The following is a 271708-nucleotide window of genomic DNA, read 5'->3' as shown; positions in this document are numbered from 1 at the left end:
TGATGTGTGGTTATCAATACCTTTTGATGTATGGTTATCAATACCTTTTGATGTATGGTTATCAATACCTTTTGATGTATGGTTATCAATACCTTTTGATGTGTGGTTATCAATACCTTTTGATGTGTGGTTATCAATACCTTTTGATGTATGGTTATCAATACCTTTTGATGTATGGTTATCAATACCTTGAAGCATAAGGTTGAAATATTTCATTTTTAAAACTCATTTTCCTTAAACAATGTTTAATAATTACACTGTTCTGGAAATATTCTAAGACCATGCTGTGGGTTGTCTATAACATTTTATATTTCCCTTAATGTTTTAAATATCAGAATGAATTTACCAGAATGCATTGGATCAAACACTGCCGTATGGAAGGGAACAATCTAACATCTCAAGACAAAGAAAAATAGTGTTTAATATCTTTGAGTTACAATATAATCAAAATATAACCTCTCTCTCCCTCTCTCTCTCCCTCTCTCTCTCTCTCTCTTTCTCTCTAAGTGCACCCCCCTTTCCTCCTCTTCGCCCATAGCCCCCCCCACCCTTAACGGCCAGCCCATCTAACCCCCCCCCCCTCTTATCCATCTATCCCCCTCCCTCCCTGCCCCCTCCTGTCTCTCTTTCAGGTAATTGACTGTAAGGTATTATCTGCCTAATTATCAAATAAATCCGTCTCTTCCTCTGCAGCGCAGCACTTTCACCAAACAGGAAGGCTGGATTAGAGGGCTGCACTGTGCTCAGATCCGGAGCCCGACTGGCGACTCGCTGCAGCGGAATGCACTCCGTGTGTACACACACACACACAAACACACACACACCGCGTGCATGCACACACACACCAAATACACTGGCGAGTTTGTGCACACACACACACACACACACACACACACACACACACACACACACACACACACACACACACACACACACACATGCACGCAAGCACGCACACGACATGAACACAAACCATTCAGGACATCCTGTTTTAGTTACAAGCACCCAAGCACACAGACACACACGCATAAACACCTCCAAAGCCCCATTTCACACATATAGTTGTACAAATCTCAGTTATGTGGTTCAGATCTCTGTAAATAGTGTTGCTGGAGGGAGAAAATGTTCACTGATGTATTTCATGGGCCAGGAGAAAGGAAAACAATGCTGTTAGCTCCCACTCTAGCCAAGAATGCCACAATGATGTTTACGACCTGAGCGGGTTTAGAGCTAGTAATTATGAAAAAGAGTTGGTCATTATGCCCTTTTATGGACACAGGAAACAGGATCTTATGTGAGTACAATTTTCTTAGACATACTTAAATAGCTAGAAGTCAGCAGCTAGCTCAACATAAGGGCAGAAAGATAAATGCTACAGGTAGCTATCCGTGCTACCTGTGCTGTGACCTTGGGAGTCAATAACTGTGTGGAAAGGGGATGTTAAACATCCGTTGGTTGTTGGGCACACACACACACACACACACACACACACACACACACACACACACACACACACATACATAAAAAGAGAGCGCGGCAGCAGTAAAAGCCCTGGCCCCTCTCTGTGGCATTATCTCATGCTCAGAGCACTCCCGCTCCATCCTTCCTCTGCTGGCTTGGCTCCATGCACAGAAGCATTACGCGCATCTGCCACACATTAATCGCCATATTATGGAAAAATTGCACGTCAAAAGCCATTACCAGGGACTGGGTCCCCAGGCGCCTTCTCTGGTCTCACACTTTCTTCTCTTCTCTCCCATCTGCTCTCTCTCTACTATTCCACACTCCCAACTGTCTCTTCCTCTTTAACTGCACCACCTCCTCTATCGAAACCCGTTCCGCACATCTCCTCTATTCTCTCCCAACACTTTCCAGAAAGACCTATCGTAGCCCTTTACATACGGTTTGAGAATAGCAGATTTGGGTGCTGATAAGTGGCTAAATTTGATCGCAGGGGTTGTACATGCTATAAATGACGTCAGAGCTCAGGCTGTGCGCCTCACAGCACCGTATGGGTTTTGACTGACAGGTGTTCTGAACTTAAGCACCACACACGACAAGAAGTTGCCCCATCCCTTCCCCTAATTGGGGAACTTTGCGTATTTATTGTTGTCTGACTGTGGGAAATGCTGTAAATTAAGGGGACTCGATGTATTTTGAAAGATGAGACGTTGAGGATAATAATAAATACCACTTTAATGTCACACAAGCAAGCCAGACAACAGTGAGTCCAAATGTGCACTTCACATTTCGATGTCATAAAACTCCTATCATATACAGTATCAAGGTTTATGATCACTATGTTTGATGTACAGTTACAAGATGACATGGCATCATACCCTGGGTTGTTTTGAACAGAATGAGCCTGTTTGTCTATTGTGAAGAAAATATACCATGGAACACGCAGCTGAATGCAATCATGAGTCCTTTCTATGAGCACCAAAATTACGATCTGTTTCTCTGAATTGCCTTGGGAATGCCTAACACTGTAAGATCCTATTGTTAGGAGCTAGTAACATAAGTGTTTCGCTGCACCACCATAACACCTGCTAAATTGTGTACTGTACTTGACCATTAAACTTAGACTAGATTTTTAAGATTTAGCTAGTCAGGTTGGCAATAGAACAGGCAGTTTTTGGATTACGGAAACAACAACAGTAATTGTGTGATGCAGGGTTGTGTTCCAAGCAAAACAACTACAACAACTACTTCTAGTTTCTCAACGACACAGCTAGGAGAGCTTAAAAAAGCACCTTATTGTTGAAGACTCTTCTTTGAATCATAAAAGTGCCATTGAAATGACTAAGGAATTGAACACACTTTGGCGAGCTGTAGCCACTCTGCGACACAATATTCTTAAAATGTTACTGAATGTATCCAGAGTATTTAAGATTTTGTTATCAACAATTGCGACAAAAAGTACAGTTAATGTATATTGCACATAAAATCAGCAGTGTAATGGATTTGATTAAGCAGTGGATTAAGTCTTGTGTCAGGTGAACTGTTGTTTCCATAACTTTGGTCTAATAATTTCCCCATAATCTCCAAACTGTTCCCTTTCAATTGTTACCATATGCTTTTCATATTTCTTCTGTAAGAAACATTTCAATTTAGCCCTATTTGTCACGTGCTCCCTCTCCGGCCTCTAGGTCACCAGGCTTCTCGTTATGGCGCACACCTGTCACCATCGTTACGTGCACCTGCGCGTCATCAGACTCACCTGGACTCCATCACCTCCCTGATTACCTTCCTTTTATGTCACTCCCTTTGGTTCCTTCCCCAGGCGTTATTATCTCTGTTCCAGTGTTATGTCTATGCGTTGTTCGTGTTTCTTGTTTTGTATTAGGTTGTGTTTATTTATTAAATGTATTCACTCCCTGAACTTGCTTCCCGACTCTCAGCACACAACGTTACACTATCCATATAGACCAATTCCCACGAGAATAAAGGGTTAAAATCATCTTTCATGAATAAGATTTGTTTTAATTTTTTTTCTTGCTGAATCGTCCTCCATTGTCCATCCCTCCACACTCCACTAACCACTGCCGCCCCACCCAATTGCTCCCTCCTCCCTCCCTCTGCTCCTGACAGGTTGTGACTGTCTCCATCCAGACCACAGAATGTTCTCTGGGCATCTCTGTCCTCTCACACCCCTGGCCCAGATATTTTTGTCATGAGTAAATCGGTGTTTTCTCACCTCTGGTCTTGGTTTGTTTTTGTCAGCACCTCAGGTCGCTCTTCCTGACTGGCACACTCATGTCACACCCACCGTGGCCCCCAGGGCCATACATTTAGACATGGGCCCCGGCTTTGAGAGTGCCGCCTCTGCTCCCTCTCCCCAACACAACAACGTTTTCTTGTTTCCTGAAGATGCAAACACAACTTAATTTGGCTCGTTAAAGGGCACATTTTTTTTATATTTAGCAATGTGTTTGGATGTTTGCCATGTTGCCAGAACCACATTGAAGCGAAAGCTGTTCTTGGCTGAGTTGAGATGACAGATGAACGAGCGAGAGCCTACAGCTCTTTTCGTTTGAATCATTTACAACCCTCACTCCCTATTGGGAGGAAAATACTTGATTACATTGCAATTTTATATTACTTCCTTTGCGTATTCCTCAAACCATTAACAAATATTATTGCTGCCCCAACCCCCTTTAAACGTAAATAATATGCCATTTTTAACAAGGCTATCGTCTATCCCAATGCTGCCCTGCTGTAGTCTCAGGCTAGCGTCTGCAGGGAGACAATTGTTACACTCCGTTAAGATGAGCACGTTTCAATCCACTCACTCCAGATGTATTTCTTTAAATAAATTAAAAGATATGCAATGATATCTGGTTCCATGCCCTCCCTATCCCTATCCCATCCTCCAACCCCCACTCCAAAAACTCCCACTCATTGCAAAATAATTTGGATGTGAAATTTGGTTCCCACCCAAAACCACTCGTTTATGGATGTGAAAGACAACATCAGAGGTTTAGCAAGGAGCGAAGGAGATTACACACTAGAATAATATATATTTTTAACGTTTCAATTGAACCATAGTTTAACCATTCTTTAACCAGGCAAGTCAGTTAAGAACAAATTCTTATTTGCAATGACAGCCTACCCAAATCACATCTTAAAATGTAAGCAGGCACGCGGGAAGGCACTCACTCGAAAAATCTGTGCAGGATCTAGCCTTCAACCACAGGCCTGCTTAGTGCTAATTTGATCAAGCCAGTAATCAATAACTTGAGGAATATCAACAGTGAACAGACCTCTAAGTACACACAGATCCAGACTAGCAAAAATGTCCTGTACCCGAACCTGCCAAGTTTTTAATTGTGCTTTGACTGCTTTATTGCCTCGCGAGCGCAGGTACTTTGCCCCATAATTCTCTCAAGTGGCATGTTGACAGTGAAAACAACCCTGAGGAACAAACACAGGAGGAACTCAGGGATCCAATGTCAGGCTCACCCTGGCAGAGATTGTACGGGAGATTGGAGGGGGCAAAAAGTGTGGTGGTGAGACAAATGGTCTGGATTCAGGTAGCTACAGGGCTAAGGAGTGACCTCACATCACACTACAGTGTCATGTGTTCCTGAGAAGCAGGGGGGAGGAAGGGAGGAGGGAGAAAGGGGATGAGGGGTGAGCAGAGAGGACTAAAGCCTGGCCTTTCATGGCTCTCAGGGAACAAAGGACCACTTATACTACCAGCAGTGACAGCTGAAAACATCTTTAAGCTGAAGCTGGATGTGTGTGAGTGTGTGGTGTACGTAAGAGAGAGAGAGAGTGGGCAAGAGAGAGGGGAAGAAAATGAGAGAGTGAGAAATACAGAGCCTTCAGTAAGAATTCATACCCCTTGACTTATTCCACATTTTGTTGCATTACCGACTGAATTCAAAATGGATTAAATATTTTTTTTCTCACCCATCTACACACAATGACAAAGAGAAAACATGTTTTTAGATATTTTTGCAAATGTATTGAAAATATACATTTAATTTACATACAGTGGGGAGAACAAGTATTTGATACACTGCCGATTTAGCAGGTTTTCCTACTTACAAAGCATGTAGAGGTCTGTAATTTTTATCAAATCAAATTTATTTATATAGCCCTTCGTACATCAGCTGATATCTCAAAGTGCTGTACAGAAACCCAGCCTAAAACCGCAAACAGCAAGCAATGCAGGTGTAGATGCACAGTGGTTAGGAAAAACTCCCTAGAAAGGCCAAAACCTAGGAAGAAACCTAGAGAGGAACCAGGCTATGTGGGGTGGCCAGTCCTCTCCTGGCTGTGCCGGGTAGAGATTATAACAGAACATGGCCAAGATGTTCAAATGTTCATAAATGACCAGCATGGTCGAATAATAATAAGGCAGAACAGTTGAAACTGGAGCAGCAGCACGGCCAGGTGGACTGGGGACAGCAAGGAGTCATCATGTCAAGTAGTCCTGGGGCATGGTCCTAGGGCTCAGGTCCTCCGAGAGAGAGAAAGAAAGAGAATTAGAGAGAGCATATGTGGGGTGGCCAGTCCTCTTCCGGCTGTGCCGGGTGGAGATTATAACAGAACATGGCCAAGATGTTCAAATGTTCATAAATGACCAGCATGGTCGAATAATAATAAGGTAGAACAGTTGAAACTGGAGGAGCAGCACGGCCAGGTGTACTGGGGACAGCAAGGAGTCATCATGTCAGGTAGTTCTGGGGCATGGTCCTAGGGCTCAGGTCCTCCGAGAGAGAGAAGGAGAGAATTAGAGAACGCACACTTAGATTCACACAGGACACCGAATTGGACAGGAGAAGTACTCCAGATATAACAAACTGACCCCAGCCCCCCGACACATAAACTACTGCAGCATAAATACTGGAGGCTGAGACAGGAGGGGTCAGGAGACACTGTGGCCCCACCCGAGGACACCCCTGGATAGGGTACACTTCAACTGTGAGAGACGGAATCTAAAACAAAAATCCAGACAATCACATTGTATGATTTTTAAGTAATTTATTTGCATTTTATTGCATGACATAAGTATTAGATACATCAGAAAAGCATAACTTAATAGTTGGTACAAAAACCTTTGTTTGCAATTACAGAGATCATACGTTTCCTGTAGTTCTTGACCAGGTTTGCACACACTGCAGCAGGGATTTTGGCCCACTCCTCCATACAGACCTTCTCCAGATCCTCCAGGTTTCGGGGCTGTTGCTGGGCAATACGGACTTTCAGCTCCCTCCAAAGATTTTCTATTGGGTTCAGGTCTGGAGACTGGCTAGGCCACTCCAGGACCTTGAGATGCTTCTTACGGAGCCACTCCTTAGTTGCTCTGGCTGTGTGTTTCGGGTCGTTGTCATGCTGGAAGACCCAGCCACAACCCATCTTCAATGCTCTTACTGAGGGAAGGAGGTTGTTGGCCAAGAACTTACGATACATGGCCCCATCCGTCCTCCCCTCAATATGGTGCAGTCGTCCTGTCCCCTTTGCAGAAAAGCATCCCCAAAGAATGATGTTTCCACCTCCATGCTTCACGGTTGGGATGGTATTCTTGGGGTTGTACTCATCCATCTTCTTCCTCCAAACACGGCGAGTGGAGTTTAGACCAAAAGGCTCTATTTTGTCTCATCAGACCACATGACCTTCTCCCGTTCCTCCTCTGGATCATCCAGATGGTCACTGGCAAACTTCAGACGGGCCTGGACATGCGCTGGCTTGAGCAGGGGGACCTTGCGTGCGCTTCAGGATTTTAATCCATGACGGCGAAGTGTGTTACTGTCACACCCTGACCATAGTTTACTTTGTATGTTTCTATGTTTTGGTTGGTCAGGGTGTGATCTGAGTGGGCATTCTATGTTGGATGTCTTGTTTGTCTATTTCTATGTCTGGCCTGATATGGTTCTCAATCAGAGGCAGGTGTTAGTCATTGTCTTTGATTGGGAACCATATTTAGGTAGCCTGGGTTTCACTGTGTGTTTGTGGGTGATTGTTTCTGTCTCTGTGTTTTGCACCAGATAGGGCTGTTTTAGGTTTTCGCACGTTTGTTATTTTGTTAGTTTATTCGTGTATAGTTTCTTTATTAAAATAAAATGAATAACAACCACGCTGCATTTTGGTCCGCTCCTCCTTCTACAGACGAAAGCCGTGACAGAATCACCCACCACAACAGGACCAAGCGGCGTGGTAACAGGCAAAAGCAACAGCAGGAGCAACAAAGGAAGGAATGGACATGGGAGGACGAATTAGACGGAGAAGGACCCTGGGCTCAGCCTGGAGAATATCGCCGCCCCAAGGAATTGGAGGCAGGGAAAGCGGAGAGGCGCCGGTATGATGAGGCAGCACGGCGACGCGGATGGAAGCCCGAGAGTCAGCCCCAAAAATGTATTGGGGGGGGAGGGGGGGGGGCTCAGGGAGAGTGTGGCAGAGTCAGGAGTCAGACCTGAGCCAACTCTCCCTGTTTATCGTGAGGAGCCAAGGGGGAGACCAGAACCAGAGCCGGTGTTGGAGGTGAGCGAAACAGAGACTGTGAAGGAGTTAATGGGGAAATTGGAGGAGAGAGTAATGAGGGAGTTGCTGTGTTGGTGCTTTAAGTATGGAATTCGCCCGACGGAGCGTGTCGGGGATTTGATGGCACCTGGGTCAGCGCTCCATACTCATCCTGAGGTGTGTTAGTCGGCTGGTGAAGTTGGTGCCAGCCTCATGCACCAGGCCTCCTGTGCACCTCCCTAGCCTTGCATGTCCTGTGCCAGCACTGCTCTCAAGATCTCCAGTACGCCTTCACGGTCGAGCCCATCCTGTGCCACCTCCACACACCAGCCCTCCGATGGCAGCTCCCCGCACCAGGCTTCCTGTGCATGTCCTCGGCCCAGTACCACCAGTGCCAGCACCACGCATCAGGCCTACAGTGCGCCTTGCCTCTCCAGCGCTGCCGGAGCCTTCCTCCTCTCCTGCGCTGCTGGAGTCTCCCGCCTGTTCAGCGCTGCCCGAGCCTTTCTCCTCTCCTGCGCTGCCGGAGTCTCCCGCCTGTTCAGCGAAGCCAGAGCCTTCCTCCTCTCCTGCGCTGCTGGAGTCTCCCGCCTGTTTAGCGCTGTCAGAGCCTTCCGCCTCTACAGCGTTGCCGGAGTCTCCTGGCTGTTTAGCGCAGCCAGAGCTGCCAGTCTGCATGGAGCAGCCAGAGATGCCAGTCTGCATGGAGCAGACAGAGCTGTCAGTCTGCATGGAGCAGCCAGAGCTGTCAGTCTGCATGGAGCAGCCAGAGCTGTCAGTCTGCATGGAGCAGCCAGAGCTGTCAGTCTGCACGGCGCAGCCAGAGCTGTCAGTCTTCATGGAACAGCCAGAGCTGCCAGTCTGCATGGAGCAGCCAGAGCTGCCAGTCTGCATGGAGCAGCCAGAGCTGTCAGTCTGCATTGAGCAGCCAGAGCTGTCAGTCTGCATGGAGCAGCCAGAGCTGTCAGTCTGCATGGCGCAGCCAGAGCAGCCAGTCTGCATGGAGCTGCCAGTCTGCATGGAGCTGCCAGTCTGCAAGGAGCTGCCAGTCTGCAAGGAGCTGTCAGTCTGCAAGGAGCTGTCAGTCTGCAAGGAGCTGCCAGTCTGCAAGGACCTGCCAGTCTGCAAGGAGCTGCCAGTCTGCAAAGAGCCGTCAGTCTGCCAGGATCCGCCAGTCAGCCAGACTCTTCCAGATCTGCCAGTCAGCCAGACTCCTCCAGATCCGCCAATCTGCCAGACTCTTCAAGATCTGCCAGACAGTCAGACTCTTCCAGATCTGCCAGTCAACCAGAATCTTCCAGATCTGCCAGTCAACCAGAATCTTCCAGATCTGCCAGTCAGCCAGACTCTTCCAGATCCGCCAGTCAACCAGACTCTTCCAGATCTGCCAGTCAACCAGACTCTTCCAGATCTGCCAGTCAACCAGACTCTTCCAGATCCGCCAGTCAGCCAGACTCTTCCAGATCTGCCAGTCAGCCAGACTCTTCCAGATCTGCCAGTCAGCCAGACTCTTCCAGATCTGCCAGTCAACCAGACTCTTCCAGATCTGCCAGTCAACCAGACTCTTCCAGATCTGCCAGTCAGCCAGACTCTTCCAGATCTGCCAGTCAGCCAGACTCTTCCAGATCCGCCAGTCAGCCTGACTCTTCCAGATTCGCCAGTCAGCCAGGATCTGCCGGAACCGTCAGTCTGCCAGACTCTTCCAGATCCGCCAGTCAGCCAGACTCTTCCAGATCCGCCAGTCAGCCAGGATCTGCCAGAACCTTCCTCTTCTCCTGTGCTGCCGGAGTCTCCCGCCTGTCCGGCGCTGCTGCCGCAGTCTCCCGCCTGTCCGGCGCTGCTGCCTGAGTCTCCCGCCTGTCCGGCGCTGCTGGTGAAGTTGGTGCCAGCCTCATGCACCAGGCCTCCTGTGCACCTCCCTAGCCTTGCATGTCCTGTGCCAGCACTGCTCTCAAGATCTCCAGTACGCCTTCACGGTCGAGCCCATCCAGCCTTCTGCCTCTACAGCGTTGCCGGAGTCTCCTGGCTGTTTAGCGCAGCCAGAGCTGCCAGTCTGCATGGAGCAGCCAGAGCTGCCAGTCTGCATGGAGCAGCCAGAGCTGTCAGTCTGCATGGAGCAGCCAGAGCTGTCAGTCTGCATGGAGCAGCCAGAGATGTCAGTCTGCATGGAGCAGCCAGAGCTGTCAGTCTGCATGGAGCTGCCAGTCTGCATGGAGCTGCCAGTCTGCAAGGAGCTGCCAGTCTGCAAGGAGCTGTCAGTCTGCCAGGATCCGACAGTCAGCCAGACTCTTCCAGATCCGCCAATCTGCCAGACTCTTCAAGATCTGCCAGACAGTCAGACTCTTCCAGATCCGCCAGTCAGCCAGACTCTTCCAGATCTGCCAGTCAACCAGACTCTTCCAGATCTGCCAGTCAGCCAGACTCTTCCAGATCCGCCAGTCAACCAGACTTCTCCAGATCTGCCAGTCAACCAGACTCTTCCAGATCTGTCAGTCAGCCAAACTCTTCCAGATCTGTCAGTCACCACGCATCAGGCCTACAGTGCGCCTCGCCTCTCCAGCGCTGCCGGAGCCTTCCTCCTCTCCTGCGCTGCCGGAGTCTCCCGCCTGTTCAGCGCTGCCCGAGCCTTTCTCCTCTCCTGCGCTGCCGGAGTCTCCCGCCTGTTCAGCGAAGCCAGAGCCTTCCTCCTCTCCTGCGCTGCTGGACTCTCCCGCCTGTTTAGCGCTGTCAGAGCCTTCCGCCTCTACAGCGTTGCCGGAGTCTCCTGGCTGTTTAGAGCAGCCAGAGCTGCCAGTCTGCATGGAGCAGCCAGAGCTGCCAGTCTGCATGGAGCAGCCAGAGCGGTCAGTCTGCATGGAGCAGCCAGAGCTGTCAGTCTGCATGGAGCTGCCAGTCTGCATGGAGCTGCCAGTCTGCAAGGAGCTGCCAGTCTGCAAGGAGCTGTCAGTCTGCCAGGATCCGCCAGTCAGCCAGACTCTTCCAGATCTGCCAGTCAGCCAGACTCCTCCAGATCCGCCAATCTGCCAGACTCTTCAAGATCTGCCAGACAGTCAGACTCTTCCAGATCCGCCAGTCAGCCAGACTCTTCCAGATCTGCCAGTCAACCAGACTCTTCCAGATCTGCCAGTCAGCCAGACTCTTCCAGATCCGCCAGTCAACCAGACTTCTCCAGATCTGCCAGTCAACCAGACTCTTCCAGATCTGTCAGTCAGCCAGACTCTTCCAGATCTGTCAGTCAGCCAAACTCTTCCAGATCTGCCAGTCAACCAGACTCTTCCAGATCTGCCAGTCAACCAGACTCTTCCAGATCTGCCAGTAAACCAGACTCTTCCAGATCTGCCAGTCAACCAGACTCTTCCAGATCAGCCAGACTCTTCCAGATCTGCCAGTCAGCCAGACTCTTCCAGATCTGCTAGTCAGCCAGACTCTTCCAGATCTGCCAGTCAACCAGACTCTTCCAGATCTGCCAGTCAACCAGAATCTTCCAGATCTGCCAGTCAACCAGAATCTTCCAGATCCGCCAGTCAGCCAGACTCTTCCAGATCCGCCAGTCAGCCAGGATCTGCCAGAGCCTTCCTCTTCTCCTGTGCTGCCGGAGTCTCCCGCCTGTCCGGCGCTGCTGCCGGAGTCTCCCGCCTGTCCGGCGCTGCTGCCGGAGTCTCCCGCCTGTCCGGCGCTGCTGCCGGAGTCTCCCGCCTGTCCTGCGCTGCTGCCGGAGCCTCCCGCCTGTCCGGCGCTGCTGCCGGAGCCTCCCTCCTGTCCGGCGCTGCTGCCGGAGTTTCCCGCCTGTCCGGCGCTGCTGCCGGAGTCTGAAGAGCCCCTCTGCCCCGAGCCGCCCCTCTGTCCCGAGCTGCCCCTCTGTCCCGAGCTGCCCCTCTGTCCCGTGTTATTAAGTAGGGTTGCCGTGGCTAGGAGGTCACAGAAGCGGACAAGGGGGGGGGGAAGACTACGGTGAAGTGGGGGCCACGTCCAGCACCAGAGCCGCCACAGCGGACAGATGCCCACCCGACCATCCCCGATAGGTTCAGGTTTTGCAGCCGGAGTCCGCACCTTGGGGGTGGGTACTGTCACACCCTGACCATAGTTTACTTTGTATGTTTCTATGTTTTGGTTGCTCAGGGTGTGATCTGAGTGGGCATTCTATGTTGGATGTCTTGTTTGTCTATTTCTATGTCTGGCCTGATATGGTTCTCAATCAGAGGCAGGTGTTAGTCATTGTCTCTGATTGGGAACCATATTTAGGTAGCCTGGGTTTCACTGTGTGTTTGTTCCTGTCTCTGTGTTTTGCACCAGATAAGGCTGTTTTAGGTTTTCGCACGTTTGTTATTTTGTTAGTTTATTCGTGTATAGTTTCTTTATTAAAATAAAATGAATAACAACCACGCTGCATTTTGGTCCGCTCCTCCTTCTACAGACGAAAGCCGTGACAGTTACTAATGGTTTTCTTTGAGACTGTGGTCCCAGCTCTCTTCAGGTCATTGAGCAGGTCCTGTCGTGAAGTTCTGGGCAGATCCCTCACCTTCCTCATGATCATTGATGCCCCACGAGGTGAGATCTTGCATGGAGCCCCAGACCGAGGGTGATTGACCATCATCTTGACCTTCTTCCATTTTTGAATAATTGTGCCAACAGTTGTTGCCTTCTCACCAAGCTGCTTGCCTATTGTCCTGTAGCCCATCCCAGCCTTGTGCAGGTCTACAGTTTTATCCCTGATGTCCTTACACAGCTGTCTGGTCTTGGCCATTGTGGAGATGTTGGAGTCTGTTTGATTGAGTGTTTGGACAGGTGTCTTTTACACAGGTAACGAGTTCAAACAGGTACAGTTAATACAGGTAATGAGTGGAGAACAGGTGGGCATCTTAAAGAAAAACTAACAGGTCTGTGAGAGCCGGAATTCTTACTGGTTTGTAGGTGATCAAATACTTATGTCATGCAATAAAATGCAAATGAGTTACTTAAAAATCATATAATGTGATTTTCTGGATTTTTGCGTTAGATTCCGTCTCTCACAGTTGAAGTGTACATATGATAAAAATGACAGACATCTAAATGCTTTGTAAGTAGGAAAACCTGCAAAATCGGCAGTGTGTCAAATACTTGTTCTCCCCACATCCCTGAGTCAATACGTTACCTTTGGCAGTGATTGCAGCTGTGAGTCTACAGCTGGATTGTACAATATTTGCACATTATTCTTTTAAAAATTCTTAAAGCTCTGTCACGTTGGTTGTTGATCATTGCTAGACAGCCATGTTCAAGTCTTGTCATATATTTCCAAGCTGATTTAAATCTAAACTGTAACTATGCCACTCAGGAACATTCAATGTCGTCTTCGTAAGCAACTCCAGTGTATATTTGGCCTTGAGTTTTAGGTTATTGTCCTGCTGAAAGGTGAATTTTTTTTGCCTGTGCATTGTTCTATTCTGTTTCTTTTTAACCTAAAAAACGTATTCGTCCTCGCCGATGACATACTCATGATATGATGCAGCCACCACCATGCTTGAAAATATGAAGAGTGTTACTCATTGATGTGATGTGTTGGATTTGCCGCACTATAACGCTTTGTATACAGGACATACAGTTCATTTCTTTGCCACATTTTTTGCCTTACTGCAACAAGATGCATGTTTGTAATATTTGTATTCTGTACAGGCTTCCTTCTTTTCAGTCTATCATTTAGGTTAGTATTGTGTAGTAACTACAATGTTGTGGATCCATCCTCGGTTTTCTATCACAGCCATTAAAGTCTGTCACTGTTTTTAAGCCACCATTGGCCTCATGGTGAAATCCTTCCTCTCTGGCAACTGAGCTGGGAAGGATGCCTGTGTCTTTCTAGTGACTGGGTGTATAGATACACTATCCAAAGTGTAAATAATAGCTTCAAATCAAACTTTATTTGTCACATGCGCCAAATACAACAAGTGGTGCTTACCGGGAAATGCTTACTTCCAAGCTCTTAACCAACAGTGCAGTTAAAAAAAGAGTTAAGAAAATATTGACCAAATAAACTAAAGTAAAAAATAAAATAAAAAGTAGCACAATAACGACTCTATATGCAGGGGTTACCGGTACCGAGCCAGTGTGGGGGTGAGGGTTAGTTGAGGTAATTTGTACATGTAGGTAGGGGTGAATTGACTATACATAGATAATAAACAGCGAGTAGCAGCAGTGTACAAAACAAATTGGGGGGGGGCGGGTCAATGTAAATAGTCCGGTATCCATTTGATTAATTGTTCAGCAGTCTTATGGCTTTTGCGTAGAAGGTGTTAAGGAGCCTTTTGGTCCTAGACTTGGCGCTCCGGTACCGCTTGCCATACGGTAGCAGAAAAAACAGTCTATGACTTGGGTGACTGGAGTCTCTGACAATTTTATGGGCTTTCCTCTGACACCGCCTATTATATAGGTCCTGGATGGCAGGAAGCTTGGCCCCAGTGATGTACTGGGCTGTACGCAATTCACCATGCTCAAAGGGATATTGAATGTGTACTTTTTCTTTTTACCCATCTAACAATAGGTGCCCTTCTTTGCGAGGCATTGGAAAACCTCCCTGGTCTTTGTGGTTGAATCTGTGTTTGAAATTCCCTGCTCGACTGAGGGACCTTACATATAGTCGTAGTGTGGGGTACAAAGATGAGATAGTCATTCAAAAATCACGTTAAACACTATTATTGCACACAGAGTGAGTCCATGCAACTCTTTATGTAACTTGTTAATAAAAATGTTACCCCTGAACTTATTTAGGCATGCCATAACACAGGGGTCGAATACTTATTGACTCAAGACATTTCAGCTTTTCATTTTTAATTCTCAGCAAATTCAACTTTCATATTATGTGTAGGCCAGTGACACAAAATCTCAATTGAATCATACATACAAGACCCATACATACATGAACCCATACAAGACCCATATATACAGGACCCATACATACAGGACCCATAAAAGACCCATACATACAGGACCCATACAAGACCCATAGATACAGGACCCATACATACAGGACCCATACATACAATACCCATAGATACAGGACCCGTACATACAGGACCCATACATGCATGACCCATACAAGACCCATACATACAGGATCCATAGATACAGGACCCATAAAAGACCCATAGATACAAGACCCATACATACAGGACACATACAAGACCCATATATACAGGACCCATTCATACAGGATGCATAAAATACCCATAGATACAAGACCCATACAAGACCCATAGATACATTGCCCATACATACAAGACCCATAGATATAGGATCCACACAAGACCCATACATACAGGACCAATACTTACACGACCTATACAAGACCCATAGATACAGGATTCACACAAGACCCATAAGTATAGCCTGATTCACTCCATACTGGCCTGGTTACCTTAATTGTTGGAACTGCTGGAACTGTGCAAGAAAAAACTATGTGAAAATAAAATCAGAATCGGCACAGTATGATTCGGGTCAGCCCTATAGTGTGAATCAAGCAAGAACCATATAGGACCCATACAGGAACATACAGGACCCATACAGGACCCATACAGGAACATACAGGACCCATACAGGACCAGCACAACCTGAGTGTGGTCGTTTGTCCTTCATCGCAGGGATGGAAGATAAGGTGCGTATGGCAAGTGGTGACCCATTATCACCCATGACACTTGAACACGGTTCCGGGTTGGAGCGAGCGGTCGCATCTACACTTCGGTCCGCAGGAGATGCTGCTAGCTAGCTAGCCAACCTCTACCGAATTGAACTTCAACTACCCGGTCAACATTCCGCGTCGCTCCACAGGTAGTATCACATTTTCATTTCACTTCATTACAGTACAACGGTTTGATTTGTTTGATCGTAGCTAGCCAGCTACATAGCCGTCGTTGTATCTAAGACAACTGTGTAGTCTAGAGCGATTTTCTAGGTTAGCTGGCCAGCTATTGTCGTTCTTTTAACGTAGCTAGCCAGCTAGCCCCCGAATAGCAGCACTGTAGAAACTATTACAGTACAACGGTCTGATTTGTTTGATCGTAGCTAGCTAGCTACATAGCCGTCTTTGTATCTAAGACAATTGTGTAGCCTAGAGCGATCTCCTAGGTTAGCTAGCCAGCTATTGTCGTTCTTTTAAGGTAACGTAACGCAATCAACCTGCTAGCTAGCCAGCTAGCCCCCGAATAGCAGCACTGTAGAAACTATTACACTCGACGGAACGACTTGATTAGTGTAGTGTCAACATCGCAGCCACTACCAGCTAGCCTACAAAGTCAACAACGCAGCCACTGCCAGCTAGCCTACTCCAGCAGTACTGTATCATTTCAATCATTTTAGTCAATAAGATTCTTGCTACGTAAGCTTAACTTTCTGAACATTCGAGACGTGTAGTCCACTTGTCATTCCAATCTCCTTTGCATTAGCGTAGCCTCTTCTGTAGCCTGTCAACTATGTGTCTATCTATCCCTGTTCTCTCCTCTCTGCACAGACCATACAAACGCTCCACACCGCGTGGCCGCGGCCACCCTAATCTGGTGGTCCCAGCGCGCACGACCCACGTGGAGTTCCAGGTCTCCGGTAGCCTCTGGAACTGCCGATCTGCGGCCAACAAGCCAGAGTTCATCTCAGCCTATGCCTCCCTCCAGTCCCTCGACTTTTTGGCACTGACGGAAACATGGATCACCACAGATAACACTGCTACTCCTACTGCTCTCTCTTCGTCCGCCCACGTGTTCTCGCACACCCCGAGAGCTTCTGGTCAGCGGGGTGGTGGCACCGGGATCCTCATCTCTCCCAAGTGGTCATTCTCTCTCTCTCCCCTTACCCATCTGTCTATCGCCTCCTTTGAAATCCATGCTGTCACAGTTACCAGACCCTTCAAGCTTAACATCCTTATCATTTATCGCCCTCCAGGTTCCCTCGGAGAGTTCATCAATGAGCTTGATGCCTTGATAAGCTCCTTTCCTGAGGACGGCTCACCTCTCACAGTCCTGGGCGACTTTAACCTCCCCACGTCTACCTTTGACTCATTCCTCTCTGCCTCCTTCTTTCCACTCCTCTCCTCTTTTGACCTCACCCTCTCACCTTCCCCCCCTACTCACAAGGCAGGCAATACGCTCGACCTCATCTTTACTAGATGCTGTTCTTCCACTAACCTCATTGCAACTCCCCTCCAAGTCTCCGACCACTACCTTGTATCCTTTTCCCTCTCGCTCTCATCCAACACTTCCCACACTGCCCCTACTCGGATGGTATCGCGCCGTCCCAACCTTCGCTCTCTCTCCCCCGCTACTCTCTCCTCTTCCATCCTATCATCTCTTCCCTCTGCTCATACCTTCTCCAACCTATCTCCTGATTCTGCCTCCTCAACTCTCCTCTCTTCCCTTTCTGCATCCTTTGACTCTCTATGTCCCCTATCCTCCAGGCCGGCTCGGTCCTCCCCTCCCGCTCCGTGGCTCGATGACTCACTGCGAGCTCACAGAACAGAGCTCCGGGCAGCCGAGCGGAAATGGAGGAAAACTCGCCTCCCTGCGGACCTGGCATCCTTTCACTCCCTCCTCTCTACATTTTCCTCCTCTGTCTCTGCTGCTAAAGCCACTTTCTACCACTCTAAATTCCAAGCATCTGCCTCTAACCCTAGGAAGCTCTTTGCCACCTTCTCCTCCCTCCTGAATCCTCCCCCCTCCCCCCTCCTCCCTCTCTGCAGATGACTTCGTCAACCATTTTGAAATGAAGGTCGACGACATCCGATCCTCGTTTGCTAAGTCAAACGACACCGCTGGTTCTGCTCACACTGCCCTACCCTGTGCTCTGACCTCTTTCTCCCCTCTCTCTCCAGATGAAATCTCGCTTCTTGTGACGGCCGGCCGCCCAACAACCTGCCCGCTTGACCCTATCCCCTCCTCTCTTCTCCAGACCATTTCCGGAGACCTTCTCCCTTACCTCACCTCGCTCATCAACTCATCCCTGACCGCTGGCTACGTCCCTTCCGTCTTCAAGAGAGCGAGAGTTGCACCCCTTCTGAAAAAACCTACACTCGATCCCTCCGATGTCAACAACTACAGACCAGTATCCCTTCTTTCTTTTCTCTCCAAAACTCTTGAACGTGCCGTCCTTGGCCAGCTCTCCCGCTATCTCTCTCAGAATGACCTTCTTGATCCAAATCAGTCAGGTTTCAAGACTAGTCATTCAACTGAGACTGCTCTTCTCTGTATCACGGAGGCGCTCCGCACTGCTAAAGCTAACTCTCTCTCCTCTGCTCTCATCCTTCTAGACCTATCGGCTGCCTTCGATACTGTGAACTATCAGATCCTCCTCTCCACCCTCTCCGAGTTGGGCATCTCCGGCGCGGCCCACGCTTGGATTGCGTCCTACCTGACAGGTCGCTCCTACCAGGTGGCGTGGCGAGAATCTGTCTCCTCGCCACGCGCTCTCACCACTGGTGTCCCCCAGGGCTCTGTTCTAGGCCCTCTCCTATTCTCGCTATACACCAAGTCACTTGGCTCTGTCATAACCTCACATGGTCTCTCCTATCATTGCTATGCAGACGACACACAATTAATCTTCTCCTTTCCCCCTTCTGATGACCAGGTGGCGAATCGCATCTCTGCATGTCTGGCAGACATATCAGTGTGGATGACGGATCACCACCTCAAGCTGAACCTCGGCAAGACGGAGCTGCTCTTCCTCCCGGGGAAGGACTGCCCGTTCCATGATCTCGCCATCACGGTTGACAACTCCATTGTGTCCTCCTCCCAGAGCGCTAAGAACCTTGGCGTGATCCTGGACAACACCCTGTCGTTCTCAACCAACATCATGGCGGTGGCCCGTTCCTGTAGGTTCATGCTCTACAACATCCGCAGAGTACGACCCTGCCTCACACAGGAAGCGGCGCAGGTCCTAATCCAGGCACTTGTCATCTCCCGTCTGGATTACTGCAACTCGCTGTTGGCTGGGCTCCCTGCCTGTGCCATTAAACCCCTACAACTCATCCAGAACGCCGCAGCCCGTCTGGTGTTCAACCTTCCCAAGTTCTCTCACGTCACCCCGCTCCTCCGCTCTCTCCACTGGCTTCCAGTTGAAGCTCGCATCCGCTACAAGACCATGGTGCTTGCCTACGGAGCTGTGAGGGGAACGGCACCGCAGTACCTCCAGGCTCTGATCAGGCCCTACACCCAAGCAAGGGCACTGCGTTCATCCACCTCTGGCCTGCTCGCCTCCCTACCACTGAGGAAGTACAGTTCCCGCTCAGCCCAGTCAAAACTGTTCGCTGCTCTGGCCCCCCAATGGTGGAACAAACTCCCTCACGACGCCAGGACAGCGGAGTCAATCACCACCTTCCGGAGACACCTGAAACCCCACCTCTTCAAGGAATACCTAGGATAGGATAAGTAATCCTTCTCACCCCCCCTTAATGATTTAGATGCACTATTGTAAAGTGGCTGTTCCACTGGATGTCATAAGGTGAATTCACCAATTTGTAAGTCGCTCTGGATAAGAGCGTCTGCTAAATGACTTAAATGTAATGTAATGTAACACCAATAGCCACAAAGGCTACTTGTCCCCAGAAGCCATTTCAGAGGTCATGTCAGTGGAACTGGAGAACCTTGACCTCACTTTGCGATGGTAGGAAATTGTTAAATAGGAGTTAAAAAGCTGTCTTATTCTCTATAATGCACAATATGACAAATGCTTTTGCATTTAAGCACATCCTCAAAGTAAAGTGAATGACCTTCGCTTCTCAAAAAGGAGAGGCTAAGGTACGCACTTTAAAGGTGCACTTCCTAGGTGGCCAAGTCAGACCATATGGGCCGATGAGAGGCCTGTAGTTACAATGCCCCCACACTGTGACTGGAGGCGTAGCGGTGAGCAGGAAGTACCCCACCGACTCAGATGAGCCCACCAGGAGCCCTCACAATGGAGCAGAGGACAGAGGCTCCCTGAGGGAACTGGTGCATATGACGAGGTCACTTCCCTGTAGCATCTCACAATCAACAGACTGACTGACTTGGAAAAAACTGATGACAAAAGACTGACAAAGATTTACCATGCTCACATTTCGTGTTTTAATTTGTTTCTTAGTCTACATATCATAATTACTACAGAAGTAAATGTCTTGTAGAACTGTAACCTTGTAAGTGTCTAAGGCTTTCTACAAACAGACATTCTTCCATAGCGCTGATGAATTCTATGGTCATAAATAATTATGTGTTGTGGTCAAGTCAAGGCCAGGTTCAAAAAAATGAAACATTACATTTAGGACAGAAATAAAATAGGCCAAAAAATCTCTGTGAAAAAACAAGCCTGATATTCTGATATGATAAATGTGTTAATTAAATCTGGCTCCAGAGTCGGTATTATTCAAATCTATCCGGTATTTCGAAATCCGCAAGAGAGTAAATTACAAACCAAGTATGTTCTTGGACCAGCTCAATCTGTTTCCTCTCAACTCTTGGCATCTGTAGCATCTAAACAGGACCTCGGTGCTGCCTTGGTTCCAGACACACTTCTGGAATAAGAGTTTAGATAGTCAGAATGTGCTGTAACAAGATAGATTGCGTTTTGATTACCATTCCTAATGTTTTCTTTGTACTTGTTTTCGTCTTAAAATGTGGTTGAGAGTGCGTGCCTATGAGTGGCACCCCACTGTGTTGGGCAACGTATTAGTCAACTCATTCCAGCCAAAGACGGAAGCATTCCAGGCCCCTTCCACCCATTATTATTACACAACTATGATTAGTTACTATTACACAACTGTGATTAGTTGCTATTACACAAAAGATCAAATGTTCCTGTAATTTACTAATTCTTTCTCTCTATCTCCCCTTGTGATTCGTTTCGGAGTTGTCTGAGGTACTGATAATGCAGAAAATCCCTTCCTGAGGAAATGTCTCGGATGCTGACAGGCTGCGTTCCTGCAGCAACGTTTATGCTAAACTGGTCTTGTTAAACGCTGCAGAATGTTCTGCGGTGGACTGGGGAAATGCACCAGGAAGTCAAAAGCTCCCGGCAGGAAGAATAGGGATCGTGGAGGAAGAGGCAGGACGCAAACATGGCATGTTTTTTTATTTCCCCCCAACAACCCCACGCATTCTAGCCTGCACTGACCCAGCAGAGGGGGGCAACATCTTGTTTTCAGAGGGGGTTTCGTTTCTGCCCAATTTTACAGCTGGATGGAGAACATCAATGGGGCCAGTGAGGCTAGGGGCAGACAATAGACAGGGAGCCAAGCCGGCACGCCAACCCAGGATTTCCTGGCTTACAGCACAAAAAAAGTTATACCCTGTCACACAATAAAGAATGAAACTCTTGTTTTATCAGAAATCGGGGTTGGGTAATCTATAAAACCCATTGCAAAGCAACAACAGACACTGGTGATGTCGTTTTGATGTGTGTGTTGGTGGAGATGGATGAGCTATCAGGTGTACTCATAAGCTGTGTTGGAAAGTTACTGGAACTGTCAGCTGCAGCGGCAGCAGCACTGCCACCAAACACAACAGGACTTAGAAAAGCAAATAGAGATGTGGTGGTAGGCACTTCAAAAGCGTCCGCTCCCAGATAGCAGCCCAACGGCAACCCTGGAAAAGCCCATCCACAGAGTTCTTTTCATCGGTACTTAACTTGTATGGAAGCTGTCAGGACCAGTTAATGGGCTGATGCTGACTTCCAGCCAGTCTGCCATCGCAACCCTCCCCTTCTCCCCTAGCCGCCCCCAGAACTTTCTGAAGTCTGTTTTTTTTTTGGGGGGGAGCTTTTTTCCAGGGGGCGTCTGCTGCCAGGCGTTCCCCCAGATTAACCTCAAGTTTCAAAGACATCCCCAGCTGTACCCCTTTGTGTGGTGGAATACCCTTGTATTCATGTGTGGACTCATTCATCCAGTCAGTCACTGTGTTGTGCTCTGCTTTGCTCCATTCGCTGGCCAAAGCCTCCTTTAATAGACCCATCCTGGTGCCCCCTCATACTGCAGACACAAGGGGAGGATCATGGGCCGTTTGGGCGATGCCTTGAATCCCCAAAAACATTATGAAGCTTCTTTATATAAACCATCAAAAGCTTGAAAGCAAAATGCCGGAGGCTAGTTGCAGATGACACCTGGTAGATGGTGGTAGTGTTTCTTTGAACTTAGAATCTGTACTCCTTGCCAATAATTAGTGTGTTGTGTTTTTTCACATAAGTTTTGTAGAGCTTCGTATAAACTTCATTTCAGCCTTTCGGCTCTAAACACTTGACGACCGTCACTAGAGGAACTCTCAAAGGACCATTTTCTCTCTCACCCCATTATCTGACGTTAGACTTTCTTCTGAAAGATCCTGTGATCCTCCTGAGTAACGGTCGATTGAGGATGCCCTCATCCTTCCTGCCCATCACGTCCCCTTCCTGCCCCTCTTCCACCCATTCATCCCCTGCTTCCTATTTTCCTTCTCCCCCTTGCCGTGGACATAAGCCTCTTATGGGGTACCCTTGCCGGAATTGAGGGACTGGGGACGGAGGGTGGCTGTGTTTGTGCTCCAGCCCGGCCGATTGGTGGCTGAGCAGACTGCAGGGAGGGCCAGGGAGGGTTGTTGGGCTGTGTGGCCAACAGTGCTGCCTTTGTGCAGGGGAAACAGGATAAGCCACAAGCAGCAAAGAGGAAAATATCCCTTCCTTCTTAAACCCAAGGACAGTGGATAAAAAGTCTAACATGGTCTATTATTCCACCTTATTTTAAACACAAAAGCTTATTTTTGGTGGGGGGATTAACTAATGTGTGGTCGGTAGTGAGGTCACTACATTCTAAAACAGATTTACTATTATTATTGGGAAAATGTGTCAAATAAAGATCTGTGTTTTAAGGTCTTGATTGTGTTAGAGTTAACTCTACATGATTTGGTTATTTTATTTCATTGTGTACCACCGCCCCTCTCATTGCACAGACCTCTTGCAATGTAGCCTTTAAATTGTTGCCAAAATGAGGTGGGTTACAATGTAAGTTACAATATAAAGCCCTTTAAGCACTTGCAAAAGTGCCACATGAATCCAACTCATTATGTTTACCCAAGACATGTTCCCCTTGCAAACTTTCTAAACCATTTCTTCCTCTGAGAATAGACCTCCTATTCTAACTCAACGCCCTCAGCAATCTGTCCGAAAGGCAGGGAGGAAACAGAAAGCGGAAACATTTGGATGAGCCAGCTTTCTCTCTCCAGTCTTAAGCCAGATAGTGTGGCCATGCCATGTGTATCAAGGGGGTCCTAACAAGTGGCTGGTCGAGCTGCCTGTTCACATGTTGTACCACTTATTCGCATGGTGTTCTGTCACATTCAAGTACTGCTCTGCACCACAAAATGTAGGATACTTAATTCAAGGTAGAAATCCTTCACTGGCCCTCAGAGAGAGACCCACGGAGAAACCTGCTCTTCCATGTAGAGGAAGAAGCCCCTCAGACCCAGGCATGGATATAGGGACTATCCCATAGATCAGACGTCCACTGACTGACCTGCTCTGGTTCAGGGCATACGGCAGTGACCCGTGCCTCCTAAACGCCCTCGGGACTGCCAAACAGAGGTGTTGGATTCGGAAAGCGTCTCATTTCACTGCTGCTCTGTACAAGCCTCTATACTAAGCCCGATCAACAGGCCCTGAAAGAGGTCATTGTGTTGGGCAAGAGCCCCACTCTCTCCTCACGGCTATGCTGGTTACATTAGATTCCGTTTAGCCCTCCGCGCTACGATCTGCTTTGCATTCAGCCGATCAAAGTCAGGGGGGAGAGGCCCTGTAATGCAATAATGTGTGTCTACAGGGGGAGCAGTGCTCTGGGAAAGTGCAACAGGTTAGAATATCAATGAGATGTGCTTGTGACCATAACCGCTCACCTGTTGTCTGGTCAGGGTCCTGGGCTCAGGACAGAACTATATCTCTGGTTCCCTGGACACATAAAACACTCACAGTTAAACAACGACGGCCATCTGGAAGCGGGCCACGTAGACTTTGGGTGGAAAACTTTAGATTTGGGGAAAACCTTTTTTTAAATCATGTTGTAGCTTGAATACAGATCTGTGTTTTAAGGAATTGATTGTGTTTGAGTTAAATCTACAGGATTGGATTGTTTTATTTCATTGTGTACCACCGCCCCTCACATTGCAGAGACCTCTTGCAATGTAGCCTACATAGTGCAGCCAAAATGAGGTGAGACACAATGCAAGTTACAATATAAAGCCCTTTAAGCACTTGCAAAAGTGCCACATGAATCCAACTCATTATGTTTACCCAAGACATGTTCCCCTTGCAACCTTTCTAAAACATTTCTTCCTCTGAGAATAGACCTCCTATTCTAACTCAACACCCTCAGCAATCTGTCTGAAAGGCAGGGAGGAAATCGGAAACATTTGGATGAGCCAGCTTTCTCTCTCCAGTCTTAAGCCAGATAGGGTGGCGATGCCATGTGCATCATGTGACAGGGTGGCGATACCATGTGACAGGGGGTCCTAACAGGTGGCTGTCCAAGCTGCCTGTTCACAGGTTGTACCACTTATTCACAGCCTGCCCAAGGTAGATTAAGTGTGCCCATCTGTCAGAAGAATTAGGGGTAATCCGCAGGAATTTGCAGATTGTGAAGGGATGGCAAGGGTGGAAGAGGGGAGGGAGGAACAGGAAGGGGGGTTGTCAGAGGGATAGGAGAGCTGGAGAGGAACTTTCACTGGGGTGTGTAACCTGAGCTCCCTAGACAGTTGCACTGGTCTGAGAGCCCAGGAAATGGAGTCCATTGGTCCATTCCCTCAGCAACGCTCTGAGCTAGGAGGAGAGTGACATGCAGAATATGTGCAGCTAGCCCCCATTATGCGACGAGTGTCAAGGGAAGGTTTGACAGGGATTAGTGTGAAATCAAATGGAGCGTCTAATCACAACAACAAGGTTGACCAAACACTCTGGGGCAAATCAAATCCAAATATACTACATAGATGTGTACATGGAAAATATTCACAACAGAAAATAAATGTAACGCATCCAAATTTCACACAGCCTAGACCATACAATACTGACAAAAGACACTGGACACGAGATAGGAGACAGGGGTGGCAGAGGAAAGAGGTGATGACAACTTGTCCCACCCTCCCTCTGTGATCCCTCTGATTGGCTGAAAGCTCAGAGGACCGGTAACAAGGGAATGTGCCAACGCAGCAGTGGAATGCCAAGCTGTACAGGTGTTAACAATAGTCTCAGTTAGGATGCAAACATGATCCCATCAACTCTATCACTCCACAACAGCCTCTTCACCCTCCCTACATCCGCCTGCCCATGCTACCTTGTCCAAACAACAGTGGTGTTGAAAATCATTCACAAGTGTGCTCTTGTTATTTTCTTCTCCCTTCTCATCAGTCACTCAGCGTTCTCAGGCCACAGACATTTCCCGGTAAAGTCTACACCTGTTGTATTCGATGCATGTGACAAATAAAATGTTATTTGATTACCATTCAGCATTCCCAGTCCCATTCTCAGTGTTCAATCACAGGAAATAGAGAGAAGGTAAACGGTCATTCAAGCTACAGTGAGCAGAGGATTCATAAATTAAGTTGTACTAAATTGAAATTTAATTTGATTAACCATAGCCCAAACAATACCTTCAGCTTCTAGGGCAAAACCTGCAGTGTTCTTAGCAGTGCACCCAAAGGAATATTACCCCAGATTGCATATTAGTGACACACACTAAAGCCCATAGTAATGTGCAAGTTATTGTTTAGACAACACTGTCAAAAGAAAAACAAGTGTTTTCAAAAAATATGCTGATGAGGAAATCAAAAATGTTTCTCATATTTTGTTTTCATTGGAAGACAAGACATAAAACAGACCGAAATTGCAAAATCCTCCAAGCTCTGGTTGCAAGACCCAAATCCAGCTCACGTGAGGTGAAAAACATACGGACAACAAAACAACTCCCTTTCCCTTATCCTCCTAACCATGGTTTCATTACCGAGTCTAAACTCTCGCTCAGTCCTTCTGTGAGCTCCAAGTTCAGCCCTCAATGCCAAACAAGGGGAGCTCATCCGTGAAATACAACCAAATTGTGTTGCACCCCCCAAACCCAGAGCTAATTTCCATAGAGATTGCCTCCCTGACACCTGTATCTCCCACTCCAACAGCCAACTCCTGGGAGAAGAAAGACCCTTGGTTTTGTTCCTTGCTCAAACACTGCAAATTAAAAGAAAAGAAAATAATGTAGAAGCTGTTAAGGAGCCTTTTGTTGCCAGACTTGGCGCTCTGGTACTGTTTGCCATGAGGTAGTAGAGAAAACAGTCTATGATTTGGATGGCTGGATTCTTTGACCATTTTTAGGGCCTTCCTCTGACTCCACCTGGTATAGAGGTCCTGGATGGCAGGAAGCATGGCCCCAGTAATGTACTGGACTGTACACAATACCCTCTGTAGCACCTTGCGGTTGGATGCCGAGCAGTTGCAACACCAAGCGGTGACGCAACCATTCAGGATGCTCTCGATGGTGCAGCTGTAGAACTTTTCGAGGATCTGAGGACCCATGCCAAATCATTTCAGCCTCTTGAGGGGGATTCTGTGTTGTCGTGTCCTCTTCACAACACAATGCACAGGGCCTCTGGATGTCTCCATTTTCAGAAAACGACCCCCCACAGACAAAACAGTGTGAATGAGGTCCACACCAACACCCTCCCTTAGCCAGCCTCAACAAACACATACATGCACGCATGAGGGCATGCACACACACACGCAAACTTTCTCACTCAGGTCATGTGCATTCAAGGGAGGTTTAAGGTTAAAAATAAGATTTAAAAGCTCCCCCAACCCATATCCCGGACATGGACACTGCACGCACACCAACTTCTGACAGCAGTACTGGAGTGGTTCTGAGTGTTTTGACCTCCTCTTTCCTGTTTTATTTACTGTCCTGTATGCTGTATACTGAATTTCAATAGACCAAGGGTGCCAGTTTTTGATGGAAATGTATCCTGTTCATTTTAAGTCCCTAAGCAGAGCCTAACTGAAAATAATTTACCCATTATTGGCTAATGAGTGTCATTTGAACCACAGGTCTATAAGGGTAAAATCGGATTTAATATTATAGTAGTTGAGCAACATGTGGTTTTAGTTCTACAATGAAATGACAAGAGCGTTCTTGATAGTATTCATGTTAAAATAGTAAAAGGAGCAAATTGAAAGTAAATCTGTCACAATTCCCTTCATTGGGTATCAAATATACAGACATTCACAAACTAACTCTTGATTAGGCTAAGTAGGCCAAGGAATTTTGTCACACCCTGATCTGCTTCACCTGTCTTTGTGCGTGTCTCCACCCCCCTCCAGGTGTCGCTCATCTTCCCCATTATCCTCTGTGTATTTATACTTGTGTTCTCTGTTTGTCTGTTGCCAGTTAGTCTTGTCAGGTCTTACCAGCGTTCTTTCCCGCCTTCCTGTTTCACTAGTTCTGTTTCCTAGTTTTTCCCGGTTCTGACCATTCTGTCTACCCTGACCCTGTATCTGCCTGGTTACGAACCTCTGCCTGCTCTCTGTTTATAATAAATAATCTGAGAATTGTACTATCCTCCTCCCGTGTCTGCATCTGGGTCATATCCTGAGTCGTGATAGTACGAACTGGCCATGACTGACCCAGCAGACTCGGACCAGTTACGCAACGTCGTCTCCTCCCAGAGAGCCACCATTGGAAGACACAAGGAGTTACTTCAAGGTCTTATGGAAGGATTCAAAACCTTGGCTAAACGCCAGGACCATGCCTTCAACACATTGCTGGAGCAATTCCGCAGACGCCCGGCAGGTTCCGGGACCTCCAGCGTAGCACTCCTGAGAAGGTAAGTGGGGTTCTTGGGAAGTTGGGGTGGATTGGGGAGAAATGCTGCTGGTAGCGGGGTAATTGACAGTCTGGGAGGGTTACTGTAGTGGAGGGCTGCCTCCCTGACTGTCAATTACCCCGCTACCAGCAGCATGTCTCCCAAATCCACCCCAGCTTCCCAAGAACCCGGGCCAAAATTCACCCAACTTATTCTGCGAAGTTTGTGGAAGGCTACCCAAAACGTTTGACCCAAATAAACAATTTAAAGGCAATGCTACCAAATACTAATTGAGTGTATGCACACTTCTGAACCACTGGGAATGTGATGAAATAAATGAAACCTGAAATAAATCATTCTCTACACTATTATTCTGACATTTCACATTCTTAAAATAAAGAGGTGATCCTCACTGACCTAAAACAGGGAATTGTTACTAGGATTAAATGTCAGGAATTGTGAAGAACTGAGTTTGAATGTATTTGGCTGTGGTGTATGTAAACTTCTGACTTCAACTGTACAGTGCCTTTTCGAAAGTATTCGGCCCCCTTGAACTTTGCGACCTTTTGCCACATTTCAGGCTTCAAACATAAAGATATAAAACTGTATTTGTTTGTGAAGAATCAACAACAAGTGGGACACAATCATGAAGTGGAAAAACATTTATTGGATATTTATATTTATTTATATTTATATTTATTTATATTTTAACAAATCAAAAACTGAAAAATTGGGCGTGCAAAATTATTCAGCCCCTTTACTTTCAGTGCAGCAAACTCTCTCCAGAAGTTCAGTGAGGATCTCTGAATGATCCAATGTTGACCTAAATGACTAATGATGATAAATACAATCCACCTGTGTGTAATCAAGTCTCCGTATAAATGCACCTGCACTGTGATAGTCTCAGAGGTCCGTTAAAAGCGCAGAGAGCATCATGAAGAACAAGGAACACACCAGGCAGGTCCAAGATACTGTTGTGAAGAAGTTTAAAGCCGGATTTGGATACAAAAAGATTTCCCAAGCTTTAAACATCCCAAGGAGCACTGTGCAAGCAATAATATTGAAATGGAAGGAGTATCAGACCACTGCAAATCTACCAAGACCTGGCCGTCCCTCTAAACTTTCAGCTCATACAAGGAGAAGACTGATCAGAGATGCAGCCAAGAGGCCCATGATCACTCTGGATGAACTGCAGAGATCTACAGCTGAGGTGGGAGACTCTGTCCATAGGACAACAATCAGTCGCATATTGCACAAATCTGACCTTTATGGAAGAGAGGCAAGAAGAAAGCCATTTCTTAAAGATATCCATAAAAAGTGTTGTTTAAAGTTTGCCACAAGCCACCTGGGAGACACACCAAACATGTGGAAGAAGGTGCTCTGGTCAGATGAAACCAAAATGGAACTTTTTGGCAACAATGCAAAACGTTATGTTTGGCGTAAAAGCAACACAGCACATCACCCTGAGCACACCATCCCCACTGTCAAACATGGTGGTGGCAGCATCATGGTTTGGGCCTGCTTTTCTTCAGCAGGGACAGGGAAGATGGTTAAAATTGATGGGAAGATGGATGGAGCCAAATACAGGACCATTCTGGAAGAAAACCTGATGGAGTCTGCAAAAGACCTGAGACTGGGATGGAGATTTGTCTTCCAACAAGACAATGATCCAAAACATAAAGCAAAATCTACAATGGAATGGTTCAAAAATAAACATATCCAGGTGTTAGAATGGCCAAGTCAAAGTCCAGACCTGAATCCAATCGAGAATCTGTGGAAAGAACTGAAAACTGCTGTTCACAAATGCTCTCCATCCAACCTCACTGAGCTCGAGCTGTTTTGCAAGGAGGAATGGGAAAAAATGTCAGTTTCTCGATGTGCAAAACTGATAGAGATATACCCCAAGCGACTTACAGCTGTAAAAGCAGCAAAAGGTGGCGCTACAAAGAATTAACTTAAGGGGGCCGAATACTTTCGCAAGGCACTGTATCTCTGAAATCATAGCAGAGTCAAAAGCTAATGAGAGAAAAGGCTAATGGTTGTTATGTTTAGGGTAGTAGCTACCTATTCTGTAACTCGTCACACCCCACCACCATCAGCCCCAGGCCATGACATCCCAGACCGCCTGGCTCCCAGTCCACAGTCCAAGAGACCCAGCCCAGGTAATGGCCTGGTTTCACAAGGTCACCTGCCTGGAAGTTGTCTGAGATTTAGTAGCCTAATTGCACAATTTCATCAGAGCTTCTGCATATCTGATCTGTAATTATATGGTCTCCACGCAATGAGGGTAATACAGGACAGGCTGAGAGGCATATGTAGGCATATGCGTCCTCTCCTTCCCCACACCCCAATCCCGACCCCCAAACAGGTGTACCGGGACGAGTAAGGCAATCCTCTCCTTACTCAATAAACCTGGACATATTGGGTCTCTTTTTCAATAAACAAACCTTATTATCTCACTAATCTTATTATGGAGAACATTTTAAAGATCTCAAGTTGCTTCTATTAGGATTTTGAGGTTCATCCTGTCATTTTGAGTATTATTGCTGCATGAGTGATTGCAAGACATGTTAAGCAGAAACTCCCCCAATGGCCGAAAGGACTAGATTTCAAATCAGAGTCCAGATATCCTTTCTTGCACAACAAAAGCTGGAGATCAGAAACCAGCAAATCTCTAAATGTTCTCTCTTGAATTATTAAAATGTGATAAGACACAAATTAGCTAACTTTATTCATCCAAGTGTTATGTTCACTATATAGCCTACCCTGTGAGTTTGTGTGTTCCTTTTGACTCACCGTATATCCTGAAGGGACACTATGCTTTCGCTAAACAGAGTTGTTATGCTAGCTCACGAACATGAGGACGTAAGAGTTGTAGTTAATAAACCTGCCCCCTTTTAAAGAACAAACTTTGTATTTTCTACACAACATTGGCGACTATGATGGCTGATCCTGCACCTGTCATCCCCACCATCTTTCTGCTTCCTCCAGACCATTTTTCTGCCTCACCCTCAGAATGATCCAGATTCTATAATCGCCTTTTTTTGCAATCAAGGATCAGATCAGATTTATTTGGCTGGTTTTAAACCATTTTTTCAAAAAAATAAACAGATAGGATCCTTTTGATCCAGATACCACACTATCAAGATCACAGAATCCAGATTTTCAGAGTTTTGGGAACAGGCCTCAGGAAAATAGAGAAGAGTAAACTACATTAATAAAAGTACCTAGATTAAAAAAGTATAGAGCCTGCACATCACTTTTGAAATCCATCCTGAATCCACCCTTCCAGTGGGATTACGATAATGTTGATTTTCAGCATCAAAACTATTCTTATCACCTTTGAAAAAAACCCACTAAAACAACATTTGACTCTGATTAAAGGTCAGATTACCAGATTCGAATCCCTATCCGGAGGATCAGAATATTTTTGTTTTGTTTTGAAAAACCCAATTCTAACATTTAATCCTATCCAATTGCCAAAATCCAATCAGATAACTTTAGAAAAACTGGGCCCTGGGAGCAATGGAAAGGCTCGTTTGAAATGTACTGGATACTGTTGTTGGCTCCAGGAAATGTGCTATCCTCCTACACTGCCTCGGAGAGGAGGGACGCCGCATTTTCAACACTTATGAAGAAATCTCAAAATGTTCAACAGAGACAGATAGCTGCTGTTCAAACAACGACGCCAGTGAGTGAGCTGGTGAGTCAGCTAACAAGTTTGTAGCTGATTTGAAAGCTCGAGCATCGTCACGTAATTTTGGAGCAATACAAGACAAACTAATAAGAGAACAGCTGATTGAAAAAAAATATCTAACCCTCGGGTACAAGAAAGACTTGAAGATGCAAATGTAACCCTGGCTAATTCAATCACACTTGCTTTACAAATTGAGTCAGCCACTGAATGTGCAGCTAAAATAGCCAAAACACAAGCTTACCCCACAAACAGTGAAGCTATGACATGTGTGACACCGACTCAACAAATGCAATACAGCACGGCTCCACCAAGGGTGCCAGCAGAGGCACTGTGAACATTGTCGATCTACCCATCTCGCTACAAGGGCTCCAGATTGCCCTGCTAAGGGCCAGACATTCAGACACTGTAAAAAGTTGAACCATTTTGTGAAGTGGTGTTGCTCCACACCCGCTGACACATCAGCCCAACCAGGTGGCTATGACAGCCGCAATACACAGGCAGTGATCCATACAGTAGGGCCCCACTCAGTGAACTTTACTATGTACCCTCTCTACTTGGAAGAGAGCTGCGTCTCCACTCTCCTTGGCACCGGTGATAAGGTGTCTTTTCTAAATGCAGCAACATGCAACCAGTTCTTCCAGAACTGCAACCTCTTTCCACCACGCTCTGCGGGTACGGCCACAGCAAGATAGGCGACGTTGGCCTCCTCCGCCTCCCAATACGTTATGGTTCCAAGGCCTTGAACCTGGACCTTTTTGTCAGTTATGGATTCTCTCTACAGGAATAATGTAGGGCCAAGATACTTCATGTGTCCTCCCCTTTGCACCAACAGTATCCAGAGATGTTCAGTGTATTGGGATGCCTGACTGCATTCACACACAAACCGCTCTTGGACCCCAAAGTTCCTGCTGTAATTCAACTGCTGCATTGGATCCTCCTTGCCCTTCGCAAAGATGTTGAGGAGGATCTCAAACGCCTTGTGACCGAGGATCCAATCGAACCTGTTGATCGTTCAGCAGAAATCAGGGGTATCAGAACCTGCATTGACATGCGAGCAGCCAATAAAGCAGTGGTTCCTGTCACAGCACGTAGCTCATCTTGCAGCCGGACACCCTGAAAAATGCACTGTCATGTTGGGGCATTGTCTGCATTGCACTGTGCCGTGATCCCTTCGACCCTCAGGGTTCGTGTGAGGGTGAAGGCGCATAAAGGTCACCTCGGCAAATTGAAACGATGAGTGTCGTGACATGGTGTGGTGACCTTGAAGAGCTTGTCAAGTCCTGCACGCCACGCCACATCAGTGGGAAGACTGGCCAACCTGCCCTTCCCTGTCTACAGCCCCTGGACTGGCCATTTGGGCCTTGGTAGTACCACAGCTCGACACCTGTGGGGAGCTACACAACGTCACAAATCAAAGGTTCTTCGTTGTTCTTTATGATCTTCACTCTAAATGGCCCGAAGTTACTCCAATGAGCATTGTCATAGTGGAGGCCATAGTCAACTTTTTGGACCAGCTCTTTGCCAGTGACCTTTGCCCATGACTACAAACAACGGACCCCAGTTCCTGTCGAACCACTTCACCTCTTACCTCGCAGCTAAAGATATCACACACATCCATCTCACTGTCTATCACCAGCAGGTGAATCAGTCTCTCAAAATTTTGCTCTCTGGTGACTGCACTATCAAAGACCCTTCTCCTCTACCGCGCAGCTTGTCACTCCACTACAGGGGTCTCCCCCGCCTCACTTATGTTGGAACGTGAGCTTGTGCTGCCCTCGGCCAGACTCCATACAGCAAGGGCACTTCCACCTCTCCCACCAGTGGGACCTTTGCACGGAAACACCAACGTGAAATGAAGCAGAGGTTCGACAAGAAGCACAAAGCTCAGACGCCAATCATCAAGGTGTGTGACTGGGTCAGAGCCCGTCGACCCAATAACTCAGCACGTTCTGGTCCTCTCCAAATCAGTTCAGTCATTAACTGGACCGTGATATTTTAGCTGGATCTCGTTGACACGCCAGTTGTCAACATAGGATTCCTGCTCCCGTGAACACACCGAATGTGGCCACTGCTCCAGTGGTCAGGCAGGACATTCCTGTTGCCATTCGATTTGCTTAGCCTCATCAAATCAAATTCTATTGGTCACATACACATGCTTAGCAGATGTTAATGTGAGTGTAGCGAAATGCTTGTGCTTCTAGTTCTGACAGTTCACTAATATCTAACGAGTAATCTAACAGTTCCAAAAACTACCTAATACACACAAATCTAAAGGGGTGAATGAGAATATTTACATATAAATTTGTGGATGAGTGACGGCCGAGTGCCATAGTCAAGGTGCAATAGATGGTATAAAATATAGTATATACATATGATATGAGTAATATAAGATATGTAAACATTATCAAAGTGCCATTGTTTAAAGTGGCATTGTTTAAAGTGACTAGTGATCAATTTATTAAAGTGGCCAGTGACTGGGTCTCAATGTAGGCAGCAGCCTCTGAGTTAATAATTGCTGTTTGCAGTCTGATGGCCTTGAGATAGAAGCTGTTTTTCAGTCTCTTGGCCTAAGCTTTGATGCACCTGTACTGAACTCACCTTCTGGATGGTAGCAGTGTGAACAGGCAGTGGCCCGGGTGGTGGTTGTCCTTGATGATCTTTTTGGCCTTCCTGTGACATCGGGTGCTGTAGGTGTCATGGAGGACAGGTAGTTTGCCCCTCGGTGATGTGTTGTGCAGTTGCCGTACCAGGCTGTGATACAGCCCGACAGAATGCTCTTGATTGTGCATCTGTAAAGGTTTGTCAGGGTTTTGGGTGACAAGCCAAATTTCTTCAGCCTCCTGAGGTTGAAGAGGCGCTGTTGTGCCTTCTTCACCACACTGTCTGTGTGGGTGGACCGTTTCAGTTGTCTGTGATGTGTACACCGAGGAACTTAAAACTTTCCACCTTCTCCACTGCTGTCCCTTCCATGTGGATAGGGGGGTGCTCCCTCTGCTGTTTCCTGAAGTCCACGATCATCTCCTTTGGTTTGTTGATGTTGAGTAAGAGGTTGCTTTCCTGACACCACAATCCGAGTGCCCTCCCCTCCTCCCTGTAGGCTGTCTCGTCGTTGTTGGTAATCAAGCACAGTACTGTTGTGTCGTCTGCATACTTGATGATTGAGTTGGAGGCGTGCATGGCCACGCAGTCGTGGGTGAACAGGGAGTACAGGAGGGGGCTGAGCACGCACCCTTGTGGGTCCCCATTGTTGAGGGTCAGCGAAGTGGAGATGTTGTTTCCTACCTTCACCACCTGGGGCGGCCCCTCAGAAAGTCTATTACGTCGTCTGTGGACCTGTTGGGGCAGTATGCAAACTGAAGTGGGTCTAGGGTAGTCGGTAAGGTGGAGCTGATATGATCCTTGATTAGTCTTTTAAAGCACTTGATGACAGAAGTGAGTGCTACAGGGCGGTAGTCATTTAGTTCAGTTATCTTTGCCTTCTTGGGTACAGGAACAATTATGGCCATCTTGAAGCTTTGGGGACAGCAGACTGAGATAGGGAGCGATAGAATATATCCTTAAACACACCAGCCAGCTGGTCTGCGCATGCTCTGAGGATGAGGCTTGGGATGCCATCTGTGCCAGCAGCCTTGCAAGGGTTAACACGTTTAAATGTTTTAATCATGTCGGCCACGGAGAAGTCCTTGTTAGTGGGCAGCAACGGTGGCACTGTATTATCCTCAAAGTGGGCAAAGAAGGTGTTTAATTTGTCTGGAAGTGTGACGTCGGCATCCGTGACGGGGATGGTTTTCTTTTTGGCGTCCGTGATTTCCTGTAGACCCTGCTATATACGTCTCGTGTCTGAGCCGTTGAATTGCGACTCCACTTTGTCCCTGTATCAGCATTTCGCTTGTTGATTGCCTTGCGGAGGGAATAACTACACTGTTTATATTCAGCCATATTCCCAGACCTCTTTCCATGGTTAAATGCGGTGGTTTGCGCTTTCAGCTTTGCGCGAATGCCGCCATCCATCCACAGTATCTGGTTAGGGTAGGTTATAATAGTCACAGATGGTACAACATTTCCAATGCACTTCTTTATAAACTCACTCACCGAGTCAGCGAATAGATTAATGTGGTTCTCTGAGGCTGACCGGAACCAGTCCCAGTCCGCGTGATCAAAACCATCTTGACCCAGCGTTGAATGGTTCTAGTCACTGGTACATCCTGTTTTAGTTTATGCCTATAGTTGGATTTGTCGAAAGGAGGGCTTTGTATGCATCAAGGAAGTTAGAGTAGCAGTGATCAAGTGTATTACCCCCGCTCGTAGTGCAATCAATATGCTGATAGAATTTAGGTAGTCTCACGTTCGTTGAAATGAGCGGACCAAGGCACAGCATAAATAGAGTTCCACATGTTTATTAAAATGAAACTCACCAACAAAAACAATAAACAGCAAACGAGACGTAATGACTGGAGTGCTCACAGGCACTACACAAAAACAAGATCCCACAAACTAAAGGTGGAAAAAAGGCTGCCTAAGTATGATCCCCAATCAGAGACAACGATAGACAGCTGCCTCTGATTGGGAACCATACACGGCCAACAAAGAAATAGAAAAACTAGAATGCCCACCCAAATCACACTCTGACCTAACCAAATAGAGGAATAAAATGTCTCTCTAAGGTCAGGGCGTGACAGGTAGCCTTGTTCTCAAATTTGCTTTGTTAAAATTATAGCCTTAGTATATATGGTTTCCAGTTTACATAGAGTAAAGTTCCTTGAGGGCCGTCTTGGTGTCTGCTTGAGGGGAAATGTACACAGCTGTGACGATAACTGACGAGAATTCTCTTGGGAGGTAATGTGGACGGAATTTGATTGTAATGAATTCTTGGTCGGGTGAGCAGAAGGACTTGAGTTCCTGTATGTTGTTATGATTACACCATAAGTCATTAATCATGAAGCATACACCCCCACCCTTCCTTTTCCCAGAGAGGTGTTTATCTCTGTCGGCGCGATGCATGGAGAAGCCCGGTGGCTGAACTGATTCCGACAACATATCCCGAGAGAGTCACGTTTCCGTGAAACAGAGAATGTTAGTCTCTGATGTCTCTCTGGAAGGCAACCCTTGCACAAATTTCCTCTACCTTGTTGTCAAGAGACTGGACATTGGCGAGTAGTATACTTGGGAGTAGTGGGTGATGTGCACGTCTACGGAGCCTGACCAGGAAGCAGCTCCATCTGTCCCTTCTGCGGCGCGTTGTTTTAGGTCGGCTTCTGGGATTAGATCCATTGTCCTGGGTGGTCATCCAAACAGAGGATCTGCTTCGGGAAAGTTGTATTCCTGTTCATTTTCAGGACACTATCTTTCATGCATAGACTTTGGGAGGATGGGGGTAAATGTTATGCCCGCTGTATAGCCTACCCTGTGAGTTTGTTGTGTGTTCCTTTTGACTCACTGTATTGTTATCCTGAAGGGCCACCATACTTTGGCCAAAACTTGTTATGCTAGCTCACGAATGTGAAGATGTTAGAGTTGTGGCTAATAAACCCAAACTGTTCTTTATAAACTAAGTATTTTTCTTTCAACACAACACCTAGATCAGCAGTCCTACTCTTATGAATATGGGCCCAGAACGATATAAGGATAGCGGCACAGTTGCTCAGACTACAATATATAGTATGTGACACTGAAAAATACATTTTGGCAACCTCCAAACTTCACAATTCAGTATCTCTAAAGTATATGACAAGGTACCATGGTTTATTTGGATTATTGTTCATTTCAACGGTATATTTTGGGACGCTATCGTGTTAGTGCTGGCTTGAATCTCTCATTCCAAACAAAGAGCAGCCCATTCATCCTAAACCAAGATGAATCCTCCTGTCTGGTGGTGTTATGGCCGTTTCCCCTCCTGACAACATCAGGCAGCCTGCACAGTTACACACAATGACAGCACGAGGGTAAACACACTAGGCAGCCTGTGAATGTTTATGGAAAAAGTTTCACGATACAGCATTGCTATCCTATCTTCTGCTCCACAACAGGGGGCTGTGTGCTTGGCCTGCTCCAGACGTGAGCTGGCCTACGTGTGGCTGCAGTGTTTATAAACCTTGGCGCCTCCAACGGATGCCTAGTAGGGCCTGGCTCTATGAATGGAGGACCCAGACACCTCCCCATTCGAGTAAATAGATGCTATCAATGAAAAGACTGAACCCTCTACCTCCTACGCTCACACACACACACACACACTTTATGAATGGAACTTGTACCTTTGCCAAATCAAGCTCATTGACCTCTATGGTGCAGTGGTGCAGGAGCAATGTCCTGAATAGACACAGGGAGAGAAACGTGTCAAAAGCAGCCTTTGTGTGTCAGCTAATAACTTTCCTCCCCGTTTGATCAATGTGTACTTTACTCAAATAAAAGGGCCCATTTTAGAATAAGCTCTACACACACACACCTCAACATTCAATCATAAGAAAACACAGATGTTCTCAAATTAAATGTGAACTAAAAAAAACGAAAACATCATCCAAATACAGACGTTTGTGGTTCAATCTTAGTTGAGAACCACATAAAATGAACAAACAGATGTGTATCATTATAGTGATTACAAATAAAATAGTGATAACAATACAGAACATGTTGAAAAGCTTAACTGTTCTTGAGAAATAATTTGAGTCTGTGTTCGATGGATGTTTGCTTGTCTTTATGGTGCACAACCCTGGCGAGAGGCTTCCGAGGCCGAGCAAGCCTCGGCCCACCATTTTACCTGTATCCAAGTAGCGAAGGTAACAGAACTAAATGACTATCGCCCCGTAGCACTCACTTCATGAAGTACAACAACGATGAGACAGCCTACAGGGAGGTGAGCCCTGGCGAAGTGGTGACAGGAAAATAACCTCACCATCAACGTCAACTAAAAACGAAGGAGCTGATCGTGGACTATAGGAGAGAACACGCCCCCATCCACATCGACGGGGCCGAAGTGGAGTGGATCTAAAGCTTCAAGTCCCTCTGCGTACATATCACTGACAACCCGAAAGGGTCCCTTCACACAGACAGCATGGTGAAAGCGCAACAGCACCTCGTCAACCTCAGGAGGCTGAAGAAATGTCTTGGCCCTCAAGACCCTTACAAACTTATACAGATGCCCCATTGTGAGCATCCTTTCGGCTGCATCATCGTCTGGTATGGCAATTGCACTGTCTACAACCACACGGCTCTCCAGAGGGTGGTGAGGTCAGCCCAACGCATCACCGGGGGCACACTGCCTGCTCTCCAGGACATCTACAGCACTCGGTGTCACAGGAAGGCCAAGATCATCAACGGACCTCAGCCACCCGATCCAGTCTGTTCACCCCACTACCATCTAGAAGGTGGAGACCGTACAGGTGCATCAAAGCTGGGATCGAGAGACAGCTTCTATCTCCAGGCCATCAGACTGTTAGTCACTAGGCGACCTCTGCCCAGAACCCTGCCCTGAACATTAATCACTGTTCTAGCCGGCTACCACCACGTACTCTACCCTGACCTTAGAGACTGTTGGCCTATGTACAGTCATTGAAAACTGGTCACTTTAATGTTTACATACTGTTTCACTCACTTTGTGTGTATATACTGTATTCTAGTCATGACTAGAAGGGGGGATGTATTTACTATTCCTAGGTATTACTGTGCTTTTTGAGCTAGAAACAAGCATTTCACTGCACCTGGGAAAACCTCTGAAAATGTGTATGCTACCAATAAACGTTGATTTTGAGCCAGAGTATCTATTGCTCAGGCTGGAAAGGAGTAAGTGCGCCATCCAGTGACAATGTACAGTAATGGGCTTGAAGAGCAGACAAAATGTTTGGGTGTGAGGAATACATTTAGTAAAATTAATAAAAATACAGGAAATCTGACTTTAGTTAAAACATTGTTTTACTACATACACATTTCCCTAACACTTCTTTAGGCATACATAGTTTGTATTGAAAATAAATCTGATAATTTACAACACAATAAGAATGAGATCTGAAATAAAAGGCCATATTTTTGCTTGTTTTACAATGTATTTAGAAGCCCTCTTCCAATGAATTACATCCAAAATGAATGCAACGTTTCTTCAGCCAAAAGGCAGGGCGACACATTCAGTAATAGATATTCAACTTGTCATGTCTGATGAAAAAAAAAACAATCTTAGGAAATGACAAACTTCCACAACTCGTCACAAAATGACATAATGGGAATGGGATCAATCAAAAATCTATTTATGCTTTTAAAGATCAACATAGTATTTCACTTGAAACAATAAAGGTACAACTCTAGGGTCCTTCACTGTCGGTCAGTAACGCACCTGGGACTGCGACGACGATTCTGCACATCCAATCCCTCACTAATACAACCGATATCCAAGTAGATATTTTTTTGTCCATTCAATAAATGGAGCAAAAACATAAAAAAAGTTTTAGCACTTACTACACCAAACATTGAGCTTTTAAAATAGCTTTTTATAGTCTCACCATCACCACTGAAACACTCTCAGATTGTCTTTACATTCACAGTCAAATCCCATTCCAAAAACCACTCCCTCAGACAGAATGTTGACCAATATTCAGACAATCTTTCATGACCCTACCAGCACAGATGGACAACTATGGAGTAAAACATTATGATTTCTACAACTATGACATACCACAGCAGATGTCTAGTAAAGGCATATTTCACATTGTAAGTTGCTTCATATCATTTTTCATGTGACTAAAAACAGAAATAAAATGGAATAAAAACAAAATGACATTGCTTTTTAAGCCCTGGTACTGACAGCGCATTCCTAATACAGAGTAAGGTTAGAGTATAACATTGCTTATCTGCTGCAACGTATGGTTAGTTTGTGACAGCCCCGTTTTAAATTGATACGAACGCATGTACATATAATAAAACGATTATAGGACGTACTTATCATCTGGCAGTCTTAATTACAATAGACATCAAACTAGAAGGTTCTCACAAACACTGAAGTTGGAGGGTGCAGAAAATTACATGTATATAATTATTATTATTTTTTATTTTTTTAGAAAGTCCAAGTTACTCTCCATGTTGCTATCCGCAAGCTGAAAAAACTAGAATGAGTAAAAGTTCAAGAAAAATAACTTTCCGTACAGGATATGTTATTGAGAGTTTTTCCTCTCAGCCAGTCACAGAGAAACATTATGTAAAGAGATGGATCAAAAGATTTACAGTGGGGCATAAAAGTATTTAGTCAGCCACCAATTGTGCAAGTTCTCCCACTTAAAAAGATGAGGCCTGTAATTTATCATAGGTACACTTCAACTATGACAGACAAAATTAGAAGAAAAACAAATCCAGAAAATCACACTGTAGGATTTTTAAGGAATTAATTTGCAAATTATGGTGGAAAATAAGTATTTGGTCACCTACAAACAAGCAAGATTTCTGGCTCTCACAGACCTGTAACAACTTCTTTAAGAGGCTCCTCTGTCCTCCACTCGTTATCAGTATAAAAAACACCTGTCCACAACCTCAAACAGTCACACTCCAAACTCCACTATGGCCAAGACCAAAGAGCTGTCAAAGGACACCAGAAACAAAATTGTAGACCTGCACCAGGCTGGGAAGACTGAATCTACAATAGGTAAGCAGCTTGGTTTGAATAAATCAACTGTGGGAGCAATTATTATGAAATGGAAGACATACAAGACCACTGATAATCTCCCTCGATCTGGGGCTCCACGCAAGATCTCACCCCGTGAGGTCAAATTGATCACAAGAACGGTGAGCAAAAATCCCAGAACCACACGGGGGGACCTAGTGAATGACCTGCAGAGAGCTGGGACCAAAATAACAAAGCCTACCATCAGTAACACACTACACCGCCAGGGACTCAAATTCTGCAGTGCCAGACGTGTCCCCCTGCTTAAGCCAGTACATGTCCAGGCCCGTCTGAAGTTTGCTAGAGAGCATTTGGATGATCCAAAAGAAGATTGGGAGAATGTCATATGGTCAGATGAAACCAAAATATAACTTTTTGGTAAAAACCCAACTCGTCATGTTTGGAGGACAAAGAATGCTGAGTTGCATCCAAAGAACACCATACCTTCTGTGAAGCATGGGGGTGGAAACATCATGCTTTGGGGCTGTTTTTCTGCAAAGGGACCAGGACGACTGATCCGTGTCGTCCTGAAGGAAAGAATGAATGGGGCCATGTATCATGAGATTTTGAGTGAAAACCTCCTTCCATCGGCAAGGGCATTGAAGATGAAACATGGCTGGGTCTTTCAGCATGACAATGATCCCAAACACACCGCCTGGACAATGAAGGAGTGGCATCATAAGAAGCATTTCAAGGTCCTGGAGTGGCCTAGCCAGTCTCCAGATCTCAACCACATAGAAAATCTTTGGAGGGAGTTGAAAGTCTGTGTTGCCCAGCAACAGCCCCAAAACATCACTGCTCTAGAGGAGATCTGCATGGAGGAATGGGCCAAAATACCAGCAACAGTGTGTGAAAACCTTGTGAAGACTTACAGAAAACGTTTGACCTCTGTCATTGCCAACAAAGGGTATATAACAAAGTATTGAGATAAGTATTTGGTCAATAACAAAAGTTTATTTTCCACCATAATTTGCAAATAAATTCATTAAAAATCCTACAATGTGATTTTCTGGATTTTTTTTCTAATTTTGTCTGTCATAGTTGAGGTGTACCTATGATAAATTACAGGCCTCTCATCTTTTTACATGGGAGAACTTGCACAATTGGTGGCTGACTAAATACTTTTACCACACTGTAGGTGTTGGACAAAACTCTAGAAGGGGGGAGGGGGGTTCTATAAAAATAGAACCAGAACACTACTGCAAGTCCATCACACCGTCATATCATTGTACTGTATTATGTCGGAATTTGAAATTTGAAATTTTGAACAGGAATGATAGACAACATGTCCAAGTGTCTCTATACCTCTCTGGTCTGACCGACTGAGAACACAACCAACACATGTACTGGGAGACTGACCGTCTCTGAGTACAGATAGAATGAAGTAGAACTGGAGTAGATAGATAGGATTCACCTATGAGGCAGATACGACACCACAGAGAGAAGAAGGGAGGACACACTCTCTTTCCAGGGATTTTACATGACCATGTGACATGAACAGGGAAAACTCTGGGGCCTAGTTGTAGCCTATAACAAAGAGTTTTTCCTGGTCAGGTGATGTGGTCAGGAAATCCTCCTGGCCCTAACTGAGGGACACCAGTAGCTGGTGAACTGTGGTAGTTGAGAGAGGTGGGGGTACTGGGAGTCTCTTCACTCGTAGTCCTGGTTGAAAGCGCCCCAGTCCTCCTGGACAGGTTCGGCTTCAGGCATATAACGGTACTCAGACTGCTGGTTTTCTGCTGTGTACTGGTTTTCAGAGGGGCTGACAAATGTTGGGTTGCTCCCTTTCTTCCCTCTGACACTGGAAATATATAAAACGTGTTACAACAAAGCCATGTGAAGGGAAAAAAAACAGGTATTTTCTGAATACGATAACTTCTGTTTGGACTCCAAACAGAAGTTATCTGGGTGTGCGGTGTGGTATACTCCAGTTGGTGTGTGTGCATGCAGTGGTTGTTGTTGTTTCTACTGGGGCATGGGAGAGTGGGAATGGGCAAGAGGGACACATACTGGTTCTTATGTTTGGAGCCGCTGATGTGAGCTTGATACTGTTCCACAGAGTTGAGTTCAATGTTGCACACAGTGCATGGATAGCCCTTTACTGTAGAAGCTGGAGACACATATAGGAGGGACTAGTTAGCAAGGAATGTCATTTTAGACATGACACTAACATGCAATGACCCAATACGGCATTGGTACACAAGGTCCTGTACTGTCTTGCTGCTACTGTATATGGCCCTCCAGAGACATTTACACTTGATAGAAACTCAAAAAAATGTACATAATCATATGCCCATATTCACAAAGTTCTAAATCAAGTGCTTTTCTTTCCACATGGGTGTCAGTGGCTGTCTGGTCTTAGTTTGGCGGGGCCTCCTTCCAAATCTCATCTTGTCTATTAGAAGTCTAGAGAACTTCAGTATTGGATTTATTTTGCTTTTCAATGGGAGTGCTGGCTGTTAATGCTCACATTTGATTGGCTCTTATAAATTAGGTTTCCTTTAGGGTAGCATTTCCCAAACTCGGTCCTCGGGACCCCAACGGGTGCATGTTTTGGTTTTTGCCCAAACATTACACAGCGGATTCAAATGATCAAAGCATGTTGATTATTTGGATCAACTGTGTGGTGCTAGGGCAAAAACCAAAACGTGTGCAGAGTTTGGGAAACCTGCCCAAGGGAGTGTGTTTCCTTGTTTTATGCGTGCCTATCTTACGGTGTCAGACAAAGTTTTAGTAGCTTGTTGCAAGTCAGAAATATTTTCTCAAATACCACCTCTATTAGGAGCTCTATACCCATGTGAAATATACACAAATATTTCCATCTCGACTCCAACCCTTTTGATCGTCTTCCCGAGGAGAACATCCCCAGGCTTTTGAACAGAACGTGAGAAGTTTGAGGCCAGGTCCTACCTGGTGCTGTGGATGGCCCATAGGTCTCCATAAGCTTCTGCTGGGTCAGCTGTTTTTTATGCTTCTTGCCTTCGTAGTGCTGCTTGGCCATGAGGGGGTTGTTGAATGAGGCGTTGCAGATGGAACAGAAGTGGTCTTGGTCGTCCTCGGCCGGGCCTGACGATGCCACGCTGCTCGCCTCCTCTAACTGAGTCTTCTTCTTCTTCACTACTGGGGCCAAGGCCTGAGGTAGTGCTACTGGAGAGGTAGAAGGCAGATATAGAAGGCAGGACATGACACATTAATCAGACAGGAAGGAGTCTACATAATATTTTTTGCACATTTGGAAAATACAGGCATGTGAGATGAAGGAATAACACAGTAGGAGAAATAGAACGTGTGCAGATGGGGTGGAAAATTTAAAACAGGCTTATTCCATGTCCATACAATCCATGTAGGCAACCTCTTACCTGGGGGCTGGTGGCCAAAAGTCTTCAGTCTCAGGTTCTTGGTATGCACCTTGCCCTGGTAGTGGGACTCAGCCACCACCGGAGAGGAAAATGTCATATTACATATAAGACAGGCTTTGGAGCGGTCCGTCTCTTCATTACTGTTGGCCTGAATATGGGGGGGGGCAGCAACCGTGAAGAAGACAAAAGGTTAAGGGAGCTCTATCCATGAACACTGTCTCTACTGGGATGAGAAGTGCTGGATAAAACAGTTTCTAGCTGAGAAGCAACTTACGCTGTCTCCCGAAGGCAACTTGAACCTTTTGATGGTGGGCTCCTCTTCTTTGTGGATGCTCATGTAGCGCCTGACTTTGTTGGCATGCTTTTTGCTCTGAAAAGAATGCGAAAACAGAACGAAATAATGAAAACATCAGCTGCTGCTCTGTATACTGGTTGAGAAAACAACCATACAAGAGTCAAAATCAAGTGGGATCACTGACCTGATAATGTGCAAGTTTCTGTGAGTCAGAATTCAGGACAGCACTGCAGACTTTACACAGGGCATCAGAAAACAGGTCACCATTCTCCTTTATCATCCTGTTTACTGAAAAAGAATGGATGTTAGTGTTAATTAAACAGAAAACACAGAATCACCAAATACTCATATAAATCTATCCATCTGTGGTATATCATTATCTATGATGCGCTATGGCCTGTGATGAGTTCACAGCTAAGGTATAGTATTGCTTTATGCATAGTTGTAGCTAGCTAGTACACTTAGCTTTTAACACTTATGGCCGAGATTCTTTTAACTTGCATCAACCTGATGTTGGTGCGAGCAAAAAGACTAGGAAGTGGAAGGTATCAACAGCCAATCCAATAGGGTCTGGAAACTATAGTGAGCTTCGATTGGTCAATAACGCGATGTCGCGGAGTATTTGCATTAAGTTCAGCTTTCCCCAACTTTGGTCCGCCCTGTTCACGTCGCTAAACCATGCTCTCACATCGCCCAAAGGCCCTCCCGGCCACTTCACTGAAAATGAATGGACTTCAGATGTTTCATCGCTCCCAACGTGCTATGTGGATCTCGTGGCTAATAGCTAGCTACTGATTTAGCAAATGTACTTAAAAGACACAGAAGACGAAAGGTACACGCATATAAAAGGCAGTCTTCAAAAGGCCAAGGTGGCTTTGAAAATAGCAAGCCATCTACTAACAAACATTACTCCTTCACTAATGCCTTGCATCGACCTTGGAGCTTGAATCTCAAATGGCTAAATAGCTACCGTTAGCAAGCATAGTGGTATTGTATTACTTGAAAGCTAGCGTTGATTGTTTATGCTCTGCTCACAGCAATAATAAATAAACCATACTAGACCAAAGTGGATGTCAATTATATTGAGCATAGGATAACGCGAGTTTACCCTCCACCGCCCCTGAAGGTAAATATGGAAAATCTCCATTCGGTTCCTCGAGCGCCATGTTTTCTTTCGGCAGCAGCGAGTGCATGCGTAATTGTTCTTCTTCTTTGGTGAAGTTTAACGGCAGTTGGCATCCAATATGTTGCATTACCGCCCCCAACTGAACTATAGTATAAATCCATTTCCCTTTGTGATACAAAAGGGAAAACGTAAAAAATACAAACAGTGGCGATTTTTGCATTTTAAATATTGGTGGGGCAAAGAAACAAAAATATTTGGGATGCATGCCAGCAAAGCCACTACACAACACTAAACAATACATTAATTGCACTATAACAGTGACAAACGGTGCCCACAATCTGTTAGGGCCTACATAAAGCTGTCCCAATACCAGTCCCAACACCTTACCACTGCTACTTCTTTCTATCAGCGGAGTCTTGTCTGGCAGCGAAACAGTTAATGCCGCCTCATTTACTGCCTTAAAAAAAACATAGCTGATATGGCTGACTTGCTGAAACAAATGTAGTTTCTACTGACAATTGATATGTACAAACTATGGCATAAGGGGACGACAAGCGGATAAAAGGCAATCCGTAATTTCGATTAAGCCATTAATGAGCGAGCTAGGACAAACGTAGTCAATATAACAATTTGTTCAGCACTTTTGAAATGTACAGCAACAGAATTCAGAACATGGGCTGTTCTTACAGTGCTCTCCCTGTACACCAAGTCAGAACCATATGATAAATAAAGGGGGCAAATAAGCAGACAATGAAAGCTCTTACAATATTCAATGATTACATTTCTCTAAAACAGGTTATAGGCTACATGTGCACCACCAAATCAGAACAGTAGGCAAAATTAAGAAGGGAAAATATACCAACTTATTAGGTTGGAGCACATGGGCTACGAACAGCTTACTACACAACATACACCTAGTACACTTTATTAGCTACAGTATGCATATCCCCCTGACATATTACATAATTTATGCAGCAGCATACAATACATTTTTGGACTCCCCTTCTTGTGCTGTGCTCACTTGAACAGGAAGGTGGCGTGACGGTCGTTCATAGGCAAATTTTGTCATCAAATTTTGTCATCAAAGTCTGGCATTCTCTGGATTTATTGTGCTTTCAAGACAACTGGGAACTCTGAAAAAAACAAGGTTGAATCATGATGACGTCAGTGATCTTCAGGTTGTAGCTCTAGAAAGAGGCCGGAGTTCCTGACCTACAATTTTGAGTTGGATCACCGTTCAAAATGTATTTTCCCAGTCGGAGCTCGTTTTTTTCCCCAAGTTACTAGTTCAAATCAAATTGTATTGGTCACATATTGGAACGATGACTGGAACGAATTGCAAAAAATCACTGAAGCTGGAGACTCATATCTCCCTCACTAACTTTAAGCATCAGCTATCAGAGCAGCTTACTGATCATTGCACCTGTAAATAGCCCATCCAACTACCTCCTCCCCATATTGTTTATTTTATTTCAATTTTTTTGCTCATTTGCACCCCAGTATCTTTATTGCACATTCATCTTCTGCACATCTATCACTCCAGTGTTTATTTGCTGAATTGTAATTATTTTGCAACTCTGGCCTATTTATTGCCTTACCTCTCTAATCTTACTTCATTTGCACACTGTATATATACTTTTCCATTGTGTTATTGACTGTACGTTTGTTTATTCCATGTGTAACTCTGTGTTGTTGTTTGTGTCGCACTGCTTTGCTTTATCTTGGCCAGGTCGCAGTTGTAAATGAGAACTTTTTCTCAACTGGCTTACCTGGTTAAATAAAGGTGAAATACATTTGAAAAAATACACGTGATTAGCAGATGTTATTGCGGGTGTAGCGAAATGCTGGTCTTGAACTAACTGAAATCAGATTTCCCAGTTCCAAGTTAATAGTTGTTTTGAGCGTGGAAGAAATCATGCTGGATTGACAGCATAGCCAATGTTGAATGTTTATCCTTTTAAGCTTGGAAAAGAGACACTTACAACCAGACTTTGGACCACACAGCAACTCCACTGAATTGCAGGCTAATGATTGCTTTGCAATGCTTGCAGTTGGCCACTGATTCCTTCCAAACCAGTCATTGTTGAATTTGCCGTTTCCAACTTGTTGTGTAATGTTTTTGGCCAATGAGCACCGATACGTTTTATCTATAATTTCTCTTCATTATTTCTCTTCATATGACAAGGATTTAAAAGGATTTGCCAGTATATTGTTGACTTGATTCATGATGATGTCTGCTTGCTAAGATTTTGAAAATATGATTAGTCCAATCAAAGCTACTGTTGATATAACGTGATTTGACGTAATTTTATCTGTGGCTAATGAGCTTGAGTCTTATTGGATGGGCACTTCTAATGTCAATCTATAGCAGCACCCAAGTGGCTTGAATTTTCGAGCTCGACCCATAGACTTGCTGGTGACATAGTGTCCCCATGAGTGACAGAACACTGAGCCAATCATTGTGCAACTAGAGAACATTCCCAACCCCATACACTCCGTATTTTCCACTGGCTGCCCCACCACAGAAAAAGAGACCAGGTTTGTATGCGACTTTATTAACTCAATGATTTATTTTAGTTATTACATTGTTTGCAAACTGATATGTGACACGTATTAATGCCAAAATAACATGCAAAACAGGCATGTTATTTTTTCTTTGGTAAAAATGTGAGGCTCAAAACAGGTGGCTCTGCCCCACCTGCCCTGAATGATGGATCGCCACTGAAAACAAATGTATATTTAATTACCCTACCAACTAACCTTACAATCATTAAAAACCCACAACCCCATTCCACTACTTTGACCCTATCTGCTCCTGCACCATGCCAACAGCCTGGGAGGAAAGGACACCACCACTCATTACACCCTGTAACTCTTCTGAAGTCAAATCTCGTACACACCAATACTTCCCTGCAACTACCACTACATCTATTTTCTGTGATTTAATTTCCATTTCTGCGGTACAGTTGATAACCATTGCTTAGAAGCCAGCTAACCTTACTGAAGCATATATCACTCATTGGCCTATCCCTCTGTGCTGGCACAGATCTACTACTCACAGGGATCCTCTCACCCTTGACCTTTCCTCCTTTACTTTCTTCACTGCTTTAGCATACGACAGCTTCTGCAATACTCTGAGTCTACCCACCTCAAGCTTTCTCTCTGGCACTGGACACGTCCGAGGCCCAGCAACATGGGCACCCCTACAGTTAACACACACAACTTTATCCACTGAAACTACACAATCCTCTATCCCATGCCTTCTTGCACATTTCCCACATCTTGTAATCTCCCTCCTACAAACTTCTGTGACTTGACCATAAACTTGGCACATGTAACAGCGCAGTGGATTTGGCACAAAAGCTCCAAAAGGATAACTGATATATCCTAGCATGGCTCGGGTTCCAAGCTCTTCACCACACCTTCCACCTCATTCCTCTTCTCCTGACTTTGCTTGAGGCCCGGTGGCATCCCGACATAACTCCATCTCATAATCCTCCTGCTGACCTCAGAAACATGTCTTCTCCAGGCACCAACATCTTAACAGCATGAGCAGTGGCCACATACAGAAAAACCGTGTGCATATTCTACCTCAGCTTTCAGACCAGTGCCATGTGTAATTGTGACGACAGAGATACTTTTTAATTATGAGATTGTCTTCAGAGAATTTCAATTGCATACTCCTTGAATCTCCTCTCCAAGCCTCCTTCTCAAAACCAATTTGGATGAGAAAACCAGAGGTCCTTCTCCTCTGATGGGTTTTGAGGAGGTGAGACGACGCGAGGAGGATGCAAGATTCTCCCCTTGTCTCCGCCCTAACATTGGCAGTCAATTGCCGCGTTCAAGTGCTAGTCGGAACTAGGAAACACAGAAATGTCCCGATTTGCTAACTGATTGAACGCGGCACGTGTATAACTACAACCTATTAGCAAGTCGGACAAGTTTACAGTCCCGACTAGCACTTGAACGCAGCAAATGGAAGAATCTCAATGGGATCATCTCAATTGCATACTCCTAGAGTCCTCTCTTCCTCAAAACCCATGAAGGAGGTCAGAGGGGAGGAACCTCTGACCTGTCATCCAATGGGTTTTGAGAAGGACGCAATATCAGGTGGGACAATTCTAGCCAATGAGAGGGCAGATATGCATGTGAACAAGCACAAAAGTTTACACTAATTACCACAGCCTATACCCCCCCCCCCTAAAACAAATGAAAACATGTGCTTTTTGGTCTTAATTTAAGGTTAGGAATAGGGTTAGTAGTGTCGTTAAGATTACAGTTAGGTTTAAAATCAAATTTTAAAAAGAGAAATTGCTGAAATAGGCAGGGTTGCTTCCCAACCGAAACATTTGGTACATATATTATGCGGCAGACCGGGGAGGGTTGGTCAAAACGTTTACACAGAGAGCAGGACTAGCTCAGTTTCAAGGGTGTTTATTTGAATAACAAACCAAAAGAAAATAATAGGTCTCCCCCATGAGACCTTCTCCGGGGATACCTTCTTCTGGGCTCCGGGTCTTGCTATATCCTGTGGGGAACAAAAACGGACCTCCCTCCCTTTATCTCCAGAACCATCCCCAGCTATACATGTGCTGTCCTTCTGGCAGCTTTATGGGACCCCTCCAGCTGGTGAGCAATCAGCCCTTGATTACTCACCAACCACAATCAGCCCCAATTAGTCCTGGCTGGAGAGCCCGTCGAGACCTGGCAAGTCCAGTAGAGGGAGCCATCGCCTCGTGATGTATACTCGGTCTGTCACCAGGGCTCGACCAGTCTCCCCCTGATACGCCACAATTATGACGACATTTTGTGAAGTTTTTGTTCGTTATGGTGTTCGGCGAGGGTTTTGACGGCTGTTCCTGCACACTACATTTTGTTCTGGAGTATATGCCCCTTCGTCCTTGATTGGTCAACTGTAAGGGTGACGTACATTTCTTCTTCTTCAGCCCGAAACTCATAGGTGGCGGCAACACACCCGGTGTAGTCTACCATACAACTTTAAAGAAGAAGAAGCCCTAAACTCAGTGTGTATTCAACATGGCGAACAACAACTTCAAGCATAAAAAACAACAACTTCAAGCATCGATTTACCGAGGAGGGACAGAAGTACCTTAACCACTATAATTATAGCCATGCATTATATAAAGAACAGCATGTAAATGCCAATTAATGGAGGGTGATTGCGGAAACGCTGGGGTCCAATCCAATCACTTGTTTGAAAAAGTGGGGTATGGTTCGCAACAAGTTTGTCAAGGCAAAGAAAAGAAAAGAAACAAGGGCCACAGTGGAAATGCTTGTGGAAAAGCTACTACAGAAATGTTGCTGCGGGCTTGTTCAGCACGGGAAGACTGAAAGCAACATGATGTCTTCACCAAAGGATGAGAGGTATGTTGTATTTTCTATTGTAGTCACTGAAAAGAGTAGCCATGTTTTGCTAACTATAGCGCTGGCTAGTGGCTAGCTAGCCTAGGAGCATACTCGTGCAGAGAAAGCAAGCCAACTAAACTAAAGACCTTTACAACATTTGATCAAACATTATTTTGTCAAAGAACATCATACGCTTCCCAAATTGGTAAAACCAAAGTCAAAGTTTGGTAGCTAGGTCAAGCTGCTCAAAATGTTGAAAACGTTTGAGCAGAATTGAGTAGCTGTCCAGTCTTGCTCAACTGTTCAAACCTTTGCAAAATGATAAGTCTATTGTAGTGTCGGTTAATGATATTTGATGTTCATCGAACGTTTTGGATGGTAAGGATGTGTATTAAATAGCCCTTTTTTTTTATTTAAGGCACAAACACCAGTGAATGGAGACATCACCTGGTTTTGTTCTCTGCGCCCCAGCACTGTCTGTTCACCGGCCCCAAACACTACCTCTCCAGACACTCTTAATTCCCTCTCCGCAGGGCCCTGGCACCTACAGCTGACTTCATGGATGAACTCTTGCCAAAACTCTGGGAGAAACTTGATCACCAGCTGCAAGACAAGAGGAGGACGTGGTCTGAACAACTGGGACTACAGTGAAATTAAGTTTGGTTGTTGTTCAGACATCTCAGAAGTTAAACACATTTGTTTCCATAGACACTTGTTTACATGTCTGTTCTCAGCAGACACTTTTGTACTGTGGCTTACTTTCGGAGCCCAGAAGCAAGAATAAAGGTTTTATTTATGTGTGCTGAAAAAGCTCTCTTGGCATTTCTTCATCTCAATACAAGGTGTTTCAGTGCATTCTTTGAACATCAAGTGCTGTGACAATGTACAGAAGAGCTGTGTGCCACAGACTTGAAAGGCTTTCTTCTATTTGTGGTGTACTTCCAACATTACTAAATAACTTAACAGTGACATCAGAATCAGGTTTCATTTTATTAACAAGATTAAAACTACATTTTAGTACAAAGTACTTTGATTCAAAGTGCACACAAAGAACCGAGTTTGCGTCCATCTAGGGAGGAGTGAGCAGTCGAAACAAAGGACTATTTGGCATGATTGGCTGGCCTTGAGTTGTTGTCCTCGCCTAACCACGTCTTTCTGCAATGGCACAATTCCAGGGGCTGCAAGGATGAGGAGCCATGTGTGGTGTCTGGTTTCCTCCAGACCAAGACTCTTCCTAAAGCTGGCCGCCAGGCCAAAATGAGCAATCGGGACAATGGCCTAGGTCAGGGAGGCGACCAAGAACCTGATGGTCACTGACAGAGCTCTTCTGTGGAGATGGGAGAACCTTCCAGAAAGACAACCATCTCTGCAGCACTCCACCAATCAGTCAGTTATGGTAGAGTGGCCAGAAGCTACACTTCAGTAAAAGTTACATAACAACCCACTTGGAGTTTGCCAAAAGGCACCTAAAGGACTCTCAGACCATGAGAAACAAGATTCTCTGGTCTGATGAAACCAAGAGCTCTGTCAGGGTGACCATTGGGTTCTTGGTCACCTCCCTGACCAAGGCCCTCCTCCCCTGACTGCTCAGTTTGGCTGGGCGGCCAGCTCTAGAAAGACTCTTGTGGTTCCAAACTTCTTCCATTAAAGAATGATGGAGGCCACGGTGTTCTTGGAGACCTTCAATGCTGCAGAAATGTTTTGGTACATTTCCCCGGATCTATGCAGCGACACAATCCTGTCTCGGAGCTCAACGGACAATTCCTTCGACCTCATGACTTGGTTTTTACTTTGACATACACTCAACTGTGGGACTTTATATAGACAGGTGTGCCTTTCCAAATCATGTCCAATCGATTTATTTTACCACAGATGGACTCCAATCAAGTTTGAGAAACATCAAGGATTATCAATAGAAACAGGATGCAACAGAGCTCAATTTCTTGTCTCATAGCAAAGAGTTTGAATAATTATGTGCATAAGGTATCAGTTTATTTTTAATACCTTTGCAAAAATCTCTAAAAAACAGTTTTCACTTTGTCATTATGGGGAATGTGTGTAGATGTATTTAATCAATTTTAGAATAAGGCTGTAACGTAAAACAACGTGGAAAAAGTGAAGGGGTCTGAATACTTTCTGAATGCACTGTATGTGTGAACAACATACAACTCCGATTTAAAATATTTTTCTCAAAGTTGCTGACATGCAAGAACAAGATGTCTGGACAAGTGCAGTATTTTCAGGAGACAAACTTGGATTAGGGAGGAGAGGCAGGAGGTTGAGGAAGAGGGTGTGCTTGAATTGTTTAAGAAATTAGGAAAATGGGAGATGGTTAGTTGAAAAATGGTAGAAAATGTAAACAGAGTAAGCTGAACAACGGATAGACGAGAGGAGAAATGGAAGTATCGGAGGTCAAATCAAATTTTATTTGTCACATGTGCCGAATACAACAGGTGTAGACATTAGTGAAACGCTTACTTACAAGCCCTTAACCAACAATGCAGTTTAGAAAAATACCTAAAAAATAACATAATTAAAGAGCAGCAGTAAAATAACCATAGCAAAGCTATATACAGAGGGTACCAGTAGAGTCAATGTATGGGGGCACCGGTTCGTCAAGGTTATATGTAGAGTTACTAAAGTGGGAGGTGTGGTGAAGTTCTCGGAGCCCAAGGGTCAGGATAAAGATGAATCTGACAGTAATGATGAGTTTGACATTTTGGGAAAAAGTGGGCCCTTGATTTTGGCTGATCCATGGTTTGAGGGTAGTGGAAATGGAGTTAGGTGTTGTGGAATTGGTGACGGTAACCCGGAGTGGTCTTGTGAAAATTGTTTGTTTCTGTTGGTCAGAGGGAGCATGAGCTCCACATCAAACTGAGGATAGAGATGTGAATTGTTTTGCTCTCAAGAAAAGGGCGCCATGGAAAAGAGTGAATACTGGGGTAGCGGTAAATGTGAAAGTGGACCAACTGAAGGGGAAGATTCTCGGTGTTTGTGATGCTCGTCGTTTGATGCGACGCAGACAGGGTGGCGTGAGTGGAGAAACAAGTCAGTTTGTCCTTTTGAGTTTGGATGTTGAGGCTTTGCCCGACAAAGTGATGTTAGGATATATCAGTTAACCCGTACAAGCTTTGTACTAAATACATTACCTTGTTACCAGTGTCAGGTAGGAGGGAGGTTCCTAGGTGTGAGAAGTGTACAAAAGGGCCTGAGGCATAGGAATGTGTAGAATTGGGGAAAGAAGCAGTATGTGTAAATTGTAGGGGTGCCCATCAAATAATTTTATTGGTCACATACACATATTTATTGCGGGTGTAGTGAAATGCTTGTTTTCCAAGCGCCGACAGTGCAGTAGTATCTAATATTTCACAACAATACACACATCTAAAAGTCAAATAATGAAACTAAGAAATATATAAATATTAGGACAAGCAATGTCGGAGTGTTATTGAATAAAATACAGTAGAATATAGTATATACATATGAAATCAGTAAAGCAGTATGTAAACATTATTAAAGTGACCAGTGATTCCATGTCTATGTACACAGGGCAGCAGCCTCTAAGGTGCAGGGTTGAGTAACCAGGTGGTACCCGGCTATTGATGGCTATTTAACAGTCTGATGGCCTTGAGATAGAGGCTGTTTTTTTTTAGTCTCTCGGTTCCAGCTTTGATGCACCCGTACTGACCTCACCTTCTCGATGATAGTGGGGTGAACAGGCCGTGGCTTGGGTGGTTGATGTCCTTGATATTTTTGGCCTTCCTGTGACATTGGGTGCTGTAGGTGTCATGGAGGGTAGGCAGTGTGACCCCGGTGATGCGTTGGGCAGACCGCACCACCCTCTGGTGAGCCCTGCGGTTGCGGCCGGTGCAGTTGCCGTACCAGGCTGCGATACAGCCCGACAGGATGCTCTGAATTGTAAAAATCTGTAAAAGTTTGTCAGGGTCTTAGAGGCCAAGCCTAATTTCTTCAGCCTCCTGAGGTTGAAGAGGCGCTGTTGCGGTTTCAGATATGCGCAAATGCTGACATCTATCCACATTTTTTGGTTTGGGTAAGTTTTAATAGTCACAAATGGAAACAACGTCCTGATGAACTCAGTCACAGTGTCTGTGTATACATCAATGTTATTCTCAAAGGCAACCTGGAACATATCCCAGTCCACGTGATCGAAACAATCTTGAAACATGGATTCCGATTGGTCAGACCAGCATTGAATAGATCTTCGCACGGGTACTTCCTGTTTGAGTTTCTGCCTTTTGGAAGGGAGGAGCAGGATGGAGTCGTGAACTGTTTTGCCGAAGGGAGGCGGGAGAGGGCCTTGTTGTCATCACAGAAGGGAGAGTAACAATGGTTGAGAGTTTTTGAAGCACGAGTACCACAGGCAATGTGTTGTTAGAACATAGATAGCATTTTCCTCAAATTTGCTTTGTTTAACATCCCCAGTAACAATAAATGCATCCTCAGGATGTGTGGTTTCCAGTGTAGTTACTTGAAAAGCTGTCGTAGCTTTGACTTGAAGGGGAATATACACAGCTTTATACGAGATTTGACATCAGAAGAGTTACAGGGGGTGTCCTGTCATTTCAGGCTGTTGGCTTGAGGTACGACGAGACAGATTTAATGGAGTAGGGTTGTGGGTTTTTAATGAGTGTAGGGTTAGATGGTAGTTTTTTTTAAAGTCCCAAGCATAATATAAGGGAGTTATAATCCAGTCTAGTTGGTGGCAGTAATGCAACATTTATTGGATACCAACCTCCCTTAAACCTCATCGAAGAAGACAGATTGACAGGAGCCTCTTACTTCAGGTGCTCACTTCACCTCTTGCGCTCAGACCACACCAAAGACAGTTGCAGCAAAGATGGTGTGGTTGTGGTAACGTTAGCAGAACCCATCCTCTTTGGCAGTAGGGTTTAATCCTGACTTTGTACATTTTTCTACAGATTTCTACAGTTTGTTCGAAATAACGAATATTATGTGTGTGAGCTGGAAATGTTATCTGGGTCAATGAGTATAAGAGTGTTGTGATAATATTTGGATTGGTCGAGAAAGCCACAAAGGGGGGTGTTTTGAGAGTGCCATAAAGTACTTTGCTGGCCTCTGCTCACACGTTTGGACATTATTTTCACAGGGATGTTTAATACACTTTGCTGTAGTTTCATTTGTGCACAGTTTTTAACTGGTCCCGTTAAAAAAGCATGCTCTTCCTGTTTGAAATGTGCAATTGTAGTGCTGTATTGCACCGTACATTTCAGCCAAAGACAGAACAATGAAACGTTTTAGTTACAAAAATATTAGTTTCAGTCCCCTTCAAAGTTTGACCTCCCTTTTATTGAGTCACGTGATCGAAGAAAACATGGCTTCTTGATTCGAGATTTGTCAATGTTTTGGTAAAAGTAGGAATCCTACCAACTAACACTGGATGTGATTAACAGTCTTTAACTGAATGATTTGTAACTTAAATTCCATGTATCGTTATATACATAGCTAGCTAAGTAACTGTTCTACTTTCGGTTTTTCGTAATTCGCAGGAAGATGAGTGTGCAGACATCCGCGACACAAGTCGTAAGGATAGCTAACGGTAGCTAGCTAAGCTAACTTACCGTCTATATTTGTTATCAAACACCAAATTCAACCCAGCAACATGCCTCCTCGGAAAAAGCGAGAGAACAGATACGCTGATGATGGTCCCAGGAAACGACGACGAGCAGTTGATCATGAAGAGGACAGAGTCGTCATCTCAGACAGCGACGATGTAACGTTACCCAGCTGAACTGACTCGTTAGCTAGCTAGCTGGTTACACACTGGCTAGCTAGCTACACGGATACAGAACTACCTAACTACTGGTTATCTATATGTGTATATTGACCTATCATTAATGGTTAACTACAAAATAATAACTCTATACTATACTTGATAATTGTCGGCCAAGTAGTATTTCTGCTTCAGACCACTTATGTCTCAAAGAAAGGCACCTGACCCAAGATATAAAATAATCTGTAATTGACAACTCGTCTCTTCTAACCCAGGATGAAGACTTCAGACCAACATCATTAGAGGAGCATAAACGGGAGAAGGATAGGAAAATACGATCTAACGGTATACTGTCCAATATACGTCTCCTTATTTGTAACGTAGCGAATTAGACGTATCATTCTCATGTAGCACATTAGCACTTATAATGGACTAAAGGAGCCTAGCGTTAATTGTTTATAATCCGAGTACCTTACATGTTCTGTTTTGACTCTGGAAGCCAAAACGGCCAAATACTCAAACCTGAGTCAATTCTCAATTGCAGTATGGTTATAGAAACATAAATCTCTACTTTCATATCACATCAAAATAATTTCACAAATGCAAAATACACACTTATTCTACACTGTTTTAACTGGTGTTAACACAGTTGCAGTCAACAGTATTTTGTGACAACACGTTTGTCTTCCGTTTAGATGCAGGTAGCTAATTAGCACAGGTCTACTGTCTGTTTTCCAATAAACATAGGCTGTAACATGGATATATGGCCGCTTGAGAACATTAACCCTATAAAGGTGTGTATCAATTGAACCTTCTTTTTTTATATATATAATTATTTCTAGCTGATACGAAAGATAAGGTTGTTATGCTTTTACATTTTAGGGCACATCAACAGATTTTTCACCAAATCGGCTCAGGGATTTAAACCAGCAACCTTTCGGTTACTGGCCCAACGCTCTTAACCGCTAGGCTACCTGCCGCCCAAAACCGTGATACAAGTGATGCGTGTCAATGTTCAGACTGAGCGCCGAGGCTCCTTACACAACTCCACTGTACATATTGTAATGGAGTCATGATCAATCACCAAAATGTAACCACTGAAGCACTGCTAGTTGGAGCTTTGTCATCTACTGTACTGAAGCTGTCCCCTCTCATCTCAGAGATGACTGAGGAAGAAATGCTGGATCTGGCCATGAGGCTGAGTGAACAGGAGGCCAGCAACACTGCTCTCAGGCAACGACAGGAGGAGGAGACCATGAGGAAGGCCATCGCTGAAAGCCTCTATGTAAGTGTTGAGAATACTGACAGATATAAAAGGTTGCCTGGACATTTCCTCTAGGACAGTCACAGTCCTCGCCATTATTTTTGGGGTCCTGTGTGGCTCAGTCGGTAGAGCATGGCGCTTGCAACGCCAAGCGTCGTGGGTTCGATTCCCGCTGGGACCACCCATATGTAAAAGTAGTGGCCCCAGCCGACTTGTAAGTCGCTTTGGACAAAAGCGTCTGCTAAATGGGATATATATTTCAGATAAAACCACAAATGTTTCTCCCATTGTATCTATTCCTGTGATACATGAGTGTTGTTCTATCCCTCCAGGCGGACAGACACACTCATCCCCACTCAGAATCTCTGCTGGTGGACGGGAGCCCTACCCAGAAATGTCAACGTTCCCCTCCAGAGGCAGAAAGCAGCATACAGCCCCCCAGGCGGAAGCTCTCTTACCCCAACCATGATGTGGCTGACAGGGAGGGAGCCCACGGTGTAGGTGTTAGTGTAGGGGCTGCTAACCCAGAAACCAGCAGGAGGGGGGAAAAAGAGGCTTGTCCATTACTAGATATGCCTGACCTGTCTCAGACCCAGAAGGTCTACTCCCAGTCTTCTCCCCTCAGCCAAGCTTCCACCTCCATGCCTCTCTCTTCACAGGTCAGTGGTGCCTCATTATTTGTCTGTCATGGCAATCATGTAGTTCTGTCTTTCTTCAGGGGCTACTATGGGCCTAAATCTACCTTCTATGAGTCTGATTAACACAAATCTTCAGGTTAAAGTATCAATAAGCATTAATGTAGGTCTAGAAGAACCAATTACTTACTTATATCTAAATGCCACATCTTTCAATCATCACCAGTCTAGATTGCATTCCAAATCAATTTAGTTCTAGTGATGTTACTGGGACGGCAGGGGGCCTAGTGGTTAGAGTGTTGGACTAGTAACTGAAAGGTTGCAAGATCAAATCCCAGAGCTGACAAGGTAAAAATCAGTTGTTTTGGCCCTGAACAAGGCAGTTAACCCACTGTTCTTAGGCCGTCATTGAAAATAAGGATTTGTTCTTAACTGACTCGCCTAGTTAAATCATGCTAAAATAAAAAACAAAGTTATTTTAATCACATTTTCTATGCCATTTTAAGGAGGGGTCTTCTCTAAAGAACCCTTTCGGAAACCTCTCAGCCCAAGTCGAATCTCAGGAATGCAAGTCCACAGAGAATGAGTCCCAACTCAGGAAGAAGTCCCCTGTATTCCCTCTCGCCACTACAGTCCCCTCAGCCAGCAAACTCATCCTGTGCCTGCATAAGCTCAGCCAGGACCTCCTAGTAGACTGTCAGGCCTCTGGGTTCCTACTATGTTCTCAAGAGAGTCCTCCAAGTGTAACTCTTTCCACAAAGTCCCAGATGTCTCAGTCTTTTCAGCCAAAGAGCCCTACATTCTCCAAAAGCCCTGTGTTCTCCAGGACAGAGAAAACTGCAGGTGGGGAACCAGGCCAAGGGAGTCCCCCTATGTTCTCTGAGACTGATTCAGGAAAGGAAGAAAAAGAGGCAAGTCCAACTTTTCCTAAAAGTGCCATGTTCTCCAGTAGTGATACAGGAGAAGAAGAGAAAGCGGCAAGTCCCACCTTTCCCGGAAGCCCAGTCTTCCCCAGAACTGATCAGATAAGGGACCAGGGTCCACAGAACTGTATTGAAAGTGTCTCTACATCAGAAGACCATGAGGATAGAGACAGAGAGGATGGGAAGAGCGGTGAATCCTCAAAGTGCCTTCCACCACGCCTCAGAACAACCCTGTCCCTGAACAAGAGACTCATGCCTATAAGGAAGACAGCTGGAGTTGCAGACAAAGTTGTTGACCAAGAGGAACGTCAGGGTGAATCCTCGCAGAGCGCTGTAAACAGGATTAGCACACCTGCAATGTTTGGTATGTTTTCTATTGTTTTAACAACTATCATACATACAGAATAATGTTACACCAACACTGAGTTTTAATGAGAGCAAGTAATAGCGGTAGGGCAGGTTCATATGGCCTCTTCCTGCCCTTTGGCTTTCTATGTTCTGATCCTATGTATGTATTGGCATGATTGTTCTCTTTAGCTGCAGAAGAAGACCTTAATTCAGAGGAACTTACATTGGCTTTTGAGACTCAGCCAATGCAGGAGTTAACCAGTAATATGGCGCTACGCTGGTCAGATGATGACGAAGAGGAAGGCGGTCCTGCAAAGGTAATGCCAAGGAACTACAAGAGATTGTATATTAGCAGTACTGTTATTTAGCCTTTGACTTCACCTGAAACCTAATTTACAGTGTATTGTGGGAACTTCTCTCTCTTCTCTCTCTCTTTTTAGTCGGCTCAGTTGCCCAGCCCAGTCTTCCCAAAAGAAAATGACCTCCCACAACCAAGCAACCAATGTCTCTCCACAAACACCAACCACCACTGTTCCCCTCCACACATACACAGCCCCTGCCTCGTCCCCAAGAAACGCACACACATCTCCGAAGACTCCGCGTGCGAGGACGGAGAGAGCCAGTCCAAGCGCATCCGGAAGAAGTTCACCTTCAAGGGCATGTATGGATCTCCTTCCCCCTTTCTCCCCAAACAGGCTGCAGGTAGAGGGAGCCAGGATGAGGCACAAGCCAGATACCCCTCTTCCCACCATCCCCAGGCCTCTTCCAGCCACCTCTCTCCCCCCACAGGCGGCCAGGGGGATGGGGGAGTGGTGTGCTACTATTGGGGCGTGCCTTTCTGTCCGCGAGGGCAGGACCCAGATGCCTACACGCAGGTTATCCTTTATCTTTCTTCTGATGTAGTCTTAATTTATTATTCTCTCTCATAGACATTCTCTGGATTGGGAGTCAATGTGGGTATCTGACATCTGGGTACACAAAAAGGGGCATATAATGCATTTGAAAACGATTCAGACCCCTTGACTTTTTCTGCGTTTTGTTATCTTACAGCCTTATTCTAAAATTGATTCAATTGTTTTTTTCCCCCTCATCCATCTACACACAATACCCCATAATGACAAAGCAAAAACAGTTTCAGACCCTTTACTCAGTACTTTGTTGAAGCACCTTTGGCAGCAATTACAGCCTTGAGTCTTCTTGGGTCTGAAGCTACAAGCTTGGCACACCTGTATTTAGGGAGTTTCTCCCGTTCTTCTCTGTAGATCCTCTCAAGCTCTGTCAGGTCAGATGGGGACGTCTCTGTATAGCCATTTTTAGGTCTCTCCAGAGATGTTCAATCGGGTTAAAGTCCAAGCTCTAGCTGGGCCACTCAAGGACATTGAGACTTGTCCCGAAACCCCTCCTGCGTTGTCTTGGCTGTGTGCTTAGGGTTGTTGTCCTGTTGGAAGGTGAACCTTTGCCCCCCATCTGAGGTCCTGAGTGCTCTGGGGCAGGTGTTCATCAACGATCTCTGTTCTTTGCTCTGTTCATCTTTCCTTCGATACTGATTAGTCTCCCAGTCACTGCCGCTGAAAAACATCCCTACTGTATGATGCTGCCACCACCATGCTTCACCGTAGGGATGGTGCCAGATTTCTTCCAGACGTGACGCTTGTCATTCAGGCCAAAGAGTTCAATTCTTTCATCAGACCAGAGAATCTTGTAGGAAGAGTCTTGGTGGTTCCAAACTTCTTCAATTTAAGAATGATGGAGGCCACTGTGTTCTTGGGGACTTTCAATGCTGAAGAAATGTTGTGGTACCCTTCCCCAGATCTGTTCCTCGAACACAATCCTGTCTGGGAGATCTACAGACAATTCCTTCAACTTCATTAAAAAAAAAAATTTTTAAGTACCTTTTGTTTAGCCAGGCATGTCAGTTAAGAACAAATTCTTATTTTCAATGACGGCCTAGGAACAGCTTGCTTCATGGCTTGCTTTTTGCTCTTACACGCACTGTCAACTGTGGATCCTTTATATAAACAAGGATGCACCTTTCCAAATCATGTCCAATCAATTGAATTTACCACAGGTGGATGTAGAAACATCTCAAGGAGGATCAATGGAACTAGGATGAACCTGAGCTCATTTTTGAGTCTCATAGCAAAGGGTCTGAGTACTAATGTGCATAATGTATTTTTTTTATTTTTATAAATGTGTTAACATTTTTTTTTAAACAGTTTTTTTGCTTTGTCATTATGGGGTATTGCATGTGTATTGTGGAAAACATTTTATTTAATTAATTTTAGAATCAGGCTGTAATGTAACAGTGCAGAAAAAGTCAAGGGGTCTGAATACTTCCCGAATGCATTGTATAAATTCTGTGTGCTACTGTATTGTAGACACTCCATCCATCATTTTGTAATATTTCATTGACCTGATGTCAGATGTCATGACTTTTAACTGAGTATGTAACTGATAGCAATTAACAGATTTTTCCTTCCAGGTGATCATGTCCCAGCTGGAGGTGTATGAGAAGAGCCTGAAGGAAGCCCAGAGGGGTCTGCTGAGGAAGGCAGGCTGGGGGGAGCCTGTCCTTCCTGGGCCCCCAGAGAGACCTTTTTCCAGGAGGGGACGCCCCAAGAGACACAGGGCCCCAGAACTTCTGGAGGAAGAGGAGGAAGAAGTCCATGGAGTGAGAAACCAGCAGGAAGAGGTCGTGGAGGTGGTAGAGGATGATGAAGAGGAGGGTGAGGAAAGGGAGTGGCGGCGGTCACAGGGAGGGACAGAAGAGGGAGGGAGGAGAGGAAGACTGGAGTGGAAGGACTATCAGTCACTGTTTGTGTCCACTCCTGAACAAGACGAAGTGAGTATTGCTTAACATTTGTCAATACTTATAGGGAGCAATACATGTATGTATTTCTAAAGGCTCTCCCCCAGAAAAGTATCTCTTTGTTTTGTCTTCCCATAGAAATCGCCCTCACCTGTATTTCATGTAGAATCCAATCAACAACAAATTCTACCTCGAAGGTAAGAAAGGGAGGCATGAACTGCTACATTATACAGTATGGACCTAGCTTGTCTAAAATCTCAATGATACAAGTCCTTTAAATGTGCACAGGAATGAAAACATGTTGATTTCTAATTTCCAGGAGTCTTGGCCTTAGAAAAGAAGAGAGAAGACCATCGCCACTGCCTGTCCCACTGGAGAAGGAAAAGGAAGAAGATGAAAAAGAGGGAGTGAAGAGGGAGGAGGAAGAAATAATGGGGGAGGAAGTGGTGGATGTCGGTGGCTTAGAAGTTCCAGGTATAAGAAATGATGGTAAGACTTTACTTGACACCCAGCGTCATAACATATTGTGACACTGTCATAACCATGTAATAACAGCAGACAATTTCTCATAACCTGTCATAATATGGTCATAACACTGTCATGACACATTTTTAGACCTGTTGTGACATATATTGTGTTATTTTATGGCCGGTTATGATACCTACAGTGCTTTGCTCCACTAAAAGTTGTGTGATTATGCTTCAGGACTTAGAGGTAGTTTGTGGTTTAGCACGTCACCACTTCATTGCTCCAGACCAGCGCAAGGGGGAGTTAGAGCACTGATTATGATTTTGGGTCCTACTGTGTCTCTAACTGACATTGAATGGGTGACATAAACCTAAATAGAAACTGTTAATTGTGCACAACTTCAGTATTACTTACTAAAACTGTTGTTACACTAAGGTTTTATTTGATTTTATTAGGATTTTTTTGCTTGTACTGTAGGCCACTCCCAACCTGTCACGTTGTGCAGCGCCTGAGTCATGCAACGGTCTAAAACACTGCATAGCTGTGCAAGCTGTGTTGCTTCAGATGCTGGTTCAATACCTGTGCCGGCCTCTACTGGGATACCCATGAGATTACTATTTTATTTGGTTTCTCGCCCTCTAAAATCAGAAATAAATAATTCTAAATAACAAACTGGCTTTATTTTCAAATTAGTAACAATGTCTCACCCCACGTTCAAGAATCACCTTTTTCTCGCTCTATTTACGTTATTTGAAAACAAAATCATCTACAAAATATATATTTTTAAACAAAGCAAATTATTATTATTATTATTAATCATTTAGAATTATATAAAAGCCCATTGGATATTCTCATAGATATAATTAACCCTGTTATGAGCAGGACAATATACAGTGGGGAGAACAAGTATTTGATACACTGCTGATTTTGCAGGTTTTCCTACTTACAAAGCATGTAGAGGTCTGTAATTTTTTATCATAGGTACACTCTTCAACTATGAGAGATGGAATCTAAAACAAAAATACAGAAAATCACATGATTTTTGAGTAATTAATTTGCATACTTATTTTCCACCATAATTTGCAAATAAATTCATTAAAAATCCTACAATGTGATTTTCTGGATTTTTTTTCTTCTAATTTTGTCTGTCATAGTTGAAATGTACCTATGATGAAAATTGCAGGCCTCTCATCTTTATAAGTGGGAGAACTTGCACAATTGGTGGCTGACTAAATACTTTTTTTGCCCCACTGTACATTAATCTCCAATCCAAAATTAAATCTAGAATCGGCTTCCTATTTCGCAACAAAGCATCCTTCACTTATGCTGCCAAACAAACATTCATAAAACTGACCAACCTACCGATCCTCAACTTTGGCGATGTCATTTATAAACTAGCCTCCAACACTCTACTCAACAAAATGGATGCAGTCTATCTGTTTTGTCACCAAAGCCCCATATATTACCCACCACTGCGACCTGTACGCTCTCGTTGGCTGGCCATCGCTTCATACTCGTTGCCAAACCCACTGGCTCCAGGTCATCTACAAGTCTCTGCTAGGTAAAGCCCCACCTTTTCTCAGCTCACTGGTCACCATAGCATCACCCACCCGTAACACGCTCTCTAGCAGGTATATCTCACTGGTCACCCCCAAAGCCAATTCCTGCTTTGTCCGCCTTTCCTTCCAGTTCTCTGCTGCCAATGACTGGAACGAACTGCAAAAATCACTGAAGCTGGAGACTCAAATCTCCCTCACTAGCTTTAAGCACCAGCTGTCAGAGCAGCTCACAGATCACTGCACCTGTACATAGCCCATCTGTAAATAGCCCATCCAACTATCTCATCCCCATACTGTATTTATTTATCTTGCTCCGTTGCACCCCAGTATCTCTACTTGCACATTCATCTTCTGAACATCTACCATTTCAGTGTTTAATTGCTGTATTGTAATTACTTCGCCACCATGGCCTATTTATTGCCTTACCTCCCTTATCTTACCTCCTTTGCACTCACTATATATAGACTTTTATTTTTTTTTCTACTGTATTATTGACTGTTTGTTTATTCCATGTGTAACTCTGTGTTGTTGTATGTGTCGAACTGCTGTGCTTTCTTGGCCAGCTCGCAGTTGTAAATGAGAACTTGTTCTCAACTAGCCTACCTGGTTAAATAATGGTGAAAAAATATTAGAAAGGTGTGCCTAATGTCTATTGTTTGCTATACTTTATGTATATGGTTACATTTAGAACTAAATACTAAATGTTGTGAGCTTCACTTCATAATATATAGCTTTTAATTGGCTTTCCTCTATTTTTTTTGTTGATTCTGATGGCAGAGACCCAACTCAGTGACGATGGCACCCAAGACCTGATGGTCACCAACCCTGCACGGGTCAGTAACTTCTGCACTACAAATGACACACCAAAACAGATCATTCTGATTACAGTTCTGACTGATTCTCCTTCTTTCATCCAACACCTAGAAATTTTGGCTGTGTTCATCGAATTGTGAGGTTGTGTTGTAGATGTCTATCATAGTTGTGTTTTTTTTATGTCTGTGGTTTGATTTGGTTACCCCAAGCCCCAACCAGAGAGGCAGTCCCTGCCTCAGATCCAGACTTTTCTCTCATTACCCCATCCTCTGGAGCAGCGTATAGAGGGGATGGAGGTGAAAGAGGAGAGGAGGAGTGGCCATGTTAGGAGTCCTGCTAGAGGAGAGGATGTGAGGGTGGAAATGGAGGAGACTGGGAAGGTACAGGGTGGGGTCTCAGAACCTGCACCCCCTCAGAGCCCCAGCATGGACTGTCCCATGTGCATGCGCCCCTTCCCCCTGACTGAGATTGAGCTGCACGCTGCCTACTGTGACGGTAGTACCGCTAACATGGAGGGAGAGGAGATGATGGCTCCGAGCCAATCGCAAGGTGAGAACGCGCAGCAAGACACGCATACAGCAGACACTCGTTTCTTCAGCTCAATCTAAAGTAATCTCTGTTGTTTATGCAAGGATGTTGACAAAGGAACAATGCAAGTCAAGGATGTGTAGTGAAATATTATGTTTGACCCCAGAGCGTAAAACAATCCCTTGCTTAATTTGTAGTTACAGTGAAGTCTCATAGGAAGAGGACCAGAAGGGGAGAAAGAATTGGAGAGGAGCAGCCCTGTTCTTCTGGCTCTGGCAAGTAAGTAGGTATGAGTGGATTGACCTTGGTCTAACAGCTAGTCTCCTATACCTAGTTTACATTCACAGGGAATGTCACTTTAGGCTAAATTATTTTGACATACCTACTATAGAGTAACCCGATCATACCTTTTAACCTATCTGTGTTGTCTTCCGAGCAGGGCAGTGCAGGGAGAGAAGTGCTTCCTGTGTCAGCAGCTATTTCATCTCCGGGACTATGAGAAGCACGTAGAGGACTGCATGAGAAACCAAGAAGTGTCCAAGGCTGCATCCAGGGCCGGAAAGGTACTCCTAGTTAGCACTATTGCACAGCATTATACACTGTATATGTAGTTGTTATCTAAACCAAGCCAGCTGTTGTAGACCATTGGTAGTTAATTTCCGACAGTGTGGTTTCCCTAGCTGTCGTGAAGCACTCACCGTTGGTCTTCTGCTCTTTCTTCCCTCTGTGTGATGGATGATCTTCCAGAGTGGAGACTTGCTGAGTGCTTTGGACCAGACAGAGCACAGAGATTTAGGTACACTCACTCTCTCAAACTGTGATGATGTTGTTTTACATGTTCAAAATGCCTCGTTCCACCTTGTTTGAATGGGTGAAAAAGAGAGCCAATGTTTTCACTCTACTTTGTCTCCTTTTAGAGACTGCTGAGGCCGGACCATGTGATGCTGCCTTCAGGAGCCAACACAGGTAAGCAAAACAGGAAATGCACTAATGGATTGTTTTTGGAAACTCCATTTGACTAATGCTACTGTTGCACCCACCTCTGGTGACACAGGCTGTTCCATGTGTGTGATAGGTAGGGAAGTCTGATAAGCAGACCCTGGTTGGGTATGTCTGTCAAGGATACACCCTGATGAATAGCTCTCTAAAGCATCATAGCAACTCCATTATATGCTTATGCCTTCATATTTGTCCATTGTTGACTAAGACTGTTGTGTACCCTTATGTAAAGTAGTTATTCATTTGAAGTGGTGTATTTTCTTCTGGTTTAATAGTTTATGAATGCATATTAACATATTTTGTGAATATGAGATGGTAAGCAGACCGCGAAGTTTAGTGCTTACCTGATTGTTTGGTGACTATCGACAGTGTCACTGTAACAATATCAGTGTACTACCTCTAGCTCACACCTGGATCATGTTCATTAGGCACAACATGGACTGAAAGAGGGAGGAACGACCTGGACATGTCCAGTAAACACTTTTCCTTTTTCAATGCATAAAGTTTTACTACGGTGTGCTCTAATGATCATGACCCTGCCATTTCTAACCATGTGATTGTTGCTTTCAGTGGCCTTATTGAGGATCTGGAAGAGTCTGGGGGAAGTGGAGACATCGCCGTCTCAGGTTTCAGAGTGAGCACCTCGCCCATCCGATCCTTCACCTCCATCTCAGAAGCCACAGACTGCCTTATTGACTTCAAGCGCCAGTACTCTTCCTGTACTTCCTCCTCTTCCTCCTCTAGGCCCAGACAAAGAGGGAGGAAATTCAATAAGAAATTCAAATTTACTAAAAAATAGAAAATACTGTCAACTTTTTTTAATACCACTGCATATCTTTTCTTTGTATTGTTTGTTACACTGAATCAAGTGATACAAATGTGTGTTAATGTGTGATTAAATAATACATCTAAATGTTTATTTTGTGTACTTTCTTACAAATCTGTTAGATTCGATTCATCTTTACACACTAGAAAGAAATGCACACAGTGACCCAAACTATGGGCTCACATTATATTCTTATTTAAATAAGTGACTCCAAAATGACATGATACATTGCACATGTTGGATCTTTAATTTGAGCTAGTTTGCTACAGCAGGATAATAATAATGCAAGTTATCATTTTTGTATGAGTTAATATATTTTTTTCTAAGGTAAAATCAAGTTTGAAATTTTTAAGTGGAAATTACAAACTTTAGAAGCATTTTTCAACCTCAAATACACAAGTAATACATTTCCTGCAGTACCTATTGGGCACAACATCATCTAAAACGCAACCAAAACAAACTGCAAATGCATCCAAAAGTTCATCACCAGCTTGATGTAGTCATTGAGTGCTAGGAATATGGGACTCGATAGTACATTTTTGATTAAATACACAATTGAATTTGTCCAAATACTTATGACCCCTTCAAATGGGGCGACTAGATCCATTAAGTCCTTTCATTTCTAAACTGTAAAACCGATATTCATGGAAATACCCTTAGATAAAAGGTTTTATTCTCTACTGTGAAAATATTTATCAAATCCCAAATTTTAGCGTCACTGTCCAAGTATATACATAGGGTATGTATGAAAGGTAGCCTAAAATAAAAGGTGACATTCTTGACTGTGGACTGTTCTAGTGTTGGAAGCCAATGTGAACGGCAGAGACTCAATGTTGTAAAAGCGGAAATAAACTCAGTTGAGATTAATCTTGTTAAACTATTGCGGTCGGTTTCTGCCTTACCTGGCCTCTTTTCTGGACCCCACACCATCTTCTGAAATCTGAAGTGAAATGGGTGTGTGGCTCCCCAAAGAACAGCTTTCAGAAAGTCTACTGACGACACAACAGTTGTAAGCCTGATCAGCGAAAACGATGAGACAGCCCTTTAGGGAGGTCAGAGACAGCAACTTCTCCCTCAATTTGAGCAAGACAAAGGAGATGATCGTGGACTACAGGAAAAGAAGTGCTGAACAGGCCCCCATTGAAGAGACTAGTGGAGTGGAACGAGAGTTTCAAGTTCCTTGATGTCCACATCACCATCAAATTATCATGGTCCAAACACACCAAGACAGTTGTGAAGTGGACGCGACAACACCTTTTCCCCCCAGGAGACTGAAAAGATATGGCAATAGTCCCCAGATCCTCAAAAAGTTCTTCAGCTGCACCATCGAGAGCATCCTGACCGGTTGCATCACCGCCTGGTATGGCAACTGCTCGGCATCCGACCATAAGGTGCTACAGAGGGTAGTGCGTACGGCCCAATACATCACTGGGGGGAAGCTTCCTGCCTTCCAGGACCTATATACTAGGCGGTGTCAGAGGAAGGCCCCAAAAATTGTCAAAGACTCCAGTCACCCAAGTCATAGACTGTTACCTCAACTAACCTGTACCCCCGCTCATTGACTCAGTACCGGTACCCCTTGTATATAGCCTCGTTATTGTTATGTAATTTTATTGTGTCAATGCAAATAGTCCGGGTAGCCATTTGATGCCATATTAGAAAGGAAATATGCATAGCAATTTTACTAATCTCAACAATATTACAAGCATTAATTTAGGTCTGCTTCAATGGCTTTTATAGGTTGGCATTAGTCCTCATTGTTAAATGAGGACTAACGTCAAATTTGAACAAGTTATGGTACTTTGGTATGTCCAAACACAAGTATTTAATTATATTGAAATTAATGCATTTTAAGGTGATGTATAGTGCAATGTCCTTCAAAATGGTTTTCTGGACAAACTACATTTTTTATTACTATTATATGCATTCTTTTATAGGCAACCTGTAGTCTGAATATTGATGAATTGTGGTTTAACCAATGTACAGTTGAAGTCGGAAGTTTACATACACATAGGTTGGAGTCCTTAAAACTCGTTTTTCAACCACTCCACAAATGTCTTGCTATCAAACTATAGTTTTGGCAAGTCAGATAGGACATCTACTTTGTGCATGACACAAATATTTTTCCAACAATTGTTTACAGAAAGATTATTTCACTTATAACTCATTGTATCACAATTCCAGTGGGTCAGAAGTTTACATACACTAAGTTGACTGTGCCCTAAACATTGTGGAAAATTCCAGAAAATTATGTCATGGCTTTAGAAGCTTCTGATAGGCTAATTTCCATAATCTGAGTCAATTGGAGGTCTACCTATGTATTTCAAGGCCTACCTTCAAACACAGTGCCGCTTTGCTTGACATCATGAGAAAATCAAAAGACTTCGGTAAAATAATTGTAGACCTCCACAAGTCTGGTTCATCGTTGGGAGCAATTTCCAAACGCCTAAAGGTACCACTATCATTTGTACAAACAATAGTACGCAAGTATAAACACCATGGGACCACGCAGTCATCACATCTGTCTCCTAGAGATGAAGGTACTTTGGTGCGAAAAGTGCAAATCAATCCCAGAACAACAGCAAAGAACCTTGTGAAGATGCTGGAGGAAACAGGTACAAAAGTATCTATATCCACAGTAAAAAGAGTCCTATATCGACATAACCTGAAAGGCCGCTCAGCAAGGAAGAAGCCACTGCTCTAAAACCGCCATAAAAAAGCCAGACTTGGGTTTGCAACTGCACATGGGGACAAAGACCGTACTTGTCCACTGGTCTGATGAAACAAAAATAAAACTGGTCATAATGACATCGATATGTTTGGAGGAAAAAGGGGGAGGCTTGTAAGCCAAAGAAAACCATCCCAACCGTGAAGCACAGGGGTGGCAGCATTATGTTGTGGGGGTGCTTTGCTGCAGGAGAGACTGGTGCACTTCACAAAATAGATGGCATCATGAGGGGGGGGGGGAAATTATGTGGATATATTGAAGCAACATTTCAAGACATCAGTCAGGAAGTTAAAGCTTGGTCGCAAATGGGTCTTCCAAATGGACAATGACCCCAAGCATACTTCCAAAGTTGTTGAAAAATGGCTTCAGGACAAAAAAGTCAAGGTATTGAAGTGGCCATCACAAAGCCCTGACCAAAATCATATAGAACATTCTCCAGGCAGAAGTGAAAAAGCGTGTGCGAGCAAGGAGGCCTACAAACCTGACTCAGTTACACCATTTCTGTCAGGAGGTATATGGGCCAAAATTCTCCCAACTTGTTCTGGGAAGCTTGTGGAAGACTACCCCAAAACGTTGGACTCAAAAAAGCAATTTAAAGGCAATGCTACCAAATACTAATTGAGTGTATGTAAACTTCTGACCCACTGAGAATGTGATGAAAGAAATGAAAGCTGAAATAAATCATTCTCTCTACTATTATTCTGAAATTTCACATTCTTAAAATAAAGTGGTGATCCTAACTGACCTAAAACTATAATTTTTACTAGTTACTAGGTATAAATGTCAGGAATTGTGAAAAGCTGAGTTTAAATGTTTTTGGCTATGCTAATGTAAACTTCCAACTTCAACTGTATGTTGTCTAATATAGTGGGTTGTCAACAATTTGATCATGTACTTTTTAACCAAAATAAGTATTATTAATAAATAAAATGATTCTTAGTCCACAGTACTTTTTACTGACATATCAACCAATTGGTTGAGTACATTTTTTACATAGTTCTTGCTTTTGAGCTTTTTTACATTTTAACTATCTATTTTCATAATCTTCAAGGTCTCTACTAACAGGAGTGGTGAGATATTCATCCCAAACCAAATGAATTGCTGCCTTTTATCCCATATCTTTGGTGACTGATTTGAAGTTTTCAGAGATTGATTTTTGGTTTTCTGACAGCCCTCTGAGTAGGCAAAGTTAGAGTGCCACAACCCTGAACTGCCGCAACCCAAAGTTGACCAATTATGTAAATTGATGCAGGAATGCTGGGGGATTTGACCAATCAAGTTCAAGTGAAGATTTTTTTTTCACATCCACTTCTAAATCCATTGTTAAAACATGCTCTTCTAGACGGTTGAGAATAGGGTTAAAGGGTTAACGTATCTGATATAGAAGTTGTATTAAGGGACTAAAAACGTCACTTACTTTATATAGACAGGTTGTCACGCCCTGACCTTAGAGAGCCTTGTTTATTCTCTATTTGGTTAGGTCAGGGTGTGACTTGGGTGAGCAAATCTATGTTTCTATTTCTTTGTTGGGCTAGTATGGTTCCCAATCAGAGGCAGCTGTTTTAGTTTATTTATTTTATTTAACCTTTATTTAACCAGGAAGGGCTCATTGAGATTTAAAATCTCTTTTTCAAGAGGGTCCTGGCCAAGATAGGTAGCACCAAGTCATTACAAAAATTACAGACAAACAACATGAAAAACTACAAGTAATCTAGTAAGAAAAGAGTATAACAAAATTAAAAACAGCAAATTAAAAACATTGACAGGTCAGAGAATCAGTCTCATTATCATTCATCAGTGATTTAAAAATACCAATCGGGACAAGTTCTTCCAGTTTAAAAGTATTTTGTAAGACGTTCCAAGAGGATGGCGCAGAGAACATAAAAGCCCTTTTACCAAATTCAGTTCGGACATTTGGAACAGTTAGCAGGATAAAGTCCAGCGAACGAAGAGAGTACCCACCACATTTCTGAACAATAAAAAGCTCAAATTGTTGTATACAATTGCTCAGAGAAATAGATTTATTTATTTTTTTAAATGATTGGATCCCCTGTTTTCAATATACCAGCACCTTCCCCTTGTGAGGATAATGACACTGAGCCTTTTTCTAAAATGTTTAATGAGATTGGAGAACACATTGGGAGGGATCTTAGACCATTCCTCCATATAGAATCTTTCCAAATCCATGATATCCTTCTTTTGTACTTATGGACTGCCTCTTAAATTCAAACCACAGGTTCAAGTCCGGACTCTGAGACTGATGATTTAACCATTTCTTTGTGGATTTTGATATGTGCTTGGGGTTATTGTCTTGCTAGAAGATTTACTTGTGGCCATGTTTCAGGCTCCTGGCAGAGGCAACCAGGTTATTGGCAAAAATGTTCTGGTACTTGGTAAAGTTCATGATGCTGTTGACCTTAACAAGGGCCCCAGGATCAGTGGAAGCAAAATAGCCCCATGACATCAAAGATCCACCAACAAATTTTACGGTAGGGATGAAAGTGTTCCTAATGTTTGGTATATGTTTTGCCAAATGAGCTCCTAGCCTTACTCCTCTTTCCTTTGCTGGGAGGATATGAGTCTATTTCTAGTGGCCATTCTGAACAACACGGTGGCAACTATGATTACCTGTGGGTACATGTGTTGAGCTATCGTGTGAGATTGGCTTCATCATCGGTATGTATAGTACCACAGTACCATAGAAACGCCACTGGCTAAATCATTCTTCAAGTCTCAGTGGGAAAATAATACAATAGTGATTGTGTGATCAATAGTGATAGTTTGTTCTCTATCACTATTGTGTACCAGGAAATTTTAGACGAAAACCTGATTGCCTCTGCCAGGAGTCTGAAACTTGGCCTCGAGTAAATCTTCCAGCGAGACAATAACCACAAGCACACATCAAATTCCACAAATAAATGGTTAAATCTACATTTTGCAATGGCCATCTCAGTCTCCGGACTTGAACCCAATTGAAAACCTGTGGTTTGAATTTAAGAAGGCCGTCCATAAGCGCATAAGAAGAATATCACGGCTCTGGAAATATTCTATATGGAGGAATGGTCGCTGTTGGGCTGGCAGCCATTGGATATGGGACCTAGGAAGTCCGCTTCAAAGTGATTCTCCTAAGGTTCTTCCTAGGTACCGGGGCCAACCTGTGCTACATGGAGGAGATGAGGATTATTGAGAGAGTGCAGGGGGAGGACAGATGCATGTGCATCAACACAGAATATCGGGGATTTGGAGACAACGGATCCTTAGAGTTAATCCGGACTGAGTTTGATAAGACTCTGAATAGTGAAGCTCAGCAAACATCTCCATTCAAAATTAATATTTATTCATAACAGCCCTGTCCCTTATGAACATTGGAGGAATCTGTGACACTGCACATGTGTGACTTTACACAGGTTTGAGAAGATGATCGGTGGAAAATACCTGGGAGAGATAGCCAGACTGGTCTTGATGAAACTGAACCAGCTAAAGCTTTTTGAGAGGCTGTCTGTGGACAAAGGATTTGTATTTGAAACCAAATCCATCTCAGACATAGAAAAGTAAGTGATGCTTTTAAAATGATTTTCTCCTTGAGACTCAGTTTACTATATTGATGTTGATACGAGAGGGTATATTGATATTGATATGAGATGTCACACATTAGACATTGTCAACAGCCTTTGTTATTTGTTTGCATCCTTTTAGAGCCTGTCTCTATGAGTAACTGAAGAATATGTCTTTTGTTTGTGCCGTGACAGGGCCTGGGGTGAGTCATTGACACAGATCAATGCTTGTGCCAGTTTTAAGGCCCAGAGACAGAGGAAACAGAGGTGAGCTCTGCACAGGCACAGACGTGCTGTACTCAATGTGTTCCATAATTGCCTGCTGCCAGCTAAATAGCTGACTACTAACTCTCATGTGGCTGGCTACTTAACTGACTAAGAAATTGGGGTGCAACAGAATTTGCCACCAAATTTGATTTTGTTAGGCAAAACTTTGGCTGGCACCCCCTAGCTCTCTTTTAAATGATGTTGGTTACTTCAGATTTTCAGGGACATACTGTGCACCACTATTCTGGTACCAGTCTGTTTTTATCTATTGTTCTACTCCTGGCCATACTAAACAATCTAATCTGCTAATCTTGTGTACAAGGAGTGGAATGTTAACTAAACAGACTGGTACCCTGGCTAGTGTACTACATCATGGTCTTGGAAAAAGCTACCATACTCACATTTCAGTCAGGGAGTGGCTACCCAACTATAGTACAGCTCCAGTTATCATGAACAAACTGCTTGGTCTATAGAATATTTATTTATAGCGTTATGTTTTTTGGACCACTGATTCCCTCTGTCTGGTGCCTTCTGTGTCTAGGAAAGTCCAGGGGATTCTGACTAGTCTGAAACTGCCATTCAGTTTTGAGGATTGTGAGATAGTGTATTTGGTGTGCAAAGCGGTGTCTAAACATGCTGCCAAGTTGTGCGCTGCTTGCCTGGTAACCATTGGCAACTGTATCCGTGGCAGCCGTGGACTGGACAAGCTATGTATCAATGTGGGGATGGATGGCTCTGTCAATACAGAACACCCCAAGTAAGGAGAAATCAAACTTACCTAAACTCTATTTTGCATTTTGTATTCCTTTTTTGTCAACCCAATTGACCAAAATTATCACTGTACTCCCGTACAAGTCTCGGATACCCAGACCTAGGCAAATGTCTGGAGAGACAACTCCCATACCAAAGCTAACCCTGTCTCAACACCATGTCTACAAAACTGTTAATCATTTCTGCCTCTATTGCTTTTCATATCTATCTTTAACACGTCATATGCACTTTATATGCGTACATATACGATGTATTATTATGTGGTCATAATGCATACAGACTTGTCATAATTATGTATGAACTGCTTTTAATGTAAAAACAATCAAAACGTGAAAATAATGAAGGAAAATATTTTTTAAATATATGTATTTATATATACATTACCAGTGAAAAGTTTGGACACACCTACTCATTCAAGCATTTTTCTTACTTTTTACTATTTTCTACATTGTAGAATAATAGTGAAGACATCAAAACTATGAAATAACACATGTAGTAACCAAAAAAGTATTAAACAAATCAAAATATATTTTATATTTGAGATTCTTCAAAGTAGCCATCCTTTGCACGTTTGGCATTCTCTCAACCAGCTTCACCTGGAATGATTTTCCAACAGTGTTGAAGGAGTTCCCAGCACTTGTTGGCTGCTTTTCCTATGGAGGATTGGAAATGATTGGAAATGATGCGAGCAATTACGTTGTCAGAAGAAAGCCCATACAATTGTCAGAGACTCCAGTCACCCAAGTCATAGACTGTTTTCACTGCTACCGCGCGGCAAGCAGTACCAGAGAGCCAAGTCTGTGACCAAAAGGCTCCTCAACAGCTTCTACCCCCAAGCCGTAAGACTGTTGACAATGAATCAAATGGCCACCGGACTATTACATTGACCCCCCCCCATTTGTTTTATATGCTGCTCCTACTCGTTTATTTTCTATGGACATTCACTTTACCCCTACCTACATGTACAAATTACCTCAACTAACTTGTACCCCCGCACACTGACTCGGTACTGGTATCCCCTGTATAAAGCCTCGTTATTGTTTTGTTATGGTGTTACTTTTTATTATTTTTAATTTTTTACTTTAGTTTATTTGGAAATATTTTCTTAACTCTTCTTTAACTGCACTGTTGGGCTTGTAAGTAAGCATTTCACGCTAATGTCTACACTTGTTGTATTCGGCGGATGTGACAAATAAAGTTTGATTTGATTTGACTGTAAAAAGACTGTAAAAAATGTTGAATTTCTGTGGATTGATGAGGAAATGAAAAATGTTATGGTTGAGAGTGTCACACCCTGACCATAGTTTGCTTTGTATGTTTCTATGTTTTGGTTGGTCAGGGTGTGAGCTGAGTGGGCATTCTATGTTACATGTCTAGTTTGTCTAGTTCTATGTTTGGCCTGATATGTTTCTCAATCAGAGGCAGGTGTTCATCATTGTCTCTGATTGGGAACCATATTTAGGTAGCCTGTTTGGTGTTGGGTTTTGTGGGTGATTGTCCTTGTTCCTGTTCTTGTGTTAGTTTGCAACAGTTTAGGTTGTTTCGGTTTTTACGTTTATTGTTTTTGTATTGATTCGTATTTCCTTGTTTCATTAAAACATGAATCTCAATAGCCATGCCGCATTTTGGTCCGACTCTCTTTCACCTAAAGAAAGCCGTTACAGAGAGGGATGAGGCAAAAGGAATTGCAAATAAGTCTGGTTGCATAACCAATTGGCAAACCTACTGCAAATTGAGAAATCATGTGACTAAACAGACAAAAGAAGAAACTATAGTATGAAACAAAGATAATTGCCAATTTTTTATTGCCAAGATTAGAAAAACTTGGCATGACATGCCAGCAACAAATGCTGAACATACACATCCAAGTGTAACTGATCAAATTATGAAATACAAGCATTGTAATTTTGAATTCTGTAAAGTGAGTGTGGAAGAGGTGAGAAAATGGTTGTTGTCTGTCAACAATGACAAGCCACCTGGGACTGCCAACTTGGATGGAAAATTTCTGAGGATGACAGCGGATGATATTACCACCCCCATTTGCCATCTTTTCAATCTAAGCGTACCAAAACGTGTGTGCCCTCAGGCTGTCACGGATCCCTCCGGAACTTTCATTACGCACACCTGGGCCCCTATTCCCACTGATTGTATTTGTATATACAGTGGGGGGAAAAGTATTTAGTCAGCCACCAATTGTGCAAGTTCTCCCACTTAAAAAGATGAGAGGCCTGTAATTTTCATCATAGGTACACTTCAACTATGACAGACAAAATGAGAAAAAAAATCCAGAAAATCACATTGCAGGATTTTTAATGAATTTATTTGCAAATTATGGTGGAAAATAAGTATTTGGTCAATTACAAAAGTTTATCTCAATACTTTGTTACAGTGACTGGAGTGTGTCAGCAGTTCCTGCAAGAGGAAAGCATTGATACTATGGACTGGCCCGCCAGTTCCACAGACCTGAATCCAATTGAGAACATCTGGGACATCATGTCTCGCTTTCGTCCAGGTCTGGGAGGAGATCCCTCAGGAGAGCATCCGCCACCTCATCAGGAGCATGCCCAGGCGTTGTAGGGAGGTCATACAGGCATGTGGAGGCCACACACACTACTGAGCCTCATTTTGACTTGTTTTAAGGACATTACATCAAAGTTGGATCAGTCTGTAGTGTGGTTTTCCATTTTAATTTTGAGTGTGACTCCAAATCGAGACCTCAATGGGTTGATAAAGCAGTAAAATGAGATAAAAAAACAGATAAAAATACACCTTATGGAACAGAGAGGACTGTGAAGAGTCACAAACACAGGTACAAACACACAGAAGCACACAACATACACACTATACACACGTACACCTGGATTGTGTGTTGTAGTAGAGTAGTGGCAGGAGGGCACACATTTAATGTATTGTGAACATCTTTGTAAAATGTATTTTAATGTTTAAAAAATGTATTATAATGTATATTACTGCCTTCATTTTTGCAGATATTATCTTACTCATATATTTAATACATACTTACAGATTATAGGTTGACTTGTAAGTCTATATCATTAATTAATTAATCAATTTTTTTATAACAAGTAAGCACATGTTTGACTTTCAGTGTAAGGTGTGAGGAACTAATATGATATCTGGATTGTAGTGTATATTATACCACCAGATGTTGCTCATTATGAAGAGACAATGCTGTTCAATATGTATTTTTTTGTCTAAAACGTGTACATTGTGGAGAACACACAATGAATATTTTTTCATACAAACTGATTATAAATAAAAAAGACTTTCAGCAAAGTTACAGCTAGTTATTTGTTTAAGTTTAGGTTTCTCTAAAGCAGGTATTTCCAAACTGGGAATACCAGGGGTACGCACAATGCTGTCAGGGGTGAACCAAATAAAAATTTGATTCACATATAAAATATTTTAAAAAATATATTTTTTTTTATGCAAAAAAAATGTCTTCACATTTTCAAACAGTCCATTTATATTTTCCAACGGGGTTATACATTTGGGGTTCACTTATATTGGGAGTAGTGCCTTCCTGTCACACCGTGATCTGGTTCATCTGTCCTTGTGATTGTCTCCACCCCCTCCAGGTGTCGCTTATTATCCACGGCGTATATATATCCCTGTGTTTCCTGTCTCTCTGTGCCAGTTCTTCTTGTTTGCCAAGTCAACCAGCGTTTTTCCTTGCTCCTATTTTTCCCAGGCTCTGCTTGTTTCTAGTCCTCCTGGTTTCGACCCTTGCCTGTCCTGACTCCAAACCCGCCTGCCTGACCACTCTGCCTGTTCTGACTACCAGTCTGCCTATCCCCTTGTTCTGATTTTGGACTCAGATCTGGTTTCTGACCACTGCCTGGCTTGACCTCGAGACTGCCTATCGTCTGGTACTGTTTGGACTCTGACCTGGTTAATGAACTCTCGCCTGTCCCCGACCTGCCTTTGCATCCTCCCTTTGTAAAAAATAAATATAGGAGCTCTACCATCTGCCTCCTGTGTCTGCATTTGGGTCTCGCCTTGTTCCCTCATACCTTTCCTCAGCCACATTGTGTTATATGTGCAAAAGTACTATCTCACAACTCGATGAAACCGTCACTCTTGTGCAGACATTTAGAAACAAAACATGCCAATTTGAAAAATAAGCCTCAGGAGTTTTTGAGCGAGAATTAAGATGACTTTCAAGTAGTAAGACGTATAAAAGCAACAGATACCATTAATAAGCATGACGTTGTCTTAAATGGTGAGCTGCCGAGTGGCTAGGACAAGCAAGCCCCATACTATTGTGGAGGACTTAATTCATCCTGCTGCCGCGGATATGGCTGGGACAATATACAGACAATGCCTCCATCAAACAACACTGTTTCACGATGCATCAGTGGCATGGCAGGAGATGTTTTGAAACAATTACTGCTTCACATACAAGCCAGTGAATTCTATGCATTACAGCTGGATGAATCAACAGGCGTGGCGGGCCTGGCACAGCTCCTGGTATACTGTATGTCCGTTACATTTATGGGGGCAAATTAAGGAAGACATCCTCTTCTGCAAACCACTGGAAACTCGGACAACAGGAGAAGATATTAAAGTACTGGACAGCTTTGTGACATCAGATGGACTTTGGTGGTCAAGATGTGTTGGTATCTGTACTGATGGCACAAAAGCCATGACGGGAATACATCGTGGAGGGGTAACGCACGTGCAAGCAGTTGCTCCAGACACCACTTGGGTACACATCCACCGAGAGGCTCTTGTTGCCAAGGGAATGCCTGACAGCTTGAAAGACGTTTTGGACACTAGAGTGAAAATGGTTAACTTTGTTAATGCAAGGCCCCTGAACTCTCATGTATGTTCTGCACTATGCAATGATATGGGTAGCGACCATGTAACCCTTTTACAAAATACAGAAGTGCGCTGGTTATCAAGGGGCAAAGTATTGACATGTTTTTTAGTTTTTTAATTGAGAGACGTGCTTAAATTAACTTTACTGACCATAATCTTCACTTGTCTGACCGCTTGCATGAGGAGTTTCTCACACGACTGGCCCATCTGGATGATGTTTTTTCTCACCTGAATGATCTGAATCTCGGATTACATGGACTATCTGCAACTATATTCAATCTGCGGGACAAAATTGAGGCTATGATTAAGAAGAAGCTCTTCTCCCTCTGCATTAACAAGGACAACACACAGGTCTTTCCATCACTGTATGATTTTTTGGTGTGCAAATTAACTCAAGCTTATGGACAATGTCAAATGTGATATAGCGAAGCACCTGAGTGAGATGGGTGCGCATTTACGCAGGTACTTTCCCAAAACGGATGACACAAACAACTGGATTCGTTATCCCTTTCATGCCCTGCTTCCAGTCCACTAATCAATATCTGAACAAGAGAGCCTCATCGAAATTTGAATTTAATCAGAAGCCACTGACAGATTTCTGGATTGGGCTGCGTTCCGAGTATTCTGCCTAGGCAAATCGCGCTGTTAAGACACTGATGCCCTTTGCAACCACGTACCTATGTGAGTGTGAATTCTCAGCCCTCACAAGCATGAAAACTAAATACATGCGCAGACTGTGTGGAAAATGATTTAAGACTGAGACTCTCTCCAATACAATCCAACATTATGTGCACCCTTTCAAGCACACCCTTCTCATAAACCTGTGAGTTATTCACAATTATTTTTGATGAACAAATAAGGTTTCATATGTAAGATGGCTAAATAAAGAGCCAAATTATTGATTATTATATTATTATTTATACCCTGGTGCTATAAGAGCTCTTTGTCACTTCCCACAAGCCAGGTTGTGACAAAAGCACACACTCAATCTTATGTTTAATAAATGTATCATATAGTGCGTGTGTGTGTGGCAGGCTTACAATGATGGCAAAAAAACATTTGAGAGTGTGCTGACCCTGGTGCTAGAGGGGGTTCGCAGCTGGAGGTTAAATGTTTGAAGGGGTACGAGACTATAAAAGGTTTGGGAACCACTGCTCTAAAGGAAACAGATCTGAGATAGGCTTACATTCTGGTGGTCAATTGGTTGTGGAGTAAAACAGTGTAGTGTCTCTCCAACAGCCGCTGAGGTGACCACAAGATTGGTACACTTTTGAGGCTTCCTCTTCCGTTTGATTTGAAGCAACTGGATGCAATGTGAACTGGATGCAATGCTTTTTTTAAACTTTTGTGCATGTTGTTATTTTGTACGTTTCTGCCCAAGACTGGGTCTGTTGAGTGAGGCATTGCTAGTGGATGTTAGATAAATATCTGGTAATGATCTCATATTCATAATGCATATTAGAAGGACAAGATAAATGTGGTACAATAACAGTCATCTTATAGAGCGTTATAATGTTTTATGTATATTTATATACAGTATATTATACAGTGCCTTCAGAAAGTATTTGACCACTTGACCTTTTACACATTTTGTCGTGTTACAGTCTGAATTTAAAATTGATTCAATTGAGATTTTTGTCACTGGCCTACACACAATACCCAATAATGTCCAAGTGGAATTCTGTTTTTATACATTTTTACAAATGTATTAAAAATGAAAGCTGAAATGTCTTGAGTAAATAAGTACTCAACCCCTTTGTTATGGCAAGCCTAAATAAGTTCAGAAATAAACATTAGAAATAACAAGTCACATAATAAGTTGCATGGACTCACTCTGTGTGCACTAATAGAGTTTCACATGATTTTTGAATGACTACCTCATCTCTGTACCCCACATACAATTATCTGTAAGGTCCCTCAGTTGAGCAGGGAATTTCAAACACCGATTCAACCACAAAGACCGAGGAGGTTTACCAATGCCTCACAAAGAAGGGCACCTATTGGTAGATGGGTAAAAAGAAAAGATATTGAATATCCCTTTAAGCATAGTGTATTTATTAATTACACTTTGCATGGTGTGTTAATAAACCTAGTAACTGCAAAGATACAGACGTCCTTTCTAACAGTTGCCGGAGAGGAAGGAAACCGCTCAGATATTTCACAAAACAAAAAGTCACAATGGTGACTTTAAAACAGTTACAGAGTTTAATGGCTGTGATAGGAGAAAACTGAGGATTGATCAACATTGTAGTTACTCCACAATACTAACCTAATTGACAGAGTGAAAATAAGGAAGCCTGTACAGAATAAAAACATGCAACCTGTTTGCAACAAGGCACTAAAGTAATACTGCAAGAAATGTGGCAGAGCAATTACATGTTTTGTCTTGAATACAAAGTGTCACGTTTGCGGTAAATCCAATACAACACATTACTGAGAACCACTCTCCATATTTTCAAGCGTAGTGGTGGCTGCATCATGTTATGGGTATGCTTGTAATCATTAAGGGCTGGGGAGTTTTTCAGGATAAAAAAGAAAGTGAATGAAGCTAAGCACAGTTGAAATCCTAGAGAAAAATCTGGATCAGTCTGCTTTCCACACGACACTGACAGATTAATTCACCTTTCAGCAAAATGTGGAATAAATGAAGAAAAGTATGAACAAGCTTCTTTCTGAAGGCAGTATATACAGTGCATTCGGAAAGTATTCAGACCCCTTGACTTTTTCCACATTTTATTACATTACAGCCTTATTCTAAAATGTATTAAATTAATGTTTTTTTATCATCAATCTACACACAATACTTTGTAATGGCAAAGTGAAAACAGGTTTTGCGAAATCTGAGCAAATGTTTAAAAAAGGAAAAACAAAAATACCTTATTTACATAAATATTCAGACCCTTTGCTATAAGACTCTACATTTATCTCAGGTGCATCCTGTTTCATCCTTGAGAAACATCTACAACTTGATTGGAGTCCACCTATGGTAAATTCAATTGATTGGACATGATTTGGATAGGTACATAGAGTTGAAGTCGGAAGTTTACATACACTTATGTTGGAGTCATTAAAACTCGTTTTTCAACCACTCAACAAATGTCTTGTTAACTCATTATAGTTTTGGCAAGTCGGTTAGGACATCTACTTTGTGCATGACACAAATAATTTTCCAACAATTGTTTACAGACAGATTATTTTACTTATAATTCACTGTATCACAATTCCAGTGGGTCAGAAGTTTACATACACTAAGTTGACTGTGCCTTTAAACAGCTTGGAAAATTCCAGAAAATTATGTCAAGGCTTTAGAGGATTCTGATAGGCTAATTGACATAATTTGAGTCAATTGGAGTTGTACCTGTGGATGTATTTCAAGGCCTACCATCAAAATCAGGGCCTCTTTGCTAGACATCATGAGAAAATCAAAAGAAATCAGCCAAGACCTCAGAAAAAAAACTGTAGACCTCCACAAGTCTGGTTCATCCTTGGGAGCAATTTCCAAATGCCTGAAGGTACCTCTTTCATCTGTACAAACAATAATACGCAAGTATAAACACCATGGGACCACGCAGTCGTCATACCACTCAGGAAGGAGATGTGTTCTGATTCTTAGAGATGAACGTACTTTGGTGCGAAAAGTACAAATCAATCAACAGAACAACAGCAAAGGACCTTGTGAAGATGCTGGAGGGAACAGGTACAAAAGTATCTATATCCACAGTAAATCGAGTCCTATATCGACAACCTCAAAGGCCGCTCAGCAAGGAAGAAGCCACTGCTTCAAAATTGCCATAAAAAAGCCAGACTAGGGTTTGCAACTGCACATGGGGACAAAGATCATACTTTTTGGAGAAATGTTCTCTGGTCTGATGAAACAAAAATGGAACTGTTTGGACATAATGACCATCATTATGTTTGGAGGAAAAGGGGGAGGTTTGCAATCCGAAGAAAACCATCCTAACCGTGAAGCATGGGGTTGGCAGCATCATGCTGTGTCAATGTTTTTCAGTGGCAGGGACCTGACAGAGCTTGAGAGGATCTGCAGAGAATCGGAGAAACTCCCCAAATACAGGTGTGCCAAGACTCAAGGCTGTAATCGCTGCCAAACGTGCTTCAATAAAATACTGAGTAAAGGGTCTGAATAAATAAAACAGGCTGTAATGTAATAATAAAATATGGAAAACGTCACGGGGTCTGAATACATTCCGAATGCACTGTATATGGAGCAAATATATATGCTTTGTGTACAGTTGAAGTCGGAAGTTTACATACACCTTAGATAAATACATTTAAACTCAGTTTTTCACAATTCCTGATATTTAATCCTATAAATTCTCCGTCTTAGGTCAGTTAAGATCACCACTTTATTTTAAGAATGTGAAATGTCAGAATAATAGTAGAGAATGATTTATTTCAGCTTTTGTTTCTTTCATCACATTCCCAGTGGGTCAGAGGTTTACATACACGCAATTTGTATTGCCTTTAAATTGTTTAACTTGGGTCAAACGTTTCGGGTAGCCTTCCACAAGCTACCCACAATAAGTTGGGTGAATTTTGGCCCATTCCTCTGACAGAGCTGATGTAACTGAGTCAGGTTTGTAGGTCTTCTTGCTCGCACACGCTTTTTCCTTTCTGTCCACAAATGTTCTATAGGTTTGAGGTCAGGGCTTTGTGACGGCCACTCCAATACCTTGACTTTGTTGTCCTTAAGCCATTTTGCCACAACTTTGGAAGTATGTTTGGGGTCAATGTCCATTTGGAATATTATATATTCACATAATTGTCTTGCTTCATGATGTCATCTATTTTGTGAAGTGCACCAGTCCCTCCTGCAGAAAATAACCCCCACAACATGATGCTGGCTTATCTAGAGAGAAATGCCAGTTGCATCATTTTATGGATTGTATTCATTATGCTCTCTAGCCTTTATGTCATTTTTTGTGTTTATACTGTATGTGTAATACATGAACTAAGATTAATTTATGAATAAGTCTGGCTACATGAGGAAGTTAATGGAAATTATTACCAAAATATCCTTTTGAATGAAATACAATATGTGTAATGAATGCGCAAATCACAAAGTGCAACTATCCCCACCTCAATGAATTGACTAATTGTAGCCTACAAGATAATATATAGTAATCACGTGAAGGCATTTTGTGTCATTTACATACCCGTTCTAGAGGTGGGTGTATCATCACCGTTCCAAGGCGAACTCATGTGCAACTGTTTTGCAGGAAGTTGATGCAAGTCTGAACATTGCTGTGAAGACACGAATTTGTCGATTTAATCCACCAAAGGTTAGTCTAATTCTTTAAACTAACTGTCGTTATTATTGGTCTTTAGTAGAATTTTCTGTCATATTTCCTAAAATAGTTGAAAAGGCTACAGAAGTTAGAAGGCTACAGAAGTGAAGACTACTGATTTGACACACAGAGCACATTATTGGGTCTTGAGATAGAAATTGAATAGTCAATATGGTACTGTACTGTAATTGCAAAAGTGACACAATGAAAATAGTTTTCTCTGCTAAAGATTACTAACATGTCCCCTATGTGTGTGTCCAGATGAGTTCCACAGATACCAATGCCAAGAGCGACGACCCTGTCCCCAAGGGGGCCAGACTGAGCCGGGCCGTCGCAAACCTGGACACCATCCCCCCAGACACCCTCAGTGAGGTACACCTGCTGCCTCCACGGGACGTCCCATAGAGACACACATAACCTCTGACCTTTCTCCTCTTATACTAGACCTGGGTTCAGATATATGTATTTGATTATTTGTTATTTAAATACACATTTTCTGTGTATTTGAGTATTTTCTAATAATGTGGCCCAAATCAACTACGTTTCTTATAAATGAAGGTATTTTCAAATACCTGGGAGTGTATTTGAGTCAGTGTATTTGAGTATTTTCAAATAGTTTCCATTTGTATTTCCAGATACTTTCCAATATTAAACTATGTGTTTTTTCAAATACAAATATCTAAAATGCTTACTTTCAAATGTTTTTCTAAGTAATTGAAATACCCTAAACAGTATTTGAACCCAGGTCTTATACACAGTAGAGGGGACTTATTTGAGTGTACTCTGTCTAATGTCTCAAGGCACTTGTATTGATATCTCATAGTTTGAACATAATCACATTCCTCTTTGTCTCTCTGGTTCTAATAGCTAGTCCCCTCACGGCGTAACCCATAATAATGCCTCATCGCTTTTGTCCACATTTTGAAAAGGTGTGTGGGACACTGGTTAAGTACAAGAGGATCATTTATGTGACGTGTGACGTGTGATGTGTGTGTCTGTTCTGGTTCGGCATCTCTCTCCTGGCTTTGTTTATGTGTTTTATCCAGTCAATGGCATCTTTCTTGATGTTATGATTCAGCTGTACAGTAGGTGTTTGTGAAAAATGCAATCATATTTCTTAAAGTGGTTGCAATTATAGTGCTATCAAGTCTAAACCCATCAAATAATCAAAATGAACCACATTGTCATAGTCATGGAGGAACTGAGGCTGCTGTTATCATGCAGAGACAGGAGACGCTGATCTACCTGCATGATCTCTACCTCAGCCTTGCTGTCCCCTGCCAGGGCATATTTCACAACAGCCTTAAACTGAGCCTGAGTGAGAGAGAGGGGCGGGGGGAGAGAAAGAGAGGAAGGCCTCAAACATTTAAGGAAGAGGAAAAGAGAAGCATGTAGAGGTGCAATTGTGTGTAATATCTTCAGAGGTCTGTAATGTGTTGATGACAGACTACGTTCGACCAAACAACACCAGCTTTCTTCCTGTGGAATGGAACGTTTCCTATTGTGCCCATTTTCTGGTTCAGGTTATACCCCTGTTGACTGATAAAGTCAGACATTAGTCAGTGCTGAAAGTTGCCAATGACATTACAATTATAATTTGTATTTTACCAGGTTAGTCTCATTGAGATGAAATCTCTTTTGCTAGGGGGCCCTGAATTAACATGGGTAAATAAAATGGCCCACCTGGATGAATTAAGATGTACATGTATTGTAAATATAGTTCACTTTTTCCAGTAATTATGTTTTATTGTCACATACACTGGATAGGTAAAGTGAAATGTGTTGTTTTACATGGTCAGCCATAGTAGCACGGCATTCCTGGAGAAAATTGATTTTCTTGTTCACCTTGTCAGCTCCCAATGCTCTAACCGCTAGGCTACCTGCCGTACCCTGGTTTCTCCAGACAATATATCTTTGTCATCATAATCGGCTTTACAACATTTATTCAGGATTACAGTACAACATTTCATGAAGGGAACATAAAAGGAGGATTAAATCATCTTGCGAATCATCCAGTAACATTAACATGATATATTTCTTTAACTGGAGATGTAATATTACAGACAGAGAATTGCTCTGTTGTGGACAGCTGATGGACATTGCCACCTTGTGGGGAAACCTGCCTTTCTTCATGCTGGCTATACTGGTCGTCTTGATTTACACGCCATAATGTCCTTGGTTATGAGGAGTATCTTTCCCATAGATGACATTGACAATGATATCCTTCCCCTGAAATTGAAATATCAATTTGGGTTGGGGTAAATTCCATTTCAATTTAGTCAATTCAGAAAGTAAACTGAAATTCAAATTCCTATTTCCGTTATTGAAAAGCAATTTTAGTTGAAACTTTCTGAATTGAAATGGAACTGACTCCTGATATCAATCCCTCTCATAGGTAGAAGAGTGTCTGAGGCCTTTCCGTCTCTCTTTGGAGAAGCTGCAGGACGTGTCATCTCGCCTGAGGAAGGACCTGATCAGAGGGCTGGGCAAACACACACACTGCCGGGCCCCCGTCAAGATGCTGCCCACCTTTGTGAGGGCAACACCTGATGGGAGAGGTACAGTACTGTAATCTGTATTCCTTAAAGTCTCTCCATAGTATGCACCTGTGAGGGTATAGGCCTTGGTTGAGACCTGTACTTTAGTAACCTAATAGGCATACCATTCACCAGACAGCCTCTCACCCAGACTGAGGGGCCCAGTCTGAAATTAATCTATAGACCCCAACACACTTCTTCATGTCCTCTTGTAGATATGATGGATTATTGATCGTTGATTTTGGGCTGAGCAAATTGGCCAACAGTAAAAAATTTCTTGAATTGATTGGTCCCCACAGAGAAGGGGGACTTCCTGGCTCTAGACCTGGGCGGGACTAACTTCCGGGTGCTGTATGTCCGTGTGGTGGAGGAGATGCAGAAGCTCCTGAAGATGGACAGTAAGATCTGTACCATCCCCCAGGAGATCATGCTGGGGACGGGAGAACAGGTGTGTGTGTTTAGGATTTACATGTTTGTACAGCTGATCTCATCCCACCCCTCCCATGGGGCGGTCATTCTCTAACCCCAGGTGGGAACAGTGCCTGTAAATCCCTCTGATGTTACAATTTCTTACTTTGTAAACATAGACTTTCAATGGTTCATTAAATCTAACTTCAACTACAAATATTAAACATTAGCTGGGAAACCGGCTGTCTGTCAGCTACAAAATCCCACTTAAACTGAGAATTTAACATGAACATTCTCATGTGAGAATAAACTACTTTATATTTTACTGTACTTTATGATGATTTAAAGAGTAAGCTTGTTTGATAAAATGCAATAACAGAAACCAGAATTATTCTGGATTAGTGATGAACTGGAACGCTATTCAGTTAATAAGGGTTCCTGGTTGCAAGTTTTATTTCCAAATCTTGGAAGATGTGTTCAGAGAAATTGTATAATTGAGAGATTTTTGTTTTGTGTTTCAATTGTTTTTTATATCACTAGGAATGCAAATGTACTGTTTATGTACGTATGTACAGTACCAGTCAAGAGTTTGGACACAGCTACTCATTCAAGGGTCTTTCTTTATTTTGACTATTTTCTACATTGTAGAATAATAGTGGAGATGTCTAAACTATGAAATAACACATAAGGAATCATGTAGTGAACAAAAAAGTGTTAAACAAATTAAAATATATTTTATATTTGAGATTCTTCAAAGTAGCCACTCTTTGCCTTGATGACAGCTTTGCACACTCTTGGAATTCTCTCAACATCACCTGGGTTGCTTTTCCAACAGTCTTGAAGGAGTTCCCACATATACTGAGCACTTGTTGGCTGCTTGTCCTTCATTCTGCAGTCCAACTCATCCCAAACCATCTCAATTGGGTTGAGGTCTGTGATTGTGGAGGCCAGGTCATCTGATGTAGCACCCCATCACTCTCCTTCTTAGTCAAATAGCCCATACACAGCCTGGAGGTGTGTTGGGTCATTGCACTGTTGAAAAACAAATTATTGTCCCACTAAGCGCCATCCAGATGGGATGGCATATCACTGTAGAATGCGGTGGTAGCCATGCTGGTTAAGTGTGCCTTGAATTCTAAATAAATCACAGACAGTGTCACCAGCAAGGCACCATCACACCTCCTCCTCCATGCTTCACGGTGGGAACCACATATTCAGAGATCATTCTTTAGCTACTCTGCGTCTCACAAAGACATGGCGGTTGCAACCAAAAATCTCACATTTGTACTCATCAGACCAAAGGACAGATTTCCATCAGTCGAATGTCCATTGCTCGTGTTTCTTGGCTGAAGCAAGTCTCTTCTTATTATTGGTGTCCTTTAGTAGTGGATTCTTTGCAGCAATTCGACCATGAAATCCTGATTCACGCAGTCTCCTCTGAACAGTTGATGTTGAGCATTTATTTGGGCTGCAATTTCTGAGGCCGGTAACTCTAATGAACTTATCCTCTGCAGCAGAGGTAACTCTGGGTCTTCCTTTCCTATGGCGGTCCTCATGAGAGCCAATTTCATCATAACGCTTGATGGTTTTTGCGACTACACTTGAAGGAACTTTCAAAGTTCTTGAAATGTTCTGCATTGACTGACTTTAATGTCTTAAAGTATGATGGACTGTCCCGATGGACACCTCTCGGGTGGTGCAGTGGGCAAGGGCGCTGTACTGCAGCGCCAGCTGTGCCACCAGAGACTCTGGGTTCGCACCCAGGCTCTGTCGTAACCAGCCGCGACCGGGAGGTCCGTGGGGCGACGCACAATTGGCATAGTGTCGTCCGGGTTAGGGAGGGTTTGGCCAGTAGGGATATCCTTGTCTCATCGCACACCAGCGACTCCTGTGGCGGGCCTGTGCACGCTAACAAAGGTTGCCAGGTGCACGGTGTTTCCTCCGACACATTGGTGCGGCTGGCTTCCGGGTTGGATGCGCGCTCTGTTAAGAAGCAGTGCGGCTTGGTTGGGTTGTGTATCGGAGGACGCATGACTTTCAACCTTCGTCTCTCCCGAGCCCGTACGGGAGTTGTAGCGATGAGACAAGATAGTAGCTACTAACAATTGGATACCACGAAAAATGTTTTTTTTTTTTTTTTTTTTTACTTTAATTTTTTTTAAAGAAGGAAAGAATTTCCACAAATTAACTTTTAACACCTGATAATTGAAATGCATTCCAGGTGACTACCTCATGAAGCTGGTTGAGAGAATTCCAAAAGTGTGCAAAGCTGTCATCAAGGCAACGGTGGCAACTTCGAAGAATCTCAAATATAAAAACTTTTTTGGTCACTACATGATTCCATATGTGTTATTTAATAGTTTTGATGTCTTCACTATTATTCTACAATGTAGAAAATAGCAAAAAAAATAAAGAAAACCCTTGAATGAATAGGTGTGTCCAAACTTTTGACGGGTATCTATTTACGTGTGTACAGACTTTGCCAGGTCTCCTCAGGTTTTGACGGATGAAAGCTATGCACAGTTTCTAGAGAAAACCTTACGTCTGACTAGACGCCAACCTTGCTTAATTAATTAAAAGCGAACATCACTTTTTGACAGGATGAATCAGTATCCTTTACTAAAGCACCCAGGATATTTGCCATCAATATTAAGCTATTAAATAACACTAATGCCACTGTGAGATTTTGACTCATTTGGGATTTCTCTCTTTTTATCTCCAGTTGTTTGACCACATCGCTGCATGCCTGGCTGAGTTCCTGGAGTCTCTGGAGCTGAAGGATCAGACTCTGCCTCTAGGCTTCACCTTCTCCTTCCCCTGCGAGCAGAAAGATATCGACAAGGTCAGTCACACTGCCCCAGAGACACACATACAACAATTATCCATACAAAAAGGAGACATCTGCACGCTTCAATACAGCAATTAAAACATAAACCAGGGGGAGGCATCTCATTCAGTCAGGACTGATATGAGTAGGACATTTTCCGTCCGGTCCCCAGTGGAAAGACAGTCGAGTAGCATCAAGAATGTCATTCAAGGATAGTTATGTTGTGGTGGTCAATTCCCATTTTAATTGTGTAACACACTGTGTGAGAATACTGTAGCTAATGGGACCTGAACTTCCAGAGCTTCCTGATCCACTGGACCAAAGGCTTTAACTGTTCCGGAGTGGTAGGAGAGGACGTTGTGAGGTTACTGAGAGAAGCCATCCACAGGAGAGGGGTGAGTCTATAGGCCTCTTTGAACCATACAACTATCATCATTATTGCAAGATACAACTATCGCCACTTCTCCCCAAAAAATGTTTTACTAAATGAAAAACGTTTAATGTTATTACTACGGTATTATATAGTTAATATTGGCACACAATTGTGTATTTTACAGATAGGTACTTGTAACTTTTGCCTGAAGTGGTACCCTCAAACTTCTCTTCCTCTCTCTCTCTCTCTCTCTCTCTCTCTCTCTCTCTCTCTCTCTCTCTCTCTCTCTCTCTTACTCCCTTAGGATTATGACATTGGTTCCGTTGCCATGGTGAATGACACGGTGGGGACCATGATGAGCTGTGGATACAGGGACCAGAGCTGTGAAATTGGCATGATCATTGGTAGGTAGCGCCTAACTTTACTGCAGCCACACTACTGCAACCATTGAATTAGAGAAAATAACACAAATAAAAGCATAATATGAGATGTGTCCCATTTAGTCTAGCAAGTGAAGGAGAGGGTGACTGTCGTAACCATATATAACAGTAATAGTATCATGTTATTAAAAGAACACATGCATGTAGGTTAGGAATGTCAAGGATAACCATGGAGAGTCATATTTGGGCTCCCAAGTGGCACAGCAGTCTAAGGCACTGCATATCAGTGCTAGAGGCGTCATTACAGACCTCGTTTCGATTCCAGGCTGAATCACAACCGGCCGTGATTAGGAGACCCATAGGGCGGCGCACAATTGGCCCAGCATCATCCGGGTTAGGGTTTCCCCGGGGTAGGCCGTCATTGTAAATAAGAATTTGTTCTTAACTGACATGCCTAGTTAAATAAAGGTTCAATAAATAAAAAATATATACAGTGTATATATCTTGAAACACATCATGTAGTTTCTAGCACTTTCACACTGCAATGGCTCCCTCTGCTGGAGATGATGGCAACATGGTTTTGTGTGAGTGCATGTGCCTATGTGTTTGCATGTGTTTCTGTCTGACATTGTCTTTGCCTCCCCAGGGACGGGGACGAATGCATGTTACATGGAGGAGATCAAAAACGTGAAGAGAGTAGAGGGGGAAGACGGCCGCATGTGCATCAACACAGAGTGGGGGGGATTTGGAGACGACGGATCCCTAAAGGACATCCAGACTGAGTTTGACCTGGTGGTGGATCAAGACTCACTCAACCCAGGCGTGCATGTGTATGTGTTTTTAATTCATGACCAGTTGAAAGTACATAGCTAAAGTACATAAAATACAGCTATGACTGTAACTTCTATGCTTGGCTCTCTTGACTACATCCTGGCCCATTTATCGACTCTCTGTTGTATGCTTGTGTGTCTGTCTCTGTATCCAGCTTTGAGAAGATGATCAGTGGGATGTACCTGGGAGAGATAGCCAGGCTGGTGTTGGTGAAGCTGGCTCGGGACAAGCTACTGTTTGGAGGAGATCTATCAGTGGCCTTGCTCACACAGGACAGCTTTGAGACCAGATTCATCTCCGAGATAGAGGAGTGAGTGACAGACACGCCATGCTCTTATGTGTCATATATCTACTTACACAGATCCTAAATATAGCAGTTATTTTTAAATATGAATGTGCTACATAATACAGAAGCTTCCATTGTGTAGCAATGAGAAAAAGGAGGTGTCTTTACAACTATATTATACCATTTACCATCAATAGGCCTTCTCAGTCTGTTTAATCCTTAACAACCTATCTATTTGAAATCCATGTATGTCACTTATATCAGCTTGCATTCATACCAAAGTATATTGATGGATGACTTAACTGACGAGTGTTGCTTGTCTCAGGGAGAACACAGGACTGCAGAAGGCCCAGGAGATTCTGTCAAAGCTAGACCTGCCTGCCGGGCCTGTGGACTGTCAGATTGTGCGTCTGGTGTGTGACTCTCTCTCCACACGCTCGGCCCAGTTGTGTGCCACTGCCTTGGCAACCATTGCCAACCGTATCCGTGTCAACCGTGGACTGGACCATCTAAGCACCACAGTGGGGGTGGACGGCACAGTATACAAGAAACACCCCAAGTATGTTCACCTCAAATAGAAATTATATGACGTTTTTCACAGGGTTATTTCAGTGAAAAGATACTAAATCCTGCTTTTATTTGTCACTTGATTGAATGGAGGATATCCTCTTGTGCTGCCGTAACTGTGGATTTCCTGCCTTATTTTCCTTAGTGTATTCACAAGTGGCTGAATTTCAATATCTCAGTCTTACCACTATCCTCCCTTCCTAAAGTGAATTATATTCCTCTCTCAACCTTAACCCTACCTTTCCACTCTCTCTGTCTAAATGCAGGAATTTCACATGATGGAAGTATTTAATGGAATAAGCTATTTAGTGTCAAGTGAGATTGTATTTAGTGTCAGGTGAGATTAAACTCTCAGGACCTATGTCAGTGTCAGGTGTCCAGGTAACCATACATTGATTTAACTATCCCCCTGTCTCTCTCAACACGCTCCCTGCCCCCCCCCCCCCCCAAACAATTTTCCCCTCCAGCTTCAGTGAGAAGCTCCAGGAGACTGTACGCATCCTGGCCCCCAAGTGTGATATCACTTTCCTCGTCTCCGACGACGGCAGCGGGAAGGGAGCTGCCATGGTAACGGCAGTGGCACAGAGGCTGGCCATGCAGTCCCGGATACTAGAGGACATCGATGGAGAGGAGGAAGAGGAGGAGGATGAAGAAAATTAAGCCATGTATTTGACCAGACAACTTGAAATGCAGCACCATGAAAATGTCCCCCTCAAATGCTTTTGTCATAGACAAAGATTGTAAGGTAGGGGAGACCAGGGAACAAAGTAGGATATAGTCTACTTTTAGTCTTTAGCTTATTTGTGAAAATATTATTTGAGTTAGATTTATAATATTTTTATACAAACATAGTGCATTCGGAAAGTATTCAAACGCCTTAACTTTTTCCATATTTTGTTGTGTTACAGCCTCATTCTAAAATTGATTAAATACCCCATAAGGACAAAGTCAAAACAGGTTTTAAAAATGTTTGCAAATTTATTCAAACAAAAAAACAGAAATATCACTTTTACATAAGTACTCAGACCCTTAACTCAGTACTTTGCTGAAGCAACCTTGGCAGCAATTACAGCCAGGAGTGTTCTTGGGTATGAAGCTACAAGCTTAGCACAGCTCTATTTGGAGAGTTTCTCCTATTCTTCGCTGCAGATCATCTCAAGCTCTGTCAGGTTGGATGGGGAGCGTCGCTGCATAGCTATTTTCAGGTCTCTTTAGAGATGTTCGATCGGGCTCAAGTCCGGGCTCTGGCTGGGCCACTCAAGGACATTCAGAGACGTGCGTTGTCTTGGCTGTGTGCTTAGGGTTGCTTTCCTGTTGGAAGGTGAACCTTCGCCCCAGTCTGAGTTCTTGAGCGCTCTGGAGCAGGTTTTCATCGAGGATCACTCTGTACTTTGCAACATTTATGTTTCTCTCGATCCTGACTAGTCTCCCAGTCCCTGCCACAGCATTATGCTGCCACCCTCATGCTTCACCGTAAGGATGGTATTGGCCAGGTGATGAGCGATGCCTTGTTTACTCCAGACGTGATGCTTGGATTTCAGGCCGAAGAGTTCAATCTTGGTTTCATCAGACCAGAGAATCTTGTTTCTCATGGTCTAAGAGTACTTTTGGTGCCTTCTGGCAAACTCCAAGCAGGCTGTCATGTGCCTTTTACTGTGGAGTCGCTTCCTTCTGGCCACTACCATAAAGGCCTGATTGGTGGAGTGCTAAAGAGATGGTTGTCCTTCTGGAAGGTTCTACCTTCTCCATAGAGGAACTCTGAAGCTCTGTCAGAGTGACCATCGGGTTTTCGGTCACGTCTCTGACCAAGGCCATTCTCCCCTGATTGCTCAGCTTGGCCGGGCGGCCAGCTCAAGCAAGAATCTCAATGGTTCCAAATTTTATTCATTTAAGAATGATGGAGGCCACTGTGTTCTTGGGGACCTTCAATGTTGCAGAAATTGTTTGGTACCCTTCCCCAGATCGGTGCCTCAACACAATCCTGTCTCAGAGCTCTTTGGACAATTCCTTTGACCTCATGGCTTGGTTTTTGCTCTGACATGTACTGTCATCTGTGGGACCTTATATAGACAGGTGTGTGACTTTCCAAATCATGTCCAATCAATTGAATTTACCACAGGTGGAATCCAATCAAGTTGATGATCAATGGAAACAGGATGCACCTGACCTCAATGTCGAGTCTCATAGCAAAGGGTCGAATATTTACACTACCTTTCGAAAGTTTGGGGTGACTTAGAAATGTTGTTGTTTTAGAACGAAAAGCACATTTTTTGTCCATTAAAATAACATCAAATTGATCAGAAATACAGTGTAGACATTGTTAATGTTGTAAATGTCTATTGTAGCTGGAAACTGCAGATTTGTTATGGAATATCTACATAGGCGCCCATTATAAGCAACCATCACTCCTGTGTTCCAATGGCATGTTGTGTTAACTAATCCAAGTTTATCATTTTAAAAGGCAAATTGATCATTAGAAAACCCTTTTGCAATTATGTTAACACAGCTGAAAACTGTTGTTCTGATTAAAGAAGCAATAAAACTGTCCTTCTTTACATTAGTTGAGTATCTGGGGCATCAGCATTTGTGGGTTCAATTACAGGCTCAAAATGGCCAGAAACAAAGGACTTTCTTATGAAACTCGTCAGTCTATTCTTGTTCTGAGAAATGAAGGCTTTTCCATGCGAGGAATTGCCTACAAACTGAAGATCTGGTACAACGCTGTGTACTACTCCCTTCACAGAACAGCGCGAACTGGCTCTAACCAGAATAGAAAGAGAAGTGGGAGGCTCCAGTGCACAACTGAGCAAGAGGACAAGTATATTAGAGTGTCTAGTTTGAGAAACAGATGTCTCACAAGTCCTCAACTGGCAGCTTCATTAAATAGTACCTGCAAAGCACCAGTATCAACATCAATAGTGAACAGGCAAATCCAGGATGCTGGCCTTCTAGGCAGAGTTCCTCTGCTCAGTGTCTGTGTTCTTTTGCCCATCTTAATCTTATCTTTTTATTGGACAGCCTGAGATACGGCTTTTTCTTTGCAACTCTGCTTAGAAGGCCAGCATCCCGGAGTTGCCTTGTCACTGTTGACGTTGAGACTGGTGTTTTGCTGTCATCAAGGCAAAGGGTGGCTACATGGAAGAATCTCAAATATAAAATATTTTGACTTGTTTAACACTTTTTTGGTTACTACATGTTTCCATGTTTCGGCAGGGTAGCCTAGTGGTTAGAGCGTTGGACTAGTAACCGGAAGGTTGTGAGTTCAAACCCCCGAGCTGTGAAGGTACAAATCTGCCGTTCTGCCCCTGAACAGGCAGTTAACCCACTGTTCCCAGGCCGTCATTGAAAATAAGAATGTGTTCTTAACTGACTTGCCTGGTTAAATAATGGTAAAATTAAAAATATATATATATATGTGTTATTTCATGGTTTTATGTCTTCACTATGATTCTACAATGTAGAAAATAGTAACAAATAATGAAAAACCCTTGAATAAGTAGGTGTCCAAACTTTTCACTGGTACTTATGTTGAGATACATAGGGAATGTTCCATAGGTCAATAATCAATAAAGAGAATATTTCGAATTCTGCCTGAGAAAAAAAATGTTGGTCAATAAAACAAAGAAATATTAATGGATTTAAGCAAAACTTCCAATGCAAGTAGATATACTAACCAAACATTAGCATATTGAATAATAGTGGTTTCTAATTTGAGTTATTTAGTTGTTACTTTGTGTCCTCATGCCAGAGTGTTAGTTCAGCCTTTTGTGAACTAACACTCGCAATTAATGTTTTACCCCTTACTAGCTCTGACTTTGCTGATAGCTACTTTATTGAGTAAAAATGTACTTACTATGACTGTGATATGTGGTTGTCCCACTTAGCTATCTTTAGATGAATGCACTAACTGTAAGTCACTCTGAATAAGAGCCTCTGCTAAATGACTAAAATGTTCAATGCACATGCCCTGTGTGACTTTGTGCCCCGGTCTCCTCAACATGCTAAAAAACTCACTCACTTTCTTGTAACCTACTGTATGGAAACTCAAATAATGAAATCATGAATTAATTCAACCTACTGTATGCATGCATGACTGTAAGTCGCTTTGGATAAAAGCATCTGCTGAATGGCATATATTATTATATTATTCTTACAATGTTCAACTTCTCTCTTTTTTACAGTATCGTTTTTTAAATACAGTTATATTGACAACGGCAATGCAATATTTTCTGTATTACATGGTCAACTTTCAAGGGGGAAATTATCTTATTTCTGAACCTGCTGTATGTGAAATTAAAATAATGTTTAAAAACATGTATTAGTATATATCATTTTATACTAGAATGAAAACTTTGAATTGGGATTATCTCACTGTATTTAGTATATTTTTAGACCAGATACTATAACACTGCAGCCGTATTGAAATGGCAGCTTGTTCATACAATTACTATCTTGGAGTACACATTTATGAATTTCATGGTCAAGCCAAATATAAGTTCCACAGAATGGAAAGGTACACGTGCTCACTCCCCCTGTCGGAGAAACTAGAGGAACATCAGGTTATTCAATTAAAGTTTTCAGCAAAATTATAAAACTATAGAATATTCAGACACTCCAATTGACAGACCACGTGTTCAGAAAGTGTTGCAAATTAAAGATGGCTAGCATGATACAGATACAATGTTGCAATGTCAGTTTCCTTGCACCCCCAGTAGGCTAGTAGTTACAATGTTGCACTGCCGAATGTAACAACTATCACGTGTTCGACTTTGCTCTTCAAATTTCCCACACTATACGGTGAATTTATCATGTACAATACGAGCCACGATTACTTAAAATTATCACCAAGTATTTGTCTCCACGCATGCTCCGTGGTTATAGCCGACCAATGTATCAGCTCAACAACTTTGATATTACAATGTAACTAAACTTCATTGATGCAATACCATCGTGAAAAATAAAAGAAGGACATTTTTAAACTCGAACCACAATGACTTCAGGATGATAAAAATGTCCTTACATGAAAAATATCCACTTTCATATGAACAATATGTTATAGCCTACTCTCGCAAACAGCTTTGGCCACACCTAGATCCTGTCCTATTTTCACAAAAAAAGAGAAACCTTTTCTTCTTGAGCATTTGTTTGTGTGCCGGTGAGTTCCCGGCTGTGTAACTTGATAGGGGGCTCTGAGAGGGAATAAGGGAATGTGTTACTGCAATGGAGCAGAATGCAATACAGGTAAAGCCGACACTCACTTTATATTATTTTGAAATAAATCGTGATTTTCCTATGCGCACGCATGCCACTTTTACCTGTTGATATCGAAAATAAACCGACTGTGTGTCGGTCTCATTTTGATATCAGTTTGCCCTTTTTCAAATCTGTAATTTTGTTTAGAATGTCGAATTGATTGTTATCCTATCAAGCTAAAAAGACTTTCGCAATTACAACTTTGCTGGATGAGTCACAACTTTCCAAGGGAGAAAATAGCTCGTATATTATATTTTGAAAGCCCCACATTCCGCTGACATGATTATATGATTTTATTGGTCAGGGTTTGCAATTTAATTCAACTTCAATATGTCTATATTTTCTTCTTGTTAATGATTGATTTCTTTGTGTGTCGTGTCGACTACTTACGTTCTCCCTCTCTACCCCCACCCCCACATTTCCACATTAAAGACAATTTTATCTGACGATTCCGCAATATTAAGAAACTTTTATGCTTGTTTTTCAAACAAATCGATGGTATTGTAACTTAAAATCAAGTTTGGAGTAAGTCGAAAATTAATATTATACATTTGCAGTGACGTGATATTAAAGATTAAAATATAATCTAAGGAACAAGGTGGAGCAGTTTATTTAGCGAACAAATGGCCAACATATGGGTATAAACAAATCCCTGACATTATGCATCGTGTTTATTTGGTATAGCTCAAAATGGAATGTTAATATTATGAGGAAATCGCTGTACTTTGTACTTGAAATTGCGAGGATTATCTTGATTGTATAATACCAGGCCCACCAAAAACTTCTGCCGAATTGTAGGACTTCAGTAACAGTAGGCCTATATTGGTTTTATATTTAATATCAGAAAGGTTGAACATATATAGGCTATACTGCATTCATAATGATATTTAAGTTGTAGCGTATACAGTAATCATATGTTTCTCAAAGTTATGGTGGATATTATATGTTCCAATTATCTAATGATATAGGCCTACTTTTCCACTTCGTATAATGTTTTAATATTGTGTAGACAATGTTTTGTATAATAGGATATCCAAGGTCACATTGTTATTTTGCAGAAAGAACATATTTTCCATTCGTTTCTCTATTTCTGGAACAGCAGTGCAGGCTATATCAAATGCCACCATGAGCATTAACGTATCCTTTCAGTAGGTTCGTTTTTTCCCCTTCAAAATCCTTCTCAAAATTGAAAATCCAGTTTTATGTGGTTTAAGGATTTACTGTAAAATCAGCCTTGCCTCGTTTTCACCACTAGTTGGCCAAGTGATCAACGTGTGCACGCACAGCTCGGTTCCTGCTGCATTGGAAGGGGGGTAGGGGACGGGGTTGCCGACAATGGGCGGGTACGAGGGGTGCGAATTTTAGCTTTTTCCTCATTTAGGCAGCTAGGATATACCCTATAATATAACTACAGGGGTGTTAATTGATTTATTATCTATTTTTAGATTAGGCCATCAGAGTTTAAGGTCTATATGAATTAAAATAGCCTGTTACAACACATTTCTTCATAGTTTTGATTCATCACAAAACAAGTGTTTTATGTTGGATATCCAATTGTATCCTTTTATTTTTTATAACCCTTTCAAATGTGCATACAGTCACATCCTACTATCTGTGAATAAGGATTGCCTACTAAATAGATTAGATGTGGGTATTAGATATTTTGGAATGGGTATTGGTGCATGGTGACACTAGGGTGGAAAGCAGAGCGGGCTCTGTATTTGGCCTAATTCAGATATTGAAAGCCATTGTAATTTAGTGAAAATGGCTGTCCTTTGTGGCCAGTAGCAGCGAGGTTGCTCTCATATAGAGAGCGATATATTGAGCAGAACAACATGTATGAACTAATGTTGATAAATGGGGAGGAATGCAGGCCTTTGCCAGGAATATTTGGTGGAATCTGAACGTTTATGTTCATGGCTCAAATGGATAATTGGTATCATGTGAATGTGTTTTTCTGTATACGAGTTGTTTGACATTCAAATTGTACACATAAAAGGGATGACATCTGTATTTGTTTGAGTTTTGCAATTTAAATGACATTTCCCGTGTCTAGATTACGGACATTTGTGATGGGCTCAGAAGTTAGTTGTACTATTAGCTTTTTTTAATGATTATTGTTTACATTTATTTAACTAGGCAAGTCAGTTGAGAACAAATTCATATTTACAATGATGGCCTAGTTGTACTGGGTGATAACTCACAAAACTATAACAAAAGAAGACTATGATTTCTGGGATTTTTCACAAAATGTAATCCATATAAGGGTCCTTTTGGAGGAAGGATTATTGACATATATTTGACATTTGTACCTTCAAGCATGATTGAACAATTATTATTTAAAGTTGGAATATTTGTGACATTTTGGCCTTACCAAGGCCTCTAAGAGTGTATGAAACATAAAGTTCCAAAGTGGGATTTCAGATACTTTCCAATTTGTAAGTATTACCAAACAGTAAATGTGAAACTATATTCAAAATGGTCGCCCTCTGCTGGTGATTTGCAGGATGTACAATGATACAAGTATGATGGCTGTGATTGGTGACATCGCCTGTTCGACAATATAATTTAAAAAAATAGCCAAATCATACTTTTTATTGTTTCAGTATTGATGTTTATATTCCTGAATTAATGTAGTTTTTTAAATCAAAATACTACTCATTGCTGAGCAAGCGGTACAGCTAAAGAGGAAACATTAGAGGCTTAAAGACAAAATTTCCCAAATGTTTAAACTTCAATTAATTATTCCTCAATTATGCTTTAAAAATGACCCTTCTATTGATTACATTTTGTGAACATACTAAAAATCATGGTCTTGTTTTGTGAGGAATCACCCTATTATTCAAATGGTATATTATTTTCTGTTTAAAGGAAGTTGATTTTATATAGCAGATGTCAGGAGCTTAGTACTTAAAATATTCTGAACTAAATTCTTAACAATTTGAATAAGATATGTGGAGCTTTTCAAGTCCTAGTCACATGATTATTGTTCCCAGTACAATTGCTGAATAAATTACAAGTACACATAGTTTTGTTGTTTGTTAAACTGAGTTGTATTCATACCATATTACAATTTCTCTTAAATGGACTTCATGAAAATGGGGAACAAGACTACATTTACATTATGGATCGAGGTTGATTTAGATCACATGCCCTGTCATTGCACAGACGGGAATGGTTGAAATACTCTGGCCTCTCTCTCTCTGGCTCACACAGTGGTTAGGTGCTCCCTCCTACCTGCGCGGCTCATTTGCCTTCTATAAGTCAGTGAGCTGTGGGTCCGGGTCCGCTGCCCAGGTCTGGAAACTGGGGGAGTTCTACTATGTACGCTGTGGCCCTGAAGAACCCGTGGGCATTGCTGAGGTATGAATTCTAATAGCTCTGTTAGTTTGCACATGATACTTGCCATACCAGGGGTGTATTCAGGGTGGTGACTGTGTAGAACTTTGCAGATGGATACTCAATATCTGTTCTTCCCTAAGGATTTCTACCTGATTATGAACGTTCTGTAACATTGCACCCTCATGAATGGACCCCAGAGTTTTGGGATTAATTTCTTCTTGTGCCGCTGTACCGATTACGTATTTATTATAAGTCGCTCTGGATAAATGTATTTCTTATTTCAGGTGATGTTACTGTGGGAGGACCAGGCCCAGTGCCATCTGCTGGCCAGCTCCAGACTCTACTTCCTCCCTGAGGATACTCCCAAAGGCAGAACCAGAGAGCATGGCGAGGTGAGTAGGGGGCAGGGCACCACCGAGCTCGATCGTTTTACATAATGTAGAAGTGTTCAAATCTAAACTATAAAAATGTTAAAACTAAGTACATTTTAAAGTCTACATTACTGTAAACACTGAGTGTGGTTGTCATACTCTGTTTCACCAAGAATCACACAAACTTACTGGCCATATGTCATTGCTAGACTAGCATGTCATATACAGCATATCTCATGAAAGGACATACTGTACTGTGCATTTCTTCCATAGTCAAATTTTGGCTTGGGTTGATGCAATAATGGATTGTGTGTGCCTGGCTTTTAGCCTACTTGTTTAACCACAAGTGTTTCACAATCTCAATTTACAAATGGTTGCCACATAACTAACTATTAACAAGAATCTTTAGATTGGTGTGTCACTTTTCCCCTTCTTATTTGTGAAATGTTTTTAACTTGCACAATTCATGTATAATGAAATGCATTCTTACTAAAGTATGTTCTTCATACCTAAAGTTTTAAAAGTGCATACGAATGGCAAAGAGTAGTTCTATGAGATGTTATACTTGTATTTTTATTTATTTATTCCATTCCCCAATTATATATATTTTTTTGCTGGGATCATGAATCCCAGGTTTTCCAAAGTCTCCTATTTCACTATAGTGCTATGTTAATCATAGTGAAAAATAACATCTTTAGAGGGGAGTCATGGTAAAAAAAAATTACCTGTTACAGTTTGTTGTTAATTTATTCCCCTATAGTTGGAGGTGAATGTGAAAAATGTGTGAGATAGGCCAGCTTGCTTCTATCAGTGGTATAGGTGTGTAGTGCCTGAGGCAGAAGTGCTGTGGATCATTGTCACTGGTGTCAAACGGGTCTGGGAGGCGTAGGAGAGCCCTGATGGCTCTTCATGTGCCACAGGCCATTGGTACTCTGACTGGGAGAACTTAATCTTGTCCTATGTGGTGAAGAACTGTAAACCAACCACATTCTGTGTCCACTAAAGAAACGGGTTAGGGTTAGTAGGGTTACTAACTTAGTGAAGTCTAAGGGAATTTCTTCAAAGCAATTTGTTTTTGCATGGGATGTATTTCAAATCAAATTTTATTTGTCACATACACATGGTTAGCAGATGTTAATGCGAGTGTAGTGAAATTTCCTTGATTCTTAATTTCTTTTTTATTGGTGGCCCTTTCTTTGAGGAGGGTATGCACAAATAAAGTAGTATGGCTTTAATGGGGATCTAAGTGTGTGTGTGTGTGTGTCCCTCAGGATGAGGTGTTGGCTGTCTCTAAGAAGATAGTGGTGCGGGTGGAGGATCTGGTGAGGTGGACCTGTCCGGAACCTCAAGGTTGGAAAGGAGGCAGCCAGAAGTCCAGCAGGACCAACGGTCATCACAAACCCACCCCTATCATTACCAACGGAGCCCCAACGCCATTCAAAGAGAAGGGTGAGAGTGAGCGTCTAGGGGTCAAGGTGCTCAGCTACCCCCAGTACTGCCGCTTCCGCGCCCTGCAGAGGCGCATCCAGGACGAGGTAGGGTTGGGGCTCCAGAACCCCCATCTTCTGGCCCTGGGAGGGATCAGAGTGGCCCAACACAACACACAAGTCCTCTATTGCCGGGATACCTTCAACCACCCCACCCTGGACAGCAACACCAGCGTCTGGACACAGCTGGGTGAGCAGCAGGCTGGGGGAACTTGATCTCTCTATGAATGTAAATGTGGCCAATGGCTGAAGTGATTATATTTTTTTAACCCTAATTAGACAATGGAATCTAAAATGTGTGGACAATAAATTCAAATGAATTAATGCAACCTTAAACTATTATATTAACTCATTTACTGTATGCTGTGGTCATCTTGTTATTTTGTACTTAGTTCAATGTTTTTTGAAAGGCAAATTATTATCTTGTTATTTTGAATTAGGATTAAATGTATATCTCTCATTCCAAGGATGCACCTCTCTTAGCTTGAAGGGGCGACCCCGCAAGAGAAGAGGCAGGCCAGAAGGCCAGAAAGCTATGGAGCCACCAGCCCTCAACCAATCAGAGTCCTGGATAGAGAGAATGAAGGTACACTTTGTTTTGTTCTAATAACTGTTGACATGGCTACATACATAACTTTCAGATGTCTTATTATTCACCTCATATTCACTTAGAAATGACTTAATATCATAGTAATTACCTTTTAGGTTTCTTTGTCATGAAATGCATCAGAATACACTCTTTATGCCAAGTAGTTACTATTCTTAGACGTGAGAATTCCACATTTCCTAATAGACACCAACTGGAATTAGGGCTGTACAGCATTACTAGATGTAGTATTGTTATAACCTTACGTATCCTGTAGGAGAATGTGATGGGCAGTGTGGAGATGCACTGTGAGGAGGGCTGTCTCCCCCACCCTGATGAGCAGCTGTTCCTGGATCAACTCTACTGCTACATGGAGCGCTGCGGCTCACCCATCAGCAAGGTGCCCAACCTCGGCTTCAAGAAGAGTGAGTCGCTCACTGATGACTTCATCAACCACCATTAATACTCCTACCAAAGGTTTTGAATACAAAGGGTCCTTTGCTGTACTTTCAGTTTGATTTGATGAGTTTTCCCTACGGAGCTAAATAAAATGTTCCCACCATGCGGTTCTGTCTTTGAACAAGCTGTATATCTGTCAGCGTTGTAAACCAGACCGTCAAGGCCACAGCTCCTAGGACCTATGATATGCTTTAACACTCTTGTCTGTCTCCGTGTCTACAGTTGACCTGTTTGTCATGTACTCTGTAGTCAAACGGCTGGGCGGCCATGAGAGGGTGAGTAGTGAAGGCCATCGTTCTGTATCATCCACATATCTTGTACAATAGTGGTACGATTGCAATATCTAAGCAAATTAGTTCATGTTTATGGAAATAATTAACGGTCTAAAAAAACTACTTTTAAACCATTTACAATCTCTCTCCTGTAGGTGACGTCCCAGCGTCTGTGGAAGAAAGTGTATAATGAACTCGGAGGATGCCCGGGCAGCACCAGCGCAGCTACCTGCACCCGGAGGCACTATGAGAGGTGAGGCAGGAACACTGCTTGTACCCAGACCAGTTTACATTGTGCCCCACCTAAAGCATGCCTATTCTTCTTGTGACAAAAGGAAACCATGTTTATAACCACAGTGCACAATATAACCCAGGCTTCGGCTGTGCGAAACACTGATTCAGGGGTCTGATATGATTTAATAAACAAACTCAATATATACTATTTCTCTAGAATTATAGGCTAATGCAGGAGTCTCCAACCTTTTCTAACATGAGAGATACTTTAAAAAAATTAAACTTCACGAGCAATTTTTTTTTTTCTCTCTAGCTTTCAAATTGGCACGTTCTTCTCTTCTCCTCTACAACTCTTCCCGGGGTCCTTAGCGTACGGGAGGAAGTAGTGCATAGTTTCCTGTCAATATACCTGGTAAAATAATGGTTCATAAACAACTCAAATCTGTCATTTCTTTCCCAAGTTTTGTTTTATGTTTTCCCAAATCAAGTTTTCTCAGTTGTATTTTCCTGGTTTAGATTTGTCGAAATTACAATTGTTCATAGAGAAACAACAAAATTGAATGCCAATGCTTAAATCACATCAGACACTTTTTATATATTTATTTTTTTAGGTGTGGAAGAAAACAAACACATTGAGTTTTGAGTGTAATTATCCTTTAATTTCTGATCTGGCCCTTTAATTGCACATCTAGTGAATGTGGGGTCTCATCTGCCTGTCCAGTGATGGTTTTGTACTGTTGCTGATGATTTCAAGCCAAAGTTTGCAAATAAGATACAAATGATATACTTACTCATAATATACAGTGCATTCAGATATCAATCAGACCCCTTGACTTTTTCCACATTTTTTTGTGTTACAGCCTTATTCTAAAATGCATAATTTAAAAATCTCAGTTTATAAACTATCACATTTACGTAAGTATTCAGACCCTTTTACTCAGTACTTTGTTGAAGCACCTTTGGCAGCAATTACAGCCTCAACTTCTTGGGTATGATGCTTCAAGCTCGGCACACCTGTATTTGGAGAGTTTCACCCGTTCTTCTCTGCAGATCCTCTCAAGCTCTGTCAGGTTGGATGGGGAGTGTTGCTGCACAGCTATTTTCAGGTCTCTCCAGTGATGTTCAAGTCCGGGCTCTGGCTGGGCCAGTCAAGGACATTCAGAGACTTGTCCCGGAGCCACTCATGCATTGTCTTGTCTGTGTGCTTAGGGTCATTGTCCTGTTGGGGGGTGAACCTTCGCCCCAGTCTGAGAACCTGCTCCAGAGCGCTCAGGACTTCATCAAGGATCTCTCTGTACTTTGCTCCGTTCATCTTTCCCTCCCATTTAATTGAAGGTTTTAGGGAAAATATTTCTGTCAACCCACAAGATGGTTATCACATCAACTGGCTACACACGGAGTGATAGACAAACGCGCTCACCACACAGACTGGGGCAATATTGTTTGAAATTAATTGGCAGATATTATGTTTAGTTTTGGCTAACCAGGGGTGGGATAATGTAAATGTTGGGTTGATAGCAGCAGCTAGCAGCTAGTTACTCATTGGTGGGCTGACCTATTAGAGACCCCTAGGCTAATGGGCTGTACAGTACCTGGTTGAAATCCACTGCATTTTAGGCTTTTCGGCATTGGTGTTTCCTTACAAAACGCGTTTTTCATTTTGGAACTTTTGGTTTTGTGTATTTCCCTCAGGCTGATGCTTCCCTATGAGGAGCACATACATGGAAGAGGAGCAGAACTCAAACTCCCAGCATCCACAGGCCCTATCCGGGGCAGGGGGAGGAGACCGCTGGTGAAGAAGACTGCAACCCCCACCCCTCCTCCAGTAAGTGTCTGCTCATCTCTCACTCCACATACAGTTCATTGTTGACTTGCTCAGTTCATGTCAGTCATTTGATATTTGATATGCTGTCATCGCTAGTTGTCTTGGCTTGACCTGAATCTGATGTAAATTAATGTATTCTATTACATTCTAGAGGCTAACATGAGAATCATTCAGAAAGTGTAACTGAATCCATCCTCATGTATGACATCTCTCTCTCACTAGACTGTTTCTCCAGACGGTGTGGTGGTAGTGAAGAGGGGCAGGGGCAGACCTCCAGGCAAAAAGAACCAGGCCAAACTTCTAGCCTCCAAGGCCAGTCCTGTGGTCCTGTCTCCCCCAGCCAAACCCAGCCTGGACCTAGGGTCCAAACCCCTGCAGGACCCCTCTCTCCAGTCCCTGTCTGTGTTCCAGGGGCTAAACCTGGCCAACATGCCACTAACCCCAGAACTGTCCCCCATGTCTGCCCCCTTCCTCCCCCTCCTGCCCAAAATGGAGAGGGAGGTAAAGGTGGCGAACGGGGACACTCTAGCACCATCACCCACTCTGTCTCCAGCAAATCTCCTGTCTGATCTCTCCAGGCTCCACGCAGCGGGCTCCCTAGGAGGGTTCAGGCCCTCTAAAGGCCCCTGTCCCCTGGATCTCTTTAGGAGCCGACTGGGCCTCAATAGCTTAGATAGCCCTGGTCTAAACACCCAGGACCCTGCCTCCCACCAGCCCTCCAGCTTCCACCTCCAGGCCAAAGCAGGGAGCTCAGATACCCCCCTTCCCAATGGGGACCAGCCCCATCTGCAGTCTCACCACCAGTGTTTGGGGTGTGGGCTTGATGAGGCAGCCCAGGGGGGAGGCAGCAGCAGTACTAGCACCAGGGAGGGCCGTAGCAGCAGGCCTCCCCTGCCCCCTCTCCGGGTCCTACCCCTGGATCTGGACTGCAGCCTGCAGGTGCGCCAGCTGATGCATACACGGCTGGGCTTGGCCCAGCTTCACTCCTTCACCAAGCGGCTGTCGGAGGTCTTAGCCCAGGACCTGAGTGGCAAGCCCTGTCTACCCATCACCCCTCCCCCAGAGCAGGCCCTACCGCTCAACCTCAGCAAGCGCTCCACCACCAGAAGATCTGCGTCTGATACTGGCTCCAGGATGGCTGCAGGGGATCAGGAAAATGGTGACACCACACTCCCCTTAGCTAAAAGGCATAGAATGGAGTCGTGCGAGGAGGCTGAGGACCTGAGCTCACCCAGCAGGGCAAGGGCTTTCCTCCTGGAGCTGCCTTGTCACACCACCAGCCCAGACACCAATTCTCCATCTCCCCAGCTCTGCCTCACCGAGTCTGGGGAAGGTTCTGGAGACACCCCTCTGGAGAACCAGGGCAGGACGTCTGACTCTGAGCCAGTAATCCAGGTGAAGGTGGAAGAGAACTGGAGGGAGAGCAGCTTTGTGGAGGTGGAGCCTGTGGAAGACTGCTCTGTAAGAACAGAACAGGAGAGGGTGGAGAAAGAGGGAGGAAATATAAAGATGTGGGAGAAAGAAGAGAAGATGGCAGTTGAAACTGTTAAAATGGAGGATGGTATTCAACAGCAATCGGAGGAGGGAGAAAAGTCAGTAGTGGAGGGGAGTAAACTGGAGAATGTAGAAGAAGAGGGTAAAACCATAAATATGGAGGATGCTTTATCAGAGAGGGGACTGAGGACTCCTTAGCCCACTCTACAAGTGGCTCTGGGGGCCAACAGGAGGATGAGGAGATGTGATGTTGAGGCTTCTGTCAAAGGGCCAGGCCCAGCCAAGGTACCTGAACAACTGCACACAACCCCAACAGCCTCACGACTAACACCGACAATCACTCCTCCACTCTCCCTTATGGGAGGTAACTCTCAAACATACAATCAAAGACTAAAATCCTGTGAACTCAGTAACGACACACACACCTTTGAAAACACTGCCATTTGCCTTGACACTATTCAATGATCTAATTCTGTACATTGTATGATACTATGCATAATACAACTTTCGGGTTTCATCTAACTTGAATTATGTAGCTATATTAAAGCTTAACTTGTGTTCTACGTTCGTAGGAAATACTATAGTTTTTTTCTTCTTTTCTTCTTACTGTTAAATGAAGTATATTACAAAACAATCAGTTGGTCAGAGGTTTTTATAAAAATCCACTCCCTTCCTGGACCAAGTTTTTCAAAAGCATCTTCAGGAGAAGTTCATCGTTAGAACCATAGGATCAAGGATACTAAAAGATGTGCCTTAAATCTCGTGTGCTCTGATTTGTAGTCATTCACGGAGTCACACGAATGGCAACAACCAGGAAAACATCTGTTTGTTTCAGTCTTGCATTTATTACTTCCTGTATGTTTCCAACGACGGCAGGATTTGCACTCCTACTGTACTGGTTCCCTTTCCTTCCATTTATGCGGAAGTCACTTACAATATTTATTATTTAACTTTCTGATGCCAATTGTAATGTATTTTAATGTCTGTCTAGTTTCAAAAACAATATTCTGACACCACTGGCCTGGTTAACGTGAGATTTAGTCGTTGTTGCCTTATTCCGAGTCAATTGACACCAGTAATTCTGTCAGACAGATATCTGAAATGCCATATTTTGTTTACGGTAAACTGGGGTGTGCCCAGACCAGATGTACAGTAGCAGGGGGATTTTATTGACTATGTGTTACTGTATGATTACAATAAAGAGAGTAAAGGTTCTCGGCTGTAGAATTTTACAAAAAATATAACTTTTCTAAAACCTACAAAAAAAAGTTTTCCTGTTGATATCCTTATTAAATATTTGGTTAAACAATTACAGCTGGTTGTGGCTCAAACTGTTTTATATTGAGCGTTTATCGTCATTGCAGCCTGGTCTATTTCTTTGTTTAAAAGTGTCAGCATACCATTGAGGTGAACGGTCCACATGCCAGCCATTGGGTGAGATGGCAAAATGTAGTAGTTGAGCTATACATAATTTTGGTGTGGCAAGTTCCTCATTGAATTGAATAGGTATTTAATGCTTTTACTGAAATAGTTTGTAGCTTTTTGACGTTATTATTTTAATTATAGAGTTTAAGATCAAATGTTTAAATTTCAATCATGCATGAAGACGCAAAAACATTAAGTTGATTGTTCTAAAGTACTTTGAACACTTTGTAAGTACTTTGTCTGACTGGTACTTTATTAGTTGGTTCACGGTATACCAACTTCCGGAATGGTTCAAATGGGAAAGAGTATCTTCATTCAACTTGAAAATATGGTCATAATTCATAGAAAAGAAAATGGCAGCATGTGGAATTGATTTGCAGTCGACTCCGACCAAGTGGCTTTTCTTCCCCCCCTTGTTTTATTTCTTGAGCTACAGAGTTAATGTCATGTAGTTGTCTTTATTTAAATCTGCATCAGTTGAGCTCATCTTGTTCATGGAAGAAATCTGTCTCAAGTATTCATTTCTCTGTGTATTAGAGTACGGCCAGCACCGTGCCACACCTTGACTCCTGTACTCGATGACAATTTGATTTATATGGTTGTTTCAACCATTTGTTTTAACACTGTATATTAAATATGTTTTTCAGATTTTTGCACAAGTTTATAGACTGAGTATACAACATATTAAGAACACCACTTTCCGTGACATAATGACCAGGTGAATCCAGGTGACCGCTATGATCCGTCATTGTTAAATCCACTTCAATCCGTGTAGAGGAAGGGGACCCTTGAGATGGATTGTGTATGTGTGCCATTCAGACGGTGACTGGGCAAGAAAAAAGATTTGAGTGCCTTTGAATGGGGTATGGTAGTATCGGTTTGTGTCGAACTGCAATGCTGCTGGGTTTTTCACATCCAACAGTTTCCGGTGGTGTCAAGAATGGTCCACCACTCAAAGGACATCTAGCCAACTGGATCTGGGAAGCATTGGCGTCAACATGGGCCAGCATCCCTGTGGAACGCTTTCAACACCTTGTAGAGTCCATGCCCCGATGAATTGAGGCTGTTTGGAGAGCAAAAGGCCAACTCAATATTAGGGAAGATGTTCCTAATGTTTCGTATACTCAGTGGAGCTGTTTTGCCAGACACGATGACTAATCCTGGTCTATAAAATCTATTTCAATGGAGATTCCTCATTGTGCTTGCTTTTTAGTCCAGGAATAGGGTTAATCTGTGTCTGGGATATTGCCCCTTTTATTGTAGGAAAAGGTCTCTTTCTGTAATGCAAGAAGTATAGAGACTGACAGTTTCCTAAATTGACCACTAGATGGAGACCACAGGCCAGCACTGTCCTATGCGAGGCCTGACTGTGTTGTACAGTCCTGGAGGGGAGGAAGGATATTCTACACTACAGAAGTAACAGTTGAGTTTGCTACAATGCAAATGGCATAATGGTATCGCAAATAATTTCTTGAGACCTTCCAGAGAAACAGATGATGTGTGTGTGTGGGGGGGGGGGGGCAAGCAATTATTTAAAAAACATCAAATTTAATTTCAGTAGCCCTAGTATTGCTTTAGTGCAGGGGTGGGCAACTCCTGTCCTCGAGGGCCTGAAAGTCTCACACTTATTCTCCGTCCCTAGCAAACACAGCTGATTAATCAAATTGCATTCTAAACCAAAGCTCATGATTAGGTGACTATTCGAGGCAGGTGTGTTAACTCGGGCTGGGGCAAAACAGTTACACCAATCAGGGTCTTGAGGACTAGAATTGCCTACCCCTGCTTTAGTTTAATATTTATTCTTCACACCTTTATGAATGAATTGAATGTCCCACAAGCACACACATACTTGCATACTTTTCCATATCATATACACCCTGCATTCTTGTTGATGGAAGCGGTTCCTGTATTCAATGCCACAGCCAGGCTGGACACTTTGTGTAAACAGTCACAGCAAAAAGGAAATGAACACATTCCAGAAGCCACCAGATCATTGCTTTGTTGTTCTTGGCACCACACAGTAGAGAGTTAACTGGGGTCCAGGTATGGGCAGAGATGTGTTATTGTCTGTTTAGCCATGTCATGGACAAGCGTCACTTTTTGTATTGCTTTCTATAACGGGGATTGCTGCCCTGCATTTTGGGAGCCGTTTTTGTCGAATACTGAAATTCCTGTCATTCAGCTACTATCTGTGGTCCGAATTTGTTTTCCAACTTAGAACTCTCTCTATGAGTCCAGGCTTCACTGGTCTGGTATATGGATTGTATTTTTCCTGCACAGCAAGAAGTTAACCTTTTGGGAGGTATAAATGTTAGTCCTGTAATGCTGGCCTCCTAGTCTCAGACAGACTCAGACAGCATGTATTTTCTCCACACTTGACTAAGGTTGTGTTGACTAAAGTAACACTGAACGCCTCTTTCAGCACAAAGCGGATCGTAATATTTTGGGATTTACGTCTGGTTAATAACTCTGGCACCTTGAACAAGATTTACGATCCTCTAAAAATAGTCATTCAAATAAACTTACCACTGAACTTATATTTTTCCCTATATTGGGCCACTGCTTTGATGTTAGTTTTTGTTCGTTATAGGATAGGATGTCCACAAGGGGAAATTGTCTTAGACACACATTTATGTGGAAAATAAAGCACAGAAGAAGGGATGTCTGACCAAATGAAGTGTCTTGTTTTTTCGGGCACATCAACCATCTGTCTGTTCTCCATGGCGGCAGAGTGAGAGAGAGGGAGAGCGTTCAGGGGGGCCTGTGTCTGAACAAGACTTATAAGGACACCCCGTGATTGTTTTCCTCTTAGACGTGAGGGTGAGTCAGTGATAGAAAATTGTTGTTTGTGCATGCCTGCCTACAGTATGTGGCAGCTGTGGCAGACTGTTCCAAGGATATGGTCCTCATCCCTTATAGTCGGAGGACTTGGCTAAAGCACAACGTTCTGGGACTAGAGTAATCAGAGTGAGTGTAGAGTGGAGTTGAAACCAAAGCCTTTTGTCTTTGTCCACCTGCCATCTCTCCCCTTCACCCTCCAGACTTCCTCAAATAGAACCAGATCAATTCATCAATACCACTCTGTTATAAAGTCAGAACAAGCTGCTTATTTTCCTCAATCTAACTCTGTTTCTCCAGCCCAGTTTGAAAGTACTCTGAATGAATATGAAATCATGTTACTTTGATCAAATACGAGAAATTAATTCTAATGCTGTGGTATTTATTATTCGGACAGATTAAATCAACTAGTTTGTGATGTGTAATCCAGTTTGAGCTTGATGCAAAAGCTGCTGTTTTCTCCTCCCTTCAGCCCCGACAGAGTAATTTGGCCATTCAAAGACTCCATTAGAAATGAGAGCTTGGTGTCTGAGCCCAGTATGAAGCTGCTGGCTCAATCCCCTGCTGCTCCATTTAAGACAGGGTGTGAGCTTTGGGCACTGAGGCCAACGCACACACACCACAATCCCACCCAAACACAGCCCATGTATGCATATTGCTGCTGGAGAATCCTGGACGTTGGATCCCAGCCCAGTCTCTGCCGGACAGATGTCTTCCCTGAGGACAATAACCAGTGAAAATAATTGGTACCTTAGCCGCCTGGAGGAGACACTGAGGACCGAATGGATGAGAATTAATGAATGTTAACCCACTTAACAGGCAGGGGAGGGTGGACGCTCGGGGCCAAACACAGATCCTCATATGATGAGACAGCAAGGAAAGAGGGGTGTGAGCATGTGTCGTATGAGGGTCATTGCTGCGGAGATGCGGCTATCGTTGGATAAAGAGGATAAGAGAATATAAACTCAGCAAAAAAAGAAATGTCCTCACTGTCAACTACGTTTATTTTCAGCAAACTTAACACGTGTAAATATTTGTATCAACATAAGATTCAACAACTGAGACATAACCTGAACAAGTTCCACAGACATGTGACTAACAGAAATGGAATAAAGTGTCCCTGAATAAAGGGGGGGGGGGCAAAATCCAAAGTAACAGTCAGTATCTGTTGTGGCCACCAGCTGCATTAAGTACTGCCGTGCATCTCCTCCTCATGGACTGCACCAGATTTGCCAGTTCTTGCTGTGAGATGATACCCCACTATTCCACCAAGGCACCTGCAAGTTCTCGGACATTTCTGGTGGGAATGGCCCTAGCCCTTACCCTCCGATCCAACAGGTCCCAGATATGCTCAATGGGATTGAGATCTGGCCTCTTTGCTGGCTATGGCAGAACACTGACATTCCTGTCTTGCAGGAAATCACGCACAGAACGAGCAGTATGGCTGGTGGCATTGTCATGATGGAGGGGGGTGTTACGCAGAGAGGAACAGGTGAACCCAAGTGCAGACTCAGACAAGGAGACCGGGATGAGGTAACCAAGGTATTTATTGAAACACAGGGGGAAGATGGAGTACAGGCCAGGGGAAGCTCGGGCGGGGAATCCAAGGGAGCAGTAGAGTGGGGGATCCAGGACAGAGTAACAGGACTGACAAGACGTGGGACTGGAGACAGGGACCAGAGTCAGAGCGGGCAGAACTGTAGCAGAGAGGAAAACAGTGTCAGGCAAGGAAAACAGGATCTAAACAGGAACAAATGGCTAGAAACGTAGACTGACTGAGCAGAGATTTGAATCTGGCAGCGTGGAAGTGGCAGGGCTGAGTATTGTAGAGGTCTTGATTATGGAACAGGTTGCAGCTGGTGGGGATCCGCCCACACAATCACAGAAAGAGAGAGAGAGGTGGCGGCAGGTCAAGGAGATACAGGATGAGCATTATAGTGCATGGCAGTTGCAGATGCAAGGGGGGGGGGTAAATGATTGACAGTTATCATCTCTATTTCTGAGTGGCATGCTGTGATGTGTGTCAGGCTGGTGAAGGATTAATAATATGAAACCTTAAACATATGTATAAATGAGCGATATTATTACCATATTATAAACAGTTTATTCCGTACTGTGATGTAAATTGCTACCGCTATGTCCATTGACAATACCTGTTCGTTCCTCTCATGGATGCTAGACACGTCCTGTCCCGTGTTGTGTTCTGAGTGACAGTTCCCTGGCCCTTTGGTGATAGGGCTGGCAGAAGTATGTGGACGTTGAGCCAAATGAGACCTGGGAGCCAGAGTCATTTCTAGCTATTTGGGGGCCCTAAGCCCCCCTATGGCAAAACATTGTTGTAGCCTCCCTCTTAGCACCGGAAAGAAAAAAATTCTGCAAATCTACATATTCTGCCATAGGGTGTAGATAAATGTTTCAGATTAAAAGCAAATTTTATGCAATTCTACTAATTTTTCCAATGAACAGAGAGAACAATTTGCTGTTTTAAAACAAATTTAATGCGATTCTACTCATTTTACCATGGGGCGGAGAGAAAATGTGTCATGCCCTGGTCTATATTTATTATGTTATCTTCATTTATTGGGTCAGGCCAGGGTGTGACATGGGTTTATTTGTAGTGTGTTTCATCTTGGGGTTGTGTGGGGTGTATAGATTAGTCTATGGCTGCCTGAGGCAGTTCTCAATCAGAGTCAGGTGATTATCGTTGTCTCTGATTGGGAACCATATTTAGGTAGCCTGGGTTTCACTGTGTGTTGTGGGTGATTGTTCCTGTCTCTGTGTTTGTTGCACCAGTCAGGGCTGTTTTGGTTTTCGACGTTTGTTGTTTTGTATTGTTCGTGTTTTCTTCATTATTAAAGATGTATCTAACGAACCACGCTGCATTTTGGTCTGATCCTTGTTCCACCTCTTCGTCAGAGGAGGAGTTGGAAGAAACCCGTTACAAAATGTTGCAGTTTTATAGCTCATTTCCTACAATTCAACAAAATATATGGGCCCAGCTAGCACATTTGGTTCCTCGGAAGTTGTGGGAACGTATGTTTTTGGTTTCACATCGGTTGTAGGAATAAAATATCTGAATGTTTTTTAATAACTTCCTTAAAACTTTCACTGAATGTTTCAATAAGACTTTTAATAACACTGCTATCTTATTTTGGGTTAATGTTTTTGAACTCCAAACACAGAAATTACACATGGAAATTCATTTCCTTAGGCAGTAATTATGCAAACACATGTATTTTTATTGTGACACAGCATCAGTGAGATGGAAACCTACAATCTTCTGTTCTCTATCCATGGAATTAGTCCTCTGCGCCACCAGGATGGAGCTAGCATGCCATGTTTTTATGCATACACAGCTGTTCATTTTAGTCTATTCAAACAGACCCCATTCCAAATTTGGTGTGTCTCCCGCAGGACAGTTGAGCTAAAGTAGGCTAATGCGATTAGCATGAGGTTGTAAGTAACAAGAACATTTCCCAGGACATAGACATATCTGATATTGTCAGAAAGCTTCAATTCTGCACTGTTCAATTTACAGTAGCTATTACAGTGAAAGAATGCCATGCTATTGTTTGAGGAGAGTGCACAGTTATGAACTTAAATGTATTAATAAACCAATTAGGCACATTTGGGCAGTCTCGATACAAAATTTTGAACAGAAATACAATGGTTCATTGGATCAGTCTAAGACTTTGCACATACACTGTTGTCATCTAGTGGCCAAAATCTACATTACGGCTGGGCTGGCATAATACATTATGGCCTTTCTCTTGCATTTCAGAGATGATGGTACAAAAAATGACAAAAAAACACATGTTTTTTTCTTTGTATTATCTTTCACCAGATCTATTGTGTTATATTCTCCTACATTCATTTCACAAAATGGTATCAATAATATGCATATCCTTTCTTCAGGTCCTGAGCTACAGGCAGCTAGATTTGGGTGTGTCATTTTAGGCGAAAATTGAAAAAAGGGTCTAATCCTTACAAGCACTCATTAAGATCAGACGTAGTCAATTAGCGTGCACGGCCAAATTTTGAATTGAGCGATTTGTGCTTTCTGAGGTCGGTTCGGTTTTGGTTCGATTAAAAAAAGAATCACGGTTTTCGGTTTGTATTATTTTTTTAAACATTAAATGGATTCGGAAATAATTACATTACATTGATTTTAGAGCTTTTTTAATGGAAATTCCAAAGCCAAAAATAGTGAACATTGAATTGCCAAAACTTTGAAAATATTCCCTTGTCTCTGTCAGTTCCACATTGGGTAGACATCAATAGAAAAATACATTTTATTTGAGGACTTTATTATTTTTCATTCCTTAAAGTCATCATCTCTTCTCTGCTCAGGCAGTAGCAGTCAGCCAGCCAGACCATCTAACATGATCTATATCTGTTCCCCATACTTTGCTGTCTTTAGTCTTCCTATTTAACTAGCCTGCCTAAGTATGCTGCAGAGCTGTCTGACTCAATCATTTTACATGTTCTTCAAAGTAGATAAGGTATACTTTCATGAACTAGCTCTATCCCCCTGCTCTCCTCATTGTGTTTTGATGTTTCTCTCTCATGCAGTCTCTGTGTATCTAACCTAAAATAGCAGGCGTAAATGGCAATTGGCTGCAATGTCGAACAAGCCCATGGACACACTTTGGCTGTGTTTACTCAAGCAGCCCAATTCTGATATTTTTAAAATTAATTTGTCTTTTGACCAATCAGAGCAGCTCTGAAAAATATCTGATGTGAAAAGATCTGATTTGATTGGTCAAAAGATCAATTAGTGGAAGAAAGATCAGAATAAGGCCAATTCTGTGTAAAAGCAGCCAAAGTGTGTCCATGAGTTTGTTCGACAGTGCAGGCGACTGCCAACTGACTGATCTACAAATTACCTTCCATCATAAATAACTACTCATTATTATTTGTAGATCCGTCAGTCAGTAACAATTTACCCATGATATACAGCATTACGGTTTTGATCCTTTGAACACGGCCCATCTCTGTCTGAGACGGAAAGAATAGGTGCAATGGATTATGGTCTTATAGTTATTTACCCATTTTTCTGCTCTGAACTAGGATGAATATTTGCTTAATGAAAACTACAACTCCCTTCATCCCATTGTCAACATAGTTCTTGACTTCTCTCATTAATTATTTGATTTCTCACTAGAGAAACTGCTGTTGGGCTCACACAAAACAAAAACGAACTGAATTGAATTCAAGTAATTGAATCTGTACTGGTACCCCCTGTATATAGCCTTGTTATTGTTATGTCTTGTGTTACTTTTTGATTTATGAGAAAAAAAAAACTTCAGTTTATTTAGTAAATATTTTATTAACTCTATTTATTGAACTACATTGTTGATTAAGGGCTTATAAGTAAGAATTTCACAGTAAGGTCTACACTTGTTGTATTCGGCGCATGTGACAAATACCTTTTGATTTGAACCAACGTTGGTCAATTAGTTGTTCAATAACCGGAAAAACTACATTTACGGGGAATCGCTCAGCACTACTTAATGATCTTGGAACAATTTGAGAATGTTTTTGGACCCCAGGAAAAGTAGCTGCTGCCCCCCACGCCAGATAGCATATAAGCAAATCATAAGCCATGGCAAACAATGAATGAATTACCAGATAGTACAGCTGTAAAACTACAACATTTCCCTCAGCCTCATGGCAAAACATGTTGGAAATTAGCTTTCAAAATTCTTTCAGCCTTATTGCAACATCTGTAGAATAGCATGAGATTAGCTAAAACTGCTGGAAGCAAAGCACTGAGACTGCCCCCGAGGGTCCGTCCAACACTGACTGGGTAGGAGTTGCCCGTAGGCACAGATCTAGGATCAGCTTACCCTCCCCAAACTGTAACCTTAACCATTAGGAGCAAAAACACAAAAGATCCGTGTGTAAGGGTAACACCATCCTACTCAATCTGACACACTGGCCTGCTTTGGACTGCATTCAATAATACACTGTAGATCCAGACTGTGCTCTCGGGTCTGTATCCCAATTACCAGTAGACAAAACTGTTCTCTCTCTGCCAAATCTGCATACAGTACAGTCTCTCCTAGTCCTCAGGGTTTGGGTTGCTCACTCAGAGAGCTCCAGGGGCACGATGACGCAATAACACACTGACACATTTCTCATCCCAGACACACACTCCAGACTGGGTCGGATGTGGTACTATCAGAGCATGATTGCGCCGGTTATTTGCAAGTAAAACGTTCTCACTCAGAGGAAAGTTTCAGCTAGGTACAGCCTGGAGGCTTGGGGGGCTTTAGGCGGAGTCTCTTTTCCACAGTTAAGCCCAGACAGCAAACCCATCTCTGGGGAACCAGCCAGTACCAGACAAAGCACAAAACAATAACAGTGATTAAATATTGGGCTGTTTTTATCAGAGAGCAAGTTATGAAGAGGAGTAATGAGAATGACAAACTACAAAGTCTAAAAAATATGACTTTGGTCCAGCATTATGTTCCAACCCCAGATTATTGTGTGTCTAATAATCGAAGCCCCCTCTCTACTGTTAGTTAGACCCCCATTCCTATAGGCTATATTGTTCAGAAATCAATTATTTGACTTGTCATTTCCCTGGTCTTTGTCAGGTCAGGCCAGGTCAGATCACGGTATAGTGCAGACTTTGACGGTGTCGGCCAGCGAGCACTCTGAGGCGCTAGGACCCAGCAGTGTTTTTTAGAGAACAGTGAAAAATTCGCACTAGGACCACGCAGCTAGCGAGGCAATAGCGCTGCATTGTCTTTGTTCCTCCACTCAGAATCTCTCCCCGTCTCTCTCTATCCTTTCCTCTACTTCCATTACAGTATTACACGGGTCTGGATGATTGCAGAGACAGCAACATGGCTGTGAATCTCAGCAAGAACAGACTGGCCCTTCTAACAGCCTACCAGGATGTTATCAACGAGACATCGTCCACCGACTGGTAAGTTAATTGAACATCCCTTCTCTATCACGGCTCATAGGCTTTAAGTGTTTTATTGCGGGGTTTAATAGTTGAGAGGCAGGGTAAAGGTTACTATGTCAGGATTCATGGAGCATGTTGATACATTTTCTAGTGGATCGGTTGCAATATAACGGGTCCTTTCCAAAGCTGTCAGATTAATCGATTCAGGCCATGGGAAAATGTATTTTATATAATTAAATCCCCCAAAGTACGGAAATGTGCAACTGTTCAGAGCATACCAATTGACACCGGTCCCTGCTCCTAGTTAAGAAAATCAGCAGGCACTGTGCTCAATTATCAAATATTGAGCAAGAAAGAAGGGAGGGGGGGGGGATTCATTGTTTTATGGACTAGTTTTTACTTTGGACCACTATCTTTCTGACTGTCCCAGACACTGCGTTGTGGGGAGCCCCTGAAAAGGTTACATGTCGAGAACATCTTTCCCCTTTTGCGAAAGCATACCGTTCTCGCAATTTGTACATCTCCATTTGCACATGGCATATGTAGCGTTCATGCATCCCAACGAGCGAGTGTAGAGACGAGAGGAGCCAGGCGATAAGTGTCAATCTATCAACACTCGATGTTACCGGCCCTGCTTCCTCTCATTATACGCGATGTAACTGCTCGTTTGTCCCTGTTAGGAGGGAAATGTTTGTAAATGGGATGGAGTATGAATTTAGCCTACTGAGTGAGCGAAGGTCCCGTGTGTTTTATCCACACATTCCATCCGGCCTTGTGTCAATGCGGAGGCGTTTGTCTTCCCTTTGTGTGGAAATGGATACACAGTGGTAAGTGGAATGAATATCTTTTCACTTAAAAAACCAGCTGGACTTACTTGGCTATGGAAGCAAGAGTGAGACATTCTGAAAGGCTGCACGCATTGACGTCCAGTGATGATTATATCATCTCTCTCTTTTGAAGAGGGTAGGCTATAATCTGAGTAGGCATTGGGCTCAACTCTAAACTAAACTGTTTACGTTATCATCTTTTCCAACGAGAAAGATAGCGGCTGTCTCTCTATTGATTTATACAGAGTGATCTGATTGAATCATCGACAACATATCTGCTTTGTATCTCTTCATGTATAAAAGATGCCTGACCTAATGTGTATCTGGTTGAAAGAAACAAATCAATACTTAATCAGTCTGTAGCCAGTGGCGTAGCCCAGTCTTCACGCAAGCCCCCCCCCCCTTTTTTTTGCCATGGGGCAGGGATATATTTTTTAGTTTAGTGCTCAGGGATTGTTAAAAGAAGGGTCTATCTCAAATATTTGTCTTAATATTAACAACATTTGAAATATACTGTATATTTTGATAGATTATGCTTTGGTCTATCACACCATGTAAAGGATCATCCTAATTTGTAGTTATTTTTCATAAAATGCACATGACTGGATTTATATAAACTCTGTTAGACACCATAACAGGTATTCTATTTTGACAATTATTGTCCAACAAGTGTTTAAAGGTCGTGATTGTTTAATTCTAACATTTGTATTACATATTTAAATAATCTAATCTCCATTTATTTTTGTTTTGTTGCACTATAATGCTCCAGGGCTAATTTCGTTAGCATTTTGCCATGTTTTTCTAGATTTAAAACCAAAAACATTTAACCCAAACATTATCCCTTCAATTGTTTAAGCATATATTGCAGAACAGTGATTACATCAGTTACTGAGTTGACAAGCCACTGACTGACTTGACAATTAAGATACTCAAAGCAGACACAAATAAAAGTTTAATACAAACATTTGTAAAAGAAAGACTCTTTTGGAAATCCTCAATAAAAACAACCATTCTCAGATCTTTCAGCACTCTGACGGAGTTTGTTTTTACGAAGTTGGCAAAATATAACATTTCAAGTGGTATACACACTAGCCATTTTAGTTTTTATTCAGTTGATTTGACACTATAACCCAATTAAATGTAACATTTTAACCAAAATTCTTATCATGCAAATGGAGTTGACACTTTATAATTGTGACCATGGTGACTCCAATATTGTTTAAATCTATCAAAAGTATCTAACTTTACAGACCATGAGTGCTGTTGTTGCACTACATGTAATGAGGACATGAATAAGGGGTCCCTATGGTTTAGCTGACTCTGCTGATTCATTTAGGATTTTTTACATCTGATAAGAGTAAACCAAAATAAATGGGAAAACATTTCAGTTAAAGCTGCAATATGTCACTTTTTGGGCGACCTGACCAAATTCACATAAAAATGTGAGTTATACAGTGGGGAGAACAATTATTTGATACACTGCCGATTTTGCAGGTTTTCCTACTTACAAAGCATGTAGAGGTCTGTAATTTATCATAGGTACACTTCAACTGTGAGAGACGGAATCTTAAACAAAAATCCAGAAAATCACATTGTATGATTTTTAAGTAATTAATTTGCATTTTATTGCATGACATAAGTATTTGTTGATACATCAGAAAAGCAGAACTTAATATTTGGTACAGAAACCTTTTCAGAAACCTTTGTTTGCAATTACAGAGATCATACGTTTCCTTGACTGGCTAGGGCACTCCAGGACCTTGAGATGCTTCATACAGAGCCACTCCTTAGTTGCCCCGGCTGTGTGTTTCGGTTCGTTGTCATGCTGGAAGACCCAGCCACGACCCATCTTCAATGCTCTGAGGGAAGGAGGTTGTTGGCCAAGATCTTGCGGTACATGGCCCCCTCCATCCTCAAATCCACAACGCTGCGGTTGCAAGTGCCATGCTCTACCAACTGAGCCACAGCGATTTAGGTGGTACAATGATTCTCTACACTATACTTGCTTGTTTTGTCACAAACAAAAATTAGGCAAACTATTAGAATGTTTGTAACCAGGAATTGGCAGAGCAATTTCTGCATAGTGCAATTTTCTTATATATACAGCGGGGCAAAAAAGGTATTTAGTCAGCCACCAATTGTGCAAGTTCTCCCACTTCAAAAAATGAGGCCTGTAATTTTCATAGGTCCACTTCAACTATGACAGACAAAATTAGAAAAAAAAATCCAGAAAATCACACTGTAGGATTTTTAATGAATTTATTTGCAAATTATGGTGGAAAATAATAAGTATTTGGTTAATAACAAAAGTTTCTCAATACTTTGTTATATACCCTTTGTTGGCAATGACTCGTCTTAACAAGGGTTTCACACACTGTTGCTGGTATTTTGGCCCATTCCTCCATGCCGATCTCCTCTAGAGCAGTGATGTTTTGGGGATGTTGCTGGGCAACACACTTTCAACTCCCTCCAAAGATTTTCTATGGGTTGAGATCTGGAGACTGGCTAGGCCACTACAGGATCTTGAAATGCTTCTTACGAAGCCACTCCTTCGTTGCCTGGGTGGTGTGTTTGGGATCATTGCCATGCTGAAAGATCCAGCCACGTTTTATCTTCAAGGCCCTTGCTGATGGTAGGTTTTGTTACTTTGGTCCCAGCTCTCTGCAGGTCATTCACTAGGTCCCCCCGTGTGGTTCTGGGACTTTTGCTCACTGTTCTTGTGATCATTTTGACCCCACGGGGTGAGATCTTGCGTGGAGCCCCAGATCGAGGGAGAATATCAGTGGTCTTGTATGTCTTCCATTTCCTAATAATTGCTCCCACAGTTGATTTCTTCAAACCAAGCTGCTTACCTATTGCAGATTCAGTCTTCCCAGCCTGGTGCAGGTCTACAATTTTGTTTCTGGTGTCTTTTGACAGGTCTTTGGTCTTGGCCATAGTGGAGTTTGGAGTGTGACTGTTGAGGTTGTGGACAGGTGTCTTTTATACCGATAACAAGTTCAAACAGATGCCATTAATACAGGTAACGAGTGGAGCACAGAGGAGCCTCTTAAAGAAGAAGTTACAGGTCTGTGAGCCTGAAGTCTTGCTTGTTTGTAGGTGACCAAATACTTATTTTCCACCATAATTTGCTAATTAAATTCATTCAAAATCCTACAATGTGATTTTCTGGATATTTTGTCCCTCATTTTGTCTGTCATAGTTGAAGTGTACCTCTGATAAATTACAGGCCTCTCATATTTTTAAGTGGGAGAACTTGCACATTTGGTGGCTGACTAACTACTTTTTTGCCCCACTGTACATACATACACACACACACACACACACAAGGTGGAAATGCCAGTTGTGTGAAGTAATGTCCTAGTGTCTGGTGGAAAGCAGACTGAACCAGGTATTCCTATAGGATTTTGCCTGCGCTTAGCTCCATTCCATACATTTTTTTTTTCCTGAGAAGTACTCATAACATGATGCATCCAACACTACGCTTGAAAATATGGAGAGTGGTACTCAGTAATGTGTTGACTGGATTTGCCCCAAACATAACACTTTGTATTCAGGAAAAATAAAGTTAATTTCTTTGCCACATTTTATGCCGTTTTACTTTCGTGCCTTATTGCAAACAGGATGCATGTTTTGGAATATTTTTATTTAGTACTCCTTTTCACTTTTTTTTCACTGTTGTTGATCCATCTTCAGTTTTCTGCTGTCACAGCCATTAAACTCAAACATGGAACCCAAACCGGCTGCACGCGTGCACCATTGTGCTTAACTTTATTTTGTCCCCCCACACCAAACGTGATCACGACAAAACAAACTCTGAACCAATTGTATTAATTTGGGGACAAGTCGAAAAGCATTAAACATTTATAGCAATTTAGCTAGTTAGCTTGCACTTGCTCGGTAATTTGTCCTAATTAGCTAGCTTGCTGTTGCTGTCCTGGGATATAAACATTGAGTTGTTATTTTACCTGAAATGCACAAGGTCCTCTATTCCACCAATTAATCCACACATGAATCATTTCTAGTCATCTCTCTTCCTTCCAGGCTTTTTCTTCTCTTGACTTTATGTTGCGATTGGCAACTTTCATAAATTAGGTGCATTACTGCCACTGTCCTCGTTTGTCTTTCAGTCACCCACGTGGGTATAACCAATGAGGAGATTGCACGTGGGTACCTGCTTCTATAAACCAATGAGGAGATGGGAGAGGCAGGATTTGTAGCGTGATCTGCATCAGAAATAGAACTGATTTCTATTTTAGCCCTTAATAACGCAGACGCTCGTTGGTGCGTGCGAGCAGTGTGGGTGCAATGATTGAATAACAGATTTCAGGCTGTAACACAACAAAATGTGGGGAAAGTCAAGGGTGTGAATACTTTCTGAAGGCACTGTATACAGCTTGTATGTTTGATAAAGACGTATTGAGGGGAGGCATCCCCCCTCATTCGGTCTGTGTTATAGCCAACCCAGTAGCCACACTGCCAAGGAAATGCACACCTATAGTTGAGTATTACCCGCGCTTTTTGTTCAAGTGGGTTTCACCAACATCATTGCCAAAGGTTAATATTTCCTTTGGCTGTGTTTTTAAATGTCGCCAGGACCCATTTTATTTGCTTATTTATCAGATGTCCAAAAAATTGCCCGATAATGCAAAGGGCTGAGGACTTGACCCCATTACTCGCCTTTGATCTGAGCAAAACAAAGACCACCATCTCTGACCCGAAACAACCTCAATCCTTTCCCCTCTCTCCCTGTCCATATCGTACCCCATCATCATCTATAACATGGCTGCCAGGGCCTCCTGGCACAAGTGTTTTTATTCACACAATCTCGCACACACTTACATGCTCTCACTGTAAATACCAGTCCATTTATCATACCCAATATCCTATGCCGTCAGCAATATGAGCCCTCTACATGGGCTCGCAACACCCTAGAGACACCTGGGTGTCTTTCACATAATAGCAGTAAGTGCTGGATTCACTGTGGGCTTTCTGTTCATATAATTGACCTTCCTGAGGTCCCTCTTTTCTCCAGTTGGGAGGAGAGTGGAGACATTCTGCCCTACACACACACACACACACACACACACACCCCTCCCATCATGCCTTTAATCATTTTAACCAATTCACTGAAACCTGAATACAAAGATATGTGTGGTTTTGGGAGGTACAACAATCAAACACTGGTGGTAACTACTTAATACTTGGTCAGAAGCAGCTGTCTGTCTGATTGTGGCATGACAAGACATTTTTCACAGCATTTCAAAGAAGGCAGACAAAGCCAAAGTGATAGCAAGCAGAAGGAACCCAGACGGATGATGGATGATATTGTCTTTGGGTTCAATGAGGGCCAGCCATAGCCTCAGTGACCGTAATGGCTAGAGCCTAGAGGACATTTGACAGGCTCTCCTTCAGAGTGCCCGCAAGAGAGAATTTTGTATTTTTGAACTCCACCGCGAAGAGGTGAAGCACAGCCGGCTAGAATATCACAAGGCTTATCCAATATCAAACACACATAGACATCTGGAATGTTCCATATAGTGTGCTGGCTGTTGCTGATTCGCTGGGCTCTTGGTTTGACCCTTAGCCCTCTCAGAAAGCCATTACCTGACATGTTTCCTATTGGGTCGTTCCATGTCATTTCAGCAAGCCATGACTCCCACCATCTGATTGTTCTGAAATTGGTTCTGTAGTTAAACGGATATGATAAGCATTCTGGAAACATTATTTTGTCTGAAATTAGCCTAATTGATTGTACCTAACCAAACGGACAATTTTAAATGATAGAATTCATATATATTTAATCATTATAGGACTTAACATACATTTCTTTCTAACAATGAGTAAGACATGAGGAATCCAAAGAAGTGGTCAAATACCACCCACAGACCCCGCACACCCCATCACAATCCCACACCAACAAAGAGTATATAGTATCAGATCCCCCCCCATTCAGAGAAATGTCATTTGAAGTTGAGTTTACAGTATGTTCCACAACACATCCTGATATTACCAGGTTCTGCCCACTAGATGGTGCTATTCCTGCTATTAAGGGATTATTTGTTAAAGGGATAGGTCACCCAAATACACAATTATATATTGGTTGTCTTACCCTGTAAGTATATTGACCAGATATAAAAGGAACCCATGCTTTGGTTTTGTATACCGATGTGGTAATCTACCGTTTGTAAAACGGGCAATTCACCGTTAATCTCTGTCATTTGGTGACATCGATTTCTGTTAATGCATGTATTAATCTACCTTTACCTCTCATTCTCGAAATGGAAACATTGCAGAGTTCAAAACATGCTACACTTGTGAGAAACAAGTTGAGGTTTATTTCATGCCATCCGTGTTAAACATTTGTATATGCAGACAAGGAGGCAAATATATATATTTGTTTAAAAAAAAAATTTTCCCCCTTTTTTGTGGTATCCAATTGTTGTACTATCTTGTCTCATCTCTACAACTCCCGTACGGGCTCGGGAGAGACGAAGGTTGAAAGTCATGCGTCCTCCGATACACAACCCAACCAGCCACACTGCTTCTTAACACAGCGCACATCCAACCCGGAAGCCAGCCGCACCAATGTGTCGGAGGAAACACTGTGTACCTGGCAACCTTGGTTAGCGCGCACTGCGCCCGTCCCGCCACAGGAGTCGCTGGTGCGCGATGAGACAAGGACATCCCTACCGACCAAGCCCTCCCTAACCCGGACGACGCTAGGCCAATTGTGCGTCGCCCCACGGACCTCCCGGTCGCGGCCGGTTACGACAGAGCCTGGGCGTGAACCCAGAGTCTCTGATGGCACAGCTGGCGCTGCAGTACAGCACCCTTAACCACTGCGCCTCCCGGGAGGCCTATATCTTTATCTTGACTCTGTTAATGTTGTGGCAATATCCTCACCAACCTGACATTTGTTGATTTAATGTTTAAAGTAATAACCTGAATAATACAAGCTAAATGCCATGATAATAACGAAATGTGATGGCTTGTTTCAAGTAGGTTTTTATTAAAAAGCATATCCATGTAGTCAAGTGTACAAAAATAATTGAGTGTTTATGTAGCTTGACCTCTTCTTTCCTTTCCCACCCTGCCTGCCCCCATCCCTTCCTCCTCAACCTCTTGCCTCCTCCCATTCCCTCCTCCTCCAATTCCTACCCACTCATCTTCCTCCTCCGTGGGTCACTGGACATTCATATAATACCTTCATATAAATAGCAAGAAAAATCCCCGAAATGCTAATTTGAAATTCAATGTTATTTCGCAAGAATTCTGTTCCTGTCCAAGTGTTTTGGTGTTTCGAGTTCACTATGAAAGTACTACTACAATAAATACTATATAACCCTCCAGTGAAGGGACATTAGCATTTACAATGTCTAAATTTGGTTTGGGAAAGCATTTGCACTCCACTTGCACTTTTCACACCAAGGGGTTGGAGATGAATTTGGGTAGAAAAGAGAAGCTCTGTAGTCAAGCTGCAGAAGAGCTGTCTTCCACTAACACGCACAATTCCAACCAAAGGCTGTCTACTTTTCCATTTTCCATTCCCGATCACTTCTTTCAAGGTCACCGACAGGAATAATATGATGTTTTGGACCCTTTCACTGACTCTCTCATGGTGTAGGGCTTTGACTGCTCCAAGATCTCAAAGACAAACTGTAGAAATGTCCAACTATCATCCTCTGCAAATGGAGGACAGAGATCGAAGGTTGCATTGGCTTTTGGAAGAGCTGAACCTCCCCTCTGAAAAACAAGTGATCCTTTCTTCAGGGGAGCCAAAAGCTAGAAAGCAGACATGAACAGATGCTTTTGGTTTGCTCAGCTCCTTCAGTCAGCCAGTCAGTCACTCGGCTCATCAAGGAAGGTATAGAAACATCAGACATGGCATTGAAACCCCCTGACACTGGAAACTCTACTGTTTGCTCTCTGCTGCCAAGAAACGGCCTTGAAACCAGCGAGGGAAGTGGGAATCTGTAAAGCCGTGACCGATTGGGCTTGTAAAATCACTTGAAAAATCACCCTGTTTTGTATCCAATTAAACTCACTGAATTACTAGTCTTATTCATTCAGACCTCCTTCACTCATCTATTGATCGCTCCAAACGGACTGTGACGTGAATTTCGCCAACCCATTTTCTTCCCCTCCTATCACAGCTTTACTGTAGTACAACTGGTGAGACTATGGTTGTATATGTCAATTCTCTTGGCCTTTTGAATATTTGCTCATAAACCCAGAGGCATGACATTAATTTAGACAAACAGCTTGAGCGGAATGATGAAGATATCTGCCGTGCTATCACAGGGTAGGTACAGTGCAGTAAAGCGACAGTGATGTATTCTGGGAAAAATGTAATTCTATGAAGTGTTTTCACCGTGGTCGTCGCTGACAGTGTGTCGGTCACCCTGTGTGCGGGGAGAAAGAGCCATATTGTGAGGGACATGGTCACATTTTCAGCCGGTTGAATACGAGACTTGGACGTCTGGGCCTCGTGTGTGTGTAGTGCCTTCCAAACCAAAGTGCTGACCTGATTCCAATTTGGAATTCAATGTATATATATATTCCTGCTACTCCCCCCCCCCTTTCCATTCTGACCTTGAGTCTAATTTACTCACTTGTCTTTTACAGATGGTGGGCATTAAGTGTGTCTGTACATACAAAACAAACACGTCCAGATTGTATGCTGTTTTTATGACTTCTACAGCTCAGTATGTTTGCTGAAACCTGATCAAATACAGCGAGGAGACAAATACATCATCGAAGCGTATCGTCTTCAGGGAGTCTCTCGTGAAGAGATTCATAGCCACAGCAAATCTTTTGCTCCTGCACACCACAAGCTCCCACAACCTCTGGGTCCTACAGAGAAAGAAATCCTCACTGTGGAAATGGATGCCTGTATAATAAATCCGAGAATTCCTTCCCTTTCAGAACAATACCGTGGTGAAAATGCAGATTATTTGGCACTTGGGTATACTGTCTGTTGGCCTCAGCAGATTAGCGTCAACCAACGACCAGAGCGTGTGAGACAGTAACAATAATCCTGCCGTTGTAGTGTGTGGGTGTTTTGGCACAGCCTCAGTTGTTGAAACTGGACTGTTATTCTGCTGCTTATTGTGATTATGAACATGCCACCATCCAATGACATAGAAAGCAGAAACTAAAGCCATAATTACACTGACTAGTGTTTTATGTTGTGAAGGAACAGGGTTTGAGAATCCTTCACAATGGGTTGATGAGTGAACTATGAATATTTAGCAGGTTTCTTAGTACATCATTATCTGATCAATGAACTTTTGTCCCAAAGGAACGTATGTAAAGGATTCTGGTCCACTCTAAAGTGTTCAATTAAACACTTCCCTTTCAGCATCATCAGGACCATTTCATGTTGGTGAGAGGAATGTTTTGCTAACTGTCTGCGACAGCTAGCATTACTCGTCCCAAATGGAATTTCTCCTCTCAGGCGTCTCGTGTGCGGAACACAGCAGCAGTCAGCTCAACTGCAGCATCGTCATCCCATCAGAGCACATCTGGCAGTGCCCTCTCTCTCGCTCCAGCAACCGTGGCTATTTCTGATGCTAACAGGCTTCAGTGTAAATAACGAAGTGACTAGCTAGCATATGTATCCATCACCAGCCCAGCATGCTAGCTCGCTCGCTGACATCTTCCCTCATGACCCTCCACCCACCCCCACTCCACTTCAATTCCTTGTGAGTCCCCCCCCCCCACACTCCTCACAACCAGCTTTAGTTCCTACCCCACACCTAGCCCTCAGACTGGACTTCAGTTGGGCTTGATGATCAGCTGTGTCGAAGTAATCAGCCCGCTAATCCCCCAACAGTAAACAGCAAACCTCCAACTTTAAACATCTCACCCCCTAGATAAGCCTAGCTGTGCGAGGAGTTTTGGCATAACAAAAACACTCGGCAGTGTGGTCTTATCAGAGAGCTGCATCCCTCTGCCTGCCACAGTACAGCACGCTTCGCTCCAGGCCTCTGCAGTGGTCCTGCTGAGTTGCGCTTATGAAAACTAGAACCTGATGAAATATCAACAAAAAGGTTTTCTTCAGGCCTTCGACAAACTACTACAAGGTGGTGAAATCAAAGCAGAAGACTGTGGCCTTTGTGTGCTTTGGTTGGCGGTAGTTTGAACTGTGTGTCTCCTTTCTCACACTGTGTCAGGTGGATAACCAGCGCACTCTATCCCAATGGGACTTCCTGTCAGGAAGCACTCCTTCTAAAATAGGCCCAGCAGCTAGAAGCTTCCCCCAGGTGGTGGCTGTGGCATCTTCTGTGTTACTATGCTCTTTGTCTCCAGTCTCGTTTCTCCTGGCTCGACCTCCTTCCTTCCTGCATATCTTTCCTTCTGAACGGAAGACACTGCTTAGCAGGGATATGGAGGCTATCCCCAGTCAAGGCTATTCATTGACTTTGCCATTTCCACTTTGTACCGTAATTACTGTTTCCTGTGTTCAGTTTAGTTCCAGAGACTTTTTCTGTGCTCTCTTTTCTACAATGGTATAGTCACAGAATACCGACGAGGCACTCTTTTGCCTCTTCCTCCATATGCATTGAATTGATTAGGCCGTTTATAAAACAGTTCCCAAATTGTTGAACTGTAGAAATAGGAGGCAAAGCTTGTTTCCAAGTCATGTCCTGTGGTTGTGGTTGTGGTTGTGTGCTGAAGCTGGTTTCTAAGACGACACCTCTTTAAGCCTCTGACAGGGAGGCTGGAAATTGTGCAGTCAGGACCTACAGCTTCTATTTCCATTATCAAATAATGTAAGGGGTATGTATTATCATGGTTAAAGTAGGAGGACATCTTATGCTCTCTGGTCAGATAGTGTTTAGTCAGGTGATGACTGGTCTGTAGCATAGATCAATGGTCATCTTTCAATTATGTTTCGATTGCTATGTCACTGTAATGAGTGATTATAACAAGATTATCAAATATGTTCTTTATATACTGTGGGTCAAATGATTGACACCCTTGACAAAGATGAGCAAGAGTGACTATCAAATAATTAAAATAGTGAGCTATATTGTATGCTAAAAGAAATTAGGAAATTATATTTTATACAAATGCAATTGCTCAAAGAGAGATTTAGTTCTAGTATATTTTTCCCCCAAAAAAAGTAGTGGTCAAAATGATTGACTCTTCTAAAGATTCTTGTAAATAAAGTAGTCCCATATTCCTAGAATGCAATGACAACATCAAGCTTGTTGGATGCATTTGCAGTTTGTTTTGGTTGTGTTTCAGACTGTTTTGTGCACATAAAATGAATGGGAAATGTGGAATCACCTTTATTGTAAATAAGAATATAATATGATTCTAATCACTTCTATATTAATGTGGATGCTATGATGATTACGGATAATCCTGAATGAATAATGATGAGAGAAACCCCTAAGACAACTGGCTACTAGAACTAAACCGCTAGACATGGGGCAATGTAATTTGGTATGTAAACCTTGTGTATACGTCCTTACGATGTGTGAATATAAAGTCAATGCAGCCTTAGATGTCTGGTTCAACACCAGTTGATGGCACTATAGATGTTGGCACCAGTGGCACTATAGGATACTAGAGCAATAACTATTGATCAAGTGGACATTGTCTCATGCAAATTAATGTTAGATTTAAATTATGCAGACAAACAATGTGAAATATTGTGATAGTGCCTGCTTTGTTATCCAACTGATCTTGTGTCCTTTGTCATCCTGTGAACCCCGTTCATTGCTGCTCACAGCTATATTATTATTTAGCGATTTAAGGTGAAGCGTTTTGAATGAAATATAGGCCCACTTCTATATTCTTATATTCCAAAGTATTTTTTTACATTCTTCAGCCTTATGCTTTCCGATGCTCCTGCTCGGTCGATATTTCATTGTCTGGTATCATAATTACTTGACACTATAAGAGAAGTTTATTATTGTGGGTTTTTGGTTGCAAGAAAGTTTGCTTTAAAGCAACACTCCGGTTTTCCTTTCAAAAATTAAAAAAAATCAATAAAAAAAAAGCAGGTTTTCTGTGTTGGAATGGTGGGGGCATACCCTAACAACAGAATGGTGGGGGCATACCCTAACAACAGAAAGGTGTGGGTGTATACCGGTCACAAAAAATACGAATGCGAGTAGTCAAGCTGATTGGCCAGCTCATCCTCCTCAGGTGTATAACATCATTCTCTGAGGAAATGGCTTTTTTAAATTTATTTTTTTAAATCCAGCGGTAATGCAGGGCTACATTCTGCCTGTTGGTTGCATTGCACACAGTGTGTTTTAGCACAGGCCTCTTTAAAAACAATCTGTCCAGGTGACCTCCCAGGGGCCTCATTTATTAAAGGTGTATGCGTACAAAATAACTCTAAACCTTGCATCTATTGATAAACAAAATATTGAACGTCAATTCATATTTTCCATAGATGTGTGCTGTTGCATTTACTGAAATTGTTTGAATAGACAAAAACTTGCAGAATGCATTGTCAGTATTTAGCAATCGCTGTAGACGGGATGTTTAAAAAGAAATGTAATAAAAATAAATACTCTAACATTCTTCCCACGTTGCTACTTAAATGTGATCAAATTATTACTTGTTTTTTGAAAGTCTCAGAACAGTTACATCTCCAAATGAGTTTGACATTTTTTCTATTAAAGGTAAATGGAGGATGTTTTCATAGCGGGGTTGGAATGCTCGTTCACAAGTGTCCAAATATAGTATGGCTCTGATTTTATCAATGATAACACGCACCGACTGCCCTGGTTGGAGCTGCACCAGAAAAAGCCAACGCAATGCCATGCGTCTTAAGAAACAATCAAAGCTGAATTATTCATTTAAAGCGCAACGGTTCTGCTTGCTAGCCTGAAGTCAATTATTTATTCCACGTTTATGGTTTGCCATAAATGATGAAACATAGTCATGGCATGTTAATGGTGATGTCAAGCAGAGAGAACAGTGGTCCAAGACACAATGAAGTATTCTTTAGTCGAAGACGTTGGGGGGGTGCTGAGCTGACATGGAATTATTTTAAGATGGTCATGCTATGGATCATTTAGTTATTTGATGAGGCAAAAAGGATAAAGTGTCTTTTGTACCAGTCAAAAGTTTGGACACCTACTGTGGCTGTTGCTGGGCAACACAGACTTTCAACTCCCTCCAAAGATTTTCTATGAGGTTGAGATCTGGAGACTGGCTAGGCCACTCCAGGACCTTGAAATGCTTCTTACGAAGCCACTCCTTCATTGCCCAGGCGGTGTGTTTGGGATCAGTGTCATGCTGAAAGACTCAGCCACGTTTCATCTTCATTGCCCTTGCTGATGGAAGGAGGTTTTCACTCAATCTCACGATACATGGCCCCATTCATTCTTTCCTATACACGGATCAGTCGTCCTGGTCCCTTTGCAGAAAAACAGCCCCAAAGCATGAAGTTTCCACCCCCATGCTTCACAGAAGGTATGGTGTTCTTTGGATGCAACTCAGCATTCTTTGTCCTCCAAACACGGCGAGTTGAGTTTTTACCAAAAAGTTATATTTTGGTTTCATCTGACCATATGACATTCTCCCAATCTTCTTTTGGATCATCCAAATGCTCTCTAGCAAACTTCAGACGGGTCTGTACTGGCTTAAGCAGGGGGACACTTCTGGCACTGCAGGATTTGAGTCCCTGGCGGCGTAGTGTGTTACTGATGGTAGGCTTTGTTACTTTGGTTCCAGCTCTCTGCAGGTCATTCACTAGGTCCCCCCGTGTGGTTCTGGGATTTTTGCTCACCGTTCCTGTGATCATTTTGACCCCACGGGGTGAGATCTTGCATGGAGCCCCAGATCGAGGGAGAATATCAGTGGTCTTGTATGTCTTCCATTTCCTAATAATTGCTCCCACAGTTGATTTCGTCAAACCAAGCTGCTTACCTATTGCAGATTCAGTCTTCCCAGCCTGTTGCAGGTCTACAATTTTGTTTCTGGTGTCCTTTGATAGCTCTTTGGTCTTGGTCATAGTGGAGTTTGGAATGTGACTGTTTGAGGTTGTGGACAGGTGTCTTTTATACTGATAACAAGTTCAAACAGTTGCCATTAATACAGGTAACGAGTGGAGGACAGAGGAGCCTCTTAAAGAAGTTACAGGTCTGTGAGAGCCAGAAATCTTGCTTGTTTGTAGGTGACCAAATACTTATTTTCCACCATAATTTGCAAATAAATTCATAAAAAATCCTACAATGTGATTTTCTGGAATTTTTTTTCTCCAATTTTGTCTGTCATAGTTGAAAATGATGAAACATGCCTCATCTTTTTACGTTGGAGAACTTGCACAATTGGTGGCTGACTAACTACTTTTTTGCCCCACTGTACATACACACACACACACACACACAATTGAAGTCGGAAGTTTACATACACCTACACCAAAAACCTTTAAACTCAGTTTTTCACAATCCCTGCCATTTAATCCTTGTAAGAAATTCCCTGGCTTAGGTCAGTTAGAACCACCACTTTATTTTAAGAACGTGAAATATCAGAATAATAGTAAAGAGAAATTATTTATTTCAGATTTGATTTCTTTCATCACATTCCCAGTGGGTCGGAAGTTTACATACACTAAATTAGTATTTGCTAGCATTGCCTTTAAATTGTTTAACTGGGGTCAAACGTTTTGGGTAGCCTTCCACAAGCTTCCCACAATAAGTTGGGTGAATTTTGGCCCATTCCTCTGACAGAGCTGATGTAACTGAGTCAGGTTTGTAGGCTTCCTTTCTCGCAGACACTTTTTCACTTCTGCCCACAAATGTTCTATAGGATTGAGATCAGGGCTTTGTGATGGCCACTCCAATACCTTGACTTTGTTGTCCTTAATCCATTTTGCCACAACTTTGGAAGAATGCTTGGGGTCATTGTCAATTTGGAAGAGGCATTTGCGACCAAGCTTTAACATCCTGACTGATGTCTTGAGATGTTGCTTCAATATGTCCACATACTTTTCCTGCCTCATGATGCCATCTATTTTGTGACGTGCACCAGTCCCTCCTGCAGCAAAGAACCCCCACAACATGATCATGTTCTTCGGCTTGCAAGACTCCCCCTTTTTCGTCCAAACATAACGATGGTCATTATGGCCAAAACAGTTCTATTTTTGTTTCATCAGACCAGAGAACATTTCTCCAAAAAGTATGATCTTTGTCCCCATGTGCAGTTGCAAACTGTAGTCTCGCTTTTTTTTATGGTGGTTTTAGAGCAGTGGCTTCTTCTTTGCTGAGCAGCCTTTCATGTTATGTCGATATAGGACTCATTTTACTGTGGATATAGATACTTTTGTACCTGTTTCCTCCAGCATCTTCACAAGGTCCTTTGCTGTTGTTCTGGGATTGATTTGCACTTTTCACACCAAAGTATGTTAATCTCTAGGAGACAGAATGCGTCTCCTTCCTGAGTGGTATGATTGCTGCGTGGTCCTATGGTGTTTATACTTTTGTTTGTACAGATGAACGTGGTACCTTTTTAGGCATTTGGAAATTGCTCCCAAGGATGAACCAGACTTGTGGAGGTCTACAATATTTTTTCTGAGGTTTTGGCTGATTTCTTTTAATTTTCCCATGTCTAGCAGACAAGCACTGAATTTGAAGGCCTTGAAATACATCCACAGGTACACCTCCAATTGACTCAAATGATGTAAGTAAACCTATCAGAAGCTTCTAAAGCCATGACATAATTTTCTGGAATTTTCCAAGCTGTTTAAAGGCACAGTCAACTTAGTGTATGTCAATGTCTGACCCACTGGAATTGTGATACAGCGAATTATAAGTGAAATATTCTGTCTGTTAACAACTGTTGGAAAATGTACCTGTCATGCACAAAGTAGATGTCCTAACCGACTTGCCAAAACTATGTGTTAATGACTCCAACCTAAGTGTATGTAAACTTCTGACTCGAACTGTACATTATTATCCTTTGGTTAAATTATAGGTGAACCTTTTTAATGTTTACAGGGTTTGTTTGTCAAATAGCTCGACATTCCACTCCTCTGCCCATCAGACATGATGAAAGCACTGAGTGGCAGGAAAGCACAGGGAGATAACAGAAGTACACCTGTATGATAACACATTGGGACTCCACAGATATCTCCTTCCATTGACTCACTGACTGGCGTTATTTGTCGCCCTCAAACCTTTCTTGTTCTCATGCCTTTTACACAAATTGCTCTTGCATGTGAAATCACGGCAGAGGAAAAATGGCCTTATATGGGCGCAATTTACCAGCTCTCAACCACCTCAGACCTGGAATGATGTTATGTAGATTGGAATCCCCCTCCACCAAATACGCTATTGGCCCTCCTTGCAGTCCTCACCTCTAACATGGGATCATTAAATCAACCAATGGGACAGCAAGGGGAGTTCTTGTCGCCTAGGGAATTTCTCTAAATCATATTCACGTTGTATATGTTTGTAAATGCTCCGTCTGACCCAATGAGGTTGAAATGCCCCTAGTGTTGTTTTTTCCCCACACACAGTCCTATCCATCATATGCTGTAGTGACCAGAGTGTTGAGATCTGCTCTCTACTCTCTTCCCTGCATGTGCGTGCTGCGTGTGCAACTCTCCCGCTCCCAGCACTTTGGGCCCTCTGCCCAGACTCTGGGGGAGAGCGAGAGAGGGCAATTACAATGGGGCTGTTTATTTACCGGAAAAGTCTCTCCATCTGAATCTGCTTTCTGTTGTTGTGATTGTGACAGTTAGTTGAGGTGGTCTGGGATGTTAGCACTCTTTTGAAAGCTGCCTTTTCAAACAAGAGTTGTCAGATTTTTGTGTGTTTTCTTTGAGTTAGCTCAACCTGTTTATCCCTCCATTTCTCTCTTTTGCTCTTCTCTTTCTTTTCCGTCTCTTCCTCTCCATGTTTTTTTTCTCTATTTATTTTTTTCCTGTCTGTCAGTTTCAAATATGTTCCATTGGTTTACGAGAGAGCTGCAGACAGTATGAAGCTTGAGCACATTGAATGGTTTCACTCCGCTTTCATTTTAATGTGAAAATGCCTGTACATTCATAGGCTGCCTATTTTCACTAGAAATATAATGTTTTCGGTGAAGGCTCCACTTGGCGTGTCACAAAAATGAAAATATTGTGGAAAAACGTGTTCTAATTCCTTAAATAAAATAGTATTTATATAGAACCCATAGCAGTGCTGCCGAGACCTTTCATATGCTGCATGGAGGATAAAGCTTAGGGATTTGTGGAAAATCTGAAATGATTTGCAGAATAGTGTCGGAGGGGGAGAGCTTAGGCCCGGCTGAGACGAGATGGGGGGGTCAGTGTACTGTAGGCTTCCTCCATCCTCAAGGACGTTTGTCTGTACAGCCCAGTAGGTGTCTGCAGTTCAGTCAGTTACCACAGCAATAACATTGGCTATGTTCTGGTTAAACTCAAACTGTCATATTAGCCAGTGGATTAAACTAAATGTAAACATGGGGTTATAAGTGTACTTTAAGTACCAGCTTCTCTTTTTTTTTTAAATTGTATTTTCCCAAGCAACCAGCAACTCATACCTTTTTTAAATTTGATCTCTGTTTTAAGTAGAATTAGTAGAAATCGGGCTCCCTTTGGCTGTTTTTATGTTCTTCTTTGGGATTGTAGTTTCCAATGCTTTGAGGGAAATCATTTGGTATCTGCAATCACAGCAAAGCCCCCACACTCCTCTCCATCTGGTTTCCCGCTCTGTCCGCCTCCCCTCTTTCCCCTCTACCTCCCTTGCTACAGTGTCATCCCTCCTTTTCCCATTTTTCTCGCTCCCTTTCATGCTCTCTCCTTTCCCTCCCCCTTTCTATCCTCGTCCCTTTTTCTCTCTCTCCCTCTCTCTCTCTCTCCCTCTCCCCCCCTCTCCCCCCCTCTCTCCCCCTCTCTCCCCCTCTCTCTCCCCCTCTCTCCCTCTCTCTCTCTCTCCCTCTCTCTCCCTCTCCCTCTCTCTCCCTCTCTCTCCCTCTCTCTCTCTCCCTCTCTCTCCCTCTCTCTCCCTCTCTCTCCCTCTCTCTCCCTCTCTCTCCCTCTCTCTCCCTCTCTCTCTCTCTCTCTCTCTCTCTCTCTCTCTCCCACTCCCTCGCTTGCATCCGGAATAACACCATTCAGTCTGATTAAATTCCCAATCCCACAGAGGACCGAGGAGAAAGGGAAAAGGAGTCTGCTCTGCTGTCAGCTGATGTAGGGGATTAAGGATGAGATCATAGGCCTTCTCTCATCCTCCCCACCAAACCCAAAACACACACACAATACTGTCTCCAGAGAGCGAGAGAAGCCCCTTGAATTGAATTGAGAGACAGGCTTTTAGTGTCTTTTCAGAAAGAAACAAAAATATTTGTGGCAGAGCGACAAGATGTGGATGTTTTTATGTATTAATGTAGTGTGCTTTGTCTTCATATAATGCATATTTTATGACAAAAGGACCATAGCTTTCAGAAGAAGAATACCAGACACATACATAGGATTGTTCTCTCTCGTGCTGTCTAGGTTCTGTCTGCATGATTTAGCTTTGGATATCACTTGAAGAGGAAACATGACCTGAATGTGTGTTACCGTGCCGATTTTCCATCACTGCATCCACACCGTGTATTTTCCGAAGATGGCTCTGCTTCTGTCATTACTATATGAACATGATGTTCATATAGTAATGATGTTTGTTTGGAGCTCAGAGATTTGTATTGTTGTGACTTGTGATCGGTGAGCAGGTGCACGGTGCCCCTGGTCACTGTAAAGAGCGTTTGATGCCTGGGGCTGAACTCCTCCCATTTAGTCCTGCTTTCATATCTCTGTCTGTCGGTCTAACATGGTGCCAGGTGCACAAAATGGAAGGCTTGAAGGGCTTCTCAGTCATAGCAGCCCTTAACCACATATCTAGGATCATATTGCCAAAGCCACAATCCTAAATGTAATCATTAGGGGATTGAGAACAGATCTGGCCCCTTATCAGTGGTTAGAGGCAACTTACCTACTGTCACAGATGCACTTAAAAATAGTCTCCTATGGAATACACATGGTGACACCATTCAATATGCACATCATTACCACAGTTCTTCTTTCCCTGACTTGCCTCTAGTTTTAGAATGGATACGTTTAAACTCAGGTGAACATTTTACTGAAATTACTTGCCTAAGCATATGTTATCAATGTAACCATGCTGTCATGTCACTTGACGACAATGGGACCCTAGCCCACACACAACCATCTCATGCTAAGCCGATTTGCCCAGGTCCTTAGCCCAGCTCTGCCAAAAGCCCAGAAATCTTTTGAGGAGAGGGAATCTCGGTCTTCACTGCTTTGTCATGGTCCCAATAGAGAAGGATTCCGGATGGCTTCTCCCTGTGTCTGTGGGGGGCAGGCTTTGGTAGCACAGGTACACACACACACTGGGGACTGTGGGAAGGCAGCCTTTCCTGAAGGAAGAGATGGTGAGGGCATTGGAGAGAGTAATAAATAAAGAAGTTGTCATGACTGTCCGTGACAGTGCCTTCTTCATATACTGCTAAACAGACATTGTTGGCATTCATGTCCCTAGTGCCCTCACTCCTTATCCTTCCATTTGAGGGGCAGCCCAAATCCCCTCCCAATCGTTATGATGATAACGATGTCTTCTCTCTCCCAGACCCTCTCAAATGTTTTTTTGTGGGCTTTGGATGAAAAAATTAAATAAATGCTCTGTGAGACCACCCGCCAATGTGGCTGGTAAGAATAGACATTCTACCAACCAATGCCAAAATCTATGACCATTTGGCTGTTGTTAATCTCCCATCCCATCTGTCACGTGCAAGTAAATCTACGATTTTAATTGGCTGATACACATTTTGTGCCAGAGAAACTGTTTGCATTTGAAATGTTTGCTTATGTTCGCAAGTATGGGACCCAGTGTTTCTCATTTCCTTCATGCTTTCATTCACCACTCATTCTCTATTACATTATTCCAGAAGCACCCCTATCTGTAATCCTCATTTGGTTTTACCAGATTAATGCAAATACTCCTAACACAGTATCCTCAGGTGGGCCAGTTATCTCAAAGCCAGGCCAGGAGCGTGTGGGAAGAGGAAGATACAGCCGTACACTCAACAGATGAGTTATGATACTGTAATGGACATGTTGTGGGGCATAATGCTTGCATCATCAAAGTTCTGGATTTGATTCCTGTTTGATACAGTACTGAATATTTGTGTGTTGACTGTAAGTAGCTTTCAAGGGTCAGTATTTGGATAAAAGCTTCTGCTAAATGACAATGCTCCTATTGGTGCTAATGTACATGGTGTTACTCTTAACCCTGTGTACACTTACACAGGTCATATTATAGTGTTAATGGATGTGTGGTTTAGCTTCTGATTTAACAGATGTTCATGGAAGTGACTTGTCATTCACACGATGACTCAGCAGCCTTGTGCAGGACAGGGAGGTAAAGCAGTGTGTGTGCAGTGTTTTCCAGTTGGATGGAGCTCAATATCCATTGTTAAACGCGCAGTCGGGTAAAGTGCGGTGGATTAGTGATATCTTTTTCAGAAAGAGGATTGCTCCAAGGCCTACAGCTGCAGTAGTAGATCAATGTAGATGATTGTGGTTAGGCTCTGTGTACGCACGTTTTAGTTTATAGACAGCCAGTGTTAGTACGTGTGTAACATAACAAAGTAGCAGGTGTAAAATAAATGCCTGATACTAAATCCCCTCATTCTGCTCTCCAGAGGTTTTCTGCACTGTTAAACCAATCCAGGAAATGTGGAGGAGTTAAGATGGCATCGGCCTTGTTGATGTCCAAAATTGAAGGCGCTTCATAGGCGCTCTCTTCCAGTTCCCCTGAAAAACAGAACATCCGGTTGTTTATGACCCAGTAAAGGCGTGTGTGTGTGTGTGTGTGTGTGTGTGTGTGTACTTCTGCGAGTGTGCTTTGGAAAGAGAACTTGAGGGAGGGAGGTGAAGAAACTGAGTAAAGAGCAAATGAGGGAAAGAGATGCTAGCTGTGACTGAGGGCAGCCAGGCTGCAGTTTGCTGAGGCAAGCACACCGCATCAGTAAATGAAGGGGTTGGGCTGGGAGGAGAGAGCTTTTGCCAGCTCACAGGGAGAGGCATTCTGGGTAGTTGTCTCTCAGATCAGCTATCTCCTCCTCCCCCTCTCTCGTTTGTTTCTGTCGGCATACAGTGCCTTGCAGCAGTATTCAGACCCCTTGGATTTCTTCATTTTATTTTCTTTGAAAGTGGGATCAACATTGTTAACAAAAAAATACAATAAAATCAATCTACACAAAATACTCAGTCAAAGTGGAATAGAAAAGTCATAACCAAAATTGTCATTGCATAACCATTCAGCCCGTTGTTTAGGTAAATGAGTTAATGAGTAAAAATGTGGCTTAACAAATCACATCAATGATATGTAATTAATAGGGGTTGACATTGACTGACCCTTCCTCTGTCCCCATACATACATGCATCTAAGGTCCCTCAGTCAAATATTTATCTTGTCTCACAGATTCAACTAGAGACACTAGGGAGCTTTTCGAAAGCCTCATAAAGAAGGGCAGTGATTGGTAGATGGGTAACAATAACAAATCGGACATTGAATATCGCTTTAAGCATGGTCAAGTAAATCATTATTCTGTGGACTAAGCTGCATGACAGAAAGGAAACTGCTCAGGGATGTTTTGTGTGTGTGTGTGTGTGTGTGTGTGTGTGTGTAAGTTTACATATACCTTAGCCAAATACATTTAATCTCAGTTTTTCACAATTCCTGACATTTAATCCAAGTAAAAATTCCTTGTCTTAGTTTGATCACCACTTTATTTTAATAATGTGAAATTTGAATATGTGAATAATAGTCGAGTGATTTATTTCTGTCATCACGTTCACAGTGGGTCAAGACGTTTTATATACACTAAATTAGTATTTGGTAGCATTACCTTAAACAATTTAAACTTGGGTCAAACCTTTTGGGTAGCCTTCCATAAGCTTCCCAAAATAATTTGAGTGAATTTTGACCCATTCCTCCTGACAGAGCTGGTGTAACTGAGTCAGATTTGTAGGCCTCCTTGCTCACACACACTTTTTCAGTTCTGCTCACAAATATTCTATGGGATTGAGGTCAGTGCTTTGTGATGGCCACTCCAATACCTTGACTTTGTTGTCCTTAAGCCATTTTGCCACAACTTTGGAAGTATGCTTGGGGTCATTGTCCATTTGGAAGACTCATTTGTGACCAAGCTTTAACTTCCTGACTGATGTCTTGATGTTGCTTCAATATATCCACATACTTTTCCTGCCTCATGACGCCATCTATTTTGTGAAGTGCACCAATCCCTCCTGGAGCAAAGCACCCCCAACAGCATGATGCTGCCACCCCCATGCTTCACGGTTGGGATGGTGTTCTTTGGCTTGCAAGCCTCCCCCTTTTTCCTCCAAACATAACGATGGTCATTATGGCCAAACAGTTCTATTCTTGTTTCATCAGACCAGAGGACATTTCTCCAAAAAGTATGATTTTTCTCCTCACGTGCAATTGCAAACTGTAGTCTGACTTTTTTATTGCAGTTTTTGTGGCTTCTTCCTTGCTAAGCGGCCTTTCAGGTTATGTCGATATAGAACATAGAACTCGTTTTACTGTGGATAAAGATACTTTTGTACCTGTTTCCTCCAGCATCTTCCCAAGGTCCTTTGCTGTTGTTCTGGGATAGATTTGCACTTTTCGCAACAAGGTACGTTCACCTCTAGGAGACGGAACGTTTCTCCTTCTTGAGGGGAAAATGACGGCTGCGTGGTCCCATGGTGTTTATACTTGCGTACTATTGTTTGTACAGTTGAATGTGTGGTACCTTCAGGCGTTTGGAAATTGCTCCCAAGGATGAACCAGACTTGTGTAGGTCTACAATTTGTTTTCTGAGGTCTTGGCTGATTTCTTTTGATTTTTCCCATGATGTCAAGCAGAGAGGCACGGAGTTTGAAGGTGGGCCTTGAAATACATCCAGAGGTACACCTCCAATTGATTCAAATGATGTCAATTAGCCTATCAGAAGCTTCCTAAGCCGTGACATAATTTTCTGGAAATTTCCAAGCTGTTTAAAGGCACAGTCAACTTCTGACCCACTGGAATTGTGATACAGTGAATTATAAGTGAAAAAATCTGTCTGGAAACAATTGTTGGATAAATTACTTGTCATGCACAAAGTAGATGTCCTAACGGACTTGCCAAAACTATAGTTTGTTCACAAGACATTTGTGGAGTTGTTGTAAAACAAGTTTTAATGACTCCAACCTAACCTAGGTGAATGTAAACTTCCGACCTCAACTGTGTGTGTGTGTGTGTGTGTATATATATATATATATATATATTATGCATAGCACGTTAGCCCTCCCTACGTGTACAAATGACCTCTAACCTGTACCTACACATGGACTCTGTACCGGTACTCCTGTATATAGCAGTGTTATTTTATTGGTACTTTAAAAAAAACATAATTTAATATATATTTTGTTAACCAACAGTGCAGTTCAGGGAGAGTTAAGGGCTTGTAAGTAAGCATTTCACGGTAAGGTCTATACTTGTTGTATTCGGCGCATGTGACAAATGCGTAGCTTTATGTTTGGTGTAAATTCAACCCAACACATCACTGGGGAGTTTTTCAGAATAAAAATAAATGGGAAGGAGCTAAGCACAGAAGAAATCCTGGAGGAAAACCTGCTTCCGTCTGCTTTACAACAGTGTCTGGGAAAGGAATTCACGCTGTCCGTAGCTGATGTGCGACCTTAACATTCACAAGGCTGCGGGGCCAGACTGATTACCAGGACGTGTACTTGGAGCATACGAAGACCAGCTGGCAAGTGTCTTCACTGATCTTTTCAGCCTCTCCCTGATCCAGTCTGTAATACCTACATGTTTCAAGCAGACTACCATAGTCCCTGTGCCCAAGAATGCAAAGGTCACCCGTAGCACTCACATCTGTAGCCATGAAATGGTTTGAAAGGCTGGTCATGGCTCACATCAACACCATCATCCCAGACACCCTGGAACCACTCCAATTTGAATACCGTCCCAACAGATCCACAGATGACGCAATTGCGGTTGCGCTCCGCACTGCCCTTTTGCCACCTGGACAAAAGGAACCCCAAGAGCACTCTACGGGCATGCAATTTAAGCCCTCCCCCATGCCCTTGTAGGGCACTAGGGTTTTCAGGCCCGGCCCTACACAGGTCCGATTGCTTCTGCCAAATTTAAGGCCCTGCCTGAAATCAGAAAGAAATTCCTCTGTTAGTAAATACTTTAGCTGCTTCGCTCTTGTCACTCGCTCCCTGCGCTCTGCATGCGCTCTGCTTATGGCCACTCTAAATCTGAGTATCCATAGCAATGGCTCCGCTTTGGCTGATCTACTCAATGAAGAGACGGAATAGAGCAGTTAGCTATATTTCATCACTCTTAACTTTGACAAAACATAATATTAATATTTTTTGTGAAATGATCTAGTCTTTTATATGTGACGAGGTTGAAGCCCTGCAGACACCATGTTATGATCTGAGTCAGCGCAGAGCATGTGCAAATGGCTCGGCTTCAAAATGTGAGTGATCAATTTAGTGATGCCCCACCCTTACCCTAGTTATTGATGAAAAAAGAGGCCCTACCCAGCTCTAACCCGATGTATAATGTTGGGGGCCCATTGGGCTCTGGTCAGGTAGCAGAGATCTAGATAAACCTATGTGAGAACGCTGTTCATTGACTACAGCTCAACGTTCAACACCATAGTGCCCTCCAAGCTCATCACTAAGCTGATGACCCTGGGGCTGAACACCTCCCTCTGCAACTGGATCCTGGACTTCCTGACAGGCTTCCCCCAGGTGATGAGGCTAGACAACAACACATCGCCATGCTGGCCCTCAACATGGGGGATGGGTGCGTGCTTAGTCCCCTCCTGTACTCCCTGTTCATCCACGACTGCGTGGCCGCGTTCAACTCCAACACCGTTATTAAGTTTGCCGACGACACGATGGTGGTTGGCCTGAACACAAACGAAGATGAGACGGCCTATAGGGAGGAGGTCAGAGGCATGGCAGTGTTGTGGAAGGACAACCTCTCCCGCAACGTCAGCAAGGAAGTTAATTGTGGACTACAGGAAACGGAGGGCCGAGCACACCCTCATTCACGTCGACGGGGCTGTAGTGGAGAGGGTCAAGAGCAAGTTCCTCGGTGTCCACATCAAGAAAGATCTATCATGGTCCAAACACACCAACACAGTCAGGAGAGGGCACGATTACACCTCTTCCAACTCAGGAGGCTAAAACAATTTTGGCATGGGGCCTCAGATCCTCAAAAAGTTCTACAGCTGCATCATTGAGAGCGTCTTTACTGGCTGAATCATAGGTTGGTATGACAACTGCTTGGCATCCGACCGCAAGGCACTACAGAGGGTAGTGCGTACAGCCCAGTACATCACTGGGGCCGAGCTCCCTGCCATATAAGATCCCTATACAAGGTGTCAGAGAAAGGCCCCAAAAATGGTCAGACTCCAGCCACCCAAGTCCATAGACTGTTCTCTCTGCTACCGCACGGCAAACGGTACAGATGCACCAAGTCTGGAACCAACAGGACCCTGAACAGCTTACACAACCAAGCCATAAATAATACAATTAGAAGAAATCCAAAGGGTCTGAATACTATTTTTCTTTGCAAGGCACACTAACCTGTATCAGAGAGGATGCCCGTCTCTTCTTGGCTATTACAGTGGATGGATGCTAGTATAATCTATGCAGCATTAGATTGGATGCTGGTTCTATTCAGTCTGTTTAATACCAAACAAATCCTGCTGCCTCGGACAAAACAAGTCCCTGCCTCCCTACCTGTCTGTTTGGACATGATTGTGCCCAATGTCCATTATACACAGTGTCATCCATTCTACCCCCACATATCAGAAGTAGTCGTATCAAAAGGGGGGTTAGACTGACATTACCCACATTTTAGTGTGACGTAACCCACGATAGTGATGCAGATTGTGGTTTGATTTCCCTGTTACTGTTGCTATGGGAGATCTATCTGCAGCTTGAGGTGGGGTCCTCTTCACCTCACCCTTGGCAAGGTTCCTGGTAGCGTTGTGTTCTGGGAGGCCAGGCCGACTGCAGCACTGCACTGGAATTTTAATACCCTGCAGACATCAATCAGTCTGAATGGGCTCGGCTTGATTCCCCCTGCGGCCTTTCATCTGTGTGTTCTCGCTCTTTCTCTCTTGCTCTTTCACTCCTCTGTCTTGCGCTCTCTACTTTTCTCTCGTTCTCACTCATTCTCCTGCTTTTACCCCTTTGCTCTCCTCCACTCTGTTCCTTTTTTTCTATCTCTGTCTGCCTCTGGCTGTTTTTAGTTTCCCCTCTGTCTTTTTCTCTCATATCTCCTTTCTCCCCCCCCCCCCTCTCTCTCCTTCTCTGCATGTTAGGGGTTATTATCTGGCAATGGAATACAAGTCAATTTGATGGATCTGATCCAGACAAATAGTAATAATTACATACACCATTCAAAAGTTTGGGGTCACTTAGAAATTCTTGTTATTGAAAGAAAAGCATTTTTTTTGTTGTCCATAACTTCAAAATTGTTCAGAAATACAATGTAGACATTGTTAATGTTGTAATTGACCATTGTAGCTGGGAATGGCAGATTTGTAATGTCTACATGGGCGTACAGAGGCCCATTCTCAGCAACCATCACTCCTGTGTTCCAATGGCACGTTGTGTTAGCTAATCCAAGTTTATAAGGCTAATTCATCATTAGAAAACCCTTTTGCAATTATGCTAGCACAGCTGAAAAATGTTGTGCTGATTGAAAGAAGCAATAAAACTGACATTCTTTAGACTAGTATCTGGAGCGTCAGCATTTGTGGGTTCAATTACAGGCTCAAGATGGGCAAAAGAACACAGACACTGAACAGAGGAACACTACCTAGAAGGCCAGCATCTCGGAGTCGCCTCTTCACTGTTAACGTTGAGACTAGAGGTCGACCGATTATGATTTTTCAACGCCGATACCGAGGACCAAAAAAGCCGACACCGATTAACCGTTTTTTAAAAATGTGTAATGTCAATTACAACAATACTGAATGAACACTTATTTTAACTTAATATAATACATCAATAAAATCAATTTAGCCTCAAGTAAATAATGAAACATGTTCAATTTGGTTTAAATAATGCAAAAACAGTGTTGGAGAAGAAAGTAAAAGTGCAATATGTGCTATGTAAAAAAGCTAACATTTCAGTTCCTTGCGCAGAACATGAACATATGAAAGCTGGTGGTTCCTTTTAACATGAGTCTTCAATATTCCCAGGTAAGAAGTTTTAGGTTGTAGTTATAGGAATTATAGGACTATTTCCCTCTATACCATTTGTATTTCATTAACCTTTGACTAATGTTCTTATAGGCACTTTAGTATTGCCAGTGTAACAGTATAGCTTCCGTCCCTCTCCTCGCTCCTCCCTGGGCTCGAACCAGCAACACAACGACAACAGCCACCACATCGAAGCAGCGTTACCCATGCAGAGCAAGGGAAACAACCTCCCCAAGGCTCAGAGCGAGTGAAGTTTGAAACGCTATTAGCTCGCGCTAACTAGCCAGCCATTTCACTTCGGTTACACCAGCCTCATCTCGGGAGTTGATAGGCTTGAAGTCATAAACAGCGCAATGCTTGACGCACAATGAAGAGCTGCTGGCAAAACGCACAAAAGTGCTGTTTGAATGAATGTTTACGCGCCTGCTTCTGCCTACCACCGCTCAGTCAGATACTTAGATACTTGTATGCTCAGTCAGATTATATGCAATGCAGGACATGCTAGATAATATCTAGTAATATCAACAACCATGTGTAGTTAACTAGTGATTTATGATTGATTGTTTTTTATAAGATACGTTTAATGCTAGCTAGCAACTTACCTTGGCTTACTGCATTCGCGTAACAGGCAGTCTCCTTGTGGAGTGCAACGAGAGAGAGGCAGGTCGTTATTGTGTTGGACTAGCTAACTGTAAGGTTGCAAAATTGGTCCCCCGAGCTGACAAGGTGAAAATCTGTCGTTCTCCCCCTGAACGAGGCAGTTTATCCACCGTTTCTAGGCCGTCATTGAAAATAAGAATGTGTTCTTAACTGACTTGCCATGTTAAATAAAGTTGTACAAAAAGAAATACAAAAAAATTGGCAAATCGGCGCCCAAAAATACCGATTTCCGATTGTTATGAAAACTTGAAATCGGCCCTAATTAATCGGTCATTCCTATTAATCGGTCAACCTCTAGTTGAGACTGGTGTTTTGCATGGTTGTGCACTGGGGCCTCCCACTACTCTTTCTATTCTGGTTAGAGCCAGTTAGCGCTGTTCTGTAAAGGGAGTAGTACACAGCATGGTACCAGATCTTCAGTTTCTTGGCAATTTCTCGCGTGGAATAGTCTTAATTTCTCAGAACAAGAATAGACTGACGAGTTTCCGAAGAAAGTTCTGTTTCTGGCCATTTTGAGCCAGTAATCAAACCCACAAATGCTGATGCTCCAGATACTCAACTAGTCTAAAGAAGGCCAGATTTATTGCTTCTTTAATCAGGACAACCGTTTTCAGCTGTGCTAACATAATTGCAAAAGGGTTTTCTAATGATCAATTAGCCTTTTAAAATGATAAACTTGGATTAGCGAACACAACGTGCTTCTGGAACACAGGAGTGATGGTTGCTGATAAAGGGCCTCTGTACGTGTAGATATTCCATAACAAATCTGCCGTTTCCAGCTACAATAGTCATTTACAACATTAACAATGTCTACACTGTATTTCTGATCAATTTGATGTTATTTTCCTGGACAAAAATGTGATTTTCTTTCAAAAACCAGGACATTTCTAAGTGACCCCAAACCTTTGAAAGGTAGTGATTTTAAAACCAAGATAATAGGCTAAACAGGAATAATCTCCAGCATTCCTTCATCTGCCTTTTAGACAATGCCAGATAAAATACATCCCGATGTCTGGTTTCGAGCTGATCTGGCCAGGGCTGTGGTTGCTGACTGAGACCAGTGAGTTGAGCATCAGTGATGGATACTCCAGAAAGGCTATAGATATCTACCCATGATATATTTAACCACAGAGGATGGGATACTGTAATTGAAAACGGAAGTGTTAGATAACTGAAGAGCTTTTCTTTCTCCCCTTCTCTGGTCCTTCCCCCTCTGCCTGTTTCCTTATTCAGTCGTTTCTGATCTGATGCCCCTGTTCTGTCCTTTCTATGGGTGAGTGTAGACTTAGAGACAGATGGCTCTCACAAGTAAACAGTGGAACATGTCCAGCCTCTCATGGTCTGTCCCCTGCTGGGTTGGAGTGGTGCTGAGCCAAGTAAGGTTGTCCTGTCAAGGAGGGGGAAGGTGACGACATGTAACCTGGTTACTATTCTGAGTCATGTTCAATAGGGCACTTCCGACTCCCCAAAACGTTTTGCAACCAAAAACGAAAATTATTTTCATTGGACAAGTTGAGGTATTACATTTCTCCCTTCCTAATAACACCCAGCTCTCCCCTATTTGGCTTTGTAATGTTCGGAGCATTCTAAGATGTCTGCTCATCCAAATGGTCTCAATGAACGTGTCTTCTCTCCTTCCATCGGGGATTACATAGAAACATTACATCCATTACATTTTTATAGGCAGAAATGTTATGCTAGCTATGGCTGCATGCTACACCTATGGATATATATATATATACTTAAGTCTTGGGTAGGCCTAGAATTCCCAAACGGTAGTGAATACATCTATTGTGTTAAGTTGTGAAGTGACTTGGCCAGCCTTCAATACCCCGTTCCAAGACCTCTCTGCAGCTTAGAAACCGCAGAGGCTACGGCTTTAGGCCATTTAATCTCATTATCAAATGAAAATCTCTGAGTTTTAGGATTAGCTCTCAATAGCCGTTAGCGGATGCTAACAGTGGATGTTAGCAGGGCTTGGCATGGTTGTGTCTCTGAACCGCCGTAGGGGATCATTATGGGATGGAGAGCAAGGGAAGGAGGGAGAGAGGAGGCTGAAATGTGCTTAGTGGGTATCCCATTCGTGAGAAGAGAGGGGGTGATTGAGTTGAGAAGGAGAGAAACACACACACTCTTCCCCTGTGAGTTGTGTTCACAGCATATTTGTGAGAGCACGCTCTGTTCCTGAATTCATTACATCCTATAGAAGGAAGGGAGTGGGGCAAGAGAGATTGAGTACGAGCAAATGAGGAAATCGAGACAAAAACACTGAAATTGGAGAAGGTGTGTGTGTGTGTGTATATGTGTTTTTTACGAGTGGTAACCAGATTGTGAGAAGGCCTCCTATCACTCCAGTCACTCACTCAGCACATCTCACCGCCCCCATCAGTCTGTCTGTCTGTCGCACACGACCTCGCTCTACACCAGGCCTCATTCACCATATGCTGACCGCTCAATACCTGTCCTAATACCTGCTCTGAACCTGTCACTGCTGCTTGGATCAGAGTGAATGGTTAATGAAAATGGGTAGGGAGATGCTGTATGTTACACTGCTACTCCTCCCCCCTCATCTCGTCCTGCTTCGGTTCTTTCTCTCTGGCCTTTGTGGAGGCCTCTAGTGGTTGTTTGATATGGTTATATACTACGGTATCATATTGCCATCAGGAGCCAGTCTGTTCTGTTCTGTCAGTCTGCTGGGCTGATGTCTGTTATTGCTCACTGCTCAGAATGGTGGAACACATGTTGGAGTTGACGAGTCACTGAGCGTGAAGTCGTTAGGTATACTAGCTAGCAGATAATCTTATGTTCTCTGTCCACGTTTTCTTCCCCCTATTCTCCTTCTTCAAATCAAATGTTTTTGTCACATAAGTCGACTACTACCATGAAATGCTTACATTAACCCTTAACCAACAATGCAGAGTTTAATATGTGCTAAACATAAATAAAACGTTTAAAAAAAATCGCTCTACATTTTTGGGGGTTATTTTCTATTTATCTCCTCTCCAGCATTTGCAGAAAAACCAACACTGTTACGTTGCATACTCAGGATGCAGTGCTATGTACAGGACTGTACACCTTAGTACCTTCACAGCATATAAAACAGAGATCAACTAGATCCAGCCACGGGACAATTTATTTTCTTGAGTGGATTGGTCGGGAGTCCGGAACATAATTACATCACAGTGCACCCATCCGACCACTTCATTGAGTTGTGCAACTGTCAAAGAATATTATATATTTTTTTCCCCTTAAGTGTGCAAATGAGCATGTGCAAATGGCTCGGCTTCAAAATGTGAGTGATCAATTTAGTGATGCCCCACCCTTACCCTAGTTATTGATGAAAAAACAGGCCCTACCCAGCTCTAACCCGATGTATTATGTTGGGGGCCCATTGGGCTCTGGTCAGGTAGCAGAGATCTAGATAAACCTATGTGAGAACGCTGTTCATTGACTACAGCTCAACGTTCAACACCATAGTGCCCTCCAAGCTCATCACTAAGCTGATGACCCTGGGGCTGAACACCTCCCTCTGCAACTGGATCCTGGACTTCCTGACAGGCTTCCCCCAGGTGATGAGGCTAGACAACAACACATCGCCATGCTGACCCTCAACATGGGGGATGGGTGCGTGCTTAGTCCCCTCCTGTACTCCCTGTTCATCCACGACTGCGTGGCCGCGTTCAACTCCAACACCGTTATTAAGTTTGCCGACGACACGATGGTGGTTGGCCTGAACACAAACGAAGATGAGACGGCCTATAGGGAGGAGGTCAGAGGCATGGCAGTGTTGTGGAAGGACAACCTCTCCCGCAACGTCAGCAAGGAAGTTAATTGTGGACTACAGGAAACGGAGGGCCGAGCACACCCTCATTCACGTCGACGGGGCTGTAGTGGAGAGGGTCAAGAGCAAGTTCCTCGGTGTCCACATCAAGAAAGATCTATCATGGTCCAAACACACCAACACAGTCAGGAGAGGGCACGATTACACCTCTTCCAACTCAGGAGGCTAAAAAGATTTTGGCATGGGGCCTCCGATCCTCAAAAAGTTCTACAGCTGCATCATTGAGAGCGTCTTTACTGGCTGAATCACAGGTTGGTATGACAACTGCTTGGCATCCGACCGCAAGGCACTACAGAGTGTAGTGCGTACAGCCCAGTACATCACTGGGGCCGAGCTCCCTGCCATATAAGATCTCTATACCAGGTGTCAGAGAAAGGCCCCAAAAATGGTCAGACTCCAGCCACCCAAGTCCATAGACTGTTCTCTCTGCTACCGCACGGCAAACGGTACAGATGCACCAAGTCTGGAACCAACAGGACCCTGAACAGCTTACACCACCAAGCCATAAATAATACAATTAGAAGAAATCCAAAGGGTCTGAATACTATTTTTCTTTGCAAGGCACACTAACCTGTATCAGAGAGGATGCCCGTCTCTTCTTGGCTATTACAGTGGATGGATGCTAGTATACTCTATGCAGCATTAGATTGGATGCTGGTTCTATTCAGTCTGTTTAATACCAAACAAATCCTGCTGCCTCGGACAAAACAAGTCCCTGCCTCCCTACCTGTCTGTTTGGACATGATTGTGCCCAATGTCCATTATACACAGTGTCATCCATTCTACCCCCACATATCAGAAGTAGTCGTATCAAAAGGGGGTTAGACTGACATTACCCACATTTTAGTGTGACGTAACCCACGATAGTGATGCAGATTGTGGTTTGATTTCCCTGTTACTGTTGCTATGGGAGATCTATCTGCAGCTTGAGGTGGGGTCCTCTTCACCTCACCCTTGGCAAGGTTCCTGGTAGCGTTGTGTTCTGGGAGGCCAGGCCGACTGCAGCACTGCACTGGAATTTTAATACCCTGCAGACATCAATCAGTCTGAATGGGCTCGGCTTGATTCCCCCTGCGGCCTTTCATCTGTGTGTTCTCGCTCTTTCTCTCTTGCTCTTTCACTCCTCTGTCTTGCGCTCTCTACTTTTCTCTCGTTCTCACTCATTCTCCTGCTTTTACCCCTTTGCTCTCCTCCACTCTGTTCCTTTTTTTCTATCTCTGTCCGCCTCTGGCTGTTTTTAGTTTCCCCTCTGTCTTTTTCTCTCATATCTCCTTTCTCCCCCCCCCCTCTCTCCTTCTCTGCATGTTAGGGGTTATTATCTGGCAAGGGAATACAAGTCAATTTGATGGATCTGATCCAGACAAATAGTAATAATTACATACACCATTCAAAAGTTTGGGGTCACTTAGAAATTCTTGTTATTGAAAGAAAAGCATTTTTTTTGTTGTCCATAACTTCAAAATTGTTCAGAAATACAATGTAGACATTGTTAATGTTGTAATTGACCATTGTAGCTGGGAATGGCAGATTTGTAATGTCTACATGGGCGTACAGAGGCCCATTCTCAGCAACCATCACTCCTGTGTTCCAATGGCACGTTGTGTTAGCTAATCCAAGTTTATAAGGCTAATTCATCATTAGAAAACCCTTTTGCAATTATGCTAGCACAGCTGAAAAATGTTGTGCTGATTGAAAGAAGCAATAAAACGGACATTCTTTAGACTAGTATCTGGAGCGTCAGCATTTGTGGGTTCAATTACAGGCACAAGATGGGCAAGAGAACACAGACACTGAACAGAGGAACACTACCTAGAAGGCCAGCATCTCGGAGTCGCCTCTTCACTGTTAACGTTGATACTAGAGGTCGACCGATTATGATTTTTCAACGCCGATACCGAGGACCAAAAAAGCCGACACCGATTAACCGTTTTTTAAAAATGTGTAATGTCAATTACAACAATACTGAATGAACACTTATTTTAACTTAATATAATACATCAATAAAATCAATTTAGCCTCAAGTAAATAATGAAACATGTTCAATTTGGTTTAAATAATGCAAAAACAGTGTTGGAGAAGAAAGTAAAAGTGCAATATGTGCTATGTAAAAAAGCTAACATTTCAGTTCCTTGCGCAGAACATGAACATATGAAAGCTGGTGGTTCCTTTTAACATGAGTCTTCAATATTCCCAGGTAAGAAGTTTTAGGTTGTAGTTATAGGAATTATAGGACTATTTCCCTCTATACCATTTGTATTTCATTAACCTTTGACTAATGTTCTTATAGGCACTTTAGTATTGCCAGTGTAACAGTATAGCTTCCGTCCCTCTCCTCGCTCCTCCCTGGGCTCGAGCCAGCAACACAACGACAACAGCCACCACATCGAAGCAGCGTTACCCATGCAGAGCAAGGGAAACAACCTCCCCAAGGCTCAGAGCGAGTGAAGTTTGAAACGCTATTAGCTCGTGCTAACTAGCCAGCCATTTCACTTCGGTTACACCAGCCTCATCTCGGGAGTTGATAGGCTTGAAGTCATAAACAGCGCAATGCTTGACGCACAATGAAGAGCTGCTGGCAAAACGCACGAAAGTGCTGTTTGAATGAATGTTTACGCGCCTGCTTCTGCCTACCACCGCTCAGTCAGATACTTAGATACTTGTATGCTCAGTCAGATTATATGCAATGCAGGACATGCTAGATAATATCTAGTAATATCAACAACCATGTGTAGTTAACTAGTGATTTATGATTGATTGTTTTTTATAAGATACGTTTAATGCTAGCTAGCAACTTACCTTGGCTTACTGCATTCGCGTAACAGGCAGTCTCCTTGTAGAGTGCAACGAGAGAGAGGCAGGTCGTTATTGTGTTGGATTAGCTAACTGTAAGGTTGCAAAATTGGTCCCCCGAGCTGACAAGGTGAAAATCTGTCGTTCTCCCCCTGAACGAGGCAGTTTATCCACCGTTTCTAGGCCGTCATTGAAAATAAGAATGTGTTCTTAACTGACTTGCCATGTTAAATAAAGTTGTACAAAAAGAAATACAAAAAAATTGGCAAATCGGCGCCCAAAAATACCGATTTCCGATTGTTATGAAAACTTGAAATCGGCCCTAATTAATCGGCCATTCTGATTAATCGGTCATTCCTATTAATCGGTCAACCTCTAGTTGAGACTGGTGTTTTGCATGGTTGTGCACTGGGGCCTCCCACTACTCTTTCTATTCTGGTTAGAGCCAGTTAGCGCTGTTCTGTAAAGGGAGTAGTACACAGCATGGTACCAGATCTTCAGTTTCTTGGCAATTTCTCGCGTGGAATAGTCTTAATTTCTCAGAACAAGAAGAGACCGACGAGTTTCCGAAGAAAGTTCTGTTTCTGGCCATTTTGAGCCAGTAATCAAACCCACAAATGCTGATGCTCCAGATACTCAACTAGTCTAAAGAAGGCCAGATTTATTGCTTCTTTAATCAGGACAACCGTTTTCAGCTGTGCTAACATAATTGCTAAAGGGTTTTCTAATGATCAATTAGCCTTTTAAAATGATAAACTTGGATTAGCGAACACAACGTGCCTCTGGAACACAGGAGTGATGGTTGCTGATAAAGGGCCTCTGTACGTGTAGATATTCCATAACAAATCTGCCGTTTCCAGCTACAATAGTCATTTACAACATTAACAATGTCTACACTGTATTTCTGATCAATTTGATGTTATTTTCCTGGACAAAAATGTGATTTTCTTTCAAAAACCAGGACATTTCTAAGTGACCCCAAACCTTTGAAAGGTAGTGATTTTAAAACCAAGATAATAGGCTAAACAGGAATAATCTCCAGCATTCCTTCATCTGCCTTTTAGACAATGCCAGATAAAATACATCCCGATGTCTGGTTTCGAGCTGATCTGGCCAGGGCTGTGGTTGCTGACTGAGACCAGTGAGTTGAGCATCAGTGATGGATACTCCAGAAAGGCTATAGATATCTACCCATGATATATTTAACCACAGAGGATGGGATACTGTAATTGAAAACGGAAGTGTTAGATAACTGAAGAGCTTTTCTTTCTCCCCTTCTCTGGTCCTTCCCCCTCTGCCTGTTTCCTTATTCAGTCGTTTCTGATCTGATGCCCCTGTTCTGTCCTTTCTATGGGTGAGTGTAGACTTAGAGACAGATGGCTCTCACAAGTAAACAGTGGAACATGTCCAGCCTCTCATGGTCTGTCCCCTGCTGGGTTGGAGTGGTGCTGAGCCAAGTAAGGTTGTCCTGTCAAGGAGGGGGAAGGTGACGACATGTAACCTGGTTACTATTCTGAGTCATGTTCAATAGGGCACTTCCGACTCCCCAAAACGTTTTGCAACCAAAAACGAAAATTATTTTCATTGGACAAGTTGAGGTATTACATTTCTCCCTTCCTAATAACACCCAGCTCTCCCCTATTTGGCTTTGTAATGTTCGGAGCATTCTAAGATGTCTGCTCATCCAAATGGTCTCAATGAACGTGTCTTCTCTCCTTCCATCGGGGATTACATAGAAACATTACATCCATTACATTTTTATAGGCAGAAATGTTATGCTAGCTATGGCTGCATGCTACACCTATGGATATATATATATATACTTAAGTCTTGGGTAGGCCTAGAATTCCCAAACGGTAGTGAATACATCTATTGTGTTAAGTTGTGAAGTGACTTGGCCAGCCTTCAATACCCCGTTCCAAGACCTCTCTGCAGCTTAGAAACCGCAGAGGCTACGGCTTTAGGCCATTTAATCTCATTATCAAATGAAAATCTCTGAGTTTTAGGATTAGCTCTCAATAGCCGTTAGCGGATGCTAACAGTGGATGTTAGCAGGGCTTGGCATGGTTGTGTCTCTGAACCGCCGTAGGGGATCATTATGGGATGGAGAGCAAGGGAAGGAGGGAGAGAGGAGGCTGAAATGTGCTTAGTGGGTATCCCATTCGTGAGAAGAGAGGGGGTGATTGAGTTGAGAAGGAGAGAAACACACACACTCTTCCCCTGTGAGTTGTGTTCACAGCATATTTGTGAGAGCACGCTCTGTTCCTGAATTCATTACATCCTATAGAAGGAAGGGAGTGGGGCAAGAGAGATTGAGTACGAGCAAATGAGGAAATCGAGACAAAAACACTGAAATTGGAGAAGGTGTGTGTGTGTGTGTATATGTGTTTTTTACGAGTGGTAACCAGATTGTGAGAAGGCCTCCTATCACTCCAGTCACTCACTCAGCACATCTCACCGCCCCATCAGTCTGTCTGTCTGTCGCACACGACCTCGCTCTACACCAGGCCTCATTCACCATATGCTGACCGCTCAATACCTGTCCTAATACCTGCTCTGAACCTGTCACTGCTGCTTGGATCAGAGTGAATGGTTAATGAAAATGGGTAGGGAGATGCTGTATGTTACACTGCTACTCCTCCCCCCTCATCTCGTCCTGCTTCGGTTCTTTCTCTCTGGCCTTTGTGGAGGCCTCTAGTGGTTGTTTGATATGGTTATATACTACGGTATCATATTGCCATCAGGAGCCAGTCTGTTCTGTTCTGTCAGTCTGCTGGGCTGATGTCTGTTATTGCTCACTGCTCAGAATGGTGGAACACATGTTGGAGTTGACGAGTCACTGAGCGTGAAGTCGTTAGGTATACTAGCTAGCAGATAATCTTATGTTCTCTGTCCACGTTTTCTTCCCCCTATTCTCCTTCTTCAAATCAAATGTTTTTGTCACATAAGTCGACTACTACCATGAAATGCTTACATTAACCCTTAACCAACAATGCAGAGTTTAATATGTGCTAAACATAAATAAAACGTTTAAAAAAAATCGCTCTACATTTTTGGGGGTTATTTTCTATTTATCTCCTCTCCAGCATTTGCAGAAAAACCAACACTGTTACGTTGCATACTCAGGATGCAGTGCTATGTACAGGACTGTACACCTTAGTACCTTCACAGCATATAAAACAGAGATCAACTAGATCCAGCCACGGGACAATTTATTTTCTTGAGTGGATTGGTCGGGAGTCCGGAACATAATTACATCACAGTGCACCCATCCGACCACTTCATTGAGTTGTGCAACTGTCAAAGAATATTATATATTTTTTTCCCCTTAAGTGTGTGTATTTTACTGTATTTATACTTGGAATAGTGGAAAAGATAATACAAGTAGCTGGAGTGGGTCTTTTTAAATGAGGTGTAGGCCTGAGCAGAACTAACTGAGTGGCATATCCATAGATTACAATGTAAAGATGTGGTCTGACAGTGGGCATGCTTCACTCACACCATATAGGGACATTGCTAAGTGGACTGAGCTAAGGTCCAGGCTATATTATGGTGCATTTTACAGATGCTTTTCAAAACAAGCTTGCAAAATGAGACTCAAATTAGCATAAGCAGTTTATATGCCGGCTAATCGCCAAAGTAAATATCTGGCGTCAGAGAATCCAATTTGAGCCGTTTTTGGATTTAAACTGCCCCATGCCTGCCATTCCCCTTCCTCCCCCATCTCTGTCGTGAGCAGTGTTTTGGCCAATGAGCTGGAGGTCCAGAGACCTAAATCTGGCTATTCCCATAGCCGTGCTGCAGGGAAATCAGTGACATGAAAGACAATCTGTGTCTAGACGGTTTTTGGAGCAGGAGGATTCTGACTCAGCCTCTTAACTGTCCTCCGTGGACTGTTCTGGATCAATGGAACGAGAGAGACTCCATTTACCTCTGCAAGTGGAGAGATATGTGTCCTAGAGCCTCTTTGGATGGCCTGTACTCAGTGGTGTAGTGGAGGGTATACGCCGAATACCCACTTTCATTCAGTGGGCTAATATGACTTGGATAATGCCTTTGGCTGCTAAACAATGAAAGAAAGTTGATTTTGACAATCATTAGAACGGGAGAGAGCAATATATTTCGCTGGTCGGATTTTGCCTTAGCTGCTTTGAAGCAAGGTAAAGCATGTCTCATCATATGAAGTAAAACATCCAGGTTTCAAACTATTAAGGCCTAACCATCTTCTGGTAGAAGGAAAGACTTCCCCCAAAACATTCTCAATTAAATGTTAACTAGCTACAAAGTTGAAAATGCCAACCTGGCAGAATATCATGATTGTTTGCATCAATCCAGTGGCCATTTTATTTTGCAAACTCCATCTCGTGCGCTACAGAAACACTGCTAACCAAACGACAGTGCTAGGTGCCTGCACACTTGAATAAAGGGTTACGACACACTTTGCCATTTTTAAACATAGCTTGGCCCTTTCCATTGTGTGCTAGTTTGTCCTTGATGTTAGCGGTTAGCGTTCTAATGCAAATAGCATAGGGCCGCCTTCCCTTAGAGTCGAGCCGTATGCGGTCTCAACATGTTGTTTTTCCCTATAACAGATGGCCTCTGTCTGTCGTTCTGTCGTTCTGCCCCTGAACAGGCAGTTAACCCACTGTTCCTAGGCTGTCCTTAAGAATTTGTTCTTAACTGACTTGCCTGGTTAAATAAAGGTAAAATAAATAAAAAATTACATTTGTAATTGCTGACCATTGAGTAGCCACCAGGGCAATAATCCATAAAACGTCCCTATTGGTACAGCCCAAGTCAGATGGTAAGACCTTTTATAAGGTACACATGTTCAGCTCGTTTTTTTTCTCAACCTTTTTATTTACTGTAATTTTCAATGATAGCCTAAAGTTGTTTCAAGAATGCAGATAGCATATGGATATTAATAAAATAAGCTCCATAGCTCAACAAATGTTTTTGAGTTGGGTTTTATAAAATCTATATGAACCTTGACATTTCTGATTAGAACAAAATACTGTTTTAATGGAAGTTCCACACTGGATTAGATTTGCTTCCCAGGCAGCTTCAGTACCGTCTTCTTCATCACTTTGAAGGACTCAGTTAACGGGTTTCAATAACACTCGTGTTCTCACACAGATCTTCACTGCCAAGGGCTGGCCTTTAGCCTTCTTCCGAAGGTGGACACTATAGTAGTGGTCTATTTAACAGACCAATGTTAAGAGAAGATCATTTCATACATGAAACCATGTAACAAATGCCCTCTGTTGCCCTCCAGACATTACCAGTCACTTGGCATGCACTAATTGGTCTTCTTTACTGTGCTATTTATACATTTGAACATTTTGGTATTTCAGGTCAAGAAATGAGGGATTTATTTTTTTTAAATTAAGAGGAAAAAAGTAAGGTCATATTTCCACCACCCTGTCCGAGAGACTAAAATAGTATGTGAGTGTGCTGTGCCAGAGCAGCATTGACGGGAGTAGGCCTACTGCACTGTTCAGATGAGGGTCCTTATTGTTAGGCACTTCATCAAAGTGCCTGTTGCAATTGTTGCTGTATTGTTGTTTTGCTGCTCCGAGAGGCTGTAAATTGTTAACACAGACAGGTGACAGATGTGACCGGCGCTGGAGATTGATGGAGGCCAGTTAGGACCTGACTGAATCCATAAAGTGTGTGTGCGACATGGTTCATCTGCCATCTCTACCTCATTGTTCATCACTCTGCCCAGTTTTGTTTTAGGGCCTCATTGACGCGTTGGGAGTGACCGCCTCCTGCCTTATTCACTTAAACTGGACATCTGGACTGGCCACCACTCCCTACCACTGACCGCGCCCCTGTCAGGCCACCACAGATGGCCTTTACATAGCAGGAAACCAGTGAGAGACATCAGATGCGTGGAAACAGTTTAAATGGTAGTTAGTAATACAGCAATGAGACCGTGGCTGTGTTAAATGGTTAGTAAGGTTACACTTAATTCCTGTACAGTTGTGGGAGAAGTGGCGACGCTGTTTCCGTCTCGACTGTCCCTGTGTAAAGTCACTAAAGGATTGCATGCTGTATCAGCCAATTAGAACTCAATTATCATCCTAACTTGTTCCTTTGCTGTTGTAGGTGTGAACTTTTCTCATTCTGTCTGTTGCCTTTTTCTGTAGGTGACACGTAGTATATGTCAGTGGGTCGCTGTCACAAACAGCTGCGGATTGGTTGTCATGTGAGGAGGGAGATGGACAGGGGAAGAATATATTTGACAGATTTGGGTTGGATACGGAATGATGTCACTGCCTGGCCAGACATTACACCCGATGATTGCATTTTCCCACCTTGTTCAGCATGTGTTGAAGGTGTTTGAGCATTTCTCCTCAGCATTGATTCTAAATGTAAGCGTTGAATTTGATGTGGTATTATAGCTGGAGGAACAGCTTGGAAGCAGAAAACGGAGCTTTGTTTAATGTCTGCCAGGCCCCTGTCTTTCATCATGTCATGTTCTTAACGCCAAAGATAGTACAGCCGATAACACATTTACACACACCCAGTGAAACTGTATTGTAGGCCGTTTCTGTTGCAGGAATGTTGTGCTTATCACTTCTGGGAACCGAGAACTACGTATTTAGAACCTTCTTGAAGGAGAACATTTTCTGGGTGTGATTTATTGTCGTAGCATGGTTAACTACGTATAAGGTTCTATGGCTTACTGTAATGGTCTATGATGCTTGACCTTTTTCCGGACCAGGATCTAATAGTGTTCAACATATGTTTTATTAAGAGTGTGAATAGAAAACCCTAACCAATCAAGGTGTCATTTTTATGAGCCATACGGTGTGTTATAAACACAGAAATCGTATTTACCGCACAGCTATTAGGCTATATCTTGTTTAACCTGTAAACCCTTTGCTGCCTTTGTTCCGCTGCAGTTTCAATCTTCCCTGCAACTATTTTATTCCCTTATACCTGGAGCTACAGTATTTGTACAGGCCTGGCCCTCCTATGGCTTCCAAATCGAATCCCTCCTCGTATGTGGCCATTCAACAGTATTGACTGGAGCTCAGACTCCGGTCTGATGGCAGCAGCAGTGACCTATTATCTCTGTAAGCAGCAGAACCAACCAGACCAGACCACCATTTTTTTTTTCCTTTGCCAGACTAAGCCTCTGCAGGATATCAAGTGCTGTGTGTCTCTGGTTGGTGCACGGATACACTATGCCGCCATGCCAAACGAGAGTTAGAGTAGCTGTAGCCTGGAGCGTTTCTGACTGTTACTGAATAACCGAGATGGCTTGATGGTTTATGAAAGGGGCAGAATTGACCACCCCCAACCCTGTGCCCTTTTCACAGGGGCCAAATTATTACCACACACCTGCATGAACGATTGTACGCACGCATGCATTCACTCACACACACATATTCACACACACACATATGATACACAGCATGCATGCACAGACATGAATAAAGCAACCAAAGTCCATTTAACCCTTCAACTAATATGAGATGACAAATTCATGAATGAATGGTCTACCGTACGTTGTTTGGTTTGCAGAGGGTGTTTCGGAGGAATGGTGCTGGCAGACATCGAAGCCATTTGGGTGAATCATTATATTCTGCCTGGTTGTCTTTTCGAGCAGTACTGTCTGCTGACTGGGCACAGCGATAAACCCACCACTGCACCACAGGTCCCCGGGGAGCCTGCTGTTTGGGGACATTCACAGACGGAAATCGAGCAGACATGGAGCGATCGCAGCATGATTGCATTTGTCAAAGCCGCCCTCCGCAGCTGCACTGCAAATTTGGCAACCGGGTTGGAAAATGTTCCCCTTGTTGCGAGAGATGAAGTGATTGCTGTGAAATTGAGGATGGCGTTTAAACTGCGACATGACGTGGAGGAGGGATATTGTGGCAGAACCACAGAGGGAAGAGTCATGGGACTGGATTGAGACTGACAAATCAACAGTAGAGAGAAAGACCTGGCTGTTATCAACAGTATATACACAGTATATAGGCCTGGCATTTTCAATTCCTGCCCAGATTTATGCTTACTACAGACATAATGTTGAGGCATAATTTATATTACTAAGTGCTTGTTTCCAACAGTAAGTTGCTATGGAAAATATGATAATTTCCTTATTTTGATTTTCTGCCAATAAATCCAAATGATGATAGAAAAAAAATATATCTTTAGGCTTTTTTGGGCCTTTAAACAGTAACATCTTTGGGCCTTTTAGGCCATTTGGACCTTCAACAATATTATTGCTTTTAGTTGGCAGACTATTGCATAAGCTGTTGGCAGACTGTCACTGATCTAGTCCATGGACCTGAACCCTGTGTGTTTCTTTCTTTCCCATGCTCCTTACTAAATAACAACTCCCCATTCTACAAAGATGTTTCTCCTTTTGCTGTCATTTCACGTGCTCACAATAACTGTTTGCCTATGTTGTGCCTTAAATAAAGCTAAATCAAGTCAAAGTTTATTTGTCACGTGTGCTGAATACAGCAGGTACCTTACAGTGAAATGCTTACTTACAGGCTCTAACCAATAGTGCAAAAAAGGTATTAGGGGAACAATAGTTAAGTAAAGAAATAAAAACAACAGTAAATAGACATTGGAAAAACAGTAGCGAGGCTACATACAGACACCGGTTAGTCAGGCTGATTGAGGAAGTATGTAGATATGGTTAAAGTGACTATGCATATATGATGAACAGAGAGTAGCAGTAGCGTAAAAGAGGGGGTGGTGGGTGGCGGGACACAATGCACATAGCCCAGTTAGCCAATGTGTGGGAGCACTGGTTGGTTGGGCCAATTGAGGTAATATGTACATGAATGTATAGTTAAAGTGACTATGCATATATGATAAACAGAGTAGCAGCAGCATAATAGGGTGGTTGGGGGGAGGGGCACACAATGCAAATAGTTTAGGTAGTCATTTGATTACCTGTTCAGGAGTCTTATGGCTTGGGGGTAAAAACTGTTGAGAGGCCTTTTTGTCCTAGACTTGGTACTGCTTGCCATGCGGTAGTAGAGAGAACAGTCTATGACTGGGGTGGCTGGGGTCTTTGACACTTCTTAGGGCCTTCCTCTGACACTGCCTGGTGTAGAGGTCATGGATGGCAGGCAGCTTAGCCCCAGTGATGTACTGGGCCGTACGCACTACCCTCTGTAGTGCTTTGTGGTCAGAGGCAGAGCAATTGCCGTACCAGGCAGTGATGCAACCAGTCAGGATGCTCTCGATGTTGCAGCTGTAGAACCTTTTGAGGGTATCAGGACCCATGCCAAATGTTTTTAGTTTCCTGAGGGGGAATAGGCTTTGTCGGTCCCTCTTCTCGACTGTCTTGGTGTGTTTGGACCATTCTAGTTTTGGTGATGTGGACACCAAGGAACTTGAAGCTTCCAACCTGCTACACTATAGCCCCGTCGATGAGAATGGGGTGCATGCTCGGTCCTGCTTTTCCTGTAGTCCACAATCATCTCCTTAGTCTTGGTTACGTTGTGGGATAGGTTGTTGTTCTGGCACCACGCGGGCAGGTCTCTGACCTCCTTCCTATAGGCTGTCTCGTCATTGTCGGTGATCAGGCCTACCACTGTTGTCGTCTGCAAACTTAATGATGGTGTTGGAGTCGTGCCTGGCCATGCAGTCGTGGGTGAACAAGGGCGTACAGGAGGGGACTGAGCATGCACCCCTGGGGGGCTCCAGTTTTGAGGATCAGCATGGCAGGGGTGTTGCTACCTACCCTCACCACCTGGGGGTGGCCTGTCAGGAAGTCCAGGATCCAGTTGCAGAGGGAGGAGTTTAGTCCCAGGATCCTTAGCTTAGTGATGAGCTTTGAGGGTACTATGGTGTTGAACGCTGAGCTGTAGTCAATGAATAGCATTCTCACATAAGTGTTCCCTTTGTCCAGGTGGGAAAGGGCAGTGTGGAGTGCAATAGAGATTGCATCATCTGTGGATCTGTTTGGGCGGTATGCAAATTGGAGTGGGTCTAGGGTTTCTGGGGTAATGGTGTTGGTGTGAGCCATTACCAGCCTTTTAAAGCACTTTATGGCTACGAACGTGAGTGCTACGGGTCAGTGGTCATTTAGGCAGGTTGCCTTTGTGTTCTTGGGCACAGGGACTATGGTGGTCTGCTTGAAACATGTTGGTATTACAGACTCAATCAGGGACATGTTGAAAATGTCAGTGAAGACACCTGCCAATTGGTCAGCACATGACCGGAGCACACTGGTAATCCGTCTGGCCCCGCAGCCTTGGGTATGTTGACCTGTTTAAAGGTCTTACTCACGTCGGCTATGGAGAGCGTGATCACTCAGTCATCCGGAACAGCTGATACTCTTTTACATGCCCCAGTGTTGCTTGCCTCGAAGCGAGCATAGAAGTGATTTAGCTCGTCTGGTAGCCTCGTGTCACAGGGCAGCTCGCGGCTGTGCATCCCTTTGTAGTCTGTAATAGTTTGCAAGCCTGCCACATCTGATGAGCGTCGGAGCCAGTGTAGTATGATTCAATCTTAGTCCTGTATTGACGCTTTGCCTGTTGGATGGTTCGTCCCAGGGCATAGCAGGATTTCTTGTTAGCTTCCGGGTTAGTCCCGCACCTTGAAAGTGGCAGCTCTACCCTTTAGCTCAGTGCGAATGTTGCCTGTATTCCATGGCTTCTGGTATGTACGTACTGTCACTGTGGGGATGACGTTCTCGATGCACATATTGATAAAGCCAGTGACTGATGTGGTGTACTCCTCAATGCCATCGGAAAGAATCCCGGAACGTGTTCCAGTCTGTGATAGCGACACAGTCCTGTAGTTTTAGCATCTGCTTCATGATTGAGTTTAAAGGCTGCCCATATTGACGGGGCTCATCCATAGTGTGCACTCTTGGGGAGCGAGGAGACTGGGGCTGGAGCCTCTGGGCTATCAGTAGGGGAGAGAACCAGGGACAGACAAAGGGGCATCAGCTGGAGACACTAATCCATAGTAGTCAAGGACATGATGGAGGGTGAAAGAGGCCATGTCTGACATTAGCGATTGCCTCTTGTGCAGGAAGTAGTCAGTTATGACTTTTACTATTTGTTAGTTATTTGGCGTAGTAGTGGGTGGCGGCTAGTTATTCAATTTAAAGGCTTCTTGGTAGCAGTTAACTAAAATGCTTGAATGAATACACCACAGAGCTCTAGTAGCAACATGTTTCATCCAGAATGTAGATCATACCCTCCTAGCCCAGTTGGTTGCTGTGCCTGCTCTGCCCTGGCAGGTCTTCTGGGCTGAACGTCCCCCAGATGTCACATTGAGGCTCAGAGCCCTGTCCTCTCTGTTCTTGGAGATTCTCCGTGGCCATGTGGAGCAGAGTTCAGCCGGAAAGCTTTCACACCTCCATTCCTTCCTGGGGCTTTCTGTCGCCTCTGCTCTGTGTGTGTGTTCCACACAGAGGAACATAGTCTCTGTGAGTCGCCACCTCCAAAAAAAGCCTTCAAGTCCCAGACTCCCCGGGCTGCACGAGGGGAAGAGTCTAGCACAATGGCCCCACTTCTTGAGGGTGAAATAACAAGGAGAAAGCCAAACAGAAGTCCTATTGGGCTCCCTTTCCTCTCTCGTGGCTGTTTCCTAGCGTAGTGTAGTTGTAATGGGGGTTGGAAACCTGGGATCTGATATGGGACCTTGTAATATAGTCGAAGAGCCTTTTTGATAAATTATTCCTGTGATAATGTAATGTCAAAAACGTCAGCTCTCCATTTCTTTTCTATTTCGAGCTTCTTAAGATGCCCTCCCCTTTTGTTGTTGCAGAAAGCACATCTACCCACCTCTTCTTCAGATGTCAAGATGATGACACCAAGCACAGATAATCATTTACAATTCATATGAAAACATTTCCAATTGATTTGAAAACAGGCTCCTCCTCCTCCTTCAGTGGGGCTGTGGCATAGAAGGAAGGAACACTAAGTCACCGTCTACCTCTCTGATTTGCATGTTTGTATGTATCAGTACCTTAGAACAACCCGGCACACAGAGACAGACTATGATTAGATCCAGACAGACCTGGCAGCCCCTTATGGCCCTCAGAAGGTACAGACATGCCTGCTAACCTACTGGAGGAACTGACTGTGCACACACACACACACACACACACACCAGACCCCTACTGTAGGCTCTAATTGAAGGTGGAGGAAGCAGGTGGCAGAACTTGGCTCTCCAGTTGAGAGATTGTCAGTCACCACAATTCACCTGCTAGTTATACCACGTCACTGAAAGGAGAGGAGAAGCCAGCCCCATGATGACAGGCTACAGCAGCCTGGGAGAGGGTGTGTGGGTGTCCGTGTGACGGGGCAGCGTTCACTACGTTTTTACGTTCTGGGAATGTTCAAATTAATGGTAACGGTGCTGTACTGAATGACCACATGTAAAACGGAGCGGGTTTGGTTGTGAGTTGGGGAACTGAGTCAGCATGACCACTGCCCTTTTTAAATAGGTCACTTATTGCTTCGAGCCACACCCACCAAACGGGAGCAAGCGTACCTCAAAGTATGTTCAAGAACGTACAAGACCGTTTTGGAGGAAACATGTTCAGTACAAACCGTTTCGTACAAATGTTCAAGCGAGCTGAACGCACCCAGTTGTGCATGAGAGAGAGGGGAGGGTTGGGGTTAGTCGATTCTTCTTCCTCCTTCACAAATTCACTCCTCCCCCTTCACATAATATATCACACCATCCCTCTCCTCACCGGCCACCCAGCAGCACTAGAAGCTGTGACATGCTTCAGACATATGTTGAGCTTTATTACAGAGAAAACCCATACAGTACTTTAATCTAAGCCAGTTTCATTGGAAATCTTGCTGGTGGTCTTTACTCAGATAGGCAGGTGTGTGTGTGTGTGTGTGTGTGTGTGTGTGTGTGTGTGTGTGTGTGTGTGTGGCTTCTTGAGGGATGATATCAGCACAATGGTTCATAGTGATGCAGTTGGATGGAGGGAATGAGAGAAGGGGGGAGGACAGCGAGAAGAGATGGATGGTTTGTAACTAACGCCACACTCCTACAGAGCAGGCATGCTGTTGGCACAAAGGGCCTTCAGTCTCTGGGTTGTTGATGTACAGTACTATCCCTAGTTGACTCCACACTGCTCCATTACTTGTTGTTCAAATTGTAGTACAGTGTGATGTCTGATATAGCCTCGAGGGTGGTAGTAGCCTGGGCTAATGTGGAGGGTGGTAGTAGCCTGGGCTAATGTGGAGTGTGATGTAGCCTGGGCCAATGTGGAGGGTGGTAGTAGCCTGGGCCAATGTGGAGGGTGGTAGTAGCCTGGACTACTGTGCAGGGTGATATAGCCTGGAGGGTGGTAGTAGCCTGGGCTAATGTGGAGGGTGGTAGTAGCCTGGGCTAATGTGGAGTGTGATGGAGCCTGGAGGGTGGTAGTAGCCTGGGCTAATGTGGAGTGTGATGGAGCCTGGATGATAGTAGTATCCTTTTCTAAAGTGCAGTGTTAAGTGTGGATTGTAATGTGCGATGTGGTCTGGTTTGTAGTAATGTGTGGTTAGGTTTAGCACATTGTACAACTCTCCTGCATTATCACAAGGAACTGGGTGAATGGGGACGGGAGCCATGTCTCAGGGCTCACTGGCACACCGCCCTCTTTGACCAACAGACCACCAGCGCTTGCCGCTCGGCTTACACCGGGTCAGTGTGTGTGTGTGAGGAGGCTCCTCTTTGATCCACATCCATTTTGTTTGCACGCCAGCCCAGCCTCCAATACATGCTGCAGAAACTGTGTGTGTGTGTGTGTGTGTGTGTGTGTGTGTGTGTGTGTGTGTGTGTGTGTGTGTGTGCGGGCCAGCAGACGGGACTGGCCCCTGCCAAGGTGAAGGGAAGGGCTCAGATTAGCTCTGTGACAGTCTCTTGGCAGGCCTGCGATTGTGGGGACATGCCTATCCACTCTGGGCCTCTGTCGTCTACAGTTGACCATCTTACAGTTGACCATCTGCTATTGGCATGGTAACAGCATATTGTTTTGTTGTTTTCCGGTGGTCAGCCTCCAGATCTGATTAGAGCAGAAGGAGGAAGAGAATGGCAGTGGCTCCGGAGTCATGAGAATTATATAATATACGTCTTGGGCACAATGTAGTATTGTGGTTGGCCAGACCATCATGGAGACTGGACTGCGTCTTGGGGCATTGTGTTGAAAATCATGTCTTTTAATGTTTCCAGTGTTACTGTACTGGGTAATTCTGTTTTTCAGATTACTTTAGTGCATATACTCATTTGTTAGTGCAGATCATCACCAGGGCCTGTATCCACACAGCATCTCAGAGTAGGTGCTGATCTATCATCAGTTTTGACTTATGGATCATGATGAAAGAGATTGTATGGACAGATCCAAGATCAGCACTCCTTCTCTGTGATGCTTTGTGGATTTGGACCCAGATGACCACAACTGACTCTGTTTTAGGCCTTCATCCTCATTTTACATGATGTAGGGGTGTTCCATTGGTTCAATACTACTGAATTCAGAAACTGATTTTTCTGTCTCGCAGTTAATGAGTTCTTGTCATTCTTATGACATGTTCTGACTGAGGCAGATCCACAAATATCCCTGAGATCCTATAAATACAGACAGGGCAGCCTGATGATGCCTCTTCTGTCCTCTCTGCAGCCAGGAGCAGGTTATAAAACACGTAGTCAAGTACCTTATATAACTGCAGATTACGCATGGAGAGTGGATGTGTCACCTGACTACCTGAAGACCATGGAATTGAGAATACAAAGTGGCAGCGGGCTATTACGGGCTATTACTGTCGAACCTGCCTAACACATGGCTTTCTGAGCTGTAGGTTGTGAATGAAAACTAGTGTTAACTGAAAATGGACCTGAATTCCATTCAATCCGGCAGTTGGTTGTACACTGTCTCGGTCTGTCCGTCCGTCCGAAGGCGAGGTCAGACTGAAACTTGGCAGTCTCGGTGTCTGTGCTGATTGTGTCCTTTGAGACGGAATGTCTGGATTAGAGAGAGCGACACTGCCCCCTCTGTGCTGATTGGGGAGTTTTGGAAGGTAGCCTCGAGGTGATGGCGACGACGTGCTCTGGGTAGCTGCCGAACTGCTGTTGAAAAAGTGGCTCTGACAGTCTGGCACACTGAGGTCATTCAGAGTCTACAGAGATGCGAGAGCCCACTGTTTGCTAGTCTGCGCTTAGCTTCTTATAGTGCAAACCATTTCTCAGGTTATTTGTCACATGTTTCATAAACAACAGGTGTTTGTAGACTAACAGTGAAATGCTTAATTACAGTCCCTTCCCAACAATGCAGAAAACTAATATGAGGAATAAATGCACAATGAGTAATGATAACTTGGCTATATACACGGGTACCAGTACCGAGTCCATGTGCAGAGGTTCGAGGTAATTGAGGTAGATATGTGCATGTAGGTAGGGACAAATTGATTAGGTTACTGATGTATATAATATCTGTATTGCACGAGTGATGCCTGTACCTACAATGGCATCATTTATGTACCTCGCATCCATACCTAGCGTCCTTTCTGTACATAGCATCAATGCCTGTACCTAGCATTGTTTCTGTACCTAGCATTGTTTCTGTACCTAGCATTGTTTCTGTACCTAGCATTGTTTCTGTACCTAGCATTGTTTCTGTACCTAGCATTGTTTCTGTACCTAGCATTGTTTCTGTACCTAGCATTGTTTCTGTACCTAGCATTGTTTCTGTACCTAGCATTGTTTCTGTACCTAGCATTGTTTCTGTACCTTGCATTGTTTCTGTACCTAGCATTGTTTCTGTACCTAGCATTGTTTCTGTACCTAGCATTGTTTCTGTACCTAGCATTGTTTCTGTACCTAGCATTGTTTCTGTACCTAGCATTGTTTCTGTACCTTGCATTGTTTCTGTACCTAGCATTGTTTCTGTACCTTGCATTGTTTCTGTACCTTGCATTGTTTCTGTACCTAGCATTGTTTCTGTACCTAGCATTGTTTCTGTACCTAGCATCGTTTCTGTACCTAGCATTGTTTCTGTACCTAGCATTGTTTCTCTACATAGCATCAATGCCTGTACCTAGCATTGTTTCTCTACATAGCATCAATGCCTGTACCTAGCATTGTTTCTGCACATAGCATCAATGCCTGTACCTAGCATCGTTTCTGTACCTAACATCAATGCCTGTACCTAGCATTGTTTCTCTACATAGCATCAATGCCTGTACCTAGCATTGTTTCTGCACATAGCATCAATGCCTGTACCTAGCATTGTTTCTGTACCTAGCATTGTTTCTGTACCTTGCATTGTTTCTGTACCTAGCATTGTTTCTGTACCTTGCATTGTTTCTGTACCTTGCATTGTTTCTGTACCTTGCATTGTTTCTGTACCTTGCATTGTTTCTGTACCTTGCATTGTTTCTGTACCTTGCATTGTTTCTGTACCTAGCATTGTTTCTGTACCTAGCATTGTTTCTGTACCTAGCATTGTTTCTGTACCTAGCATTGTTTCTGTACCTAGCATTGTTTCTGTACCTAGCATTGTTTCTGTACCTAGCATCGTTTCTGTACCTAGCATCGTTTCTGTATCTAGCATCGTTTCTGTACCTAGCATCGTTTCTGTACCTAGCATTGTTTCTCTACATAGCATCAATGCCTGTACCTAGCATTGTTTCTGCACATAGCATCAATGCCTGTACCTAGCATCGTTTCTGTACCTAGCATCAATGCCTGTACCTAGCATTGTTTCTCTACATAGCATCAATGCCTGTACCTAGCATTGTTTCTCTACATAGCATCAATGCCTGTACCTAGCATTGTTTCTGCACATAGCATCAATGCCTGTACCTAGCATTGTTTATGCACATAGCATCCATGCCTGTACCTAGTATTGTTTCTGCACATAGCATCAATGCCTGTACCTAGCATTGTTTCTCTACATAGCATCAATGCCTGTACCTAGCATTGTTTCTCTACATAGCATCAATGCCTGTACCTAGCATTGTTTCTCTACATAGCATCAATGCCTGTACCTAGCATTGTTTCTCTACCTAGCATCAATGCCTGTACCTAGCATCAATGCCTGTACCTAGCATCAATTTCTGCACATAGCATCAATGCCTGTACCTAGCATTGTTTCTGCACATAGCATCAATGCCTGTACCTAGCATTGTTTCTGTACCTAGCATCGTTTCTGTACCTAGCATCGTTTCTGTACCTAGCATCGTTTCTGTACCTAGCATTGTTTCTCTACATAGCATCAATGCCTGTACCTAGCATTGTTTCTCTACATAGCATCAATGCCTGTACCTAGCATTGTTTCTGCACATATCATCAATGCCTGTACCTAGCATTGTTGCTGCACATAGCATCAATGCCTGTACCTAGCATTGTTTCTGCACATAGCATTGTTTCTGTACATAGCATCAATTTCTGTACATAGCATCAATGCCTGTACCTAGCATTGTTTCTGCACATAGCATCAATGCCTGTACCTAGCATTGTTTCTACATACACACGGACAACACTTAAAGATGCACTAATTGACGCTCCAGTTGCTCTGTTCTTCCGACTTGCAAACCACAGTTCGCCTAATGTCAGTTTGTGACAAAACAAGTATAGTGTAGAGGAGAATTGTAGTATTTAAACCACTGTGAAATATATTTTCCATAACCAAAAATATTGTATTTTCAACTGTTTGAAGCTGGTGTACAAAACCAAAAGTAAAAGATGCAAAAAATGGAACTTGAGAACTGGAAGCATAAAAATAGCACAAAGAGAAAACAGATCTACTGTTTCTTAGACAGTGATTAGGATAGATTTTTGACACACATTTCTATGTGAATTTTGTCGGGTCGCCCCCAAAAATGACATTATTGCATCTTTAATATTCAGAAACCCAATGGAAAAATAAAAAGTTTGCTGCGTGCTTTACTGACCAAATTCCCCCCTCATTAGCTGTGGAAATTTTCATCCAGTATTTTCCCTGCCTCATCAACTGCTGGTTTGGCAGGTAGCAATTTTTCCTTCTGCTGTAGTGATTAGCATGTTAGCAATGTGGAGCGTGGGACAGCCGGAATTGTGGCTCAGAATGGGTCAGCACTGAGTTTGACCCAACCTGGCAATGGACAGGTTGGTTTAGTACATTAGGGAGTTTTCTATGACAAACCCAAGACATACAAGTACTTTGACAGAAATGAAATGGTCCAAAAAAGGGTTGAAGCATTTGACAATTCCAGAACTGTAGCCTTCCGTCTGAATAGAACACTTGATTTGCATTTTGATCCATGACATGGAATAAGCTCTGGGGGGCTGCTATGCAAGAGTGTTTCAGTAGTAGTTGTTTCACGAAGACAAAATGGCCAGTGGCTCTCCAAATCCACTAGAAGAGTTGTATCTGTTGAGCTGTGTCCTTGAGTGTGAATTGAAAGGTTAGACATGCCTCATGAGATGTTAGACAGAAATGTCAGACAGAGACAAAAATGGGGATTTCAATCATCTCAGTGTCACATTTTTACAGAGCGGGTTCAGCAGCTCTCAGAAATGAAGAGCATGATTCACAAGAATTGTGTTCTTCTCACTTGCAAACCACAAAGCCTCAGAAGATTGGAATCTCAGAAATGGTCCTCCCACTCCCTCCTCTCCTTCCTGTCTCACCATCTCCAGCAGTGTTAAGAGGAGACTCCTTAAAAGAGAAAATAGATTTTCACATCCTCTCACCTGCAGACTACAGTAGGTAGTCTTAACCAGGGGGATACCTGCTACCTGGCCAATATCTGCCTTGGAGAGGTGTACATGATACCAGTATTAGCTTGTGGTATAATGTGTATAATGGAGTTTATCCTATCTATTCTTATGATTTTCACTGATGCGTTAGAGATTGGATCATTTCTAGCAAGGTATCATGTCAGATCAGTGAATTCCTGAAACAAGGAAGTAACTAACTAAGGAAGGAAGGAAGGCAGGCAGTGAGGAAGGTTGCCATTTCTCATTTTCCTTGGGCCAGGCCCTTAGTTTGGCTAGGGTTAGGGTTCATGGCTTGGGAGGTAGGGAGCTGTACAGTAGTGATGCTCTACCTTTGAATAAACATCTCTGTACTCTGGAGTTATTTTATGTCTTGGTAAAACTTTCTCACTGTGACTGGCTTAATGAAATGGATGTGACTTTATATTTAGACCAATACAAATAGTGACTTAATATGAAAGACCTGCAGTCAGAGCAATGAGAGGCTATATATGTGTGTGTGCGTGCGTGCTAATGTTTTAGTCTACTGTGTGTATTTTGGATCGGTCTTTTTGTGTGTGTGACCCCGTTCCTCAGAGCCACAGATGTCCCGGCCCTGGCTGCCCTGAGCCACTACACTCCCTAGGTGTGTCACAGGTCCAGCTTCAGCTGTGCTCCTTGCTGTTTTAGAAAATCACACATACCCAAACCCTACCCCCGCCCTTATGCTTGTCCTAGCCCCATCTGTGCCTGCTCCTGTCTCCCACCCTGTCACTCCCTCCATCCCTTCTTCCTCCTCCACCTCTCAATCCATCACACCCTTTCTTCCTCATTGGTTCACACCCTGATTTGATATCTTAACCCCTCCTTCCCTCCACCTCTTCCTCACACGTGTCTTCCTCTCACTGCCCCATTCTCCACCTCTCACCCATGTCTCCCTCACACCTTTTCTTCCTTCTCTCCCTCCCTCCACTCACACAGTCACACACTGACACTATGTCAGTAAAAAGTAATTATACATGATTAAGTTTCTGACTGATCACAGTTATCATAGCTGATTATCGTTGAAGGTCTCTGAGAGGTTAATTGTAGAGCTACTGCATCCCTAACAGGTGACACATGTACGGACACACAGACACACACACACACTGTACTCATTAACATGTCACTTTAATTTGTGATTTTGAGACCTTGGAACTTTAAGGTTCTAGCTGACATTTTTGTCAAAAGTGAGTTATTCACGTCTGAGGTTAGATTTGGAAAGAAAAGTACAATTTAGAAACTAGAAAGTTCTAGCCGCATAAAATAGGGTTTTCCTTTAAAGATTCAACAGATCTTAGTCAACCAAAAGCCATCTGTTCTTTCGACCAGTAGACACAATTTCAAAACGTGTATTTTTCCATATACAAACACAACCTATGTGTTTTAATGAATTCAACTATATGCATTGAGCTTGCCTGATACTTTAAGTTCACTGTTTGATTAAATAAGACACAAATGACTAGAGGGAGTCAGAGATCTAGATTACCAGAAGAAAAAAAACCTTAACCTGTCCCAGATATCCTCCTCGCTTTCGCAGATTCTGACGTTACTCTCCTGAAGTTGCCAGTAATGGGCTACAGGAGGAGTCAGCAAAGTTTCTCATGTGGAATGCCAATTTATCTTACCATTTCTACCGCTCTCCGTGCCAATTGTGCACATTTTTGTGGACCAGTTTCATTTCATTTATAGTAACGTCTTCGTATCTCAAAATTCTATCCAAATCAAAATGATAGAAACCTAAAAACTAATATCCATTGCTATTGCCAACTATGTAAATAGCCTATAAAGCCAACAAATAAAAACATTGCAGCCTGCAGGTCGAAAATATACTGATTAAAAATAAATATCCTATAAATCACATTGGCTACGCATGGCCGTCCTGTCTGTAACGAACTTGAAACATTGTATCAACTATTAACTTGGGTCTGGCCTGAAGCTCCTTGCAACATTGTATAAAATATTCTGGGCCCTCAGTTTCCCAGCCAGTGAGCTCGGGACCGACACAGATATAGGCTATTTGCGCAAGGGATAAGAAGTAATTAGGTAGGCCTATTTTATGAGGTTTCCACTGGATCAAAGCATGACATTTTTTCCCTTTCACGCTGAGTACTTATCTAAAGAGCGAGCTGGAAAGAGTTTTGAAATACATTGAGGAATTATTGTCAAAAAACAGACTAAGTTTTCTTGCTGTTTTGAGGTGAAGAGAACAACATTACTTTGAAAAGCTCCACAGCTCATTAGTCGTGGTGTGTTAAGCCGATCAGAAATACTATCAGATCCCCTAATGAGAACATGTATATGCCTACATTTGCGTGCTAGCCAGGAGGCCTATAGGCCTACTTCTATGCGTAATCAGGTGCGTGTCCTTACTCAACAGGAGCGAGCGCTCCAAACAAAAGACAATGACTTAATTGACAGATCGTAAATGGAATGAAATGAACTAAAACGTGTTTCTCAAAAGTGTAGCATAGGTTGTGCGCTCTGCAAACCGTGTCCACTCCGACAATGAGAACGGTGAATGACTAAGAGTAATATATTAAATGCATTAACAGACATTACCGTAACCAAACAAACATTGTAGATTAGGAATTAACAGCAAATGTACTACTGGTGATATATGTAATAGGGAATTGATAGACACTAACAATCAAATAATTCACACAGTGAAGTTAAGAAACAATGAATGCGCACAAATTGGCGGGAGGGAGTGCATTCTGGAGAGACATGCAGCCACACTCCCCTTCTTGGACTGTGCCATCCTCGCGGCTTCCGCAATGGGATTAGTTCACTGAGATGGGCTTCCGCAATGGGATTAGTTCACTGAGATGGGCCTCTGCAATGAATTAGTTCACTGAGATGGGCAAGAACCGCTCAAATGAATGACATGAAGGTCAGTCAATCTGGAAAATTTGAAAGTTTCTTCAAGTGCAGTTGCAAAACCCATGAAGCTGGCTCTCATGAGGACCACCACAGGAATTGAAGACCCAGAGTTACCTCTGCTGCAGAGGATAAATTAATTAGTTACCAGCCTCAGAAATTGCAACCCAAATAAGTGCTTCAGAGTTCAAGTAACAGACACATCTCAACATCAATTGTTCAGAGGAGACTGCGTGAATCAGGCCTCCCTGGTCAAATTGCTGCAAAGAAACCACTACTAAAGGACACCAATAAGAAGAAAAGACTTGTTGGGTGAGAGAATGTCAAGTGTGCAAAGCTGTCATCAAAGCTGTCATCAAAGCTGTTTAACACTTTTTTTTGGTTACTACATGATTCCATGTGTTGATGTCTTCACTGTTATTCTACAATGTAGAAAACAGTAAACATAAAGAATGGAGTGGAATGAGTAGGTGTATATACAGTACCAGTCAAAAGTTTGGACACGCCTACTCATGCCAGGGTTTTTCTTTATTTGGACTATTTTCTACGTTGTAGAATAATAGTGAAGTCATCAAAACTATGAAATAACACATGGAGTCATTAGCTATTAACTTAAATGTCACATCGTTGTTCAGTGACTTTTAAATTCATCTGATCATAATACATGTATTTGATGTGTTCTGACTATCTTGGTCAAATAGTGTTATTCTATCATTTTATATGTTCAGATAGCTACAGTTGTCTTAACTGAACATGTCCAGTTCAGCAGTGTCAGATAAAACCTTATGGCTGAACCCAGATTGATATTTCAGAGCATAAGGTTGCGATGTCTCAGGATTTTGATATTCTGCACTATAGGTACCTTTTTTTAAGGCGAGGACCTTAATTGGTTATGAAAAAATATTTCACTACAAAACCGTTCTGAAATCTGCAATGTTAAAACTTGCTCAGTATCTCAAAACAATGCTTTTTGCAGATAGAAATTATAGTCCCAATGTCACGATTTGTGCCCAGTTTAGCCCAGCCACTCTCTCCCCAACGCATCTCTCAGTACCCATGACTATATAAGGCCATTTTCCCTGCTTTTTTTCTCAGCACACTTACTCAGCACAATCTTTTGCTCACAATGCATTCCCAAACCCGATAAATAGTTTTGGCTACTCCCTACCCTGTCGTCATCCCTCTGTTCCCTCGCTCTCCATCTCAACCCCTCCTCTCCCCAAAATCTGGTAACAGATGCTGGTTAACCAAAGAGCAGGAAGTGACCTCATTGTGGCTTCACTTGAGGGGCCAGAGGGTGATATAACTCAAGTGCCCCCTGTTCTCCCTATTGAATGGGCTGCTGACAAAGGCATTGTTCTGAAGACTACCGGCCCAGGCCTTTTCTCTCCCTCACACAATAACACACACACACACACACACACTCTCTCTTTTTCTTGGCACTCACTCCCTGTTCACAGTTAAATCTTATTTCTCCCAACACAGATGCTCTAAAATGACGTCAATCTTGTCCAGTACGTGAGGCTGCATGTTATTTACTGACCAACTGTACTCTCGCATGACAACAGTAACTCTTACTGTCCACACACACACACACACACACACACACACACACACACACACACACACACACACACACATAACCAGGGATGGATGTTGTGGTGTTATGCAAAGAAAATGAACTCTGTTTATCTGCCTTGGGGATAATCCAGCATATTAAACTATGGGATTAGAGCCTCTACACACACCCATCCTGTTCTATTTCTGGGGAAATAAAGACACATTTGATGTTGCATAGTGCACTGAGGGGGATACCATTTGGGGGCAAAAGTCAGTTAGGGAAAGAAAGGGCTGTGAAGATGAGGCCATTTTGTGAGTGACAACCTCCACATCACTGGAGGTGTGACGCGTGTGTAGGATTGACATGGAGAAGAAAGGGGCGAATCACGGTGATATAGGGAGTGTTACAGTAGGGAGTGAGACAGATGGTTCAGTCATAATGATTCCTCTGTGACCTTTAATTTGCACCACCCCCCATATGACATCACTTCGCAGCACATCTCATCTGATACTCAATAAACATGTCCTCTCATCTCTATGGTATTACACTGGAGGATTTACGACTACAGTTTATGCTAACTTCATGCACACATGTATGCATGCACTCAAGGATGACCAAGACTTGGAGATGTATTTGTCACCCTTGACAGCAGCCCACAGTGTGGCCATGTCAGGCGACTGCTCTCAAGCCCCAAGCAGAGAACAGCCAGAGGCTGCTTTTGTCAATGCAATTGAGATTTATTACACACACACACACACACACACACACACACACACACACACACACACACACACACACACACACACACACACACACACACACACACACACACACACACAGACACACACACAGACACAGAAGATCAGGTGGAGCACAGGTTGCCATGGCAACTGGGAGGCAGATGCGATGGATACTGTACATCCCGTAAAGCTACTGTACTGTGCACTTATAGTTCCCCCACACATCTTAATAGTGTTCAGGCCCTCTATCATTGCTGAGTAGAGAGGCTGTCTTAGAGGAAGACCAAGTCTGTGTTGAAGTAAGGCTGGAGAGTTGGAGAGAGATGGGATTTTGGGGGGGTGGTAAATGGTGTTTTTGAGACCCCCCCCCCCTCTTTCTGCCAGACTCTTCCAGGTCAGGGTGAAGTGGCTCATCTGATTTTGTATGGGGGGGGTCTTTGCATTTGGGTGTTCCTCGGCGTCCTTACAGGCCTAGTTCTTGTCTTTGTCACCGTGTGGACCTGCTCAAGCATAGCGATAGCGTGGCAGACTGGGCATCGTCGTGGCAACAGAACATTGAGACAATAACAATGTGGGGCCTTCCAGTGAGCGTGCCCAGAACCCTCCCTGCTACATGACACAGGAGTGCACACACTCCACATCTGGCAGTGAGCTGGACAGTAATATGCACGTGCACACACACACACACACACACACACACACACACACAGAGGACACTAGTCCACGGGATCATGCTGTAATTGGGCCAAATTACCCAGGACGAGGCTGAGAGTCAGAGACCATATTTTGGACTACTGCACTCAGTGCTCTACAACAGCAGGGCAGCTTTTAACACATGAACTATAGCCAGTGGTTATCCTTCTTAGTCACCGACTCCTCTGGAAGGACTTCACTAAGTGATTTCATTAGGTGATGAAGAAGAGCTGTATCAGTGATATTCTGTTATTATGGATTTATCTGTATTGACCAAGGCCCAGTTTCCCCGTAGTGATGGAACTTAGGACGCTTTAACGAAGCATCTTTCCTACGACTGCCGATTGATGTCACATACGTTTTCCAAAATACCACGCAGAGAGAATGTTCGCTAAGTGCGTCTTTGAGGCATGTCGATACTGATAGGATCGAGAAGAACCACTGCTCTCGGATCAGTGTTCTCCCTTTCCGATCTTAACTTAACATTACACACATTCCACCATACTGACGACGGATCAGCTCCTAGAGAGATATCACCAATGGCTACAAATATTGAGGCGGCTTATTGTAAATGCTAACCCTATAATAATGTAATAAATCAAGATTTGGCACATCATTGCGCACATGTTACACATTAAATATATTGAGGCAAAAATGACCAATTAAAGACAGCAGCTTACAAATAGCTAAATACAACTCAATTGAATTAACAGGAAATTGATTCCCATATTATTCAAATATATAGGTCTACGCAGCCTATACTGTATATATCTTTTGATACAGGTATCTCGGGTTTTAATTTGAAGCATCTTTATATCCGTCGCTTGTAATGCAAAGAAATTGTCTTTGTCGTCACTGTCACAATTCTTCTGAAGCTGTGACAGAAAGACAGATAAACGTCTTGGATTTTGTGTTTAGTGGCGATCTTCTGTGTATAAAGTGACGAGGAATGACCAAAGCATCTAATGATGCTGTTCTACGATTGTTGTAAGGGAGACGTTCAATAACGAGAGTTTTCAAGAGCAACTTGAGTAACTTTGGTTTTGGGAAACAGCTTGGAGATTTAACTACAGAGAGTCTAACGAATAACATGGCCTTAAGATGCTTTTGGCAAACAGGGCCCTGATCAGAAGGTGGATTTTCTTAGAGCATGCTTTTAGTAAACCGAGAGAGGCTAAGGCAGCTGGATCTTTTGAAGTGGTGTGTCCATCCGTTCCACAGCCTCTTGGCTCCCAGCACACACACACACACACACACACACACACACACACACACACACACACACACACACACACACACACCCCCTGACACACACACACCCCTGACACACACCCCAACCACCAACATCCTACCTCCGGGCGGTGAAGTGCTGTTGCCAAGGCAACGGCAGGGATGCCGTTGGTTGTCATGGTGATGCACCATGGGGAGTAGACTGGGGCAAGGTTTTTCCTGCTCTACAAGAAAATTATGTTAGAAGGGGAGAGAGAAAAATAACCCAATATACTTGAGTATTGTCTGAGTTTTACTTGTGTACTCGTGCATGTATGTTTTGGAAGTGGTTGTGCTTGGGTGTATCAATGTTATAACAGTATGTGATGTATACTGTTCATTTTTGTGTGAACCAGAGCCCTTCGACAGTATGCCACTATTGTACAGTTCACTCACATAGCATATTTGCATTGGCGTGTGTGTGATTGATTTCCGTTTTGGCCTCTGCTGTATAGAATAGAGAGAGGGGCTTTTCCCATCATGGATCATGGGCTCTACCGCACTCTCCTTCGTTTACTCCTTTCTCTTTGTCTCTTTCTCTCTCTCTCCTTTTTCCTCCTCTCTCCTTCTTCCTCTCCTCCCTGTCTGTCTGTAGGATCAGCAGTAAGTGGATGCTTTGAATCATTCATATAGTCATTTGATGGCTTGGGGCCATGACAGGGGAAAACTGTGTTTTGTCTTCAACTCCTACATCACGAAAGGGTTTGGCTTTGGAATGGGATGTTATGTGTTGTAGAGTAGGTCATCATCACATGGATGAATGACTGGAAGTACAGATAAAGAAGAAAGACTGTGGTTATTTTGCTTTATAGTGAATAGATTGTAGAATAACACCAGCATATAGTCTGGCACTTTGGGAAAGGTCTTTGTCATCCTGGACAGCAGCCCATGTGTGAGGCCACTGCTCACAAGCCCTGGGGGCAGAAATCAGCCAGGTGATACTCATCTCAATGCTATTTAGATGCATCATAGACACACACACCGTTTAAGTCGGAGGTTTACATACACTTAGGTTGGAGTCATTTAAAACTAGTTTTTCAACCACTCCACAAATTTCTTGTCAACAAACTATAGTTTTGGCATGTTGGTTAGGACATCTACTTTGTGCATGACACAAGTAAGTTTTCCAACAAATGTTTAGACAGATTATTTCACTTATAATTCACTGTATCACAATTCCAGTGGGTCAGAAGTTTACATACACTAAGTTGACGGTGCCTTTAAACAGCTTGGGAAATTCCAGAAAATTATGTCATGGCTTTGGAAGCTTCTCATAGGCTAATTGACATAATTTGAGTCAATTGGAGGTGTACCTATGGATGTATTTCAAGGCCTACCTTCAAACTCTTTGCTTGACATCATGGGAAAATCAAAATAAATAAAGACCTCAGAAAAAAATGGTAGACCTCCACAAGTCTGGTTCATCGTTGGGAGCAATTTCCAAATGCCTGAAGGTACCACGTTCATCTGTACAAACAAAGTATAAACACCATGGGATCACGCAGCCATCATACCGCTCAGGAAGGAGACTCGTTCTGTCTCCTAGAGATGAACTTACTTTGGTGCGAAAAGTGCAAATCAATCCCAGAACAGCAGCAAAGGACCTTGTGAAGAGGCTGGAGGAAACAGGTACAAAAGTATCTATATCCACAGTAAAATGAGTCCCATATCGACATAACCTGAAAGGCCTCTCAGCAAGGAAGAAGCCACTGCTCCAAAACCGCCATAAAAAAAGCCAGACTACGGTTTGCAACTGCACATGGGGACATAGATAGTACTTTTTGTCCTCTGGTCTGATGAAACAAAAATAGAACTGTTTGGCCATATTGACCATCATTATGTTTGGAGGAAAAAGGGGGAAGCTTGCAAGCCAAAGAACACCATCCAAACCGTGAAGCATGGGGGTGGCAGCATCATGTTGTGGGGATGCTTTTCTGCAGGAAGGACTGGTGCAATTCACAAAATAGATGGCATCATGAATAAGGAAAATTATGTGGATATATTGAAGCAACATCTCAAGACATAAGTCAGGAAGTTAAAGCTTGTTCCAAATGGATCTTCTAAATGGACAATGACCCCAAGCATTCTTCAAAGTTGTGGCAAAATGGCTTAAGGACAAAGTCAAGGTATTGGAGTGGCCATCAAAAAGCCCTGACCTCAATCATATAGGAAATTTGTATGCAGAACTGAAGAAGCGTGTGCAAGCAAGGAGGCCTTCAAACATGACTCAGTTACACCAGCTCTGTCACGAGGAATGGGCCAAAATTCACCCAACGTATTGCGGGAAGCTTGTGAAAGGCTACCCAAAAATGTTTGACCCAAGTTAAACAATTTCAAGGATATATACATACACACACTGCAGGGTGCAGGAGATAGTCAGGAGCTCTGCAGGGGAGAGGTGATTTGGAGAAAGATAAAGCGGGGCATAACTGAGAGAAATGGATTAGTATAAAAAGGAGGAGTACACAGGCTGAGAATAGAATATAGCTCGAGGTCTGATTAGTACCGCGCTGGTTTTACCTGACTTCACTACTGGTTCTATCTGTCTGTACTCCACACTACGGAGCCATAACAGAGAAATCTGTTCCATGAGACACGGAGAGAGGGATGATATTACCAGGTTTCTCAGCTCAATTTACTCATCACGATACACACAATCTCTCTCTCGGTCGCTCTCGCTCGCACTCTTTCAGGTCGCTCTCGCTCGCGCACTCTCTCGGTAGCGCGCGCACACTCTTTGCTCAGGCCAAAGGGCACAGGTCAGGTGTTAACTGTTAGCTTAATTAGCTACACCTGCATGCATACAGGTACCTGCCAAAATAAAGGAAACACTTGAGTAAATGGGGGATACAAAGTATATTGAAAGCAGGTGCTTCCACACAGGTGTGGTTTCTGAGTTAATTAATGCAATTAACATCCCATCATGCTTAGGGTCATGTATAAAAATGCTGGGCAGGCTGTTATTCTGACTACCATGGCTATGAGCTCATCGTAAGACGCCTCCATCCACAGGACACGGGTGATCACTGAATAGCATGGACATGATATGAACCGTGTGCCATGGCCGTCTCCATCACCAGATCTCAACCCAATTTAACATTTATGGGAGATTCTGGAGCGGCGCCTGGGACAGCGTTTTCCATCACCATCAACAAAACACCAAATTATGGAATTTCTCGTGGAAGAATGGTGTCGTGTGGGTGTGTGTCCGTCCTCTAACACCCCCCTGGGGACACCAGGAAGCTCTCCTCCCTAATAACACTAACACTTGCCCAAATGCCACCACACTACCTCAGGAAGATTACATATACATTTAATGAGCCCCCCCAGAAACACACTCACTTTGACTGACAGCAGAGGTGCCCCTGGTTATTACTTTTGCGTGCGTGTCCACCCGTGTGTATGTAGACATTAGAGCAGCTCTCAACATACGAAACCTTTTATTAAAGCAAGATGTGGCATCTGCGTTGGGTTCGTTTCGGAAATGTTGGATTGCCGGCTCTGCTTCCTGGAAGGGTAGAGCTTTGTCACGGAAAACCGCCCTGATTAGACACGGTGACCCTCCGAGAGCCAATCGGATTAGTTGTTTGTGCTGGAGCGTGCGGCGGCATGATCATCGATGACATGGTTCTGGAATGAGTTCCAGGGGGTTCTCATGAAACCTATTTGACTGCGGACAGCCTAGTTGGTCTGTCTTCCTCGTCTCCACTGATATTCTTCCCTCACTCATCTCTCTCTCCCTCCATCTACAGCACTATAAACAGAGAGGAGACTGTGTTGAGGTCTAATTGGGCTGTACTGCGGGAACACCCCCCTCCCCGGGAGACAGTGTAGGAGGCCTCTCACCTTTTCTCTCACCCCCTTTCCCCTTCTTCCCATGCATCCACTCACATACTAACGTTTCCAACACACCGACAGTGTCGTTGCGCAAAATAGTACGCAGCATCATCTGGATATGTATGCAACAAAAGTTCAACGTTCACCTTCTGCTACTATTTTTGTCAGGCCGTCTACGTATACGGTTTGATGTATACATTCGATATAGCACCGAACGCACTGCAACTGCCTCTGCAAAGCGATGCTGCAAGGCAAACACAGCGTTTTCATTGGAAATGAATGTAATTTTGGTGTACCAAAATGCAATGACGCTATCGGTGTGTTCAAAGCGTTACACCCTCTCACCCTCCCCCTCTCTCCCCTTTCTTCTACATCTCCTGTCCCCCAACCCCCCCCCCCCCTCCTCTGTACCCTTCCCCACCTCTCTCTCTCTGCTCCTGAGCGGTAGCCACATGCCTACTCTTTGCTGTGCAGCCTCTCTCTGTCTCTCTCTCTCTCCAGGCCCAGTGAAGGCTCTCTCTCTCCAGGCCCAGTGAAGGCTCTCTCTCTCTCTCTCTCTCTAGGCCCAGTGAAGGCTCTCTCTCTAGGCCCAGTGAAGGCTCTCTCTCTAGGCCCAGTGAAGGCTCTCTCTCTCTAGGCCCAGTGAAGGCTCTCTCTCTCTAGGCCCAGTGAAGGCTCCACAGAGCAGAGCTGTTTCTAGGTCACGCCAGTCTTTTATGGATAATAAAAAGGAGTCTGCTTTAAAGGGAATTATTTATAGTGCTACAAGCGAACCGCTCTTGCTCACACTCTCTCTCAACCTTGCATTCTTTACCTCAAGTTCTTTCTTTCATTCTCTCTCTCCATCTCCTCCTCTCTCATACCCTATCTTTCTCATTCATTCTCTCTGTCTCTTCCTCCCTCTCTCACCCCCTTTCTCAAATTGTCTCGTTCTCTCCGTTGTCCCCCTGCTTCTTGGTCCCCTCTCCGCTCATTGGGCTGGTTGGCTCTCTGACTGGAGATGAGCTAATGGTGGACCTTGTGTGGTCTGAGCAGTACTGGTGTGCAGTAGGCTGGGGTGAGGAGAAGAGGATGGGGAGGGCTAGATTAGCCAGAGAGAGGCCTGTTCAGGGATAGCTGCTCTGCTATAGCTGCCTTCTGTGGATGGAAATGGATAGAAAGTCTGGTAGGGAATCTAAAGCAGTGTTCACATTGGCAGTTTGAGGTGACTCAAATCCAATTCCTTTGTATATCTGAATCAAATCTGTTCTTTTTCCTGCAGCCTGAACAGCCAAAAAAGAACATAGAAACAGATATGTCAAGCTACAGTCAGATACAAATCTGATTCCTGGCCATGTGACTTGTCTGAACGATCAAATCTGATGTATTTGATCAAGTGGTTTTTAGACTGTAATTTGGCATATCTTGTTGCTCGATAACTACTCTGACAGTTTGACAAGAACATGTGGTAGGTAACTAACTAGCTTGTTGTTAATTGTTTACAAACAAATTGGTGAATTTGCTAGAAAGCTAAATAGCTACCTAGCTCGATAGGTGAGTGCTGTGGATAACCAAAAAGGTCTAGTTTTGGAACATCTTTTAGGCTTTAAAAGTGTTCTTACACCATTATTTTGAACATTCTAAGCAACTTGGAAACATGCCTTGCTCAAGGGCACATCAACTGATTTTTCTCTGGGATTTGAACCAGCGGCCTTTTGGTTACTGGCCCAACGCTCCGAACCTTAGCTTGCTACATAACGTCTGAGTGATAGGAAGCACGAGCACCACCACCAATCAGCTTACACCACTGCGCGCACACCCATCATTTCTATGACAACTAGCAAATGACTGCTGTCTCAGCACACATCCGATTAGGTCACTTGTAACTTGATGTTTGGGCAGTCAGTAGTCCAAAACGGATTTGGGAAAAGAAAAAAACCCTGATTTGAGCATTAAGGCCTGCATTGTGAACAAGGCTTAGTAAAGGCTGGCTTGGAGGGATTGGGATGAGGTTGTTTGGGATTTCAACTCATTGACATGCATGGATGAAGGTGTCACCATGAATAGACCCAGTAGAGAGGGGGAGAGAGACACCAGAGACTTCGACATCTTGCATGGACATTTAGCACATACCTCAGGAATCCAGCATGTTATAAGTGATCCAGAAACAGGCTTTAATAATGTAAGGGAAAAGTGCAGGGGGAGGAGATTTAAATGGGTTTTTAAATCCTGATTCATTCAGCAGGGAGAAACAAAGGGAAAGGGGCGTTCAGCGTTCAGTCAAAAGTAACACCAGGCTGACTGCTTAACACCAAGCTGACTGCTTTAACACCAGGCTGACTGCTTTAACACCAGGCTGACTGCTTTAACACCAGGCTGACTGCTTTAACACCAGGCTGACTGCTTTAACACCAGGCTGACTGCTTTAACACCAGGCTGACTGCTTTAACACCAGGCTGACTGCTTTAACACCAGGCTGACTGCTTTAACACCAGGCTGACTGCTTTAACACCAGGCTGACTGCGTTAACACCAGGCTGACTGCGTTAACACCAGGCTGACTGCTTTAACACCAGGCTGACTGCTTTAACACCAGGCTGACTGCTTTAACACCAGCGCAACACTATACACCTTCATGTTAGGAATGTGTTCTTAATGTTTTGTGCACTCAGTGTATGTTGGAAGATGTATGTGACTGTGCAGGTTATTATAAACAAATGCATCTTCTTGAGACTATATTTACAAGGATTTACCACACTATTCATGGCAATTCATCATCTCCAATGCAGGGAATTCTAGTCTTGGTCTTGAACCAGGAACAGGGCTCTAATCTACTGGCCCAAGTCCTTACATGGCCATGACTGACACTGGAATAGGATTATTATAACCAGGAATGGGACTTCAATATCTCTCCTTGCATTTTACTGTAATGGCTTTCAGGAGATACAGATTCCATCTCATTTACTTACTGACTGATTTAAGAATGATCTGATTTATGGCACTGAAGTGATTCTGATGATTGCTATTGTACAGTAATATTAAAGAGTGCTTTATCAGGATCAGTAGTATGTGTGTTTGTAATTTCCATAATGGATCATTTTTGGGTGTGTGTGTGTGTGTGTGTGTGTGTGTGTGTGTGACAGTAAGAGGATTATAAACAAGTTTAATTAATGACTGGGAATACTGTCTCTCTTCCGTCTGCATAATAGTCGGACCATTTCATACCATTATTTTAGTAATGACACACACACACACTTAGCAAGGGGTAAAGGAAGGTGAGTGGGATTACTGTATGCCAGCAAGGCAGCAACAGACAGACATCCTACATTTCCAGATGAATCTGGTCGACCTTCCTCTCCTGTACTGTCCTGTACAGTCTGTTTAGCCATGAGGCTCTAGCAGAAGGACTTGCTCCATCCCTCTGTCTACAGTCCTTCATCCCTCTCCCTCCCTCCGTCTCCAACCATTTAGGTCTGGTATCCCTCAGTGGTCCTGTCTCAGACTATGGCTGTCCTCTTCCTTCACTCCTCTTTAATCTCTCTCGCTCGCTCTCTTGGCATGTGTTGGCGAGCTCCACACAGCCTTTCTCTGTGACAGCCATCCTCTCTGTTGGGTGATGGAGTGAGGTGGCTGCCAGCCACAATTAGTAAATCAAATTCTCATTTTATTGGTCACATGCGCTGCGTGTAGACTTTACCATGACATTCTTACTTACGAGCCCATTCCCAACAATGCAGATTTAAAAAGATTTGCAAAAAAGGTAGGAAATAGTAACGCAATATAGATTATATATATACAAAAGTATTTGGACGCACCTTCAAATGAATGGATTCGGCTATTTCTGCCACACCCGTTGCTGACGTGTGTGTGTGTGTGTGTGTGTGTGTGTGTGTGTGTGTGTGTATATACAATCGAGCACACAGTCATGCAATCTTCATAGAAAAACATTGGCAGTAGAATGGCCTGTACTGACAAGCTCATTGACATTCAATGTGTCACTGTCATAGGATTCCACCTCTCCAACATGTCTTTTCGTCAACTGTAAGTGCTGTTATTGGGAACTGGAAACGTCTAGGATCGACAACGACTCAGACGCTTAGTGGTAGGCCACACAAGCTCACAGAACGGCTCCGCAGAGTGCTGTAGCTCGTAAAAATAGTCTGTCCTTGGTTGCCACGCTCACTACCGAGTTCCAAAATTCCTCTGGAATCACAAAAACTGTTTGTCGGGAGCTCCATGAAAAGGGTTTCAATGGCCGAGCAGCCACACACAAGCCTAAGATCACCATGCGCGATGCCAAAAGTCAGCTGGAGCGGTGTAAAGCTCGCTGACGTTGGACTCTGGAGAAGTGGAAACTCGTTCTCTGTAATGATAAATCATGTTTCACCATCTGGCAGTCCGACGGACGAATCTGGGTTTGGCGGATGCCAGGAGAACGCTACCTGCCCAAATGCAAAGTGCCAACTGTAAAGTTTGGTGGAGGAGGAATAATGTTCTGGGGCTGTTTTTCATGGTTTGGGCTAGTTCCCTTAGTTCCAGTGAAGGGAAATCTTAATTCTACAGAATACAATGACATTCTAGACAATACTGTGCTTCCAACTATGTGGCAACAGTTTGGGGAAGGCCCTTTCCTGTTTCAGCATGACAATGCCCCTGTGCACAAAGCAAAGTCCATACAGAAATGGTTTGTTGAGATCGGTGTAGATGAACTTGACTGGCCTGCACAGAGCCCTGACCTCAACCCTATCGAACACCTTAGGAATGAATTAGAACACCACCTACAGCGAGCCAAGCCTAATTGCCCAACCTCACTAATGCTCTTGTGGCTGATTGGAAGCAAGTCCCCGCAGCAATGTTCCAACATCTAGTGGAAAGCCTTCCCAGAAGAGCGGAGGCTGTAATAGCTGCAAATGGGGACCAACTCTATTTTAATGCCCATGATTTTGGAATGAGATGTTCAATGAGCAGGTGTCCACATACCTTTTATCATGTAGTGTACAAGGAGTACCGGTACCTTGTCAGTGCACGGGTAAAGGTTAGTTGAGGTAATATGTAAACTCAGCAAAAAAAGAAACGTCCCTTTTTCAGGACCCCGTCATTCAAAGATAATTCGTAAAAATCCAAATAACTTCACAGATCTTCATTGTAAAGGGTTTAAACACTGTTTCCCAATGCTTGTTCAAAGAACCATAAACCACTAATGAACATACACCTGTGGAACGGTCGTTATGATACTAACATCTTACAGACTGTAGGCAATTAAGGTCACAGTTATGAAAACTTAGGGCACTAAAGAGGCCTTTCTACTGACTCTGAAAAACACCAAAAGAAAGATGCTCATCTGCGTGAATGTGCCTTAGGCATGCTGCAAGGAGGAATGAGGACTGCAGATGTGGCCAGGGCAATAAATTGCAATGTCCGTACTGTGAGACGCCTAAGACAGCTCTACAGGGACACGGAACAGACAGCTGATCGTCCTCGCAGTGGCAGACCACGTGTAACAACACCTGCACAGGATTGGTACATCTGAACATCACACCTGCGGGACAGGTACAGGATGGCAAAAACAACTGCCTGAGTTACACCAGGAAGGCACAATCCCTCCATTAGTGCTCAGACTGTCAGCAATAGGCTGAGAGAGGCTGGACTGAGGGTTTGTAGGCCTGTTGTATGGCAAGTCCTTACCAGACATCACCAGCAACAACGTTGCCTTTGGGCACAAACCCACTGGACCAGACAGGACTGGCAAAAAGTGCTCTTCACTGACGAGTCACGGTTTTGCCTCACCAGGGATGATGGTCGGATTCGCGTTTATCGTCGAAGGAATGAGCATTACACCGAGGCCTGCACTCTGGAGCGGGATCAATTTGAAGGTGGAGGGTCCGTCATGGTCTGGGGGGCGATGTGTCACAGCATCATCGGACTGAGCTTGTTGTCATTGCAGGCAATCTCAACGCTCTGCGTTACAGGGAAGACATCCTCCTCCGTCATGTGGTACCCTTCCTGCAGGCTCATCCTAACATGACCCTCCAGCATGACAATAACACCAGACATACTGCTCACAAGACAGGAATGTCAGTGTTCTGCCATGGCCAGCAAAGAGCCCTGATCTCAATCCCATTGATAACATCTGTTGGATCGGAGGGTGAGGGCTATGGCAGAACCCCCCCCCACACAGAAATGTCCGGGAACTTGCAGGTGCCTTGGTGGATGAGTGGGTTGACATCTCACAGCAAGAACTGGCAAATCTGGTGCAGTCCATGAGGAGGAGATGCACTGCAGTATTTAATGCAGTTGATGGCCACACCAGATACTGTGACTTTGGATTTTGTTCCCCCCCATTGTTCAGCGACACGTTGTTAAATTTCTGTTAGTCACATGTCTGTGGAACTTCAGTTCAGTTTGTCTCAGGTGTTGAATCTTATGTTCATAGAAATATTTACACATGTTAAGTTTGCTGAAAATAAACTTAGTTGACAGAGGACATTCCTTCTTTTTTTGTTGCTGAGTTCACATGTAGGTAGGGTTGAAAGTGACTAGGCAATCGGGATGTATATAATAAACTAGCAGCACCGTGTGAAAGTGCGTGTGTGTAGCATCAACTTCGCATGTGTATGTGTTGTGATCATGTGTTGGAGTGTGGGTCGAGTCCAGTGAGTGTGCAAAAACATAAACACAATAATAAGAAGAAGAAGAATAGGGCTCAATGTAAATAGTTTGGTTAGCCATTTTGATTAACTGTTCAGCGTTCTCATGGCTTGGGGTAGAAGATATTCAGGAGCCTTTTGGTCTCAGTCTTGGTACTGCTTGCTCTGTGCGGTACTACAGAGAACAGTCTATGACTTGGGTGGCTGGAGTCTGACAATATTTAGGGCCTTCCTCTAATACCGCCTTGTATAGAGGTCCTGGATGGCAGGGAGTTCGGCCCCAGTGATGTACTGTACTACACGCTGTAGTGCCTTACGGTCGGATCTCAAGCAGTTACCATACCAGGCGGTGGTGCAGCCGGTCAAGATGCTCAGTGGTGCAGCTGGATAACATTTTGAGGATCTGGGGACCAATGCCAAATATTTTCAGCCTCCTGAGGGGGTGGAGGAGTTGTCGTGCTCTCTTCACGACTGTGTTGGTGTGTTTGGACCATGATGGGTCCTTAGTGATGTGGCCGGTGAGGAACCTGAAGCTCTCGACCCTCTCCACTACAGCCACGTCGATGTGAATGGGGGGGGGTGTTCGGACCATGATGGGTCCTTAGTGATGTGGCCGGTGAGGAACCTGAAGCTCTCGACCCTCTCCACTACAGCCACGTCGATGTGAATGGGGGGGTGTGTTCGGACCATGATGGGTCCTTAGTGATGTGGCCGGTGAGGAACCTGAAGCTCTCGACCCTCTCCACTACAGCCACGTCGATGTGAATGGGGGGGGGGGGTGTGTTTGGACCATGATGGGTCCTTAGTGATGTGGCCGGTGAGGAACCTGAAGCTCTCGACCCTCTCCACTACAGCCACGTCGATGTGAATGGGGGGGTGTGTTTGGACCATGATGGGTCCTTAGTGATGTGGCCGGTGAGGAACCTGAAGCTCTCGACCCTCTCCACTACAGCCACGTCGATGTGTTCGGACCCTCCTTTTCCTGTAGTCCGCGATCAGCTCCATTGTCTTGCTGACGTTGAGGGAGAATTTGTTGTTTCCCTCAACATTCCTGTAGTTGAGAGATTACCCACAAATCAAAGTATTAGACAGTGAAGACACAGCCAGTATCTGAGGATTCTGTGCAGAGTTTGTGGTATTAGTCTCACCTCATGGCTCTATTCAGAGAATTAATTCAATGGCTCTATCTCCTCTCAGGGAATGGGAACAATAATCCCGGCAGTTTAGCTGGAGTGTATGTCTATCTACTGCCATAAAAGCAGCAGTGTGAATTGAAATGGGATTCTCTTTCTAAATCTAGTTAATCACTCCAGGTTTTAACCTCCTACGTAACATAGTAAAACGCGGATGCCGGTCTCTCTCCTCTCCACTTCTCGGAGCTAACAGCACCTGCGACCAGGTGTGAAGAGTTCCACCTCGTGCCCTAGCCCTGTTCTTCCCTTGGCTCATGTAGGTGCAGATTAGGATTCAGAAAACTTTCATGTCCTCAGATGCAATAAAATAAAATCATGTTTTTTTTTTAATCACAAAAAATAGCAAAGGATGTTTACATGCAAGTAGGTTGGCTAAGTGCAATAATAACAATGTCGAAACAGGCTGCATTGCAAGTTCTGAAGTGCAATTACTCCAACATTTTTGTTTAGTTGCAGAATTGCATTTGGAATAAATGAGTACGTGGCTCTATTTTTTTCTCCCTCTAGGTAGTCTGTACCTGTGGCCAGAGGGAAGGAGCTGGAATTTGGGCTGGAATGGGTGGGAAGAGTCTACCGCTATTTAATTCGCCTTCTGGAGGGCTCTGCCTAGGTAGAGAGATGCCCGTTCTTGTCGCTGCCCATGATTCTTCCTGATCGAAGTCCTGACTATCTTGCCCAACCTATTTTTCTGTGCGACCTTGATAACCAGCAGGTCAAGCAGTAGGACAAAATGCTCTCAATTAATGATTTCTAAAAGAGAATCATGATGGTTAGGTCAACGTTAAAAAAGTGATTTATAAAAGAGAACCATGATGGTTAGGTCAACATTAAAAAAGTGATTTATAAAAGAGAACCATGATGGTTAGGTCAACATTAAAAAAGTGATTTATAAAAGAGAACCATGATGGTTAGGTCAACGTTAAAAAGGTGATTTATAAAAGAGAACCATGATGGTTAGGTCAACATTAAAAAAAGTGATTTATAAAAGAGAACCATGATGGTTAGGTCAACATTAAAAAAAGTGATTTATAAAAGAGAACCATGATGGTTAGGTCAACATTAAAAAAAGTGATTTATAAAAGAGAACCATGATGGTTAGGTCAACATTAAAAAAGTGATTTATAAAAGAGAACCATGATGGTTAGGTCAACATTAAAAAAGTGATTTATAAAAGAGAACCATGATGGTTAGGTCAACATTAAAAAAGTGATTTATAAAAGAGAACCATGATGGTTAGGTCAACATTAAAAAAGTGATTTATAAAAGAGAACCATGATGGTTAGGTCAACATTAAAAAAGTGATTTATAAAAGAGAACCATGATGGTTAGGTCAACATTAAAAAAAGTGATTTATAAAAGAGAACCACGATGGTTAGGTCAACATTAAAAAAAGTGATTTATAAAAGAGAACCATGATGGTTAGGTCAACGTTAAAAAGGTGATTTATAAAAGAGAACCATGATGGTTAGGTCAACATTAAAAAAAGTGATTTATAAAAGAGAACCATGATGGTTAGGTCAACATTAAAAAAAGTGATTTATAAAAGAGAACCATGATGGTTAGGTCAACATTAAAAAAAGTGATTTATAAAAGAGAACCATGATGGTTAGGTCAACATTAAAAAAGTGTAGTAGGAAAATGGTCTCTGTTGGCCTTCCTTAAAATGATCATCAGTACACTGATCCCAGGACAGCTTGTTGTGAATGACAAGCCTAAGGTATTTGTACTTCTCCACTATTTCAATGGGCTCACTTTTTATCAGTGATGGTGTCTGCATGGTAGACTTCCTTCGAAAGTCAACCACCATGTCCTTTTTTGTTTCTTGTGTTATTTTTTGCGTTTTAGATTTAGTCATAATCTAGAGCCGGTCCTTGCTTGTCTCTTCCCCTTTGAGGAGACTGACCAAATCAGGGTCTTCAGCATATTTGATCAGGTGGCAACCTGGGAACTGGCTCCAGTGTTTTAGGACACAACCACTTGTGTTATCAGTCCCCAAGCTCTTTCATGCTCCAGTGCTTTTGAACACTCAATGTACGACTTCCTCATTGATGACAAGTGCGCTCTTGGTTGCCATGACCACCTCCTCCAGACAGGCTGGGGGAGCGGGGCCGCCCCTTGCTTCAAAGAGGGTGAAGAACTGGTTTAGTTCATTGGCTGTAGAGAGCAGCACCCTCTCGTCCGGGCAGGGTTCGAGATGTTGCCTCCCGTTTGAAGGTGGCGTTTGTCATGTTCTTAATGCCCAGCCAGGCAGACCAAGAGTCTCCCTGTGACGGTGTCTGTTGCACCTTGTACTGGCATCTCTCCTTTTTTTATCTCTTTGTTCATCTCTCTGTACCTCCTTTCTTTTGAGTTACGACAGTATGAATGTGAAATATAAACATAGTGGAGCAAGCGCTGGTCAAAAAGAGTACAGGGCTGGTGATGTTTTGATGCTGCGTTGTGGTTTCTATGTCTGACGGTCTTCCTCTCTGTTTCCTCCTGCAGGGCCTTGTACACATATGAGGACAACAGCAATGATTTGACACTGGCATCATCAGGAGGTAAGCTAAATCTACCATATATTTGTCCATCCATCCTTCTACACTCTTAAATGTGATGTTTCATGGTTGTTTATTTGATTAACGTTTTACATTGGTGGGAATTGACCTGTATGTTTAGTAGGGCTGGGATGATACTAGAAACGCGATACTTGTTAGTATCGTGGAAAGGAAACAGAACATGAAGCAGATTTAAGTTTTTGGGGAAACAAGCCCTAATGTTTGAAACATCATTATATTGCCATCCAGAGTCACATGTATTTATTTTCCAATGTATAGCACACAATATTTTACATACAGCATGTTTTTAAAGGGATACTCCGGGATTTTGTCAATGTGGCTATTTATCTACTTTCCCAGAGTCAGATGCACTCGTGGATACCATTTTTATGTCTGTGTCCAGTATGAAGGAAGTTAGAGGTGGATTTGTGAGTAAATGCTAACTAGCATTGCGCAATTACTGCTAGCAGATACCATAGAGCCAGAGGAGCACGTATTAATCCTGTCGTAGAATTCATAGTGGTCAAAGGAACGTGTCACAGCAGGTCACATGAACTAGTCACTCAGAAAAATTATGACACTTGAAAAAAAAAGTTGTTCAAAAATAACAAATTGTTTGCGAACTGCACATCACTACCACCAGCTTGTTCTCTTGCCAAAATGTCTAGCTAAGTTATAAATACAATCTTAGTGTTAGGCTTTCCCATGGCAATTCAGAGAAACAGATGGTAATTTTGGTGCTCATAGAAAGGACTCATGATTGCATTCAGCTGCGTGTTCCATGGTGAATTTTCTTCACAATAGACAAACAGGCTCATTCTGTTCAAAACAACCCAGGGTATGATGCCATGTCATCTTGTAACTGTACATCAAACATAGTGATCATAAACCTTGATGCTGTATATGATAGGAGTTTTATGACATCGAAATGTGAAGTGCACATTTGGACTCGCTGTTGTCTGGCTTGCTTGTGTGACATTAAAGTGGTATTTATTATAATCCTCAACGTCTCATCTTTCAAAATACATCGAGTCCCCTTAATTTACAGCATTTCCCTCAGTCAGACAACACAAATATGGCAAAAGTTGCCCAATCAGGGGGAGGGATGGGGCAACTTCTTGTCGTGTGTGGTGCTTAAGTTCAGAACACCTGTCAGTCAAAACCCATACGGGGCTGTAAAGGTACAGCCTGAGATCTGACATCATGGGGCGGCAGGTAGCCTAGTGGTTAGAGCGTTGGACTAGTAACCAAAAGGTTGCAAGATCGAATCCCCGAGCTGACAAGGTAAAACAAATCTGTCATTCTGCCCCTGAACAAGGCAGTTAACCCACTGTTCCTAGGCCGTCATTGAAAATAAAAATGTGTTCTGAACTGACTTGCCTAGTTAAATAAAAAATGTATAGCATGTACAGCCACTGCGATCCAATTTAGGCACTTATCAGTACCCACATCTGCCATTATCAACCCGTGTAAAGTTTCCTATTGGATTGGGGAAAGAGCCTGCAATTGACTAGTAGTGACTCTTTGTCTGGAGGGGAAATGTGGCAGTAGAAGGCTTTATTAGCTTTGTGGCCTCCATTGAAAGTGACAGCCAGCCATTGTTGTTGGTGTGAAGATGATAACTATTCCTTTAGGAATGCCATAATTATTATTTCATTAGTGAGTTATTATGACTGTTAATGAAAGTGTTCCATTTCTCAGATACACAGCACAGTACCTGGTGCTGAGCTCTCACTGCTCTGTTTTATTATGTCTGGGAGAGATGCTGATAGGCTGGCCTTGTCTTCTTAGATCTACTGTTATGGAGGCTTCTAACAGTGTGTGCACACACACGGAGTTGATTTATTGCCATGTTTGAGGAGAGGCAGCCCATCAGTCATCCTATTGGTGTACAGTAGTTGGAGTGGGCGGGCTGGACCAGTGAGGCCTCACTCTGATTTGACAGATAGGCTTTGAGTGTGTGATGCTGTTGGTGGCAGCTCTGTTTACTTGCATACAAGTAGTCAGGTGTGAGTGTGACAAATGACACACATCATGACCCTGTGAAAGACGCACAAAGTCAGCTGCCTCGCCATCGCAATACCTTTACCATAGATGAGATTTTAATATTTCAACAGTGCATTGCTCCAGTTGACTGGAGATTGCCTATTCTCAGTGGACTTAAGCCTGCCATACTTCCAAACTGCATCTCTCCTCAGTGTAAGTCATGGAGGACATGCATCTGCCAGAACTATCACTAACAAGCTATTAAATGATTCCATTGGATGGTAACAGTGGGGATCATATAGGGCAGAGAGCTGCCTCTGCCTGGAGCAGTATAGCACTGAAGTGTGAGGCACTGGGGAACATAATGTGGAGGGCAGAGACTGGGTGAGAGGGTAACACAGGTCAGCCTGGAGAGTGGTATTGGTGAGATTTTTGTGGAAATCCTGCACCTCTATCTCGTTTTTTTTTTCTCCTATTCCTCCCTTCCTACTATTCCTCCCTCCTCTACCTCCTCTTCCACTGCCTCCCCTCTTCCAGCTGGAGGTCTACCGGAGATCACAGTGACCTTCGACAATGCCAGGGTCATGTACGGCTTCTGCAGCCTGAAGGAGCCCACGGCCGCACTGCCACGCTACGTCCTCATCAACTGGGTGAGTCGTGTGTGTGTGTGTGTGTGTGTGTGTTTCACAATAAATCAAAATAAGAAATAAGAACACGAGAAAGTAAGCATACTATATATGGGGTCAGTCAGTTCCAGTACCATGTTTACAATGTGCAGGGATACTGGAGTGATAGAGGTAGATATGTATACAGGTAAGGTGACTAGGCATCAGGATATATGATAACCAGAGTAGCATTATATTTTTGGTCAGTACATGTCTATAAATATGTGAATACAGTACCAGTCAAAAGTTTGGACACCTACACATTTTTCTGTATTTTAACTGTTTTCAACATTGTAGAAAAATAGTGAAGACATCAAAACTATGAAATAACACTTATGGAATCATGTAGTGACCAAAAAAGTGTTAAACAAATCCAAATATAATTTATATTTGAGATTCTTCAAAGGAGCCACCCTTTTCCTTGACAGCTTTGCACACTCTTGGAATTCTCTCAACCAGCTTCATGAGGTAGTCACCTGGAAGGCATTTCAATTAACAGGTGTGCCTTGTTAAAAGTTAATTTGTGGAATTTCTTTCCTTAATGTGTTTGAGCCATTCAGTTGTGTTGTGACAAGGTTGGGGTGGTATACAGACGATGGCCCTATTTGGTAAAAGACCAAGTCCATATTATGGCAAGAACTGCTCAAATAAGCAAAGAGAAACAACAGTCCATTACTTTAAGACAATGAAGGTCAGTCAATACGGAACATTTCAAGAACTTTGAAAATCTATTCAAGTGCAGTCGCAAAAACCATCAAGCGCCATGATGAAACTGGCTCTCATGAGGACCACCACAGGAAAGGAAGACCCAGAGTTAACTCTGCTGCATACGATGAATTCATTAGAATTACCACCCTCAGAAATTGCAGCTTCACAGAGTTCAAGTAACAGACCCATCTCAATGTCAACTGTTCAGAGGAGACTGCGTGAATCAGGCCTTTGCTGCAAAGAAACCACTACTAAAGGACATCAATAATAAGAAGAGACTTGCTTGGGCTGAGAAACGCGTCCGATGAGTCCAAGTTAGATATTTTCTTTGTGAACCAACCTCCAACCAATGTTTCTTTGTGAACCAACCTCCAACCAATGTTTCTTTGTGAACCAACCTCCAACCTCTGTTTCTTTGTGAACCAACCTCAAACCTCTGCTTCTTTGTGAACCAACCTCAAACCTCTGCTTCTTTGTGAACCAACCTCAAACCTCTGTTTCTTTGTGAACCAACCTCCAACCTCTATTTCTTTGTGAACCAACCTCCAACCTCTATTTCTTTGTGAACCAACCTCCAACCTCTGTTTCTTTGTGAACCAACCTCCAACCTCTATTTCTTTGTGAACCAATCTCCAACCTATTTCTTTGTGAACCAACCTCCAACCTCTGTTTCTTTGTGAACCAACCTCCAACCTCTGTTTCTTTGTGAACCAACCTCCAACCAATGTTTCTTTGTGAACCAACCTCTGTTTCTTTGTGAACCAACCTCCAACCTCTGTTTCTTTGTGAACCAACCTCCAACTTCTGTTTCTTTGTGAACCAACCTCCAACTTCTGTTTCTTTGTGAACCAACCTCAAACCTCTGCTTCTTTGTGAACCAACCTCAAACCTCTGCTTCTTTGTGAACCAACCTCCAACCTCTGTTTCTTTGTGAACCAACCTCCAACCTCTATTTCTTTGTGAACCAACCTCCAACCTCTGTTTCTTTGTGAACCAACCTCCAACCTCTATTTCTTTGTGAACCAACCTCCAACCTCTATTTCTTTGTGAACCAACCTCCAACCTCTGTTTCTTTGTGAACCAACCTCCAACCTCTATTTCTTTGTGAACCAACCTCCAACCTCTATTTCTTTGTGAACCAACCTCCAACCTCTATTTCTTTGTGAACCAACCTCCAACCTCTGTTTCTTTGTGAACCAACCTCCAACCTCTGTTTCTTTGTGAACCAACCTCCAACCAATGTTTCTTTGTGAACCAACCTCTGTTTCTTTGTGAACCAACCTCCAACCTCTGTTTCTTTGTGAACCAACCTCCAACTTCTGTTTCTTTGTGAACCAACCTCCAACCTCTGTTTCTTTGTGAACCAACCTCCAACCAATGTTTCTTTGTGAACCAACCTCTGTTTCTTTGTGAACCAACCTCCAACCTCTATTTCTTTGTGAACCAACCTCCAACCAATGTTTTTTGTGAACCAACCTCCAACCAATGTTTTTTGTGAACCAACCTCTAATTCTTTGTGAACCAACCTCCAACCAATGTTTCTTTGTGAACCAACCTCTGTTTCTTTGTGAACCAACCTCTATTTCTTTGTGAACCAACCTCCAACCAATGTTTCTTTGTGAACCAACCTCCAACCAATGTTTCTTTGTGAACCAACCTCAAACCTCTGCTTCTTTGTGAACCAACCTCAAACCTCTGCTTCTTTGTGAACCAACCTCAAACCTCTGTTTCTTTGTGAACCAACCTCCAACCTCTATTTCTTTGTGAACCAACCTCCAACCTCTATTTCTTTGTGAACCAACCTCCAACCTCTGTTTCTTTGTGAACCAACCTCCAACCTCTATTTCTTTGTGAACCAACCTCCAACCTCTATTTCTTTGTGAACCAACCTCCAACCTCTGTCTCTTTGTGAACCAACCTCCAACCTCTATTTCTTTGTGAACCAACCTCCAACCTCTATTTCTTTGTGAACCAACCTCCAACCTCTATTTCTTTGTGAACCAACCTCCAACCTCTGTTTCTTTGTGAACCAACCTCCAACCTCTATTTCTTTGTGAACCAATCTCCAACCTATTTCTTTGTGAACCAACCTCCAACCTCTGTTTCTTTGTGAACCAACCTCCAACCTCTGTTTCTTTGTGAACCAACCTCCAACCAATGTTTCTTTGTGAACCAACCTCTGTTTCTTTGTGAACCAACCTCCAACCTCTATTTCTTTGTGAACCAACCTCCAACCAATGTTTCTTTGTGAACCAACCTCTGTTTCTTTGTGAACCAACCTCCAACCAATGTTTCTTTGTGAACCAACCTCTATTTCTTTGTGAACCAACCTCCAACTTCTGTTTCTTTGTGAACCAACCTCCAACCTCTGTTTCTTTGTGAACCAACCTCCAACCTCTGTTTCTTTGTGAACCAACCTCCAACTTCTGTTTCTTTGTGAACCAACCTCCAACTTCTGTTTCTTTGTGAACCAACCTCCAACCTCTGTTTCTTTGTGAACCAACCTCCAACTTCTGTTTCTTTGTGAACCAACCTCCAACTTCTGTTTCTTTGTGAACCAACCTCCAACTTCTGTTTCTTTGTGAACCAACCTCCAACTTCTGTTTCTTTGTGAACCAACCTCAAACCTCTGCTTCTTTGTGAACCAACCTCAAACCTCTGCTTCTTTGTGAACCAACCTCCAACCTCTGTTTCTTTGTGAACCAACCTCCAACCTCTGTTTCTTTGTGAACCAACCTCCAACCTCTGTTTCTTTGTGAACCAACCTCCAACCTCTATTTCTTTGTGAACCAACCTCCAACCTCTATTTCTTTGTGAACCAACCTCCAACCTCTATTTCTTTGTGAACCAACCTCCAACCTCTATTTCTTTGTGAACCAACCTCCAACCTCTGTTTCTTTGTGAACCAACCTCAAACCTCTGCTTCTTTGTGAACCAACCTCAAACCTCTGCTTCTTTGTGAACCAACCTCAAACCTCTGTTTCTTTGTGAACCAACCTCCAACCTCTATTTCTTTGTGAACCAACCTCCAACCTCTATTTCTTTGTGAACCAACCTCCAACCTCTGTTTCTTTGTGAACCAACCTCCAACCTCTATTTCTTTGTGAACCAACCTCCAACCTCTGTCTCTTTGTGAACCAACCTCCAACCTCTATTTCTTTGTGAACCAACCTCCAACCTCTATTTCTTTGTGAACCAACCTCCAACCTCTATTTCTTTGTGAACCAACCTCCAACCTCTGTTTCTTTGTGAACCAACCTCCAACCTCTATTTCTTTGTGAACCAATCTCCAACCTATTTCTTTGTGAACCAACCTCCAACCTCTGTTTCTTTGTGAACCAACCTCCAACCTCTGTTTCTTTGTGAACCAACCTCCAACCAATGTTTCTTTGTGAACCAACCTCTGTTTCTTTGTGAACCAACCTCCAACCTCTATTTCTTTGTGAACCAACCTCCAACCAATGTTTCTTTGTGAACCAACCTCTGTTTCTTTGTGAACCAACCTCCAACCAATGTTTCTTTGTGAACCAACCTCTATTTCTTTGTGAACCAACCTCCAACCTCTGTTTCTTTGTGAACCAACCTCCAACTTCTGTTTCTTTGTGAACCAACCTCCAACCTCTGTTTCTTTGTGAACCAACCTCCAACCTCTGTTTCTTTGTGAACCAACCTCCAACTTCTGTTTCTTTGTGAACCAACCTCCAACTTCTGTTTCTTTGTGAACCAACCTCCAACCTCTGTTTCTTTGTGAACCAACCTCCAACTTCTGTTTCTTTGTGAACCAACCTCCAACTTCTGTTTCTTTGTGAACCAACCTCCAACTTCTGTTTCTTTGTGAACCAACCTCAAACCTCTGCTTCTTTGTGAACCAACCTCAAACCTCTGCTTCTTTGTGAACCAACCTCCAACCTCTGTTTCTTTGTGAACCAACCTCCAACCTCTATTTCTTTGTGAACCAACCTCCAACCTCTGTTTCTTTGTGAACCAACCTCCAACCTCTATTTCTTTGTGAACCAACCTCCAACCTCTATTTCTTTGTGAACCAACCTCCAACCTCTGTTTCTTTGTGAACCAACCTCCAACCTCTGTTTCTTTGTGAACCAACCTCCAACCTCTATTTCTTTGTGAACCAACCTCCAACCTCTATTTCTTTGTGAACCAACCTCCAACCTCTATTTCTTTGTGAACCAACCTCCAACCTCTGTTTCTTTGTGAACCAACCTCCAACCTCTGTTTCTTTGTGAACCAACCTCCAACCAATGTTTCTTTGTGAACCAACCTCTGTTTCTTTGTGAACCAACCTCCAACCTCTGTTTCTTTGTGAACCAACCTCCAACTTCTGTTTCTTTGTGAACCAACCTCCAACCTCTGTTTCTTTGTGAACCAACCTCCAACCAATGTTTCTTTGTGAACCAACCTCTGTTTCTTTGTGAACCAACCTCCAACCTCTATTTCTTTGTGAACCAACCTCCAACCTCTATTTCTTTGTGAACCAACCTCCAACCTCTGTTTCTTTGTGAACCAACCTCCAACCTCTGTTTCTTTGTGAACCAACCTCCAACCTCTATTTCTTTGTGAACCAACCTCCAACCTCTATTTCTTTGTGAACCAACCTCCAACCAATGTTTTTTGTGAACCAACCTCCAACCTCTGTTTCTTTGTGAACCAACCTCCAACCAATGTTTCTTTGTGAACCAACCTCTGTTTCTTTGTGAACCAACCTCCAACCTCTATTTCTTTGTGAACCAACCTCCAACCAATGTTTCTTTGTGAACCAACCTCTGTTTCTTTGTGAACCAACCTCCAACCAATGTTTCTTTGTGAACCAACCTCTATTTCTTTGTGAACCAACCTCCAACCTCTGTTTCTTTGTGAACCAACCTCCAACTTCTGTTTCTTTGTGAACCAACCTCCAACCTCTGTTTCTTTGTGAACCAACCTCCAACCTCTGTTTCTTTGTGAACCAACCTCCAACTTCTGTTTCTTTGTGAACCAACCTCCAACTTCTGTTTCTTTGTGAACCAACCTCCAACCTCTGTTTCTTTGTGAACCAACCTCCAACTTCTGTTTCTTTGTGAACCAACCTCCAACTTCTGTTTCTTTGTGAACCAACCTCCAACTTCTGTTTCTTTGTGAACCAACCTCAAACCTCTGCTTCTTTGTGAACCAACCTCAAACCTCTGCTTCTTTGTGAACCAACCTCCAACCTCTGTTTCTTTGTGAACCAACCTCCAACCTCTATTTCTTTGTGAACCAACCTCCAACCTCTGTTTCTTTGTGAACCAACCTCCAACCTCTATTTCTTTGTGAACCAACCTCCAACCTCTATTTCTTTGTGAACCAACCTCCAACCTCTGTTTCTTTGTGAACCAACCTCCAACCTCTGTTTCTTTGTGAACCAACCTCCAACCTCTATTTCTTTGTGAACCAACCTCCAACCTCTATTTCTTTGTGAACCAACCTCCAACCTCTATTTCTTTGTGAACCAACCTCCAACCTCTGTTTCTTTGTGAACCAACCTCCAACCTCTGTTTCTTTGTGAACCAACCTCCAACCAATGTTTCTTTGTGAACCAACCTCTGTTTCTTTGTGAACCAACCTCCAACCTCTGTTTCTTTGTGAACCAACCTCCAACTTCTGTTTCTTTGTGAACCAACCTCCAACTTCTGTTTCTTTGTGAACCAACCTCCAACTTCTGTTTCTTTGTGAACCAACCTCAAACCTCTGCTTCTTTGTGAACCAACCTCAAACCTCTGCTTCTTTGTGAACCAACCTCCAACCTCTGTTTCTTTGTGAACCAACCTCCAACCTCTATTTCTTTGTGAACCAACCTCCAACCTCTGTTTCTTTGTGAACCAACCTCCAACCTCTATTTCTTTGTGAACCAACCTCCAACCTCTATTTCTTTGTGAACCAACCTCCAACCTCTGTTTCTTTGTGAACCAACCTCCAACCTCTGTTTCTTTGTGAACCAACCTCCAACCTCTATTTCTTTGTGAACCAACCTCCAACCTCTATTTCTTTGTGAACCAACCTCCAACCTCTATTTCTTTGTGAACCAACCTCCAACCTCTGTTTCTTTGTGAACCAACCTCCAACCTCTGTTTCTTTGTGAACCAACCTCCAACCAATGTTTCTTTGTGAACCAACCTCTGTTTCTTTGTGAACCAACCTCCAACCTCTGTTTCTTTGTGAACCAACCTCCAACTTCTGTTTCTTTGTGAACCAACCTCCAACCTCTGTTTCTTTGTGAACCAACCTCCAACCAATGTTTCTTTGTGAACCAACCTCTGTTTCTTTGTGAACCAACCTCCAACCTCTATTTCTTTGTGAACCAACCTCCAACCTCTATTTCTTTGTGAACCAACCTCCAACCTCTGTTTCTTTGTGAACCAACCTCCAACCTCTGTTTCTTTGTGAACCAACCTCCAACCTCTATTTCTTTGTGAACCAACCTCCAACCTCTATTTCTTTGTGAACCAACCTCCAACCAATGTTTTTTGTGAACCAACCTCCAACCAATGTTTTTTGTGAACCAACCTCTAATTCTTTGTGAACCAACCTCCAACCTCTGTTTCTTTGTGAACCAACCTCCAACCAATGTTTCTTTGTGAACCAACCTCTGTTTCTTTGTGAACCAACCTCTATTTCTTTGTGAACCAACCTCCAACCAATGTTTCTTTGTGAACCAACCTCCAACCAATGTTTCTTTGTGAACCAACCTCCAACCTCTGTTTCTTTGTGAACCAACCTCAAACCTCTGCTTCTTTGTGAACCAACCTCAAACCTCTGCTTCTTTGTGAACCAATCTCAAACCTCTGTTTCTTTGTGAACCAACCTCCAACCTCTATTTCTTTGTGAACCAACCTCCAACCTCTATTTCTTTGTGAACCAACCTCCAACCTCTATTTCTTTGTGAACCAACCTCCAACCTCTGTCTCTTTGTGAACCAACCTCCAACCTCTATTTCTTTGTGAACCAACCTCCAACCTCTATTTCTTTGTGAACCAACCTCCAACCTCTATTTCTTTGTGAACCAACCTCCAACCTCTGTTTCTTTGTGAACCAACCTCCAACCTCTATTTCTTTGTGAACCAATCTCCAACCTATTTCTTTGTGAACCAACCTCCAACCTCTGTTTCTTTGTGAACCAACCTCCAACCTCTGTTTCTTTGTGAACCAACCTCCAACCAATGTTTCTTTGTGAACCAACCTCTGTTTCTTTGTGAACCAACCTCCAACCTCTATTTCTTTGTGAACCAACCTCCAACCAATGTTTCTTTGTGAACCAACCTCTGTTTCTTTGTGAACCAACCTCCAACCAATGTTTCTTTGTGAACCAACCTCTATTTCTTTGTGAACCAACCTCCAACCTCTGTTTCTTTGTGAACCAACCTCCAACTTCTGTTTCTTTGTGAACCAACCTCCAACCTCTGTTTCTTTGTGAACCAACCTCCAACCAATGTTTCTTTGTGAACCAACCTCTGTTTCTTTGTGAACCAACCTCCAACCTCTATTTCTTTGTGAACCAACCTCCAACCTCTATTTCTTTGTGAACCAACCTCCAACCTCTGGTTCTTTGTGAACCAACCTCCAACCTCTATTTCTTTGTGAACCAACCTCCAACCAATGTTTCTTTGTGAACCAACCTCTGTTTCTTTGTGAACCAACCTCCAACTTCTGTTTCTTTGTGAACCAACCTCCAACCTCTGTTTCTTTGTGAACCAACCTCCAACCTCTGTTTCTTTGTGAACCAACCTCCAACTTCTGTTTCTTTGTGAACCAACCTCCAACCTCTGTTTCTTTGTGAACCAACCTCCAACCAATGTTTCTTTGTGAACCAACCTCTGTTTCTTTGTGAACCAACCTCCAACCTCTATTTCTTTGTGAACCAACCTCCAACCTCTATTTCTTTGTGAACCAACCTCCAACCTCTGGTTCTTTGTGAACCAACCTCCAACCTCTATTTCTTTGTGAACCAACCTCCAACCAATGTTTTTTGTGAACCAACCTCCAACCAATGTTTTTTGTGAACCAACCTCTAATTCTTTGTGAACCAACCTCCAACCTCTGTTTCTTTGTGAACCAACCTCCAACCAATGTTTCTTTGTGAACCAACCTCCAACCTCTGTTTCTTTGTGAACCAACCTCCAACCTCTATTTCTTTGTGAACCAACCTCCAACCTCTATTTCTTTGTGAACCAACCTCCAACCAATGTTTTTTGTGAACCAACCTCCAACCAATGTTTTTTGTGAACCAACCTCTAATTCTTTGTGAACCAACCTCCAACCTCTGTTTCTTTGTGAACCAACCTCCAACCAATGTTTCTTTGTGAACCAACCTCTGTTTCTTTGTGAACCAACCTCTATTTCTTTGTGAACCAACCTCCAACCAATGTTTCTTTGTGAACCAACCTCCAACCAATGTTTCTTTGTGAACCAACCTCCAACCTCTGTTTCTTTGTGAACCAACCTCAAACCTCTGCTTCTTTGTGAACCAACCTCAAACCTCTGCTTCTTTGTGAACCAACCTCAAACCTCTGTTTCTTTGTGAACCAACCTCCAACCTCTATTTCTTTGTGAACCAACCTCCAACCTCTATTTCTTTGTGAACCAACCTCCAACCTCTGTTTCTTTGTGAACCAACCTCCAACCTCTATTTCTTTGTGAACCAACCTCCAACCTCTATTTCTTTGTGAACCAACCTCCAACCTCTATTTCTTTGTGAACCAATCTCCAACCTATTTCTTTGTGAACCAACCTCCAACCTCTGTTTCTTTGTGAACCAACCTCCAACCTCTGTTTCTTTGTGAACCAACCTCCAACCAATGTTTCTTTGTGAACCAACCTCTGTTTCTTTGTGAACCAACCTCCAACCTCTATTTCTTTGTGAACCAACCTCCAACCAATGTTTCTTTGTGAACCAACCTCTGTTTCTTTGTGAACCAACCTCCAACCAATGTTTCTTTGTGAACCAACCTCTATTTCTTTGTGAACCAACCTCCAACCTCTGTTTCTTTGTGAACCAACCTCCAACTTCTGTTTCTTTGTGAACCAACCTCCAACCTCTGTTTCTTTGTGAACCAACCTCCAACCTCTGTTTCTTTGTGAACCAACCTCCAACTTCTGTTTCTTTGTGAACCAACCTCCAACCTCTGTTTCTTTGTGAACCAACCTCCAACCAATGTTTCTTTGTGAACCAACCTCTGTTTCTTTGTGAACCAACCTCCAACCTCTATTTCTTTGTGAACCAACCTCCAACCTCTATTTCTTTGTGAACCAACCTCCAACCTCTGGTTCTTTGTGAACCAACCTCCAACCTCTATTTCTTTGTGAACCAACCTCCAACCAATGTTTTTTGTGAACCAACCTCCAACCAATGTTTTTTGTGAACCAACCTCTAATTCTTTGTGAACCAACCTCCAACCTCTGTTTCTTTGTGAACCAACCTCCAACCAATGTTTCTTTGTGAACCAACCTCTGTTTCTTTGTGAACCAACCTCTATTTCTTTGTGAACCAACCTCCAACCAATGTTTCTTTGTGAACCAACCTCCAACCAATGTTTCTTTGTGAACCAACCTCCAACCTCTGTTTCTTTGTGAACCAACCTCCAACCAATGTTTCTTTGTGAACCAACCTCTATTTCTTTGTGAACCAACCTCCAACCAATGTTTCTTTGTGAACCAACCTCCAACCAATGTTTCTTTGTGAACCAACCTCCAACCAATGTTTCTTTGTGAACCAACCTCCAACCTCTGTTTCTTTGTGAACCAACCTCAAACCTCTGCTTCTTTGTGAACCAACCTCAAACCTCTGCTTCTTTGTGAACCAACCTCCAACCAATGTTTCTTTGTGAACCAACTTCTGTTTCTTTGTGAACCAACCTCCAACCTCTGTTTCTTTGTGAACCAACCTCCAACCTCTGTTTCTTTGTGAACCAACCTCCAACTTCTGTTTCTTTGTGAACCAACCTCCAACCTCTGTTTCTTTGTGAACCAACCTCCAACTTCTGTTTCTTTGTGAACCAACCTCCAACCTCTGTTTCTTTGTGAACCAACCTCCAACCAATGTTTCTTTGTGAACCAACCTCTGTTTCTTTGTGAACCAACCTCCAACCTCTGTTTCTTTGTGAACCAACCTCCAACCTCTGTTTCTTTGTGAACCAACCTCCAACCAATGTTTCTTTGTGAACCAACCTCTATTTCTTTGTGAACCAACCTCCAACTTCTGTTTCTTTGTGAACCAACCTCCAACCTCTGTTTCTTTGTGAACCAACCTTCAACCTCTCTTTCTTTGTGAACCAACCTCCAACTTCTGTTTCTTTGTGAACCAACCTCCAACCTCTGTTTCTTTGTGAACCAACCTCCAACCTCTGTTTCTTTGTGAACCAACCTCCAACCTCTGTTTCTTTGTGAACCAACCTCCAACCAATGTTTCTTTGTGAACAAACCTCTGTTTCTTTGTGAACCAACCTCCAACCTCTATTTCTTTGTGAACCAACCTCCAACCTCTGTTTCTTTGTGAACCAACCTCCAACCTCTATTTCTTTGTGAACCAACCTCCAACCTCTATTTCTTTGTGAACCAACCTCCAACCTCTATTTCTTTGTGAACCAACCTCCAACCTCTGTTTCTTTGTGAACCAACCTCCAACCCCTGTTTCTTTGTGAACCAACCTCCAACCAATGTTTTCTTGTGAACCAACCTCTAATTCTTTGTGAACCAACCTCCAACCTCTGTTTCTTTGTGAACCAACCTCCAACCAATGTTTCCTTGTGAACCAACCTCTGTTTCTTTGTGAACCAACCTCTATTTCTTTGTGAACCAACCTCCAACCAATGTTTCTTTGTGAACCAACCTCCAACCAATGTTTCTTTGTGAACCAACCTCCAACCTCTGTTTCTTTGTGAACCAACCTCCAACCAATGTTTCTTTGTGAACCAACCTCTATTTCTTTGTGAACCAACCTCCAACCAATGTTTCTTTGTGAACCAACCTCCAACCTCTGTTTCTTTGTGAACCAACCTCCAACCAATGTTTCTTTGTGAACCAACCTCCAACCTCTGTTTCTTTGTGAACCAACCTCCAACCAATGTTTCTTTGTGAACCAACCTCCAACCTCTGTTTCTTTGTGAACCAACCTCCAACCAATGTTTCTTTGTGAACCAACCTCTGTTTCTTTGTGAACCAACCTCCAACCTCTATTTCTTTGTGAACCAACCTCCAACCAATGTTTCTTTGTGAACCAACCTCCAACCTCTGTTTCTTTGTGAACCAACCTCCAACTTCTGTTTCTTTGTGAACCAACCTCCAACCAATGTTTCTTTGTGAACCAACCTCTGTTTCTTTGTGAACCAACCTCCAACCTCTATTTCTTTGTGAACCAACCTCCAACCTCTATTTCTTTGTGAACCAACCTCCAACCTCTGTTTCTTTGTGAACCAACCTCCAACCTCTATTTCTTTGTGAACCAACCTCCAACCTCTATTTCTTTGTGAACCAACCTCCAACCAATGTTTTTTGTGAACCAACCTCCAACCAATGTTTCTTTGTGAACCAACCTCTATTTCTTTGTGAACCAACCTCCAACCAATGTTTCTTTGTGAACCAACCTCCAACCAATGTTTCTTTGTGAACCAACCTCCAACCTCTGTTTCTTTGTGAACCAACCTCCAACCAATGTTTCTTTGTGAACCAACCTCTATTTCTTTGTGAACCAACCTCCAACCAATGTTTCTTTGTGAACCAACCTCCAACCAATGTTTCTTTGTGAACCAACCTCCAACCTCTGTTTCTTTGTGAACCAACCTCCAACCAATGTTTCTTTGTGAACCAACTTCTGTTTCTTTGTGAACCAACCTCCAACCTCTGTTTCTTTGTGAACCAACCTCCAACTTCTGTTTCTTTGTGAACCAACCTCCAACTTCTGTTTCTTTGTGAACCAACCTCCAACCTCTGTTTCTTTGTGAACCAACCTCCAACCTCTGTTTCTTTGTGAACCAACCTCCAACCTCTGTTTCTTTGTGAACCAACCTCCAACTTCTGTTTCTTTGTGAACCAACCTCCAACCTCTGTTTCTTTGTGAACCAACCTCCAACCAATGTTTCTTTGTGAACCAACCTCTGTTTCTTTGTGAACCAACCTCCAACCTCTGTTTCTTTGTGAACCAACCTCCAACCAATGTTTCTTTGTGAACCAACCTCCAACCAATGTTTCTTTGTGAACCAACCTCTATTTCTTTGTGAACCAACCTCCAACTTCTGTTTCTTTGTGAACCAACCTCCAACCTCTGTTTCTTTGTGAACCAACCTCCAACCTCTGTTTCTTTGTGAACCAACCTCCAACCTCTGTTTCTTTGTGAACCAACCTCCAACCAATGTTTCTTTGTGAACCAACCTCTGTTTCTTTGTGAACCAACCTCCAACCTCTATTTCTTTGTGAACCAACCTCCAACCTCTATTTCTTTGTGAACCAACCTCCAACCTCTATTTCTTTGTGAACCAACCTCCAACCTCTATTTCTTTGTGAACCAATCTCCAACCTCTGTTTCTTTGTGAACCAACCTCCAACCTCTATTTCTTTGTGAACCAACCTCCAACCCCTGTTTCTTTGTGAACCAACCTCCAACCAATGTTTTTTTGTGAACCAACCTCTAATTCTTTGTGAACCAACCTCCAACCTCTGTTTCTTTGTGAACCAACCTCCAACCAATGTTTCTTTGTGAACCAACCTCTGTTTCTTTGTGAACCAACCTCTATTTCTTTGTGAACCAACCTCCAACCAATGTTTCTTTGTGAACCAACCTCCAACCAATGTTTCTTTGTGAACCAACCTCTATTTCTTTGTGAACCAACCTCCAACCAATGTTTCTTTGTGAACCAACCTCCAACCAATGTTTCTTTGTGAACCAACCTCCAACCAATGTTTCTTTGTGAACCAACCTCCAACCTCTGTTTCTTTGTGAACCAACCTCCAATCTCTGTTTCTTTGTGAACCAACCTCCAACCAATGTTTCTTTGTGAACCAACCTCTATTTCTTTGTGAACCAACCTCCAACCTCTGTTTCTTTGTGAACCAACCTCTGTTTCTTTGTGAACCAACCTCCAACCTCTGTTTCTTTGTGAACCAACCTCCAACCAATGTTTCTTTGTGAACCAACCTCTATTTCTTTGTGAACCAACCTCCAACCTCTGTTTCTTTGTGAACCAACCTCTGTTTCTTTGTGAACCAACCTCCAACTTCTGTTTCTTTGTGAACCAACCTCCAACCTCTATTTCTTTGTGAACCAACCTCCAACCTCTGTTTCTTTGTGAACCAACCTCCAACCAATGTTTCTTTGTGAACCAACCTCTATTTCTTTGTGAACCAACCTCCAACCAATGTTTCTTTGTGAACCAACCTCCAACCAATGTTTCTTTGTGAACCAACCTCCAACCTCTGTTTCTTTGTGAACCAACCTCCAACCAATGTTTCTTTGTGAACCAACCTCCAACCAATGTTTCTTTGTGAACCAACCTCCAACCTCTGTTTCTTTGTGAACCAACCTCCAATCTCTGTTTCTTTGTGAACCAACCTCCAACCAATGTTTCTTTGTGAACCAACCTCTATTTCTTTGTGAACCAACCTCCAACCTCTGTTTCTTTGTGAACCAACCTCTGTTTCTTTGTGAACCAACCTCCAACCTCTTCTTTGTGAACCAAAGTCCAACCTCTGTTTCTTTGTGAACCAACCTCCAACCAATGTTTCTTTGTGAACCAACCTCCAACCTCTGTTTCTTTGTGAACCAACCTCCAACCTCTGTTTCTTTGTGAACCAACCTCCAACCTCTGTTTCTTTGTGAACCAACCTCCAACCTCTTTTTCTTTGTGAACCAACCTCCAGCTTCTGTTTCTTTGTGAACCAACCTCCAACCTCTGTTTCTTTGTGAACCAACCTCCAACCTCTGTTTCTTTGTGAACCAACCTCCAACTTCTGTTTCTTTGTGAACCAACCTCCAACCTCTGTTTCTTTGTGAACCAACCTCCAACCAATGTTTCTTTGTGAACCAACCTCCAACCTCTGTTTCTTTGTGAACCAACCTCCAACTTCTGTTTCTTTGTGAACCAACCTCCAACCTCTGTTTCTTTGTGAACCAACCTCCAACCAATGTTTCTTTGTGAACCAACCTCTGTTTCTTTGTGAACCAACCTCCAACCTCTATTTCTTTGTGAACCAAAGTCCAACCTCTGTTTCTTTGTGAACCAACCTCCAACCAATGTTTCTTTGTGAACCAACCTCTATTTCTTTGTGAACCAACCTCTGTTTCTTTGTGAACCAACCTCTGTTTCTTTGTGAACCAACCTCCAACTTCTGTTTCTTTGTGAACCAACCTCCAACCTCTTCTTTGTGAACCAAAGTCCAACCTCTGTTTCTTTGTGAACCAACCTCCAACCAATGTTTCTTTGTGAACCAACCTCTATTTCTTTGTGAACCAACCTCCAACCTCTGTTTCTTTGTGAACCAACCTCTGTTTCTTTGTGAACCAACCTCCAACTTCTGTTTCTTTGTGAACCAACCTCCAACCTCTATTTCTTTGTGAACCAACCTCCAACCTCTGTTTCTTTGTGAACCAACCTCCAACCTCTGTTTCTTTGTGAACCAACCTCCAACTTCTGTTTCTTTGTGAACCAACCTCCAACTTCTGTTTCTTTGTGAACCAACCTCCAACCTCTGTTTCTTTGTGAACCAACCTCCAACCAATGTTTCTTTGTGAACCAACCTCCAACCTCTGTTTCTTTGTGAACCAACCTCCAACTTCTGTTTCTTTGTGAACCAACCTCCAACCTCTGTTTCTTTGTGAACCAACCTCCAACCTCTATTTCTTTGTGAACCAACCTCCAACCTCTTCTTTGTGAACCAAAGTCCAACCTCTGTTTCTTTGTGAACCAACCTCCAACCAATGTTTCTTTGTGAACCAACCTCTATTTCTTTGTGAACCAACCTCCAACCTCTGTTTCTTTGTGAACCAACCTCCAACCTCTGTTTCTTTGTGAACCAACCTCCAACTTCTGTTTCTTTGTGAACCAACCTCCAACTTCTGTTTCTTTGTGAACCAACCTCCAACCTCTGTTTCTTTGTGAACCAACCTCCAACCAATGTTTCTTTGTGAACCAACCTCCAACCTCTGTTTCTTTGTGAACCAACCTCCAACCTCTATTTCTTTGTGAACCAACCCCCAACCTCTTCTTTGTGAACCAAAGTCCAACCTCTGTTTCTTTGTGAACCAACCTCCAACCAATGTTTCTTTGTGAACCAACCTCTATTTCTTTGTGAACCAACCTCCAACCTCTGTTTCTTTGTGAACCAACCTCCAACCTCTGTTTCTTTGTGAACCAACCTCCAACTTCTGTTTCTTTGTGAACCAACCTCCAACCTCTGTTTCTTTGTGAACCAACCTCCAACCAATGTTTCTTTGTGAACCAACCTCTGTTTCTTTGTGAACCAACCTCCAACCTCTATTTCTTTGTGAACCAACCTCCAACCTCTGTTTCTTTGTGAACCAACCTCCAACCTCTGTCTTTTTCAAGACGTACTTAACCAGTTTGGCATCCCATCTGGTTTGAATTTAGTGGTACTATGTGTGTGTTGGGTCATTTGACTAAGAAGGAGAGTGATGGAGTGCTTCATCAGATGACCTGGCATCACCTGACCTCAACCCAATTGAGATGGTTTGGGATGAGTTGGGCTGCAGAGTGAACGAAAAACAGCCAATAAGTGCTAAGCATATGTGGGAACTCCTTCAAGACTGTTGGAAAAGCATTCCAGGTGAAGCTGGTTGAGAGAATGCCAAGTGTGCAAAGTTGTCATCAAGGCAAAGGGTGGCTACTTTGAAGAATCTCAAATATAAAATATATTTTGATTTGTCTAACACTTTTTTGTGTACTACATGATTCCACATGTGTTATTTCATTTTTGGATGTCTTCCCTATTATTCTACAATGTAGAAAATAGTAAAAATAAAGAAACTCTTGAATGAGTAGGTGTGTCCAAACTTTTGACTGATACTATATGCGCATCTCTGTTTATGGGTATACACTGTATGTGTTCTCTCTGATGGCCCAAGGCCTCCCTCCTACCAGAGTGAAGCTTAAGGGAATATGAGCTCAGGCAGTCTGAGACAGCCTAATGGGCTCTATGTCCCTATCCTTGTGGCAGGCCCAGACATCCCCTCTGGCTACTGGTCTCCATCACAGCACCTCTCACCACTCTGCTCTGCACTGACCCATATACTGTAGCACACAGCAGAATGACAATCAGGATTTACATTTACAGTAGCTAGTGCTTTCCTCAAATCAAAACCCTTTACATTGTGTCATTGTAGCTAACTCATACCAAATACAGTATGAAGCGCTTATACATGAAGATTGGACTAAACTGCATGGGATAAGTATACAGCAAATGTTATAATGTATTTGTCACAATAGAACATTGGGATGAAGGGAGGGAGAAAGCAGGAGAGAAGTTCGAATGGCCCTGCAGTGAGGGTATCTTGTTCATTATTTCAACCCTTGCCGTTTCTTGTTGTCCTTATAAGCTCTAAGATGTGATTTAACAGTAAAGTATTTAGATCAGTTCTCCGGAGATGTTTCATTAACTAGGTGAATAGCCCTGAAATTGGTGTTATTTGACCAATTATTGTATTTGATAATTCTCTAGCAGCTGTACCAAATCAGTAGCCATGTGTTTTTATGGATGATTGCTGTTCCACTGTTCTTCTTATGTAATCAGTGGCCATTGTGCATATTTACCGTTGTTTTCAAAAGGCCATGATGATGTCATCCTACCAGGAATTTTCCTTTTGAAGAATAACGCTTCATACATTTACTACTGAAAAACTGAACATAAAGACACTCATTTAAAGTTGAATACACTTCTATCTTGAGTCCTTAAACACACAACACATTATACACTTGATAGGGACCATCGAATCCTTTCAATGTGGATACTTTGATGTTGAAGATTGTATCCTTGAAATGGGTAACAGACACTAACCTGCCTGTCTTCCCTCTTTCACCCCATCCCCCATTTACCTGTCCTCTCTCTCCTCTCCCCCTCCCTCTCTCCACTCCCTCTCTCCACTTCCTCTCCCTCTCTGTCCTCTCCCTCTCTGTCCTCTCCCTCTCTGTCCTCTCCCTCTCTGTCCACTCCCTCTCTGTCCTCTCCCTCTCTGTCCTCTCCCTCTCTGTCCTCTCCCTCTCTCTCCTCTCCCTCTCTGTCCACTCCCTCTCTGTCCGCTCCCTCTCTGTCCTCTCCCTCTCTGTCCTCTCCCTCTCTGTCCACTCCCTCTCTGTCCACTCCCTCTCTGTCCACTCCCTCTCTGTCCTCTCCCTCTCTGTCCTCTCCCTCTCTCTCCTCTCCCTCTCTCTCCTCTCCCTCTCTGTCCACTCCCTCTCTGTCCACTCCCTCTCTGTCCTCTCCCTCTCTGTCCTCTCCCTCTCTGTCCTCTCCCTCTCTGTCCTCTCCCTCTCTGTCCTCTCACTCTCTGTCCACTCCCTCTCTGTCCACTCCCTCTCTGTCCACTCCCTCTCTGTCCACTCCCTCTCTGTCCACTCCCTCTCTGTCCACTCCCTCTCTGTCCACTCCCTCTCTGTCCTCTCCCTCTCTGTCCTCTCCCTCTCTGTCCTCTCCCTCTCTGTCCACTCCCTCTCTGTCCTCTCCCTCTCTGTCCTCTCCCTCTCTGTCCTCTCCCTCTCTGTCCTCTCCCTCTCTGTCCACTCCCTCTCTCCACTTCCTCTCCCTCTCTGTCCTCTCCCTCTCTCTCCTCTCCCTCTCTCTCCACTCCCTCTCTGTCCTCTCCCTCTCTGTCCTCTCCCTCTCTGTCCTCTCCCTCTCTCCACTTCCTCTCCCTCTCTGTCCACTCCCTCTCTGTCCACTCCCTCTCTGTCCTCTCCCTCTCTGTCCTCTCCCTCTCTGTCCTCTCCCTCTCTGTCCTCTCCCTCTCTGTCCTCTCCCTCTCTGTCCTCTCCCTCTCTGTCCTCTCCCTCTCTGTCCTCTCCCTCTCTGTCCTCTCCCTCTCTGTCCACTCCCTCTCTGTCCTCTCCCTCTCTGTCCACTCCCTCTCTGTCCACTCCCTCTCTGTCCTCTCCCTCTCTGTCCTCTCCCTCTCTGTTCCACTCCCTCTCTGTTCCACTCCCTCTCTGTCCTCTCCCTCTCTGTCCACTCCCTCTCTGTCCACTCCCTCTCTGTCCACTCCCTCTCTGTCCTCTCCCTCTCTGTCCTCTCCCTCTCTCCACTCCCTCTCTCCACTTCCTCTCCCTCCTCTCCCTCTCTGTCCTCTCCCTCTCTGTCCACTCCCTCTCTGTCCACTCCCTCTCTCCACTTCCTCTCCCTCTCTCTCCTCTCCCTCTCTCTCCTCTCCCTCTCTCTCCTCTCCCTCTCTCTCCTCTCCCTCTCTGTCCACTCCCTCTCTGTCCACTCCCTCTCTGTCCTCTCCCTCTCTGTCCTCTCCCTCTCTGTCCACTCCCTCTCTGTCCACTCCCTCTCTGTCCTCTCCCTCTCTGTCCTCTCCCTCTCTCTCCTCTCCCTCTCTCTCCTCTCCCTCTCTCTCCTCTCCCTCTCTCTCCTCTCCCTCTCTCTCCACTCCCTCTCTGTCCACTCCCTCTCTGTCCACTCCCTCTCTGTCCTCTCCCTCTCTGTCCTCTCCCTCTCTGTCCTCTCCCTCTCTGTCCTCTCCCTCTCTGTCCTCTCCCTCTCTGTCCACTCCCTCTCTGTCCTCTCACTCTCTGTCCACTCCCTCTCTGTCCACTCCCTCTCTGTCCTCTCCCTCTCTGTCCTCTCCCTCTCTGTCCACTCCCTCTCTGTCCTCTCCCTCTCTGTCCTCTCCCTCTCTGTCCTCTCCCTCTCTGTCCTCTCCCTCTCTCCACTTCCTCTCCCTCTCTGTCCTCTCCCTCTCTGTCCTCTCCCTCTCTGTCCTCTCCCTCTCTGTCCTCTCCCTCTCTGTCCTCTCCCTCTCTGTCCACTCCCTCTCTGTCCACTCCCTCTCTGTCCACTCCCTCTCTGTCCACTCCCTCTCTGTCCTCTCCCTCTCTGTCCTCTCCCTCTCTGTCCTCTCCCTCTCTGTCCTCTCCCTCTCTGTCCTCTCCCTCTCTGTCCTCTCCCTCTCTGTCCACTCCCTCTCTGTCCTCTCCCTCTCTGTCCTCTCCCTCTCTGTCCTCTCCCTCTCTGTCCTCTCCCTCTCTGTCCTCTCCCTCTCTGTCCTCTCCCTCTCTGTCCACTCCCTCTCTGTCCACTCCCTCTCTGTCCACTCCCTCTCTGTCCACTCCCTCTCTGTCCTCTCCCTCTCTGTCCTCTCCCTCTCTGTCCTCTCCCTCTCTGTCCTCTCCCTCTCTGTCCTCTCCCTCTCTGTCCTCTCCCTCTCTGTCCTCTCCCTCTCTCTCCTCTCCCTCTCTGTCCTCTCCCTCTCTGTCCTCTCCCTCTCTGTCCTCTCCCTCTCTCTCCTCTCCCTCTCTGTCCTCTCCCTCTCTGTCCTCTCCCTCTCTGTCCTCTCCCTCTCTGTCCTCTCCCTCTCTCTCCTCTCCCTCTCTCTCCTCTCCCTCTCTCTCCTCTCCCAGGTTGGTGAGGATGTGCCTGATGCCAGGAAGTGTCAGTGTGCCAGCCATGTGGCTAACATTGCAGAGTTTTTCCAGGTCAGTCTCACTGAGGTAAACCCAACTGCTACTCGAAGACTCTCTCTAAGACACATTGTTGAAGCTGTTTATTAAAACTTTCCTGGATGACTAAATTAAAAGCTATTTGATGTCTGAATGCCATCTGCTTCTCTGCGCCGGTTTTTGTTACGGTCTCAGAGTAGGAGTGCTGATCTGGGATCAGGTCCCCCTGACCATAATCGTATTAATTATGATGTAAAAAAGCTTTCCTCGTCATTATGAATATGGGCCTAGATTCTCCTCCAGCGTCCTTCAGTGATGCTCTTTTAATGACTTGGATCTAAAATATGGGGAGAGACTCTGTACTGTCATCTACCAGCCCGGCCAGAGCAGAGGCCTAGGGCCATTTTAGCTTCCTGTTGAGAATCAGCTCAGTGATTCTGGTTATAGGAGTGATTCCACTGGTCCGCCCACAGGATCAGTGGAGGTTATGTGTATGGATGACTAACACAGCCCTCTCTAATGTTATTGTGAACAACGTGCTCGGCGGTAGGAGACCGATAGATGACAATTCTTTCTGCCTTTTTATCCGCGGTGTGTCTCTTGAATAATTGGGGCGGCAGGTAGCCTAGTGGTTAGAGCGTTGGGCCAGTAACCGAAAAGGTTGCTGGATCGAATCCCGTGCTGACAAGGTAAAAACCTGTCATTCTGCCCCTGAACAAGGCAGTTAACCCACTGTTCCCCCGGTAGGCCGTCATTGTAAATAAGAATTTGTTCTTATTAACTGACTTGCCTAGTTAAATAAAGATTTTTTTTTAAATATATAAATATGTGAAAGAGAGATGGAGATAAAGAGCAGTCTTTCTCCTGACTGTGAAGGCCTTGGAGCTGGAGGAATCCTGGCTAGCCAGCCTCAGTCAATTGATGTGAAGTGTCTGTCACCTTCGCCTGAACAGCTCTTTTCTGTGGCCAACTGCTTGCTCACACTGATGGCCCTGGCCTTTGATTTCATGTGGGATTAGTTGGTTGAAAAGGCTTTAGTTAGCTGGGAGACACAAACACTTGTCAGGTACACACACACACACAGGCAGGCAGGACACACATGCAGACAGGCTCGCACATTTACATACACACACACACAGGCAGACGTGTGTATGGTTTATCCTGTCTCAGATATCATCCTTATGCACACACAACAGGATCCCCACAGCATCATTCTCACTCCCACACACAACAGCCATTTTGATGTGTGTCTTCTATATTACTCTGGTTTGTGGGAACACGACTGAGACAGAGTACAAAACCTTAGGAACACCTGCTCTTTCCATGACACAGATTGACCAGGTGAAAGCTATGATCCCTTATTGATGTCACCTGTTAAATCCACTTCAATCAGTGTTGATGAAGGAGTGTAGACAATTGACAATTGAGACATTGTGTATGTGTGCCATTCAGAGGGTAAACGGGCTTGCCAAATATTGAAGTGCCTTTGAAAGGGGTATGGTAGGAGGTGCCCGGCGCACTGGTTTGAGTTTGTGAAGAACTGCAACGCTGCTGGGTTTTTCACACTCAACAGTTTCCTGTGTGTATCAAGAATGGTCCACCCAAATGACATCCAGATGACATCCAGCCGACTTGACACAACTGTGGAAAGCATTTGCAGTCAACATGGGCCAGCATCCTTGTGGAACACTTTCCACACCTTGTACTCCATGACCTGACAAGTTGAGGCTGTTCTCAGGGCATAAGGGGTGCAACTCAATGTTAGGAAGGTGTTCCTAATCTTTTGCACACTCAGTGTACATGTGCGTGATATTAAACACTGTTAGATGTCTTTTAGCTTCAATCAACAGTCTGGCATGGGGCACATATGCATTTCTCCCTCACCCCTCTTTCCCTCTTTCCCTCGTTCCCTCTTGACCTCTCGTTCCCTCTTGACCTCTCGTTCCCTCTCTCTCTCTTGCATCCACTAAGGCCATCTCTAGCCTCTCTCCCTCTCTCCATGACATAACCAATGTTATCCTTCCATCCACGTGGCTCTAAAGCTGGTGTGTGTGTGTGTTTCCCCCAATCAAAGGTTGCCAGAGGAGGCCTGTGCCCTGTAGTCTGACACTAATAGAACCCCTTGGATCTTTCTCTTGTTACCCGTGGGATAAGATCTCACACAATCAATTTAAAGGGGAAGGCTATACTTCCATTGAAGAGACGTTTTTTGCTTTTTGCCCGCAGGGAGTCAACATCATCGTCAATGCCAGCACCATGGACGACATCGAACCATCCGCCATTGGACAGAGACTGACCAATGGGACGGCTTCGGTGGCCAGCCCCGTCCTCAGCCGTCTGAGAACCAGAGAGGAGGAGAACGGAGAGCTTGGAGTGGTACAAGAGAGGGGAGGGATGGGTGGGTGGATAGGAGGTGGGGTGATGGTGGATTAGAAGGATGGAGAGAGAGTTGGTGGAGGGATAGATGCAGAGGGAGAGTTATTGAAGGAGTAGAGATGGGTTTAAGGGAAAGAGTGACAGTCTAGCAGGAGAGGGGAGTGAGTGTTACAACAGAGGTTAAAATAAGTTCCCCTTTTCTCCCCAATTTTGTGATATCCAATTGGTAGTTAGTCTTGTCCCATCGCTGCAACACCTGTACAGACTTGGGAGAGGCGAAGGTTGAGAGCCGTGCGTCCTCCTAAACTGACCCTGCCAAGCCACACTGCTTCTTGACACACTGCTCACTTAACCCGGAAGCCATTCGCACCAATGTGTTGGAGGAAACACCGTCCAACTGGTGACCAGGTCAGCGTGCAGGTGCCGCGCCCATCAAAGGAGTTGCTAGAGCGCGATGGGACAAGGACATCTCGGCCGGCCAAACCCTCCCCTAACCCGGACGAACCTGGGCCAATTGTGCGCCGACCACATGGGTCTTCCAGTCGGGGCCGGCTGCGACACAGCCTGGGATCGAACCTGGATCTGTAGTAACGCTGATGCAGTGCCTTTAGCCCGCGGTCCCACTCGGGAGGCCCTCGAGCTCTCTATTAGTGTGATTTGTGACACAAGGCTACAGCCATGTTACTGTTTTAGAGGAGGGGAGCGGGAGAGAGAGATTCAGAGAGGGAGACGACAGAGGGAGAGAGAAAAGCAAGAGAAAGAGATGATGAAGAGGCAAAGAAAGCGTTGGAACGGGCCTCTGAGAGCGAGGCTTTGTTAATGTTTAGGACCTGAGACAATAGGCCTTTTACTGTGTGTTAGGGGGTTAATAAGGAATGAGTCACTCAGCTGGACAGCTAGCAGGCTCCTTCCTCATTCCCTCTCTGTTTATCTGGACACCGCTGCAGTAGTACGTTAGGCTAGCCGCTACGCTAAAGATGCATTACATTCTGATAATGTTGGCAAAACATGCCCACATGTTGAAGCAAATAACTAGAACTTGGAAGGTTGAGATGACACTAACTAAATGCACTAGATAATGTGTCTTTTACATTGGGAAAGGCGGTTCTAGTATTCGACATGCTTCGTGTCACACGGGGACTTTAAACAGCCTACCTGGATAACACCCACAGTGCCTTCAGAAAGTATTGACTTTCTCCATGTTTTACAGCCTGAATTTAAAATGGATAACATTTTATATTTTGTCCCTGGCCAACACACAACACCCCGTAATGTCAAAGTGGAATTATGTTTTTCGACATAAAAAGCAGGAGTCAAAATGTGCTTAAAAAGGTCACATAATAAGTTGCATGGACACTGTGTGCAATAATGGTGTTTAACATGATTTTTGAATGACGACCTCATCTCTGTGACCCACACATAGAGTTATCTGTAAGGTCCATCAGTCAAACACAGATTCAACCACAAAGACCAGGGAGGTTTTCCATTGCATCACAAAGAAGGGCACCTATTGGTAGATGGGTACAACAACAAAAAAGCATTGAATAATAATAACATCGTCAGTGAAGAGCCAGTCCGGTCTGGTTCAGCGACGGTGGGTTTGTGCCCATAGGCAACGTTGTTGCCGGTGATGTCTGGTGAGGACCTGCCTTACAACAGGCCTACAAGCCCTCAGTCAAGCCTCTCTCAGCCTATTGTGGACAGTCAGCACTGATGGAGGGATTGAGTGTTCCTGGTGTAACTCAGGCAGTTGTTGTTGCCATCCTGTACCTGTCCCGCAGGTGTATTGTTCCGATGTACCGATCCTGTGCAGGTGTTGTTACATGTGGTCTGCCACTGCGAGGACAATCTGTCCATCCTGTCTCCCTGTAACGCTGTCTTAGGCGTCTCACAGTACGGACATTGCCATTTATTGCCCTGTCCACATCTGCAGTCCTCATTTCTCGTTGCAGCATGACTAAAGCACATTCACGCAGATGAGCAGGGACCCTGGGCATCATTCTTTTGGTGTTTTTCAGAGTCTGTAGAAGGGCCTCTTTAGTGTCCTAAGTTGTCATAACTGTGACCTTAATTTCCTACCGTCTGTAAGCTGTTAGTGTCTTAACAACCGTTCCACAGGCGCGTGTTCATTAATTGTTAATTGTTTATGGTTCAGTGTTCAAACCCTTTACAATGAAGATATTTAGATTTTGACTAATGATCTTTGAAAGACAGGATCCTGAAAAGGGGACGTTTCTTTTTTTTTCCTGAGTTTATCTGTATTTCAAAGTTCAATAAATTTGCAAACAATTCTAAACATGTTTTCACTGTCATTATGGGGTATTGTGTGTCAATGTAATCAATGTTGATTTCAGGCTGTAACACAACCAAGTGTGAGGGGTACAAATCCTTTCTGAAGGCCCTCACCTTCGGGGTTCAAGTACAGGCTGTACTATTCTCTATCTGAATCATAAATCACGTAGTGCTTTCTTTGCTCTTAATGTAAACGGTCTGATACTCCCCCCATTTTATACGTGATATACATAGAAGTTAAAGTTGTACAACGAATATAATTCATATCCAGGTAGTGGCGTACAATAAGTGATACGGTGTGTGTGGAACAGAAATATGACACTATATGTCTAGTCTGACCCTGTTGGTTACAGGGTGGTGGGGTGGAATAGGATTTGGAGGGCACAGAACTGTGCCATGGCTTTTTGACGAATGGTTGTAACCGACCACTTCCTGTTTCCCCTCTGCTCTTTCTCTATTGGACGAATGCTCAGGGCACCGTGTACACCAAGACCAACGCAGAGATCGAGATGAAGAAGATCAATAGAGAGGAATTCTGGGAACAGGCCAAGGTAGGACAGAACATGATTCCAACTGTCATGAGGAAGGAAACGCGGGATAGAAGAGGGAGGGGAGTTTGACTGGAACAAGGACTCTGGAGCAGCAGTGTTATTCGTTCGTCTTTTTTCCCCTCTACCTTTTCCTCAGGCTAGTAGTGTTCGCATGAATAGCGGTTTCAATTTGAGTGTGTGTGTAGGAGTAGGATCAAAACAAAGTCAAACCATGTCCCCCTTCCTGAAGCATTGCCACTGGCCAATGAGATGCGATATGACATCCATTGCTGTCTGTCCTTAAGGATTCAAATTCATATAACCTAATGAGGGGGCGGCTTTGCCCTCTGCAAGTTAGACTCAACTCTGAAATGCAACTTTATCTGAGTAGATTTCCGTTTACAAATTGCCTGTTGATTTAGCTTCCTCTCAATAGGACCAAAGCCAAGTGTTCTGTTTTGCATTTCAGTCTTTGATGTTTTATGATGTAGTTACTAATTCAAAGGGATTATTGAAATATTTTTTTCAAAAAAATTTGATTGTTTGACAGGACAGATGTCAGTACCGATAGGGAGACCGATGTAGAGAGGGGTACTGAGGGGCTCGAACCCCCATCGCCACGGGGGCATATTGTGGTCCGGAAGTCGGAAGCTGAAACCGCTACACCAAACTCCAGCAGAGTTAATGAATTATTAAACAAATAATACAATCTATTTCTTGGTTCTTTGTGTGTACCAGCGTGAAGAAGAGTTGAGAAAGGAGGAGGAGCGGAAGAAGGTTGCAGAGGAGAGGCAGCGCTTTGAGGAGGAGAGAATGGAGCTGGAAAGGAAGGAGCAAGAGGATAGAGAGAAGAGGTACCGCGAAAGGGAGAGGCAAATTGAGGAACACAGGTGGGCCACCGTGACTTATGGGTAATGTGAAGTATCACTGTAAACTCTTGTGATTGATCCATGTGGTAACTTTGTGTGTGTGTGTGTGTGTGTGTGGAGCAGAAAGAAGATGCAAGAAGAAGAGGAGGCCAAAGAGAGGACACGGAACCAGCCCCTCATAGTAAGTGTGTGTCAGGGCTGGAGTCAATTTGAATTGAAGGCTGTCAATTCAGGAAGTGATTTAAAAATGTTAAGAATCAATAAAAAAAAAACTTTTGACATCTTTTAATCAACAGTTTTTTAGAGGTCATTGAAATTAAATGTATTTACATTTACTTCCTGAATTCATACTGTAGTAAGAGCCATGGCCAGTATTTGTACTCTTTAAGAAAGTGTGTGTGTGTGGTAACAGAGTATGTACTGTGTGCATATTCTTTGTTCTGTGCCAAAGAGGGTCTTGCCTTAGTTACTCCACATCACTGATAGAGGCAGTCTGCTTTTAGAGTTAATTTCTCATCTAATTTTGAGACTAGTCATGAATCATTGATATTGTCTGGGGAGAAAAATTAAGAAGAATCAAGAATGACATTTCCTGTTTAAAAAAAATCCAACTTTAATTCAATAGTAGCATCAACATGAATATTTTAACCCCGACACAACATGAAACAAGATTTATTCTCCAAATATTGGGTCCCACAATGTTTTCACTTATCTCCTTCCTCTTACCATTCCACTATAGCCACTGTTATTTTAAGACTCACTTCCTGCAAAAACAATACTTCTGTTTTCAGAATGCCTGCTTTATATGTCTGTGTTTCTGTGATGCAGTGAGAACATAATTATGTACTAATGTGGTTGTATGAAATGGTAGACATCTTTTATGCTTCTTTATTGTTGTTTCCAGACAATCATACTGCCATCCTGCTCGTGGTGGATGACATCACTGTGATTTAAAAATGTAGACTCTGCTACCCCCTGCTGGACAGATGTAGAAGATATAAACTTTATACTCTTTCTCTTGGTATCTCTGTCTTTCTCGTGCTCTCTCGCTGTCTGCAGACAGCAGAACCTAGCTATGAGGATCTGGGGAAAGAGAACAAGGAGACGGAAGTGGAGGTGGGTTGAAAAACCATAGCATATAAACACTGCTACTACAAAACACACAGTCACTGAGACGATTGATTTTGTTGTACCACAGCCTGCTTTACTTTGCCATGATATAAGATTGTGTCCCACTGCTCTCCAGTGTTAAGTTGAGACAGTGAGTAAAGCACATTGTATCTTAGACTCATGGCCTGTATATGTGTGTCGTTGTGACAGTAGTACTCCAGGGTTTTGGATCTGTGTTAGTGGGACGACTCAGGCTACACTAGGATATGTGTGTCTGACTCTGTGTAAGAGAAATGCTGTGATGTGAGTGTGTCTCACAGGGGTGCCTGTGTGTTCTAGTTGTGTAATGTTGTACTGTATGTCTGTTTGTTGACAGGAGGCAAAAGCACTGATTGCCCAGCGGGCGGACAACCCCAGGGAGTTCTTTAAGCAGAAAGAGAAGGCTGTGACCACTGGTGTGGACGTCTCTCCCGTCTCTATCCACAGGGCCGGTAAGACCAGAGGAGAGAGAGGGAGGGAGGGAGGGAGGGTGGGTGGATGTCTTTGGGTCACCAAAACCACCATCGTCTTGTCATTCACCTCGTCACCTGCCTCAGTCCCTGGACTGTACTGTGCCCACCCCCCCCCCACCCCCACCCCCCAGTGTGTCTGTTATGACTGGTAGTGGACAGAGCCCTTTGGACCAGACAGCTGGATATCCCACAGAGATCTGGAAGCCAGGAGAACAGTTGGTGTAGAATTCAGATGAAGATGAGGAGTAATCCAGTTGAAGACAGATGAAGCAGAGAGACGGATTCTCTAGCAGTGTTCCCTTGCAGACTACATAGATATTGATAACAAGTGGAGCCAGGTGGAGCTGAATGGAAACTGGAAGAAGTGCCTGACTCGGTGAGGGTCTCTACTGAATAAGACTCCTGTCCACCTGCAAACCCAAGCAACCAAAGAATCTCCTGAAACAATCTGTTTCTGTCTACAAGCAACGGCATATTTTCATAACGGACTACAGCTGTGTGCAGTTCAAGTCCACCTGAAGATACTGAACTGAATCCATGTTCAGTTCCTTTCTCCATCATTAATGAGCTTGGTGCAGAAGAACAGGGAGACGAGGATAACTTCAAAGAACAGTGCTTCTCATTTCTACTACATCACTACTTTGTCCACAGTGTGTCATTATCACACTAACCACTCTCTCTTCCTTTCTCTCTTTGACCTCACTTCTTTGGTTTGATTCATGGTTGTGCGTCTATTTGTCTTGTCTGTCTCTCCATTCATCCATCCGTACGTTTTATTCCTCTGGTGTCTCCCTCTGTTCTTCCTCCGGAACCTCTCTTGGGTGTCTCCTCTTCTCTCCTCACTAATGGGTTTATATGGGACCATGCCCATTCCCCCACAATCCTTCACTTCTCACGGGGATCCTCTTGGGCCTTACCTCGTTTTATCTTGACTTTCTCCTTCCTGTCTTCCTCCTACTCTCCCTGTCTCTCTCTCTCTCTCTATCTTGTCTTTTCTTGTCCTCCCTGCGTCTGTATGTGTGTCGCTCCGTGTGTGTGTCGCTCTGTGTGTGTGTGTGTGTCACTCCGTGTGTGTGTGTGTGTGTCGCTCCGTGTGTGTGTGTCGCTCCGTGTGTGTGTGTCGCTCCGTGTGTGTGTGTCGCTCCGTGTGTGTGTGTCGCTCCGTGTGTGTGTGTCGCTCCGTGTGTGTGTGTCGCCCTGGGCCCTGTCTTTTGTCAGGCCGTTTGGACAGCCCGTTACCAGGCCGTTTGGACAGCCCATTCTTGAAGCAGCAGCACAGTCCCAGCGAGCCCAGTCCGCCCCCCCTCTGCACCCCGCCACATGCGAGGCTGCAGCCCACTGCACCTGGTAGGTACTGGACAGGAGGAGGAGCAGGGAGGACATGGAGACCCCCCCCCCCTAGCCCCCCCACCCACCCTCACAGGACCACAGTAGAGAACACTCACCCCCAATCCTTCACCACGAACCCCACCCTAAAGCTTCTGTGGCAAACTCAGCCTCTCTCCTACCCCATCCTTTCTCACCCCCGCTAGCTCAGCACTACTGTTAGCTAACCTGGGCCTGACATGCTCTATTCTATTTCGAGTCCTTGGTGAGCAGGTGATATAGATACCCATGGTAAAGTGGACCATGTTGGGACTGTCTGTAGGAGATGGGTGGCTGTGCAGTGTGCTAAAACCCACGGTGCTCTGTGCTAAAAGTCCTCCCAGTGTGATGACAGATCCCATTACAGGCAGTGTCTCAGTCAGTCAGCACGCTCCTGGTTTGGCCTCTTTCTCTGCACTCCCACTCTGGTGCAGTGTGCTTTTAGTTGTCTTGCTGATTTAAAAAAAATAAATAAAAAAATAAACGGTTTTAATTGTATTTATTTATTTCACCTTTATTTAACCAGGTAGGCTAGTTGAGAACAAGTTCTCATTTACAACTGCGACCTGGCCAAGATAAAGCAAAGCAGTTCGACACATACAACAACACGTAGTGAAGCCTCTAGCACTGAAAATCAGTGCCTTAGACCGCTGCGCCACTCGGGAGCCCCCTTGATGATGGCTGTATCTATCAAAGAGCTGTGTTGATCATGGCCCTTAGTTCGGCCTACTATTGCCTCTTATATATCCTATCACAAATTAATCTTAGTGTGTTAGTACTAACTACACTATCTTGTCAACGGCTTCAACTCTTCCACCCTCTTCACGCCAATGATGTTTACTCCATTATTCCTCTTGGTCACAATGTTTATAGGTTGTCCACTGAGGTCTGAACTTTTATCCTGGGGTTGATGGGATGGTAGTATGGTTAGTATGGCTAGTCATAGTAAACCCTATTGGGCAGGCTTTCACCTGGAGGAGGGGAGGAGAATTATCCAAACCTGCAAACAGTAGGTTCCATGCTTCATTACTTGTTTTGGCGATCTCACTTCGTGTCCACCTTTACCCCCTTCTCCCTACCCTTTTTCTGCTCTCATGCTACTCCTGGACTGTGATGCTCTGCCCGTACACACATACCTCGCGTACCTCCTGAACTATGACCTGTGAGTGTATGTCGTCGTCGAGCTGCTCGTTCATTTGTGTTGCCTGTGGTCTCCGGGCTTGTGTTGTGGGCCTTGTGTGACCGCTATGGATGTTACCTCTGGCGTATGTGGAGTGTTGTACTGGAACTGTACTGTGTCTTAATGTTGTATGGTCTGTCTGTGAAGGCAGCTCTGGTGAGGGTGGCCAACCAATTCCAACTGGTTCCTACTCGACCCAACACCCGAGATATGTCAAAGGTTTCCCTGCAAAGGGATTCCTATACCACCATGAAATTCAGCCTGTACTTTTCACCTCTGCATGTGAAATATTTCCCCCCCTTAAACCGAAACTGTGTTTTTAAATGGTTCAGCTTTGACGAGGACGGGACAATATCCTTTCCTCTCTTCTTAGTATTTCAAGACCCCTAGATTAGTAGTGAAGTGGGAACCCCACCCAAGCAAGATGCTGTAGTGACTGTATATCATCACCAGTCAGTCATCTTTATGTCCTGTTACTCCCAGTTACAGTGATGTTGGTCATTGTCAATGGTTTGTTTGTTGGTGCTTTGGCTCTTAGTAATGACGAGCACATTCCGTTATTGTGTCCGCAGTTCCTGGTCTAAATTGAATTGAAGGGAATTGTGTTTGGTGTATCAGCCTGTATAATGTGCTGGAGTTTATTTGTTGAAGGGATATGAATTCTTTGTCATCGAGATTCGCCCTCCTCAGGTCAAATGTCCTCCCAGGTCATTCTTTGCAATGTGCATTACAGACAGCAGAGAATCACTAGCTGACTCAAAAACAGATTTAGCCACATCACTTAATGTGTCATTTTGATGGACATCCCTCACACACTATTTCTGCTTTCAGGTGAATTCATTGTTTAGATCAAGACAACATCACCATGAAGATCTGACTGTCTTTTTGTGCGAGGTGTCGAAGGATGCCCCTAAGCCCAGATCTAGGATCAGCTTACATTTAACTCCGTGCTAATCATAACCATCGGATGTCTGACCTGTATCAGTGGTTAGGGGCAACTTCTACCTACAGTACTGATTTGAAGGCAGTGTATTGGAGAGGAGAGAAGACTCCCTTTATGGAGTGACTGTTGCTGCAGCTCATGCATGGGAATATAACTGTTGTTGCTGCTTACTGACAGCTAAATGCCCAAATGCCTGCTGGGAAGGACTGACGCTTCACCGCCGCCAGGGATGTCACCCATGCGTCACATGATCTCATCCCCAGCTGCATTTGTGCTTGAGCAGATATACAGCTGCTGTTGCACCATTCAAGTCGCTAATTGAAATGAATAACTACACCATTGTCATCTCCAGTGTGAAATCGAATGCAGTGTTCAGGCTTGCCTAATTGTGCTTATTGTGACCAATGGTGGTATTTCATTGTGTTCATTATGTGATTTTTGTGGTGGCCTTTTGACTGGGTTTAGTGTTTGGTAACATTTTTGAACGTGCTTTTGATTGTGGGGGAGTGCTGTATTTTTATTGTGTTGGTGTTCATTGTGTTGGCGTTGAATGTTAGGTGTCATTTTGATTGTGAGTGAAGGTATTGCACAATGGTGATGTTGGGTGGGGATTATGGGAAGTTGTGGTGGTCTTCCCTCTCAATGTGTGTTGTCTGACCTTCCTCCAGATGGTGATGATGAAGGGAGCTCAGACCACAGCATGGGGACGTCCCCAACGCCTATCCCTAAAATAGTCACCACACCCATCCAGGAGGCAGAGGACGACAGCCGGAACGAGTGGGGTAAGACTGGACAGAGTTGTTATACTGGGGCCTAACAAGGACTTAAATAGTTGTTTTCTGTTTGATTATGTTGCTATATGCCACTTTGTACATGGTTAATTTTAACATTTAAAACTATTGAGAGCCCTGGCCCGTTGGCAATTTTTTTTTAACCTTTATTTAACTAGACAAGTCAGTTAAAAACACATTTTTATTTACAATGACGGCCTACCCCGACCAAACCCTAATCCGGACAATGCTGAGCCAATTGTGCGCCGCCCTATGGGACTCCCAATCACAGCCGGTTGTGATACAGCGTGGCTATTATTTATCCCATACAAAAACACACACATCCACACACACACTGGGACTGTGTTTGCCCAGGCCTCATTTGCCTTCACAGATGGCTGGGCTTCCCCTGCTCATGTCTCTAAGCCCCAGTGGCGCTCTGATCCATATACTGTAGACTATGGGGTATTGTGTGTAGATTGATGGGGGGGGGGGGGGAATATAATGTAATCCATTTTAAAATGAGGCTTTCCAAATGAATGTGCTGTACATTTTACGGACCCAGTATATTTTACAATATTTATCTTTTGTTTGTTTTAGTCCCATCATTCAGCTCCATTCAACCCCTCCCATCTATCTCTGAACCCCCTCCCATCTGTCTCTGAACCCCCTCCCATCTGTCTCTGAACCCCCTCCCATCTGTCTCTGAACCCCCTCCCGTCTGTCTCTGAACCCCCTCCCGTCTGTCTCTGACCATTATCCACTTCTATTTGCCATATATATTTAAACTGTGCCGTGATGTTTCACAAAAATTCTGAACCTTTCGATTCTCATAGTTTCTACAGATTAGATTGTAAATGAAAGCAATTATTTTGCGAAGAGTATTATCGATCGAGTGAGTGTGACTTTTCAAATCCCCCAGCAGTGCTATTTGCAGTTATCTCCAGGTAAATGTTTCAATTCTTCAGCCATTCCTGAACCTGCGACCAACAACAAGCTACATATGGGACAGTACCAAAACAAATGATCTAATGATTCTGTCTCTTCACAGCAAGATCTGCAGAGCTGGGGTGGCGGTATCCCCCATCTCCAGTGCCTTCGGAAAGTATTCAGACCCCTTGACCTTTTCCACATTTTGTTAAGTTACAGCCTTATTCTAAAATTGATTTTAAATTTTAAATAAAATACAAACCCTCAGCAAATCTACACACAATACCCCATATTGACAAAGGCAAAACAGGTTTTTGAGATTAGAAATTGAGCTCCGGTGCATCCTGTGTCCATTGATCATCCTTGAGATGTTTCTACAACTTGGAGTCCACCTGTGGTAAATTCAATTGATTGGACATGATTTGTAAAGGCAAAGACCTGTCTATATAAAGTCCCACAGTTGACCGTGCATGTCAGAGCAAGAACCAAGCCATGAGGTCAAAGGAATTGTCTGTAGAGCTCCGAGACATGATTGTGTCGAGGCACAGATCAGGGGAAGATTACCAAAACATTTCTGTAGCATTGAATGTCCCCAAAAACACAGTGGCCTCCATAATTCTTAAAAGGAAGAAGTTTGGAACCACCAAGACTCTTCCTAGAGCTAGCCGCCCGGGGAGGGGAGGTGACCAAGAACCCGAGGGTCACTCTGACAGAGCTCCAGAGTTCCTCTGTGGAGATGGAAGAACCTTCCAGAAGGACAAATATCTCTGCAGCACTCCATTAATCAGGCCTTTACGGTAGAGTGGCCAGGCAGAAGCACCTTCTCAGTATGGTGAGTATGGTGCCAAAAGTTAACTTAAGACTCTCAGACCATGTGAAACAAGATTCTCTGGTCTGATGAAACCAAGATTGAACTCTTTGGCCTGAATGCCAAGTTTCACGTCTGGAGGAAACCTGGCACCATTCCTACGATGAAGCATGGTGGTGGCAGAATCATGCTGTGTGGATGTTTCTCAGCAGCAAGTACTGGTAGACTAGTCAGGATCGAGGCAAAGATGAACAGAGCAAAGTACAGAGAGATCCTTGATGAAAACCTGCTCAGTAGCGCTCAGGACCTCAGACTAGGGCGAAGGTTCACCTTCTAACAGGACAACGACCCTAAGCACAGCCAAGACAACACAGGAGTGGCTTCAGGACAAGTCTCTGAATGTCCTTGAGTGGCCCAGCCAGGGCCCAGACTAGAACCTGATCGAACATCTCTGGAGAAACCTGAAAATATCTGTGCAGCAACCCTCCCCATCCAACCTGACAGAGCTTGAGAGGATCTGCAGAGAAGAACGGGTGAAACTCCCCAAATACAGGTGTGCCGAGCTTGTAGCGTCATACCCAAGAAGACTCGAGGCTGTAATCGCTGTACTGATTTAAAGGGTCTGAATACTTGTGACATGTATGTGTGTGTATATATATATTAAACTTTATACATTGTAAAAAAAATTTTTTTTATATATATATATTTTAAACTTTATACATTGTAAAAAAATATATTTTATATACATATTTTAAACTTTATACATTGTAAAAAATTATATATATATATATATATAATCAATTTTAGAATAAGGCTGTAACATGACAAAATGTGTAAAAAGTCAAGGGGTCTGGGTACTTTCTGAATGCACTGTATATAACGTTCTATTGGTTGCATGAATTTTGTATTATAATTTAAATGGAAAAATTTGTAGTTTTGACTCGATCTCTTCCTAACTATTTTGCAATCTGTATAGCACAGCTGTAAATTTGTTGTCCCTTAAAATAAACAGGTATACTTTTTTATTTATCACAATATTCTTTAAACAATCGGTCTTTAATGCAGGGCAGACAGACAAGTTCCTTACTTTCTCCCCCTTCCACTTTTGCGGTAATTCTTTAATTAGTTGGTTGTAATTTTGGGTAGCGCAGACGTTTCCATATATTTTTGTCAGCTGCATGTGACAGCTCCACCAGTCCTCTTTATGATACAATTTACAAAGATTGTACTGTTTTTTTTTTTTTGTTTTTTTTTTAAGTTTATCAATTAGTATATTTGAGTTTAACCATAATATTTGTTGTTTTATTTGTTCTGTTTTTTTCTGGTGGATTAAACTGAAATTGCAACCAACTTTCTATAGTTTGTTTTAAAAATGAATGATCGTTGGACTGTTTCGCTTTGTCTCCTATGAGGGCTTATTGATAACTTTTGATAACATTCCCTCTCTCCCTCCCCTCCAGGTGAGCCGAAGCAGCAGCCAGGCCCAGTCCAGGAGTCCACTCCCACCAAGCCCGTTCAGAGCGTGGCCCCCCAGACCCGCCCAGACTCCCAAGCCCCGTCCTCAACCTCGGACGACTACGACCCCTTCTCAGGTTTCAGGCCCCTTCCCGCACCCACTGCCGCAGACCCCCTGGTGGACCTATGGGACAGCAGTCCTCCCACAGGCTCCGCCCCCTCTCAGGTCCTGCCTCCTGGAGGGCGAGTCCAGCCCCTGCTGAGCTTCGACGAGATGGGGGACGTACCATTCTACCCGGGGGGCCCCGGGGGTGCAGAGGACGAGCCCTCCAGCCTGGTGGATGTGGCTGGGACCCACGATATGACCCTGAGCTACCAGCATGCACTGCAGCATGCTTCAGATGACACTCAGCTGATGACCAATGGGGAAACGCTGCTCAAAGAAGGGACTCAGGTCATTACGACATATTACATGACTTGGCATAACTTTACATTATGTTAGCCTTATGCCATGTAGTTACTTTGAAACTACTTTGATAACCAGAATGTAATTAACATTGAACACATTTTCCTGTATTTCATATGTGGGGTTTATGACTTGTTGTGAGTTGTTTACTTTGTATGCCTGTATTGAATCTCTCCTTTTTCTAAAGTGATAATATTATTGGCCACAAGATGGCAGTAAATGCATTCTACATCGGCAGTAGTGAGTGCTGCTGGTTACCTAGAACGGAGAGGATGGAAGTCTGTTCTGTGTTCCTGATATGGAACACAGATTGACACACACAGAGATACACTAACACACACAGTACAGCACTGGATTATACGAATTGCCCCAAGATAACCCAAACTGTACTGTACATGCAGTATACTGAACCGTGTACCCTTGTGATGGCATAGCTGGAGGAAAATGTCTATATGCTGAGACGATACTGTTATTAACTAATCTGTCTGCCTGTGCAGGCGAGCGAGGGTTACTTCAGCCAATCGCAGGAGGAGGAGGACTGCTCTGCTAAAATGAACCCGACGCCAGTGTTTTATAACAAGCCACCAGGTGAGTGAGAGAGCTTCATGTTTGGCGAAGTCAGAAACACGTTTTTTTTTAAAGAACTGCTGTCGCACTTCTTTTTGAAGACAGTCTGATGTGTGATGATGATGGTTATGGTATGTGGTTGTTTCTGCCCCCTCTTTTGACATATTGTAAGACACCCTTGATGAAAATACGAAAACGTGTGTGTGTGTGTGTGTGTGTGTGCAAAGATTGACCCAGTGGATTTGTGGATGTTTATCTATGCACTGTGTGTGTACAGAGATTGACATCACGTGCTGGGACACGGACCCTGTAATGGAGGACAGCGACTAGACGAAGGCGGAGTAGAACAGTCCGGTGGAGGGAAGTAGAAACAACGCATCATCAATGACGAAACTGTTTTTTTAAAAGTAATAATAACAAGTCTTGCATAAAAAAAAAATATCTGTATAATGTTCTAGAATAAAACAAAAAAATGTTAGCCACTGAAAAGGTTGTCGAGTTATTGTTAGAGATGCTAATTGGTTGATGATGAGCTCTTGTTTTTTTTTAATGTATTTCTTATATTTCTCCTTATTTGCAATGTAGAGTAAATAGCAGAGAGTGAGAACTACTTTATTGCGTACTTATATACACAGCTCAGTAGCTCACGTCTGTGTCTTCTACAGCAGATATGACCCCTGTACCAGACAGGTAGCCTATTAAAAGTTAGAGCAAACCCTTTTGTGAGCAATCACAATTATTCCTAGCACAGCCCCCTCCTCCTCTCTCCCCCAAACCTGGGCCCCACCTTCCACCCTCCCTAGTGCCAAGAGTTGCCCTGCTCTGGCCCTCTAAGTGGGCACGGTACCTGGGGGAAGGGCGAGGGGGATCAGGGAGGAAATGGTGCCAAGTGTAATCCTGAATTTGTCAATTTGTCAGTTTGGCCATGGGACCTTACTATTAATCCACTGTAGACAGGTAGAGGAGGAGCGGGGAACCAGACAAAGGCATGGCGGACATCATAGTACAGGCTGGGATAGCAGTACTATTGTACTATATCATAGTAAAACCCTCAAATATATATATATATATATATATATGTGCAAGTCACTTTGAAAAGGAATATCTATCGTAGTTTCTTATTGTTTATACACACATTTTCCCCTCGTCTGTTTTTCTGCTGGGAAAGTATTAGTGCTATCCCAGCATAAAATCAGACGAGAGGAAAATGTGTATATTTTTTACCACCTATTAAAAGTGTACTAGAAATTAATATTCAGGATCTTTGAATCATGGCCATAGCTGTAGTCTCGTTTTGTTTCGTCTCCAGTGAAAACTAGGCAATAACTAATATCTAGAGTACTCAGATGGGAACGAGGACATTCGTCACACGTTGTGGCACTATGAACGGAACAGTGTGTCTTGTGCTGAGGTTGTTGGAGAGCTGCCACACTCGTCTCTGCTGTATGACATGATACCCTTCTTTTCAGTAGACACAAATTCACTATTTGTTTTGCATTCCATCTGTTTAAATTTCTTTGAAAATGATGTAGTTCACATGCACACCCCCTTGATGGCCTCAGAGGCACTATTGTAATTCTACCATTGGGACTGTTGTTTCTGCACAGGTCTCATTCCCTGCTTGACTTTCACCCAGTCATCTCTTTTCCTGATTTCACCCCTAAATGAGAAACAGTACAGTAGACGAGCTTTGCACGTAGGCCTTAGAAATGATTTTGATCATCAAGACTCATTATCCCCTTTATTAATGTTCCAATGTTTAGAACAGATGATTATTGACACGCCCCCCCCTGCACACAAACACACACACACACGGCTTGTAGACTGTCTGTCTCAGTCTTCCTTCATATATGATCTACAGGTTGTTTATTATTGTTACTGTTCAAGGGTAGTTTCATTTCTGAGATTCCACATCTCTGATCTGATTCTAAATCAATCCTGTCATTCTTATTCATAGAGATAGAACAGTTCTCTATTGTTCTATCTCTCTGTTCTTACCACAGAGTTCTGAGTGGGAACCAGCAAGCAATAAGAAAGAAAAAAAACAATGTTGTTTTTTTTGTCCTGTAAATAGTGTTTGATATTTAGTAATGTACAACTAATGATTGACTAACACTTTTGTTGGGGGGGGGGGGGGTCATTGTGGCCCTTATGATTATGACACTTTAAATTGAGGCTTGTTGTGGGATTGAGTGAGATTTTTAAATGAAGTTTCTTTGAAGAGAGATTTGAAATGTGAGTCGTGGTGGGATTCCATATCCCTCGCAGCCTTTTCTGTATATGAGAATCACCTCATGCTTGGTAAGAGCCGACCAACCTGCATCTTTAGCAGTAACTGACACCGTTTCCACATAATTTCAATGTATACTTCTTCACTCTGATAACCTCCTGGTTAGTGATTATTATTATCTCCCTATTGCACTACTAGGAGACTACTACTCTACTACTACCCCTAATACTCGCCCCAAAGCAAGGCTTAGCTGTTCCTTGGCTTTACTGATCTCTTTTTATTTAAAAGATAGAAATAAAAAGATTCTCTTCCCTCTTTTGCGTCCGCTTCTCACACTGTTTTTTTTTTAAATAAGCGCAAGATCTTTTGTGACATGCTAGGTGCTGATGTATGTTAATAAAAGACTTAAAAACCTCCAAACGATGACTTCAGAGTTTTGATTTGAAATTTTTTTTCTTTTTGCCCACTTCTCCCCAATCCAGTTGTACAATTGGGGCAGCAGGCAGCCTCATGGTTAAAGCATTGGGACAGTAACCAAAAGGTTGCTGGACCAAATCCCTGAGGTGACATGGTAAAAATCTGTGGTTCTGCACCTGAACAAGGCAGTTAACCCACTGTTCCCCGGTAGGCCGTCATTGTAAATAAGAATTTGTTCTTAACTGACTTGCATAGTTAAGAATACATTATTTTATTTTATATATATACATTTTAAAAAAAAATCCAATGCACTTTTGAGCACTGAAATATTATCATGACTTGAGGAAGTGCAAAGGGAAATGCATCATAGAGTTAAATAGAACATTAGAATGAACGTTGGCATCCCTGCAACGTGGCATCCGTCTTGGTCAGGGAATCTTATAGCATATATTGTTGGAAGTTCCGTTTTTTTTTTTTTTTTTTTTTTTACATTTAAATGATCTAAGAAATCAAATAATCTCTTCAAAGCAGCTATGATCATGAACACAAAACATCCAGCAACATTGAAACACGAATCTGTCAAAGTCACTTGTCATGTTTGTTTTTAAATCTACATTTTTATTCAAGAGATGTTGGTACCATTGACTTAGAACCATAACTGGACTATGACTATGAAGCCCCTTTCTCACCGGTATACATAGAACACATAGGATGTGTCCCAAATGGCACCCTATTCCCTATATAGTTCCTATGGGCCCTAGTCAAAAGTACTATATAGGTAGTAGGGGGACATTTTTGCTCTGCATTCCATACAATACAGTAGTAGCAGCAGATGTAGGAGAGAACTAACAGAGAACAGCTCCTGCAGTCAGATTTATACAGAACACTTTGCATGCTACATGCTGTACAGACAGTCACAGCGGAACAGGTATGTATTTGTGAGGAGGTGTCAGTCCATACTATGGCAGGGCCACGTTCTGCTATAAGCCATATCAATCTGTAGCCTGTCTGGAATAATATGCTTCCTTGGATGGTAAATAAATGTCTGTTTGAATTCCTCAAATGATGGATATACCACAGTGATGCCAACCCAATGTTAGAGGAACGGTCCATTTCATCAGGGCATTTTATTGAGCTCCTCAAAATGGCTGCCACATTGCCAGCTAGACAGTTGATGTACCCGGGCACAGAGGTAGAGGACTCATCTTTGTACCGTTAAAGCAACTGTGACAGCATAGGCAAACCTATTAAAGAAATCTCCATTTTGAAGTAGTCCATTTTCTTCTTCACAATTGACTGATCCCTCCTTGTAACCCAGTTGGACACGACTCCAACCGGGTCACCAGAATGGACCAGCCAAGGAAGTTGGAAGTCCCACCCAGTTGACTATATTAAAGTGGTGGAAGCCCTCAATGGCACTGAAAATGCTAATACCTATTGGCCACTAGAGGCCTCTCATTCTCTGTGATATGGGTCCAGTTCCAACTGTGTTGAGTGACCCCTGGGTTAGGAGATGGAAAACTCTGTCTGACACCACTGACAGTCCCAGTCCCACACGAGTATTTAGAAGCCATGTAACCTTGCCCAGTGGCCCATAACCATTGTGCTCTGACTGTTCAGCACTGACCACACAGCTGACGTTCCCATTCACTCTATGTAAACAAACTGAGCTAGCACTCTGGCCTGGTGGTTGCCAAGCAACACGTAAGCCAACAGAGGAAGGATGACAGTTTTACACCTCTGTCTTTTCCTTCTGTGGCGGAGGAGGGGAAAAGTAAAATAAACTGCATAAACAAAATAACAGTTGTACAATTAAATAAGCGACTGGAATCCAGGCATGACAGCTCAGAAGCAATTGTCAATCAATCAAGAAGACTGTATATGACATGATGTGTGATTAAAACAGACAAAACATTTGGCAAAATAATATTTAACATTTACTTCTACATTCAAGCATGGATAGAAACACCTCAAATTAAATTGTGTTCATTTTCAGTTACTTATATCATGAATCTGTACATTCAGGGCCATGATAATCAGATTAAATTGGTTGTTCCAAAAAAGGAAAGCTCTTAAAATGATTGTCTAAATGCAATTGTATACTGTAAAAAAAAACACACACAAAAAACAGCATCTGGAATAAACTAAATGAACTGCCTAAATTTTAGGTTTCAAGATAACCACAACTACCTTAATATATAAATAAGTGCTCTTTGACATTCCCCTATTGCCCCTCACTTCAAACTGCAATACTTTTTTTTACCTCTCAGTAATAAAATTCTCTATTTACAGGAATGGCCTCAAGTAGCTCGGTCTCTCCATCTCTCTCCTTCTGTTGGGTACTGTATGTTTCCTACCTGCACATTTGTATAACCTGCTGTGCCCTATACTGTAATGGTGGTGTTCCTTGGATTGAAGACCTCCAATCCAATTCCGTAACTCGAGTGTCCTTGAGGACCGAACCAAGCTGACAAGCTTCCTAATTTGTCCAAGCATCTCAAGGGTACTGCCAGGTAAGCCCATCAAATAATGCATTAATTTCAGTGGTTACATAATGTGATTGAATTGGGTTTACATAACAGCTAATAACAAAGAGGCGGACCTTGGTGGGTAACATGGTTCCTCATAGGCTGAGAAGGGTAGTAAAAGGGGTCCGTCCGTATTGGATGGATTCAGAAGGAGGAAATACTTTGGCCTTGATGCAATCAACGCACTATTGTTCATATCTCACTAATTTTCCCAGATTTTTTTCAGATTTCTCCCCTGCAAAAGCATCTGGGGCTCGACAGCGTGATCAAAATATGAAGGTAATTTCAGATGAAGCCGACATATGCAGGGTTCACTGTGAATGCAGTCTCCGCTGATGGGGAACATTGCCTTTAAATGTAATCATGCTGTAACGCTGATCATCAGCTCCACGGATTGAATTCAGCGCTTAATCACACTAGCTGTGAAAAATTGTTTGAAAACAGAATAAAATATTCCCAAGATATAATTGGTTGTGAGTGACAAGGGAAAGCACTTGTTTAAAGCATCTTCCAAAGCTTTTAGTTTCAAGTGTTTTCCAAAGCTCAACGAAGAGGAGCTGTCTGAATGTCATTCAAAACACCAGTATTGCTCAGAGAAGGGGTCAGATATTATGAAAGAGCGAGAGAGAGAGCCATGAATAGCTAAATAATATTTGAGGAAATAAGGAAAGAAAATCATGTGTCTGCAGTTGCTGCATGGTGATGAGTTTGCCTTGCTACCATGACTGTTTCCATTTCTGTAATGGTGTCTGCTGTATGTACTGTAGCACCCGCATGGCAATGTGAAGGAGTGTTTCACAGTCACATCTAGCCTGATGAGTAGCTTGAGATGGAGAGGGAGAGAAGGAGAGAAATGGATTTACAATCTCGATGAAACGCTTCACTGATGGACAGATTGCAACCATTAGGAAGTCATTTACAACCCAGAGAGGGAGAGAAAGGAAATCTTATGATTAGCGCTATGAATTATTTATACAAGGGTTTCAATTCTTCGGATAGAGGGAACTTATTCCTGCTGGAAAAAAGGCTGCTGTCTCCCTTTGTACTTGATTGGACTAATGATTTAGGAGCTAGACCACACACACACACACGCACACACACACACGCACACACACACGCGCACACATACATACATACGCGCACACATACATACATACACGCACACATACATACATACACACACACACGCACACATACATACACACACACACGCACACACATACATACATACATACATACATACATACATACATACATACATACATACATACATACATACATACATACACACACACAGTCATCCGTACACCGAGGAGCAACGATCCCCAGCTGTGGTTTATTAAATTGATATTCATAGTCCACATAGTCCCAGAACATCTTGAAGATATGACAGTAATGATGGAGAAGAGCTTTTTCAATTCAAAACAATGTTTCCATTACACATCGCAATCCTCAGAGCAGGGCGATAGCGACTGAATTCAGCAAATCTCTTGGTCCTTCACTGTTAATGTTATAGAACAGGAGCAACACAGAGCTACTAGAGGTCTTTCTACCTGGAGTCGCTAGGGGGCCAAGGCATCATGGGCAACAGTTCCAGGGAGCCATGGCAACAGCAGACTCATATACTGAGTGCACAAAACATTAGGAACACCTTTCCATGACAGACTGACCAGATGAGTCTAGGTGAAAGCTATGATCACTTATTGATGTCACTTATTAAATCCACTTCAATCTGTGTAGATAAAGGGGAGGAATTATTTTTCAGTGGTGTAAAGTACTTGAGTAGTACTTTCAAGTATTTTTACTTTCAAGTAGTTTTTTGGGGTATCTGTACTTCACTATTTATATTTTTGACAACTTTTACTAAAGACGACAATTATGTACTTTTTACTCCATACATTTTCCCTGACACCCAAAAGTACTTGTTACATTTTGAATGCTCAGAAGGACAGGAAAATGGTCCAATTCACACACTTATCAAGAGAACGTCCCTACTGCCTCTGTCATCCCTACTGCGGACTCACTAAACACATGCTTTGTTTGTAAATAATGTTTGAGTGTTGGCGCATGCCCCTAGCTATCTGTAAATTTAAAAAACAAGAAAATGATGCAGTCTGGTTTGCTTAATAGAAGACATTTGAAACTATTTATACTTTTACTTTTGATACTTAAGTATATGTTTGCAATTACATTTACTTTTGATACTTAAGTATATTTAAAACCAAATACTTTTAGACTTTTACTCAAGTAGTATTTTACTGGGTGACTTTTACTTTTCTTTTAAAGTATCTTTACCTTTACTCAAGTATGACAATTGGATAATTTTCCCACCACTGGGAGTTGTATGCATTGAGACATGGATTGTGTATGTGCCATTCAGAGGGTGAATGGGCAAGACAAGAGTTTTAAGTGCCTTTGAACGGGGTATGGTAGTACAGTAAGTACCAGGTGCATGGGTTTAAGTATGTCAAGAACTGCAACACTGCTAGATTTTTTTACGCTCAACAGTTTCCCGTGTGTTTCAAGAATGGTCCACCACCCAAAGGACATCCAGACAACTTGACACAATGGTGGGAAGCATTGGAGTCAACATGGGCCAGCATCCCTGTGGATGCTTTCGATACCTTGTAGAGTCAATTCTCCGACGAATTGAGGATGTTATGAGGGCAAAAAGGGTTGCAACTCAATATTAGGAAGATGTTACAAATGTTTTGTACCCTCGGTGTAATAGCTGCTCTGCATCAGGCTGTGATGCCATGGAGAATAGAGAGATCAACACAGCCAGAGAGAGAGAATAGAGCGAGACAGATATGGAGGGAGACAAAGCAAGATAAAAGAGGGATGATGAGAGGAAGGCAGATATGTAATCTTTAGAAAAGTTGTCCTCATCTCACTGCACAGAAGAAAGCAGAGAACAACACCTCTGGCTGCTGGGAGTCTAAAAGGTGTTTTTCCTTCTCTACCCCCTCCATCAGTCCAACTCTACAAACCAGACGCCCCTCCTCAAACCCAACCCAACGCCTCTCCACCTCAACCCAGCGTCCTTAGCTTCAGCCTCACCCCCACCTCCAGGAGGATTATTCAGGCTTACACGGCCGTGCTGCGACCCAGCAGAGGGAAGGACGTGGGCAGGCCACAGCTCTGCTCTAGCCGCCTGAGCCCCTGGATACTTCTCAGCCCCAGCTCTGGCTGTGTGTGAGTCCGGCCCTCGCGGGGCATGGTAGTGGTGGCCTGGGCCTGCAGGGAGAGGGGCTCCATGGGGAGGGTGTTGTGGTTGAGGTCCATGGTAGACAGCAGGTGCCCCAGGGAGTCCCAGCGTCGGGCAGTGGGCAGGCGGATCAGGGAGGAGTAGCCCCTCTCTGAGAACACTGTGACCGGAGGAGTCTTGGAGGTCTCGGACTCCTGCTGCTCCAGCCTGGAGGTCCGGGAGGAGGGCTTGGTGTTGGTGCCCCCCCGGCTGTCAGCCAGCACCTCACAGTAGGGAGGAGGGGGGTCCTCCATCAGAACAGCCTCCTCATAGCAGGGGGGCTTTCCAAACACGTCTGTCTCTGGGGAGGAAACAGACAAACGTACAGTATGTTAGTTTCCCCTTAACAATGTAAACTGCTGTAAGCATTGGAAAAGCTTAATATAAACCAAATCCATCATTATTATCAAATGCTACTTTACCATGGACACAGTCATATTAGGCCATTGGATTGTCAGTGTTTAGGTCTAAAGGTAGGGATCCTGTAGAAAGGGTTGTGTGGGTGATTATTATTGCTAAGCTGACTCCTGCTGGCTATTACATATTGTTGATGGAACTTCACTGATGCCTCAGTCATCTCAGATGGCTGACTATACAGCTGAAGTAACTGACACCACTGCCAAGTCCAACTCCTACACTGACAGCTCTGCCTTTAAACTGTGAATCATGTGGAACACAGGTTGAGCGGTGAGAATTCCATTGATGAGTACAGTAGCCTACAATAAAGGCTTCTTTGACTCAATTCGGACATTTTGAAGTACTGAATGGCTTCACACACGTGCACACATTCACACACACACACACACACACACAGTGTAAAGAGAGCTCAATGAGATATTTGTTCTGACAGAAACATTCAAGCCACAAGTCAGAGGCTAATTTACTGATGTTTTCAGCACAATCATCTGGATTCACTCCCTTCAAAGCTCACAAAGAGAAAACCCACAGGAACAGGACAGGTGTGACACAGAGAGAGGGACCTGTAAAAGATGGAATGAGAGTAGAGGCGAGCGGGTCGATAGACTTGTGTCTGATTCACACTGTAGGGCCGAACCGAGGCAAGCCTGTACTAGTGTTCAGTGTGAATTCGACAATTCATTCTGAAAGCACTGTGCATTTCTTTTCAGGTGAAACAAATCATTGAGAACTTGGGACTATAAGGTTCTGAATTTTTTTGTCCAAATGGAGTTATTGTTCTGTTCAATGTTCTCTACCCATATAGTTTTCTAAATACCCCCAATTCATGTTTTTAATTAAGTTCAAAAGAATACGAGATAAATATTGCTGACACCATTCAAACGATAAGGGTTCAGAACTTTATTTTTATAGATAGAGCCTTGTGCTTGTCATGTTGATTGTAATGAAAGAATGTAGAACATTTATTTTAACTCTACTTTTTCTGTCTTTGAAAACAGGTATAACTGCAATTGATACATAAAACATAGTAAGCATGCTTTGATGTGACAAACCGGTAGCACGAGGCAATAACAAGAAGTCTGTAAAGTAATTAGTGGGCGGTAAAGTACATTCAGCTGTATGAAGTGTTCACGCCCCCAGGGTTTACCATATAGGGACGACTTCCTTTCGAATGATGTCATGTGAGGTTAGTACAGTTGAGACGTCATAGGTCATTCACGCCTGGAAACTCTGATATACTTGTGGTTTGAACAACAGAATACAAGTCAGATATAAGGATGTGGAGCAAACTGGTGAAGTAATATCTCCTTGGACTCTGACTACTCGTTGATGAATCCGGAGGGTTGTAAAATGTAGCTAGCTGGGCTAATAACAATGACACACCCTCGGACCACACCTCTGGAGTACTTTATTTGCTGTGCTTTGACAGTGCGACTTCCTCCAGTGTGGAAACCCAGGCTGATAAAGAGAGAGGTACTACTAATCATAAACTCCCATTTAACAGCCTGCATCTCTTTCAAAGACTACCCACAGCCTTTCCATACTATATAATGGGAAAACCTCAATTGCCTACTCAACTCATCCGCTCTCCTCGCCTCCTCCTCAAAACTCATTGGAGGAAGCAATTCGCTACACCTGCAATAACATCTGCTGCAAATGTGTATGTGACAAATAAAATGTGATTTGATTTGAGGAGAAGGTCAGAGAGGAGGGACCATTGGCTCTCTCATCCAATGGGTTTTAAGGAGGCAAGGAGAGAAGATGCAAGGAGAATGCAGTTGAGATTCTCCCTACGTATTCCAGGAAGCCATACCACTTTGCACAGAATGTTTGCCAATGGAAGAAATGTTGCTGCTCTCTAAACACACGGCAACTGATTGATGTCAAGGATATGGAATGTGTGATATGGGAAATCCTCCACAGTATGTGGCATTGAGGAATACACCACCTCAGTCATCGGCTTCATCAATAAGTGCATCGATGACGTCGTCCCCACAGTGACTGTATGTACGTATCCCAACCAGAAGCCATGGATTACAGGCAACATCCGCATTGCGCTAAGGGCTAGAGCTGCCGCTTTCAAGGAGCGGGAGGCTAACCCAGACAGAAATCCCGCTATGCGGGATGAACCATCAACCAAGCAAAGCGTCAATATAGGATTAAGATTGAATCCTACTACACCGGCTCTGACACTCGTCGGATGTGGCAGGGCTTGAAAACTATTACAGACTACAAAGGGAAACCCAGACGCGAGCTGCCCAGTGACGCAAGCCTACCAGACGAGATAAATGCTTTTTATGCCTGCTTCGAGGCAAGCAATGCTGAAGCATGCACGAGAGCACCAGCTGTTCTGGATGACTGTGTGATAACTCTCTCGGTAGCCGATGTGAACAAAACCTTTTAAACCGGTCAACATTCACAAAGCCGCTGGCCCAGACAGATTACCAGGACGTGTACTCAAAGCATGTGTGGACCAACTGTCAAGTGTCTTCACCGACATTTTCAACCTCTCCCTGACCCGAGTCTGTAATACCTACATGTTTCAAGCAGACCACCATAGATCCTCAAAAGGTTCTACAGCTGCACCCTTGAGAGCATCCTGACTGGTTGCATCACCGCCTGGTAACTGCTCAGCATCTGACCTTAAGGAGCTACAGATGGTAGTGCGTATGGCCCAGTAAATCACTGGAGCCAGGCTTCCTCCCGTCCAGGACCTATATAATAGGCCGTGTCAGAGGAAAGCCCATACAATTGTCAGAGACTCCAGTCAGACTGTTTTCTCTAAGCCATAAGCCATAAGATTGCTGAACAATTCATAAAATCGCCATCAGACAATTTACATTGACCCCCCCCCCTGTACACTTCTGCTACTCGCTGTTTGTTTGTTACCTATGGATAGTCACTTCGCCCCCACCTACATGTACAGATTACCTCAACTAGCCTGTACCCCCGCACACTGACTCAGTACCGGTGCCCCCTGTACATAGCCTTATTATTGTTACGGATCCCTCTGGAACTTTCATTACACACACCTGTCCCCTATTCCCACTGATTAGTACGTATATAAGTGTGCCCTTTGGTTTCCATTGGGCTGTCCATTATTGTTACAATATCCGTTGGTGGGTGTGAGTACCGGTGCTGTGTGTTTTGGCTTTTATGCCATTGTGGATTTTGCAGATGATTATGGGTCCCGTGTGTTAATCATTGTACAATCATTAATCTCTGTCAGGAGGAATGGGCCAAAATTCACCCAACTTATTGTGGGAAGCTTTTGTAAGGCTACCTGAAACGTTTGTCCCAAGTTAAACAATTTAAAGGCAATGCTACCAAATACTAATTAAGTGTACAGTTGTGGCCCAAAAGTTTTGAGAATGACACAAATATTAATTTTCAGTCTGCTGCCTCAGTTTGTTTGATGTTAATTTGCACATACTCCAGAATGTTATGAAGAGTGATCCGATGAATTGCAATTAATTGAAAAGTCCCTCTTTGCCATGCAAATGAACTGAATCCCCAAAAACATTTCCACTGCATTTCAGCCCTGCCACAAAAGGACCAGCTGACATGTCAGTGATTCTCTCGTAAACACAGGTGTGAGTGTTGACGAGGACAAGGCTGGATATCACTCTGTCATGCTGATTGAGTTCGAATAACAGACTGGAAGCTTCAATAGGAGGGTGGTGCTTGGAATCATTGTTCTTCCTCTGTCAATCATGGTTACCTGCAAGGAAACACGTGCCGTCATCATTGCTTTGCACAAAAAGGTCTTCACAGGCAAGGATATTGCTGCCAGTAAGATTGCACCCAAATCAACCATTTATTGGATCATCAAGAACTTCAAGGAGAGCGGTTAAATTGTTGTGAAGATGGCTTCAGGGCGCCCAAGAAAGATTCAGCTGCGGGATCGGAGCACCACCAGTACAGAGCTTGCTCAGGAATGGCAGCAGGCAGGTGTGAGTGCATCTGCACAGTGAGGCGAAGACCTTTGGAGGATGGCCTGGTGTCAAGAAGGGCAGCAAAGAAGCCACTTCTCTCCAGGAAAAACATCAGGAACAGACTGATATTCTGCAAAAGGATACATTTTCTCTGATGAATCCCCTTCCCGATTGTTTGTGGCATCTGGAAAAAAGCTTGTCTGAAGAAGACAAGGTGAGCGCTACCATCAGTCCTGTGTCATGCCAACAGTAAAGCATCCTGAGACCATTCATGTGTGGGGTTGCTTCTCAGCCAAGGGTGTGGGCTCACTCACAATTTTGCTTAACAACACAGCCATGAATAAAGAATGGTACCAACACATCCTCCGAGAGCAACTTCTCCCAACCATCCAAAAACAGTTTGGTGACGAACAATGCCTTTTCCAGCATGATGGAACACATTGCCATAAGGCAAAAGTGATAACTAAGTGGCTCGAGGAACAAAACATCAATATTTTGTGTCCATGGCCAGGAAACTCCCCAGACCTTGATCCCGTTGAGAACTTGTGGTCAATCCTCAAGAGGCGGGTGGACAAACAAAAACCCACAAATTCTGACAAACTCCAAGCATTGATTATGCAAAAACTGGCTGCCATCAGTCCGGATGTGGCCAAAAGTTAATTGACAGCATGTCAGGGCAGATTGCAGAGGTCTTGAAAAAGAAGGGTCAACACTGCAAATATTGACTCTAGGCATCAACTTTGTGTAATTGTCAATAAAAGCCCTTGACACATATGAAATGCTTGTAATTAGACTTCACTATTCCATATTAACAACTGACAAAAATATCTAAAGACACTGAGGCAGCAAACTTTGGAAATGTATATTTGTGTCATTCTCAAAACTTTTGGCCACGACTCTACATGCCCTGTATGTGTCCACATATTCACAACGAATTACACTATAGTTTTTATGATCTCGTTTTCCACCACACATTTATAATGCCCTGCTTTGGTCTCTAATATTAGCCCCAGCTACTATATGTATGAATAAAAATTACTTCCATACAGTAGCAATGGAGGCCCAGAACACTGGGAGATGAAAGGAGTGTTTCATGTGTTGCGCCAGGCAGGTGTTTGTTTCCAGTGTCAGCAATGCCTCCAAACCTGGAGAGGGCCACGGGTGCAGAGGGCTGGCAGGGCCGTGGAGGAGTATAGAGGATGGTGGAATGGCAGGCGGGGGGGACTATCCAGAGGGGAGCCACCTTCACCGGGGGCAGGATTGCTAATCTCAGCCTCCGTGATCCTGGGGCTTAGGGGCCCACATCTGCCGCCAAGGACAGCCCCTATGACGCAGGCACAACAGCAGCTACATGGAGGAAGGTATTATTGGAAAAAGTCCTCTCCGATGCTGGAGGCCTGTGGAGCTCAGCATGAAGAAACGGCAATAAAAATGTACATTTTATGTCCTGGAGCTATAATGACATTTGGGGTAAGGTATCCCCATTTTTCTACCACTCTGAGGTGCACCCCTTAACCAGCCTGTCCTAGCCGCCTTGGTACTGAGTTCCTCTGTCTGGCTGTTGTGCTTGCTAGCCCTCTGTCTATTTCAATGGCTGCTGCTAGCCTACCTTTCACGCCACTGACTGACTGTCACGCCGTTAGCGCTTACTAAGTGTTGAGCTGCTTGCAGTCTCTGTCATTGCACTGGCTGCTGTGCTGCCAACTCTGCCACTGCTCTGCCTACACACCGCCTACGCTACAGTGCTAACTGTCACCATGTCACCCATGAAGGAACACAGCAACAGATACAACAAGAGCCTACAGCAAACCTTCATAGTCACTGCTGTCATGCCTGTAGCATGTAATATACAGAAAACTGCAGGTGTCTCCTGGGTTATGCTCTTTGTGTGTTTTATATTGCTCTCATATTGAACTGGAAAAGGAGGTTGCATGGAAAACATCAGAGCTCAAACAAACTAGTTTTTGTTGTATTTGTCACATGTGCCAAATACAACAAGTGTAGTAGACCTTAGTGAAATGCTTACTTACTTACTAACCAACAATGCAGTTTTAAGAAAAATAAGTGTGTGGCAAAACAAAAATAACAAATAGTTAGAGTTGCAGTTAAATAAGAGTAGCGAGGCTAAATACACTGGGTACCGGAACAGACTCGATCTGCGGGGGCACAGGTTAGTCGAAGTAATTGAGGTAATATGTACATGTAGGTAGAGTTAAAGTGACTATGCATAGATAATAACCAGAGAGTAGTAGCAGCAGCGTAAAAGAGGGCGTGGAGGGGGACAATGCAAATAGTCTGGGTAGCCATTTGATTAGCTGTTCAGGAGTCTTATGGCTTGGGGGTAGAAGCTGTTAAGAAGCCTCTTGGACCTAGACTTGGCACTCTGGTGCCGCTTGCCGTGCGGTATTAGAGACATGTCTATGACTAGGGTGGCTAGACTATTTTTAGGGCCTTCCTCTGACACTACCTAGTATAGAGGTCCTAGGTGGCAGGAAGCTTGGCCCCAGTGATGTACTGGGCCAGACGCACTACCCTTAGTATATGCGTTGCGGTCGGAGGCCGAGCAGTTGCCCTACCAGGCAGTGATACAACCAGTCAGGATGCCCTTGATGGTGCAGCTGTAGAACTTTGAGGATCTGAGGACTCTTGCCAAATTTTTTCAGTCTCCTGAGGGGGAATAGGCTTTGTTGTGCCCTCTTCACAACTGTCTTGGTGTTTTTGGACCATGATAGTTTGTTGGTCATGTGGACACCAAGGAACTTAAAGCTCTCAACCTGCTCCGTTACAGCCCTGTCGATGAGATTGGGGGTGTGCTCGGTCCTCCTTTTCCTGTAGTCCACAATCATCTCCTTTGTCTTGATCACGTTGAGGGAGAGGTTGTTATCCTGGCACCACATGGCCAGGTCTCTGACCTCCTCCCTAGAGGCTGTCTTCTCATTGATCAGGCCTTCCGTTGTTGTGTAGTCGGCAAACTAAATGATGGTGTTGGAGTCATGCCTGACCATGCAGTCATGGGTGAACAGGGAGTACAGGAGGGGACTGAGCACGCACCCATGAGGGGACTCCATGTTGAGGATCAGCGTGGCAGATGTGTTGTTACCTACCCTTACCACCCGGGCGTGGCCCGTCAGGAAGTCCAGGATCCAGTTGCAGAGGGAAGTGTTTAGTCCCAGAGTCCTTAGCTTAGTGATGAGCTTTCAGGGCACTATGGTGTTGCATGCTGAGCTGTAGTCAATGAATAGCATTCTCACGGAGGTGTTATTTTTGTCCAGGTGGGAAAGGGCAGTGTGGAGTGCAATAGAGAATGCATTATCTGTGGATCTGTTGGGGTGGTATGCAAATTGGAGTGGGTCTAGGTTTCTGGGATAATGGTGTTGATGTGAGCTATGATCAGCCTTTCAGAGCACTTCATTGCTACAGATGTCAGTGCCACGGGTCAGTAGTCATTTAGGCAAGTTACCTTAGTGTTCTTGGGCACAGGGACTATGGTGGTCTGCTTGAAACATGTTGGTATTACAGACTCAGTCTGGGACAGGTTGAAAATGTCAGTGAAGACACTTGCCAGTTGGTCAGCGCATGTTCGGAGTGCAAGTCCTGGCAATCCGTCTGACCCCGTAGCCTTGTGAATGCTGACCTGCTTAAAGGTCTTACTCACATCGGCTACGGAGAGTGTGATCAAACAGTCGCCTGGAACAGCTGATGCTCTCATGCATGTTTCAGTGTTGCTTTCCTCGAAGCGAGCATAGAAGTAATTTAGCTTGGTTGAAGTGTGTATGATTCAAAGTACTGCAGTCTAATCTTAATTAGTTGCTGTGTGTGTGTGTGTGCGTGCATCTGTGTGGTGGAATATTCAAAGCCGTAAAGAAAAGTACTGTATCAGTACATTACCTTGAGGGGAGGCCCAGCTGCCCTGTGGGAGGGAGTGAAGAATGTGCAGCGGAGGGGAGAGGGTCAGTGGGGGGCAGAAATGGAGGGGCTCTCTGGTGGGGGGTTCCCTTCCTAACCCCTCTGGGCCCAGGCACTCCAATGGCTCCATCTCCAAGGCCCTCAGACACTGCTCCCTCAGCCTCTCCTCCCTCCTCTTCTTCAGACGGCGCTGGATGAAGCTGCAGAAGCAGCACAGCATGACGATGAGAGCCCACACCAGCCAGAACCCAGCAAAGCAGGCCAGGAAGGTGTATGTGCCCTGGGACATCACCATGGTGATGAGAAACTAGTTGACTTGGCACTACCGAGGTGCGTTAAATGAGGAGCCAACTGGACTGGAGATATGTTAAATCAAATAGCACTGACTGTCACTGAGGAGACGGGAAAACAGGGCTCCAGTCTCCAGAGGAGTTTGGTTGAATGTGTAGTCTTCTGTTGATTTTTAGTCATCTTATATCAGTGTGACAGCTGATGTCTCAGATCAGCCCTGATGACAGTGTACATGATCCCTGTTAAAATGACCGGCTGTCCAGTGTCTTCATTCCCACACAACAACACCCACACCAACAGTACTGTCTCAGAGGCGCTTCTGTAGTCCAAAGACCAGGTGTGATCAGTTGTTTACCAGCCTGCTGGTCACTGCAGATCAGATGTCCTATGGTTCTATACAGGTAAAACAAGGTCATCTACATTCTCCCTGCAGTCTCACTACAAAACTCCTTGTCTAAATCACATCCACTGTCGAGGTATCCTGAAAAAGCACAGCTTAATGAAAACACAAATAAACACAGAGCACTGCTCCTCCTTCCCACTGAGATTGAAGGCCTGCTCTTCTCCCCAGCAGGAAGGCTGAGAGGGCCCTCTGAGGGGTGAGGTCTGGGTGGGAGTCAGGCAGAGCAGTGCCACGTGACGCACCCGGTCCGTCCCTCAGCTGCCTCCTCCAGGACACAGGGCCAGGCCCAGGGGTTCCGTACACTCCTGCGGAGTTCTGAGCGGTTCCACTTGGTTCCGCGTTCCGTGTCCCCCCTCTGGCACCCTGATCCCCAGACTATGGGCTCTGATGGGTTCTGGCACCTCAGAACTCCAGAGGACTCTCAACGTCACGCTGCTCAACAAAGGGAGAGAGGGAGGAGAGAGGGCAGAGGGGACAATCATTATCAATTATGAAATACGCCCAAAAATGGGCCTGTCTGGTAAGTGATCTCAAATGTTCAAGCATCATAATGATGGTGACCTCAGGGGGTGAGTATCAGTTTCATACATCAGAGAGGAAGGAGCAGAACCCTACATGGATCTCATGGGGAAAACAGGGCCCTTTGTGTGGGCCCCAATAATGCTGACCTCAACATAGCAGGTCATTCTCTGTCCCCACATGCCACACCCACACTCAGGGTGCACTAGCTGGGACAGTACTCAATGGAATCACTGGACCTGACTAGAAATCATAGTTATAACTAGGCCATGACGTTTTTTCCCAACCAGGAAAAAATATGGAAATACTCTGGATCCTAGTAGCTCCTAACTAGGGCCCAGAGTTCTAACTGGTCAGGTTACATGGTCAGGAAAAACTCCAGGCCACATATACTGAATCTTATAGACCGAGTTGTTGATACCTCTAGTAAATGTTCTAGTCGTGCCACTCTCCTCACTATCACATCACATTAGAGCATTTGTAATCTGGCCTTGGCCTCCATACACCCACAAAATAATAACGCTAGACTCTGATTGTCGTGACTTTCTTAGAGGTGGATAAATTCCTTCATTTACAGGTCATTGGCCTTGCTCTTTTATCTTGTATATCTCTGATGATTATCATACTTTAACACCCAGAGGTGGCATAATGGATGATTTATAGAATGGTGGTTAGGAAGGAGAAAGGAAAGAGTGATTCCCTCATAACATGTCCAAACCTATGGAACCAATGGAAGTGCCTTGTTGTCCCTTTCGCTGATGTTACTGCCTGGCACACCTCCTGACTGTGACTCATCATGATCATGGATAGGACTGGAGTAAGAAGCTGTGGTTGGGTGTAAGGTTACACCACTCTACCCCAAGCTTCCTAGATTCCTCTCCTTAATCTCTCCTCTTACCTCCTTCTCCTCAGGTAGTTTATTGGAGGGTGACTGTGACACAAGCTGTCATCACATTTCACTTAATATACAGCATGACTAGTCCAATCTCAGCGTGTGCCCTGCCCGGTGCAACCTACACAAGCGTTAATGGCTGATAGACTCCTATATTACCCATTTGAGTCATGCACTGTAAAGCATTGACACCTATTCTCATGTAATAACCCAACACAGCTGTTCACTGAAACCCCTATTACAATTCTGCCATTTGTTGGTTAGACTATTCGGATTATTACACTGTAGTAGCCTAATACTGTTATATCTTGACACCTATTCCATCTTGATACACAGTACACAAGATAGTTCATGCAAAAGCATTATATTCAATATCAAACATCCCACAAAAAAGGTAAATATTTAGAGGTTAATTAATTTGGAGAGGTAATAATATGCATATGTCCATGCTTGGAGAAACCACCCTGCATGCACCTGATGCCAACATAAACAGCTTTCCTATTGACTGATACTCGCCTTGCTCTCCTCTGTACACAGTAAAAAAATATATATATTTTGAAATTCAGTCAAAATGACTTGTTTAATTAGCCAAGTCAAGTAAAATTGCGTCACACCCTGATCTGTTTCACCTGTCCTTGTGATTGTCTCCACCCCCTGCAGGTGTCGCTTATTTTCCCTGGTGTATTTATCCCTGTGTTTCCTGTCTCTCTGTGCCAGCTCATCTTGTATTTTCAAGTCAACCAGTGTGTTTTTGTTCCCGTGCTCCTGCTTTTCTATTCTTTTCTACTAGTCCTCCTGGTTTTGACCTTTGCCTGTTTTCTGGACTCCATTCCCGCCTGCCTGACCATTCTGCCTGCCCTGACCTCGAGCCTGCCTGCCATTCTGTACCTCTGAACTGGTTTTGACCTTTTGCCTGTCCATGACTATTCTCTTGCCTACCCCTTTTGGATTGTTAATAAACATCTTTGACTCTAACCATCTGCATCTGGGTCTCGCCAGGTGCACCCATCATTTGTTGAGTTGACAAAAAATGTCACATAGATTTCCTTTCAATCAGTGGTAGAAAAAGTACCCAATTGTCATACTTGAGTAAAAGTATAGACACCTTAATGGAAAGTTACACAACGCCTAACGCTCTTAACCCCTACGCTACCTGCAGTTGTGTTGACTAAAAATGTCAAGTTAAGATAACTACAACATAGGGCCTCCCGAGTGGTGGAGCGGTTTAAGGCACTGCTATCTGTGTCACTACAGATCCTGGTTCGATTCCAGGCTGTGTCACAGCTGGCCCTTGACCGGGAGACCCATGAGGCGGCGCACAACTAGCCCAGCGTCGTCCGGGTTTAGGGGAGGGTAGCCAGGTGTATAGTGTTTCCTCCGACACATTGGTGCGACTGGCTTCCGGGTTAAGCGAGCATTGTGTCAAGACGCAGTGCGGCTTGGTGGGGTCGTGTTTCGGAGGACGCACACCCGGAGGACGCACGCCTCTCAACCTTTACTTCTCCCGAGTCCATACGGGAGTTGCAGTGATGGGACAAGACTGTATATTTAAAAAAATTATACAAAAATATCAATTTGAACCAGCTAACTATGTGCTTACTTAAAAATTCAACCAAGAAGTCAAATCAACTGAAGCTACATGTTGACTGAAAATTTGTATTTTTTTGTTTAAACAGACAGTTCGGTGCATTCAACATGTAAATACTTCTTACAAATACAATTAGTGATGAAATCAATCTCTCCTCCACTTTGCCAGGATAGATTGACATGCATATTATTCATGTTAGCTCTCCATGAACATTTGTTGGCCAGCTATGCTGCCCTGTTCTGGGGCAATTGTAATTTTCCTAAGTCCCTCTTTGTGGCTCCTGACCAAACAACTGGACAGTATTTGTATTTATTAAGGATCCCCATTAACTGCCAAGGCAGCAGCTACTCTTCTTGGTGTCCAGCAACATTAAGGCAGTTAAATATAATTTAAAATATTACAGGACATTACATTTCTTAACATTTTACACAATACATTAAGTGTGTTCCCTCAGGCCACTACTCTACCATCACATATCTACAATACAAAATCCATGTGAACGTGTGTGTGTAGAGTGCGTGTCTTATGTGTATCAAATTGTATTAGTTTTGTGCCGAATCCAACAGGTGTAGACCTTATAGTGGAATGCTTACTTACGAGCCCATAACCAACAATGAAGTTGTATGTACATGTAGGTAGAGTTATTAAAGTGACTATGCATAGATGACAACAGAGTTGCAGTGGTGTAAAGAGGGGGTGAGGGGACGACGACAATGCAAATAGTCTGGGTAGCCATTTGACCAGATGTTCAGGAGTCTTATGGCTTGGGGGTTGAAGCTGTTTAGAAGCCGTTTGGACCTAGACTTGGCACTTGCTGTGCGGTAGCAGGGCGAACGGTCTATGACTAGGGTGGCTGGAGTCTTTGACAATTTTTAGGGCCTTCCTCTGATACCACCTGGTATAGAGGTCCTGGATGGCAGGAAGCTTGGCCCCAGTGATGTACTGGGCCGTATGCACTGCCCTCTGTAGTGCCTTGCGGTCGGAGGCCGAGCAGTTGCCATTCCAGGCAGTGATGGAACCAGTCAGGATGCTCTCGATGGTGCAGCTGTAGAACCTTTTTGAGGATCTGAGGACCCATGCCAAATGTTTTCAGTCTCCTGAGGGGGAATAGGTTTTGAATAGGTTTTCAGTCTTCATGACTGTCTTGGTGTGCTTGGAACATGTTAGTTTGTTGGTGATGTGGACACCGAGGAACTTGAAGCTTTCAACCTGCTCCACTGCAGCCCCAACGATGAGAATGGAGGCGTGCTCAGTCCCCTTTTCCTGTAGTCCACAATCATCTCCTTTTGTCTTGATAGCGTTGAGGGAGAGGTTGTTGTCGTGGCACCACACGGGCAGGTCTCTGACCTCCTCCCTATAGCCTGTCTCGTCGTTGTCGGTGTTCAGGCCTACCACTGTTGTGTCATTGGCAAATGTAATGATGGTGTTGGAGTCGTGCCTGGCCGTGCAGTCATGAGTGAACAGGGAGTACAGGAGAGGACTGAGCACGCATCCCTGAGGGTCCCTTGTGTTGAGGATCAGCGTTGTTACCTACCCTTACCACCTGGGGGCGGCCCATCAGGAAGTCCAGGATCCAGTTGCAGAGGGAGGTGTTTAGTCCCAGGGTCCTTAGCTTAGTGATGAGATTTGAGGGCTCTATGGTGTTGAATGCTGAGCTGTAGTCAATGAACAGCATTCTTACGTAGGTGTTCTTTTTGTCCAGGTGGGAAAGGGCAGTGTGGAGTGCAATAGAGAATGCATCATCTGTGGATCTGTTGGGGCGGTATGCAAATTGGAGTGGATCTAGGGTTTCTGGGATAATGGTGTTGATGTGCGCTATGACCAGCCTTTCAAAGCACTTCATTGCTACAGACGTGAGTGCTACAGGTCAGTAGACATTTAGGCAAGTTACCTTAGTGTTCTTGGGCACAGGGACTATGGTGGTCTGCTTGAAACATGTTGGTATTACAGACTCTGACAGGGAGAGGTTGAAAATGTCAGTGAAGACACTTGCCAGTTGGTTAGCGCATGCTTGGAATACATGTCCTGGTAATCTGTCTGGCCCTGCTGGCTTGTTAATGTTGACCTGTTTAAAGGTCTTACTCAGTTTGGCAGCGGAAAGGGTGATCACACAGTCTTCCGGGAACAGCTGATGCGCTCATGCACATTTCAGTGTTACTTGCCTCAAAGGGAGCATAGAAGTAATTTAGCTCATCTGGTAGGCTTGTGTAACTGGGCAGCTCTCTGCTGTGCTTCCCTTTGTAGTCTGTAGTAGTTTGCAAGCCCTGCTACATCTGATGAGCATCGGAACCAGTGTAGTATGATTCAATCTTAGTCCTGTATTGACGCTTTGCATCTAATCAAACATCTAATCAAATCCCCCCCCCCACACACCTCTTACACTGCTGCTACTCTCTGTTATTATCTATGGATAGTCACTTTAATAACTCTACCTACATGTACATATTATCTCGACTAACCGGTGCCCCTGCACATTGACTCTGTAAAGGTACCCACTGTATATAGCCTCACTTTTGTTATTTTACTGCTGCTCTTTGTTTATTTGTTACTTTTATTTCTTATTCATATATTTGTTTTTCTTAAACTACATTGTTGGTTAGGGCTTGTAAGTATTTCACTGTAAGGTTGAATTCGGCGCATGTGAGACATATGATTTGAGTCATACGTATACATAGACACACTGGCTTTACTCAAGGCCAGTGGCATGTTATTGGTAAACATTTTAAAAAGTAAGGGGCCTAGACAGCTGCCCTTGGGAATTCCTTATTCTACCGGGATTATGCTGGAGAGGCTCCCATTAAAAAACACCTCTGTGTTGTGTTAGACAGGTAACTCTTTAGCCACAATATAGCAGGGTGTGTAAAGCCATACCACATATGTTTTTCCATCAGCAGACTATGAATGACAATGTCAAAAGCCGTGCTGAAGTCTAACAAAACATCTCCCACAATCTTTTTATAATCAATTTCTCTCAGCCAATCATCAGTTATTTGTGTAAGTGCCATGCTTGTTGAATGTCCTTCCCTATAAGCCTTAGCGTATAGCATTGTATCTGGGGAAACACAGAACTGACCATTACTGAGTGCACTGCCAGCTTTGAAACTGTCAAAAAAAGCTCACACATGTAAGAGACAGATTGAAGCATAATGTTCCCTACTGAAATCTATATTATATAATTTCAAAGACTTAGTCATTTCTGAAATGTATAATTTTCAAATTAGTTGTTTCTACTGTATAGGAAGTTGACACAATTTAAATGTTTAAGGCAGCCTGGTAAAACACTTTGGTAACTTGAAAAAATTAACAGTTTTGTTTTTCTGACTAGCAAATACTTGTCCTCTCTTAGGAATTTGTCAAAACCACGTGTGTAGCTTTATTAGCACAACTAATAAAAAATATCAGTTGAAGCATTGTTGTTCACTCAACAAGTTCATTCCAAATGTGTCTAATTTGATTAAATAACTCCACAAGTAATCCGGATTGGATTTGACATTAAATGTTAGAGCAGCATGATAACAAACTTTGGTAAACTGAATCAACAAATAAAATGTACACTCACACTTTAAATGTTTTGTATAATCTATCTTGGAATGATAATGCCAGTGCCAAGGTTCACCAAAACGCATACGAGATGGACAATTAAAATGATGCAACAGATATGCAACACTTGTGATATAAAAACCTGCAACTCTTGTGATATAAAAACCTAATTGTCTTCTTTCGCATGCGCACCTGATGAATGTCAGGTTGGGAGACAGCGCGCCATTTCCATAAAATCTGACCATAAAAAATGCAAATACAATTCGTTGTTTACCTTTGCCAGGACGTCTTCCTGATGGATCAGAAACACGACTCGCCCCGTTCCATTGAAATGTCAGCTGAGCGCACAGTTTATGACAGCAAGGAAATAGGTAAACCAAGGTGTTTCGGGTTTATTTAACAATAAAGTAAATACAGATTTCATAAATTATTTTATGTTGCCTTGACCGCAATTTAAGTGAGTGATGCTACTCGTCCGTTTCACGCTAATTTCATCTGGTTTCTTGGTATCGCCTATAATGAATGATGTGCGGCAATCATGAGCGCGGTGTCGTGTTTAGTAATGAGGTCTGGATTATACCGTAGAGTAGACAGTAGTCTACATTCACCTTGGCAACCTGGCTCCTCCCTTCCTATCTATTTGTCGTATAGTCAGTCAATCTCTTCTCATTTCCCTCCATCGTAATCGTCGTGACCCACACAATCAATGCGGATAGGGGTTTTCCAAGGACGCAGGACACAAGTGCGTAATTGTTGTTGCATTGTGGCTGAGGCTAAAGCGCACAAGTAGACTACATTGAAAAGGTTTCATCTTTGATATAGCAGGGTATGATTATCTAACTTGTTTTGCTTTCTCACATTTTCTTGAATAATATTTGGCGTGTTATTGTATGAATATGCTACCCCATTATCCAGACCTGCAAATGGCACATTTTGTATCCATATTTCACATAACATGAGTCATCCCACTGGCCAAAAACTGGTTGAATAACCATTGTGTGCGTTTGACCGTGTGTTTTGTCCGTGGCTTTGTTTTAGGATTGCATACTTTAGGGAGTTTAAAGACAAAGTTGTGAGCCCAATTATAAAACTTGATTCTGCTCATCTGCAATACATTGCATTAACTCGCCATTGGAGAATCCCACTATTCTTCAATGACTGAGAGAGCCAGCCCATTACATTACTCACCATTTCCACTCCAACAATACAGCCATTGTGTGTTCATTGATCATTGCTTAACACTTGGTGTCGATTTAAATTGAGAGGTATGCCACACAATACAGCCTCAATACCCCCAGAACAATGCAATGAATTATTATTCAATTATAATTCTTTGTCAATAGTGGTTTGACATTTTTCTGTAGATGGCTCTCTCTCTGAGAGAATGAATTTTCTGTGGTCCTGTCAGAAACCAACCTCTGTGGCCTCCTTTCTTTAGCCGACTCCACTCTTGGCACTGCAACATTTGATCTCCTAATAGTCTCCAGCCATTCTACAGTTCATAACAATACTATACACTAGAACTCTTGTCTTCACCCAGATTCTCTATCATAAAAGATGCATTTGTTTACCAAAAAGTGATTTCAATTGGACTCTTGGCCTAGCTCAATCAAAAGTAATTTCCTCTGGATATTTTCCTTTGCGCAAACCTCACCCATATTTCAATACGCCGTTTAAAGCTCTCTAAAACTCCAAGGCCATGTCAGAAGTCTCCACGACTGTGTCACAGGGTAATGAATTAGACAAACACTACATGAGGTTATGAGGGAGAGATTCTCCACAGCCTCCTTAAAGCGGCAATCAGCAGTTAAAACAATAAGAAAGCATCCTCCCTGTTTCGGTAAAAAACGGACTTTAAATTTCAATCATGCTGTAACGCTGAATTTCCGCGATATAGATTGAATAGAGCCCTTAACCATGTTTTGGTGCTATATAGTGCTTTTACATTTACTTTGTTTACAAACATTGGAGTAAAACAATCTTATATTTTGAGTTCTGATGGGGGTACGACAGTTGAACTAAGCTGATAAGTTATATTCTTCATGTATCAATGGGTACATAATCATTCATTTATACATCCAAAAATTGATTTTGAGGCTGATCAAGATTGAGCATTGAATGTTCAACTTCAAATCTTCAAAACAGAGTAAATCTTGACTGAAAACTGGATTTTGTCAGATGGTTTGCTGTGCAAACTCAGCTTTAGAGTGGTACATAGAGATGATCTATCAGGTCATTGTCAGATAAGTGACTCCAGTGAAATTCACAACTGTTATTCATTTTGCAGATCAAGTGTCCATGTTAGGACAACCTCAGTCTCAATATGAACACCATATAGACAATATTTAATGTAACTGAGAAAATGCTGTAGCATGTACAGGAGTTCTGGATTTTTTTACAGGGACGGCTAGGATCTCTTCCCTGCTTGTGTTCAGTGGCTTATGTGTCAGACTGGATCTGCCAAAGTACTTGTACGACATTTCTATAAATATTAATTGACGTAGTGTCCTCCTTTACCACATGTACTGTTGAATGGTAAGACTAAGGCCAGAATAAAATCCAATTGCGCTTTCTGAACAATGAGTCTTTTAAAGGCAATGTTCCTGCGTTCACGGAGACCGCATTCACGGTAAACGCTGCAAATGTCGGCTCAATTGGAAAATGACCTTTAAATGGCACATTGTCAACAAAACACGATCAGATTGAATCCCAGCCTAAATCATTCTGGTAATAAAGAGAAGTGTGTTGTTGTTTGAAATATACCTAGACCACTAGATTCCATTCCAGACCATTTTATTCTAAAGTAGGGGAATCTGGCTACTATAGAAGTTCCAAACATGGTCAAACAGTTTTCTAGCTCTAAACTAACAATCTGTGGTTGGGTCACCAATCATTCAATCTGGAATCTGTACAACATCACCATGAAACAATACAGACCTGAGTATAACATTGCTATGACAACACTCACAACAGTATGCAGCAGTAATGTAGTTCTCTGTCTAGGTTTTGTCCTGCATTCGGATTGATTCATCTCATCACTACAGGGGTAGCAAAATAAAAACCCTGGCACACTGCGTTACAGAGTATAACAGCGTTCGAAACATCTCGTTTCTAGCAGTTTCTTCTGACAATTTGTTCCATATGCCTGAGAGCTAACTTAGCTTACCTCGGCCTCGTGCGTCGTTTGAACACACACACATGCATAGTGCACACACGCGCACACACAAGGGCGTACGCACACACATACACATACACGCATCAGCTCTTACTTAGTTCCTCTGTAATTCACTTGTGAGGCATAATTCACTTGGCGTACATCAGTGCCCTCTTGGTTTTTAGGACCCTGGGCGAAAAGCTCCTTGAAATAGTGTCTTTGTTCTGAGCTGAAAATATGCATTCTTCTTGTCGGCTTTGACCTTCGCTTTGCTGAGGGAAACCAGAGTTCAGAGGAGGGACTTGACACTTTTTCCTAATAGAGGCCCATTATAAGAGAATACTAACACATTATAAGCAGTTCATAGATACTTTTGACAAGGCATATCGGGGCAGATTCCGACTTAGGTCAATTACGCTTTTCCTAACCGCGCCTTTCCTATGCACTTCTCAGTAGTTGGCATTCAGACACCTTATGCAGGTGCGTAATGGGCTTTGCAGGTGTGGTTATATTGAGCGCGTTGAAAACATTTAATTCAACCGCTGAAAACCCTCCCACTTGCTGGGAACAGATTTTCTCCTGGAGTTTTCATTCAATAGGGTTTCCAGTACATTTTTCTTAAGCCATCCCTTTAAATATGGTGTACCTTTTTAATTATAATTTTGGCAACAGGCTCACTAGAATACATCGAGAGAACAAGTTCAGAATATAGGAATCAATTAAAGAAAGCCATAAAAATACATGCATATTGGTCCCCTTTTCAGCACCAACTGGTAGATTTAAAAATACTCAGTCCAGTCATGGTGTACTGTGCGCCAGGCTCCAGGTTTAACCTGCTACGTGTGGTCTGAGTTCCATAATGATTCAAATGGCTACATGCCCCAAATTATTCCACAACGTTAGCCTAATATGACCCACTAATGCTAACGACCCTCAGGAAACACACGAGCATGACAGAGTAAAGAAAGGTAAACAGAATAAAATGGAATGATGCAAAATGTAAGCTACAAATTGACAGAATGTATGTGGGTATTACTGACGGTGGCTCATGATAGTGGCTAATATATAACATGTTACAAATTGAAAAATAAAATGGAGAAAAGTCTGGGCATATAATTAAAACATTCAAAAGCACATTCATCAACTTGGCAGGTTCAGCCCTACAGAAGCTTATTGCTTGGGTCTCCAAATTTCATCCACGCAAATTAAGAAGGAACACAATACAAATGTTGAATAACGGCACATCTATTTATAGCCTACTTCACTGTGGAAAAGGGGCCGGTTTCACATTTGTCTCCAGGGATCCTAATGAAAAATTATCAAAAACAATAGCTATGTGTATTTACAATCCCCTTCTCCAAATGGATTACTCATTTACCTAGCTTTTATCAATATATACACTGCTCCAAAAAATAAAGGGAACACTTAAACAGCACAATGTAACTCCAAGTCAATCACACTTCTGTGAAATCAAACTGTCCACATAGGAAGCAACACTGATTGACAATAAATTTCACATGCTGTTGTGCAAATGGAATAGACAACAGGTGGAAATTATAGGCAATTAGCGAGACACCCTCAATAAAGGAGTGGTTCTGCAGGTGGTGACCACAGACCACTTCTCAGTTCCTATGCTTCCTAGCTGATGTTTTGGTCACTTTTGAATGCTGGCGGTGCTTTCACTCTAGTGGTAGCATGAGACGGAGTCTACAACCCACACAAGTGGCTCAGGTAGTGCAGCTCATCCAGGATGGCACATCAATGCGAGCTGTGGCAAGAAGGTTTGCTGTGTCTGTCAGCGTAGTGTCCAGAGCATGGAGGCGCTACCAGGAGACAGGCCAGTACATCAGGAGACGTGTAGGAGGGCAACAACCCAGCAGCAGGACCGCTACCTCCGCCTTTTTGCAAGGAGGAGCAGGAGGAGCACTGCCAGAGCCCTGCAAAATGACCTCCAGCAGGCCACAAATGTGCATGTATATGCTCAAACGGTCAGAAACAGACTCCATGAGGGCCCGACGTCCACATGTGCGGGTTGTGCTTACAGCCCAACACCGTGCAGGACATTTAGCATTTTCCAGAGAAGACCAAGATTGGCAAATTCGCCACTGGCGCCCTGTGCTCTTCACAGATGAAAGCAGGTTCACACTGAGCACATGTGACAGTCTGGAGACGCCGTGGAGAACGTTCTGCTGCCTGCAACATCCTCCAGCATGACCGGTTTGGCGGTGGGTCAGTCATGGTGTGGGGTGGCATTTCTTTGGAGGGCCGCACAGCCCTCCATGTGCCCGCCAGAGGTAGCCTGACTGCCATTAGGTACCGAGATGAGATCCTCAGACCCCTTGTGAGACCATATGCTGGTGCGGTTGGCCCTGGGTTCCTTCTAATGCAAGACAATGCTAGACCTCATGTGGCTGGAGTGTGTCAGCAGTTCCTGCAAGAGGAAGGCATTGATGCTATGGACTGGCCCGCCCGTTCCCCAGACCTGAATCCAATTGAGCACATCTGAGACATCATGTCTCGCTCCATCCACCAACGCCACGTTGCACAAGACTGTCCAGGAGCTGGCGGATGCTTTAGTCCAGGTCTGGGAGGAGATCCCTCAGGAGAACATCCGCCACCTCATCAGGAGCATGCCCAGGCGTTGCAGGGAGGTCATACAGGCATGTGAAGGCCACACACACTACTGAGCCTCATTGTGACTTGTTTTAAGGACATTACATCAAAGTTGGATCAGCCCGTAGTGTGGTTTTCCACTTTAATTTTGAGTGTGACTCCAAATCCAGACCTCCATGGGTTGATAAATTTGATTTCCATTGATAATTATTGTGTGATTTTGTTGTCAGCACATTCAACTATGTAAAGAAAAAAGTATTTAATAAGAATATTTCATTCATTCAGATCTAGGATGTGTTATTTTAGTGTTCCCTTTATTTTTTTGAGCAGTGTATATTACAATGCATGGAGAATGCTGTTGTTTCTGTCGGAAAAAAAGAAAGTAGATCCTTTTTCCACTTGGAAACGGTAGGTTAGGCTCAACCATATTAATGGTTTCCTTGTGTGGAATTATGAGGGAATTAAGTCAAGATCAGAATATGGCACATATGTAGACACGCTTCCACCACATCTTCATTTCTTAGATCCACACCCGAACTAATAGCAGGTGAAAAGCCTAATATTCTCATGCTTAAGTTCAAGGTCAGAATACGCATTGAGAGAAGAGTGTGTAAAAAGGGAATTAAGTTCCATTTACACATTTAACTAGAGTCTGAATCGGCCCCTTAATGCTTCATCACGCATTATACCTACCATTGTACCTGTACGCCTTAAGTAAAGTGTTATCCAGTATTTTGTAAACACAAACATCTAAATCATGACATATTGAGTACAGCACGTTCACGAGGAATCACGGCCATCAGCCATTGAGAGTACAACCAAGGAAATAAACAAATCTAATTTAATCCAAAATAATAATTCTCTCTCAATAGAAGGGGCTTTATTGGCATGGGAAACATATGTTTACATTGCCAAAGCAAGTGAAATAGATTTTTTTTAAATTAAACTTTAAATAATAAAAAAGTTTAAAGTTAACTTTACACTCCCAAACTTCCAAAAGAATAAAGACATTTCAAATGTCATATGTCTATATATAGTGTTGTAATGATGTGCAAATAGTTAAAGTACAAAAGGGGAAATAAATATGGGTTGTAATTTTCATCTTGCACACTGGTATTTCACTCAATAGATATGGGAGTTTTATCAAAATTGGATTAGTTTTCAAATTCTTTGTGGGTCTCTCTCTCCTCCCTATGGATAGTGTTTTGACAGATTGACTTACACTGTGGGCTCAGTGGTCAGATGCAGTGAAGGAAACCCCTTTCCTCAATATTGAAGAGTGATATTTTTATTTCACAGCAAGGGTTAACTGTTCTGGGTGTGAGATGTGACCTAATCCTGACTGGTTATGTCCAGTGTTGTTCTATAGGGAACAGGAGAATGGGGGTTGGTCATAATTATGTGTGTGACTCAGGAAAATGTGACCTTGTGAGTGAGAGCATTGAAAACACATAAAACAGTAACTTTTTCCTAGTCAGAGACGTGAGCATATCATGTGCTCGCTGGAGTGACATTCAAGTCACTCTGTCCATTGTGATTGGTTGTTGTGACTCAGTGTGACTGTGACACGTGGCACACGGAGGTGTAATTCAGATTGATAGCATCAGTGACACAGCAGCATCACGGAGGCCAGGCCGGGGCACAATGAAAAGCATTGTGTCGTTACGTCGGGTCCCGCTCACTCTCTCTCCTCGAGGCATTCTTAGGTATTCTCTGGAAGTGGACTCAAGTGAGGTCCTAATTTTCCAGTAATTAGAGAATACCTCAGGGACACAAGACATGCAGTGTGCGTGATGCCTGTAGCCAATGAGAGGAGATAAAGCTATAATTCCTCCATGGCCCTTGCTGATGAACCAGCTGAGAGTTGGCAGCATAGCATCATCTCTGGCTAATACAAATATACAGAGAGGAGGGAAACAGCTGTCTTTCTCACCTTGTGAACTTCCGAGTATCAAATCACATTTTATTTGACACATGCACCAAATACAACAGGTGTTTTACTGTGAAATGCTGACTTACAAACCCAAAACAAACAATGAAGTTCAGGAAGTAGAGTTAAGAAAATATTTACTAAATAAACTAAAGTAAAAAAATAATGTAAAAAAATAAAAGTAACACAATAAAATTACTTGACAAGAACGAGGCTATATACAGGGTGTACCGGTACCAAGTCAATGTGCGGGAGTACAGGTTAGTTGAGGTAATTTGTAAAGTGATTATGCATAGATAATAAACAGCGAGTAGCAGAAGTGTATAAACAAAGGGGAGTCAATGTAAAAAGTCTGGGTGGCCATTTAATTAATTGTCCAGCAGTCTTATGGCTTGGGTGTAGAAGCTGTTAAGGAGCCTTTTGGTCTTTGACTAGGCGCGCCGGTACAGTAGCAGAGAGGACAGTCTATGACTTGGGTGACTGGAGTCTTTGACAATTTTTTGGGCCTTCCTCTGACATCGCCTAGTATATACAGTGGGGCAAAAAGGTATTTAGTCAGCCACCAATTGTACTAGTTCTCCCACTTAAAAAAGTGAGAGAGGCCTGTAATTTTCATCAAAGGTACACTTCAACTATGACAGACAAAATGAGAAGAAAAAAAAATCCAGAAAATCACTGTAGGATTTTTAATGAATTTATTTGCAAATTATGGTGGAAAAGAAGTATTTAGTCAATAACAAAAGTTTATCTCAATACTTTGTTATATACCCTTTGTTGGCAATGACAGAGGTCAAACGTTTTCTGTAAGTCTTCACAAGGTTTTCACACACTGTTGCTGGTATTTGGGCCCATTCCTCCATGCAGATCTCCTCTAGAGCAATGATGTTTTGGGGCTGTTGCTGGGCAACACGGACTTTCAACTCTCTCCAAAGATTTTCTATGAAGTTGAGATCTGGAGACTGGCTCTGCCACTCCAGGACCTTGAAATGCTTCTTACAAAGCCACTCCTTTGTTGCCCGGGCGGTGTGTTTGGGATCATTGTCATGCTGAAAGACCCAGCCACGTTTCATCTTCAATGCCCTTGCTGATGGAAGGATGTTTTTACTCAAAATCTCACGATACATAGCCCCATTCATTCTTTCCTTTACACGGATCAGTCATCCTGGTCCCTTTGCAGAAAAACAGCCCCAAAGCATGATGTTTCCAACCCCATGCTTCACAGTAGGTATGCTGTTCTTTGGATGCAACTCAGCATTCTTTGTCCTCCAAACACGATGAGTTGAGTTTTTACCAAAAAGTTCTATTTTGGTTTCATCTGACCATATGACATTCTCCCAATCTTCTTCTGGATCATCCAAATGCTCTCTAGCAAACTTCAGACGGGCCTGGACGTGTACTGGCTTAAGCAGGGGGACACGTCTGGCACTGCAGGATTTGAGTCCTGCTTACCTATTGCAGATTGTCTTCCCAGCCTGGTGAAGGTCTACAATTTTGTTTCTGGTGTTCTTTGACAGCTCTTTGGTCTTGGCCATAGTGGAGTTTGGAGTGTGACTGTTTGAGGTTGTGGACAGGTGTCTTTTATACTGATAACAAGTTCAAACAGGTGGCATTAATACAGGTAACGAGTGGAGGACAGAGGTGCCTCTTAAAGGAGAAGTTACAGGTCTGTGAGAGACAGAAATCTTGCTTGTTTGTAGGTGACCAAATACTTTATTTTCCACCATAATTTGCAAATTAATGAATTAAAAATCCTACAATGTGGTTTTCTGGATTTTTGTCCCTCATTTTGTCTGTCATAGTTGAAGTGTACCTATGATGAAAATTACAGGCCTCATCTTTTTAAGTGGGAGAACTTGCACAATTGGTGGCTGACTACATACTTTTTTGCCCCACTGTAGGTCCTAGACGGCAGGAAGCTTGGTCACAGTAATGTACCGGGCCATACGCAATACTCTCTGTAGTGCCTTACAAGCAGTTGCCATGCCAGGCAGCGATGCAATTGGTCAGGATTCTCTCGATGGTGCAGCTGTATAACTTTTTGAGGATCTGGGGACCCATGCCAAATCTTGGTGTGTTAGGACCATGATAGTTTGTTGGTGATGTGGACACCAAGGAACTTGAAACTCTCGACTCGCTCCATTTTAGACCCATTGATGTTCATGGGGGCGTGTTTGGCCCTCTTTTCCTATAGTCCACGATCAGCTCCTTTGTCTTGCTCACATTGAGGGAAAGGTTGTTGCCCTGGCACCACATTGCCTGGTCTCTGACCTCCTCCCTATAGGCTGGCTCATCGTTGTAGGTGATCAGGCCTATCACTGTTGTGTCGTCAGCAAACTTAATGATGATCTAGAAGTCGTGCTTGGCCACGCAGTCGTGGGTGAACAGGGAGTACAGGAGGGGACTAAGCACGCATCCCTGAGGGGCCTCACTGTTGAGGAGCAGCATGACAATTGCTGTGTTGTTGTGAAGACAATTGCCAGTTGGTCCACTCATGCTTTGAGTACACAATCTGGTAATCCATCTGGCCCTGCGACTTTGTAAAAGTTGATCGGTTTAAAGGTCTTGCGCACATCTGCATGCTTCAGTGTTGCTTACTTCGAAGTGAGCTTAAAAGGCATTTAGCTCGTCTGGTAAGCTCGCATCACTGGGCAGCTCACAGCTGAGTTTCCCTTTGTAGTCCATAATATTTTTCTGCCACATCCGACGAGCATCATGATGGTTCGTCTGAGGGCATGGTTCGTCTGAGGGCATAGCGGGATTTCTTATAAGCGTCTGGATTAGTGTCCCGCTTCTTGAAAGCGGCAGCTCTAGCTGTTAGCTTGGTGTGGATGTTGCCTGTAATCCAATGCTTCTGGTTGGGATATGTATGTATGGTCACTGTAGGGACGACGTCGTCGATGCACTTACTGATGAAGCCGGTGACTGAGGTGGTATACTCCTCAATGCCATCGGATGAATCTCAAAACATATTCCACTTTGTGCTATCAAAACAGTCCTGTAGCGTAGCATCGCGTCAACTGACCACTTCTATATTGAGCGAGTCACTGGTACTTCCTGCTTTAGTTTTGGCTTGTAAGCAGGAATCAGGAGGATAAATTTATGGTCAGATTTGCACGCATCTCTGTGTGTGGAGTAAAGGTGGTCTAGAGTTTCCACCCCCCCCCCCCTCTGTTTGCACATGTGACATGCTGGTAGAAATGAGGTAAAACATATTTAAGTTTGCCTGCATTCAAGTCCTCAGCCACTAGGAGTGCCGCTTCTGGATGACCATGTTCTTGTTTGCTTATGGCCTAATACAGCTCGTTGAGTGTGGTCTTAGTGCTTGCATCGGTTTGTGGTGGTAAATACATGTCTACAAATAATATAGATGAGAACTATCCTGGTAGATAGTGTGGTCTTCAGTTTATCATGAGGTATTCTACCTCAGGTAAGCAATACCTTGAGACCTCTTTAATATTAGACATCGCTCACCAGCAATTATTGCCAAATGGGGACACACCCCCTCCCCTCGTCTAACCGGACGGAGCTGCTCTGTCCTGCCGATGCACCAAGGAGCCAGCCAGCTATATATTATCATTGTCGTCGTTCAGCCACTTCTCGTGAAACATAAGATATTAGTTTTTAATGTCCCATTGGTAGGATAGTGTTAATTGTAGATCGTCCCATTTGTTTTCCAATGATTCCAAGTTGGCCAATAATACAGAGGGTATTTGTGGTTTATCTACTCATCGGCAAATTCTTACAAGGTATCCCTCCCTCCCTCCCCCTTTTTCTCTGTATTTTCTACGCGCCGATGACAGGAATTTGGGCCTTGTCTTGACAAAGCAGTATATCCTTAACACAAAAAATATTCATCCAGTTCGAGGTGAGTAATTGCAGTTCTGATGTCCAGAAGCTCTTTTTGGTCATAACATTTTGAGTAGCAGCAACATTATGTACAAAATGAGTTACAAACAATGCGAGAAAATAAAATAGCAGTTGTTTAGGAACTCGTAAAACAGCAGCCATCCCCTCCGGCTCTATTATACTTGAAAAGACCGTTCTAAGATCCACATACTGCACTCTTCTATGATGACAAAAAGTACCTGAACATTTTAATTAAAGGTGCTAAGCCAGACACAGGTGATCCAGATCTATGTGATTAAATAAATTATTTTTTGTAAAATTTGTGTTGTACCAGCATTGTTCAAATGCTGTAAAATTGTTAAGGTAGCAACACTCTCTATACCTGAAGGGACAGTAGCTGAGCCTAAACATGTGTTTTCTGTGCTCTACATCATGGTAGTCACCTGTTCTAATCAGTAACTGACCGCCTTCAAACATAAGCCATCAGTGGGTGGGAAGAGGGGAGAGGGGGTCCTGGTGTTACATGCTACAGGAGACTTTTAGAGTGATGAAAAGAGGGAGGCTCTGAGAGAATGAATGAAAGAGGGGCGCCAAATAGCACACTCCCAATCAGCTAATGTCCACGTAAGAACAATACATTCAACGTCCTTGGTGATCCACGACTGGGTGAGAAAAATAGAAAAACATTGTGTTGTCTAAGCACCCTCTCTCTCTCCCTCCCTCCTGAAGCATGCAACACCCTGATGATACATTCATGCCATAAAGACAGTCTGCACTGAGCACCCTGTGCCTCCTTTCAATATAAAAAAACAAGTCTATTTGCAGCATTATTTATTTATTTAAAATTCCTCTTAAAGAGAGTTGCCAGGCAACAGAGGGGAGGCTAGTGAGGAGTGAGAGGAAAGAGAGATGTGAGGGAGGGAGAGGCATAGATTATGGTTTGGAGAGTAGGATAGACTGTATCAGCTCTGTATGGTGACAATAAGTGCTGGAGACAGAGGCTCTCTGGTAGAACAGAGGACAGGGGATATGCAGTGCTGTGGGTGCTACACATCACGAGCCTACGGGGGGAAAAGTTCAAATGGATGGTGGTTACCAACATGTGAGCAGTCAGACTGTTATAATGTCAGGTGATGCATCTGCTGCACCAAAAATGTGTCACATGCGCCGAATACAACAGTTGTAGACCTTACCGTGAAATGCTTACTTATCAACGACTTAACTCAATTTTCTTAACTGCATTGTTGGTTAAGAAAATATTTACTAAATAAACTCAAGTAAAATATCAATAATGAGGCTATATACAGGGGGTA

At 43.6% G+C, this 271708-nt stretch overlaps 6 protein-coding genes and 1 long non-coding RNA gene across 15 annotated transcripts; 5 read left to right on the top strand and 2 right to left on the bottom strand.

Annotated features, from left to right (window-relative positions):
- Window positions 1–39327: 39327 nt before the first annotated feature.
- Window positions 39328–45927, bottom strand: LOC135548643 (zinc finger protein 346-like). Its single transcript, XM_064978453.1, has 7 exons — window positions 45840–45927; window positions 44916–45019; window positions 44711–44806; window positions 44437–44584; window positions 43988–44224; window positions 43088–43187; window positions 39328–42878 (listed from the first exon to the last, which is right to left on the bottom strand). The coding sequence occupies exons 1-7, from the start codon at window positions 45922–45924 to the stop codon at window positions 42728–42730; spliced, it is 921 nt and encodes a 306-aa protein (XP_064834525.1). The 5' UTR covers window positions 45925–45927; the 3' UTR covers window positions 39328–42727.
- Window positions 45928–50604: 4677 nt separating this feature from the next.
- On the top strand, window positions 50605–52034 carry LOC135548642 (uncharacterized). Its single transcript, XR_010456862.1, has 2 exons — window positions 50605–51242; window positions 51643–52034. It is a non-coding gene; the product is annotated as an uncharacterized LOC135548642 (long non-coding RNA).
- Window positions 52035–56560: 4526 nt separating this feature from the next.
- On the top strand, window positions 56561–68239 carry uimc1 (ubiquitin interaction motif containing 1). Of its 4 annotated transcripts, none has more exons than XM_064978450.1 (17): window positions 56561–56976; window positions 57252–57321; window positions 58137–58261; window positions 58573–58899; window positions 59382–60162; window positions 60336–60463; window positions 60587–61021; window positions 62629–62988; window positions 63094–63152; window positions 63275–63429; window positions 65760–65815; window positions 66005–66344; window positions 66521–66602; window positions 66763–66886; window positions 67071–67119; window positions 67241–67289; window positions 67893–68239. In XM_064978450.1, the coding sequence occupies exons 1-17, from the start codon at window positions 56866–56868 to the stop codon at window positions 68119–68121; spliced, it is 3480 nt and encodes a 1159-aa protein (XP_064834522.1). In that variant the 5' UTR covers window positions 56561–56865; the 3' UTR covers window positions 68122–68239. The 4 variants fall into 4 exon arrangements, with proteins under 4 accessions (XP_064834522.1, XP_064834521.1, XP_064834523.1 ...); XM_064978449.1 differs by having other exon boundaries at window positions 63275–63444; XM_064978451.1 differs by lacking the exons at window positions 67241–67289; window positions 67893–68239 and having other exon boundaries at window positions 63275–63444; window positions 67004–67091.
- Window positions 68240–85471: 17232 nt separating this feature from the next.
- Window positions 85472–98136, top strand: LOC135548639 (hexokinase-2-like). The gene is made up of 11 exons (XM_064978448.1): window positions 85472–85607; window positions 85875–85985; window positions 88009–88171; window positions 88450–88598; window positions 91281–91400; window positions 91685–91780; window positions 92063–92162; window positions 92785–92968; window positions 93124–93279; window positions 93581–93814; window positions 94290–98136. Exons 2-11 carry the CDS (start codon window positions 85875–85877, stop codon window positions 94480–94482), a joined length of 1506 nt encoding a protein of 501 aa, XP_064834520.1. The 5' UTR covers window positions 85472–85607; the 3' UTR covers window positions 94483–98136.
- An 811-nt stretch (window positions 98137–98947) lies between these two features.
- Window positions 98948–111218, top strand: zgc:77151 (uncharacterized protein LOC337153 homolog). The gene is made up of 10 exons (XM_064978447.1): window positions 98948–99063; window positions 102292–102438; window positions 102702–102809; window positions 104060–104465; window positions 104743–104861; window positions 105139–105286; window positions 105543–105595; window positions 105748–105845; window positions 107519–107651; window positions 107874–111218. Exons 1-10 carry the CDS (start codon window positions 99043–99045, stop codon window positions 109341–109343), a joined length of 2703 nt encoding a protein of 900 aa, XP_064834519.1. The 5' UTR covers window positions 98948–99042; the 3' UTR covers window positions 109344–111218.
- An 8936-nt stretch (window positions 111219–120154) lies between these two features.
- LOC135548636 (drebrin-like) lies at window positions 120155–237589 on the top strand. Of its 6 annotated transcripts, none has more exons than XM_064978443.1 (15): window positions 120155–120345; window positions 195727–195782; window positions 198303–198415; window positions 218728–218802; window positions 220993–221142; window positions 223908–223985; window positions 224703–224854; window positions 224957–225014; window positions 225893–225949; window positions 226320–226434; window positions 227674–227802; window positions 230612–230725; window positions 233912–234360; window positions 234870–234960; window positions 235217–237589. In XM_064978443.1, exons 1-15 carry the CDS (start codon window positions 120263–120265, stop codon window positions 235267–235269), a joined length of 1773 nt encoding a protein of 590 aa, XP_064834515.1. In that variant the 5' UTR covers window positions 120155–120262; the 3' UTR covers window positions 235270–237589. The 6 variants fall into 6 exon arrangements, with proteins under 6 accessions (XP_064834515.1, XP_064834517.1, XP_064834514.1 ...); XM_064978445.1 differs by having other exon boundaries at window positions 120204–120345; window positions 218728–218817; XM_064978442.1 differs by lacking the exon at window positions 120155–120345 and adding an exon at window positions 121005–121154 and having other exon boundaries at window positions 218728–218817; window positions 230627–230725.
- Window positions 237590–238175: 586 nt separating this feature from the next.
- LOC135548637 (proline-rich protein 7-like) lies at window positions 238176–259441 on the bottom strand. Its single transcript, XM_064978446.1, has 3 exons — window positions 259127–259441; window positions 251602–252745; window positions 238176–243662 (listed from the first exon to the last, which is right to left on the bottom strand). The coding sequence occupies exons 2-3, from the start codon at window positions 251912–251914 to the stop codon at window positions 243202–243204; spliced, it is 774 nt and encodes a 257-aa protein (XP_064834518.1). The 5' UTR covers window positions 251915–252745; window positions 259127–259441; the 3' UTR covers window positions 238176–243201.
- Between the last annotated feature and the right edge of the window lie 12267 nt (window positions 259442–271708).

The sequence above is a fragment of the Oncorhynchus masou genome, chromosome 11, assembly GCF_036934945.1.
Source record: "Oncorhynchus masou masou isolate Uvic2021 chromosome 11, UVic_Omas_1.1, whole genome shotgun sequence".
Taxonomy (NCBI): Eukaryota; Metazoa; Chordata; class Actinopteri; order Salmoniformes; family Salmonidae; genus Oncorhynchus; species Oncorhynchus masou.
This window is presented reverse-complemented; position numbering and strand designations above follow the sequence as displayed.

Coding starts and splice junctions, on each gene's coding strand:
- zgc:77151 (XM_064978447.1), top strand. CDS start 99,043: ATGGAGCAGAATGCAATACAG. Junction 104,466..104,742: donor CAGCGTCTGGACACAGCTGG/GTGAGCAGCAGG, acceptor TCTCATTCCAAG/GATGCACCTCTCTTAGCTTG. Junction 105,846..107,518: donor ACCCGGAGGCACTATGAGAG/GTGAGGCAGGAA, acceptor TATTTCCCTCAG/GCTGATGCTTCCCTATGAGG.
- LOC135548636 (XM_064978439.1), top strand. CDS start 121,015: ATGTTTGTAAATGGGATGGAGTATGAATTTAGCCTACTGAGTGAGCGA. Junction 198,416..218,727: donor GCTACGTCCTCATCAACTGG/GTGAGTCGTGTG, acceptor CTCCTCTCCCAG/GTTGGTGAGGATGTGCCTGA. Junction 224,855..224,956: donor AGGCAAATTGAGGAACACAG/GTGGGCCACCGT, acceptor TGTGTGGAGCAG/AAAGAAGATGCAAGAAGAAG.
- LOC135548643 (XM_064978453.1), bottom strand. CDS start 45,924: ATGCACTCGCTGCTGCCGAAAGAAAACATGGCGCTCGAGGAACCGAAT. Junction 44,807..44,915: donor AGAAACTTGCACATTATCAG/GTCAGTGATCCC, acceptor CATTCTTTTCAG/AGCAAAAAGCATGCCAACAA. Junction 44,585..44,710: donor AGTTGCCTTCGGGAGACAGC/GTAAGTTGCTTC, acceptor CCCCATATTCAG/GCCAACAGTAATGAAGAGAC.
- uimc1 (XM_064978449.1), top strand. CDS start 56,866: ATGCCTCCTCGGAAAAAGCGAGAGAACAGATACGCTGATGATGGTCCC. Junction 60,464..60,586: donor AGGAAGGCGGTCCTGCAAAG/GTAATGCCAAGG, acceptor CTCTCTTTTTAG/TCGGCTCAGTTGCCCAGCCC. Junction 67,290..67,892: donor GCCTTCAGGAGCCAACACAG/GTAAGCAAAACA, acceptor TGTTGCTTTCAG/TGGCCTTATTGAGGATCTGG.
- LOC135548639 (XM_064978448.1), top strand. CDS start 85,875: ATGAGTTCCACAGATACCAATGCCAAGAGCGACGACCCTGTCCCCAAG. Junction 85,986..88,008: donor CCCCAGACACCCTCAGTGAG/GTACACCTGCTG, acceptor TCCCTCTCATAG/GTAGAAGAGTGTCTGAGGCC. Junction 88,172..88,449: donor GGCAACACCTGATGGGAGAG/GTACAGTACTGT, acceptor TGGTCCCCACAG/AGAAGGGGGACTTCCTGGCT.
- LOC135548637 (XM_064978446.1), bottom strand. CDS start 251,914: ATGGTGATGTCCCAGGGCACATACACCTTCCTGGCCTGCTTTGCTGGG. Junction 243,663..251,601: donor CAGCTGGGCCTCCCCTCAAG/GTAATGTACTGA, acceptor TTTCCTCCCCAG/AGACAGACGTGTTTGGAAAG.